Source organism: Callorhinus ursinus, unplaced genomic scaffold, assembly GCF_003265705.2.
Source record: "Callorhinus ursinus isolate GAN/ISIS: 27379988/994484 unplaced genomic scaffold, GSC_fseal_2.0 scaffold2, whole genome shotgun sequence".
NCBI lineage: Eukaryota > Metazoa > Chordata > Mammalia > Carnivora > Otariidae > Callorhinus > Callorhinus ursinus.
The window spans coordinates 91,135,557-91,353,518 of NW_027397064.1; the positions used below are offsets into that span (position 1 = coordinate 91,135,557).

The 217,962-nt window shown below is 40.6% G+C and overlaps 4 protein-coding genes, 1 long non-coding RNA gene, 1 other non-coding gene and 1 pseudogene across 14 annotated transcripts in view; 4 read left to right on the forward strand and 3 right to left on the reverse strand.

Annotated features, from left to right (window-relative positions):
* The first annotated feature begins 2,460 nt into the window (after nucleotides 1–2,460).
* On the forward strand, nucleotides 2,461–2,554 carry LOC112813313 (small nucleolar SNORD12/SNORD106). The gene has a single exon (XR_003205505.1). It is a non-coding gene; the product is annotated as a small nucleolar SNORD12/SNORD106 (small nucleolar RNA).
* A 22,188-nt stretch (nucleotides 2,555–24,742) lies between these two features.
* Nucleotides 24,743–58,027, forward strand: MCM6 (minichromosome maintenance complex component 6). The gene is made up of 17 exons (XM_025856736.2): nucleotides 24,743–24,956; nucleotides 28,748–28,894; nucleotides 30,712–30,822; nucleotides 32,519–32,768; nucleotides 33,188–33,353; nucleotides 33,630–33,775; nucleotides 34,745–34,895; nucleotides 37,331–37,472; nucleotides 42,500–42,641; nucleotides 43,341–43,448; nucleotides 44,464–44,619; nucleotides 46,739–46,867; nucleotides 48,776–48,937; nucleotides 50,589–50,724; nucleotides 51,490–51,645; nucleotides 53,859–53,998; nucleotides 57,557–58,027. The coding sequence occupies exons 1-17, from the start codon at nucleotides 24,850–24,852 to the stop codon at nucleotides 57,671–57,673; spliced, it is 2,466 nt and encodes an 821-aa protein (XP_025712521.1). The 5' UTR covers nucleotides 24,743–24,849; the 3' UTR covers nucleotides 57,674–58,027.
* A 4,284-nt stretch (nucleotides 58,028–62,311) lies between these two features.
* On the forward strand, nucleotides 62,312–110,861 carry LCT (lactase). Its single transcript, XM_025856748.2, has 17 exons — nucleotides 62,312–62,951; nucleotides 70,597–70,676; nucleotides 73,247–73,330; nucleotides 76,963–77,065; nucleotides 79,038–79,116; nucleotides 83,105–83,816; nucleotides 87,090–87,735; nucleotides 90,570–92,120; nucleotides 92,761–93,029; nucleotides 97,147–97,437; nucleotides 99,143–99,341; nucleotides 100,593–100,795; nucleotides 102,738–102,847; nucleotides 105,200–105,334; nucleotides 107,393–107,616; nucleotides 108,412–108,639; nucleotides 109,268–110,861. Exons 1-17 carry the CDS (start codon nucleotides 62,312–62,314, stop codon nucleotides 109,486–109,488), a joined length of 5,775 nt encoding a protein of 1,924 aa, XP_025712533.1. The 3' UTR covers nucleotides 109,489–110,861.
* Nucleotides 70,573–74,979, reverse strand: LOC112812116 (uncharacterized). The gene is made up of 3 exons (XR_003205206.2): nucleotides 74,801–74,979; nucleotides 74,062–74,328; nucleotides 70,573–70,711 (listed from the first exon to the last, which is right to left on the reverse strand). It is a non-coding gene; the product is annotated as an uncharacterized lncRNA (long non-coding RNA).
* A 3,241-nt stretch (nucleotides 110,862–114,102) lies between the features above and the next one.
* UBXN4 (UBX domain protein 4) lies at nucleotides 114,103–173,647 on the reverse strand. Of its 3 annotated transcripts, XM_073884555.1 has the most exons (14): nucleotides 173,400–173,645; nucleotides 166,367–166,441; nucleotides 165,241–165,343; nucleotides 162,027–162,055; nucleotides 161,392–161,510; nucleotides 160,586–160,760; nucleotides 142,675–142,768; nucleotides 136,251–136,305; nucleotides 135,346–135,510; nucleotides 132,579–132,706; nucleotides 127,984–128,086; nucleotides 125,188–125,319; nucleotides 124,046–124,245; nucleotides 114,103–114,737 (listed from the first exon to the last, which is right to left on the reverse strand). In XM_073884555.1, the coding sequence occupies exons 3-14, from the start codon at nucleotides 165,318–165,320 to the stop codon at nucleotides 114,599–114,601; spliced, it is 1,419 nt and encodes a 472-aa protein (XP_073740656.1). In that variant the 5' UTR covers nucleotides 165,321–165,343; nucleotides 166,367–166,441; nucleotides 173,400–173,645; the 3' UTR covers nucleotides 114,103–114,598. The 3 variants fall into 3 exon arrangements, with proteins under 3 accessions (XP_073740656.1, XP_025712553.1, XP_073740660.1); XM_025856768.2 differs by lacking the exon at nucleotides 166,367–166,441 and having other exon boundaries at nucleotides 173,400–173,647; XM_073884559.1 differs by lacking the exon at nucleotides 166,367–166,441 and having other exon boundaries at nucleotides 173,413–173,645.
* LOC112812130 (transcription elongation factor A protein-like 1) lies at nucleotides 157,219–157,828 on the forward strand (annotated as a pseudogene).
* Nucleotides 173,648–186,346: 12,699 nt separating the features above from the next.
* The window catches only part of R3HDM1 (R3H domain containing 1), a 131,849-nt gene continuing 100,233 nt past the window's right edge, over nucleotides 186,347–217,962 (reverse strand). For all 7 annotated transcript variants that reach the window (XM_025856837.2, XM_025856818.2, XM_025856795.2 and 4 more), the window contains 6 exons: nucleotides 203,149–203,252; nucleotides 200,802–200,974; nucleotides 194,053–194,197; nucleotides 188,955–189,037; nucleotides 188,429–188,513; nucleotides 186,347–187,696 (listed from right to left, as the gene is read on the reverse strand). In XM_025856837.2, the coding sequence (XP_025712622.1) occupies nucleotides 187,335–187,696; nucleotides 188,429–188,513; nucleotides 188,955–189,037; nucleotides 194,053–194,197; nucleotides 200,802–200,974; nucleotides 203,149–203,252 (952 nt within the window). In that variant the 3' untranslated portion in view covers nucleotides 186,347–187,334. The remainder of the gene's footprint in view (nucleotides 187,697–188,428; nucleotides 188,514–188,954; nucleotides 189,038–194,052; nucleotides 194,198–200,801; nucleotides 200,975–203,148; nucleotides 203,253–217,962) is intronic.

Consider the following 217,962-nt stretch of genomic DNA (forward strand, 5'->3'; position numbering starts at 1 on the left):
TATTTATTTATTTATTTATTTATTTATTTATTTATTTATTTATTTATCAGAGAGCACGCAAGCGAGCACAAGCAGGGGGAGCATCAGGCAGAGGGAGAAGCAGGGTCTCTGCTGAGCAAGGAGCCCGATATGGCACTCGATTCCAGGACCTCGGGATTATGAGCTGAGCTGAAGGCAGACGCTTAACCAACTGAGCCACCCAGGCATCCCTCTTTGCGTTACTTTCATCTTTGTGAGCCAGTTCCATCTTTCAATTATCTGCTTTTATAAAATGTCACATAGGTTCATTAGTGGGAGACAAGGAGGCAATGGCAACTACACATTTTGCTGTCTGTATAAACTAGTAACATGTGCAGTGACCAATCACTGACAGATTTTGAAAGAGCTGACATGATTGATCCCTAAACATGATGTACATCTGTTATTTGTAGAACGATTTGTGGACTAGAGAGTTAGCAGTGAAGTTTGTATTTTTGCAATTACTCATAGTTAATATACCATGATAACTGGAATTTGAACCATGTTGTTAGAAGACTGATGTAATTTAACAAAACAGTGGTAACTGAAAGTTGTATATATCAGAACCATGCAAAGCTAGGACTACATATATGTATAGTTATTGTTATTGAAAGCTCTGTCTGTGAGCTAGGCATTCTTTATTTCCCCCCTTCTCCCCACTCTCTGCCCTTTTCCACTCTGATGTGTGCCCTAGAAGGCCAACTTCTATACATTGCATCAACCAAGTACCCTTCTCAATGGCTTCTAATTGGATTTGGTCTTTGGAAAGCACCAACACGAGATCAAATGGAAGAAGAGAAAGGTCAGGATGTTTATTTTCCTTCTCTGCTGAGCCATATTTTGGCCATTTCTGCTGTCCTCTCCTGAAGGCCACAGCCTGCACTGAGCAGAAGGTCACAACTCCTTCCATATAGCCACAGCTTCTTCTCAGGTTCCAGTTACTACTCTCTCTCTTTGCCCCTTCAGGTCTAGAGGTGGTAATAGCTTCCTATAGTCCCTAGCTTCTAGAGTACATCACCATCCCTTTCTGTTTTCTTTAAAGCTTCCCAAACCTTTGTTTATGAGCACTTCACAAAACTGTCTTCAAGCATATCACTCCTGAGTGTGCCATGTGTTTCCCACTGGGACCCTAACCTAGATACCATGTCACACTGTTTACGGAAAATGATATGTACATATCCAAATATGTGTGTGCACTCAGAGAGGTCTGAAAGGATATAAACAGCAATGTCATTTTTAACCCTATGCCTTTTTTCCTATGTGCTTTTTTTTTTTAAGATTTTATTTATTTATTTGCCAGAGCCAGAGAGCACAAGTGGACTGGGGTGGGGGTGGGGGCAGAGGAAAAGGGAGAAGCAGGCTTCCCACTGAGCAGGGAGCCCGATGTGGGACTTGATCCCAGGACCCTGGGATCATGACCTGAGCCAAAGGGAGACACTTAACCAACTGAGCCACCCAGGCACCCCTCATGTGTGCTTTTAAAAAATAAATAGATGACATATACTGATGGATTATTTCAGCTTCAAAATAGTTCATCCATTTTTCTAATTTAGTCAAATCTTTACAGAAATCATTTTCAAATTAACTACAGGCATACCTTGGAGATACTGCAAATCAATTCCAGACCACCACAATAAAGTGAATATCTCAATAAAAAAGTCAAATGAGATTTTTTGGTTTCTCAGTGCATATAAAAGTTATGTTTACACTATACTATAGTCTGTTAAGTATGCAATATGTCTAAAAAAAACCAATGTGCATCCCTTAATTTAAAAGTACATTGTTGCTAGGGCCCTGGGTGGCACAGTTGGTTAAGTGTCCAACTTGGTTTCAGCTCAGGTCATGATCTCAGCATTGCAACAAGTCCTGCATCAGGCTTTGAATTCAGCAAGGAGTCTGCTAAAGTTTCTCTCTCCCTCTGCCCCTCCCTGCTTGCTCTCTCTCTCTCTCTTTAAAATAAATAAATATTTTTAAAAAATAAAAATAACTAAAAGTACTTTGTTGTTAAAGAATGCTAACCATCTTCAGCCAGTCGTAATCTTTTTGCTGGTAGACGGTCTTGTCTCAATGTTGACAGCTCCTGACTGATCACCGTGGTGGTTGCTACAGGTTGGGGTGGCTGTGGCAATTTCCTAAAATAAAACCATAACGAAGCTTGCTGCATCAATTGACTCCTTCATGAACAATTTCTCTGTAGCATATGACACTGTTTGGTAGCATTTTACCCACAATTGAACTTCTTTCAAAATTGGAGTCAATCCTCTCAAACCCTGCCACTGCTTGATCAACTAAATTAATGTGATATTCTAAATCCTTTGTTGTCATTTAAACAACCTTCACAGCATCTTCACCAGACATAGATTCCATCTCAAGAAACCACTTTCCTTGCTCATCTATAAGAAGGAACTCCTCACCCATTAAATTTTTATCATAAGGTAGAGCAATAATGCAGCTGATGACATAACATTTTTCCCCATCAGATTAACCCTGTTGATCCAGCTGAACCATTAGCCAGTGTTTTATCTGATGCATTGGAAAGGAAAAAAAAAAAAAAGAACAGCAATTCAGCCACCTTCAGGTTCCATTTCTAATTCTAGTTCTTGCTGTTTCCTCCAGTGAAGTTTGAACTTCTCAAAGTCATCCATGAAGTTTGGAATAAACTTCTTCCAAACTCTTGTTCGTGATGATATTTTGACCCCTTCCAGAATCATGAATGTTCTAATGGCATCTGGAATGGTGAATCATTTTTAGAAGGTTTTCAATTGTCTTTGCCCAGATCCATCAGGGGAATCACTATCTATGGTAGCTATAGCCTTATGAAAGGCTTTCTTAAGTAATAAGACTTGAAAGTCAAAATTACTCCTTGATCCATGGCTATGGAATGGATGTTGTGTTAGCAGGCATGGAAACATTCACCTCATTGCACATCTCCATCAGAGCTGTTGGGTGACAAGCAGCATTGTCAATAAGCAGTAATATTTTTATAGGAATCCTTTATTCTGAGCAGTTAGTCTGAGCAGTGGGCTTAAAATAGTCAGTAAACCATGTTGTAAATAGATGTGCTGCTTCTAGGCTTTGTTGTTTATAGACCACACACAGAGTAGGTTGAGCATAATTTGTAAGGGCTCTAGGATGTTCAGAATGGCAAATGAGCATTGGCTTTCACTTCAAGTCACCAGCTGCGTTAGCCCCTAACAAGAGAGTCAGCCTGTGCTTTGAAGATTTGGAGCCAGGCATTGACTTCTCTCTAGCTATGAAAGTCCTAGAGACATCTTCTTTCAATAGAAGGCTGTTTTGTCTACACTGAAAATCTGTTTATTGTCTTTATCTTGATGTTCTGCATAACTTGCTGCAGCTTCTACATCAGTACTTGCTGCCTCACCTTGCACTTTTATGTTAAAGAGATGGCTTCTTGCCTTACACGTCATGAACCAACCTCTGCTAGCTTCCAACTTTTCTTCTGCAGCTTCCTTACCTCTCTCAGAATTGAAGAGGGCTAGACCCTTGCCCTAGTTTAAGCTTTGGTTAAGGAAATGTTGTGGTTGCTTTGATCTATCGAGACCACAAAACTTTATCCATATCAGCAATAAGGCTGTTTTACTTTCTTATCATTTAGGTATTCACTGGAGTAGCACTTTTAATATCCTTCAAGAACTTTTCCTTCACATTTACAACTTGACTAGCTGTTTGGCACAAGAGGCCTAGCTTTCAGCCTGTCTCAGCTTTCAACATGCCTTCCTCACTAAGCTTCATCATTTCTAGTGTTTGCTTTAAACACTGTGCTGCGTTCATGATTGTGGATTAAAGAGATTTCCTCCATAACATTTTTATGGTTGCCCCACTTTTTATAAGACATTCAGAAAGTGTAATAATAATAATAATAATATTCTAGTTTCTTTTTACTTTCCAAGTGTAGAACACATGGAACTAATAACTCTTAACAGACTACTTCACAGAATACTGCTCTGACCCATATATGTGGAATGCTGTCAGGTGTGAGTAGTGCCTAGAACAGGAGAAGGCTCTACACTAGGTCCAGGCTGTGGTTTAAGCAGCAGAACCTATGGTTCTAATTGTATCACTGGTGGAAAAGGTACCATGTGGAGTTTATAGGCAGCCTCAATAGGAAAATCACAACATAGTCCCCATAGGTTCTGGAGCAATGCTATGTCATCTGCAGTAGAAAACTATACACCATTCAGTAAACAGCCCCTGGCTTGCTACAGGGCCCCGGTGGAGAAAGAGCACCTGATTATAGGACATCAAGTGACCATGTGGCCAGACCTTCCCATTATGTGCTGGGTTCTGTCAGATCCACCAAATTATAAGGGTCAAAAGCAATCCACCATAAGATAGGGGGTTGTACATCTGGGACTGGGCTTGCATAGAAAAAGGGCCAAGTAAGTTAGATGATCAGGACTCTCAGGGTCCCCTGTCATCACTACTGGTGCTTCATTGCTCCTCAGCTCAAACTTAAGGCCTCGTATGGGACAGAGGGGGAAAGGACCTGTTGGCAAAGGAAGAAAAGGGCCATATTTGGTTCCGGGTTGGGCTGATTTGGCAAGTAACTGCTGTTGTACACTACTACCACTCAAGGGTGGACTTGAAAGATTTGAAATCCTTCCAGTGGACAGTGCCTCTGGCTATCTGTTTTGTATAGAAAGAGAAGTGGCCCTAGGTAAGACTATACATTCATTTGTGGGCAAATGAAATGGCTGCAGTGATTAGTCAGAGGCAGAGAAAGAGAAAGTTTGGAAATTGGGAATAAGGAGACTTATAAAAAAGACATATGCAGGGCGCCTGGGTGGCTCAGTCATTAAGTGTCTGCCTTCGGCTCAGGTCATGACCCCAGGGTCCTGGGATGGAGCCCTGCATCCAGCTCCCTGCTCAGCAGGAAGCCTGCTTCTCCCTCTCCCACTCCCCCTGCTTGTGTTCCCTCTCTCGCTATCTCTGTCAAATAAATAAATAAAATCTTTTTTTTTAAAAAAAGACATATACACAAAATGTAAAGATCTTAGTATCACATGTTAATGCCCCCCCCCCCCCCGGGGAAGAAGCACCACGGAGGAGGCACTGGTGCACAGAGTGACTGGGCCAGCTGATGTCAGCCACTGCAAGGCTGGCACAATAGGCTCTAGAAAGAGTAGCCCAGTGGCAGAGATAGTGGATATGGACCCAGTGTGAGTTTCCACACACCAAAGCTGATCTAATTATTCTCACTGCTAAATGTCCTATCTGTTAGTGACAGAAATCAGTGCTGAGCCCCAGTATGGCACCATCTCTTGAGGAAACCAACCCTTCACTTTTTAGCAAGTTGATTACATTGGACCCTTCCACCCTAGAAAGGGTGGCCATTCCCCTTGACTTGACTCAACACATACTTAAGGTATAGGTTTTTCTTTCCTTTCCACAAACTCTCATCTAGTAACAACATCCAGCAGCTTACAAATTTTGATCTACCAACATGGAATCCCACACTACAACTCATACTAAGAGTCCCAGTTTATAGCAAAACAGTAGGCACAATACCATGTGGTCTACTGATTGGAGAGTCTAGCACCTGGTTAAAAATCTATGTGTGATTTTCTAGGCCTGGCCATAGGTGATTACAAAGGCCTTACCTGGCAGGCCTCATAGGGGAAATGTGCCCTACCAGTCTGGTGCACAGCCAATGCATCACAATCTCTGAAGGGAGATGCAATCAAGGATTCAGACCCTTTGGCTGGTCACACTCCTCACATATTTATATTCCTAACCTTCATTCTTGGGTTTTTCTATCTGAAGTCTTAGACCTCCTTAGAGAAGAGAAGAGGGGGCTGCACCCTGCAGGTGCATCTCCACTAGGGCAAATTTGTCTGATAATCAGCACAACAGGCCCCTCCCCGAGAAGACCAGCACAAACCCCTTGCATGCACCAAGTCTACTGATCATAGAGTGCTGCAAGGCTTCAGCTCTAGGGTAAATAGGATCTAGCTTCCGTTTTATTTTATTTTATTTTATTATTTTTGGATCTGGCTTCTTTTCTTTTTTTAAAAGATTTTATTTATTTATTTGACACAGAGAGAGAGCACAAGCAGGGGGAAGAGCAGAGGGTGAGGGAGAAGGGGGCTCTCCACTAAGCAGGGAGCCTGATGCGGGGCTCAATCCCAGGATCCCGGGATCATGACCTGAGCCAAAGGTGGACACTTAACCAACTGAGGCACCCAGGTGCCTCAATTCTTTTTAAGATTTTATTTATTTACTTATTTTAGCGAGAGAGGGAGAGAGCGAGCACACCAATGTGGTGAGGGGCAGAAGGAGAGGGAGAGAATCTCAAGCAGACCCCATGCTGAGCTCAGAGCCCGACACGGGGCTGGACACCATGACCCCAAGACCATGAACTGAGCCGAAATTAGGAGTTGGATGCACAACCAACTGAGCCACCCAGGCGCCCTGGTGAATAATTATTTTAATATATTACTGGATTTGATTTGCTAGCATCTTGTTGAGAATTCTTGCATTCATGTTCATCAAGGGTGTTGGCTTATAATTCTCATTTTTAGTGGGGTCTTTGGTTTTGTAATCAAGATAATGCTGGCCTCATAGAAGGATTTTGGAAGTTTTCCTTCCATTTCTATTTTTTGAAACAATTGGAGAAGGGGCGCCTGGGTGGCTCAGTTGTTAAGCATCTGACTTCGGCTCAGGTCATGATCCCAGGGTCCTGGGATCGGGCCCTGCATCGGGCTCCCTTCTCATCAGGGGAGTCTGCTTCTCCCTCTGCCCCTGCTCCTGTGCTCTCTCCTGCTCACTCTCTCTCTCAAATAAATAAAATCTTAAAAAAAAAAAAAAGAGAAAAGAAACAATTGGAGAAGAATAGGTATTAACTCCTCTTTAAATGTCTGGTAGAATTCCCTCGGAAGCCATCTGGCCCTGGACTTTTGCTTATTGGGAGATTTTTGATTACTGATTCAATTTCTTGGCTGGTTATGGGTCTGTTCAAACTTCTTATTTCTTCCTTTTCAGCTTTGGTAGTCTGTATGTTTCTAGGAATTTGTCCATTTCTTTCAAATTGCCCAGTTTGTTGGCATATGATTTTTCTTAATAGTCTCTTATAATTATTTGTTCAGTGGTGTTGGTTGTGATCTCTCCTCTTTCATTCATGATTTTATTTATTTGGGTCCTTTCTCTTTCCATTTCGATAAATCTGGCTAAAGGTTTATCAATTTTATTAATTCTTTCAAAGAACTGGCTCTTAGTTTTGTTTATTTGTTCTACTGGGTTTTTTGTTTTGTGGTGGTTGTTGTTTCTGTATCATTTATTTCTGCTCTAATCTTTATTATTTTCCTTCTTCAGCTGGCTTTAGGCTTTATTTATTGTTAGTTTTCTAGGTCCTTTAGGTGTAGGGTTAGGTTGTGTATTTGAGACTTTTCTTGCTTCTTGGGTATGCCTGTATTGCCATACACCTCCTTCTTAGGACTGCTCTTTCTGCATCCCAGGGGTTTTGGACTGTTGAGTTTTCATTTTCATTTGCTTCCATGGATTTTTAATTTCTTTTTTATTTTACTGGTTAACCTCTTCATTCTTTAGTATGATGTTCTTTAAATTCTGTGTATTTGTGGTCTTTCCAAATTTTCTCTTGTGGTTGACTTCAAGTTTCACAGCATTGGGGTCTGAAAATATGCATAGTATGATCTCAATTTTTTTGTACTTGTTGAGGGCTGATTTGTGACCTAGTATGTGATGTATTCTGGAGAACGTTCCGTGTGCACTCAAAGAGAATGTGTATTCTGCTGCTTTAGGATAAAATGTTCTGAATATTATCTGTTAAGTCCATCTGGTGCAATATGTCATTCAAAGCCATTGTTTCCTTGTTGATTTTCTGCTTAGATGATCTGTTCATTGCTGTAAGTGGGGTGTTAAAATCTACTATTATTGTATTATTATCAATGAGTTTCTTTATGTTTATTATTAATTGATTTATATATTTATATATTTGGTGCTCCCAAGTTGGGGGCATAAATATTTGTATTTTTACAAATTTACAAATACAAAAATTATAAGATCTTCTTGATAGAGAGACCCCTTAATTATGATATAATGTAACTCTTGTTACAGTCTTTTGTTTAAAATTTAGTTTGTCTGATATAAGTATGGCCACTCCAGCTTTCTTTTGATGTCCACTAGCATGACAGATGGTTCTCCACCCCCTCATTTTCTTTTTTTTTTTTAAGATTTTATTTATTTATTTGACAGAGAGAAAGAGAAAGAGCGAGCACAAGTAGGGGAAGCAGCAGACAGAGGGAGAGGCAGGCTCCCCGCTGAGCAAGGAGCCTGATGTGGGGCTTGATCCCAGGACCCTGGGATCATGACCTGAGCCGAAGGCAGCAACTTAATGACTGAGCCACCCAGGCACCCATCCATCCCCTCACTTTCAATCTGCAGTTGTCTCTAGGTCTAAAATGAGTCTCTTGTAGGCAGCATGTAGATGGGTCTTGTTTTTGGTTTTGTTTTGTTTTTATCCATTCTGACACCCTGTGTCTTTTGATTGGAGTATTTAGTCCATTTACATTCAGAATGATTATTGATAGATATAAATTTAGTGCCATTGTGTTACCTGTAAAGTTGGTGTTTCTGGTGATGTTCTCTGGTCCTTTCTAGTCTTTGTTGCTTTTGGTCTTTTTTTCCCCACTGAAAGAATCTCCTTTAATATTTCTTGCAAGGCTGGTTTGGTGGTCATGAACTACTTTAGTTTTTGTTTGTCTGGGAAACTCCTTATCTTTCCTTCTATTCTGAATGACAGCCTTGCTGGGTAAAGTATTCTTGGCTGCATATTTTTCCCATTCAGCATGTTGAATATATCCTGCCACTTTTTTCTGGCCTGCCACATTTCTGTGGACAGATGTGCTGTGAACCTGATCTATCTTCCCTTGTATTTTAAGGACTTTTCCCTTGCTGCTTTCAGGATCCTTTTCTTGTCTGTGTATTTTGTGAAACTGACTATGACATATCTTGGTGATGGCCGGCTTTTGTTGAATTTAATGGGAGTTCTCTGTGCTTCTTGGATTTCACTGTCTGTTTCCTTCCCCAGATTAGGGGAGTTTTTAACTATAATTTGCTCAACTAAACCTTCTGCCCTTTATCTCTCTCTTCATCTTCTGGGACTCTTATGATACGAATGTTATTTCATTTTAAGGAGTCACTGAGTTCCCTAAGTCTACTTTTGTGATCTAATACCTTTCTTTCCCTCTTCTTTTCAGCTTCATTATTTTCCATAATTATATCTTCTTTTTTTAAAGATTTTATTTATTTATTTATTTGAGAGAGAGTGAATGAAAGAGAGAGAGAGATCAAGAGGAGGGGGTAAGGGTAGAGGGAGAAGCAGACTCCCTGCTGAGGAGGGAGCCCAATGTGGGACTCTATCCCAGGACCCCGGGATCATGACCTGAGCCAAAGGCAGATGCTTACCCGACTGAGCCACCCAGGCACCCCACAATTGTATCTTCTATATCACTGATTCATTCCTCTGATTTGTCCATCCTCATTTTTATGGCATCCATTTGGGTTTGCATCTCAGTTCTATCATTTTCACTTTCAGCCTGACTAGATTTTAGTTCTTTTGTCTATGCAGTTAGGGATTCTCCTGTATTCTATGCTTTTCTCAAGCCCAGCTAGTCTGTTTATAATTGTTGTTTTAAATTCTAGTTCAGACATCTTACTTATATCTGTATTGATTAAATCCCTGTTACTTCTTCCTGTTCTTTTGGGGGTGAAAGCCTCTGTCTTGTCATTTTTTCCAGGTGGGAAAAAAAGAGAAGCTAGATCTTAGATGTGTTTGGTCTGCTTGTTAAAAGAACCTAGATCCAGGGCACCCAGGTGGCTCAGCAGCGGGGGCATGCTTCTCCGTCTCCCTCTGCCTGCCACTCCCCCTGCTTCTGCTCTCTCTCTCTCTGTCAAATAAATAAATAAAATCTTTTTTTAAAAAAAAGAATTATTCACAATCAAGTGGGATTTACTCCTGGGCTGCAGGGGCAGTTCAATATTCACAAGTCAATCAACATGATACACATTTTAATAAAAGAAATAATAAGAACCATATGATCTCAATAGATGCAGAAAAAGCATTTAACAAAATACTTGTTTTTGCTTTGGTTTTGTTTTTATCCATTCTGACACCCTGTGTCTTTTGATTGGAGTATTTAGTCCATTTACATTCAGAGCGATTATTGATAGATATAAATTTATCTTTTATCTTTTATAAAGATAAAAAGATAAATGTAAATTTATCTTTTATCAAGCATCCTTTCTGATAAAAACCCTCAACAAAGTAGGTATAGATGGAACATACCTCAACATCATAAAAGCCATATATGAAAGACCCACAGCTACTACCATCCTCAATGGGGAAAAACTGAGAGCCTTTCCCCTATGGTCAGGAACAAGACAGGGATGTCCACTCTCACCATTAATATTTAACATAGTACTGGAAGTCTTAGCCTCATCAATCAGACAACAACAACAAAAAAATAAAAGGCATCCAAATCAGCAAGGAAGAAGTCAAGCTTTCACTATTTGCTGACAACATGATACTCTATATAGAAAACCCGAAGGACTCCACCAAAAAATTGCTAGAACTAATACATGAATTCAGCAAAGTCTCAGGATATAAATCAACATATGGAAATCTGTTGCATTTCTATACACGAATAATGAAGCAGCAGAAAAAGAAATCAAGGAATCAATCTCATTTACAATTACACCAAAAACAGTAAGATATCTAGGAATAAACCTAACTAAAGAGGAAAAAGATCTGTACTCTGAAAACTACAGAACACTTATGAAAGAAATTGAAGAGGACACAAAGAAGTGGAAAAACATTTCATGCTCATGAATTGGAAGAACAAATATTGTTAAAATGTCTGTACTACCCAAAGATATCTACACATTTAATGCAATCCCTACCAAAATACCACCAGCATTTTTCACAGAGCTAGAAGAAACACTCCTAAAATTTGTATGGAACCACAAAACACCCCAAATAACCAAAGCAATACTGAAAAAGGAAAGCAAAGCTGGAGGCATCACAATTCTGAACTTCGAGCTATATTGCAAAGCTGTTATCAAGACTGTATGGTATTGGCACAAAAAAAGACACATAGATCAATGGAACAGAACAGAGAACCCAGAAATGGACCCATAACTATATGGTCAACTAATCTTCAACAAAGCAGGAAAGAATATCCAATGGAAAAAAGACAGTCTCTTCAACAAATGGTGTTGGAAAAACTGATCAGCAACATGCAGAAGAATGAAACTGGACCACTTTCTTACACCATACACAAAAATAAACTCAAAATGGATAAAAGACCTAAATGTGAGACAGGAAAACATCAAAATCCTACAGGAGAACACAGGCAGCCTCAGCCTTAGCAAATTCTTACTATACACATCTCTGGAGGCAAGGAAAACAAAAGCAAAAATAAACTATTGGGGCTTCATCAAGATTAAAAAGCTTCTGCACAGTGAAGGAAACAATCAACAAAATTAAAAGGTAGCCTCCAGAATAGGATAAGATATTTGCGAACAACATACCCAATAAAGGGTTAGTATCCAAAATCTATACAGAACTTATCAAACTCAACACCCAAAAAAACAAATAATCCAGTTAAGAAATGGGCAGAAACCATGAATAGACACTTTTACAAAGAAGACATCCAGATGGCTAACAGACACTTGAAAAGATGCTCAACATCATTCATCATCAGGGAAATACAAATCAAAACCATGAGTTACCACCTCACACTTGTCAGAATGGCTAAAATGAACAACACAGGAAACAACAGATGTTGGCAAGGATGCAGGGAAAGGGGAACCCTCTTGCACTGTTGGTGGGAATGCAAACTGGTGCAGCCACTCTGGAAAACAGTATGGGAGTTCCTCAAAAAGTTAAAAATAGAACTACCTTATGACCCAGAAATTGCACCACTAAGTATTTACCCAAAGGATACAAAAATACAGATTCGAAGGGGTACATGCACCCCAATATTGATAGCAGCATTATCAACAATAGCCAAACTATACAAAGAGCCCAAATGTCCACTGACTGATAAATGGATAAAGAAGATGTGGTATAGGGGCGCCTGGGTGGCTCAGTTGGTTAAGCAACTGCCTTTGACTCGGGTCATGATCCCAGGGTCCTGGGATTGAGCCCTGCATCTGGCTCCCTGTCGGCGGGAAGCCTGCTTCTCCCTCTCTGACTCCCCCTGCTGGTGTTCTCTCTCTCTCTCTCTCTCTCTCTCTCTCTCTCTCTCTCTCTCTGTCAATTAAATAAATAAATAAAATCTTTAAAAAAAAACGATGTGACATATATATATATATATATGTAATAGAATATTGCTCAGCCATCAAAAAGAATGAAATCTTGGGGCACCTGGGTGGCTCAGGTGGTTAAACGTCTGCCTTCAGCTCAGGGCATGATCCCAGGGTCCTGGGACTGAGTCCCAGATTGGGCTCCCTGCTCAGTGGGGAGCTGGCTTCTCCCTCTACCCCTCCCCCTTGCTCTCTCTCAAATAAATAAATAAAATCTTAAAAAAAATAAAATACTTAAAAAAAAAGAATGAAATCTTGCCATTTGCAATGACATGGATGGAGCTAGGATATATTATGCTAAGAGCAATAAGTCAGTCAAAGAAAGACAAACACCATATGTGGAATTTCAGAAACAAAACAGGTGAACATATGGGAGGGGGTAAAAGAGAGAGGGGGAAACAAACCAAACCATAAGAGACTCAATAACAGAAAACAAACTGAGTTGATGGAGGGAGGTGGGTGGGGGATGGGCTAGATGGGGGGATGAATATTAAAGAGGGTACTTTTATGATGAGCACTGGGTGTTGTATGTAAGTGATGAACCACTGAATTCTACTCCTGAAACTAATATTGCACTGTATGTTAACTAGAATGTAAATAAAACTTTGGGGAAAAAAAGAAAGGAAGAGAGGAGGGGGAAGCCTTGAAAATGCTTTTTCCCACACTAACTCAGTGCTTTCCCCCTCATTCTAGCCTCCACCTCAGTGTCCATAAAACTACCATAGCTTTTTTTTTAAAGATTTATTTATTTATTTGAGAGAGAGAGAGAGAGCACATGAGTGGGGGGGGGGGTAAAGGGAGAGGGAGAGAGAGAATCCTCAAGCAGACTCCCCACCTAGTGCAGAGCCCAACTTGGGGCTGGATCCCAGGACCCTGAGATCATGACCTGAGCTGAAATCAAGAGTCAGCTGCCCAACTGACCGAGCCACCCAGGCGCCCCTACCATTGCCTTTTGTTCAAGGTTACCTCAATAATGAGATGACTCCACCTCTGCACTGATCCACCTGACCCTCCACCACTCATCAGTCCATGGGGGAAAGTGCAACAGAGAAGACTTTGCTTTCTCTGCTTTCAGCATCTTGCTCAATATCATAGTGGTAAGGGATTTATGGCTTTCACTTTGGGCTTCTTGCTTGAATCAGCTATCCAGACACTTGGCAGCTCAGCTCTTTCTCAACTCATTTGAGTTTCCAACACTGATTCTATTACATTCTGCACCACCCAGAAGCTTGAAGCCTTCTAGAATGATAGAGGAGCCTTCTGAAGGCTTGACCAAGGTGCCAGTATGGAGATACTGTGCAGGGAGGGGGCACCACCTCCAGGACATGGTATGTATATACCTTGAATCAACAACCACTGTAAGATGCATGGTGCCCATCAGATGGAATGCAAGGGTCCAGGATACAAGAGTTTGAAGGAGTGGCTCCGCTCATCATCTCTTCCAGTAATCCTCTTGGGGAAATTTGTGCCCTTCTCCGCAGCTTGAGACCCAGGATCCAGAGGTCCTGTCTCCAGGAGAGTAACACCTCCACCAGGAGACACAGTAGAGCCCCATAAACCTGAAACCACAGCTGCTGCTCTGCCATTTTAGGCTCCTCATGCCAAAAACTAGGAGGCAAGGAAGAGTCACAATATGGCAGGTTTAACTGACCTTATTGGCAGTAGCTATTATGCATTGGGGGTAGGGGAAATGTCTGGCACCAGATAATCCAGCAGGGCTTCTCATATGACCATCACCAGATTTAGCCATGGCCTGAAAAAGGTATGCTACCCTTGTATAAGCCATGGTGGAACAAAGAGATCCAGGCTTAGTGCGATACACTGAACTGTATTTATTGAAAGCTGGTAAGGTGTCTTAGGAAATGATTAGAATATATGTAAAAACTAAATGTGGTCTCATTTTTCCATCTTAAATTGGCAAGGAAGAACAAAATTGCAGTGCTACTACTATAATGCTGTACGAGTGCACAAGTTTTCTGGAGGTCAGTGTGGTAACATATATCAAGAGTATTAAAATGTTTTCCCCTTTGACTCATTAATTCCTCATCAAAAAATTATCTAAAGATTTAAACTGGGGTGCCTGGGCGGCTCAGTCAGTTAAGTGGCTGCCTTCAGCTTGGGTCATGATCTCAGGGTCCTGGGATCGAGCCCCATGTCAGGCTCCCTGCTCAGCAGAGAATCTGCTTCTTCCTCTCCCTCTACCCCTCCTCCCCCCTCCCCCTGCTCATGCTCTCTCTCTCTCTCTCTCAAATAATAAATTTTTTTAAAAATAAAAATAAATATTTAAATTAAATTTGTAAAAATATACTACATGGATGGACTTCACAGTAATCAGACAGCCATTAAAATAATACTGAAATATATTTACCAACTGAAAAGATGTTCATTATATATTGTTGACTTCTAAAAGAAAAAAAAAAACCCAGCTCACATAATAGTGTGTTTCACAAGGAAGGAGGTACAGCACCAAAATGTTAACAAGTAATATTTCTGTGTGATACAACTTGAGATGGTTTTTATTATCTTTTTGTTTACCTGTGTCTCGGCTCTTCTTCTGTTAATGTGTATTATCTGCAGTTGTTAAAATTAGAATTTACTATAAAATAAGGAATCAATGATTATCTCATTTTACAGAAAACACACTAATTAGAATCCTCCATTTCTACTTTCCTCTTGTGTATCACTTTATACTTTACATATTACATATACTGGCATATTTCTGCAATTTGCTTCCATCTTTAGGTAAGTTTCTAAGGCCCTACCTTTTTTTTTTTTTAAGATTTTATTTATTTGAGAGAGAGAGAGAGCGCAAGCAGGGTGGGGGGCAGTGGGGAAGGACAGAGGCAGAGGGAGAAGCAGGCTTCCCACTGAGCAGGGAGCCCTACTCGGGACTCAAGCCCAGGACCCCGGGATCATGACCGGAGCTGAAGGCAGACACTTGAATAACTGAGCCACCCAGGCGTCCCTCTAAGCCCTATATACAAAAACAGCTGCCCACTGCAAGATACGTCAATACTTCTGAGCTGTAGCACAGAAGGGACTAGTAGCAGCACAAAGCACTAGAGCCCTTTGTCCTGTTAATTAAAATATAACATAAAACCCATCGAGACCACACCCTTGGATATTTCAGTTGCCAGCATGCTGGGAATCAGACTTGCCTCCCACATACCCTGCAACCGGATGCTTTCTAGAAAGCTGCTATGGGTCATACAATCCTCTCTATAACTGCTGAAAAGAGCTTGGGCTCTTTTTGGTTTTGTGTTTGTGTTTTTGTTTCGTTTAGTTACTTCAGAATAACTTGCTGGGCTTGCAGCTCAGATCAGAAAAATGTTTCACTTGGTTCCATCTGAACTGCTTGGAAGTGCATCTTTTTCTGAGTTGCCTGTCAACCACCAGTCCCCTAGGCCCAGGATGAATCTCCTGGAGCGGATAAAAAATGGATGATTAACCAATGACACTCACACAGCCTGCCACAACTGCACATGAAGTATATGAATCTCTTTGTGTTTGAAGAATGGGGTGTGAAATTTCCTTTTTCAATTTCAAGCCAAGGAGATGGGTTTTATCTCTTTGCGAAACACTGTGTAATTGTTGGGCCCCGTCCGGTAACAGAAACAATTTACTTGGTTGAGGCTTAGTAGAAAAAGGAATGAATTCTATCAAAGTCTTCAGTATGCTCCAGTGTGCCTGGCTCCCTAGAATGTAAGCTCCATGACAGGCAGGGACTTTTGTGTGCTCACTATGGTATCACTAGTTTCTATCTTAGTACTGGCATATGTACTCATTAAATATTTGTTGCATGATTGAATAAATAAATGAATGGAACAAAGTACAGGGATTGCTGAAATTTTAGGGGCACCAGGTAGCTTCTATTGCCCAAATAATCTGTTTCCATCAGAAGACTACAGCCTGTAATTCTAAGGTCAGAACTGAATCCATTTGCCTTAAGGTTCTTATTACACTTAAAATGAAAATGCCCTTGGGGCACAAGGGTGGCTCAGTTGGTTAAGCATCCAACTCATTATTTCGGCTCAGGTCATGATCTCATGGGGCATGGGTCCCACTCAGTGGGGAGTCTGCTTGAGATTCTCTCTCTCCCTCTCCCTCTGCCCCTCCCCCCACTTGTGCACACTTTCTCTCTCAAATAAATAAGTAATCTTTCTAAAAAAATGAAAATGCCCTGTGCATTGTTAAGAAAATAAATTGGTGGGCGCCTGGGTGGCTCAGTTGGTTAAGCGACTGCCTTCGGCTCGGGTCATGATCCCAGGGTCCTGGGATCGAGTCCCACATCGGGCTCCCTGCTCAGCAGGGAGTCTGCTTCTCCCTCTGTCCCTCTCCCCTCTCATGCTGTTTCTTTCTCGCTCACTCTCTAATAAATAAATAAATAAAATCTTTAAAAAAGAAAAAAGAAAATAAATTGGTACAACCTTATTGAAAAATAACTTGGCAGTTTATGAAAATGTAGAATGTCCATTCCCTCTCACCTAGGGCCTGCCCTTCCAAGAATTTATCCTCAAGAAATACACACACATACAAAGATGTTTAATGCACTGTTGTTTCTAATGGGGGACAAGGGAAGGAAAAGAGGGGAAAAAACCCTAACCTAATCTAAATAGCCATTGGTAGGGGATGGGTTAAGGGTAAAAAATTTAACCACTGACTCTCCTGGTCCATTGATCAAAGATTCTCTTAGGGCCTTCACTTCATTTCTCCTCCATAGTGCTTCTGAGAGGCATGAGCCAGTTCCTCAGTGCTGACAACAGGGAAACCTGAGAGGCACAGGGGTAAGGAGATGCAATCAAGTGGCTCAGAGCCCACATGGAACTGGAATGAGAGACAGGTGAGCCTGGGAAGATCTGACCGGATGCATAAGAGCATCTGATATAGTGATATAGTGGTGATATAGATAGATAGATAGATAGATAGATAGATAGATAGATAGATAGATAGATGATAGATGTATATATATATACATATATATACACACACATACATACACACATACATACATATATTTACACATACATACACATATATGTATGTATTTTTTAAGAATGCTCATCTTTTAAAGATACATTACATACTAGAATATTTACAAAAGAAATTATATGTCAGAAATTTGTTCCCAAATAATTTGGCATCAGGAGAAGATGGTGGGCTTATAGATCCAGCAAGATTGGACTAGATGATGGATACACGGGGGGGGGGGGGGGAAAATTTTTTTTTTTTTGCTTTTTTTTTTAAATTTTTTTTTTTTTTTTTTTTGAGAGAGAATGGGAGGCAAGGAGGATGAGAGAGAAGAGGGTCAGAGGGAGAAGCAGACCCCCCCTGCTGAACAGGGAGCCCGATGTGGGACTCGATCCCGAGACTCCAGGATCATGACCCGAGCCGAAGGCAGTCGCTTAACCAACTGAGGCACCCAGGCGCCGCTCTCTGCTTTTTTATATATTTGAAATTTTTCCATTATGCACACCAAAAAAATTTAAGAAAATGTGCTCTTTTGTTTCTTAAATGGTTTTAAGTCTTCCCAAGTTCCCAGTTTTAATCACTCAATGAAAATGTCTGGTATCAAGCCGAAAGATAACAACCTGAAATGAAAACCAACCAAATTAAGGCAGAAAACTGCTTGTGCCAACTGGGTGATGTACTGTTTCCAGAGTTCAGAGAAAAGAGGGAGAATCATAGGTGGGGAGGTCAGAAAGCTTCACAAAGCAGGTGGGACAGTAAGGAGACAGGTCTAATAGTTATGAGCACATGTCCCATGTTGATAAGGGGACTATGGATCCCTACAAATGGCAGTGCCAGCCAGATCAGTCCCACATGGGTCCTCATAGCACAGTCTTCAGGGGAACATACTCCTGGAATATTGGCATTTGATCTTGGCCTCCTCAAAACTCCAATAGTTTCTCCCAGGCATACATCCTACACATTCTCAGTCTCTGCTCCCAGGTGGCAGTGATGTTTATGATGCCCTTCCTAACGTCCATCTTCCACCAACCTCCAACTGCTTGTCCTAAATACAGCTGAGGTGCAGAATACACCCACGTCAGCAGATGGTGGTATGCAGTTTTGCCATGTGGTGGGCTAATGAGCCTTTACTGGTACAGAGGGCTACAGTGGCTCGCTTTGGCTGAGCACACGTAAGCACACTCAAAGCAAGGTTTCACATACACACACACACACACACACACACATTATACACGTACATATGGTACATCAAAATGTATTTATATTATATAAATATACTTTTATGGAAAACATTTTAGACATGGAGAAATAATTAATCAGTCCTGAACAGGGTTAAATAATAGAATATGAGTATGATATATGTGCCAGGCATATTTACACATATTATGAAGCACTTTACACATATTCTCTCACTTAATTTTTATGGCAACAGCCTTGTTAGCAGGTACTATTATTATCCCACAGATAAAATCCTCTTGCACAGAGAGGTTGAGTAACTTACCCAAGATCAGTTAAGTAGTGGAGTCAGGATTCCAGTCCAGAGCTCATGTGCTTAACTGTTTAAGCTACAGCATTTACTCGGCATACAAAATGTCCTTCCTGATGTGACTGGATTCTGGTGCAAAGTTCTAAGTGAGTGCTCCTTCATTGCCCACACCTGTGTAGAGCAAAACATCTTCCCCATATTTGCCTTTTGGGGAGAAGAAGTGGGATTAGCTAAGGCCAAGATCCTTGGAGAGAGATGGGCTATTTGCAGGGAAGCGGCTAGCCCATCTGGTGGCTCTGTGCAATCCAGAACAAAGTTCTCCTTCCTCCCTGGTGAAAGGCTGGAGTCGGACTGGATTCCAGCAGACTCGGGCCTTGCCTACCATAGGTGGTGACCCTGGCCATCACAGTGGAAGAGGGAGTAGCGGGAAGCCTCCATAGAGTATGACACACATCTCATCACAGAAGTTGGAGGCCACGTAGTCCCCCCTCTTCTCCTGGGTTGCCAGGGGGAAGGAGTAACTGCTGACTTGGCTGGCTCTCTCTCCCTGCACTCCTGCTCCAACAGCTAATGGTTTCAAAAGCACCAAAGCTTGGGTCAAGGGTCTCTCAACCCAGGGCAGAGCAGAGCAGGTCCCTCACAATCCACTCTGTCATTGCAGACTGACTTGGTAAAGCATGGCTGCCTGTCAGCCGGCTTCCTGGCCTCCCTTCACCGCCCTGCAATCTGACTTCCACCCCTTCCATGTCCCTGAAACTCCTTCTACCATGTTCAGTTGCTGTCTTCTGGGACTGCTCTGCAGCACTCTCTACTGACTAGAATTGTTTCTGGAATTCCCTCTTTTGACTTTTGAGATTCTCCTCCTTTTTCTCTAGCTGTTCTTTCTTAGTCTCCCCCATGGCATTTCCTCCTCAGCCTCTCCTTCCCTGCTGGTCTTCTCCAGCTTTCATGCTTGGATCTGCCTTTTCTCTTTCTTCAGATGATCCCCGGGTGACTGCATCTACTTCCAAAGCTTCTCCGTCATCTCTTCTGAGGATTTCTCAACATGTTTCTGCTGCCCAAATCTCTCTCTTCTAAACTGAGAAGAAAAAAAAATGTTAACTTCAACACACCTTTGTTTATACATTTTTTAATGAAGTGTTTTCACTTTATAATCTTTTTAAAATATGATTCTGGAAAATGCCTACCATTTAACCCACTAAGCAAAGCCCATCCTCATTTTAAATCAGCCTAATCATACTTATTGTTTGTTGGTACCCAACTTCGTTTTTCAATTCAAACAGATGTGTTAATACTTGTTTCAATAAATAGTCTAGGGGAGCCTGGGTGGGTCGGTTGGTTAAGCATCTGACTTCGGCTCAGGTCATGATCCCAGGGTCCTGGGATCCAGCCCTGTGTTCGGCTCCCTGCCCAGCAAGGAGTCTGCTTGTCCCTCTCCCTCTGCTGTCCTCTCGTTTGTGCTCTCTCTCTCTCTCTCAAATAAATAAATAAAATCTTAAAAAAAAGAGAGAACTGGTCTAATAACCCCTAGGGGGACTAAATATGGAATACAATTTGAAAAGGTGATGATTAAAAGCTGTTGAATCAATATTAAAATAATATGGATACAATGTGATTAATGTATCCATTTTTATAACAGCTGTAAAAACAAGAGTAAATCTGAATGTTATAATAATATAATGTAAGGTATGTTTTAAATAAATTGTGAAATGAGAAGTATGATGAAAGTTTTAAATATGTTTTCAGTAACTGTGTGTGTGTATAATTCTGATATTTTAGCTTTTGGGAAAAATTAAATAAGTATCATATAAAAATAGGTAAAAACTGCCATCATTTCCACTGCCCTCACCCCTACTTTTGATATACATCATGATCAAACTTCTCATCTGTAGGTAACTAAAGAGAAAAGCAAATGACTAAAAAGGCATTTCATCAAGTACTGCTAAAAACTAATTTGGTCAGTAGCTAACATAAAATTTTCTTATCCTGTTAATAAGAGTTAGGATATATTAATATTTTATAAGTTGGGGATTGACTATATTTGGAAAAAATACCTCATAGTATGTTTGATAAATATCTTACTGAATATTGCACACCAGCTACAATAAATCACATCAAAATTTAACCTGGTAGTTTTATTCAAAGTGAGATAAAGTGTTGGTAATTCAGGAAAATATTACAGTTTGATTTAAAAGAATCAGCATCATTAATCTGTACTGCTACAGCTGTTTGAAGGAAGGTTCCTTCCCAGCCAAAGATATGTCTCTGGAAAAATAGCCCTTTTTTATTGAAATATAGTTGATGTACAATGTTATATTAGTTTCAAGTGTACAACATAGTGACTCAACAATTCTATACATACTCAGTGCTCACCATAAGCACAGTCACCTTCTGTCATCATGTTATTACAATCTCATTGACTATATTTCCTATGCTGTAGTTTCATCTCCATAATTTATTTATAACTGGAAGTTTGTACTTCCTGATCCCCTTCACTGATTTCACCCATGCCCCACCCTGTTCCCCTCTGGCAATCAACAGTTCTCTGTATTTATGATTCTGTTTCTGTTTGTTCATTTGTTTTGTTTTTCAGATCCCATATGTAAGTGAAACCATATGGTATGTGTCTTTGTTTGACTTATTTCACTTAGCATAAATACTCTCTTGAGTTCATTCATGTCACAAATGGCAAGATCTCATTCTTTTTTTATGACTGAGTAACATTCCAATAGTCTGTATCCTCTAGAGATTCATTCTGAAATGTCTACATATGAAATGATACACTTAGGATTTGCTTCAAAATTGTAAGGGAGTGGTAAGAACTATACTTTACCTCTGTGGTCTTCCTTCCAAAACCAGTAACTACAGTTTAATCATGAGAAAAGTATCATACAAATCCCAATTGAGGGATGTTTTGCAAAATATCTGAGCAGTATTCCTCAAAACTGTCTATGTCATCAAAACCAAGGGAAGCCTAAGTAACTGTCACAGACCTGAGGAGACTAAGGAGACATGACAGTACGATGTAATGTGGTATCCTGGATGGAATCTGAGAAGAGAAAAAGGACATTAGGGGGAAACTAGCAAAATTCAAATAAAGTATGGAGTTTAGCTAATAGTACTGTGCCAAAGTTGATTCTTTAGTTGTGACAAATGTATTATAGTAAGATGTTACCAAAAGGGAAAAACAGGCACAGAATATATGAGAATGGATGTACTATCTTGCACAACTTTTAGGAAATCTAAAACCATTCTAAAATAGGTTTTTTTTTTTAAAGACAATAGTAACAGTGGAGAAGGAAAAGCAGAGAAGTGTGTTGTTGGACCAGGAATGGCCACAGGTTGACAGTTATTGGGGCTATATAATGGAAGTTCATTATACTATTCTGTCTATATTTGTATATGTTTAAAATTCTCTTTATAAGAAGGTTTTATTTATATATAATGTTTGGGGTCCTCAGTTTTGATAATTTGCTAGGAGGGCTCACCAGACTCAGGATATAATCATACTCCCAGCTACCATTTATTTATTACAGCAAAAGGATAGAAAATAAAATCAGCAAAGAGAAAAGGCACATGGAATAGTCCAAAGGAGACCAAACACAAGCAGAGTCCTCTTCTTATGGAGTCATAGGTAATACATTTAATTCCTCCCCAGCATCTAACCGTGACAACACACGTCACACTGTTCACTAGGGAAGCTCATTAGAGTAGCCCAGAGTTTTTACTGGGGTCTGGTCACATAGGCACCCTCTAACTAGCACATATCAAGATTCCAGACTCTTAGAACAAATTCAGCATAAACTACATTGTTTGCACAAACATTTTAGGCACAGTGAGCCATCCTTATCATTTAGGGAAAGTGTCTTATCAGTGTAGGGAACTTTTACCTATCAAGTTCCCAAGTGCCAGCCAAAGGCCAACCTTGCAAGCAGGCCTTTCTAAGAATGGCAGTCTCAGGCCTATACATACCCACAGGCATATGACTCTCTGGGACAAAGCAGAGAGATGTTTCATAACTCACACCCTCCTGCTGCTATGGAAAGAATCCCCACAACTCTCACTTGGAGACGTCATGTACTATTCTGGGCCACAGGTGCATGTCTGAGAGAGGAAGGGAGGACCTGTGAGGTGTGGAGAGCTGAGAAGAGGAAATCCCAATTTTCTCAGTGAGCGTAGCTCCAAATTAGCCTGGAACTCTGCACTCTTTTTCCTTGCTTTTTTCCTTCTGTATGTGAGACTAAAGTTCTGAGAAATTGACCCTGAGGATAGAAGAGAAAGAGGAGGGCAGAAAGGAAAAATGGGAAAGAAAGATGAGACCTTTGGAGAGGAAGAGACCAAATCGGGTCAGCAAATTGCTCTTAGCTATCTCCTAGATCCATTCTTAGTAGCATGAGGGTTATGACTGTCCTGTAGCACATGGAGTTTGAGGTTCCTAAAATGCATACAAGTGGTGATATCCAGAATCTGGAGGTTGTGAACAGCTGAGGGATACAGGGCACAAGTGTTCCCATCCCCTTCAAATGAGGTAAGATATACAGTCTCAGATAGTACATCAGCAGTGAGCATTTTCGTTAAACCTTGTATTTTGTGAAGAGTGTATTTGTACATGCGTGGGGGTGTTAAAGGAATTACAGTAACTTTTGTCACCCTGTTTGGCATTAAGAAAAACATATTTTCATGTGTGGAAACCTCAAGAAATGGAAGTGGTCCAGGCTTCTCTTAATCTCTTGGAAGCCCAAGAAAGAGTACTGGTTGGTGATACACAAGGTGGAAGTCATCGGCACCCAGAAGCGACGGTGATGAGAGACAGAAGCAGAAAAATGTACATCTTTAGCGCAGAAGGCTGACCTATTGCCTGCCTAATTCTGATAAGGATCAAATAGGTGCTGGTTGCTACATTCTTAAAGGGTCTCATGACTGCCTGTACATCTCACCAATAGTATCAAGCTGAATAAGCACCAGAGAACTCTTGTGAAAGTAGTTTTATGAGTAGAAATTCCAAGAAAATATTTATGACCTAATACTTCCTGCACGTCCCCTCCCCCTTGAACACTAAGTATATAACCACCAGTTTCAACAGCAAAGGTGCAGCTCTTTCTGCTGACGGATCCTAGCCCCGTGCTACTTAAGTAAACTTGCTAAGCTGCACTTTAAAACCCCTCAAGAATTCCTTCTTGACCAGGCTTGCTCAACGATCCCGCAACAACAGGAATGAAGAGGGTCGCCCAACAGAGCTTCTTTAGGAGAAAAAAGGGCCCTGGGACCAGACCATTTAAGGGGCTCACTGAAAAAGAGGCATCTACAAAGGCTAACCAAGAATGACCAAATAGGAGAAAAGGCAAGTGGAACGAAGTTGGGTAAAGACTGCCAGAAAGAGAGTAAAGAAAATCAAGAGGACGCAAACCAACAGTTGCGTTTAGGAGAGGAGTTAATCAACAATGTCAAACATTTCGCTGATTTTCCCCAGTCAGCACCAACTACACTAACTCTGCCAACGCCCCTCCCTGGTGCTATTTATACATCTCTTTGGGCTCTTGTACAGCTTTACCCGGTGATTTACAGTTTATTTCCTCCAATTACACGGCTCAAGCAGGTCTGATTCTTACTCATTTCTCTTTTCCATAGAGCTTTATGTCTACTGCTCAATTAGTATCAGTGAAATGATTTGAAGAACATTTGAAAAACCACCCGAACCGATATCCAACCTTTCAACCTGTTCCAGAAACCAAACTGCCGGCGGCATGGCCACACTACGCAGGCGCAAAGGCAGAACCCGCGGGCTTCCTCCAGTTCTTTGCATTTGGCGCGAAATCCCGGCTCCGTGGGCGGGGCGGACGGAGAAGCCGCGCTCATTGGGCAGGTTTGGCGCGAAATCCGCGAGCTCTTGCGCCACGATTGGTTCCGGCCATCCCGGTGGGGGGAGGGGGTGAGCAGTGGCTGCGGCGGCGCGCGCAAAGCTGTAGCGTCGGTGGTGAAGCGACTCGTGGCTGCGGAGCGTGTCAGCTGCGACCCCTCGGCGCCAGGCAGCCATGGACCTCGCGGCCGCAGCGGAGCCGGGCGCCGGCAGCCAGCACTTGGAAGTCCGCGACGAGGTGGCAGAGAAGTGTCAGAAACTGTTCCTGGATTTCTTGGAGGAGTAAGTCGGCGGGCGCCCCTTCCTCGCGGAACTTCCCCGAACTGCCCCTCCCCGCTTCCGGCGCCCAAGGCCCGCCGACTCACAGCTCCCGGGGCCGTGGGGCCGCCGTGTATTGGGGAACGGAGGGGTCACGCGCCTTGTACAGCGTCCCACGCCCCACTTGGGGCTTAGCCAGGCTGCCGCGGGGGACTAAAATTCACCGCGAGCCCTTCCTCAGACTCTATGGGCAGCGCTTTGGTCCCATCGTTCAGTCTTCACCGCCTGTAAGGCTGGTGGTCCCGTCGGCCCTGGGAACCTGTACGGAAACTGAGGCTCGGGGAGGATAAGTAGCACGATCGAATGGGGATCCCTGCAGAGTCCTGATTGGACCGGACAGCCAGGCCCCTTGGTGTTGGGGGCGCCGAGGGCCCGGGCAACCCCTGGAGCCTATGGAGATAAAAGTACTAGAGTGAACCCTGCGCGTAGACGGATGCTGGGGGGGGGGGGAGGGAGAGCCCCGACCAGCTTGAAAGTGAGCACACTCCCTCCCTTGCCTTCCAAGCTCCTGTCCTCTCGTAACCTCCCTGCCTGGCTTTCCGCCACTGCCGCCAGTTACTTTTCTTAGAGAGTGCAGATGTATCACTTCTTTCCCTAAGACTATGGACTTTGGAGTGCCTTATGAAATTTTTTTGTTTATTGTAAAACATACGTAACAAAACTTGGCATTTAACTTTTTTAAGTGGAGAGTTGAATGGCATGATGTACATACATGCACCTTATTAAGCAACTATCACCATCATCCATCTCCAGAACTCTTTTTGGTGTTCTCAAACTGACACTCTGCAACCACTAAACAGTAACCCCAATCCCCCACCCCACCCCAGCACCTGGCAACCACCCTTCTCCTTACTGTGAATGTCACTATATAGTTATCTCATACACTTAAAGAGTGTTTGTCCTTTTGTGACTAGCTTATTCCACCATAATATCATAAAGGTTCATCCATGTATACAGCATGTGTCAATTTCCTTTTAAGGCTGACTGGTATTTAACTGTATGCGTGTACCACTTTTTGTCCATTCATCCACTGACTTTTGGGTTGTTTCCACACTTTTACTACTGTGAATAATTCTGTCTTATGAAATTCTGATATATTTAAAACGATTTAATTTACATTCCCTACCTCTGCCTAACAGCTCTTCATCTTTCAAAGCCAGTTAAAGACTCACAACTCCTTTGTGAAACCCTATAAACCTTTCAGGCAGCACCAATCCTTTCTTCCTTTATGCTCCTAAGGTGCCATTTTCCATTATCTCTGTAGAGTAACTTATATCTACCTGTCAGCCACTTCATCTAATCCCATCATTAACCCCACCTGGCCACCACACCATATTGCATAAGTCCTCAATGAATGTTTAATTTTAACAAAATATAATTGCCTTCATTACCTTGCAGTTTACCATACAGCTAGGTGCTGGGGATAATGATAAATAAGACAGATAATCACTTTATGGAGTTGGGGGGAGATGTTAACTTCCTATCAAAATTCCAACTTTGATTTGCCCTTGTTTATGGAATAAAGTCCCAAATTCTTCACAGCTCTTTCCAGTTTCATTTTTCATAACCAGCCTGTTCCTATACCTTTCTACAACCCTCCCTGTTCCTGTACCTTTGTTGACATTGCCACTTATTTGCCAACATCTGCAGTCAGTCTAACCACCACTGGGGTTTTTTTGGTGTTTTTATTTTCTTTCAAATTCTGAACGTCTTTCAAGGCTGAATTCCAATGTCACCTTTTGAATTCTTGAAGTCTTTCTAGATGTTCTTGTTGGGCAGAATTAGTTTATAGTCCCCCAACACATTTCTTTTACCTCTTTTTTTTCCCCCTTGATTTTATTTATTTGTTTATTTACTTTAAAGATTTTATTTATTTGACAGAGAGAGAGAGACTGTGAGAGAGGGAACACAAGCAGAGGGAGTGGGAGAGAGAGAAGCAGGCTTCCCACTGAGCAGGGAGCCCGATGGGGACTCAATCCCAGGACCCAGGGATCATGACCTGAGCCGAAGGCAGACACTTAATGACTGAGCCACCCAGGCACCCCTTTTCCTTGATTTTATTGTGGAAAGAACACAACATGAGACTACCCTCTTAACAAATTTTTAGCTGTACAATATATTATCATTGACTATAAGTGCAATGTTACACAGTAGATCTCTTAAAGCTTATTCAGTCTCACTTGGCTGAAACCGTATGCCTATTGATTAGTACCTCCACATTTCCCACCTTGCTCTAGCCTCTGGCAACCACCATTCTGCTGTCTGTCTATTTAATGTAAGCTCAGCACCCAACCTGGGGCTTGAACTCCTAACCCTGAGATCAGGAGTCGCATGCTCTACCAACTAAGCCAGCCAGCTGCCTTCATTCCACTTTGATTGTATTAATTTGACTATTTTAGATACCTCATATGGGTAGGATCATGCAATATTTGTATTGCTGTGATTGGCTTATTTCATTTTTTATTTTTATTTTTTTTAAGATTTTATTTATTTATTTGACAGAGAGAGATAGTGAGAGCAGGAACATAAGCAGGGGGAGTGGGAGAGGGAGAAGCAGGCTTCCCGCCGAGCAGGGAGCCCGATGCAGGGCTCGATTCCAGGACCCTGGGATCATGACCTGAGCCAAAGGCAGACGCTTAACGACTGAGCCACCCAGGTGCCCCTGGCTTATTTCAGTTAATGTAATGTCCTCAGAGTTAATCTTTGTTGACACATATAGCTGACTTTCCTTTTTAAAGCTGAGTAGTATTCCTTTGTATGTGTTGTATACATTTTCTTTACTCATTTGTCATGGACGTTTAGATTCTCTTGTTACCTCTCTTTAATAGGAGTGTCTCCTATGAGAGTGTCAATCCTAGGGCAGGAACAACACTGTCATTTTTAGCTTCAAGTATCTCTGGCATAATGCTTTGCAGGTAGATGTCCAGTAATATATCTTAACAGAGCATGCTGTATTTGAAGAAGGAATTGATTTTTGCCTCAAAATGAATCTGCATTTTATGTTAAAAGAACAAAAAGCAAAAATATTTGTGATAATCCTTTATGTTTTGTGTATAGGTGTTTCTGTTTTCCTGAGGACTTGGACAGTGAAGCACCTCATCTCTGTTTTTAAATTAACAACTAGTCTGTTTTCCCTATAGAAACTGAATCTTTGGATTTCAACTGCATTTCTTGGTTTAATATTTTCCAATCTTAATTATACATAACAATAATAAAAGAATAGTTGGCATTTTTAAAATATTTTTTATTTATTTATTAGAGAGAGAGAGAGTGAGAGCAGGAACACAAGCAGGGGGAGTGGGAGAGGGAGAAGCAGGCAGGCTTCTCTTTTAGCAGGGAGCCTGATGTGGGGCTTGATCCTAGGACCCTGGGATCATGACCTGAGCTGAAGGCAGACGCTTAATGACTGAGCAACCCAGGCGCCCCTAGTTGGCATTTTTATTAGAAAATACTAAATTAAGAAATGCAGATTAAAATTTGAAGGCCTAGTTTTTCTGTGTTCTGGGCTCTGTGCAAAGCATTTTACAGGCATCCTCATTTAAACTTCACAGTAATCTTATGAGAGAATGTCCTAATTTTTTTTTTTTTCAAAAAAGGGGGATAAGTAACTTGCCCCAAGTTACACAGTTAGTAAAGTGAGCCTGTCTGACCCTACAGCTGATGAATTTTAACCAATACACTGAATTATCAGGCATCTAGATTCTTCTTTTTACTACCTAATTCTTAAGTTTAATCTGACTTGCATGTATCTGCAGGTTCCAGAACAGTGATGGAGAAATTAAGTACTTACAGTTAGCAGAGGAGCTCATTCGTCCCGAGAGAAACACGTTGGTTGTGAGTTTTGTGGACCTGGAGCAATTTAACCAACAACTTTCTACCACAATTCAAGAAGAGTTCTATAGGTATGGTGTATTAATCTTCTTTACTCTAAATAGGCATGGAGCCTGTGAATCCAGATCTTCTTGAACTGCCAAGTGTTCATTTGTGAGGCAGAAGCCAGCTGTTACAGAGGCCCTTTGATAGAGCCAGTGGTCATTTTAGTTGAACTAATTTAGGCCTTTGTGGAGCCGAATTATTTTTCACATGCGAATGTTGAAAACCTATGCCTTCTATGTAGCTTTCCCATTTTCAGAGGATCGCTTACTATATTTCAGGCATTCAGTGCTATTGCTGTGTCATTCTTTGATCCTTTCCCTTGCCCCCAGGAGTAGGTGTTTGAGAAAGTGTGTGGATCCTATTCTTGATCAGGGTGTCTTTAAAGTATGACATTGTCCCTAAAGTTTAATTTTTTCTGATTCTATGAAAGTAATGTGTATGTTGTAGGAAAGGTAGAAAGTAGAGATAAGTAGACGGAATACATACATATCTGTGGATAGTGGGATTACATATATATTCTCACCATCCATAGATAACCATCATTAGCAGGTCTGCAAATGTGGAGTTTCCCAAGGATCTTCTGGCACATTTTGTTTTATTTCTGGGTATTATTTAACTATTGAGGTCATACTGTAGATATAGTCGCCTGCCCTTTCACTTAACAGTATAACATAATTTTCCATATAGTATAAAATCCCTTGAAAACATTTTAATAGCTGAATGGTATTTCTTTTGGGCAGAAACTAGACATTAATAATTTAGTCTTTCATTTTATTTTTAATTGCTGTATAAAATAAGAAACATCTCTTTAAAAACTAATGATGTAATATATGGTGATTAACATAACAATAAAAAATTAAAAAAAAAGAAACATCTCTTTAAACAAATCTTTGTCAGCATTTGGATTAATAAATTAATAAATAACATATAAACATACATAACATAATATAAATAAACAATTAATGTGACAATCTGTATAAATAAAACCAGGTTAAAATAAACATTGTGGACAGTTGTGAAAGAGAAATGAAGACCCAGAACTAAGGAGAGACAACCCTGTTCCTTTACATGGTGGGCTGGGAGATGGATGACTTGTTTCAGTGTTTCTGATCATTGGGAACTGTTGCACGGATAAGCAGCAGAGTTTATTGTGAGAATACACAGCAGGAAAAGTTGTATTGACAAGTGAGGGAGATAGAAAATCCAGGCTGGTGGTAGAAACACCTATACCCATACCTCATGCCCAGGCCATGTAGCAGTTCTGTCTCCTGAAGGTAGCTCGTTGTTCAGAGGACTTCCAGATCCCACTGCTTAAAACAAACCACGCTGTAACAACTACTGGGAACTTGTATCAAGACACTTCAGTCTAACCAGTCAAGTGGTATGTTTCTGCCAGTTTGCTCTCATGTCAGTACACAAACTTCTCCCCTCATCCATTTCTTATCAATCAAGAATTATACCTAGAAAAATATACCAGGTCTTGACATCAAATGAGAGACTGTCTTGCTGGATTGTAAACCACCAAGATTGTTCAGGTAGATTCATCTTGGACAGAGGAGTAGCCTACAGTGTCAGTGCTAAGTGCTAATTTAAAGATAGTGGATATTTGGGTATAGCATTTTACCTTTTGTGTTTCTTTTGTCTTAGATCTGTTTGTGGTGGATAGGAGAGGATTGGAAGAGGCTCATAAACCTAGACTAGACAATATAAGTGTCCTGCATAGTTAAATTTTAAGGCTTGATTGTAGCCAGATGAAATTGCTTAGTTTCAGCTGTTTTAAGTATGAAAGGCCTTAGTAGGCCTCTTGAAGAGGACGTGTGATTTTTGTTCGTTTGCTTTTCAGAGTTTACCCTTACCTATGTCGGGCCTTGAAAACCTTCGTCAAAGACCGAAAAGAGATTCCTCTTGCCAAGGATTTTTATGTTGCATTCCAAGACCTACCTACCAGACACAAGTAAGAAACCTTTGGAAGAACAGGAATTCACCAAACAGTATAGCCATCAATTAATGATTAAAAAACTCAGGAGGTTTAGTTGTTTTTTGTTTTTAAGATTTTATCTATTTACTTGAGAGAGCACGAGTAAGAGAGAGAGCACAAGGAGGGAGGAGGGGCAGAGGGGGAGGAAGAAGCAGACTCCCTGCAGAGCAGGGAGCAACACAGGGCTTGATCCCAGGACCCCAGGATCATGATCTGAGCTGCAGGCAGATGCTTAATCAACTGAGCCACCCAGGCGCCCGTAGGTTTAGTCTTATATGTGTAAAGAGTTAGGCTTAGTTATCTAGAAAGTTTGGTTTTGGAGAAATACATTTTTCTAGGGAGATGAAATAGGAAGTAAGATAAATCAAGCCATTTCTGGGGATTGTCATATTTCAGGACGCCTTTCAGGGGACATCTGGGGAAAAATCAGTCAAGTGAGAAAATATGAAAACTGAGAACAGTCACAGAAAATCATGAATCTTTGGAAATTTTTGTCATAGCTTAAATGGCATAACTTTAAAACATTTTTTCCTGTTAGCAGTTATTTAAAGAATAAATTTACTGCAAGAATTTGAAGTGATATTTTGAAAACTGAAACTACTGAAATTACTTGTAAAATTAACAAGTTATTTAATATAAAAATGAGTTTGTGAGGTAAAGGAAGTGTTTCTGAACTTCTGAGTATACCATTTTTTTCCTATGATAACTTTATTGTGAAACTAATACATGATTATTTAGAAATTGTAGGTAAGCAGAGAACATTTGCATATAAAATAAAATGGGATCATCTGTTTTATAGTTGTAATTTCATTTCTTTGGTGTCCTTTATTTAGTTTTCATACTGATTTTTTTTTTATTTTTTTTTATTGGAGAGAAAGAATGAGAGACAGAGAGTACAAGAGGGAAGAGGGTCAGAGGGAGAAGCAGACTCCCTGCCGAGCAGGGAGCCCGATGCGGGACTCGATCCCGGGACTCCAGGATCATGACCTGAGCCGAAGGCAGCCGCTTAACCAACTGAGCCACCCAGGCGCCCCATACTGATTTTTTTTGCTGTGAATGCATATACACTGTCTAATTTAGGAATGGGCACATTAACTAAATCATTCTTGGAGAAGTCCAAAGAATTCCTTCTCTTGTTTTTTTGTGTTTTTGTTTGTTTAACATAAATTTATCCTTGAATACCCTATCATTTTTTTTTTTTAAGATTTTATTTATTTGAGAGAGAGAATGAGATAGAGGGAGCATGAGAGGGGGGAGAGTCAGAGGGAGAAGCAGACTCCCCGCTGACAGCAGGGAGCCCGATGCGGGACTCGATCCCGAGACTCCAGGATCATGACCTGAGCTGAAGGCAGTCGCTCAACCAACTGAGCCACCCAGGCGCCCCTTGAATACCCTATCATTAAAATGGAAACATTTCGGGGCGCTTGGGTGGCTCAGTCAGTTAAGTGTCTTTCGGCTCAGATCATGATCCCAGGGTCCTGGGATTGAGCCCCACATTGGGCTCCCTGCTCAGCAGGAGGCCTGCTTCTCCCTCTCCCTCTGCCTGCTGCTCTGCTTACTTGTGCTCTCTATCTCTTTGTCAAATAAAGAAATAAAATCTTTAAAAAAAAAAAAGAAACATTTCTTAGTTTGGAAATGAATATTTACTAATGAGACATCTATCTTTAAACAGAATTCGAGAACTCACATCATCCAGAATTGGTTTGCTCACTCGCATCAGTGGGCAGGTGGTACGGACTCATCCCGTTCACCCAGAGCTTGTGAGTGGAACATTCCTGTGCTTGGACTGTCAGACAGTGATCAAGGATGTAGAACAGCAGTTCAAATACACACAGCCGAACATCTGCCGAAATCCAGTTTGTGCCAACAGAAGGAGATTCTTGCTGGATACAAATAAATCAAGATTTGTTGATTTTCAAAAGGTATTATCTTCTGTTGCGTTCAGATTCAGTTTATGCTAATAACTCACCTTTAGGCACTATTTGAGAGAGAGCACGAGCACGCACACAGAGGGAGAAGGCGAGGGAAAAGCAGACTCCCCACTGAGCAGGGAGCCCGACGTGGGACTCCATCCCAGGACCCTGGGATCATGACCTGAGCTGAATGCAGACACTTAACTAACTGAGCCACCCAGGTGCCCCCTAAAGGTGAAGTTTTTAAGTAGATGTTATTTCTTACCAAATTGCAAGGAGTATTAGGGTAGAGAATTTTTATGATGAATTTTGGCAAATGTCAAAAGTCTGCAAATGGTAAGAATTTGGAATATGTTGATATTTGTGGCATTAATTTAGATTATATGGCATTTGAAAGATAATCTCTTCTTCTTGGCCATTGTTAACAGGTTCGTATTCAAGAGACTCAAGCTGAGCTTCCTCGAGGGAGTATCCCCCGAAGTTTAGAAGTGATCTTGAGAGCTGAAGCTGTGGAATCAGCTCAAGCTGGTGACAAGTGCGACTTTACAGGGACTCTAATTGTTGTGCCTGATGTCTCTAAGCTTAGCATACCAGGTCAGTAATCTTTGGCTCAAATCTAACAAATTCTCATTACCTGAAACTAAGGAACATTCAGCTTCTTGAATCTTCCTTATTTTTGGCTATCCATCAAGGCGACGAAGGAAATATGATAAGAATAGAGACAAATTGATTTTGCATCACACAGTACAGTCCTGAAAAATTTCAAGGCCTAAATGAAATCTTTGGATTTATCGGTTTTGTTTATTTAAGCAATTTTGATTCTCAGCACCTTTGATATTTGAGCTGTGAAACTGTCATTCATTCTTTCAGGAGCACGTGCAGAAACTAATTCCCGTGTAAGTGGTGTTGATGGATATGAGACGGAAGGCATTCGAGGACTCCGGGCTCTTGGTGTTAGGGATCTTTCATACAGGCTGGTCTTTCTTGCATGCTGTGTTGCACCCACCAACCCAAGGGTGAGTCTTAATAGAATGGAAAAGGTTGAGAAAGACCTCCCCTGGGGCTGCCACAACAATATAGGCTTCTGAAAATGCTGAGTTATCTAGTCAGTGTTAATGGTGGGGTGGGGGGGTTCTGTAGTTTTTGTGTTTTTTGGCTGTTTGGTTTTTTTGTTTTTTTTTTTAAGATTTTTATTTGTGAGAGAGCTCGCATGAGCAAGCAGCAGAAGGAGAGGGACTCCCTTTGAGCAGGGAGCCTGATGCGGGGCTCAATCCCAGGATCCCGAGATCATGACCTGAGCCAAAGGCAGTTGCAACTGAGCAACCCAGGCACCCCTGATTCAAATCTTTTCATGTGTTTCTGACCTTGAGGAAAAACCTGTTTTCATGTTTAAGAGCTCAAAGCCTTAAGAACATTGATAAAAATTATCCATGGTATAATTTTACTGTTTTTTTAATTAACACAGTTGCTCTGTCATGCTCCTGGAGAGAGTACAAATAGAAAAATTTAGTAATCTGGGAATTAAAGTAACTTGATCTTTCTGTGAGCGATGGATTCCTGGTATTAATAGTTGTGTAAAACTTGATTCTGTGTCCTTAGTGGAAAAGCAGTGAGAAAAAGTTTGGAAAATAGTCCAGTATTGGAAGAAGAAGGGTGAATATAATACTATGTTACTTTATGTTCGTATCAGTGATTAACATTTTATTATGGCTCATCTCTTGAGCATTCAGATTCATTTCGATAGCAATATAAAACAGTGTTAGCTTTTTTGTTTTCAATTCACTGGAGAAATGACAAACTTCGGTATTTTGATTAACTTAGGCCTTACAAGTTTGGGGATATTTTTGAAAACCTTTGTAGTCAAGAGATTCTGAAGTTGACTTCCCAGGCTATTGTTTTGTTTGTAATGAAGCTCTTTCTTTCTGTTTCACTTTACTTTGACTGTTTCCATGCAAGTATATTTTCTTTTCTTCTCCACCCCTCAGTTTGGAGGGAAAGAGCTCCGAGATGAGGAACAGACCGCTGAGAGCATTAAGAACCAAATGACTGTGAAGGAGTGGGAGAAAGTGTTTGAAATGAGTCAGGATAAAAATCTGTACCACAATCTCTGTACCAGCCTGTTCCCTACTATACATGGTAAGAGTTCTTTCCATTTGTGGCATAAACTTGAAATCAAAATGATGATTAAGAAATAGCAATGAATACCTATGTTAACTATACTGGAACTTAAAATTTTTTTTAAAACAGCAATAAGTGATTTCTTACAGCACATAAATCAGATCAAAAGGTTTTTTAGTGGACTTACAAGGGGTATTAAAGTCATTAACAAAAGGACAGATATTACATGATTGCACGTAAAATGAAGTACCTAGAATAGGCAAGTTCATAGGGACACAAAATAGAGGTTACCTGGGGGGTGGAGGACTGGGGAGTTAGTGTTTCATGGATAAAGTCTTTCTTGAGGATGACGAAAAGTTCTGGAGACGGATAAGAGTGGTGGTTATAAAACATAGTGTATTTAATTCAGCTGAATTGTACACTTAGAAATGATAGGAAATTTTATGTATATTTTAACATCTTTTTTTTTTCAAGAAAAAAGTTCATTTAGGCTTCTTTTTCTGGCTTTAGGGTAGAACTGTACTTAGGTATATTCTAATATATTAGACTAATATACTGATTTTTTTTTTCAAGAAGGAGATTTCATGATGTTTCTTGGTTATATGTACTATGTCTATACTTTCAGTGGTTTCTTTATGTTTCCTTGGCTCTTGGTTGCTAGTTGCTCACCATCATTTAATCCCCTTTGTGTGTTGAAGGATATGACTAAATTTTCAAGCCTCATGCTTTACCCTTGTTTTTTCCATCCTTTCATACTGAGTTGGAGTTATGGCAGGAACTCATGGGGTTATGGGTATTTCTTTTAGGTATATATTTTTAACTATTTAAAAGTAAAGTAATTTTTTTTTCTATCTAAATATTTGGCCAGTGAAATGGAACTGAAATCCTTTAGGTTAATAATCTTTTATGGATTTTAGAGTGTCCTCCCTTAATTGAGTAGGAGTCCAAATTTTGATCTAGCTCTCTATTCCCCCCGCCCCCAGAAATTAATCTATTGCTGCATAACAAATTACCCCCAAAACTTAGTGGCTTCAAACAACAAATAGTGTCTCATACAGTCTATGGGTCAGGATTTGAGAGAAGCTTAGTTGGGTGGTTCTGGCTGAGTGGTTCCTACTCAGTCTTTCACAAGGATGCAGCTAAGATATCAGCTGGGGCTGCAGTCATCTGAAAGGTTGACTAGGCTGAAGGACTTACCTGTTAGTGCTAGCTGTTAGCTCAATTCCTTGCCACATAACTCTCTTCCATAGGGCTGTTTTAGTGTTCTCACAAACCGGCAGCTGGCTCCCTCTAGATCATGCATTCAAGAGAGCAAAGCAGGGAGGAAATAAAATGCTTCTCAGGACCTACCTAGTCTCAGAAATTACATACCCTCACTTCACCATGTGCTATTTTTTAGAAGCAAGATGTGAAGGCCAGCCACTCCTAAAGAGAAAAGACTTAAGGTCCATTTTCAAGTGAGAAGAATCAAAGAAATTGCGTACTATTTAAAAACCATGATGCTTCCCAACACATTTGTTTCAAAGATCATAAGTCAGAGAAGTTTTGTTTGTGGAATGGATTCTTTTTTCTGCCTTTAAGGGATGGTTTGTGTAAATGTGCCCAGTGCTTAGTTGATAGAATTCACAAAAAGTCATAGTAATTAGCACAGAAAAAAATGGTTTTTTAACCGCACATTTTTTTTTCTAAAGATTTTATTTATTTATTTGACAGAGAAAGACACAGCGAGAGAGGGAACACAAGCAGGGGGAGTGGGAGAAGGAGAAGCAGGCTTCCCACGGAGCGGGGAGCCCGATGCAGGGCTCGATCCCAGGATCCTGGGATCATGACCTGAGCCGAAGGCAGACGCTTAACAACTGAGCCACCCAGGCGCCCCAAACTGCACATTTTTAAAGATCCAGTTTTTTTACTGTACATTTCCTTCTTATATTGGATTCATAAAAAGCTTGTAGAAGCAGCCATAAATCACATTCAGCATCTTACCTAATCCATAGCAGTTCATTTAGAGTGTTTTTGTATTTAGCACTATTCACTATTGGTGATACAAAAGAAGTAAATCATGGACTGTTTCCTCAAACTCTCGATACAACAGCAAGATCTGCTGTTAGAACTAGTAAGTGCAGTGTGCTGTGCTGGACATAGTTTATTTATAGAGTTATTTTGAGAAGTACTACATCAGAAAAGGCTTTATGAGGAAGTAGGACTTGAAGGAAAGGCTCTTAGGATGGTGAACATCACCATTTGTGACATCTGTGGTATAGGTGAGAAAATTGGGACAGTGGTTAGGTGGCTTTAAGTTCACAAAGCAAGAACCAAGATTAGAGGCCAGATATTTTTATTCAGTCTTACACTTCACTTCAGCTCTCCTGGCTCTTGATTAGTAAACATGCCTTGTAGTTTCTTGTGAAATTGTTTAACCTCATACTGAAAAATACCTTGTGTTTTCTTTTTAGGTAATGATGAAGTAAAACGGGGTGTCTTGCTGATGCTCTTTGGTGGTGTTCCAAAGACAACAGGGGAAGGAACCTCTCTTCGAGGGGACATAAATGTTTGCATTGTTGGTGACCCAAGTACAGCTAAGAGCCAGTTTCTCAAGTAAGTGTTTGCCTGAGGTAGTACATTGGAAAAAACAGTGTGTATAGTTCCAGGGTTTCTGTGCTGTCAAGAATGCAGTCAGTGTGCCTTTACTAAAGCAGGAGTATAGATTGTGACTGTTGAAAATATAACTTGCTTAGATTAAATCACCTTAATTTGTTTAACAGAATGTGACAACATTTTACAATTTTTTAGAACAGGGAAAAATTGCCTATAATCTCAATCCCATTTAGAATTCTTTTAATCCTTGTATAATGTCTTTGTATAATCTTTTTATAAGTCTTTGGATATATGAATATGTATTTTCATGGTTATAAATCATAGCATAGCTGTTTTGTTGTTTTTTTTTTTTTTAAGATTTCATTTATTTATTTGACAGAGAGAGACACAGCGAGGGAGGGAACACAAGCAGGGGGAGTGGGAGAGGGAGAAGCAGGCTTCCCATGGAGCAGGGAGCCCGATGGCGGAGCTCGATCCCAGACCCTGGGATCATGACGTGAGCCGAAGGCTCTGCTTAACGACTGAGCCACCCAGGCGCCCCAGCATAGCAATTTTTAATTTTAATTTGCCCTAAATATTTTTCCATGTTTATTTTCACCATTTTTTACTGGTGTACTATAACTTAAAAATTATTTTCCTAGCCTGTCTTCATTTATTTTAATGATTATGGATATCGATACAGTGAACATAATGATTTGTATAAATATTTTGTTTTGTTTCCTTTGGGAAAATCCCTAAGCATGGGATTGCTGAGACTAAGGATACAAACATTTTTAAGGTTTTTTTTGTTTTTTGTTTTTTGTTTTTTTTAAGATTTTATTTATTTGACAGAGAGAGACACAGCAAGAGAGGGAACACAAGCAGGGGGAGTGGGAGAGGGAGAAGCAGGCTTCCCACGGAGCAGGGAGCCCGATGCGGGGCTCGATCCCAGGACCCTGAGATCATGATCTGAGCCGAAGGCAGACGCCTAACGACTGAGCCACCCAGGCGCCCCCATTTTTAAGGTTTTTAACTAGGACGCTGCTTTCCAATAGCAGTGCAATAAGGATGAGACACGTTATGCTAACCTTATCAGCATGTGTACTATTTTAGCAGTTTTGCTTATTTTTAGAAGCTATAGCAAATACTTGCTTACTTTCAAACTTTAAGAAACTTTGAGGTCAAAATAATAGCAACCAGTTTTGAAACACCTGCTGTGTTCTTGGTGCTGTATATGTATATGCATCTTGTCCTAGCAGCACCCAGACAGGCATGTAAAATAATCATCTTTTTGTGGGGAGGCAAACAAAACTTCTCTGAAACTTAGTAAATTACCCACTTCTCATAGCTAACAAGTGACTGCTGAATCATGAATATTAGAATTCGGATGTATCTGACTGTGAAGCTTGTGCTCTTCATATCGTATCAAGCTGCTTTCCCTTTATTTGTTTGGGAAATTTGTAAAATGGCACTGTTCTAGAACAGAGAACATTTTTAGTTTGGAATTTTATAAGTAAATATTATTTCCTTCACATATATCAAGGACTAGGCTTTAGATTTGAAAATAGTCCTGGGTTGAAAGGAATTCGTCTGGGGTGCCTGGGTGGCTCAGTCTGTTACGTGTCTGCCTTCGGTTCAGGTCATGATCCCAGGGTCCTGCCCAGCAGGGAGCCTGCCTCTCCCTTTGCTGCTCCCCCTGCTTATGTTTGCGTTCTTTCTTTCTCTGTATGTCAAATAAATAAAATCTTTAAAAAGGAGGGGGGGGATTCTTCTTTCTTCACTTCCTCTGTTCCCACCTTCCCTCCACCACCACAAAAAGATGTGCCACAGTGTTGCTGTTGGTTACAGAATTGTACACAATTCTTAGAAATAGCCTTTATTCTATTTATATCTTTTAGCATCTTTATGGCAATATAATTTCCATATCATAAAATTCACCTCTTCAAAGTATACAGTTCAGTGGTTTTAGTATATTCACAGTGTTGTATGACCATCACCAAACTAAGTTTACAACATTTTCATTACCCAAAAAGAAATCCCGTACCCACTAGCAGTCTTTATTCTCCCCACTGGCCATAGGCAAACACTAATCCATGTTTGAGTCTCTATCTGGACATTTCCTGTAAATGGAATCATATACTATGTGATTCATTGTGACTGGCTTCTACTTAGCATAATGTGTTCAAGGTTCAGCCATGTTGGAGCATGCCAGTACTTCATATCCTTTTATTACCTAATATTCTGTCATATGTATTTACCACATTTAATTGTCTATTTATCAGTTAATGGGCATTTGGATTGTTTTTACTTTGGCTTTTTTAAGCAGTGCTGCTATGAACATTAGCATATAAGTTTTCACCATTTTTTTAATTGTAAAATACACATCACATTTACCATTTTAAACATTTTTATATGTACATTTCAGTGACATTAAGTACATTCAAATTGTGCAGTCATCACCACCATCCATCTTCAGAACTCCTTCATCTCCCAAACTGAAAGTCTCTGCATTAAAACAGTAACTTCACATTTACCCCTGTCCCAGCCCCTAGCAACCACCATCCTACTTTCTGTCTCTAAATTTGATTATTCTAGGTCGCTCATATACATGGAATCATACAGTATTTGTCCTTTTGTGACTGGTTTATTTTACTTAGCATAATATTTGAGGGGTCATCCATGTTGTAGAATATCTTAGAATTCCTTTCTTTTAAAGAGTGAATAAGAATCGATTGTATGGACTTAACCACCTTTTGTTTTATCTGTTCATCCATTGATAGACATTTGGGTTTCCACCTTTGGGCTATTGTGAATAATGCTGCTGTGAACATTGATGTGCAAGTATATGTTCAAGTCTCTTCTTGCAATTCTTTGGGTTAATTTTAGCTTTTAAAATTTAGGTCCTTGGGGCGCCTGGGTGGCTCAGTTGGTTAAGCATCTGCAGTTGTCTCAGGTCATGGTCCTGGAGTCCTGGGATCCAGCCCCACATCGGGCTCTGTGCTCAGCGGGGAGTCTGCTTCTCCCTCTCCCTCTTCTCCTCCCCCCACTAGTGTTTTCTCTCTCTCTCTCTCTCTCTGTCTCTCTCTCAAATAAATAAGTAAATAAGGTCCTTGATCCATTTTGAGTTAATTTTTTACATAGTATGAGGTAGGGGTCCAACTTTATTCTTTTGCCTGTGGATATCCAGTTATTTGAATGCCAAGACTATTCTTTCAGCCTGTTGAATTGTTTTTGGTACCTTTGTTGAAAATCAGTTGACTGTAAGTGTCAGGGTTTATTTCTGGACTCTCAGTTATATTTCATAATCTCGATGTCTGTCCTTAGGCCAATACCACACTATCTTGATTATTATAGTTTTGTAGTAAGTTTTAAAATCAGAAATGTGAGTCATCCGACTCTTCTTTTTCCAGATTGTTTTGGCTATTCTGGGTACCTTGAGTTTTCACATGAATTTTATTATTTTATTTTTTATTTTTTAGTTTATTTTAGAGAGAGCGCACTTGAGTGGCAGGGGGAGGAGCAGAGGGAGAGGGAGAAAGAGAATCCCAAGCAGGCTTCACATCCAGAGTGGAGCCCAATGTGGGGCTCGATCTCACAACCCTGAGATCATGATCCAAGCTGAAATCAAGAATCGAACATCCAACCAGCTGAGACACCCAGGTGTCCCCTACATGAATTTTAGGATCTGTTTTGTCAGTTTCTACAAAGAAGCGAGTTGTGATGCTAATAGAGATTGCATTAATGTGTAGATCAATTTGAGGTATATTATCTTTTTAACAATTTTAAGTCTTCTGATCCATGAACATGGGATATCTTTGCATTTATTTAGGTTTTTAATTTTTTTCAACAGTGTTTTGTAGTTTTCACAGTATAAGCTTGTGCTTCTTAAATTTGTTCATAAGTGTTTTATTCTTTTTCATGCTATTGTAAATAGAACTGTTTTCTTATTTTCATTTTTGACTTGTTCATTGCAGGTGTATAGAAATATAATAGATTGTTGATCTTTTACCTTGCAACCTTGCAATCACTCATTTATTCTGTTTTAGTGGATTCCATAGGATTTTCTAACTATAAGGTCATGTTATCTGGGAATAGTGACAGTTCTTCCTTTTAAATATAGGTGCCTTTTTGTTTTTCTTCCCCAATTGCCCTGGCTAGACTTTTCAGTATAATGTTGCACAGAAATGACAAGAGCAAACATCTGTATCTTGTTCCTGAACTTAGGGAGAAAGCATTCAGCCTATTACCATTAAGTTATGATGTTAGCTGTGGGATTTCATAGATACCTTTATTAAGTTGTGGGCAGTTCTCTTATATTTCTAGTTTGTTGACTTTTTATCATAAAAGGGTGTTGGATTTTGTCACATGCTTTTTCTGCATCTATCGAGATGGTTCTTATCCTTTATTCTGTTGCTATGGCATATTATCAATGTTTAGATCTTAAACTAACCTATTATTTTGGAATAAATCTCAGATACAGTTTTGTCATGTTTTTTAAGTGCAAGGCCTTCTAATAGATCATTGTTGCCAAACTTAATTATTAAACACTTCTTTAAAATGATGTTCTTGTCGGGGGAGACAGACCATGAGAGACTATGGACTCTGAAAAACAAACTGAGGGTTCTAGAGGGGAGGGGGTGGAGGGATGGGTTAGCCTGGTGATGGGTATTAAGGAGGGCACGTACTGCATGGAGCACTGGGTGTTATACACGAGCAATCATGGAACACTACATCAAATACTAATGATGTAATGTATGGTGATTAACATAACATAATAAAAAATAAAATAAAATGATGTTCTTGTCATGTATGAACTTCATCTTCCATTTGACAGGAATGGATTTAAGTTGATTTAAAAGGCCAAAGGAGATAAAAGGCTTTCTGTTTAGTCTGTGACATGTGTCTTTATGAAGTGCTTATGTTTAATACCTCTCTCAGATGTTCTTTAAGAAATTTCAATTTTTGATTGACATAAGCCCTGTCAACTGACATTTCTAGAAAGGATGCTTTTGTAGCCATTTGGTAATGAATATGATAATGTTGAGCAGGCACGTGGAGGAGTTCAGCCCCAGAGCTGTCTACACCAGTGGCAAAGCATCCAGTGCTGCTGGCTTAACAGCAGCTGTTGTAAGAGATGAAGAATCTCATGAATTTGTCATTGAAGCTGGAGCTTTGATGTTGGCTGATAATGTAAGAACATTTTATACTTTACTAAAGAAATCAGAACAGCCCCTACTGTATCAAAAAGGCCTATAAATTTCTATTAAAGAGATAGCCTTTTAAAAAAACCCATTTTTAGTAAATAATTCATAGTTTTATTAACTTAGAATTTGAGATAGTCATCATTAATTGCTTTCTGAGCTTCTCTAGAATGTATCGCCTGCCCTGAGCGTGTGTTTGCTGTGACTAGTAGTTCCCAGCATTTGTTCCTTTCCAGACCATGACACCTCTATGAGTATGTCTCTTGCATTTTACATGTATTTGACATAGATCTGTTAGATCTGTGAAGGCATATAAGCTGTAGCTATATGTTTATAAATGTTGTTCCAACTTTACCCTTCACTACCCCAGCCTAAAATGAATGCCAAGGTGACCCAGAATATTTGACCTAGAGATTTACACAAAGTTCTGATGTTGAATAAGGATGCAGTAACTGTATGTTTTTAATCTTGCTCTTGGTTTAAAATGAGTCAACATACATGGTTCCTTCTAGCTCTGGAATCTGTCGAACTATCCTACTCTATCTAGTAGGGGAAATTAAGATTGCTTAGTTACCTACCTTAGAGTTATTTAGAGAATGAAAAGATCTCTGTAGTAGCAAACTTGAGTTTATACTTGGCATTTGACATCTCAAAGACAGTTTCTTATGCTACTTTGTTTGATTACAAGGGTGTATGTTGTATTGATGAATTTGATAAGATGGATGTGCGGGATCAAGTTGCTATTCACGAGGCTATGGAACAGCAGACCATCTCTATCACTAAAGCAGGAGTGAAGGTATGTATGTTCACTTCTGTTCTGCTGCATCATGCCTTAGCCTTAAAGATTAGTGTAGCTCTAGAGACGTTGGATAAAATGCATTATTTCAACATGAAATGCTGATCATTAAAGTGGGAAACATAGCCCTGAGCATTATTAATCCAAATTATAGGCGCTTTCTAGGGTACTTAGAAAATGTATTGCTCTGACAGAAAATAGAGAAAGTATTGGTAAAATTTTTAGCATTTCACTTCTCAGAATTGCCGCCAAGCTTCTATATTCTTTGATAATGTGTGCTTCAAGTTGTAACAAAAAATAATCAGAGTCAAAAGATTATTTAAATGAAAATAAGTACAGTATTGTAACCAACATTAGAGAGAAACCAAACTTTTTAAATAAAAGTAACGCATTCAAATAGGTAAGGAAAATTTAAGCAGTAGAATAAAATATAAATTAAAAGGTGAAATCTTCCCCTGCAACTCCTATCACCAATAGATGTTCAGAAGTTATGGCCCTTTTAGAAATTTTTCATATATAAGTAAGCACAATACATATAAGTTAGTTCTTTTCTCATTTAACTTCATAATTTTGTTTTGGGAATCTTTCTATACCAGCACACATTAGATCCATTTTAGTATTTATTTTACCACATGGTTTTCAAGTCTTGTGTCCCCCAGTTTGGCTCATTAGACACCCATAGAATGACATTTGGTCATTTTCAGCCTTTTGATTACAAGCCATATTGTAGTAAATATCCTTGAACATGCATCTTCCTGTACCTACCTGCAAGATAAATTCCTAACAAATTGCTGGCTTAAAAAATGTGGGTCATACCCCACCATTAATATGGGAGTGCCTGTTTGCTATACATTACCAGACTTTAATTTTGATGATTCAGTAGGTGAAAAATGATGCCTTAATATTTTGGTTTGCATTTAGTTAATTATGAGTAAGAGTGAGCATTTTGTCCTATGTTTATTGACCATTCCAGATGTCTTTTTAAACCTGTAACAATGATTTCTTTTATGGTCAGGCTACTCTGAATGCCAGGACGTCCATTTTGGCAGCAGCAAACCCAATCAGTGGACACTATGACAGATCAAAATCTTTGAAACAAAATATAAATTTGTCAGCTCCCATCATGTCCCGATTTGATCTCTTCTTTATACTTGTGGATGAATGTAATGAGGTAACTGTGTGAACTGTCACATTTGGCTTCCTTTGTTATTTCCAATTTGAGTAACTGAAGGAGACAAGAACGTAGGATATACTCTTGAATGGCTGGTGCATGTGTTCGCACTTTCATTTCTCTCAGAATGGCATAAGATGGAGCAAAAGGTTTATTAAGAAAATCAAAATAAAGTCACTTTAATTGCCGGTTCCACTTAATTGTGCTGAGGAATATTGAGTTTTTTGTTGTTTTTGTTACTGTTTTCTTAATTCTGAAGAGATAAAAGGAAACATTATGGTTAACTCCCAGCCATACTCTTATTAAAGATTTTTACAGGAATTTTTTTTTGTTGTTGGGTGTTGTTTTTTGTTTGTTTTTTAGTAAACTTGGAAAAAATTGGTTTTTTTCCACCAAATCATGAGTCATTTATCTTCCTATATCTTCCCATCCAGTTGTTGAATGTATATCACACTTTTTCCTAATCATATAACAGTTCTAAGGTTAACTATAAGCTTGTAGATTTACTTGGATTCTAACATGTTATTAAAGTTATTTATACCTAGACTTAAATATTCAGCCACATTGCACAGCTCAGATGTGCACAGAAGTACAAAATGACACTATATGGAAGCTAACATTCTAGGCTATACTGTTAATTGCTGAGCATGAAAGTCCTACATTACATTAGACAAAACGATTACCCCTTGCTTATAGCGAAACTTTATTATCTAAATAAAAGCTGCCTTCCATTATGTGAATGTTTGGGGATTTTTAGTTTTTTATGTTTTGTTTTTTCCCTTCACAAATCCATATAAATATTTAACCCAGCCCTCCCCCTTCCCTATCTCCATCCTCATAGCTTGGAGTTGTCTGATTTTCATGTATTTGTGTTTGTGTGTGATGCTTTAAAGATTTTATTTATTTATTTATTTGACAGAGCACAAATAGGCAGAGTGGTAGGCAGAGGGAGAGGGAGAAGCAGGCTCCCTGCTGAGCAGAGAGCCCTATGTGGGGCTTGATCCCAGGACCATGGGATCATGACCTGAGCCGAAGGCAGCCACTTAACCGACTGAGCCACCCAGGTGCCCCTGTGTGTGATTCTTTAATTTAGTTTTTAAACTTTTTAATTGGAAATAATTTCAAACTGACAGAAAAGTTGCAAGAAATAGAATAGTGCATGTAGCACCCCTGTACCCTTTATTCACATATTAACATTTCTCTATCTATGGTTTTTTTGTACTATAGGAGAGAAAATTGTTTATTTTTAGTGTGTGGGTTTTTTTTTAAGATTTTATTCATTTATTTGTCAGAAAGAGAGCATATGCAGGGAGGAGTGGCAGGCAGCCACTTAACTGACTGAGCCACCTAGGCATCTTTTTTTTCAATGTGAATAACAATTCTTTGATTATCTTCATATATTCACAAGTGGCAATATAATATTGTGGCTAAGAGCATGGACTCTGAAGCTAGACTGTTCAAATCCTGGCTCCATTATGTATTGTGATGTCAGAAAAGCTGCTTTACCTCTCTGGGCCTCAATTTACTAATCTGTAAAATAGGGATAATATTACCTACCTAATAAGATTTTTGTGAGGGTTGCATGAGTTAAATGCTTCTAGACACACTTAAGGCAACAGTGCCTGGCATATACGGAGCACCTTAGAAATCTTAATTCTGGTGTTCTTAAAGTCCGTTAATTTCTTCAGGAATATTCTTAGCGTGGGGCAAAGGTATGCATTAAACTTTTGATTTTAGGGGCGCCTGGGTGGCTCAGTCGTTAAGCGTCTGCCTTCGGCTCAGGTCATGATCCCATGGTCCTGGGATCAAGCCCCACATCGGGCTTCCTGCTCTGCGGGAAGCCTGCTTCTCCCTCTCACACTCCCCCTGCTTGTGTTCCCTCTCTCGCTGTTTCTCTCTGTCAAATAAATAAATAAAAATCTTTAAAAAAAAAAAAAAGAACTTCTGATTTTAAATGAAACTGTTACCAAATTTTGCTCAGAAACTTGGTACCCATTGATACAGCTTTTATTGGCATATTAGAACTTGTTCTTAGCTATAAATAATTTTGTAATGCCAGGGGTAATCTGGAGTGGATATTATTGTGACTGACCAAAGTGATTTTCTTCTTTTGAATTAGGTTACAGATTATGCTATTGCCAGACGTATAGTAGACTTGCATTCAAGAATTGAGGATTCCATTGATCGTGTCTATTCCCTTGACGATATCAGGAGGTATCTTCTCTTTGCAAGACAGTTTAAACCCAAGGTAACTTGCCCTTTTGTACTGGAATAGGGCATTGAAGATGGCATTAAAAAGGATTCTGTGGAAATTAACTGAACCTATACTTGTTTGGGGTTTTTTTTTGTTTTTTGGGGGTTTTTTGTTTGTTTTTCTGAGGTTTTCTTTTTTTTTTTTTTAAAGATTTTATTTATTTGAGAGAGAGAGCACATGAGACGGGGGAGGGTCAGAGAGAGAAGCAGACTCCCCGCTGAGCAGGGAGCCCGATGTGGGACTCGATCCAGGGAACTCCAGGATCATGACCTGAGCCGAAGGCAGTTGCTTAACCAACTGAGCCACCCAGGCGCCCTGAGGTTTTCTTTTTTGAGAACAATGTTTCTTCAGAAAATTGGGAAGAGGAAATTTTCCAAAAATGTGAATAATTTTGGGCACCTGGGTGGCTCAGATGGTTAATGCGTCTGCCTTCAGCTCAGGTCATGATCCCAGGGTCCTGGGATCCAGTCCCATATCGGGCTCCCTGCTCCTTGGGAGCTTGCTTCTCCCTCCACTTCTCTTTCTCTCTCTCTCTCTCTCTCTCTCTCTGTCTCTCATGAACACATAAATAAAATCTTTAAAAGAAATAAATAAAAAAATAAAAATGTGAATAATTTTCTTTTACTTGTTGGGTACTAATAAAAAGATTTTTATGGGTGAAGAATTTTGGATAACCAAATAAAATCAGACATATTTTTATTTCAACCATTATTCCTAAGAATCTTAAAATTATATGAGCTCAAATCAGTAGTCTACTGAATGTTCTGGAATCTTTAAGGAAAAATTTGGATTCCTTTAGGTCATTGTGATGAACATGGCTTAATATTTTACAATAATTAATGTAGTTCATTTAATTGAATCTGTACTGGATCCAGGACATTTATTTTTAAAGTAAACTTCGTAATCCATTTGTTTTGTTTAACATTTTCCTAAAATAGAATACCAAAAAAAAAAAAAAATTGATTCTGGGTGAGGTTTTTACACTATTGTCTGGCTCAACTTTTGGGAGTTGCCCTTAGATTTTAATTATCTATCACCTTCACTGATTATCCATAAAATTGGGATTTGATTCTCATTGTCCTGAAAGAAGCTTAATGAGGCATTTAAAACTAAGGGGTATTGGTCACGTATGTTTAAGGAGGCTTTTGTTCTCTATGACTGTGTACCTGTCCTGTGACCTTGGCAGCCTTCCTTAATGGGCTGAGTTCCTCGCTCTGAAAAACTGAGTATTCTTTTTAGTATTCTCACTTTGTTGTTATTATTCAACAAATAATAAGGTTTACTGAAATAGCTGGGTGTGTGTGTGTGTAGACCTCTCCTTTTAAGACAGCATAAGTTAATTAACTGAGTTTCAAGAATAGTTTGAGCATTAATTTTTTTAATGAGCTTTGGCATCTTGGGTTTAAAAGGCATTACATCCTATTCCACTGCTTTAGCTTGTTCTGTGTCTTTTAGAAATGGCATTTGCTTAACTACCCTGCTGTATTCCTGTTGACAAAATCAGTATATGAAATTCATAGGCGTCCTTAGTTTAGTGTTTTTTGTTGGGTTTTTTTTTAAGATTTTATTTAATTAGAGAGCAGGAGAGCACAGGCAGGGGGAGCAACAGAAGGAGAGGGAGAAGCAGGCGCCCCGCTGAGCAGGGAGCCTGATGTGGGGCTCAATCCCAGGACCTTAGGAACATGACCTAAGCCAAAGGCAGTCCCTTAACCAACTGAGCCACCCAGGCACCCCAGTTTAATTTCTTTTGAAATGCATTTCAGTGTTAATTCTTTGTTGACTACAGAGTTTTGACCCTTACAGTTCCCCAGAGTGTCTCTACCTGGAAGGCTCTTAAACTTAATGTTTAATGCAGCTCCCATCAAGTAGAAAAGCTCTGACTTCGGTGATGTTCTGAAACAGATTTCTAAAGAGTCAGAGGACTTCATTGTGGAACAGTATAAACGTCTCCGCCAGAGGGATGGCTCTGGGGTAACCAAGTCTTCATGGAGGATTACAGTACGACAACTCGAGAGTATGATCCGTCTCTCTGAAGCAATGGCTCGAATGCACTGCTGTGACGAGGTATCAAAGTCACTTTAACATAACAGGAGGAAAGAGCAATTGATTTGTTGGTTTATAAGCATGTTTTTATCTTTGGTATGACAATTGAGTGCTCATAGGGTACACGATGCTAGGATTTGTCCCTTGAAGGTTGCTGGTAAACATTTATTAAATATAGTTAGATTAATATGATGAAATAATCATGTCACAGATTATAGAGTACATATAGAGGTGAGTTACCATTAAGAGGTAGATGATCCTCCTGAAGTATTGTGAGAAAGTCAGTAGTAGCCTAAAGCTACATCATCACATCACAAGAAGGGTGAGTACAATATAATAAGTTATTTTGAAAGAGACCACATTCACGTAACTTTTATTACAGTATATTGTTGTAATTGTTCCATTTTATTATTAGTTATTGTTAAGCACTTACTGTACCTAATTGATAAATTAAACTTTATCATAGGTATGTATGAATAGGAAAAAACAGTTTATGTAAGGTTAAGTACTATCTGCAGTTTAGGCATCCACTGGGGGTCTTGGAACACAATCCCTGAGAATAAGGGGAGATACTGTGTACCACATTTTATTTACCCATTGATCCATCAGTGGACATTTGGGTCATTTCCACCTCTTGGCTGTTGTGAATAATGCTGTGATGAACATGGGAATTTATATGTTTTGGATATTAATCCCTTATTAGATATATAACGTGCAGATACTTTATCCCATTCTGTAGGTTGCCTTTTTTACTCTGTTGATTACCCTAATGCTCAGAAGTTTTTTGGAATTGTATACTGTTTCATTTGTCATTTTTCCTTTTGTTGCCTATGCTTTTGACACCATTCTCAAATCCAATGTCCTGAGGCTTTTTTCCTGTGTTTTCTTAAAAAAGTTTTATAGTTTTAGATCTTCAGTCTATTTTGAGTTAATTTTGTATATGATGTAAGGCAGGGGTCTAACTTCATTCTTTTATATAAGATACCCAGTTTCCACAGTACCATTTGTTGAAGAGACTATGCTTTCCCCAAGGAGTGGTCTTGACACCCTTGTCAAAAATAATTTGACCATATATGTGAGGATTTAAGGATAACCATTACTTTATATAAGCGTTGTCATATAATATGTCCCCCCTTGTGTCTGGTTTCTTTTATACAGCATTAACACTATAAGATATCATCTAGGCTTTGTGTAGCAATAGTTTGCCTGTTTTCATTGCTTTGTAATATTCTGTCAATATATCATAATGATTCACCTCTTCTGTTAATGGATATTTGGAAAGTTTCCAGTTTGGGTTCTAATGGGATATACATGTCTTTTGGTCTGTATGGTATATATGTGTGTGTACATTTCTGTTGGGTATACACCTAGAAGTGGAATTGTTGTCATAGGTTGTAGGTGTGTTCAGTTCAGTAAAGACTGCCAAAATGCTTTTCCATAGTGGTTGTATCAATTTATATTCCTACCAGCAGTGAATGAAAGTTGTTTTACATTCTTTCCAGTACTATATATTATTGGTCCTTATAAGCCATTCTGGTGAATTTATGGTGTTAACTCATATTCTATGTGTGTGTGAGAAAACTAAAATGCCACTGTGATTTGGTATGGAGAAAATCTGTGTGGTATATCAAGAACACTGACTTTCTGATTTACTTCATCTTGATTGGTTTAGGTCCAGCCTAAACATGTGAAGGAAGCTTTCAGGCTACTGAATAAGTCAATCATCCGTGTAGAAACACCTGATGTTAATCTAGATCAAGAAGAAGAGGCCCAGATGGAGGTAGATGAGGGCCCAGATGGCATCAATGGTGAGACAATTGTTTACTGTTCTGGAGTTAGGGACCAAAATGTTCTCTGAGATGTTACGGTAAAAGTGTACTTGTTGATAGTTTTGAAGTCTGTATAGCAAAAGGGAAAAAATGGATATTGAATTGTACTATTTACAAAGTAAAATACAATTAAATAGTTAATATAAAATATATATGCTTGAAAGACTGAAAGAAAATATACCAAAATGGCGAGAGTGGACCTAATTCCCCGGCCTTATTTATCATTATTTTGCTTTTGAATTAAACACATGTTCCAGACAAATACCAGATTTTTAAATTGTGCGTATAATATTGCAAATGAACTTTTAGATCATGAAATCTTTTTATCTGCCATCCTTCCCATTCCTTCCACTTTAGGTTTTTTTGGGTTTGTTGTTTTGAGAGAGAGAGTGCACTCACACAAGGAGGGACAAGAGGCAGAGAGAATCTTAGGGAGGCTCCACACATGGAGTCCTTCGTGGGGCTCCATCTCACAACCCTGAGGTCCTGACTTGAGCCAAAATCAAGAGTCAGACCTTTAACCAACTGAGCCACCCAAGCACCCGCTTCCAAATTAGTTTTTGTCTTCACTAGTAGCATTTACAAATTTGCTTCTAATTTATTTGTAAAATTACTAAATACCGAGTATAACTAAATGTTTATTTAGAAGTTAGTATTAAAATAGAAGTAGTATACTTACAAACATTTGATAGGGGAGTATTGGAGGCACAAAAACAAGATTCAGATGGTTGATATTTTACGTAGGTCATGTTGACAGCCCTGCTCCTGTGAATGGAATCAATGGCCACAGTGAAGACATAAACCAAGATTTGGTTCCTAAAGCCTCCTTAAGGCTGAGCTTCCCCGAGTACTGCCGAATCTCCAACCTTATTGTACTTCACCTCAGAAAGATGGAGGAAGGTAAGGCTGTACCTAGTGTGCGCACATGCTCAGTCATTATGTAAGTTGTATTTGCATAAACCACTTCTGTTGCTAAAGATTCTGTTTTGTCAGAAGAGATAATAAATGTTACACAAGTTCGCTTTGGCAAAGAAAGTCTTTGGGATATCAGTGTAGCTGACAGTCTGGACATTTACCCGTAAGTTCATTGTCAGACAAAGGTCATTTGTTTAATGTCCTTTGCCTATTTTAATGTTTTTGAGAAGCAGAAGTTGGGATCTGATAATATGTAAAGAAGCACTTAGCAAATGTTTATGCAGATGCAAAATCACTGTTCCTTAGAATAGCTTTACTTCAAATGGATGGACTCTAGGTTATTTATATTTCATAGCCAAGTAATTGAACTGAAAGGACCGCATTAGCCCAGGTTATTCTGTACTAAAAATGAAGTAAAATCCTCATTTCTCCATAGGTCTAAAGTGTGATATCTGGACACTAGTACACTTCCTACCTTGACTGATTTACTGTGCTATTCTAACATGCCTATAGTTAACCACAAGGCAGAAGGAAAAATGATGAAATCAAGGGGTCGAACTTAAATTTCACATTTGGTGGTTAGCCATCAGGTAGTTCTTATTTAAAAGTCCCCAAATGCTGGCTTCCAGACATATTCTCTCATCACAGTGTCCTGTCTGTGATGGAAGAAGAGAACGGTAGAGATTGTCTTAGCTTACTAAAGATTTCAGCCCTGTAGTTTTTCCCCTGTTTCCTTGGAACTGTAGGCCAGGGGGAGGAAGGAGAGAAGGCACTAAAGAGGCCACTAGGACAGACAGGTTTTAGCCCCACCCTCTTCTCACAGAAAAACATTTGGGAGCTCACATGTTCTTGTGTTCACATTGTATTTCATTTTTCTCTTTATCATGCAACTGAATTTTAAACATGGCAGACCATTAATGGAATAGAGGTATGGTTAGCACCCAGACACTATCTGCATTCCACAGACAAATTCTGCTAGGTCTTCCTTTAAAAAAAAAAAAAAATACTATTCACCCAGTCAAGTAAGTTAAGAATTCTCAGTTTCAGGTAGACAGCTGTTCTCTAGTCTAGCACAGGAAGCACAACTTTTTTTTTTTAAGATTTTATTTATTTATTTGACAGAGAGATAGCGAGCACAAGTAGGCAGAGCAGGAGGGAGAGGGAGAAGCAGGCTCTCTGCTGAGCAGGGAGCTTGATGCGGGGTTCGATTCCAGGACCCTGGGATCATGACCTGAGCCGAAGGCAGATGCTTAACTGATTGAGCCACCCAGGTGCCCCACAACTTTTTTCTTTTTTTTTTAAGATTTTATTTATTTTTGCGAGAGAGAGAGAGCACGAGCACAAGCTGGGGGGAGGGGCAGAGGGTGAACAGGAAGCCCAATGTGGGATCCATCCCAGGACCCTGGGATCATGAGCTGAGCCACCTAGGCTCCCCCCAAAAGGGAGCACAACTTTAAACCAAGAAGGTCACTTACCAAGAACATTTAAATAATGAAGTTTCAGTACACCCATAATAAAACTTTTCAAAGGCATTGTCAGTAAAGCTAGAATTTTCTTATTTTTGATTTTGTATTTTATTAGCAATAGCTAGAGTCAAGACTGAGTAGTTTTATTATACTTTCTGTAGTAGTTGTATTATCCAAGTTCCAACTTTTCTTGTGACTTTAGAGTTCTGCTTTGGACTCTTAAGAAGTAGAAAGTCATTCAGTGTAGATAGACCTTACTGAAATAAATTGGTAATTTTTTATTTCACTTCTTGGTTGATCTCAGATGCATGAAATTTTCCGTGTTCCAAAGAGGAAAAGTTAATGTTTAAGAAGTTTTGTTTGCTGTTGCTAATTTATGCTTTCAGTTGCTATTGGAAAACATTCCCATGGGTGATGAAGCATAGAAGGTAGAGGAAACACCTTCATACTTTGAAATCTTAATAGCTTTAAGAAACTTGTTTCTTATAATCTCTATTTATTAGATTTTTTTTTCCTCAGGATAAAGTGAGGCATACTTTAATACAAGTAATAGGACAGGTTATTTCAGGCTTACCCTGGAACGCTGCAAATCTTACTTCAGCAGATACACTTTCTGACAGGTTGATGGTTATCTAATCTGTACATTATCTTGTGTATGCAAACCCCAAGGATTGGCAATACAATTTGCTAGAAGGAAAATTTAATCCTTTTGAAATGTATTTTTTGTTGCAGAAGAGGATGAGTCAGCATTAAAGAGGAGTGAGCTTGTTAATTGGTACTTGAAGGAAATCGAATCAGAAATAGATTCCGAAGAGGAACTTATAAATAAAAAGAGAATCATAGAGAAAGTCATTCATCGACTCACCCACTATGTACGTACAGAACTACTCTTGTATGATTACGAGAGTAATCATACTCTTGTATGATTACATGCCTCATGTTCATTTATTTTGAATTCTTGGGATCTACTTAGAATTATGAATTGTAAAAAAGAATTTACAGCAGTTAATTGACTTCTTTCCTCTGCTGAAACAAGCAGAACCTAAGTTAAATCTGGAGGGTAGATTTAGGGTCTTACTGTCTGAGTGTTTTTAACCTTTGTTTTCTACTCCCATAACCATAAACCTGTGAGCATTCTGACCCCTGTCTCCTGTTTTCTATGTTTCCTCTTCCCCATATCCTCACTTCCCACATCAGCCAGCCTACATATGGTCTGGCCCAGTGATTACTCTTTTCTTAAACTTTAAGCTGTAATCTGTTTTACTTGATTGGTGAAGCCCCAGCCTTGGTTAAATATAATTCTTGAACTATCCTGCATCCAAGCAGTTAAAAGTATCTGGAGAAAGGCATACCACCACGGGCCATGTCCTACTTTAAATTCATGACCACTAATCTCAAGCGGACCGGTCCGTTCTTTACTACGACTTACCGACCTCACACTGACACTGCCCAGTGCTGTGACTTCTCCCACTCTTACAGACCATCGCAGGCATACTCCTCCCTGCTCACAGAAGTTGGTCATTCTCTGTATTCAGCCTGTCAGTAGCATTTGTCACGTTGATTTCTCCTTCTAAGTCACCATATTTTCCTGGCTCTTCTATCTCTCTGATTATTTCCTCTTAGTCTCTTTTCTCCAGTCTTGTAACTTTTTAAAAGGAGTGCTGTCCTCAGTCCTCAGACCTCTTTTCTATTTACATTGATTACCTGAGTGATCTCATTGGGTTCTATGAGTTTAAACTCATCTACTGATGACTCCCAGATTTAGCTCTCACCTCTCCTCTAAATTCCAGATGTCTAGCCAGCTGCCTACTCATGAACTATAGGCATCTCACACTCAGTGTGTTCAAAACAGTTCTTCCCCCATTCCCATGTACTTACTTGTTCTAAGCCTTCTACCTTCGATTCATCCATGATTCCAATTTCCCCTCATAGCTTCTCCTTTTAGCAGCAAACCCCGTGAGCCCTGCCTTCAGTATGTGTATTCTGTGTTCTGTTCTCCCCACCTTCACATCTTAAGCTCCCATGCATGTCCTTTCACAAGAGCCTCCTAACTGTCCTCCTTTGTACTGGCTCTGTGTCCAGCAGCCAGACAGAACTTTTAACAAATCAAAATGTTTTAGTGCCCTACCTTCCAGTCCTTCCCTCGTGTTTACAATAAAATCTAGTGTCCATACCATAGCCTGCAAAACTTACACAATCAAATCCCTTGTTCACCTCATTGCGTAGGACTCTTCCTGTTGCTACTCAGTGGTGCTGGCCTTGTCACTATTCTGAGATACACCAAACATGAAGACCTTTCACGTGTCTTCCTCCTTTGTCTCTTTACCCAAATCCCCTCTTCCATTCTGATATCTGCTCAAATGTTACCTTCTCAAAGCGGTGGTTCTTGCCTGGCCTGTCGAATAAGAGCCTCCTTGGTATCACTCCCTAACCTGCTTCATGTTACTTTATAGTGCTTATCATTGTTCAGTTTGTCTCATTAGAATGCAAGCACCAAGAGGGCAGGAACTTTGTTTTGTTAACCACTATATCCCCAAGATCTGTAGTGGTGCCTGGCATATAGAGAGGTCAAATATTCGTTGAATGATTGAATATTTCTGTTTAAACGGCCGATTTAGCCGTCCTGCAGTTCACTTTATAGTGTCCACTATATGAATATTATGGGTGTCACATATCAGTGTTGTATCATCTGAAAAGTCATTTACTTGTGGGAGTAGATGTGAGTGTATGATTACACGTGGTGTCTGTTGGAGGGGGGGTGTTGAGAACAATTACTCAGATCAGAATTTAATAAATAATATCTATGAAGATAAAGCTGAATTGGGGTGGTGTGCATTCAGAGGTCTTTCTAGTGGTGGGCAATGTGTTTGTACCAGGCCAAGTCCTTCCCTCCCTAGTGTCTCCTGGGATCAGTGTAAGATAAAATGACCCACACAGGAAATCCACATTGGGACACCTGGTGAAATTAGCTGATCTGAACTGGGGCTGCCTTTTTAAGTTTCCACCACCTGAGCTAGCTCACTACAAAAGAATAGAGAAATTATACTGTACTTATAAGGTGTTCTCCCTGTGAGGGTGTGTTAGTACATAAAGTGAGCTCTTGAAAGTGTTCAGTCCCTCTTAGTGACAATGGTGCTCATACTTTGGCACATTTCTGCCTTCTTTGGGTCAAATCACTGTTTCCTGAGTTCTCTATGAGCTTGGCTGGAAGTCCCTTTCCTTTGTGGGTTAGTCTTGTTTTTTTAAAGAACACACATGCCCTGGGGGGCGGAGGGGAGGGGCAAAGGGAGAAGGAGAGTGAGAATCTTAAACAGACTCCATGCCTGATGCGGGGGTTTGATGTCACAACTCCAACATCATGACCTAAGCTGAAATTAAGAGTCGGATGCCTAAGCAACTGAACCACCCAGGTGCCCTTCATTTGTTTGGTTATTTTAGAATGAATTACAGGTACATGTGGCATGTTCTACCTTTTTTTATTAGCTCATAGCTCAAGAGTGAAAATTTTTCCATGTTGATTATCTTTAGATTCTACTTCTAACTGAATTATGAATGGATGGTATATGAAAGAGTTTAGTGACCAGTAATTAGAAGTTAACATAGGGGAGCCTGGGTGGCTCAGTTGGTTAAGCAACTGCCTTCAGCTCAGGTCATGATCCTGGAGTCCCGGGATCGAGTCCTGCATCGGGTTCCCTGCTCAGCGGGGAGTCTGCTTCTCCCTCTGACTCCCCCCTCTTGTGCTTTCTCTCTATCTCATTCTCTCTCTAAAATAAATAAATAAATAAAATCTTTTTAAAAAAAACAAAAGAAATTAACATAAGTGAAAGTAGAACACTTATCAGTGATTAACAGAATGATAAGCATATTTATCATTCAATTTTACACAGTTGCATAATCTTAAAATTCATGCATCATATTTTTTTTTAAGATTTTGTTTATTTATTTGACAGAGCACAAGCAGGGGGAGCAGCAGAGGGAGAGGGAGAAGCAGGCTCCCCCTGCTTGTGCTCCCCGCTGAGCAAGGAGCCCGATGTGGGGCTCTATCCCAGGACCCTGGGATCATGACCTGAGCTGAAGGCAGACATTTAACTGACTGAACCACCCAGGCACCCCCTCTTATCTTTTTTGAAATTATATTTATAGGCTGTAGTATGCCAGGAAACCTTACTGAAATCACAATGTTGTTGAGCTCATATATGTATTTTGTAATTTTTCAAGAGGTGTATGGTATGAAAAGGTCTGTATCCTAGTGGGAAAGGAGTTTAACAGAACCTTGGTAAAGATTTTAAGGGATAGTCCTTTGTCTAAGTCCTTCTGAAGGGGAAATGGAAGAGAATGCTAATAGCACACACTCAGAGGGTCAAGTTCTATGGATGGGGGCATTTTTACAATACCACTGGAGACTTGAGGACAAATGTTTGTGTTCACAGGATCATGTTCTAATTGAGCTCACCCAAGCTGGATTGAAAGGCTCCACAGAAGGAAGTGAGAGCTATGAAGAAGACCCCTACTTGGTAGTTAACCCTAATTACTTGCTGGAAGATTGAGATACTGAAAGTAACTAACTGAGAGACTCTGGCCCCTGCGTCCTGGCCTGGAGTCCGGATGTAGCTCTACTCGCAAGAGAAATGTTTCTGGGAGCAAGGCTTCAGGAAAATTTATTTTGAGGAATAAGAACCTAGTTGGTGTCCTGTATGTCACATTCCTGTAATACGCTTTTGTATTAACATAAGCTATGTTTCTTGTCTAGATGAAGTTGGAACCCAGTGTTTGGTCTCTGTAACCAAGACCTTGTTTTCACATATATAGGAAAAGGTGCAGTTCTTTTATGGTATGTGAATAACTTTTTATAATTGCCAACGACTGCTTTTCTTCATCAAAATAAAATAATGTGTTCTTCATTTGTCTATTGGATTTATTTCCTCCCTGCTCTAATTACTGCGCAGTTGACCCTTGAATAACATGGAGGTTCGAGGCACCAGATTCCCCAGTCAAAAATCTGTGTATTAATTTTGACTTCCCAAAAACTTAACTAATGGCCTACTGTTGACTGGAAGCCTTACTGATAATATAAAGAGTTGATTAACACATATTTTGTATGTTATATGTATTATATATTGTATTTTTTTAAGATTTTATTTATTTATTTGGCAGAGATACAGCGAGAGAGGGAACACAAACAGGGGGAGTGGGAGAGGGAGAAGTGAGCTCCCCACTGAGCAGGGAGTCCAATGCGGGGATCGATCCCAGGACCCTGGGATCATGACCTGAGCTGAAGGCAGACGCTTAACAACTGAGCCACCCGGGCACCCATATTGTATTCTTAAAGTAATACTTTTTCTTAATTTTTTCAGTATTTCCAGGCTATAAGTCTTGTCTACAAGTTTTTTCAAATTGTTGCAAATCTCTAAAAAATTTTCCAATATATTTATTGGAAAAAATCCATGTATAAATGGACCCACACAGGGGTGCCTGGGTGGCTCAGTCATTAAGCGTCTGCCTTCGGCTCAGGTCATGATCCCAGGATCCTGGGATCGAGCCCCGCATCGGGCTCCCTGCTCTGCAGGAAGCCTGCTTCTCCCTCTCCCACTCCCCCTGCTTGTGTTCCCTGTCTCGCTGTGTCTTGCTCTGTCAAATAAATAAATAAATAAAACCTTAAAAAAAAAATGGACCCACACAGTTCAAACGTAAATTATTCGGGGTGGGGGGCAGCTGTACTCACAAACATGAGTCTTTCCCTTTTTGTTTAGTCAGTAGGTAGGTGGAAGTGTATAGCATTAAAAGCCTCTTAAGATTAGGTTCCTGTGAGGAGTCCTTAGAATTAGTATGACGGATAAGGGGCTTTGGAGATTACTTTCCAAGGTTTAGTCCAGTTCTGTGTTTTATTTTTTCAGACAGTTTATAAAAATTAAACGTTTATTGTACTTTTTTCATTAGTATGTTCATGATGTAGCAGTTCTCATTGTTGCACCTTTTAACAACAGATGGCATTTGGGCCCCTGCAGGACCAGTTAGGGAATGTTTATATGTTGTATATGAGTTCACTCTCCAATGGCTTGAAAACAGTAGGGTGAGGAGGACTTGGGAATGGATAGAGAAATTGCACAGTTAGCAGATACAGATTAAAAACTCCTCTGTCAAAGGTATGTTCCTAATTAATGAAGGTAGAAGCTGTTGGGAAGAGGAAACCAGGGTTTAAGATACCAAACTTCCTGTTGAGGCAGTTAGGAGATGCTAGCATAAGGCACAAATAACAGGCAGGATATTCAGTAACAGGCTAGTGAAAACTCGGGACAGCAAGAAAGAGCCCCTCTCTGCACTGACTTCCAACATGATGAAATGAGATGGGGAGGTCCTGAAAGAAACAGCCTGACAAATTTGAACTTTAATTTGATCAAATATTTACCTAAAGGGAAATTTGAAGCATAGGAAAGATGAGTTTTTTGGTGAATACTCCTCCCAATTTTGCCATTAGAGTGGGGGCTTCCAGAGCAAGGTGAGGTCATTACTATAAATAAAGCCCCAGTTTTTGCATGTCTTGAGTAAGTGTGCTTATATTTCCACACACCCTTCTCTTGTACAAGTTACTTGTCAAGGAGGTGAAGTGGCTAATGGATGATGGAGCATGTATAAGATCCTTATGGAGAAATTAGACACATGTTTAGTAAATGGATAGATGTAACATGTTTCTGAATGGGAAGACTTGAATGTTTTAATTGATCTACAATGTATTTCCAACAAAATCCCCACAGGTATCCATCAGTAAAGAAATGACTACATAAATTGTGGTACAACTGTACTGTAGGATATACAAACAAAAATAGAGTAAACCTACATGTTTGAAATGGAAATACCTCTAGGACACATGGAAAAAAAATGCAAATATAGCCATAGGAGTACCTAAATATATAAAGCAAGTATTAACACACCTAAAGGGAGAAATAGGTAGCAATACAATAATAGTGGGAGACTTCAGTACCCATTTTGATCAATGAATAGATAATCCAGACAAAATACTAATAAGGAAACATTGATTTAAATGACCTATTAGACCAGATGGACTTAATGGGCATATATAGGATAGTCCGTCCAAAAGTAACAACACACGTTCTTAAGCACACAGGGAACATTCTCCAGGGCAGATCATGTTATGCAACAAAATAAGTCAATAAATTGAAGAAGATTGAAATCATTAAGCATCTTTTCTGACCATAATCTAGTGTGAAACTAGAAATCAATTACAGAGGAAAATGGGGGCACCTGGGTGGCTCAGTCTGTTAAGCATCTGCCTTCGGCTCAGGTTGTGATCCCAGGGTCCTGGGATTGAGTCCCGTGTCGGGCTCCCTGCTCCACAGGGAATCTGCTGCTCCCTCTGCCCCTCCTCCCACTTGCTCTCAATGTCTCTCTCTCTCTCAAGTAAAACCTTAAAAAAAAACAAACTAGGAAATCAACAAGTATGTGGAGATTAAACATGCTACCAAACAACCAATTTCAAAGAAGAAATAAAAATACCTGAGACAAATGAAAATGGAAATACAACATACAAAAATTTATGGAATGCAGCAAAAGCAGTTCAAAGAGGGAACTTATTTTTTTTTATTGATTTAAGTAATCTCTAAACCTAACATGGGGCTCAAATTCATGACCCCATAATCAAAATAGTATGGTATTGGCCTAAAAACAGACACATAGGTGAACGGAACAAAATAGCCCAGAAATAAACCCACGCATATATGGTATAACATGAAGCTAGCTATCCCCTCTAAGCAGAAAAATGAGAAATCAGTAAGGAGATAATATTTTCATCTTTCAAAGTGTGAAAAATGTGAAGTTTTATAACAGGTGTTAGCAAAGTAGAGATTTAGGCATCCTTCTAACATTAGGTAGGATTTAAATTTGAAGAAGCCTGTTTTGGAAGACTATTTGGATTTCAATCAAAATTCCAATGTGTATAACATTGAGTCTAGAACTTAATTTCTAAGACTCTGTCTTAAAGAAATGGTCATACATCTAGACAAAGATGTATAGATATAGATATTCATTTGCAACACATTAAAATTAGGAATCAACCAGTGTTCTATATGCTAGAGATTCAATTAGGGTACACCCTTATGTGGAATGCTATGCATCTGTTAAAAATAAGTGGTTCTATATATTCTGATATAGACAGAGTTCCAGGAGCTGTTAAGTGGAAAAAAAGAAACCTGAGGAACAATACATAAGGCATAATCCCATATATGTTAAATTATATGTTTAAAATGTTATACATTTACATATGTTTGCATTTGTATATATTTTGTAATAGTTTTCATTGAGTTGCATTGTTCTAAACATGCTGAAGAATGATCTCATTTCATTCTCACAACTTATCTATTCACCATTGTTACCAATGAGGAAACAGAGGCACGGAGAAATTAACTTTCACCAGGTAAGATTTAAACCCACGCATTTTGACTCCTGAATAATCATTAAACTACAGAAAGAAAGAAAACTGGAAGGAAGCACAGTGTTGAGAGTGCTTACCTGAGGAAGGCAAGGGGGCCTGGGGAAGGGGAATTTGCAGGTTTTTCATGTATGTTTCTATATTTGAATCTTTTACACAATGTGTTCATCATTTACTTATATATATTTCTTTATGTTTTATAATTTTTAAAAAGATTTTCTGTATTTATTTTAGAGAGAGCAGGGGGAAGGGCGGAGGGAGAGGGAGAGAATCTCAAGCGGACTCCGTGATGAGTGCAGAGCCTGTTGGAGGGCTCGATCCCAGGACCCCGAGATCATGACCTGAGCCAAAACCAAGAGTCCAACACTTGACCAACTGAGCCACCCAGGCGCCCCTACTTACATATTTTTCAGGGGGGAGAAAGACTTGACAAGGGACTCACCTTTGTCCTATTATGTAAACAAATTTTAAAATAATTCAAAATTCAGGGAAAAACGTGGACTACTTTTCCCCTTCATACATTTTCCAGGCTCATCTGCTTAAATTGTGTGAGATGTTTGAGGTTTTTGTGTTATCTCTATGGTCTTTAAATTTTTGATATTACGCTGGTAAGCCGTGCACTGATTTCATTGCCATAGATAACCCAGTTAAATATTAAGTGTTAATAATCCCTTAGCATTTTACAACCTAGCTATTGTTATAAAAGTAAGGATTCCACATACTTCCTAACAGGTCCTTGAAAATGGAGCTGACTTGGAATTCAGTGTTTATTGTCCTCCTAAGCTTTTCATCCTGGGGGTTAGATTGGGAATCTGATACAAACTTCATTTCAGCTGCTGGTCCTCTCACCAATGACCTGATGTACAACCTGGGTGGTCCACTGGGAACCCAGGGTTCTAACTTTGTAGCAGAGGACAAAAGCGTTTATGTTTGTCAACAACCACTGCCTTCTTCCCTGCCGGAGTACTTCAGTCGTGTTCATGCCAGTGAGATCACCCATTATAAAGTATTTCTGCCATGGGCACAACTTCTCCCAGCAGGAAGTTCCGAGAACCCAGACAGCAAGACAGTGCAGTGCTACCGGCGATTCCTTGAGATCCTCAAGATGGCGAAGCTTCAGCCCCTGGTCGTTCTGCATCACGGGACCCTCCCTGCCAGCACCCTCCGGAGAAGTGCAGTCTTTGCTGATCTCTTTGCGGACTATGCCACATTCGCCTTCCACTCCTTTGGGGAGCTGGTTGAGATCTGGTTCACGTTTAGTGACTTGGAGGAGGTGGTAAAAGAGCTTCCCCAACAGGAATCAAGATCTTCACGTCTCCAGACCCTCACTGATGCCCACAGAAAAGCCTATGAGATTTACCATGAAAAATATGCTTCTCGAGGTAAGTGCACACCACCCTGAGGGCTGACCCACTGGCCGTCTTCGTCACCCACCTTCCCCTACCATCCTTACAGCAGGACTTCGCATTTCTTCCCACTCCCCTTCAATAATCTTGTCATGTGTATTCATTAGTGAGAAAATAACATCGTACTGAAAACTTCCCAATGGAGAGGGGCACAGGTGGCTCATATTGCAGAGTGCCCAGCATTTCCTTTGAAAATCTCTTTTCAGCACTCCTTCCCCAATCTTGAGTCTGTGCTGCCATGGAGTATCTTTCTGCCCTTCCTTCTCCAGTCCTGCCTCCGACTCTCCAAGGCTTCAAGATTGCCCATCCTCCCTCAGTCTACCCTTTCTCTCCTGCAAAGCAAGTTATGTATTCTAGCTGAAGTTTTCATTCCAGCAAAGAAGACAGATAAAATAGGGGTATACTGATAGGTAGTGAGAAGAGCGTAATTGCAATTGTCCATATTCCTGCTTCAAAGCTAATTTTGATTCAGGTTCTGATTCAGTAGGTTTGGGCAGTATGTATATTTGTATACATAGTATGTAACATATATGCCATACTTATATATCCTACTGTTTAGACGTAAGATATTTTATGAGTATATTCTCATTTTATTAAAAATTCATTGAAAGAGAGCATGATTTTTTAAAGATTTTATTTATTTATTTATTTATTTATTTATTTATTTATTTATTTATTTGTCAGAGAGCACAAGCAGATGGGGAGAGGCAGAGGGAGAGGGAGAAGCAGGCTCTCCGCTGAGAGAGCCCGATGTGGGACTCCATCCCAGGACCCCGGGATCATGACCTGAGCTGAAGGCAGATGCTTAACCGGCTGAGCCACCCAGGTGTCCCGAGAGCATGATTTTCAATGGTCTTACAGATTCTCATCATATAAAGGGATCAGAGTTTTAAATATTTCTCTCATGAGGCGCCAGGGTAGCTCAGTTGGTTAAGCTCAGGTCATGATCCCAGAGTCCTGGGATCGAGCCCCGAGTCGGCCTCCCTGCTCATCGGGGAGCCTGCTTCTCCCTCTCCTCTCTGCTTGTGCTCTCTCTGGCTATCTCTATCTCTTGCTCTCAAAGAAATAAATAAAATCCTTTAAAATATAAATAAAATAATATATATAAATGAGAGAAATATTTATTTATTTAAAGATTTTATTTATTTATTTATTTGAGAGAGAATGAGAGGGGGGAAGGTCAGAGGGAGAAGCAGACTCCCTGCTCATGGGGAAACCAATGGCTCCATCCCAGGGCTCCAGGATCATGACCTAAGCCAAAGGCAGAGGCTTAACCAAATGAGACACCCAGGTGCCCCATATATATTACTTTTTACATAAGTTTATTTAATTTTCACCATTATGAATTACACTGCAATGAATGTTCCTATATATAAACCTTTGCCTACCTTCTGATGAATTCTTTCTGATTCTTGGAATTGAAATTACTAGGTCAAAAAAATGCATTCTTTAAGACTTTAAAGCATGTTGCTAAATTATATTCCAGAAAAGTTTTAATAGTGTATACCAACAGCTTTTTTTAAAAAGATTTTATTTATTTGAGAGAGAGAGAGAGACACAGCATGAGAGGGGAGAGGGTTAGAGGGAGAAGCAGTCTCCCCGCTCAGCTGGGAGCCCATGTGGGGAGCCTGACGTGGGACTTGACATGGGACTTGACATGGGACTTGACATGGGACTCGACGTGGGACCCAATCCCAGGACTCTGGGATCATGACCTGAGCCCAAGGCAGTTGCCCAACCAACTGAGCCACCCAGGCGCCCCAATGTATACCAACAGTTTTAAAACTGCTCTGACCCGACTCAGCCTGTCTTCAATGATGTAATCATTATTGGTAATTTGACACCTGAAAACTCTCATCTCCTTATATGCTTCATTTGCATGTATTTGATTATAAAGAGATCAAACGTTTTTTCTATGTTAAAAACGAAAGCAGGGCAAGGGAAGAAAGTGTGAGTATGGACAGGACCATTTCAGACGGGTGTGTCGGGAAGATTGTCCTCAGAAAGGACAGCAAGGGAGGGAGCTAGCAAATGGATTGGAGAAGAGGATTCCAGGTGGAGAGAAAAGCCCCTGCAGGGGGACAGCAACTAGCCCAGCAGTCACTTCAGTGAGCTGGGAGTAGAGGGTGGGAGATGAGGAGAGGTTGAATTTGAAACTGGATTCTTTGGAAACAAGAACCCTCCTTGGAGAGGGTGAGCAAGTAAATGTTTGTTGGCTATAATTCTACTGAAGAAGCACTGGGTAAATGAACTTTGAAAGAAGGCAAGACTGAACTTGGTTCATCTCAAACAAAGGAAAATCTATCTTGTTTTGAAGACAGACTCCATAGACTTATTTTGATTATAAAACTATATAAACATGTTTATTAAAATGTTTGCAGATTCCATTTTTAATCTTCATCAGGTTACTAAAGACTTTTTTAAGCTCATATTTTCCTTTTCTTCTGCTGCTCATTCCTCCCATCCTTCATTTTGTGTTTCATCAATATCATTAGATTTTCTACCCCAATATAATGCAGGACACAAAATAAATTCTTTTTCCAGTCTCCTTCCTATTCCCAAAGGTGGTTTTCTTCTTTCTCTTATTCTCCTCTCCCTTTTTAGTCCAATCCCATAGCCTTTTGTTCTTTTTAAAATATATCACCTAATATACACAAAAAAGTTGTATAAAATATATTGGTTAAAAGCAAAATACTATAAAAAATTACTGAACTGCTTTTTTTAAAAAAGCAAAATACTATAATAAATACCCAGCGAGTGACTTCTCAATCCAACAATTAAAATAGAATACCACCTCAGATCAACTAGGATGGCTGTAATAGAAACAAAACATACAAAAACAAGTGTTGGCAATGACGTAGAGAATTTGGAACCCACAACACTGGTGGGAATGAATGATGGTGCAGCTGTTTTGGAAAACAGTCTGGCAGTTTGTCAAACAGATAAAGTTTAGAGTTACCCTATGACTCAATGATTCATCTCTTAGGTGTATCTCCAAGAGCAATGAAAATAAATGTCCGGGAGAAAACTTATCACAAATATTCATAACAGCATTTTTCATAATAACTCAAAGTGGAAACAACCCTAATGTCCCTCAACTGATGGATAAACAACATGTGGTGTATACATAAAATGGAATATTAATTACCCAAAAAGGACTTATACGTGCCACAAAACAGATGCACCTTGAAGACATTAAGCTAAGTGAAAGCAGCTCATCAGAAAAGACCACAAATTATATGATTTCATTTATATTAAATCTCCAGACTAGGCATAGAGACACTATAGTAGATTAGCAATGTCTAGGGCTAGAAGAAAGAACAGGAAGTGACTGCTAATGGATAAGAAATTTTGGTTTTGGTGATGAAACTGTTTTAGAATTAGTGGATATGATTGCATAGCTTCGTGACTATACTAAAAACCACTGAACTGTATACTTTAAAGATTTCATTTTTAAGTAGTCTCTGTACCCAACATGGGGCTCCACCTATCATCCTACTATCCCTGTTCCCCTCTCTCACCTCAGCCCTAAACAACCACGAATTAGCTTCCTGTCTCTATAGATTTCCCTGTTCTGAACATTTCATATGAATGGAATAATATAATATGTGGTCTTTTGTGACTACCTCTATTGGGATTTGTCAGATATTTCTCTCATGGATAGGCTGAGATTATGAGTTTTAGGAAAGAAGATTACAGAATAAAGTGCTATTTTCATTATATCATATCAAGGGCACATACTATCAACATGATTTATACTGTTGAAGTTGACCCTGATCACCTAATTGAGATTGTATTTGTCAGGTATCTCTAGGGTAAAGTTACTCTTTTTTCCTCCTTTCCAAACTGCACTCTTTGGAAAGAAGTCACCATACACAGCTTACACTTAATGATTGGGGAGTTATGCTCCCTCATTTTTTTTTTTTTTAAGTACGCTCCATGCCTAATGTGGGGCTTAAATTCACAATTCTGAGATCAAGAGTTGGATGCTCTGGGTGCCTGGGTGGCTCAGATCGTTAAGCATCTGCCTTCGGCTCAGGTCATGATCTCAGAGTCCTGGGATTGAGCCCCACTTTGGGCTCCCAGCTCAGCGGGGAGTTTGCTTCTTCCTCTCCCTCTGCTTCCCCATTTCCCTCTGCCTCTCCTGCTTGTGCTCTCTCCCTCAAATGAATAAATAAAATCTTTAAAAAAAAGAGTTTAAAAAAAAGAGTTGGATGCTCTACTGACTAAGCCAGCCAGACGCCCCGAGTTATGCTCCCTCTAACAAGTAGTTTTTTAAAGTTATTTTCTAGGGGTACCTGGGTGGCTCAGTCAGTAAAGCATCTGCCTTCAGCTCAGGTCATGATCCCGGCATCCTGGGACCGAGCCCTGCATCAGGCTCCTTGCTCAGCAGGGAGTCTGCTTACCCCTCTCCCTCTGCCTCCACTCATCTCTCTCTTTCTCTCTCTCTTCCAAATAAATAAAATCTTTTTTAAAACTAAAACCTAACCAAGGAGGCAAAAGACTTGTACACTGAAACTTTAAAACATTGCTAAAAGAAGGTAAAGAAAACAAAAATAAATGGAAAGACATCCTTTGTTCATGGATTGGAAGACTTAATATTGTTGTGATTTCAGTACTACCCAAAGCAATCTACAGATTCAAAAAAATCCCTATCAAAATCCTAGTGACAGTTTTTGCAAAAATAGAAAAATCCATCCTTAAATATGTATGGAATCTCAAAGGACCTCAAATAGCCAAAACAATCTTGAAGAAGAACAAAGTAGGGGCACCTGTGTGGCTCAGTTGGTTAAGCAACTGCCTTCGGCTCAGGTCATGATTCTAGAGTCCCAGGATCGAGTCCCACATTGGACTCCCTGCTCAGCAGGGAGTCTGCTTCTTCCTCTGACCCTCCCCCCCTCTCATGCTCTCTCTCTCCCTCATTCTCTCTCTCAATAAATAAAAAAAAAATCTTTAAAAGAAAAGAAAAGAAAAAGAACAAAGTTGGAAGACTCACATTTCCTGATTTAAAAACTTACTACAAAGCTACAATAATCAAAATAGTGTGGTACTAGCATAAGGACAGACATATATACCAATGGACTAAAACAGCCCACAAATAAACCCTTGCCTATATGGTCAAATAATTTTCTACAAAAGTGCAAAGACTGAACTTTCAGTGGGGAAAAGAGAGTCTTTTCAACAAGTGTTCCTGGGAAAACTGAACATCCACATCAAAGGAACAAAGTTGGACCCTAACCTTGTACTACATACAAAAATCAACTCAATCATTAAGAATGCTCAACCATTATGGAAAGCAAATCAAAACCACAATGAGATAGCCCTTCACATCCATAAGAATAGCTATTATTTGGGGCGCCTGGGTGGCTCAGTCATTAATTGTCTGCCTTCAGCTCAGGTCATGATCCCAGAGTCCTGGGATCGAGCCCCGCATTGGGCTCCCTGCTCCACAGGAAGCCTGCTTCTCCCTCTCCCACTCCCCCTGCTTGTGTTCCCTCTCTTGCTGTGTCTCCCTCTGTCGAATAAATAAATAAAATCTTTTAAAAAAAAGAATAGCTATTATTTTAGAAAGCAGAAAATCACAGGTGTTGGTGAAGATATAGAGAAATTGTAATCTTTATGCATTCCTGACAGGAGTGTGAAATGATGTAGCCTGTATGGAAAAAGAATATAGCAGTTCCTCAAGAAATTAAACATAAAATTACCATATCATCTAGCACTTGTGGGAACAGACACAAAAGAACTGAAAGCAGGGACTTAAACAGGTATTTATACACCTATCTTCATAGCAGGGTTATTTATATAGCTGAAAGTTCGAAATAACCCAAATGCCCATGGATGGATGAGTGGATAAACAAAATGTGCTATTTACATACAATGGAATATTATTCGATCTTAAAAAGAAATGAAATTCTGACACATACCATAACATGGATGAACCTTGAAGACATTATGCTAAGTGAAATAAGCCAGTAACAGAAGGACAATTATTGTAGGATTCCACATACACAAAGGACCTACAATAATCAAATTCACAGAGACAGGAAGTAGAATAGTGGTTACCAGGGACAAGGAAATGGGGAGTTACCTGTTCAATGAATACAGAGGTTTAGTTTGAGACGTTGGAAAAGTTTTGAAGATGGATGGTGGTGATGGTTGCACAACAAAGTGAATGTACTTAATGCCACTGAAATGTACACTTAAAAAATTTAATGGTGGGACACCTGGGTGGCTCAGTCGGTTGAGCTTCTGGCTTGATTTCAGCTCAGGTTGTGATCTTGGGGTCGTGGGATCGAGCATTTTGTCGCGCTGCACACTCAGCACGGAGTCGGCTTGGCCCTATCCCTCTGCTCCTCCCCATGCTTGAGCTCTCACTTTCTCTATCAAATAAGTAAAATCTTAAAAAAAAAAATTAATGGTAGGAGTGCCTGGATGGCTCAGTCGGTTAAGCATCTGTCTTCGGCTCAGGTCATGATCCCAGGGTGCTGGGATCGAGCCCCACGTCGGGCTCTCTACTCAGCAGGGAGTCTGCTTCTCCCTCTCACTTTCCCTCTGTTCTCTCTCTCTCACATAAATAAAATCTTTTAAAAAAAAAGAAAGAAAACAAAATATAAGTCTTTCATTTATTTCATGATATCCCTGTAAGGCATAGTTTTGAGTAATCTGCCTTTTGCAGCATTTTAAGAAGTATAGTTTATGCTTGCACTGGGAAAAGTTTGGCAACCATGGTGGGGAAGTTTGATTATTTTGTGTAAGAATTTCTGGAACTTCGGGAGTATTTGTTCACTCTAATTCTAAAAGCAGCTTGCAGAGTCAAATAGAAATGCTTTCTGAGTTCATCCTGCTTAGGGATTAACTGTACTCTTGTTTCATTTTATTAGTCTAGAGATGACACTAAATTGTACATCTTAAAATGTTAAGCACAAGCTGTATGTTCCATGTGTGCTGACGTGATGATGAACCAAAGTACGGAAATCTGTGAAAGGCGAAACGGAACCCTCCGGCACAATCACTGAGTAACTAGATAATGGCGCTATCTTATCAGAACGAGGACTGAATGTCTCTAAGTGATATTCCTTACTCAGAAGATTTCAAAGTTCTATCATGCTTATCAAAATAAAGCCCCCTTGAGGGCACTTGGCTGGCTCAGTTTGAAGAGCGAGTGACTCTTGATCTTGGGGGTTCTGAGTTCAAGTCCCACGTTGGGCATAGAGATTACTAAAACAAAGCCAAACAAAGCCAAGCACTCTTCTAAAGGAATTTTTTTATTTTTAAAGCCACCTAAAATCTTTCAGCTGGGGTAAAGTGATGTAAGTGATTTCTTCAGAAATCCTCCCTCACCATTTTTTAAAGGCTTTATTTGAGAGAGAGAGAGCACAAGCATGGGAGGGGGAGGGAGAAGCAATCTCCCAGCTGAGCAGGGAGCCCGATGTGGGACTCGATCCCAGGATCCTGGGACCATGACCTGAACAGAATGCAGTCACTTAACTGACTGAGCCACCCAGGTGCCCCCAGAAATCCCTTTTCAAAGTCGGTGAACATGGAACAGGAAACGAGTCCCCACGCAGCTTCTGTGGTCCCACCTCGCTCACCTGCAGCTGCTTCCTCCGGTTGGTTTTAGGTGGAAAGCTCTCTGTGGTCCTGCGAGCTGACGCCGATTCAGAGCTCCTGCTGGAACCGTCCACATCTTTGCTTACCAAGGTGATGACAGTTGCCCCAAGTAGTATTTGTAACATCTGAGGAAAGTTGTGATTTTAATTTTAGAGCACAAGAGAAGTTTTCATCTGTCAGCTTGACATTTTTGTAAGTGCCTCTTCTGAGTGCGGTCCATTCTCTAGATTCATGTTTACAAACAAAATCTCATTTGTTGCAGCCCCAGCTTTTGTCTATGCAAAAAAAAGTCCAGCACCTCTGTGTGCTCCGATTTTTTAGTCCGAGTCCAAAATAGCTTATTAGAGGAGAGGCCAGTTTGTAGCAAAACAGATGGAAGGAAGAGTAAAGGGTTTTGTTTTGTTTTTTAAATCATGTGCTCCCTAGAGACCATCTTGGTTCCTGCCTCCACTAACCATAACTTTGTAACTACAATTTTAATAAGAAAAGTTTTAAAAGAAAATCTGAGAATTAAACAGCTTTGGCCTCTATAAGCTTGGCTGCTGGGCAGTATGGAAAGTCATCAGAAAAAATAGCTGATTTCTGTAGCTCTGTGGCATTCGACAGGGTGCTATATAGGTAGCACAGTGCCGGAAAACAGACACCGGTGTCTCCATGTCCGTGGAGGTTCCGGGGCTCAGGGTTGGGTCCTCAGATCTACCGGCTCACGAACTTAAAATGCAGATGTGATAAGGTTCTGAATAACTAGCTCCGAGGCTGACTGGATGGCCAGAATGCCATCTAAATTAATTTACAAGGGGTAATAACCGCTATCGGTCATGAACCCAGAAGACCGAAGTGCTGATCAGAAAAGTGCTTGTTGAGCAATAGCCTTTGAACTGGTCTCTTTACCCCAGTCCACGCCATCCGGGGCTTCTGGATTTTCCAAGAGCATAGTTTTTACCAGTTCCCTACAGGGAACCTACACTCAGTGCTCTCTCTGAGATTTTAAAATGCATCGCACGGATGGTGGTGATGGTGGCTCAATGATGTGAATGAACCTAATGACACTGAACTTGCTAAATTTTATGTAATGTGTATTTTGCCACAGATTGCAAGAATTGGTGCCAATTCCTCAGGGCCTTCCGGAGTGTGGCTCACTTGGGCTGTCTTGCTCTCTCTCAGGTCTCCCCTCCTGTTTTTCCCAGTGTGTATGCTATGTTTTCTTCCCGTTCACTTGCATGGGCACTCATGTGAGTTTCCTATCCTAGCCTTGCTCAAATCTCTTCCAACAAAATTCTACCCATTTACAACATACATGTGCATATGCTCTCCATCAGGAGGCTTCATTTAATAATACTCCCTTGCTCAACCTGATGTGCTCTCTCTCCACTTGGAACACTTAGCCCTTTATTTAGACCAGCATTTCCCAAGCCTTGTGAATCAGAACCACCTGGAGAGCTAGTAAAGCACATAAAGGCCATGGCTTAATGTGGAGGGACCATCCTGGGTCTTCATAGGCTTCCCCAGTTCCCAGGTGAGTTTGAAGACCATTGGTGTGGACTTTGCTTATCACATTTCCAACTCTCTATGTTTTTTCATGTCATTGGCTCATTTGCTAACACTCTCTATTAATTGGTAAGCTTCATGGTTCTTACTCCTCTTTAAATGCGAATCCTCCTCTGCTGCACTGAGCACAGTGGTTTTAAGGGTAGGAACTCAATGACTGCATGTGTTGTACAGAATCAACAGACCAAAGTAAGAGCTGAGAGGGTGCAGGGAGAAGGGTTGGAGTGATACTCAGGAAAGTGGAGCAAGATGTGGACTATTTGGTAAACACTGATGACGACTTGATTAGGAAAGCCAGAGGGAACCACTGCTGAGTCAGTTATCGAAGGTCCATAGGGCCTTTGGTTGTCATCCGATGCCGTTATCCAGGATCTTTGTCCTGAAAGAACAGATCATCTCTGGAGGAGAGATGACAGGGGATGATCCAGTCCTGATAAGGATAGAATGACTTCTGAGATAGGCAGAGAGGGAATCCCACTGGTATCTTTATGGGTTTAGACTCTGTGAATCTGAAGTTCTTAGAATATATGCAGGGTGGTATGTCCAGGACCGTGAGAGCTGTGTCCTCCAATAATACTATATGCCAAGCTAGGGTCCACTAGGGCAGACTTTAAACTGTGGCCTGACAGTGGCCAGTGACTATAGCCTACAATTAAAATGATCCCCCAAATCCCAGTAAGGTCTGGAGAGATCCCTGAGGGTCCTGTGGGTGTCTGAGGGCTCCACTCTTTCCATCCCGGCAAAATGGGAGGGCTGCTGACCAGGGCAGCTCTGGCCTCTGATGACTCCCTTAGTGCTCACCTGTTTGGTGGGAACCCACAATTTCTGGCATACAGAACTTCATTCATTCACTCATTTAATCATATACATTGATCGAGCACTTACTGTGTGCCAAGCACTTTGCTGAGTCTGTGGTGATGTATTCCGAACAGCACATCCCACGCACACATTCTCATTCTGTCCCAGCTTGTCCTCTGCCTGCTTTTCCCTTGGAAAATCTCACTTCAGAGTATCAGTTTAGGAATAGGAGGAGAAAGAAAAAAGGATATTTCCGAACAGTAGTTTGCCTTGAAATTGCTTACGTTCTAACGACCCTATTTACTTATTTCTAGGGCACTGTTGATTTCCTCTCTCTTGATTTGTCTTACGAATGCCAAAGTGAAGCAAGTTTGCCACAGAAGCTGAGTAAATTGCAGGTAATTTGAGCCATTTCCTATATTGATGATGAATGGAGAAAGTTCCCAACAGCATAGTAGACATTTAATGGCCTGGCTGATGGGTAAACTGAGCTTGCCCCCACAGTTGGCAGAGATAGAGTTGCACTGGGGGAGATCGCCCTTGAATGCACTGCTGGAGAACATGGGGGGGGGGTGGTCAGGCAGTCTTCCCTGGAAGGGGTCAGGAGGGTTATCATGTTAAATATTTACATGATCTCTTGTGTAGAAATCTGAGAATTGAAATTTCAGTGTTCTTTCTAAGATTTAAGAAGGCATTTCATGGACGGTGGTCATGGTTATACAACAGCGTGAATGGACTTAATGCCACTGTACTATACATGTGAAAATGGTTACGGTGGTAAATTGTATGTGTATTTCCCCACCCACAACTGAAAAAAAAAAAAGACATTTCACACCCAGGTCTGCTAAATCAGAGGCCAGCTCTGGGAACCTTCCTGTAACCTTAGGTCCTTTCTTCCTGTTCCCAGTATTGTTTTCCTCGAGGGTAATGATTGTGACTAGTTAGAGAAAGTATGTTGGTTGCCACCTACCCACCTGTTAGCTTTCTCCCCTATGCTTGGTCACTGCTGAGCAACTTCCTTGAGGACGACAAACTCCAAATTCCCTGGAGTTCTGACTATTCCCCCCCACCTCCTGACAGGGTAGAATGGATTGTACCTTCCGAGTCCTTTCAGCATTGCCATACTTACCCCTGAAGGGCTACCTTCTCACAGGCCTCTCTGGGGATGCCTGGTCACCAGCATTCACCCATGACTTCCTCTTGCTCTTGCAGGGGTGGGCACAAAACCGCTCCCCTCTGCTTTCTGCCCTGTGCCTCCTGGTTTGGAATCCCAGCATCCTCACCACCAAGCCGGATGGATTGTAAGATGGATTATCTGTTGAAAGGCCAAGCTCCTCGGTGTCAAACCCTCAGTGCTGCAGCTAGGTGGAATCTCCATTCGACCTGAGGCTGGAAGCTGGAAACAGACAAATTAGCGTCAGTCCCACCCCCGGGGTCTGTGGGTTTCCTGCTGCACCTTGTAGGCACCGCTACTTTTATTATCTACAAGTAATAGGATCTCATAATCAAAGCCAGCAGATGCAGTCGCAAGACGTTTGAGTAATAGCCGCTGTGATTTTCGTGCCTGCTCTGTGCCCAGCACCATGTGGGGCACTTTATCCTCACGATATTTCTCCCCCTCACAGCAGACCCCAACACGTAAGAAACATAACCAAGGTCAGACACTAGGTAGGGAGCAGAGCTGGGATTGGAAGCAGGCTTTCTTGTGACACCACACTGCCTCTCCAAAACAAAAATAATTCCAAGGTGTTGGGGACATTATAATGAGAGTGACGTTTTTGAAAATCACATATAATTTTAGTTGTTTTTGTAAAAAAAAAAATATATATATATATATATATATATTTTTTTAGTAAATATCTTCTTACCTGAACCCAAATTGCCTTGACCCAGAGCCTGCCCTGGTGGGCTTGCTAGCCAGATTTCTGGTCCTTCAGTGGCACTTAAGTAGTGTCTTCAAGGCCTTCCGATGCCTGTGATAACTAAATCTGTCTTTTATCATCCTTAAGGAAGTCAACCAGAGCTTGTTGCTCAGTTAATGCGTTCAGACAACGCTGACATTTTAAAACTGTCTGGGTTATGCAGACGCAGCATGCTTCAGAGAGCCCATCAACAGAGCTTGGGCTTAATTTCTGCTTGAGGATGTGGTTTACCGGGTTTCCCTTTTTATATCAAAACATTTTCAAGAAGACCTGCTCCCACCAGTGCCTGGATAGAGCTGTGAACCCTCAGTCAATAGCTGGCCAGCCAAACAGTAAAACCTTCCCTGGACAAACTTGGCAGCCATTGATTATGCCCTGCTGGGATTCTTTGTTCCTTTTATTTCCTTAGGTAGGAATTAGATTCCAGATGTTGCACTTGACAGCTCGGAGGCAGCCCCAGAGATTCAGGATGACCACTCTGATCACCAGCTATGAGGAGAGAACAGAGCTGGAAAGGAGATGGTCCCTCTCTGCGGTCATCGGTTACGAGCCTATGGCATTCCCACACAGTTAGCACCCCCAGGACAGGAAGAACAGCTGAGTTCTCCCCAGGGAACCCGAATCACACCACCCACAGCTTCCTTCCCAGCATACCTACCGTCCCTCCTCAGCCCAGCCTCCCTGCCTCCTCCTGGGGCTGCAGGGAAGATAAGGCAGGGCAGCAAGAAGCAGGTGCCCGCTCCTTTCCCGTTCCCCTCCACCTTCCCCAGAGCACTTGCCTGTCTCTCTCTGAGCCTCAGGGACCGTCAGCTGCTGCACCTCCCACCAGTGCACCAGTGTTTTAGGGCTGGAGGACATCCTCAGGCCCAGCACCTCAATAAAGAGCCACCGCACCTCTGAATTCTGCAGGAGGTCCATGAGCAGCCTCCCACATCGTCTTAGCAGGAAAGGCTCTGCTCACCCAGGGAATTCTCCACCCAGCAGAAGGCTCCTCCAGCTCTCCCATCCTATCATATCACAGGCTGCCCCCACTGTGTATTGACCTTGCAGGAAAGAGAAAACCCTCTGAGTCCTTAATAGTTGGGCTTTCCCACACTGACCCAGCATAGGGAAAGGACAAGGGCTGTGTGAGCTGCAACTCTACTCATTGTGGTCCTGGGCAACTTAGCTTCTCAAAGCTGAAGACACCTTATCTGTAAAGAAGGGACACTGTTGCAGGTGACTCAGAAAGTAATGTGCCTGCCTTCTTTGGCAGTGGTTGTATTGGTATCTCTCAGTGGCCTTTAGGCTCTCAGAGGAGGAAAAACTTGGTATGGGGAAAATGACCAAACCCAGCCTCCCCTAAAAAGGTAATTTAAGGTGAAGTCAAACGACAGGTCAACCTACAAATGTTTCCTTCCACAGTGACATGGTTTAGAAATGGGAGAAAAGTCACACCTGTTCCATTTGAATGAGGGCCACTCCTTTTAACTTTTTATCATGGGAAATGTCAAATATAGCCAAAGGTAGAAAGAAAGTATCATGACGCCATCCCCGACTTCAAAAGCTATTGACTCATGGCTGACCTTGTTCCATCTATGCCCTACCTTTCCCTTCTCAAGCCAGACTGGGGTTTTTTTGTTGTTGCTCTTGTTGTTTTTAACTCACGACCCTGAGATCAAGACCTGAGCTGAGATCAAGAGTCGGTCACCTAACAGACTGAGCCACCCAGGCGCCCCTCAAGCCAGATTGTTTTGAAGCAAACCCCAGACATTCATAAATACTGTTATGGTGGCACCTGATTAAGCTTCCTGTAGTAACAAAGGCCCCTAACATGAGTGGATGGCTTTGTTCCTGGTCCCAACACTTAGTGCCTCGTTCTAGGAGGAGACTTGTAAGCATGTGGAACCTGCCTCTTTGCTGGGGGTGAATGGGAAGGGTGGCTGATGTTACTGAAACGTGTAGACTGTTTTCCCTTAGAGTCTAGAGTCTGCTCTCTTTATTAATTGACCTGGCTAGAGAACATTTCCCAAACCAGAGTGTTTGTAGCTTCTCGAAGATCTGTCCCTGTTATCAAAACACTTACTCTAGGCCGCTTCCGTTCACTTGCTGGCTTTGATCTTTTTCAGACTATTGAGCCAAAAGTGAAAATTTTCATCTTCAATCTGAGATTCCAGGACTGCCCTTCCACCAGGAAGAACTCAACCGGGCTGCTCTTTAGCCTTCTCGAGGGTGAGTGGACCATTGCTGAAGAGGTTTGTTTTTGTCCTTCCAAGTTTTTATTTCAATTCAAGTTAGTTAGCATACAGTGTAGTATTGGTTTCAGGAGTAGAATTTAGTGATTCATTACTTACATAGAACACCCCGTGCTCATCACAAATGCCCTCCTTAATGCCCATCACCCATCTAGCCCGTCCCCCCACCCGCCTCCCCCCAGCAACCTCAGTTTGTTCTCTATAGTTAAGTCTTATGGTTTGCCTCCCTCTCTGTTTTTATCTTATTTTTCCTTCCCTTCCCCTATGTTCATCGGTTTTGTTTCTTAAATTCCACATATGAGTGAAATCATATGGTATTTGTCTTTCTCTGACTTATTTTGCTTAGCATAATATAGTCTAGTTCCAGCCACGATGTTGAAAATGACAAGATTTCATTCTTTTTGATGGCCGAGTAATATTCCATTGCATATTTACACCACATCTTTATGCATTCATCAGTTGATGGACATTTGGGCTCTGTCCATATTTTGGCTGTTGTTGATAGTGCTGTTATAAACATGGGGGGGCAGGTGCCCCTTCAAGTCACTATTTTTGTATCCTTTGAGTAAATACCTAGTAGTGCAATTGCTAGATTGTAGGGTAGTTCTATCTTTAACTTTTTGAGGAAACTCCATACTGTTTCTCAGAGTGGCTGCACCAGTCTGCATTCCCACCAACAGTGTAGGAGGGTTCCCCTTTTGCTGGAGAGGTTTTCAGTGACATTTGGTGCATTGGCTTGGGGAGTAGCAGTTTTGGAAGTCTGAGGTTCCAATAAGAGGAGGGACCAGAAGAGGGCTGGTCTGAGAGCCCATCCCAGACAGGTTTAGTGTCCCTTGCCTTTGTATTATTGGTCCCTTAGCTCCCATTGACTCAAGAAAGAAGACAGGTTCTGTACAAAAATGACAAAGATGCTTTGGTCTTGTGGAAATAAAGACCATCAGGCTTCCAGGTTCAGGCATAAGCATGGGAACTGCTCTGTGCCCGAGTGTCCCTTTTCATTACCACTCCCTCCAAGATCTCTCACCTTTGCCCCCCCTCCAGTTACCCTTGCTCTTTTCCCTATTACCTCAGCTCGCACGTGGCCCTGGTGGGCACCTCACTGAAGCCTTCAGGTCTAAGACCCACAGCTCATGGACTGTCCTCTCTGTGTCTCTTAGTTTAAATTCATGCGAGTGAATCTGATTGGTGGGCCATGGATCAAGAGATCACTCAGGGTCCAGTCACATTGGGGGAAAGGTGGATTGTGCTAAGGCATCAGGAGCTGAGGGCTACTAGGGAGGGGCAGGTTCCTGGGTGTCCTGATATTCATTCCAGTCACCCTATAAGGCAGAGTATGGTAGAGGTCACTAGTGCCCCTTTTTACTACCTGTAAGCAGTGCTGAGCTCGCTTCAAAGACCTCATGACACTCATCCATAGATATAACTTAATAACCCTCACCCTAACTCACTTTTGATGGCGTAATGATTTCTGTTCTTAAGTTCCACCCATTTCTAAATGGCTGAAATGGTCAATTTATTGTTTATGCGTAGTTCATGACAATTAGAAAAAATTCCATCTCTTTCTGATGTTTGAGTTTTTCTAAATCAATTGTTCTCCATGTGTGGTCTTCAGACCAGCAGCATCAGCATCACCTGGGAACTTGATAGATATTCAAATCCTTGAGCCCCACATCAATGCACTGCTTCAGAAACTCTGGGGTGGGCCCGGCAAACTGTGTTTAACAAGCTCTGCAGGTGATTCGGATGTACACGGAAGTTTGAGAACCACTGTTCTAGGTACATGGAAATTACTCCTGAGCTCCTTACATCTTTAGCCTGTGGTATTTTCCAGGGGGCTTAGAATGATTGCTTGGAGCTTGGGTGTGTTGTATAAATAAGAAAACAATTGATGGGAGTCATGAATATTGTTGGTTGGGCTTCAGGGAGTGTTAATTAAACTTCTTTTACAGCCGTACGTGAACACCAGGTTCTCTTCATTGGGTTTGATCTTAATACGCTCCTAAGCTGTTCACGAAGCTCCAAGACAAGGTAATGTTAGATTTCCTTTTGAAATCTATTGAATAGCTGATATTTGAAGAATACTCTTTCACATGTGTACTCTCAGGGGACTGTTGTTATCTGCCTCTTGGCCAGTGATTTTTATCATGGTGAGAAATGAAGGCTCAGAGGGGATGGCAGTGAGAGAGCCTGGCTCCCACTGCATCTGACTCTGGGCCCATGTGTTTCTGCATCTCACTTCTCACTCTGCACTTGGGAGCCTTGCATTTTGCCCAAGTGTGCACAGCAAGCCGAGATGGGAACCCCTGCCTCCTAGTTTAGGATCTTGTTGTGGGTAGTGTGAGTTTGTGGAAGGCTGAGTTAAAGATCGATCTGACCACCCCACTGAAGTCATGACCGACCTGAGTAAGTGAGGTGAGTTCTCTGCACCTGTTTCCTCCTGTGAACTGTGAAACATCTTTCCCACAAGGAGACAGTGTAGGTTGGAGATTCAGCTGTTGCAGTGGGGCAGAAGCCTAAATCAGTGGTGTTCTGAGAGGTTTTATTTAATTTTTTAAAAGATTTATTTATTTTAGAGAGAGGGAGAGAACAAGAGAGGAGGAGCAGAGGGAAATGGAGAGAGAGAAACCCAAGCGGACTCCACACTGAGCACAGAGCCCGATTCGGGGCTTGATCCCACGACCCATGAAATTACAACCTGAGCCGAAACCAAGAGTCAGATGCTTAACAGACTGTGCCACCCAGGGCCCTCTGAAAGGTTTTAATCTATGGTGGGGTTGCAAATAGTTTCTTACTGAACAACTGAAGTAACAACATTTGTAAATGGCATATTTAAAAAAAATTAGAGCAGGTTTCAGGTTACCCCCATAATGACACCCTCACACACTCATAATCTAATGTGCTTCTCAAGTGATTAAGACAAGGTGGTGTGGAAACCAGCATGGGTTGTTCCCCAGAACCCTCAGCCTTCCATGGGTGTGTTACACGCATGAGCTTCATGCACCATGTTTTGACAAAGGACGAAGACCGGAAAGAATCACTGGGCTTCCCAGACTTTCAGCTGGAGCTCTCCTTGCCCTTCACCTTAGACTTTGCTAGGACAGCTCTGTCCAAAGTCACCCCCTTCTGTTGCTACCAACTCTTTGTCCCTTTCCTCTGCAAGCACTTGTGTGTCTCATTCTGTCATTCAATCCTCTCAACTCACTTCAAGCCAGCAGGTCAAATCAACAACCCAAAGCAGCTGCTACATGTAAGGCTTTGTCCTGGGAGTGCGAACGGTGGAAAGAGGAGACAGGTCAGAACTGCTCCCTGACCACACTTAGAGTCAGTAGAGGAATGCTGGGCCCATGTCTTTTCAGAAAATAGAACTCAACAGGCCATAAAAAAAAAAAAAAGGGTTGCCCTGAAAGCTCAGTGATTGCAAACCACAAGATGTCATGTGACACCAGCTCTAAGTTTCTCCCTCTAAACCTTGGCCTGAAGCAAAGGTTCAACACTGGCTAACATTAAACTAACAGCCAGGGGTCCTCACTCAGGTGGACATTGGTGGAGAGCCCACTGGGGGCAGGAGAAAGTGGGGGTGGCAGGTTTCCAACAGGATTAACATGGTTTTCCCTTTGAGAATCTTAGACCTCAGTGGGGAGACAGAGAGGCCCACAAATGACTCTGACACCAGACTATGGCAGGAGACACGGCACTGCTCCCCAGATAGGGGAGAAAGCGTTATCTGGGATACTCTGAGGCAGCTGGGGGCCAGGGAGGGACAGCTGAAGGAGGGCTACCTGGAAGGCCTGGGCATAGGGATTGAGGCTTTGTGTGCTAAATCTCTTCCCAAGTTAGGCAAACCCAGGACTCCCACCATTAAAACCTTTAAATTCAGGGGCACCTTGCTGGCTCAGTCAGAAGAACATGTGACTCTTGATCTCAGGGTTGTGAGTTCTAGCCCCATGTTGGGTGTAGAGATGACTTACATAAATAATTTTTAAACTTAAAAAAAAAAAAAGCCTTTAGAGCAAATTGTATTTTAGACAGGGGCTGTTTGTTTATTTCTTCAAGACCTCATTTTCTCCAAGCCAGGAGGACAGTCAGGGTCAGGAGGGTTGGGGCAGAGCAGCTGAGGCTCTTCACTAAGTAGGTGTCATCTGTGTCCCTGATTGTGCTCCAGAGACCTGCATATATTATGAATAATCCATAACTATAGATCATTTCACCCCTACTGCTGTTTTAGCAAATGTGTTAGTTGATGCTTCATAAAACAGAAGGTGCTTAGGTTTGGAAGACCCAGGTTTTGCTCCATGGGATAGAGGTCCCTCTGCAGAGTCCCTGTCATTTCTACCAGTTCTGTGCTCTGGGCCAACCTAGTACAAATGTCATCCTCTCCCCACATGATGGCCCTTGGACAGGAGATGCTCTTGTACTGCACCTCCTTGCACCCCCCACCCCATATATTTTCTTCCCCAGGCCAAACACACCCACCTGCACAGACCCTTCCTCAAGGTTGCCCTCTGCTGGTGGAGCTGCCACACACTATTGAACCGTGCCTTCCAGCCCGCAGTCCAGGACTTGGAGATTGGAAAACCAATTTAGGGTTTGTTTTGAAATATTAGAAAAAACCGTTTTATTAAAAAAAAAAAAAGAAAGAAGGAAAGACAGAAGGAGAGAAATGGACAAAAAATAAAAGAAAATAGACTGCATTCATGTAAGGATAGCATTTTTACATTGTTTTATTTCAAATACATATTTACCTGAATGTATATCAAATATTAAAAATATATAAATGTCTACACACAAATATAGTGATACCACAGACTGCTCGATGATTTGCAAACTGATCAATGAGAAGTTCTCATTTAAAAGAAAATAAGATAGGAGTTCATTTACATTAAAAAGATTGGAGATGGGGGGCACCTGGGTGGCTCAGTTGGTTAAGCATCTAACTTCAGCTCAGGTCATGACCCTGGGGTCCTGGGATCGAGCCCCATGTCAGGGTCTCTGCTCAGCGGGGAGTCTGCTTCTCCCTCTTCCTCTGGCTCTCCCCACACTGGTTCTCTCTCTCGAATAAATAAATCTTAAAAAAAAGACTGGAGATGGATAATCTAGAATAGGTATAATCATTGGGAATCCAGGCTCCTATCTTGCTTCTACCTTATGGTCCAGGATGGATGCTTGAGATCCTGCCGTTATGTGCGTAATCCAGGCAGCATGAAGAAAGGACTGCCACTCATCGTGCTCCTGCAGCGCCCCGGGCCAGGTCTCAGTGGAAGGGCTAGGGTTAATATTTAGCTGGTGCATATCAGTAGAGCTATACCGGTAGCTCAATTATTGAACGGCTTCTGTACCAGCTTGTTTATAGGTGCTGGTCCCCTGATGCCCAGAATTTATTTAATTTTCAGTTTCCTTTTCTGCAGGGTAAGAATACATAATTATAGTACTTACCTCAGAAATTTGTGAAAATTAAATGAGAGACCTACATTCTTATCACAGTGGCCAGCACAGAATCAAGGCAGAATGAATTAAAGCCATCATTATTATTAACTATGTTGTTTTTATTTAGGTAATTACAGCGAGCGAGCGAGGTGGGGGAGGGGCAGAGGGAGGGAGAGAGAGAATCTTAATCAGGAAACCAATACAGGGCTCGATATCAGGACCCTGAGATCATAACCTGAGCGGAAATCAAGAGTCTGATGCTTAGCCCACTGAGCTATGTTTTTTTTTTTTAATAAATAATAAGAAAAAAGCATGGCATCAGAACCAAAAACGGTACTCAAGGACAAGCTAATACAGGGAACAGAGACTTGGCACAGTGTTTTGAGTCCTGCAGGAGCAATAACACTGTACCTAAGGAGGGGCAATAATAGTAATTTTCCCACCCCTCAGTCACTTCCTGCCCACAACCTGGTGGGTATGGCTTTTGACTCCGTGTTTCTGGAGCCCTTACTGATGACACACGTTGCCGTCACAGGGCGGAGGTAAACCCGCAGAGTCATTCCCGTGTCCCCTTGTCTTCCCAATCCCGCAGCAGGCCCTGCTCACCGACGGCCGGCCCGTCCCTTCAAGCGGCGGCGCTGCGGGCCGTGTGGCCGCCGCGGGCCTCGGCCTACCAGAGAGTCTGGAGGACGTTTGCCAGCCGGTCCGGGGCTGAAAGAGACGCTTTCCTGCGGGATGTTTTCCCCGAAGGCTTCCTCTGGGGCGTCTCCACGGGGGCCTTTAACGTGGAAGGCGGCTGGGCCGAGGGCGGAAGAGGACCGAGCATCTGGGACCCCCTGGGGCGCCCGAACGCCTCCCAGGGCGCCGCGACGCCGGAGGTGGCCAGCGACAGTTACCACAAGGTGGACACCGACGTGGCCCTGCTTCGGGGCCTCCGAGCTCAGCTGTACAAGTTTTCCATCTCCTGGTCCCGAATCTTCCCCAATGGGCGCGGGCGCCAGCCCAGCCGCCGGGGCGTCGCCTACTACAGCAGGCTCGTGGACAGCTTGTTGGACGCGGGCATCCAGCCCATGGCCACGCTCTTCCACTGGGACTTGCCCCAGGCGCTGCAGGAGCACGGCGGGTGGCAGAACGACAGCGTGGTGGACGCCTTCCTGGACTACGCGGCTTTCTGCTTCGCCACCTTCGGGGACCGCGTGAAGCTGTGGGTGACCTTCCACGAGCCGTGGGTGATGAGCTACGCAGGCTATGGCACTGGCCGACACGCGCCGGGCATCTCAGACCCGGGGGTGGCCTCTTTTAAGGTACCTCTCGGCCCGTCGGGCTGCCTCACTGGGTGTTAAGCCTTTCTCTGGGAGAAAAGTCCTTTTCTCTTCCCTTCAGCAGGCCTCTCCTTCTCGTCCTTTAAAGAAAGCCAGAGCTGGGGAGGGAAGGCACGGGAAATTGTTCATCACCTTGTTTTGTCCAGACACTGTGCTGGCACTTGGAAAACAGTCATTACATCCTTAGAACGACGCTGGTGCTTGTGGAACTGGGATGCGCAGAGCAGAAACTGCTTCATGATGGCATCTGTAGACGGGCAGCCGTTTGAAGCCAGAATGCGGGCCCAAGTCTACTTGACTCCACAGCAAGTTCTCCACGTCAGCCAGGACTCTTAGTGGAGGTGACAGAAAACCAAACCCAGAGTGACCTGAGCAAAGAGGGTATCTGGCCACTCAGGAAACGGAAAAGTCTGGGTTTTAGCTGGTCTCAGTGGAGCCTGATCAGACCCAAAACGCTGCCACTAGTACTCGATTTCTCTTCCTCTCTTGCCCCGCTACTGGCTTTCTACTTGGGCTGCCTGCTAACCACAGGGCGGCAGTCCTGCTTTCCTCTTTCAAGAGGAGCAGGAAAGCAAGCTTGCCTCTCTTCTGGCATTCCCAGCAAACACATTCCTGGGTCTCAGGGCTGCTGCATGGGTGGTGTGCCCATCCCTGAACCAGTCACTGGATCTAGGCTAGGGGACTGGAATGCCGGGACTGGTCTGGGTCCCAATCCCAGCTCTACCCTTCACACACTGGCTGAGAGGTGGGGAGGGAGAAAGGGTTTTGTTTTCCAGAGCCTAGTCAGCGTACCATTCCCACAAGAAGGGGATGTACATACTGGAGACAAAAATTTAAATGGCTTCATACAGGTCCTTTCCATCATTTCCATATTTCTTCAGAATCTCCGCTTCCCCTGGCAGCCTTCTCCAGGATGGACCTTTAGTCTGGCTTTCTCCTGCCGCACTTGGGTTCTGTTCAGAAATAGGAGTCTTTGCTGTGCCCCATGCTGGGTGTTAAGGAGGATGCATGGCCCATGTCCTTGAGATTTAAAACTTTTTGCAGGAGATGATACAAATACATATAAGAAAATTAGAGAACAGTCCAAAATGTCCACAGTCAGAATGCACTAGAAAAATCAGAATCAGTGCCTTGATGAAATGCCAAAAATCCCTATAACCCTGAAGTCAAGGCTTCCACTCTGCTCTTGTTCAGCAAAGTGACCATATACACTGAGAGAGAACACTTCAGAAAATGGAAGGTTGAAACCTTTCTATTTGTCTCCTCATTGTAAAACTCATCCTAATCTCTTCTCCTTAGGCTTCTCCTTTGGCTTCTTATCCCTACAAGTGTGGCTCCTAGAAAGTCCACCTCACTTTGTTCCTTCACGTCTTGCTTTTATGTATTAGTTAAAATAGTATAATACCATTAAGGGAAAATTTCAAAGAAAAAGTGTCTCTCCTAATTTTGCCCCTGTTTCCTTCCAGTCCGGGCTCCCTTGCATTCACAGTGTACTCAGAGTGCCCTCAATTTAGTGCATATTTTTAAAGTGGACTTTATTTTTTTTACAGTAGTTTGAAGTTCACAGCAAAATTGAACAGAAGTTACCCTAGATTTCCCATATACCCTCTGCCCCTCCCCCAGATTCCCCCATTATCAACTCCTCCTCCCCACCAGCATGGTACATTTGTTACAATTGATGACCCTACACTGACACATCACAATCACCCTAGTGCTCATTTTTCACCTGACATGTCATTAACCCTTTTCCGTGTTCTTACACGGCCACAGTAGCTGGTTCTGCTAGTTGTCTGATCCTCCACTGAACCCCCTGCCTGACGCAGACTGGTTTAGAAGGCAAGCATTCCTGCTTTTGGGAAAGGAGCACAGTTTGCCATGGAGTTGAGGACCCAGTTAAGGACTGATATTTGGAACATGAGAAGCAGTGAGGAGTTTCACTTCCTAGAGCATATTTTGATAATAAATTCTTCAAAAATAAGTGTCGTCTTCTTCAGATGATGATAACGATAAAGGAAAGGAAGCTAGACTGCAGCAAGCTCCCTCCTGCACTCCAGTTTCCTGCTTGGTGCTTTGTTTACACGATCTTACTTTGTCCTAAATGTATCCGTAATTACCGCTTCTTGCAGACAAGGAAACTGAATGAGAAGATTGTTTGAGTTTACTCAGCAAGTTAGTGACAAAGTCAAGATTCAAATCTAGGTTTGTTATACTCTAGGCACCCCGCTTTTGCCCGTTTTCCCATGGTGCTCTGCCAAAGGAAGCTGTTGACTTTTGTAAGACCTTGAGTTAAGTCTACAAAGAGATTCCTGGTCATGGGTTTTCTTCCTAGATTTCATTAAGTAGAAAGGATGACAGGTAGGTTAGAAAGAATTGTCCCATCCCTTGTATGTCAACTGAAATGACCCCCCCAAATTTGTTGTTGATGAATTAGTCAATAAGAATTATTGAGAACAAAGGCAGAATTGCATTGTTTGGGACAGTACAGGCCTAGAGTCAGACTTCCTACATTCTACACCTCTCTGGATCTTGTTTCCCTCCTCTGTACAGTGGTAATAATAATTATACTTGCCATATAAGGTTGTTGTAAGAAATTCATGAGAGAATTCATTAACAGTGTTTTCTGTGAAATATGGTTATTGATGCTGCTGCTGTTGACCTGTCAGTGGTGGTAACTCGTTGACATTGTCGTTGACTTACTGACTCTGCTGTCTGCATCGTTGATATTGCTGGCACTGGTGTTGATGATGTTGTCCGTGTCAACACTGTTCATGTCGTTGATTTACTGACATTGTTAGCATCCATCTTAACTTCTTATTGATATTGCTGACTTGTTGACATTGGCATTAACTTTTTTTTTTAAAGATTTTTTATTTATTTATTCTACAGGCAGCAAGAGAGGGAACACAAGCAGGGGGAGGCAGAGGGAGAAGCAGACTCCCTGCCAAACAGGGAGCCCGATGGGGGGCTTGATCCCAGGACCCTGGGATCATGACCTGAGCTGAAGGCAGACACTTAACGACTGAGCCACCCAGGCACCCCTGACACTGGCATTAACTTGTTGATGACTTGCTAATGTTGTTTACATTACTCTTGTTATTGATGTGGACGTTTTCAGTGTTAGTGTTGTCATTAACACTGGTAACATTGACATTGGTGTTAACTTGTTGTTGTTGTAGACTTGCTCTTGGCTTGTGGTTGTTGGCTTTGCTATTGGTTGTTATTAAGCACTGTATTTCCTTCTTTCTTCCTCACAAGGTGGCTCACTTGGTTCTCAAGGCTCATGCCAGAGTGTGGCACCACTACAATAGCCACTATCGTCCACGGCAGCAGGGACGCGTGGGCATTGTGTTAAACTCAGACTGGGCAGAACCTCTGTCTCCAGAGAGGCCTGAGGACCTCAGAGCCTCTGAACGCTTCTTACATTTCATGCTGGGCTGGTTTGCACACCCCATCTTTGTGGATGGAGACTACCCTGCTGTCCTGAAGGCCCGGATCCAACAGATGAACCAACAGTGCCCCAGTCCTGTGGCCCAGCTCCCTGAGTTCACTGAGACAGAGAAGCAGCTCCTAAAAGGCTCCGCTGATTTTCTGGGTCTGTCTCATTATACCTCCCGCCTTATCAGCAAGGCCCAAGAAGATTCTTGCATCCCCAGCTATGAAACCATTGGAGGCTTCTCCCAACATGTGGACCCTGCATGGCCCCAGACCTCATCCCCTTGGATTTATGTGGTGCCCTGGGGTATAAGGAGACTGTTGCAGTTTGCATATTTGGAATATACAAGAGGAATAGTTCCGATCTACCTGGCTGGGAATGGCATGCCCATAGGGGAGACCGAAGATCTCTTTGAAGATTCCTTGAGAGTAGACTACTTCAAAAAATATATCAGCGAGGTGCTCAAGGGTAAGAATGGTGGATATGCTGGTGATTGGAATGTCTTGGTACTTCTTGGTACTTGGTACTTCTCCAAGTCTTCAGAGTTTTGTTTAATGAGACAAAGACAGTCTTCCAAGAAAATGAAGCCAAAAAGTAGTAGTAGTAGTAATATCATGAATCCTGCACATTACCCTCCTGTCTCCCCAAGAAGCCTCAAGTCTTTGCTCCTCTGTTCTTATTCCCTATAATGCCTTCTACATTCTGCCCATCTGAGTCTTATCCACTGATCAAGACTCATCATCTTTTAATGCATTCATTTAACAAAAATGTATTCAGTGCATATTATGTGCCACACATTGCACAAGACTATAGGGGTTAAATAGTGAACAAATATCATCTTTTCCCACAGGACACTCAGAGTCTACAGAGGAACACAGAAAATTACAATATAGGATGACAATGGCATTATAAGATGGGACTTCAACCCATTAAATCTTCCCTCATTGTTCTGGGCACATTAATCTCCATGTTCTTTAACCAGCTATAATACCTACATTCCACACCATTCACTTTGATCCAATTAATTCATATCTACAGAATCATTCTTGCCTAACACAGTTTCATATGCCTTTTAAAATTTTAATTCCAGTATAGTTTACAGTGTTATATTGGTTTTAGGTATACAATATAGTGATCTGACAATTCTATACATAGTGCTCCTCATGATAAATGTACTCATAATCTCCTTCACCTCTTTCACCCATCCCCGCACCCCCTCCCCTTTGGTAACCATCAGTTTGTTCTCTATAATTAAGAGTCTTGGTTTGTCTCTTGTATTCTTTGTTTTGTTTCTTAAATTCCACATATGAATGAAATCATATGGTATTTGTATTTACCTGATGGACTTATGTCACTTGGCGTTATACCCTTTATATCCATCCATGTTGTTGCAATTGGTAAGACTTCATTCTTTTCTACAGTTGTGTAATATTGCATTGTATATATAAATACCACATCTTCTTTATCCATTCATCTTTTGATAGACACTTGGGCTGCTTCCATAATTTGGCTGTTGTAAATAATGCTGCAATGAACAGGGGGCCTGTATCTTTTTGATTTAGTGTTTTTATATTCTTTGGGTAAATACCCAGTAGTAGAATTACTGGATCATAGGGTAATTCTATTTAATTTTTTTAATAATTTTTAAAAAGATTTTATTTATTTATTTGATAGAGAATGGGAGAGCGAGAGAGCACAAGCAGGGGGGAGCAGCAGAGGGAGAGGGAGAAGCAGGCTCCCCACTGAGCAGGGAGCCCGATGCGGGGCTCAATCCCAGGACCCTGGGATCATGACCTGAGCCAAAGGCAGATGCTTAACTGACTGAGCCACCCAGGCACAGTAAGCAGATATTCTCATAGGACAATTGTGAAAACTGATGCTCAGAGAAATTACATGATGTGCCCAAACAGCCAGTGAGTGAAAGAGTATGCCTTTCTATTTCTGTTTCAGCAATACCCACAAACCTATGAGGCTTCTATTCCTCTTTGTTTCCAGAGCCTATTACAGCCTGGGACAATGTAGGTGCTTACTAAATTATTTACTGAATGATTAAATGAACTATACAAAATATATGAATTACCTGCCTCTTATACGGTTAGTGCTTGTTGAGAGGCTGTGTAATCTGTTAAAAATAGGGCTTAAGGGCGCCTGGGTGGCTCAGTTGGTTAGGTGACTGCCTTCGGCTCAGGTCATGATCCTGGAGTCCCGGGATCGAGTCCCGCATCGGGCTCCCTGCTCAGCGAGGAGCCTGCTTCTCCCTCTGACCCTCCCCCCCTCATGTACTCTCTCTCTCTCTCTCATTCTCACTCTCTCAAAATAAATAAATAAATCTTTAAAAAAAAAATAGGGCTTAATACTTTGCTGGTTCCCAGTTTGAGCCCAAAGCCATTGCTTTACTCTGATGCTGGTTTTTGGTTGACTCACTAGACTTTATTCTTTTTCTTTTCCTTCCTTTCTTCTTCTTTCTTTCTCTGTCTCTTTTTTCTTTCTTTCCCTCCCTCCTTCTCTCTCTCTTTCTTTCTTTCATATTTTCTCATATTTCCGGAGGCCAGAAGTCCGAAATGGAGATGTCAGTAGGGCCACTCTCCCTCCGAAGTCTTCAGAGTGGACTGTTTCCTTGCCTCTTCCAGCTTCTGGTGGCTCCAGGCATTCCCTGGCTAGTGACTGTATCACCCCAATCTCTGCCTCCATCTTCATGTGGACCTTCTCTATTTTTCTTTTAAGGATGCTTGTCATTGGATTTCTGACTCACTCAATTAATGTAGGATGATTTCATCTTAAGATCCTTAATTTAATTACATCTACAAAGACTCTTTTTCCAAATAAGATTACATTCACTGGTATGGGAAATTAAGATTTGGACATATCTTTTTGGGAATCACTATTCAACCCACTGTACCAGGGAATACCTTACTGTAGGCTTTATTTCTCTTTTTAAAGATGGGCTGTGTGATCATTTTATGTCCATATTGCTAAACATAAGGAAAAACAAAAGTACATTGTAAATATTTATGCATTCTATAAAAAATCAAGGAGCCCTGATAATAGCAGATGGGACACATTCTCATATTCATTTTAAGGCAGGGATTCTCCTCTGGATTGAGACTTATGACCATAGATGTGGCCTGATGATTTGTAGGGTCTTAGGGATTTTTCTTTTATTCATTGTAAGGAAAAAGGGTTAGCATTTTTGGGGTAACCCAAGTCCCCTCCAAAGTGTGCATATCAAAAGGAAAACCTTTAAATAGCAACATCAGTAACAGAGACATTAAAATAATCCTGAGTTTTGTTTTTTTCTATAGCTGTTAAGGAGGACTTGGTGGATGTTCGATCTTACATCGCTCGTGCCCTCATGGATGGCTTCGAAGGCCCCTCTGGTTATGGCCAGAGGTTTGGGCTGCACCACGTCAGCTTCAATGAGAGCAGCAAGCCAAGAACTCCCAGGAAGTCTGCCTACTTTTTCACCAGCATCATTGAAAAGAACGGTTTCCTTCCCAAGGTAGTAAAGAGACTGCCACCACCCGGTACAGCAAACTTTCCGCCTAAAATGAGAGCCTTCACTTTTCCATCTGACGTGCCCTCCAAGGCTAAAGTAGTTTGGGAAAAGTTCTCCAACCAACCCAAGTTTGAAAGAGATCTGTTCTACCACGGCACTTTCCGAGATGACTTTCTGTGGGGCGTGTCTTCATCAGCCTATCAGATTGAAGGAGCTTGGGATGCTGATGGCAAAGGCCCCAGCATCTGGGATAACTTCACCCACACACCAGGGAGCAGTGTGAAAGACAATACCACTGGAGACATCGCCTGTGACAGCTATAACCAATTGGATGCTGATCTGAATATGCTTCGAGCTTTGAAGGTAAAGGCCTATCGCTTCTCTCTCTCCTGGTCTCGGATTTTCCCAACAGGGAGAAACAGTTCTATCAACAGACATGGTGTTGATTATTACAACAGGCTGATCAATGGCTTGGTGGCAAGCAACATCTCACCCATGGTGACACTGTTCCACTGGGACTTGCCCCAGGCCCTCCAGGATATTGGAGGCTGGGAAAATCCTTCCTTGATTGAGTTGTTTAACAGCTATGCGGACTTTTGTTTCCAGACCTTTGGGGACAGAGTCAAGTTCTGGATGACCTTTAATGAGCCCACATACCAGGCATGGTTAGGTTACGGCTCAGGGGAGTTTCCTCCACAGGTGAAGGACCCAGGCTGGGCACCTTACAGGATTGGCCATGCAATCATCAAAGCTCATGCCAGAGTCTATCACACTTATGATGAGAAATATAGGCAGGAACAGAAGGGGGTCATCTCTTTGAGCCTCGGTACACACTGGGCAGAGCCCAAGTCACCGGAGATCCTGAGGGACGTGGAGGCAGCTGACCGATCACTGCAGTTCTCACTGGGCTGGTTCGCCCACCCCATTTTCCGAAATGGAGACTATCCTGATGCCATGAAGTGGAAAGTGGGGAATAGGAGTGAACTTCAACACTTAGCCACCTCCCGCCTGCCAAGCTTCACTGAGGAAGAGAAGAGGTACATCAGGGCTACAGCCGACGTGTTCTGCCTCAACACCTACTACTCCAGAATTGTGCGGCACAAAACGCCCAGGTTAAACCCACCCTCCTATGAAGATGACCAGGAGAAAACTGAGGAGGAGGACTCTTCATGGCCTTCCACAGCAATGAACAGAGCTACGCCCTGGGGGACGCGAAGACTGCTCAACTGGATCAAGGAAGAGTACGGTGACATCCCCATTTACATCACTGAAAACGGAGTGGGGCTGAGTAATCCAAAAGTGGAAGATACCGATAGGATATTTTACCACAAAACCTACATCAATGAAGCTTTGAAAGGTATGTGAGCATTCATGTCCCCTTTACAGAATCTTCCAGCATCCATATGTCATGTGCCTGAAATAGTTTGGCAGAGTGGATTCCAAACCATCAACAAGTCTCTCTTAGGCCCTAACTCCATAATTCTTTTCCTATCTGGGGTTACATATCCCTTCAGAAATCTGAAAAAAAAGCTACAGTCATCTTCCCACAAATAAAGAGTATTTTCATGGGTCCATCCATTCCTTACTGAGCAACTGCTATGTGACAAGTTCTATTCTAAGTGCAGTGAACAAAAAGATAACATGGAGCTTATATTCTGGTGAGTTCCATGCACTCCAGAACAAAAAACTCTTCTCTAATTCATATTTGTATGTTTAACTTCTAAAGTGGGCTGAGACTCTTGATTTGAGGCATGTTCCTTTACCCCCAAAAAAGAATTTGATTTTGCAAAGATCGGTCATTAATTATTGCTGTGACGGCATCAGTGCTGGCAAAAAAGACAAGGTGATATGTCTATCTGGGCATACATTACTTGTGTATAGAAGGTAATGGTTTAGGACTACTGTCTTGAATGAGGGGCCAGTCTTGGCTAGGCTTCCTGGGGAACCTCACCCTCCTGGTGTAAAGCTCTTCTCTGCTCCCTTTGGGATGTTCCCAGCCTACAGACTGGATGGTGTAGACCTTCGAGGCTATTCTGCATGGTCTCTGATGGACAATTTTGAGTGGCTGAATGGCTACACAGTCAAGTTTGGACTGTACCATGTTGATTTCAGTAACACAAACAGGCCTCGCACAGCCAGAGCCTCGGCCAGGTACTACATGGAGGTCATCACCAACAATGGCATGCCACAGCCCAGGGAAGATGAGTTTCTCTATGGACATTTTCCCGAGGGCTTCATCTGGAGTGCAGCTTCTGCCGCGTATCAGGTGAGAAATCCGGGGCCGTTCAGCAACATGTGTTGCGTACCTTCTGTGCATCCACCCCCCCCCCCCCGCCCTGGAGGGCAGGTAAGAGCAGGGGCTTCTCACAGACCTGTGGGAGGGAAGTACAGGTGCCATGCAGGGAGTCAGGGAGGTCTTTTCCCTGGACAGCCCAGCTTCTTCACATCCCCGAATTCAGGCAGACCAGCTTCTAGGGCTGTGCTGAGACGGGTGTTGGCAGGCAAAATGGAACAGTGAACCTGGGCACAGACACTTAGGCAGAGACGTGCGAACAGGAAGCTTCTCTGCTGGAATGGGGCTATTTGTCACCCAGTCTCTTCCGAGCAGGCAGTTGGCTCAGAATGGCTGTCACCGGGGCCTGGGCTTGTTTTGATGTCCTGACCACATTTGAGTGTTAGCTTATTCGTGCCAAATGAAGCTCACTGATACAGAAAACATAAGGGTTTTGCTTTTCACCAGAAAAATGAAAGATAAAAAGCAAAGCGTGACTTGCCCAGGCAGTTAGTGGGTAGTCGCTGCTTTACACCTTCTGCCTCTGCTGATTGTCTTTTAAGCAGGAGTGTGGGGGCTTTGTGTGCTCCCTGTGGGACCTGGTCAGTGTCAGTGCTGTGAGCTGACCTGACCCAGGATGCGCTCAGCCCTTGGGTGTGTTCTAGACAACCAGAGCTGCTGAAAATGTTTTGGAGGGAGGTGAGGGTTCGCTACTCCCAGATGACCACACTACCAGGTTACAGTTAAGTCTCAGGCCAAATTCTGCCATGTCCAGACATGATTAAGTAAATGTACAAACACAAAAACTGTTCATGGATCCTATTCTGTGGGCTGGAGGAAACCCCAGTTCTTGGTCCTCTTCGGTGCTCTGGCCAGCACCTTGCATGAAAGAATCATTTGAGGAAATGCCAAGATTTCAGAGACAGTATTCTGTCACTCTTACTTCAGGCCAACAGAACCCGCTGTCCAGGGTTTCCCCAGTTCAGCCTGATGGACATTGGCATGGATGATTCCTTGTTTTGGGGCTTTCCTCTGCCCTGCTGGATGTTTAGCAGCCTCTCTGGTCTGTAGCCACTAGACATCAGGACATTCCTCCCCAACTTGTAACAACTAAAAATGTTTCCGAACATTGCTAAATGTCTATTCTGGGACAAAATAGCCCCTGGGGGGAGAGCCACTACCCCACAGGTTTACAGCGGGACACAGAAAGGGTTAGGAATTGATTCTAGGGCACAGGCTGCAGGCCCTGTAGGATTCTTAAGCCCTGTCCATGCAAGGGAAAGGAGTGTCTTAAAAAGCTTTTAGCCAATCCACATCTTGAATGATTAAATTGGCTTCAGCAAGCACCCATTTCTATTCATCAGGCGGTTAGCAGGCACAATTCTCGTCATCTGTGACCTTAAATTGTCTAATTAGCAAAGTGTCATGTACAAATCAAGAATAGATGAGAAGTGCTTATAGTGTGGGCTCCCTGATTAGATATCATCTGATTGTGCATTCTTTTTTTTCCCTTAGATTTATTTATTTATTTGAGAGAGAGAGCATTCATGCATGGGGGGAAGGGCAGAAGGAGAGGGAGAGACAGTCTTAAAGAAACTTCGCGCTGAGCATGGAGTCCAACACGGGGCTCCATCTCATGACCCTGAGATCAGGACCTGAGCCGAAACCAAGAGTCAGATTGCACCAACCAACTGCACCACCCTGGCGCCCCTGATTGTGCATTCTTATTAAAACCTCTTATTTGGGGCACTTGAGTGGCTCAGTCGTTAAGCGTCTGCCTTCGGCTCAGGTCATGATCCCAGGGTCCTGGGATCGAGCCCCGCATCGGGCTCCCTGCTCAGCGGGGAGCCTGCTTCTCCCCCTCCCACTCCCCCTGCTTGTGTTCCCTCTCTCACTGCGTCTCTCTCTGTTAAATAAATAAATAAAATCTTTAAAAAAAACAAACAAACCTCTTATTTGGAAATCTTTTTGAACATAGAGAAAAGGTGCAGAAATAGAGGACTCCTATACACCCTTTTCCCATATTCCTAAACTGTTAAAATTTTACCATTTGCCTTATGTGTGTGTATATACATACACATATGTATATGAAACTGATTTTAACACTTGAATGAGAAGGTGTTTGCCAGGTTTCTCTACCATAAAATTAGTATTTTATAGTTATAAATGATAAGTATTTTGTGGGGAGCTACTTGGAGACCCTATAAATAACCTGTTCCTCATCAAATTTTACCTATTAGTTCTAGCAACTGTTAATAATTTTTGCCTGAATCGGTTATTACAGTGATAGCTGACAAACTGATTTTTCTCATTTCATCATTCCTCTTGTATTTGTTAGGTGGCATTCAACAGAAGAGTTAAGCTTTTACTTTTCTCCTATTTACTCATACTATATAAATATGCATCAGCAGTACGGCCTCATGGAGTCCTATTTTATTCAATGAGTTATACTTTTGCTAGTGTTATGTATTTAGATGTTCACATTTTCCCATGGGGTGTGCCTTTTAGCCTGATCCTGTGTCCCTTTCACATAGCCCATCATTCTCTGAGCACTTTCTTAGTTCTTTCTGGTACAAGATGCTCCAGGCTCATCTTGGGCCTTTTCTGCCCCAGCCTTGTAACCATCTATCTCTCTAATGAGCCCCAGCCTCTTTTACCAGATGGGGCATTTAGAACCTAAGGTCTAGGTGCTGGGTGTGCTCACCACCACTGGGGTGTCTGCATTCCTCAGCTCCCGCAGTAGACAGAGCCAGGAAATACACATGTACACGCATGCACACAAACACGTGCACTTGTATGTATTTCTACATCCACCCCATCTCTATGTAGACTGAAAAACAGTGAGTTCATACTGATATCTCCTCTTCCAACCCCACTCCACAGGCTTAATGCTAGCCTTCCCATTGCCCGTATTTGTATCTCCTTTCTCCAGTGGTGAAAAATCTAGCTCCAAAGAGCCTCAACCTTGTCACTTATTTTCTCCATCTCCCTGCATTCACCAATCTCCCAGCCACCAAGGCCATCTCCTGCATCAGTGTGGGCCTGCTGGCCCTGGGCCCGCTGCTCACATGGGGGCTATGCAGGCCACGCCTGGGCAGGTGTTCCTGGCTGGGATACCAGCACTACCTTAGCGGCGGCCAGTCACATGACATCACAGCATATGTGCTGTAGTGCTTTAAAGTAAAGTAGGGGCGCCTGGGTGGCTCAGTCAGTGAAGCATCCGACTCTTGATTTCGGCTCAGGTCATGATGGCAGGATTGTGGGATCGAGCCCCGCATCAGGCTCCTTGCTTGGTGGGGAGTCTGCTTGGGATTCTCTCTTTCCCTCTCTTTCTGCCCCTGCCCCCCACCCTGGCTCATGCATGCTTGCTCTGTCTCCAAAATAAATCAATTAAAAAAAAAAAAGTAGGGGCACCTGGGTGGCGGTTAAACGACTGCCTTCAGCTCAGGTCATGATCCCAGCCAGGGTCCTGGGATCAAGCCCCGCATCGGACTCTCCGCTCGGCGGGAAGCCTGCTTCTCCCTCTCCCACTCCCCCTGCTTGTGTTCCTGCTCTTGCTATCTCTCTGTCAAATAAATAAAATCTTTAAAAAAAAAAAGTAAATTACAGAACTTGTACCTGTCCCATTACCTAAGTCTGTAAGTAGGCATTTGCCCAGTGGCTTATGGTCATGTTCCCTGTAAGGTAGGTGGGAGGAGAGAAAGGAGGCACAGAAGCCATGACATGGGTTAGAAATTAGAAATTCTGCCTCCACAGTGGCACTACTGGTATTTGTTTGACCGTGATGGGGACTGGAGGCATGTGGCATTGTTCATTCTGACTTCTAGTGAGCACCTGCCATACCCCAGACTCTGCTGTGTTGAGCGCTGGGACACCCAGATGAAAGCCCCTAGGGAGGTCCATCAGCGCTCCCACAACTGCGTGACACAGAGTGACAGTGCTGGGGTGGACAGACAGAAGGCTGCAGGAGCTCAGAAATCAGAGGGTGGCCAGAGAAGTTTCCCAGAGGAGGTGACTCTGCCTTGCATCCTGATTTGTGACACCCCTGTTGACAGGAACTTGGGGGGGCTTGACTGCAGCACTTAACTAGACCATGTCTTGTCACCTTGAGATTGAAGGCGCATGGAGAGCAGACGGCAAAGGACTCAGTATTTGGGACACATTTTCTCACACACCACTGAAGGTGGGCAATGATGACACTGGCGACGTGGCCTGTGACAGTTACCACAAGATTGCTGAGGACGTGGTCGCCCTGCAGAACCTGGGTGTGTCCCACTATCGCTTCTCTGTTGCCTGGTCACGCATCCTCCCGGATGGAACCACCAAGTACATCAATGAAGCGGGTCTCAACTACTACGTGCGGCTCATTGACGCGCTGCTGGCTGCCAACATCAAGCCCCAGGTGAGGTCGGGCCCCGGCCAGGCTCTGGTCCAGTCCATGTGTGGGAGCCGGCTGGGCCAGGGGGCTCTTTATTCCATACACAAAATGCTCTTTTCAGATTCAGGTTTTGAACTGTCAATAAATTCACATGGCGCAGAATTTTAAAGGTGTAAGAGTCCGCAGTGAAGATTTGCTGCGATCTCTGATCCCCAGCCATCCAGTTCCCCAGCTTAAAGAAGGCAGTCAAGTTGGCTAGGTTCTCACAGCCTTCTTTTGCATCAATTAGCCAGGAGACATACACATGTGTGCATGTCTGCTCCTTTCCCCCTTTTTCATAACGCTCACATACATGCAGTTTGGTACTTGCTTTTATTTAACAGTATTTCTGACCCGTATTTCCATATCCTCGTCGATTTTTTTTGTTATATGGAATTCTATTTGTTCCTTACCCAAAACTACTTTTCTTTTTAATCAACACTCTTTCCTGTGACGTTTCCAGTCTTTTGCCATTTTAACCAGTAGTGCAGTGAGTCGCCTGGCTGTAGATTTATCTGTAGGCTGTGGTCTTAGGAGCAGAATTACTGGGGCAAAAGGGCATGTGGTTTTCAGCTCAGAGTTATTATGAATAATGATACAGAAGCTCACTTGTGAACTTGGCTCTCACCAAAATTTTAAAGTTTTACTTGGGAGCCTAAGGACGCTTTTGCCTCTTCCCCTGGGCACGTGTGGTGAAGTGGTAGAGGGCACCTTCTACAAAGCTCTGCATTTCCTCTGCTGTATGGCTGAGATTACATACTGCAGCCAGACTGTAATCCCCATGGTTACAACTCCCCCCCCCCCAAATAAAGTGCTATCTGGACTTCTTTGCTCATACTGATACCATGGCAGGAGCTAACCAGCCATGCAGCACTTATTACCATGAATGCGGAGAGAGAACATGGCCAGGTGGCTGCCCTGTGGAACCCAGGGTCTGAGTGGACAATGAACTTCAACACAATTCTGAACACCATCAGAGAGCAGACAGCTCAGGGCCAAGGACGGTACAGCCCTTGAGGGCACTGAGCCACGGCAGAAAGCAAAGGCGCTAGGGCAGGGAAAGCTAAGGGCAGTGTGGGGCTTGAATAGAGAGGAGAATCTGGATGGATACATGGGCAGGGGACAGCATGCCAGGCAAAGGGAGAGACTGTGTCTGGGCTGAAGATGGTTAGTGGGCCCTGTGCAGACCGAGGACAGTGGAGACCCAGCTTAGCCAAGATGGGGTGTGTGAGGGCATCAAGGGGAAGGCCACATGGACATGGCCGGGGGGACCGTCTCCAGCAAAGGGTTCCCAGCTGCACAGGAAGAACATGCAGACACACTGGATAATGTTCTCGGGGGTGTCCCTTTATAAGGGAAATACCTCTACTCTCCCGGAGCCTCAGCGCCTCAGACGCTCAGCGCGGTCTATGCGGGGAGGTTCTGAGGCACTAGTGGTGAGGATCCCTGGCCCCATCATGACTCCATGATGTGCAGGTCTTAGTGCCTGAGCCAGGGTCACACACAGGGTAGGCGGCAGAGCCAGGACTCAACCCATTCTTCTCTGACCCAGATGTTGATTCTCTCACACTTCAACACTGCTGCCCTCCCCATCCCGCCAAAGAACCTTTGAACTGTTTTGTCTTCTCATTCCTTCTCCGCTGTGGTTGGAGCACTCTGGATGGAGCTGCTGATCTTGCTTTCTCCACAGGTGACCATGTACCACTGGGATCTGCCACAGGCACTCCAGGATGTTGGAGGCTGGGAGAATGAGACCATTGTGCAGCGGTTTAAAGAGTATGCAGAGGTGCTCTTCCAGAGGCTTGGGGACAAGGTGAAGTTTTGGATCACCCTGAACGAGCCTTTTGTCATCGCTAACCAGGGCTATGGCTACGGGACATCAGCTCCAGGTGAGGGTCCTAGGCTCAACTCACCAGCTCTTTGGAGCATGGCATTCTTAGCCCCACCAAAACTTGAAATCCAGGTGGCCCTGGAAGAAGAGGCCAAGAAAGCTCAGTGGTGCTGCCTCTGAATCCCTGCTCTTGTTTAAGGCTGCCTGACACACAGCAGGTTTCCCCTTCTGACACCACTTTTTGCTAAACATGGATTTTATGGGTCAGTACCTCCAAATGGCTTCATTTCTTTGTGCTTTTTTCTGCCCTGCCTCAGATGGAAAGCTTCCTGAGATCAGAGACAGGGACTAATTGATGTAGGAAAGGACAAGCCATCAGACTGTACAGGTCCACAGTGTGTTTTCTGCAACTTCAAAACCCAAGTTTCCAAGAACTGATTCAGCTCACCTGAGCTCATCCTGACTTGAACCAATATGAGGCTGCTTACGGACATTATCCCACTTAGTGTGGGCACTTCCGCTGCAGCCACATTCGGGTCCTTGATTATGGAGCACTCTCCTGGGTCCGGTTGGGGTGCTGTGTAAAGTCATCTGCAATTTATTACTTTTCTGAGACACAAAACCCTTGTACTTCCAGACCACATAGACCTGAAGGGTTTTGAATAAGGTATTGTGGACCTGTTCTTGTGCCTTTAGAACGATCCAATTCACCTTTTCTCTAGTTCTGAGCTTAAGTCGTTACCACATTTATCTTGCATTGGTCCTTGGTTGGTGCTTTGGTTTACCATTCCTTCAACTTCCTTCAACACATGAGAGGTGGCCTTTCTCATGACGTCTGCTCTCAAGGAATCTCTTGTCAGCTGCTTCCATCAGCCGAATTCTCCAACTCTTACTTCCACTGTAGGTCCCTGCAAAATTCCAGGATGTCCACTCCTAAGGCGCATACTCTACTGGGTAGCTGGCCCAATCCGTAGGAGCCACTCTTTGGGAGAATGTTACAGAAACCAACATTTACCAAGTATCTTCTCACCAGACACAATGCTGCTAGGTGCTTCACATACACACTCCCATTTCCTTCTCACAAGACGTTTCTTATTGCTCACTTTGCCCAGGAGGAACCTGAAAGACTGAATTACCCGAAGTTACACAGCCGGCTAGAAACCAAAGTTACACAGCCAGGATTTGAACTTGCTTCCTCCTAACACCAAAATCTACACTCTTTTTCCCAAACATAGAAGCTATCTGTAGGGAGAGAGCGATATTCTTGGCCATGTTCATTCTTCATTGACATCCCCATGTGTGTTTCCAGGAATCTCCTTTAGGCCTGGCACTGCCCCCTACAATGTTGGCCACAACCTCCTAAAGGCTCATGCTGAGGCCTGGCATCTGTACAATGATGTGTACCGCGCCAGGCAAGGTGGCGTGATTTCCATCACCATCAGCAGTGACTGGGCTGAGCCCAGAGACCCCTCTAACCAGGAGGATGTGGAGGCAGCCAGGAGATACATTCAGGTCTGTGTTTCCTCTGGGCATTGTTAATACTCTTGCCTGTCTTTCCCTCCTGTCATCAGCTAATGGAAATGGAATTAGATGGCAAAACAAAGATTTAGGTTCAAGGCCCTGTTTTGCTATTACCTGATTTTGTGAGCTTGGAGAAATCACCTAAACATTTTTGTACCTTAGTTTTCTTATCTCTGAAGCAGAGACGACCTATCTATATCATAGGTTTGCTGTGATCAGAGTTCTTTGGGGTTGAGTTTTAAGTCTTGAAAATGATTTGTCCATGTAGTCCTTGCTGCATGCAACACTGGCTTGAAGGTAACAGAAATTCCATCTCTTCAATCTCTGGTTTGATGATAGTAGCTGATAGAGCTGGGCTGCAATGTCACACTTCACCATCTAATTTTATGTGTTCAGCCTAAGAATTCCTTGAGTTGGGGGACTTTGGATTCTGTGAAATTCATTAGTGCCCATAATTTTCCAATTCTGTGAGTTTAACATAAGGACATGCACCTTTGGTCATGGAATTTTGCTCCTAGAAAGTAGTCACAGGGTGCCTAGCTGGCGGCTCAGTTGGTTAAGTGTCTGTCTCTTGATTTTGGCTCAGGTCATGATCTCAGGGCCGTGAGATCTAGCCCTGTATGGGGTTCTGTGCTCAGCACAGAGTCTGCTTAAGATTCTCCCCCTTTCCTTCTGTCCCTGCCACTGCTCATGCTCTAAAATAATTAAAAAAAAAAAAGGAAAGAAAGAAGAGTCACTAGTAAGCAGGTGCCAACAAAATAGCCCATCCTTCCTTCAGTGTGAGCCCCTGAAATGAGGAGAGAAAAGAATGGCCTTTGTCAAGGCACAGCTTTTCCCTGGTTCTTGCTCTTGTCTCTGATGGGGTTAGAAAGCACCCTCTCCCATGTTTCAGCATCAGAAAGGCAAGGGTCTCTCTCTCCACACTGACCCCCACACTTTTGGCTCTGTGGAGGAGACAGCAGCATTCTGAGGGGGACAACATGGGTCTTTGTTTGCCAGACTTCTCACAAGAGAACTTGGTAACAGCAATCAAATTAATGAATGCAAATAAGAGCTTAATTTTCCCATTTGTTAGCCAGCTAGGGAAAAAGTCTTGGAACAAAAATAATGCATCTTTCATTTTAGACTCACAGAACTGGTAAAGGAGAGCAGTAATTTTCCTGAAATCAAAATCCCAAACCTCAGGAAATGTTAGGCTCTAATCTCATTAGATTGCGCCACCTGTTCAACTGTGATACTGCGGCCCAGGATCATGATACATACCCTAAAATCAGCTTCCACAGAAAGGAACACTTTGTTACCTTGAGTGCACCAAACCCTCTTTTGCCAGGGTGTGTGTGTTCCAAAGCCGCCCCACATTTAAGGTATCAGCTAGCAGGTAAGACCAAAGAAGCCTCTCAGGACGCCAGCATCATAGCATCTAGACCCCACTCAAAAAAATAGGTTGAAACGTTCCCCAGGGAACTTTTGGCCTTGGGCAGCCAGGAAACCCTTGCAACTCAGCCCTCCCCAGAGCTGTTCTGGTTGATCCTTAGGCAGGATGGTGGGGAAGGGCCTGCTCTGCAGTAAAAGGAAAATCCACAGCCTGGAGGCTTCTAGTAGTCTCTCCTGCTCTTCTGCAGGACCCTGCCAAGGGCAGCCAGGCAGCATCTATTGAGTCCTGAGGCAGTGCTCAGTGCAGTTCATCTCCTTTTGAGCTGCAAGGGTTGAGAATCTCCAAAAGGAGGTGGTAGCATCTGGGAAGACCTGTGGGCATTTAAGCTGGCACATGCAAACAGCTGCAGAGGAGATGCAAGTTTAAGACGGGGTGGGGAGGGGAGTTGTTGGGTGGAAGGGGTGGGTTCTGAGTCAGTGACTTGTGAACAGGAAAACTGCTGTCTCCTAGTGTGATCCCCTGTTAATGCCCACGTTGTCACCCCCACCCCACCTGCAGTTTATGGGAGGCTGGTTTGCACATCCTATTTTCAAGAATGGCGATTACAATGAGGTGATGAAGACACGGATCCGTGATAGGAGCTTGGCCGCAGGCCTCAGCAAGTCTCGGTAGGTCCTGGTGCCCAAGTACTCAGCCAGGGAAAGGTCAGGAGGAAGTCTGGTCTGTGATACCAAACTGAGGCTCCTGGTAGACAGCTCAGTGGTAAGAGTGTGGCCGTTGGGGTCAGAGAGGCCTGTCTTAGGCAAGTTACTGTATCTCTGAGCTTCCCTGCTTGCTGGGGAGACTGAACATGATTGTGTATATGAAGCTCTCAGCCGAGGACAGGGCCTTGCTATGTGTTTGACCAAAGGTAGATGCGGTTATTCTCTGTAGAACAGCCAGGAAATATGTCTCAAGGGCACCCACTTCTTAGTAACCTACCACCTCCATGAGGGACAAATTCCCCAGCTCATCCTATTTACTATTATCATCACCACCTTATGTTATGAGTGAATGTGGGTAGGAGTGGGTGACTGCCAGGCACGTGATTTTTGTCATTTGGCCTGTAGGAGGTGATGGTTGCACCAAAGCAGTCCTTACTTAGGGCCCACTCCTCTTATTGTCAAGGAAGTAACAGCAACATCGACACCTAGCATTTATCCATCTTCCAGTGGCACTCTTAGTCCTATTTAAGGAGGAATAAACTGAGGCACAAAGATTATGGTAAGATTACCCAGCTACTGAAGTGACAGTTGGGATGTGAAACCAAGCTGACTCCAGGGCTCACATTCTGAGTTTAAGTCATCTGGCTAGGGTTAGAGGTGAGGTGTGCGGAAGGGGACAGAGTGACCTGACCCTCCCCTCCCTGAGCAGGGGAGGATAAAAGGAATTCCAAAGGTATGAATTCCTAACATAGCCGGTGAGTCTTTCCCTTATGTAGCCCAGCTGTGCAGGTTCAATAATCCAGTCCCCATCCTTACAACACACTCCTGCCCTGGTTGGGGCAAGTCCTGCGGAGCGGGCTGTGCCTCAAGGTCTGATCTGCCAACTCTGGTCTCCACCAAGCAAGTTCGCACTCTAGTCCACCGACACAACTCTGCTGAGCACCTCCATGTGCCCAGGTCAGGGCCAGGTCCAGTAAAGTCCATGTAAGGGGAGGCTTCCAAGTCTGGCTCCTCAAGCTGCCGACACGCCAGCTGGGAAGAGAGTAACTTCACCACTAAAGTTCTCTTCCTGAATTTCTCCATACAAAGAAAACTCAGAAGATGAGATGAGGGTGGGCTGAGTAGAACCAGGAGATTTCATGGACAATGTGGGACTTTAGTTAAGCTGGGCCTTGACAATGAAGTGTGGGAGAGCAGAGGGCATTCCAACTGAAGGGAAGGGCGTGAGAGCTGGCCTGGTGGGAATGAGTGGGGTACCTGCAATTGAGGGTTGGGAGGACTGGCCCAGTGGGTTGGGGGCGGGGGTCCAGGCACAGGGGCTCAGCCTTGATGCCACAAGCCCTAAGGAGCTACTGCTAGCTCCTGGGCAGGAGAGTGAGGGGCGTGAGGGGTTTGGGCTTTAGTTTTCTCCCAGCATTTCAGAAACCCCAGTGGGGGAAGGTTTTGATCCACCAGGTGAATGGCAGCAAAAATCTCAAGATGAAAGTGTCAGCTGCCCAAGCAGGGTCATCTCTAAGCAAGCCTAAACTAGCAGCCCCAGGGGTTTCCTGTCAGGACACACATACCATCAGATTCGGCTGCGGAACCTGTAAGTGCTGCCCCCAAGTGCCTGTCAGTCACGTTCAGTAGAAAAGCCTCACTTAGACTACACGTGGAAAATGCTCCACCAGAGGTTTAAGAAAAAAAAAAAAAGTGTAGTAAAATCATATGAGCATAAAAGTCCAAATCTCAAAAGTTCAATAAAATTTAAAAAAATATTTCCCCTACTATAAGGATGGACTTTGGAGAGAAGAGGCATGCCTAAACAAACCACAACAGAAACAAAGTACCTTAGAAAGGACAGATTATGGAAATACAAATGATATTAAAACCTGGTGACCATGAAGGATTAGTCTCAAGGGATGTATCTCTGACATGTTCTTGACTTCAAAATCTATCATAGATGGTAAACATCTGAAGTTGCATGTCAATTTCTGAAGTAAATAAAAATGTGGATATGGACATGTGTGTACATAATGTCTGTATGGCCCTGAAGAGGTCGTTTATAAAAGTCACTTGTAGTTTCATTTGGCCAACGCAGGAAGAGAGAGGATCTTGTCACAAAAAAGGGCAGGGAAGTTTATGGTCTGGTGGGAGAAGCCTCGCCTCGGGTGCTTCAGCAGCAGCTGGAGGAACCTCTCCTTGCTTCTGGACAGCTGCCCACCTCATCACCACCAGGCCTATAGTTACAGCGCTCTCCCAATCCTGCCCTGGGACATTCTCTTCCCAAAGCATGATGCTCAAGCCCCCCCACTTCTCATGGCTTCTTCCATCCAGGCTCCCAGAGTTCACGGAGAGTGAGAAGAGGAGGATCAATGGCACCTATGACTTTTTTGGGTTCAATCACTACACCACCATCCTGGCCTACAACCTTGACTATGCCTCTTGGATCTCTTCCTTTGATGCAGATAGGTAAGTCAGCCAACAGGGCACTTGGAACAATCTCTGGAGAAGACAGCAAGGTGCCTCTTTGCCCAGCTCTTACTGCACAGCCTCAGGAAAGCTGCCTCCTGGTGCCATACATCCTGGGATTTGAAGATGAGTCCACTCCTAAGATACCTAATCAAACCTCTGTCAGTCTGCTAGTAATACCAGCTAGCATTTCCAAAGTGCTTCCCATTGAGACAGACATACTTGAAGTTTTTGTCAAACACGTTCAAGACTTCAAGTATTTTTCTTCCCTTGGTTTTCTTCTTTTGTCAAATTTGTTTCACTTATCAGATGTATTTCAAAGTAACAGTAAGGTTGGTGTCCTCCCCTCCTTTTTGGGGTAAAGGTGAAACTATTATTTCCACTCACAATGGAAACATCAGAAAGCAAGAATAGAAATTCTTATGGGTGTCATTCCAGAAGTATTATGTGTATGTGTAGGGGGTTATATTACCTCTCCTCTTCATAAATATAACATGTAAGTACATATATAAACTATATAAGATATATAGTATAGTTTATGTAGTATGTATTTACACATAAAAATATATTACCGGGGCGCCTGGGTGGCTCAGTTGGTTAAACAACTGCCTTCGGCTCAGGTCATGATCCTGGAATCCCGGGATCGAGTCCCACATCGGGCTTCCTGCTCAGCAGGGAGTCTGCTTCTCCCTCTGACCCTCTTCCCTCCCATGCTTTCTATCTCTCATTCTCTCTCTCTCTCAAATAAATAAATAAAATCTTTAAAAAAAAAAATAAAAAAAAATATATTACCAAAAACCAAGATTATATGTGTGTGTGTATTTATATATACACACACACACACACACAATCTTGTTCCTTTTATAACGAGCATGTTTCCACATCAACTGTGATTCTGTCTAGGTTCTTTTAAAACAAACACCTACCCTCCCCCACCACTGCATTCTGCAAACCCCAGAGTCGGACTCGCAGGGGGCTGAGAACACCCCCCTGCTGGTCCCTGTCCGAGCACTCACTGGACTCTTGCTGCCTCATGGTTCCTTGCACTGTCTCCCCATGACCTGTGTTCAGACTTACAAAATGTTCTGGGTCCAGTTCAGCTGAGAAAGATAAATTCAGTTACTGATAAGACTGTATTTTTTTTTTTCTGAAGGATTTGGACATTAAGATCTAAATAATTCGTCCTTATTTGAAACGTATGACTCTGCAGAGAAAGACAAATACCATGTGATCTCACTCATGTGAAATTTAAGAAGGAAAACAGAACATATGGGAAGGAGAGAGGGAAACAAACCATAGGAGACTCTTAATAGAGAACAAACCGAGGATTGGTGGAGGGAGGTGGGTGGGGATGGGCTGCATGAGTGACAGGTATTAAGGAGGGCACTTGTGGTGATGAGCACTGGGTGTTTTATGTAAGTGACAAATCACTGAATTCTACTCTGGAAACCAATATTGCACTGTAGGTTAAGCAAAATTAAAAAAGTGATTCTGGAGACATTCAGGTTTTTGTGCTTCCCCCGGAGGTGCTTCTTTGGCACAAGCTGTTGCCCTCTCCTGGTCCATCACTGGAGAGAGGCAGGGTCTTGGGCACTTAAAGCAGGTCCCAGCCTATCTGCTGCCCATCCTCACCAAATGGGGGCCCCAACCATGGGTGCCTGTGGCCACACCTGTGGTGTTGACTAGATGTCATTGACGCAGGGAAGCCCATTCTCTCTCCTGACACAGCACTCAAATCCTATTGGAGGCTGTGATCAGGGAATCCCAGAGCCTTTCACAGCCTTTGGACGGTTCAGTCCATGAGTAAAGCCATTCATCTGTAGAGGTGCAAACAGAGCTCAGGTGGCCTGTCACAGCTACACCAGCAATGAGCAGTAAGACTAGAACTAATGAAAAGAGAATGTGAGGCAACCTAACTCTTCTGCGGTTAGTTATGACTGTCAAGTCTAGACTAAACCTAAGGCTTTGCCTAGTATAAATCCTGCTTCGTGTTTTGTGCAAAGGGCCTCTTGGGATTTACAAACTGAGACCTAATCTCCTGTGTTTGAACCTGTGTAGGGGAGTTGCCTCCATTACAGATCGCTCCTGGCCTGACTCTGGTTCCTTCTGGCTGAAGGTAACACCTTTTGGCTTCAGGAAGATACTGAACTGGTTAAAGGAGGAGTACAACAACCCCCCAATTTATGTAACAGAGAATGGAGTGTCCCAACGGGGAGAAATGGACCTCAATGACACCCTAAGGATCTACTACCTCCGCAGTTACATCAATGAAGCCCTCAAAGGTAGGAAAGGCCCATCCCTTCCTCCATGTGCACCTTTCACCACTGGAAACACCTGCTAACGTCTCCAGTTTGAGGAATACTGAATCCACGAGACCCCATCATGAGAAAAAGGCGGCTTCTCACTCCTCTTGGGTTTAAGCTTTTCTTTGAGGCTGCAGTCGAGTCTTTTCCTTCCTAGATGTAAGCTCTGCAACCAAATCCCGTTGCCTGATTAAGAGTGAGACCTGAATTCCTGGCCAGGGTCATCTGCTCTGCCAGATGATCCCTGATGTCTGATGTCCCTGAACAGCAGCGACCTCCTGAAGGCAGGGGCTAGGAGGAGGCGCAGGCTGCGGGGGCTGTCTGTAGGGTCTTTTGTTCCTCAAGCAAAAGTTTGAGACCCTCAGCTCAGCAGAACCCCCTGGGATGGGATTAAGACAAGGGACTGTAAGTAACTCTGAGTGAAAGACAGTGCTGCGGCAGCGGAAAGAAATGGTCAGAAAGTCCTAGCCCACTGAAAATCTTTTCCAAGGGCCACTTATTTTCTTTAGGAAGAAGCATTAACACTCTAAGGCACTCCCCAAGACTGGTATCCCAACATGTGGAGACAGAGGATTGCAGGTGACTCAGCAGGATTAACGTAGCCTACCCAAATTCCTGATTCCCATTCAGGACTGAGCCTTTCTAGGAAAATGCTGATGGCTCTTAAGCTGGGAATGTAGGAGAGCTGTGGGCAGGCGTGGCTCCTGTAGGCCCGGCGGAATGGGGTCTTATAAGACAAAGGAAGCTCATGCTGTGGCCTCTGCATTTGGGCAGCTGTACAGGATAAGGTGGACCTTCGAGGATACACGGTTTGGAGTGTGATGGACAACTTTGAGTGGACCATAGGCTTTGCAGAGAGGTTTGGTCTGCATTTTGTGAACTACACAGACCCTTCTCTGCCAAGAATCCCAAAAGCATCAGCCAAGTTCTTCGCCTCTATAGCCCGGTGCAATGGCTTCCCTGACCCAGCTGCAGGGCCGCACCCTTGCCTCCAGCCAGAAGGTGAGCCGTGACTCTGGGAGGGACTAAGCCAGAAGGTGAGAGGGGCCTTTTCAGTCTATTTTCTTCTTGTTTATTCCCATCCTCTCTGCCTTTCTCATATTTATTTTCATTCATTCATTCAATATTTTCTTTGAATGCTCCAGACATTCTTAGGATGAAACAAAGGAACCGAAGATTAATGTTACATCTAGAAACTAGGCCCTGGTCTGGGAAGAACAAGTCTAGGTTCTTGTCCCAGCCCTACCACTAACTGTGCAGCCTGAGGCAAGAAACTGGGCACATGCCTCCAGGTGGATGTGAGGATCTAATACAATGACTGCAAACACAGTGCTTGGCATGATGTAAGGGGCCTAATACTTGAATGACTGAAAAAGCATTAATTACTACAGAAAAGAGATAATTATCCACTTTACTCCAATTGTTGACAGATTTTTTAAAAAATACAACTACTTCAGAGGTTCAGTAACTTGGGGAAAGGGATGCATCCTGTCACCTCAGCCAGGAGCTCGCTCTGGATACCTGTGTGACTCTATCCCAAGGACCTAGCTCGGGCTTAATATCGGTTAACACTGAGCTGGTAAGTACATCTGTATGAGTGCATAAACTGTCCTCTGTCTGCCTCTCCTAGCTGCTGGACCTACTGTCAGCCCCCTGCAAGAGGAGGAAGTTCGGTTTCTGGGGCTAACACTAGGAGCGACAGAAGCCCAGACAGCTTTGTACGTACTCTTTTCTCTGGCAATTCTCGGTGTCTCCTGTGTTACATTTCTGTCATACAAGTACTGTAAGCACTCCAAACAAGGGGAAACACCAGCAGGCCAACAGGAATTGAGCACTATTTCTGCATTCTGACCCACAAGTTACCACTTGCTCCAGTTCTGCAAAATAAGCCGAGTTTGCCTGTATACCTTCACTGCCCACAAAACTCCTTAGGACCTTCTACTCTGCCCATGCCAGATTTCTTCACAATGGCCTTCACTGTTAGAGACTACATGAATCTTGAAGGCTCTCAATCTCTAATTAAAATGGAAATACATGCATCTTGTCCCAGTATCAGGAATTTATTAGAGCACTAGAGGACCCTGCACCTGGCTCTTGTGGAAATAGTAAAAACCATAGCAATCCTTTTTATAAGACATCAACTCCACTGTGCAGATAGACTGCATTGTCATCTCCTGCCCTCTCTTCAAATTGCCTCTCAGCCTCAGACCTTGTGTTGCTCAGAAAAGAAAAATGGTACTGTGAGCTATGTCCTATATCCTATGGCTGCTTCTCCTTGAGAAGGCAGGTTCCACAGAATTTATGCAGTCACACAAGCCCTCTGGGGCTTCTAAGCTTTTCCACCAGACCCATGCTTTCTGCTTATATTACATATTCCCTGAGCAGAGATACCCTAACATTCAAAGAGAGATGACCTCTGAATGATCCCTTATTCCTCTCATAGCCACCTTTTATGTCCTTCCTGCCTTTCCCCTGCCCAGGATGACTTCTAAGGACCCAAGAATAGCCTTCAAGGCCCATGTAATCTGCCCTTGGTTCACTGTTTCTTTTCTTTCCCTCTCAATTTGTGGTAATTCTGAACCTTGTGTAAAGCCCTTGACTATACCCTCTTCCTTTGTGTCTTTGCAAATACTATTCCAAATACTATTCTTCTCCCTAGGATGCCCCTTCTTCTGAAAATGCCCTTCAAATCTCAGCTCAAATAATGCACTTTTCCCTCTGCATAGCTTGCCCTGAATTCCTCAAAACATTCCTTCCTCTACTTTGCTTATAAATATCCCCTATTACAACTTGTCCATATTATACTGGAAGTGTGTATTTCTCTACTATCAGCCTCTTGAGGATAAAGGACCATGTCTCACTGTCCCTAGCAAGCACATTTTGCAGACAGGGCACAGAAAGCACACCTGCTCCTTTTGTGTGTTCATTCACAAAAACACATCCAAAGTAGTGGTGGAAGCACAGAAAGATGATGTGGTCTTTATCAATTCCCTACAATGTGCTAATAATAGACAATCTCGGTACAGAATACTTAAACACTTATTTGGTCTATACATTCTTTATAGATATCAGGGAGAATGTTATTTATAAATAAAGAGTAGTTTTCAGCTAGATTTAAAACAGTGATCATGGGGTGCCTGGCTGGCTCGGTCGGTGGAGCATGCTACTCTTGACCAGGGGGTCATGAGTTTGAGCCCCACATGTGGTGTGTTTACTTAAAATTAAATAAGTGACTGATTATGCTTGAAATTTTGTTTCTTGCAGGCATTCCTTACCTGAATTTGTTGTATCTATAGAAAATTCCTATCAAATGTTTCACTGCTGGGGGCCCCAACCGACAATTTATGGTATAGAAACAATTTTCCTCCATCAATAGATTGGAAAAGTTTGTCAGATGGGGGTAAGGGTGGTTCTAAAACTGAAAGAACTCAGTATTCTATGCTGTCAATTACCTCTAACTCTCAAAATTCAATGTAACTTTTTTGAGGAGGGGGGCATAGACTGATAGTTTCATATTAAATAAACTTGTAAGAACAGAACAATCTGGGCAAAAAAAGAACATTAAAACATTATAGAGCTAGTTATAAAAAAAAATAGCTTGGTAGCAGAGAGAAAAGAAAGATCAACAAAAGACAAGACTGTACACATAAACAACTACATCTGGACATAAAGGCCAGGACAAAGGGGACATGCCAAATTAGGGGGACAGACGGAGTAGTCCACAAATGGTGGTAGGTCAAGAGGTTAGCTCCTGAGGATGTAAGCCACAGGGAAGTGAGCCAGATCCCATCCCAGGATACTAGATTTAAATGTAAAAAAACTGAAACCATGAAGAGTACTAGGACAGATGAATTTTTTAAAATTAATTTGCAAAGAGAGGTATTTATAAGACTTAGGGCCCAGAGGCCATAAAGAAAAACTGATAAATTTGATCACACAAATACTGTTGGCAAAAAATTACTGTCAATATACTCATCAAAAGACAAACAGGGAGAAAATATACTATATGTTAGACAAAGGGCTAAATTTATGTACATGGAATTCTTATAAATAAAGATGAAAAAAAATTGGCAAGTACAGGGAGTTCTCAAAATAAATTGAAATGACCGATATTAAAAGACACTCAACTACATTCATGATCAACACAATGCATATAAAATGCATATAATTTTTCATCACTGACAAAGATGAAAAATATAACTGTTGGTAAGAATGGGGGGAAATCAACATTCTCAGACACTGTTGGTGGGAGGGTAAATTCATAGAGCCTTTAGAGGTGGCACTTTGGCAGCCTCATTTATAATCCAAACTATAAACACTCCATGACTCAGTTATACAAACATATCCTACTGGTGTATTTTCACAGCTAAGAAGATACTGCACCAAAGATGTTCAGTATAGCAGTATCTCTAACAGAAGAACAAAAACAAGCGGGGGAGGGGGCGGGAAACAAAATAAAACAAAACAAAAACCTATAATAACAGATGTCACCAGAGAATGGATAAGTTGGGGTACATTTACCAAGTAAAATGTTACATAGACATTAATAAGAATGAGGTAGCTATGTGTTGACAGGGAACAATCTTCGAGACTGTGTAAGTAAAAACCTAGATGCAGAGTAGTATATATATAACCGTATTTAAAAAATATCACAGGGTGCCTGGGTGGCTCAGTTGGTTAAGCAACTGCCTTCGGCTCAGGTTATGATCCTGGGGTCCAGGGATCGAGTCCCACATCGGGCTCCCTGCTCAGCGGGGAGTCAGCTTCTCCCTCTGACCCTCTTCCCTCTCGTGCTCTCTGTCTCTCATTCTCTTTCTCAAATAAAATCTTTAAAAAAATAAATAAAAAATATCACATATTGGCTTATATATGCGTAACATTTTTCTGAAGATTACAAAAGAAACTGTTATTAGAGGTTACCTCTGGGGACTAGAACTGGGGTAAGATGCAAGGAAAGAGACGTTTTCATTTTACAGCCTTCTATATCGTTTTGAATTTTTTTTACCAAGCATATTTTTTAAATTATAAAGCTGAGGAGGGAATCCTCCTACTCAAAGATTGTGGACCATTCTTTTATGTCCGTTTCTCTGATATTTAATTTTTTTCAAGCAAACAGACTTGAGGTACTCCAAGTTTCTGCAAGCATATTTCTAGTAGTTATTAGCAGGGTCACACCCATTTGAAAGGTTTTGGGTTTTTTTAAAATCACATATTGCTGTATTTTTTAAGATTACAATCCTTGACTTAAATGGGATGCTTGGTGGAAGTTTTTCTTTTCCAAACTCACTTTTTAAATTATGCAAGTAATATGATCATTGCAGAAAATTGGGAAAACCTATTAGGGTGCAAAAAGAATTAAAAGAACATATAACCATCTTACCATTGTTAATGCTTGGTTGTTTTCTTTACACTATGTTAATACAGGTACTATTTATATATAAAATGTGTTTATAAAGCTGAGATCATACTATACCTACAAATCTGTATTCTGCTCCCCCCAACACATAACAGGTAGTCAATGAATGTATGTTAAACTGAATTGACAAATTAGTACTGTACCATTTCTCATCAGAAGTTAATTATTTCTGCAGAAGGCATTTGGTTGGTGTAAGACTTAATGAGTATGTTTGTACCTAAACTTTGTCTACACTTATGATCATTCCTTAGAAAAAATGATCAAGGAGTTTGAAACATTTAAGGTTGCTGATGTTTTCCGGAAAGAGTATACCAGTTTTCACTCTTACCAACGTCATAGCCCGGCTATTTCCTTGCCTTGTTGCCCTTTAGCATTTTTAAAAATCGTTATTTCACAGGTGAAAACAAAGTTTGCTCTGAGAAAATTTCTTCCTCCTGTTACAAAATTAAGTCTGTAAGTTCACTCAAAAGCGCTATCTTCCAATCTAAAAATGGAAGGTTAAAAAAGGAACTGTCAAGCTTACTCTCTTCTTCAAACATGATGAGTTAGTGGTCTCCACTACCAAAAACAAAGGGATGAAGTATCGTGTAAGTCAGGTTAACAATCTCTTTAAATTCTTAAGAATAACCAAATGAGCAAAAGGCGTATCTTTATTCCATACTTCCTGTCCTACCTACAGGTACCTTAGGTCTTTGAAAGGTGATTGTCCAGAGCAAAACTTCATGATAAAGGCGAGAGAGAACTAGCTGTAACTCAGCAGCGGTTTTGCATCTGAGAACAAAGACCATATATAACATTACACGAAGTGATGCCTCACTGACTTAGGACAGACAGTAACATAGCATCCATGTGTGTCAGAAAACGTCTTCCTCCTATATCAAGTAGGGTAGTCACAGCTACTTTCCTGAGATAGCTTCAGGGCAGTATTGGGGGGAAAAAAATTAAACACATGACCTCAACAGAGCCCTGTGCAACAAAAAGATGCTAAGGTAACAAAACTTAAAACAAAACTAAGGTCATTTCGATTTTTGGAAAAGATTTTTTATTCAGTGTTTAAAAACTACAAGATTTTGCTTGCAGCTGATGAGCAAAAAGAGAAAAGTTAAACATAAATTATCATCTGATTGGCTAGTTAAAAATGCTCTGACTCCGAGTCAAATTACTCAGTGACATACCAGTTACTTTGTGTGGACTTAAGAGTTCTGGAGCAAAATAGCTCTAAACAAAACATGTCATCTGAGAGCATGGGGCTAACAGGTATATGAGATACTGAGTAAGAAAGCTGATAAAGGGGGGCTGTGGCAGACCTTTTGATTCTTTTAGGCTTCTAGCAGTTGGTTACCATATGCAAGGACCTAGCGGCCAGTTACTTCATCTCTTGAGTTGTCCGAGGAGTTAAACAACTTTAACCCACTAAACAAGAATAAAGGGACACTTTATAGACCAGCTGGGAAACAAAAAAGCAGTCCCACTTCTCCAGTAGAATTTTAGTTGCATTAAATCATAAGGGAAACAATGATTATTGCACATACTGTACTTGTCACACTACATCTGTTGAGTAGAATTTCCATTCCAGGTGTTGTTTTCATCTTCACCATCATCTTGAGTCCTCAATCTGTAGATCTTCCCCTCCTTTTTAAAGTCTTCCCCCCGTTTCTCCAGCACTCTTTTCCTGACTGGGTCCCTGACGTAAGGAGAGAGGGAGAAAATAGAAGGTGACAAAAACTAAAAGTAGCAGTAATACAAAGCTGTTTCCTTTACACTTCCATCAGAACAGGCAGCTGTATTTTACAGAGAGTCCAGAGGAGATAATCATATGCTAACACGGCACAAGACTATACACGTTTTTGGAAGGTTAACTTCATCTGTTTTCCAAGCCAAATCAGCCCAGTCCCTGCTCCATTATTATGGATCTCTTGATGACTTTCTAAGCTTTACAAGAATAGGGCCATCGCTAACTAATCTTTATTATTTACGCAAACTGATTTATCTACTAAAATGTGTATAACTGGGGCGCCTGGGTGGCTCAGTTGGTTAAGTGACTGCCTTCAGCTTAGGTCATGATCCTAGAGTCCCGGGATCGAGTCCTACATTGGGCTCCCTGCTCGGCAGGGAGTCTGCTTCTCCCTCTGACCCTCTTCCCTCTTGTACTCTCTCTCATTCTCTCTCTCTCAAATAAATAAAATCTTTAAAAAATAAAATAAAATAAAATGTGTATAACTTACACGGCACCCTAGAGCTTATCCAAGCTCCATTTCTAGCTTAATTTACAGGAATCATCAATTATTAATTTTTAATCCTTTCATAATCTGTAAGAAGGATTGATTTATACTGGCAGATAAAGTCCAAATGGCGAAGGAGCAGGAGACCTAAATTTCTTCTGGTCCCAGGAATTCAGCTAGATAGTTATCAAACCATTCTGAACACCTACGAACTCAACAAGGAGATCATAGAAAAGAACAGCTGCAACGCTATGAACAGAAAAGCGACCACTTTCTGGAAGGCAGGAGGTGCAGAGAAGCGAATCTAAGGCGATACTCGGGAAGACACCGCGGGGGGAGGGAGACCCCGTTAGTTGCTACCAGCAAGTAATAGAGCAGCAGAGCACAAAATCGAAACTTTTAGAAGTCGGCTCCGCAGAGGGACGTTGCTCCAGTGGCTAAGTGGGGGGTGGGACCCTCGCTGGGACAGTGTGGTCTCAGGGCCCTTGGGGTCACAGAAAGACCAGGGGTGCTCGAGTGCGGGAGAGCTCCCAGGTATCAGAGTGGGGAAGCCAGCTGCAGAGATGGAGCCGAGGAGCGGGCTCTCAGCTCGGGGTTGCCATAAACCGTGATCCGTGGCACAGTTGGGCCACTGCTCTTCCAGCAGGGACCCAACAAGTGTCAGATCCAGGGAGACTCCCCTTCCTCCCCCGAGAGGAGCGGCGCAGGAGCACACCACAAGGATCTACTGGGTTTGCAGACTCCAAACAGGGTCGTGAGCCAGAGACAGAAACGCTCAGTCACAGGCCGGGTGAGCACAGAGTGCGGCCAGAGACCAGGGAAACGGGAGTGACTGACTGCTTTTCTCTGGGGGCGCACTGAGCAGTGGGGCCCTATGTTCTTGGCTCCTCCAGGGCAGAAATTGGGAGGCCGCCATTTTCACTCCTGTCCTGCAAAGCTGTACAGAAAGCCTGCAGGGAACAAAAGCTACGAGAGCAAACCCGAGATTACTTAGCCCAGACCCAGCAAGGGCGGGGCAATTCCGTCTCCTGCAAAGACATTTGGGAACCACCGCAAGAGGCCCCTCCCCGAGAAGATCAGCAAGAACAGCCAGCCAAGACCAAGTTTACTGATCAATGCGAACAGCAGAACTCCAGCACTAGGGAAATACACCACATAGAACTCATAGCTTTTTATCCCCCATGATTCTTAGTCTTTCAACTTTTAAAAAAAATTTTTCTTCTTTCCTTTTTCAACCAACTTATCAATTCCTTTCTTAAAATCTTTAATTTTCATTTTTACAGCCATATTCTATCCCTCCATTTTACCTTATTTTTGTGTGTGTGTGTGTGTGTGTATATATATATACATACATATATATATATATATATATATATATATATATATGTTTTTCTTTCTTTCAACTTCTGAGATGCAGTTTCTTCTAACAGACCAAAATACACCCAAAATCTAGTGTATAGCTTTGTTCTATTCACCACCCTGATCACATTCTCTCCTTTTTCCCCCCCAGTTTCAGGTCTCTTCTGATATGTTTAGTGTGTATTTCTCTGAGGTCATGGTTGACCTTTGAGTATTTTGTTCTCTCGTTCATCTATTCTCTGGACAGAATGACAAGATGGAAAAACTTACCTCAAAAAAGAGAACAAGAGGCAGTACTGACCACCAGGGACTTAATCAATATGGACGTTAGTAAGATGTCAGAACTAGAGTTCAGAATAATTATTATAAAGATACTAGCTAGGCTTGAAAAAACCATAGAAGACACTAGAGAATCCCTTTCTGGAGAAATAAAAGAACTAAAATCTAACCAAGTTGAAATAAAAAATGCTATTAATGAGGTGCAATAAAAAATGGAGGCTCTAACTGCTAGGATAAGTGAGGCAGCAGAAGAATTAGTGATACAGAAGACCAAATGATGGAGAATAAAGCAGCTGAGAAAGAGAGAGATAAACAACTACTGGATTATGAGGGGAGAGTTCAAGAGATAAGTGATACCATAAAGCGAACAATATTAAAATAATTAGAGAATAAAATAATTCTCCCAGAAGAAGAATAAAGGGGGGGCAGAAAGTATATTGGAGCAAATTATAGCAGAGAACTTCCCTAATGTGGAGAAGGAAACAGGCATCAAAATCCAGAAGGCACAAAGAACTCCTGTCAAAATCAATAAAAATAGGTCAATACCCCAACATCCAATAGTAAAACTTACAAATCTCAGAGACAAAAAGAAAATCCTGTTAGCAGCCTGGGACAAGAGGTCTGTAACCTACAATTATGGAAACATTAGATTGGCAGCAGACCTATCCACAGAGACCTGGCAAGCCAGAAAGGACTGGCATGATATGTTCAGGGTACTAAACAAGAAAAATATGCAGCCAAGAATACTTTACCAGCTAGGCTGTCACTGAAAATAGAAGGAGTGATAAAAAGCTTCCAGGACAAACAGAAACTAAAAGAATTTGTGATCACCAAACCAGCCCTAAGCAAAGAGAAAGCCTAAAAGTAACATAGACCAGAAAGGAACACAAACAATATACAGTAACAGTCATCTTACAGGCAATACAATGGCACTAAATTCATATCTTTCAATAGTTACCCTGAAGGTAAATGGGCTAAATGCCCTAATCAAAAGACACAGGGTATCAGACTGGATAAAAAGCAAGACCCATTGATATGCTGTCTGCAAGAGACTCATTTTAGACCCAAAGACACCTCCAGACTCAAAGTGAGGGGGGTCAAAAACCATTTATCATGCTAATGGGACATCAGAAGAAAGCTGGGGTGGCAATCTTTTATTAAACAAATAAGATTTTTACCCAAAGACTGTAGTAAGAGATGAAGAAGGACACTATATCATAATTAAAGGGTCTATTCAACAAGAAGATCTAACAATTGTAAATATTTATGCCCCTAACATGGGAGCAGCCAATTATATCAGCCAGTTAATGACAAAATCAAAGAAACACATTTACAAAAATACTAGGGGACTTTAACAACCCCCTCACTGCAATGGACAGATCATCTAAGCAGAAGATCAACAAGGAAATAAGGGCTTTGAATGACACACGGGACCAGATGGACTTCACAGATATATTCAGAACATTCCATCCCAAAGCAACAGAATACACATTCTTCTCTAGTGCACATGGAACATTTTCCAGAATAGATCACATCCTGGGTTACAAATCAGGTCTCAACCACTACCAAAAGACTGGGATCATTCCCTGCATATTTGTGGACCACAATGCTTTGAAACTGGAATTCAATCACAAGAGGAAAGTTGGAAAGAACTCAAATACATGGAGGCTAAAGAGCATCCTACTAAAGAATGTGTGGGTCAACCAGGAAATTAAAGAATTTTAAAAATTCATGGAAACAAATGCAAATGAAAACACAACTGCTCAAAATCTTTGGGAGGCAGCAAAGGTGGTCCTAAAAGGGAAGTATATAGTACTACAAGACTTTCTCAAGAAACATGAAAGGTCTCAAATACACAACCTAACCCTATAACTAAAGGAGCTGGAGAAAGAACAGCAAATAAAGTCTAAATTCAGCACAAGAGAAATAATAAAGATTAGAGCAAAAATCAATGAAATAGAAACCAAAAGAACAGTAGAACAGATCAATGAAACTAGGAGCTGATTCTTTGAAAGAATTAATAAGATTAATAAACCCCTGGCCAGACTTATCCAAAAGAACAGAGAAAGGACCCAAATAAAATCACGAATGAAAGAGGAGATCACAACCAACACCGAAGAAATACAATTATAAGAACATATTATTAGCAACTATATGCCAACAAATTAGACAACGTGGAAGAAACGGACGCATTCCTAGAGATTATGTATCAAAACTGAACCAGGAAGAAATAGAAAACCTGAACAGACCCATAACCAGCAGGGAAATTGTAGCATTAATCAAAAATCTCCCAACAAACAAGAGCCCAGGTCCAGATGGCTTCCCAGGGGAATTCTACCAAACATTTAAAGAATTAATACCTATTGTTCTGAAACTTCCAAAAAATAGGAATGGAAGGAAAACTTCCAAACTCTTTTTATGAGGCCAGCATTACCTTGATCAGGTAGACAAAGCAGACAAAGACCCTACCAAAAAGGAGAATTACAGACCAATATCCCTGATGAACATGGATGTAAAAATTCTCACCAAAATACTAGCCAATAGGATCCAACAGTATATTAAAGGGTTATTCACCATGACCACGTGGGATTTATTCCTGGGCTGTAAGGGTGGTTCAACATCCGCAAATCAATCAATGTGATACACTACATTATTAAAAGAAAGGCCAAGAACCATATGATCCTCTCAATAGATGCAGAAAAAGCATTTGACAAAGTACAGCATCCTTTCTTGATTAAAACTCTTCAGAGTGTAGGGATAGAGGATACATACCTCAATATCATAAAAGCCATCTATGAAAAACCCACAGCGAATATCATTCTCAATGGGGAAAAACTGAGAGCTTTTCCTCTAACATCAGGAACACGGCAGGAAGTCCACTATCATCACTGCTGTTCAACACAGTACTAGAAGTCCTAGCCTCAGCAATCAGACAACAAAAAGAAATAAAAGGCATCCGAATTGGCAAAGAAGTCAAACTCTCACTCTCTGCAGATGATTTGATACTTTATGTGGAAAACCCAGAAGACTCCACCCCAAAACTGCTAGAACTCAAACAGGAATTCAGTAAAGTGGCAGGATATAAAATTAATGTACAGAAATCAGATGCATTTCTATATACCAACAATGAGACAGAAGAAAGAGAAATTAAGGAGTCGATTCCATTTAAAACTGCACCCCAAGGGCGCCTGGGTGGCTCAGTTGGCTGGGCGACTGCCTTCGGCTCAGGTCATGATCCTGGAGTCCTGGGATCGAGTCCTGCATCGGGCTCCCTGCTCAGCGGGGAGTCTGCTTCTCCCTCTGACCCTCTTCCCTCTTGTGCTCTCTATCTCTCATTCTCTCTCTCTCAAATAAATAAAATCTTTAAAAAAAAAAAAAAAAAAAAACTGCACCCCAAACCATAAGATACCTAAGAATAAATCTAACCAAAGAGGCAAAGAATCTGTACTCAGAAAACTATAAAACACTCATGAAATAAATCGAGGAATACACAAAAAAATGGAAAAATGTTCCATTCTCATGGATTAGAAGAACAAATATTGTTAAAATGTCTATGCTATCTAGAGCAATCTACACATTCAATGCAATCCCTATCAAAATACCATCAACTTTTTTCACAGAACTCGAACAAATAATCCTAAAATTTGCATGGAACCAGAAAAGACCCCGAATAGCCAGAGGAATGTTGAAAAAGAAAACCAAAGCTGGTGGCATCACAATTCCAGACTTCAAAGCTCTATTACAACGCTATAATCTTCAAGACAGTTGGGTACTGGCACAAAAACAGACACATAGATCAATGGAACATAACAGAGAACTCAGAAATGGACCCTCAACTCTATGGTCAACTAATCTTCAACAAAGCAGGAAAGAATATCCAATGGAAAAAAGAAAGTCTCCTCAACAAATGGTATTGGCAAAGTTGGAGAGCCAGATGCAGAAGAATGAACCTGGACCATTTCCTTACACCATACACAAAAATAGACTCAAAATGTATGAAAGACCTAAATGTGAGACAGGAATCCATCAAAATCCTTGAGAAGAACACAGGAAGCAACCTCTTTGACTTCGGCTACAGCAGCTTTTTTTTTTTTTTTTTTTTGCAGCTTCTTGCTAGACATGCCACCAAAGGCAAGAGAAAGAAAGGCAAAAATGAACTATGAACTTCATCAAGATAAAAGCTTTTGCACAGCAAAGAAACAGTCAACAAAACCAAAAGACAACAGACAGAATGGGAGAAGATATTTGCAAATGACATATCAGATAAAGGGCTAGTATCCAAAATCTATAAAGAACTTACCAAACTCAACACAGAAAGAATAATCCAATCAAGAAATGGGCAGAAGACATGAAGAGACATTTCTGCAAAGACATCCAAATGGCCAACAGACAAATAAGTACTCAGCATCACTCAGCATCAGGCAAATACAAATCAAAACCACAATGAGATACCATTTCACACCAGTCAGAATGGCTAAAATTAACAAGTCAGGAAATGACAGATATTGGTGAGGATGCAGAGAAAGGGGAACCCTTCTACAGGCTGGTGGGAATGCAAGCTGGTGCAGCCACTCTGGAAAACAGTATGGAGGTTCCTCAAAAAGTTGAAAACAGAGCTACTATATGAACCAGCAATTGCACTACTGGGTATTTATCCCAAAGATACAAATGTTAGTGATCCGAAGGGGCACATACACCCCAATGTTTATAGCAGCAATGTCCACAATAGCCAAACTATGGAAAGAGACCAGATATACAATGGATATTACACAGCCATCAAAAATGAAATCTTGCCATTTGCAACAATGTGGATGGAACTAGAGGGTATTACGCTAAGTGAAATAAGTCAATCAGAGCAAGACAATTATCATATGATGCTGATATGTGGAATTTAAGAAACAAGACAGAGGACAGAGGAAGACAGGAAAAAATGAAACAAGACAAAACTGGAAAGGGAGACAAAGCATGAGAGACTCAATCTCAGGAAACAAACTGAGGGTTGCTGGCGGAGGGGTGAGGGAATGGGGTGGCTGGGTGATGGACACTGGGTAGGGTATGTATTGTGGTTGAGTGCTGTGAATTGTGTAAGACTGATGAATCACAGACCTGTACCCCTGAAACAAATAATACAACATATGTTAATAATTAAAAAAAAAGTTAACTCACGCAATAATCTGGTTAAAACAAGGGACAGATGTAAATCTAGTGGCAGAAGATCAATTGAATTATTCCAATGATTCTGGTGAGAAATTATGAGATCTTTGACTAAGGCAGTGGAAAGGAATGAAACAAAATGTATTTAGGAGATTAAATCTGTGAAACTGACAGATTAGATATAGAAGCATAAGGAAAAAGGGAGAAAAGAAGTTGACTATGAATTTTATTTCTTGAGTGACTAAACGAATAGATTGAGAATAGAAAGGAAAAGGTTTGTAGGAAAATATGTTTTATTGTCCAATGAATAAATGTATTTCATAAATGATACTAAAAAAAAAAAAGAACAAACAGGCTTTCAGCATCTGAAAATGGAAAGGAAAACGGGTGAAATTTAAGCTAATACATTCTCCAACGGTCGGGGGGTGGGGGGGAACCAACAGTGGAACACAAAGCTTTGCTCTCAAGATATACATTCATCCATCCTTTGCCCCAACCTAGTATCTCTTCCCTTATTTGAAAAAAGTTTTAAAAGCCCACACAGCAGGGCACCTGGCTGGCTTAGTTAGAAGAGCTTGTGTCCCTTGGTCTCAGGGTCATGAGCTTGAGCCCCACACTGGGGGCAGTTAACTTAATAAAAAAAATAATAGTAAAAAAAAAGAAAAACAAACCCACACAGCAAGCTATGCTACGTAACAGTAATTCAGAATTAAATGCATCTACCCATTGCTCGGTAAGAGTTCTAAAAATTCAGCACTAACAAGACCTAGTTTGGGGGCGCCTGGGTGGCTCAGTCGTTAAGTGTCTTGCCTTCGGCTCAGGTCATGATCCCAGGATCCTGGGATTGAGCCCCACATCGGGCTCCTTGCTCAGCAGGAAGACTGCTTCTCCCTCTCCCACTCCCCCTGCTTATGTTCCCGCTCTCGCTCTCTGTCAAATAAATAAATAAAATCTTTAAAATAAAAAAAAAAAAGACCTAGTTTGAATGCCATTCCCAGTCTAGAGAAGAATTTCCCTGTATCCCCACTTAAGTAATGTACTAAGGATATGACTGGTCTTCCTAATAGCTACAAAAGAAACCAAGATAAAGGCTAAATCAGCCCAATCACAATATTCATTAAATCTTCATCTAGAGAGTCAATAGGATATAAGACCAAGGACTTTATTTACTGATGGCAGACCAAAGCAAGGATTTTCATTACTTATTGCAGAGGATTGGTGTATGTGCTATAACGCATATTAATGGCTGAACAGTGTTTAACAGCAAGAGGTATATATTATAATAAATCGTGCTATTATTTAATTAGAAAAAGCTACAATCCCACCGTCCAGGAAAATACTTCCATTAACCTGTTTCAAAAAAGAGGTATGAACTAAAATCATTGGTGTTGTTAAGAATTACCATTCTAACCTTGGCCATCTGCAATAAAAAGAAGGCCTCTTGTTTAAGGGAGTAGTGTAAAATAACACTCTGAAGAAGGCACCATTTTCAAGTGAATATCCAGTTTTCTCAGTTTGGTCTTTCTCTGAATGAAGACAGGAGAAGACAGGAAGCAGATCAAAGAGCTACCAGGGATTAAAATTATCTAAAGCACAGTGACACTTCCAAAAAAATGTATACAAGATTACTGTGAGAAATTAATTAAATGAAATATCTTGTTGGACAAAACATGGTTAGCAAGAAAGATACTACTATTTAGGCCTGGAAAAAAAAAAATCTGCCTTTACAGTTACACGATAAGAAGTCAATAAATAAAACCAGCAGAGGTGATGTTGATTTTTGTGGAGGAGGTTCTAGAAAGATGGTTGAGAAAACTCAGGTAGTGAGTGTCCCAGGAGAGATTATAGAGTTAAACTTCAGAACATTTAAATTTTTTCCCTTATGTAGAAAGATGGCAAAGTACCCATAACAAAAATGTTCATTTTGAATTTGAGCATCACTAACACATTCTCCACATGGGTAAACACAAACAAATACCTTTTTTCTGAGTTGCTAGATGATGTAAGGTTTGAGGACTCCGATGCTGCTGCTCTCACAGAGGTCTGTGCAGGAGGGTTACTAAATAGGAAGTTGCTAATCAATCTCCAGATGGCAAGGAATGGGTAAAGGACTGTCCCCAACAATGTCCAAAAGTCTCCACTGGAAGAAGGTACCATGGATGTGGTTGGTCTTCCTGCCTAAAAATTAAGAAATAAACCTCAATAAAGGCTCCATGAGCCCAATCACATTACACTCAAGGTTCTAGATGAATCTTTTATCTGGAAAACAAAGTCCTATTGACTTTAGTTTACTGCAAGAAGGTACCATTACCATCTTCTGTTTTTCAAATGTATATTTTATATAAACTTCTGGGAACTCCCGGAGCTCTGTTTTTTACAGGAGTAATCACAACACTGAAACTAGAAAGTAGTTCTTGGTGAAATGAACCAATTATTTTTAAGAGAACTAACCTTCTGTTTGTAATGAAATCAACAACTTTGGTAAGAAAAGTCTTCCTTGCTTATTAAAAACCAGGGAAAGGTTTCAAAACCTCAGTGAATACAAATTAATCCTGATTAAGACTAATTGTTTCAGGTGTGGGGTTCTAGTTCAGAACCAGGAAAACTATCCTAATCAAAATACAGAAGACCAGGCTCTACATCTCTGGCACTTAGGGGATGCCTTGGCCAAGTCATGTAAAGTTTCTGAGCCTCTTCATAGAGATTAAAATACTGTTGTGAGGATCAAATGTGATGAATATGTTTAAGAATCAATGTTACTTTTATGTTAAAGTCTTTTTTTAAAAAAGTTGGTAAATAGTAGGGTCATACATAAATAAAAGACATTAAAGCCATACATTATACAAATACTGTGCATTTCTTATTTTCTTACTGGTCATTTCTGTATATGAAAATAGGTGAGGAAAAAGGTGAAAATTAAAATATTTAATGCCTCATTAGCAATACAAATATAAAACACACAGGAAAATGGAACAATAAATTAATCTAACATTTTTGGACAATCTGAATTTAATTACGCACAGTACCTGTTTCACCTTCCCTTCCACTGATTTTAAGAAATGATCAAGAGTAGAACAAACAGGATTGTAAAGATAGAAAAAAAAATACGTATATACATACCGGCAGTAGTACCACTGAAGCACTTGGGGCAAGTTCCAAATCCAACAATTTCTTTTTATAATCTTCTTTGGTAAATTCCCTCCGGGGAAACATGGTTGCTAGTGAAAAATTACCGTAAGTGTTGCCAACAGTCTGTAACATAACATAAGTTTAAAACCTTACAAAGGTGCCTTTTTAAAGTAAGATATTACATACCCAAATGCATCCAAAACAACTGCTTTAATTCAAACTGCCTTAATTTTAAAGTTCATTCAGGGGCTAAGTCAGGTAAGTGTCCAACTCTTGGTTTTGGGTCAAGTCATGATCTCAGGTTTGTGAGTTCAGGCCCTGCTCAGCACAGAGTCTGCTCCAGATTCTCTCTCCCTCTCCCTCTCCAGCCCGTGCCCCACCCTGCACGTGCTCTCTCTCTCTCAAAAAATAAATAAAATCTTAAAAAAAAGGAGGAGTGCGCCTGGGTGACTCAGTGGGTTAAGCGTCTGCCTTCCGCTCAGGTCATGATCCCAGGTTCCTGGGATTGAGCCCCGTATCGGACCCCTGCTCAGGGAGTCTGCTTCTCCCTCTCCATCTGCCTGCCACTCTGCCTGCTTGTGCTCGCTCTCTGTCAAATAAATAAATAAAATCTAAAAAAAAAAAAAAAAAGTTGGGACGCCTGGGCAGCTCAGTCAGTTAAGCGGCTGCCTTTAGCTCAGGTTATGATCTCAGGATCCAGGGATCGAGTCCTGATCAGGATCCAGTCCCGCATCGGGCTCCTTGCTCAGCGGGGAGCCTGCTTCTCCCTCTGTCTGCCTCTCCCCTGGCTTGTGCTCGCTCTCTCTGACAAATAAATTTTAAAAATCTTAAAAAAAAAAAGAAATAAATCTTAAAAAGTTCATTCAAATGTAAACTCACAAAATCCTTATAAAAACTTTGTGCTTCAAAAAGTAGCTCAAAGCTACCAAATCCGAATAGTACATATAAGCTTTTACAAGCCAAAAATGATCACAAAATAGCAAGATTATAGTTCCTAAAACCATCTAAATAAATTGAGTAAAAATGAACAGTTGTCTATCTCTTTTGAATATTCCTGCAGTTTGCCATTAGTTTTCACTATACTTTGGCAAACTTATATACTATCTCTCCGATATACATCTGGGTTATAGGCATTCCCTATTAAAAATCTGGAATAGTCCAAAACTTTCCTCATATCTATGTAACATCAGAAGTTTCACATCTTCCTTGTCTCAAAAAAATAAATGGCCCATAGTCAATCCCTGCCACACACACTCCCAGATCCAGGAACCTACACTGGGCAGCATCACAATTATCTTCATAATTTTAAGTCACCTATACTTGTAAAATCTTAGATAAATGTTTCTCTCTCCCTAGAAGATTCCAAAGAAACAGACCAACACCTTTGTTCTTTGTATTTTTTTTAACTGGAGGTCATATACATACCTCTCACTGTTCTTACTTTAACATGAAGACATACAAAAATACAAAATTAGGTTACTGTACTGAAATAAAGTTCTAATAGGACTGATACAAAGATTTTTTTCCCATGTGGCTTCCTCCTTCACTTACCTGTGGTAGAAGTGGTATGACTCAGGCCAGGAGTAAGTATTCCCTTTTGGGAGGCCCCAATTGGGGCTCCAGGGCAAAAGAAGAATAAAAGAGGTACTGGGGGTTGGTTCCACTGTAAGCTTAAGGAAAAAGAGTTCTTAAAAATGTTTTTACATTGCAAAGCCCAGCTCACCATTGGAGGAAGGCAGACAGCTTTTTAGGTACTCTCTTGGGATCCACAAGTGAGAAAGCAGACTAAATGGGGAGATGAGGTCTAGGGGAAAGATCTGAACCCTAATTTTAACCTTGAAAAGCTAATGAGACCAAGAGTGGGGTATATCATGAGCCCAGATCCTAAAGGACATTGAATGACTAGAATCCTTTTTGAAAAAGGACTCATTCAGAGAATAAAAACTACAGCTGACCCTTAAACAACATGGGTGTGAACTGTGTGGGCCCCCCTAGACACGGATTTTTTACAGTACAGCATTATAAATGTATGTTCTCTCCCTTGATTTTCTTAACATTTTCTTTCCTCTAGCTAACTTTAAGAATACAATATATATGATATATATAATATACAAAATATGTGTTAATCGACTGTTACTGGTAAGGCTTCTGGCCAACAGTAGGCTAGTAGCAGTTTAGTTTTTGCAGAATCAAAAATTATACACAGATTTTCAACTGTGCAGGGTGTTGGCAACTCTTAATACCCACACTGTTCAAGGGTCAACTGTAATTGGAAATTACTCATATCTTATTTTCTAAGATACAAAATTTCACACCAACTCAGATTTTGAGTAAGGCCATATTCTGGAAGAAGATACCTGTTACCAAATAAAGATTACTGATCTTTAGGCCTGGACACCTGGCAGATGGCGGGAAAATGGCCAGCCCCAAGGTGACCTGCAGAAAATGTGAAGAGAGAGGAAGAAAAACTGCATCCTTTTACAGGTGACAACTCCCTCAGACTAGACCTTTGGAGAATCATTTGCAAAAGCAGTGAGAAAAGTTTCAAAAAGCCTATTTTACAGTATCAGGAAATCCCTATTTCTGCACAAGAAACAGATGTGCTTTCCTTATGTGGCACTAATACATGATGGAAGCTCTACAACACCCCAGAGGTGTCTGGTGCTCCCTCCTGGGGATAAGTCATGACTTACACTCTACGAATCAGGCTTGGAAATTTTTTCCACCTACATTTTAATAACCTATTCATCTACCTTTACTACAACTCAAGACAAGACATAAATTTACCTGTGCAGCGAACTGTCTTGCTTCTTCTAGAGGAGCATCAGAAGGGAACTGATTTGTAAAGGACGAACCATCAGGAAGACGAAATTGAATTCTTGCAACAGTGCTATGAAAAAAGATTAAAATCAGCATCTTTACCTCTACATATTCTCAAACAATATCATAAAAAGAGAAAATGAAGTGAAAATGTGCAAAATAAAAATGGGCTTTTTCCCACGTGAGACCTCTTCATTTATTATTTTTTAGTAACAGCTTTATCGAGATATAATTTACATAACATAAAATTCACCCTTTTATTTATTTTTTAAAGATTTTTAAGTAATCTCTACATCCGAGTTGGGGCTCGAACTCACAACCCCAACTGAGATCAAGAGTTGCACGCTCCACCGACTGAATTTTAATTCACCCTTTGAAAGCATACAATTAGGGGTGCCTGGGTGGCTCAGTTGGTTAGGCGTCTTCCTTTGGCTCAGGTCATGATCCTGGGATCCTGGCTTAAGCCCCACACTGGCCTACCTACTTAACAGGGGACTTGCTTCTCCCTCTCCTCCTCAGTCATGCTCTCTCTCATTGTCTCTCTGTCAAATAAATAAAATCTTCTAAAAAAATAAAGCATACAATTTAGTGGTTTTTATTACAGTCACAGTTGTGCAACCATCACCACTATTTAATTCCAACCAAACATTCTCATCACCCCAAAAAGAAACCCTGAACCCATCAGCAATTGCTCCCTACTCCTCCCTCATCTAGCCCTTTGGCAAGCACTTACCTACTTTCTGCCTCTAAGAATTTGCCCATTTCAGAAAAATTCCATTATATGGAATAGTAGAATGTGTGACTTTTTGGTAACTGGCTTTCCTGTAACATTATGTTCTCAAAGTTCATCCACGTTGTAGCATGTGTCAAGACTTCATTCCTTTTAATTACTGAATAATATTTATAATCCCATCAGCAGTGTAGGAGAGTTTCAAAGTGTCCGCATCCTTGCCAAGATGTGTTGTTGCTTTTTTAAGCTTAGGCATCCTGAAGGGCATTCAACAGTACCTCATTGTGATTTTGATTTAATTTTCCTAATGACTAATAATGTTGAGTATCTTTTTATATGGCTTATTGACCATCTGTAGATCTTCTCTGGAGAAATGTCTATTTAAATCCTTTTCCCATATTTAAAAACTGGGTTGTTTGCTTTTTACTGTTAAGTTATTAAAAACTCCTTTTTGTATTCTAGATACAAGTCTCTCATCAGCTACATGGTTTGCAAATATTTTCTCCAATTCTGGGGGCTATCTTTTCACTTTCTTGATGATGTCCCTTGAAACACAAAATTTTTAATTTTGATGAAGTCCAACTTACCTATTGCTTTCTTTTGTTTCTTGTGTTTTTGGTGTCATGTCTAAGAATCACTGCCTTTTCCAAGAACACAAGATTTTCTCATTTTTTTCCTACGAGTTTATACTTGAAGAAAGAGTTTATACTTGAATGAATACTTCAAATTCATTCTTTTGGATGTGTCCAAGCACCATTTGTTAAAGAGCCTATACTTGGGGCACCTGGGTGGCTCAGATGGTTAAGCGTCTGCCTTCGGCTCAGGTCATGATCCCAGGGTCCTGGGATCGAGCCCCACATCGGGCTCCTGGCTCAACAGGGAGCCTGCTTCTCCCTCTGCCTCTCTCCCTGCTCATGCTCTCTCTCTCTCTCTCTCTGTCTCTCTGTCTCTCTCTCTCTCTCTCTCTGTATCTCTGTCTCAAATGAATAAAAAAAAAAACCTTAAAAAAAAAAAAGAGCCTATTCTTTTCCCCACTGAATGACCCTGGTACCATTTTCAAAAATCAATCGATCATAAATGCACAAGTTTCTTTCCTTTTTTTTCCTAAAGATTTTATTTATTTACTATTTTTTTAATTTAAATTCAATTTAGTTAACATATAGTATATTATTAGTTTCAGGGGTAGAATTTAGTGATTCATCAGTTGCATAAAACACCCGGTGCTCATTACATCAAGTGACCTCCTTAATGCCCATCACCCAATTCATCCCCCCATCCACCGCCCCTCCAGCAACCCTGTTTGCTCCCTATAGTTAAGAGTCTCTTATGATTTTGCTTTCCTCTTTTTATTTTTCCTTTCCTTCCCCTATGCTTATCTGCTTTGTTTCTTAAATTCCACATGAGTGAAATCATACGGTATTTGTCTTTCTCTGAACTGATTTCGCTTAGCATAATACCCTCTAGTTCCATCCATGTTGTTGCAAATGGCAAGATTTCATTCTTTTTGATGGCTGAGTAATATTCCATTGCATATAGACACCACATTTTCTTTATCCATTCTCCTGTTGATGGACATCTGGGCTCCTTCCATAGTTTGGCTACTGTGGACATTGCTGCTATAAACATTGGGGAAATGCATGCGTTTATTTCTGGAGACTCAGTTCTACTACAATGATCCATACATTCATCCTTATGCCAATACCACACTGTTCGGGTTACTGTAGCTTTATTTTAAAATTTAAAAAATCTGAGTCTCCAGGGGGGTTGGGGGGATGGGTTAGCCTGGTGATGGGTATTAAAGAGGGCACATTCTGTGTGGAGCACCGGGTGTTATGCACAAACAATGAATCATGGAACACTACATCAAAAACTAATGATGTAATGTATGGTGATTAACATAAACTAAAAAATTATTTTAAAAAATAAAAAATCTGAGTCTCCCAACTTTGTTCTTTTTCTAGATAATTTTGACTATTCTGGGTCCCCTTGCATTTCCATATGAATTTTTATGCAAAAATTTTGGCAAAAAAAAAAATATCACCTGGGATTTTAATAGGGATTTTGCTGAATCTACAGATCAGTTTGGGGAGTACATCCATTTTTCCCCCTTTTTCTTTTCATTTCTCAAGCCCCTTTTGTACTGCCATCTTAACAATAGTAAGTCCTCTGATCTATGAACACAGAATGTCTTTCCATATATTTATGTCTGCTTTAATTCTTTCAAAAATGTTTTCTAGTTCTCAGTATGCAAGTCTTACACTTTCATGAAATATATTAAGTATTTTATTACTTTTGGATAATAGTTTTTAAAAAGTAGTTTTTATTCATGTTGTAAGCTCTGTACTTTGTTGGTTGGTACCTCTTAGAGAAGGGTTCATATAAACACTCACTGTCTCTCTTTGACTTCATCTTTCTGCTCCCTACATCCTTGCTTATTCTCTCATATTCTGTTCTCCCTTCCTCCACTAGTACCTATGCAACAAAAAGGGAAGTATTTATTTCTTCAAACTGTATCAACTTAATAAGGACTCAGAAATCATGATTATAAAATAAACGTAGTAAAAGTTGAAAAAACAAAATAAAAAGTAGTTTTTCTGGGGTATCTGGCTGGCTCAGTTGGTGGAGCATGCAACTCCTGATCTTGGGATTGTGAGTCTGAGCACCAAAATGGGCGTGGAGATTACTTAAAAATAAAATCTTAAAAAAAAAAGGTACTTTTTCTGATTACAAAAGTAATGCTCATTAATTTTCCAATACAGAAAATACAGAGAAGTACAGGACTGCCTGGGTGGCTCAGTCAGTTAAGCGTCTACCTTCGGCTCAGGTCATGATCTCAGGGTCCTGGGATCGAGCCCCGCATCAGGCTCCCTGCTCAGTGGGGAGCCTGCTTCTCCCTCTCCCTCTGCCCCTACCTGCCCCCCTCATGTGTGTATGCTCGTGCTCTTTCTCTTTCAAATAAATAAAGTCTTAAAAAAAAAAAAAGAGACAAGTACAGAAAAGAAAATATTAACCATAATCCAATTAGGATGTATTGGAAATCTGTATTTTTCTCTTTACAACATATTTTTGTTTTGGGAACTGTCTTATCCCTGCCACCCATCATTCATTCTGGTATGATTATCAGTAACATTTCCCTGACCTCCTCACCACAGAAGTGAGCATGTGAACTCCCCCAAGCAGGGAGCCAATTTAAGCAGACACAGGGATTGAGCTGAAGGTGGCCACATCAGCCAAATAAGGCCAATCAGAATTCTCCCTACTTAATGACATAGGATTTGAGAAAGAGTTTTTCCTCTGGGATCAGGAGCTCAAGATCCTGAATGTGCCAAGAGGCCCTGGGTTCACCATCATCATGAAAGTTTCTTTGAGAATGAAGCTAAAACAAAAAAAACCCCAAGAGATTAAAAAGAGAGAAAATGTTATCTTTTAAATCCCTGTATCTAGCTATATCTAACCAAATCCATCAATGGAAATCCCAACTGCACAACCAATGGATTCCCTCTTTTGCTTAATTTTATTTGACCTGAGATTCTCACAACTAAAGAATCCTAATACATGTAAGATAACCACTATATCATTTCAATGTATGTGTTTTCTGTCTTTCAAAAATAGATTTCTTGAGCCTTCTTTTAGAAGTGATTTATTTTGTACTGTTACACTGTACACACACATTCAATGACAAACACCATTGGCAACTGCCACACTGGTCATTACATCCTCCTGGAACTTCCTACTATAGCGACAGCACACAATAGTGTTAAAAAGCAGCTCACAACTGTTGTTCTCCTCAGTGGCTATGTACGCACAGATAACTTAGCAGGAAATAAAGTACCTTCTTTCTCTTGCAGAAGACTCCCTTTTGACTTCCATTTCTGCCTGTTTGGCCAGCAAAGCAGCAGCTTTAGCAGCTTCTACTTCTTCTTTTGTCTTTGCAAAACGAGCAGCTCTCTCTGCACGGTCCTTTAAAACAGGTATTAGACACTAATTATCTTTCATTGCTAGAATGATCTATTCATGTATTTCTAAACACAAGGAACAAACACAAATGTATGAGTTTTTTTTAAATCTTATTTTGTTATGTTAGTCACCATATAATACAGCACTAGTTTTTGATGTGGTGATCCATGATTCATTGTTTTTGTATAACACCAGTGCTCCATGCAGTACGTAACCTCCTTAATACCCATCACCGGGCTCACCCATTCCCCCACCCCCCTCCCCTCTAGAACTCTCAGTTTGTTTCTCAGAGTCCATAGTCTCTCATGGTTCATCTCTCCCTCCGATTTCGCCCACTTCATTCTTCCCTTCCTTCTCCTAATGTCCTCCATGCTATGCCTTATATTCCATAAAGAAGTGAAACCATATGGTAATTGACTTTCTCTGCTTGACTTATTTCACTTAGCATAATCCCATCCAGTTCCATCCATGTTGATGCAAATGGTGGGTATTCATCCTTTCTGATGGCTGAGTAATATTCCATTGTATATATGGACCACATCTTCTTTATCCATTCGTCTGTTGAAGGGCATCTCAGCTCTTTCCACAATTTGGCTATTGCAGACATTGCTGCTATGAACATTGGGATGCACATGGCCCTTCTTTTCACTACATCTGTGTCTTTGGGGTAAATACCCAGTAGTGCAATTGTTGGGTCATAGGGTAGCTCTAGCATATGAGATTTCTTAAAGCCATCTGTAAACTTTATCACTCTAGATCTGGTATTTTTTAGTTTTATGAACTATGAGAGACCAGCGAAGTCGTTTATTAAACAAGGACTTGATTTTGGTCACTACTGTCTCGCCAGAGCCTAGAAAAAGATCTGACACACAGTAGGTAATCAACAAATATTTGTTGCATAAACAAATGAACGGTATTATTAAGGTAGACATGGCTTTCATATATATTATAACTGCTTAATTCTAAAAGCAGTTGTTGTGGGGCACCTGAGTGGCTCAGTCGGTTGGACATCTGCCTTCAGCTCAGCTCATGATCCCACGGCCCTGGGATCGAGCCCCGCATCGGGCTCTCTGCTCAGCGGAGAGCCTGCTTCTCCCTCTGCCTGCCACCCTGCCTATCTGTGCTCTCTATCTCTCTGTCAAATAAATAAAATCTTTAAAAAAAAAAAAAATAAATAAATAATAAATAAATAATAAATAAATAAATAAATAAATAAATAAAGCAGTTGTTGCAAAACCATCTTAACCTCCTACTTGATGTGCCTAAATCTTCTGAATGTCCCAAAAATGAACAGTTGTGACTACAGGAGAATGCTACATAACCAGTTCTAAGCATTTTTTTTTTTTTTTTTTTTTTTTTTAAAGAAAGGCAGACTGCCACATGCAGCACCTCATTTGGATGTGTCTGAGTCTTGGAAGCCTAACTACGTTCTTCTACAAATGGACCTTGAGAGCTTGTTTGGAGGTTCCAGCAGGGGAGTGCAGCTTCAGAAAGGACACACATGGAGCAGCGAGGGAGGAAGGGCACACCTAGCCAGCCAGATTATCTGAATCAACCCTGGCAATCAATAGCATGACAGATGTGGCAGCCAGATCGCCCTCACATCCCTAAAGAATTTTTGAAAACTACATTTGACTACTGATAAAATTCGTAACATAGAGAAAAATTACTTTGAAAAAAATCATCTCAATTTTAATCTTTTACAAAGTTGTTTTAATTTCAGTATAATTAACATACATTGTTATATTGGTTTCAGGTGTACAGTATAGTGACTCAACAATCCCATACATCACCTGGTGCTCATCCGACAAGTGCACTCCTTAATCCCCATCACCTATTTTACCCATCCCCCCAACCCACCTTCCCTCTGGTAACCAGCAGTTTGTTCTCTAGAGTTAAGAGTCTGTTTCTCGGTTTCTCTCTCTTTTTCCTTTGCTCATCTGTTTTGTTTCTTAAATTCCACAGATGAGTGAAATCCATATGGTATTTGTCTTTCTCTGACTGACTTATTTCACTTAGCATAATACTCTCTACATCCATCCAAGTTGTTGCAAATGGCAAGATTTCATTCATTTTATGGCTGAATAATATTCCACTGTATGTGTGTGTATATATATACAACTTCTTTATCCAATCCCAATTTTTAATCTTTTTTTTTTTTTTTAAAGGGGGTGAGGGCAGAGGGAGAGGGACAGAGAGAGTCTTAAGCAGGCTCCAAGCCCAGCATGGAGCCCAACGTGTAGCTTGATCTCACAACCCTGAGATCATGACCAGAGCCGAAATTAAGAGCCACTTAACGGACTGAGCCACCCGGGTGTGCCCCCCAATTTTAATCTTAACCATATTTTATGGTTTTTTGGAGGGGGGAGGGGCAAAGGGAGAGGAATCTTAAGCAGACTCCAGGCCCAGCTCGAAGCCTGACACAGGGCTTAATCTCACAACAGTGAGATCACGACCTGAGCCAAAATCAAGAGTTGGCCGCTATCCAACATACAATTTCTACTAAAAGGAAGCTGAAAATTGGTACGGAGTCACTAAAATCTACTATTTTTGTGTTCATGGCCTGGTAGTAAACCAAAACCACCGTGCATGGAAAAACAATTGCACGAGAATCAAGCATTAAAAATAAACTTACTACTCACCAACGCAATCTGCTGTTTTATACGCTCTCGAGCTGCCCTATCTTCTGCCTTTTCTCTGTTTCTTTCCTCTAACATTCTTTTTGTTAATTCTTCTTCTTGTTTTCTTTTATAATCCAACATTTCTTTTCCAGTTTTTCTCCTCTCAATTTCCTTCTTAATTTCTCTCTAAATTAAAGACAGAGTAAGACTTATGAGCCCAAAAGACAACTTAATAATCCATCTTAGGTATTATTTTATATGAGCTGGTTGTAAGACACAGCTAAAGGAATAACTTTGTAAAATATAAGGTCTAGAAGAATTTATTAACAGTATGAGTTAAAGGTCAAGTGTCTATCAACTTACAAATCTTAGCATTTCTATTAAGCTTATGATATAATTTGTGATGTGATTTGAAAAAAGAATTACAGGTCTTTGGTTTGTAAAGTAAATGTTACCCTCTAAGGACACAAGGTAGTCATTTATTTGGCATAAAGAATTGATAACTTTCTGATACTACAACCTCAAAGAGATGATGTAGTTTAGGGGCACACGATGAGAAAAATGAATGGTGTACCACAATGTGGCAACACCAGAGGGAAAATTCAGCAAAATGTCTACAAATTTCTTTTGTATAAAAAGGAACTAAGAATTTCATCTGCATCAAAATAATATAATTTTAACTCAATTCCCTTTATTCTTAGTGTAAAAGACTCACTGCAGGGGGAAAAAAGATGATCAAACTTATTCCTAGCAATTTACAAAAAAGTATACACTATGATCCTACTAAGGAAGTCAAGTAATTCCCTTCACTGTGCTTCAACACTCAACTGTAACCAAAAGCCATCCAAGGTCTGCCACATTGAGCAGGGAATCAAACATTCCCTCACTTACTGAAAGACTAAAATGATGATGTACATGAAGTTTACCTGTTCCTCCTCTTTCCTCTTCTCTTCTCTTCTTTCTTCGAGTTTTTTAGTGAGTCTGTATATAAAAAGTTTTTTAAAAAAATACATTAATGGAGACACATCTTATTAATATAATAAACAAATGGGAGATTCCTTTCGCTAAAAACAACTGGGAAATGAAGTAACAAACAAAAAAAGCTCCTGCAGGCAAAGAAGCAACTCATCTGCCTGGCCTCCAGCCCCAAGAGAAATCCATAATCAGTCAGTGGGAGCCTTTTAGAAGCCTAGTTCCACCTCCTACTTAACCATTAGTTTTCCTTTCCCCACCGATATAATATCTGATACTGATTTAAAAACATACATACACATCTTCAAATAAGTACATAAATTACTGAGTTACAAAGGCTATCGCCACACAGAAGTAAACAGCAATATAGCACAAATTGTTAAAAGTCAAAGCAAAAAACTGAAGGCTAGCATTTATAAAAACTAATACCAAAACTGATTCCCAACTCTAAGAAGTTCATCAATTAAAAACAATTATGAAAGCAAACAGTAGTAATGGTAGCAAAACCTAGTGAATACATTAAAACCCACTATGAGTTTTGAGATATCTAGTTACCTCAATTTTTAAAGATTAATGGTACTTTCTCAGAGGGATTTCAGTTACACAGGTATAAGTGTTTGCTAAAGCTCAGTTAAACAACTTGAACCAGAAATAAAGGGAGTGCTCAAAGGATGATGGGGGCATACATCAAAGAACAGAAGAACAAAATGAAGAGGATGTCACTAGTCAAATCAATGGTAACATGTGCACCAAAAAGAATGGTAAGAGAAATGAACTGTAACGCAGAGGAAAAAAAGGATCCATAAAATGTCTGACTGCTGAGGGGAGTTATAAACTGGTACAACCACTCTGGAAAACTGTTTGGCAAGTGTTTATGACCCTTTTCTGCTCCTGCAAATACACCCAAAAGATATGCTCACCAAGACATGTAAAAGAATGCTCATACAGCAACCCTGTTCATAACAGCCCCCAAAATGAAAACAATTCAAAAATCCATCAACAGAATGAATTAGTCAAGGGCGCCTGGGTGGCTCAGTTGTTAAGCGTCTGCCTTCGGCTCAGGTCGTGATCCCAGGGTCCTGGGATCGAGCCCCACATCGGGCTCCCTGCTCCACGGGAAGCCTGCTTCTCCCTCTCCCACTCCCCCTGCTTGTGTTGCCTCTCTCACTGTCTCTCTCTTTCAAATAAACAAATAAAATCTTTAAAAAAAAAAAAAAGAATGAATCAGTCAAATAAAAGAATGCTATACAGCAACAAGAGTGTACCAATTATTGCCACAAGCAGCAGCACAAAAGAGCAGAAGCAAAGGAGAGCAGAGAGAGAACATGTGGTGATTGCATTATGAAGTTTATGAGCAGGCAAAACTCAGCTATGGTGTTAGATGCAGGACAGTGGTTATTTTGGGAAGGAAAGTATTCATTGTGAAGGGGTTCTCAGGCCCCTAGGGTATGGAGTACACTGGTAATTTTCTATTTCTTGATCTGGGTGCTGGTGTCCAGTAAGTTTACTGAAAAAAAGGTAGGGGAAAGAAAGTAGGAAGAGGTGGATCAAAGCAGTTCTCTACAGAAGAATGCTAGCTAAAAAATGTGTAAGGTATAAAATTAGAACGTATAAAACTAGAAAAAAGAAACCAGAACCACCGGGTGAAAGCTTTTGAGGAACAGCATATTCACTGTTTCAAAGAATCACCCTACAGATACTTATTAATTAGGGAAAAGGGCATATTTATAATCAAGAAATCCAACAGACACCATCTTAATTAATAATTAGACTTAACATCACCAATAATGCAAACATCTGATATCAGGTGCCTCCTCATGTGAATAATGAGAAAGACAAACATTACCTACGTAATGTTCTCAAACTTTAACCTGAACCTAGAATGATAAAACAGGAACCCAATCAAAGGACATTCCAGAAACCAGGACGCCTGGGTGGCTCAGTGGGTTAAGCATCTGCCTTCAGCTCAGGTCATGATCCCAGAGTCCTGGGATCCATCGGGCATCGGGCTCCCTGCTCAGTGGGGAGCCTGCTTCTCCCTCTGCCTGCCGCTCCCATGCTCTCTCTAACAAATAAATAAAATCTTAAAAAAAAAAAAGACATTCTAGAAACAATTAGCCTAGACACTTAAAGAATGTCCAAGACATGAAACATAAAAACAAAAACAAACAAAACAAAGGAAATGTTTTGAATTAAAAGAGACTAAATTCAATGAATGATTCTTGAATGGATCCTGTATCAGGAAAAAAAAGTTATAAAGGACATTACTGAAATAACTGGGCAAATTTGAATGACTGCTTATCAGATAATCTTACTGTATCATGTATTTATAATTTGAGTGTGACAATGGGATTACACTAATATCTGAAAATGTCTTTAATTACATGCCACTTGCAGAATTCTCTTCTGAGAAAAACAGATGCTATTTTGTTCTAATCTAGTTGAAAAGCCCATTGCATCTTACTCAATGACGTAACTATTGACTGTTTCATCACTCCTGCATCCAGGAATCTACTGCTAAATTGTGTTTATTGGCCTGAGGAATGGGGTAGGGCATGAATCAGTAGGCAGAGACTCCCAGGCCCATTCCTAGGCTGTAGCCCCTGCTCCAAGCCCATAAAATCTCAGCCAATGTTTTTATTCTTAGGAGATACACACTGAAGTATTTAGGGTAAAATGAAAATGATGTCTGCAACTTTCAAATAAATTGGCAAAAAAAAAAAAGGTCATTATACTATTCTTTCAACTTTTTCAGGCTTGAAACCCTTCCCAAAAAAAGGCTGGAATTGATGGTACAATTAATTGATAATATATCTATTATCTTTCCCAGAGAATTCCACCAATTTTTAAACATAATGACATAAAAACATAAGCAAAATTTAATTAAAGATGTATCTTTTCATGTGAGTCACTAAAAGATTCAAATTTCAGGGCCACCTGACTGGATCAGTTGGTAGAGCATACAACTCTTGATCTCAGGATCATGAGTTCGAGCCCCACATTGGGCACAGAGATTATTAAAGAAAAAAAAAATTCAAATTTCACATCTTTTAGCTTTGAAAATAAAATTGTATGTTTTAATTAATATTAAGAAAACCTGAGATCTCAGAATTACAAATCAACCTGTTTCTTAAAAAATCAAGTTTACTTCCTTTTAAGACAGATTTTTTTTTTTTTTTAAGACTTTATATTTATTTGACAGAGAGAGGGCACAAGCAAGGGGAGCAGCAGAGGGAGAGGGAGAAGCAAGCTCTCCACTGAGCAGTGAGCCCAATGCAGGGCTTGATCCCAGATCCTGAGATCACGACCCAAGCCAAAGGCAGACGCTCAACCAACTGAGCCACCCAGGCGCCCCAGATTTTTTTTAATATGTATGGGATAGGATGAGTTTCTGAGCTGACATCAATTTGATTTAGTCACCTTTTCACCTAACAAAACTCCATCTCCTTGAAGCCAGATGAGAAAAAAGCCTAAGATCTAGTGGTACGTACTTAGTTTTCCAGAAACTTGGTCTCTGGAAACAGATGTTATAGCTTGAGAGGATGATGAGAATCCTACATTTAATAATCCAATCTGCCAAATTTTAAGGCTGAGTTTTTTTATTTTTATTATTATTTATCATTATTTTTAAAGATTTTATTTATTTGACAGAGAGAGACACAGCGAGAGAGGAACACAAGCAAGGGGAGTAGGAGAGGGAGAAGCAGGCTTCCCGCCGAGCAGGGAGCTCGATGCAGCGCTTGATCCCAGGACCCTGGGATCACGACCTGAGCCGAAGGCAGACACTTAATGACTGAGCCTCCCAGGTGCACAAGGCTGAATTTTTAATCTGTAGGACAGAAATTTTAAAATATATCCAAAATTAGAGAAAAATGTATATATTTTGCTTCACAGAGCTTAGTATTACAAAAGTCTATAAATATCAGATTACACCATAGGTATTTGATGTGTCACATTTATCTGGGCTGCAAAAAAGCACTGCAGCTCGGTTCTATGGGCCAGGGAAACTAGCAGCACATTAGGGTTTCAGAGCCAAATAACCTGCAGAAGATGGGTAAGTCAAAGGCATAAAAGCACTACAGAGTCTATGACAAGGGATGATGGAGATGAAGGCCACCTGAAGGGTATAAATGATGAGCTAAGATGCCATTTAGGACAGGAATCTTACATAAGCTATTGTTTTTAGTTGTCATTATCAATGAATCCAATTCCATAAAAGAAACAAAACTCCTAATAGGGTACAACAGATGAATAAAATTCAGGACTACAGTGTAGGAAATAATCTGTACTAGCACCTAGGCTTTACTGGTTAGCTGAGTCTGATAAACTAATCTCAACAACAATCTGAAATGCTTTTATGGTTTAATTATATGACCGGGATTTTTCAAAAGTTCTTTAAACAGAGAACAGTTACTTCCCAATGAAAACTGTTTCATTTGTAAGTATGCCAACATTTCATCCAATTTTAACACTAGTGTCCTTTTTTAAAAGGCTCTAGCCCACATACATTTCATGTCACGGGTTCTAACAGTATATGGTTTAAAAAAATATACACGTATGTATCTCCAAGAGTGCTTTGAAGTTTTTTTAAGTTTAAGGATCTCAAACAACTTGTAGACCCACTCTATCCTGATATGCAATTATAAAAGTAATACTGCTCAATGAAGACAGTTTGGCAACCTCAGAAGAAAGCAAAGAAAAAATCCCTTAATTTCCCTTTCATAGATATAAATGTTTTCTTCTATGTCTTAAACCGTCTTTATCTGACTCGATATACTACATATAACACATACACACCAGTGTAGTAACTATATCTAACTCTTTTAATTAAAGACGGTATATCTGTTTATAGCACCTTACAGGCAGACAGGGGCAGACACGCTCTTACTTAAGAATGGAAGGGGCGCCTGGCTGGAAGCTATTATGAAACAAGAGAAACTCCCCCTTTCACACTGCAATTAAATAGCACATAAGCCCGTCCTACAACGAAGGGATACCTGCTGTGTGTCTTCTCATTCCCGCCAAGTCTTCAAATCCTTTTCTGATCTTTTACTGTCACTTCCCCCCAAGGTGGTGCAAATAAAGATGCCCAGTGATGGACTTGGTGTTGGCAAAACAGAATGAAACAAAGAGGATGAACCACTGGGTGAACTTTGGTTCCCTGCTAATGTTCTTTGAGACTTCTACCTCTTCTCACCACTGTGAGCAAATCTACCCTTTTTAGCTCAAGATCTTGGCCCTGCCCTGACTCCTACAAAGAACATCAGAATCTAGGTTTTGCTGAAATAAAGCTGATTCTCAGTCATGAGCAAACCCAAATACCCAATGTCAGTAGTCATTTTCAAACTTGTTTCCCCATAGCATCTGTGTGAACAAGAAACCCAAGTCTAAGGAATTTTAACTTCCATGTAACACTAACTTGTTTTAGGTCCGGATTAAAAAATATCCCTGCTTTATCCATTTACAATTCATGTAACTTAAGAATCATACTACAGGGGTGCCTGGGTGGCTCAGTCATTAAGCATCTGCCTTCAGCTCGGGTCATGATCCCAGAGTCCTGGGATTGAGCCCTGCATCAGGCTCCCTGCTTCTCCCTCTCCCACTCCTCCTGCTTGTATTCCATCTCTCGCTCTGTGTCAAATAAAATCTTAAAAAAAAAAAAAAAATCATACTATAATATAAAGGACTTTAATTTGGTAATTTCTGTATCATTAAAAATACTAAACTACAGGGTGCCTGGGTGGCTCAGTTGGTTAAGCGACTGCCTTCGGCTCAGGTCATGATCCTGGAGTCCCAGGATCGAGTCCCGCATCGGGCTCCCTGCTCGGCAGGGAGTCTGTTTCTCCCTCTGACCTTCCTCCCTCTCATGCTCTCTCTCTACCATTCTCTCTCTCAATAAATAAATAAAAATCTTTAAATAAAAAAAAATACTAAACTACAAACCACAAAAAGTCAGAAATCCGTATCTGATTATTAGACCAACTAATAACACATGACATTTAACAGACACCCACTTATGCAAAACCAAGGTTCAGTACAGTCATAAAAGTAGCGCAAGTTCTTCCCACCTGGAACTTACTATCTTACGGCACAGAGAGTTAAAAGCAGAAGTGATGGAGAGAAACACACATGTACCAAAAACCAGTGAAAGAGATTCTTAGGCTGATCAGACCTAAAGGTGACTGATGACTTCAGAGATAACCAACTTTATTTGTAGAATATAGTTTTTATGGATACAAATAAGTTGGCCAGGTAATAAAAAATTTCAACCCAAGATTCTGAAACTTCATTTGTGTAATTTTAACTTTTATTCAAATTAATTAAGTAACTGAAAACCACTCTCTTTTAAAAATACTATTTGCAAAAATAAGAGCAAACCTTTCCACTCTGACAGTGAGGTCCTCCGGAGGTCTCTGATTTGAACATCCACCAGGCTCCTGAGATGGATTGGCATGGCCTGAACTTTCTCCTCCTTAATTAATAAAAAGAAGTAAGAATATTGTATTTAATGCTGAATTTTAAAATGTATAAATGTTTTGGGTTACATTTGCTAATCTTCTTAAACATTACAAATTTTTCCTAATAATGGAGAAGATAAGAAATGAGTGATTACTGGGGCACCTGGCTGGGCTCAGTCACTAGAGCATGCGATTCAGGTCTGTGAGTTTGAGCCCCACACTGGACGTAGAGTTTACTTAAAAAAAAAAAAGAGAGAGAGAGAGAGAGAGAGAAAGAAAGAAATGAGCAATTACTAATTTTGGCATTTGGATCTGGATACAACAGTATATAAGTGGAAAATAAGGCAGTTATCCTGGCTGAGGGCCACCAAAGTCAGTGAAAGGGAAAACATGAAGAAGTATTAATCTGGCAGAAGGAGAACATAACAAAAAGAGTAAGCATGACTGACCATGGGTAGGCTTCACTCTAGAGCATCACTGTCCAGTATCTATGCTGTCCAGTACAGTAGCCACAGTCACATGTAAAGCTCTAGAGGCAAAGTCTGATCCTGGGTATCACTCTAGACTTATACTGGTCCAAGTGATCTGCTTTTGCAAACCAGAGTAATTCCTTAGAGAAGCTATTTTTATCTACACTAGTACTAGATGGCCTCCAACTTAACTATGGTTTGCCTTATAGTTTTTCAACTTCGTGATGGTGTAGAAGTAATACACATTCTAGAAACCATACTTCCAATTTGGATCTTCTCCTGGGCTACAGATAATGCACTACGATACTGTCTTGTGATAATGGACAGTGGCAGCTCTCAGTCAACCATAAAATCACAAGGACAAACAACACACTTATATCATTCTGTACCCATACAACCATTCTGTTCACACTTTCACTACAACAGTCAATAAATTACATCAGAGAGTCAATCCTTCATTATAAAACAGGCTTTGTGTTAGATGACTTCGCCCAACTGTAGGCTAGTGTAAGTGTTCGGAGCATGTTTAAGGTAGGCTAGACTAAGCTGTGATGTTCAGCAGTTTAGGTGTATTAAATTCATTTCTGACTTAAAATATTTTCAACTTAGAATGGGTGTATCAGGCTGTAACCGCATCATAAATCAAGGAAGATCTGTATATTTTTAAAAATTTCCTGGGGCATCTGGGTGGCTCAGTCAGTTAAGCATCTGACCCTTGATTTCGGCTCAGGTTATGATCTCCAGGTCATGAGATCGAGCCCTGTGTCGGGCTCTGCACTCAGCGCAAAGACTGCTTGTCCCTCTCCCTCTGCTCCTCCCCAGCTTGCACTCTCTCTCTCTCAAAAAAAAAAAAAAAGTAAATGAAATCTTAAAAAAAAAGTTTCCTGAAGGCCAGAATTTTCTCCTTGGCTTGTAGAGAATAGCTACATTCTGGTACTTTCCTTTAGAACCTCTGCCATTTTTTCCCCTTACCACTTGTGACTAACTTGATTCTTTACATTTTTGATCTTTGAAAGAGCAAGGACTGGGGTGCCTGGGTGGCTCAGCTGGTTAAGCATCTGCTTTCAGCTCAGGTCATGATCCCAGAGTCCTGGGATCAAGCCCCACAATGGACTCCCTGCTCAGCGGAGAGGCTGCTTGTCCCTCCCTCTCCCTGCCACTCCCCCTGCTTGTGCTCTCTCTCTGTGTCAAATAAATAAATCTTTAAAAAAAAAAAAAGAGCAAGGACTATAAAGAAACAAAATCTGGATTCAAATCCTATTCTATTACTTTAGTAAATTACTTAATCTGGGTCTTATCTATAAAATGGGGACAGTAACCTCATAGAGTTGTTATGTTAATTCAAATAAAATGCTTACACTTTTACCTTATTTTATTTTTTTTTAAAGATTTATTTATTTATTTATTTATTTATTTATTTATTTATTTAATTTATTTATATGACAGAGAGAAACACAGTGAGAGAGGGAACACAAGCAGGGGGAGTGGAAGAGGGAGAAGCAGGCTTCCTGCGGAGCAGGGAGCCCGATGCAGGGCTCGATCCCAGGACCCTGGGATCATGACCTGAACCAAAGGCAGACGCTTAACGAGTGAGCCACCCAGGCGCCCCTGCTTACACTTATACTAAGATAGCACAAAGCAAGTGCTTCAGCTATTACAGTGGTGGTGGACTAGGAGAATTACTAAGTAGAGCCGATGATGCACATCTATTCCTACCTCTGCATTCGGTGGCATCACTTAGGTTATCTGAAATCAGTCATAGTAGGAGTGTTTAAACCTTGGAAATTAAGGCTCCCCCCACCCCCGCCAGAGCCTCTTCTTAAATATTTACTGGCACATCACTAAATGCAACCCTTGAATAAGGAGTGGTAACCACTAGCATCCGGTGTGTGTTCAATAGGAAATAAATCAATTTCTTTAGTAAATAAAATGAATGCCAAGGACATTCATATCTTAATATAGCAAAAAAATTAACAGAACTGTGGGAAGATAACTTGTAGACAGTTGAAAAAAAAGGTGCTGAACAATACAGTTAGATGGATCTATGACTAAAAACAAAGAAAAATGGATAGATGTTATATACAGTAAGATTTCCAATGGCATGGCAGAGTGACTTAAAAGTAAAGACTATACATTTAGAACTTTATGCATGAAACAGTTTATATGCATGAAAAGCTTATATCAGCTCATATTTAACAGGTAATTAATGAATGAAAAGTTCCAGATTTTCAAAAAACGTTAAACAACTGATAAACATCCAAACATAATGAAAATTTATTAGAAGTTCTAACTGAAGGTTTAAAAACATAACTGGATAATTAGGCATAATGTATCTCCCACTTACAAAGCAGTCTTGCCAAAAAAGAATACATAATGAGCCTAAATCTGATCAAGTCTGTAACTTTACCAACTTAGAAGAATATTTACATAATACCATAAGAATGCAGCAAGGTCCACATTGAGGGGAAGATGGAGGTGAAGTAGGAGGACCCTAGGCTGGTCTCATCCCACAAATACAAATGATCAACTTATCATTGATAAATAACTATCAAATTATCCTAAATACACCAGTAATCGACCTGAAGACTGGCAGAACATACTCCACATCTAAAAGTAGAAAAGAAGTCCCATCAAAGAAGGTAGGAAATGCAGAGACGCACTTTGGAAGAGAAATGAATCATGGATGTTGAGGTGGAGAGGACTGTGGTTGTGGAGAAGAGTGAGAAACAGATAAGACAGGGGAGTGCACAGGGAAGACGAACCCCCAGAGCAACTGGCTTGGAAAGCAAGAGGGCCCAAATTTCATGAGTTCTTCTAACCAGTAGGGCTTAAAGCCTGGAGTTTTAAAGGTCAGTGTGCCTGGCTCTGGGAGAGCTCAGAGGACACTGGGGCTGCTCTTGGACAAAAGGCAGGGCAAACAGCCCACAGACATGCAGCATGGAAAACAGTGATCTAAAGAGTACCTGGAGCACATAATGGGGAAGTTAGTTGCTCGTCTCAGACTGTGTCCCAGAGAAGCAGCACTGACAGAGAGACCCCTCCAGAAACAAAGGAACTGGACAGCACCATTTCCCTCCCTCACCCCTCAGCATAAACACACCCATAAGCGGGAAACAGCACAGCACCCACACTTGCTACCTAACTTGCTCAGAACAAGCCCTGCCCTCACACTCTGGAAGAACCACCCTTCCCAGTCATATTGCCTCAGTCCCAGGATGGTGAGCCCCCTTCCCTGAAAGACCAGCCCAAATCCCTGCTCACAACACATCTCCCAACCCCGGAGTACAGTGGGGCCTCCATTCTGGTGGCGATACTGACAGGTGTCACTTCGCAAGCAGACCAGGGCACACCACTTTCAGGCCAAGAACCAAACATTGTCCACAAAAGACAAAGAGACAAAGAGAGCATCTGCAGACAACTGGCCCGAAGCATAAAGCAGCCAGGACACAACAGCAGAGTGCATGAAGCACACATTGGACACGATCCCAGAAGTGCAGGCCCTGGGGAACAGAGGATGCTACACTGCAGGGCACTACAGGACCTCTTCTTCATTACCCTCAAGAACAGGAGACGTAGCAGACTTTCCTAACACACAGAAACAGGCACAGAGACTTAGACAAAATGTGAGGACAGAGGAATTTGTCCCAAATTAAAGAACAAAACAAGGCCACGGCTGGAGATCTAAGCAAAACAGATATAAGTAACATGCCTGATGGAGAATTTAAAGCAATGATCATAAGGATACTCACTGGACTTGAGAAAAGAGTAGAGGACATCAATGACCATTAACACAGAGATAAAAAATAACATAGCAGAGGGGTGCCTGGGTGGCTCAGTCAGTTAGGCAGCTACTTTCAGCTCAGGTCATGATCTCAGAGTCCTGCGATCGAGACCTGCATCAGGCTCCCTGCAGAGCAGGGAGTCTGCTTCTCCCTCTGCCCCTTCCCCCCATTCATGTGCACAGGCATGCTCTCTCTCAAATTAATAAAATCTTAAAAAAAAAAAAAGAGAGAAAGAACATAACAGAGATAAATGGCTCAATAAACTAAATGAGAAACACACCTGAAGGAAGGAATAGCATACTGGAAGAAGCAGAGGAATGAATTAATGACCTAGGAGACAAGAGTAATGGAAAGTAATCAAACTGAACAAAAGCAAGAAAAAAGAATTATGCAAAACAAGAATAGACTTAGGGAACTCAGTGAAAACATCAAACATAAAATTCGTATTACAGGGGTCCCAGAAGGAGAGAGAGAAAAGGGGACAGAGAATTTATGTGAAGAAATAATAGCTGAAAACTTTCCAAATCTGGGGAAGGAAACAGATAACCACAGCCAGGATGCACAGAGAACCCCCAACAAAATCAATAAAAGCAGATCCACACCAAGACATATTGCAATTAAAATGGCAAAATATCGTAAGAGAGAAAAAATACTAAGGGGTGCCTGTGGGGCTCAATCAGTGGAGTGTGTGACTCGATCTCAGGGTTGTAGGTTTGAGCCCCACATTGGGTGTAGAGACTACTCAAAAATAAAATCTTAAAAAAAAAAGGGAAAAAGAAAAAATATTAAGCAGTGAAATAAAAGAAGACAGTTACATAAAAAGAAAACACCATATGGCAATCAGGGGATTTTTCACCAGAAACTTTCCAAGCCAGAAAGGAGTTGCATGATATATACCAAGTGCTGAAAGGGAAAAACCTGCAGTCAGGAATACTCTATCCAGCAAGGCTATCATTCAGAATAGAAGGAGAGATAGAGTTTCTCAAACAAAAACTAAAGGAGCTCAGGACTACTACACACCAGTCCTGCAAGTAACATTAAAGGCGAATGGAAAGGAAAGGAAAGACCAAAAATGACAGTATGAAGGTAGGAAACATAGAAACAGTAAAAATGAATATTTATATTAAAAAATCAGTCAAGGAGCTCTCAAAATAAAATGATGTAAAATATGACACCATATACCTAAGACATGCAGAGGAAAATTGGTTCAAACTTAAACAACCATCAATTTATTTATTTTTTTTTAAAGATTTTATTTATTTATTTGAAGGAGAGAGGGAATGAGAGAGAGCACATGAGAGGGGGGAGGGTCAGAGGGAGAAGCAGACTCCCTGCCGAGCAGGGAGCCTGATGCGGGACTCGATCCCGGGACTCCAGGATCATTACCTGAGCCGAAGGCAGCTGCTTAACCAACTGAGCCACCCAGGCGCCCAAACAACCATCAATTTAAAAAAGACTGCTACATACAGAAGATGTTATATACAAATCTAATGGAAACCACCAATCAAAACCACTAATAAATATGCAAAGAATAAAAATAAAGAAATCCAAATATATCACTGAATAAAATCAGCAAACCATGAAAGAGAGAATCTTCAGAAACAAACAAAAAACGAGTAATAAAATGGCAGTAAATACATATCTATCAATAATTACTTTGAATGTAAATGGACTAAAACCCCAACTGAAAGACACAGGGTGACAGAATGGATAAGAAAACAAGACCCATCTATATGCTGCCTACAAGAGATTCAATTTAGACCTAAATATATCTGCACTGAAAGTGAGGGGATGGGGTGCCTGAGTGGCTCAGTCAGTTAAGCATCTGCCTTCAGCTCAGGTCATGATCCTAGAGTCCTGGGATCAAACCCTGAGTGGGGTTCTCTGCTCAACAGGGAGTCTGCTTCTTGCTCTCCCTCTGCCCCTCCCTCTGCTCATGTTCTCTCTCTCTGTTTCAAATAAATAAATAAAATCTTAAAAAAAAAAAGTGAGGGAATGAAGAAACATTTATCATGCAAACGGATATCAAAAGAAAGCTAGAGGAGCAATACTTATATCGGGCAAAATAGACTTTAAAACAAAGACTATAATGACACAAAGAAGGATACTATATAATAATAAAGGAGACAATCCAACAAGAAAATATAATAATTGTAAATATTCATGTACCCAACACAGAAGCACCCAAATACATAAAACAAAACATAAAGGAACTAATCAATAATAATACAATAATAGTAGGGGACTTGAACACCCCATTTATATCAACGGACAGATCACCTAAACACAACATCAACAAGGAAACAATGGCTTTGAATGATACACTGAACCAGATGGATTTTTTTTTTTCCTTTCAAGATTTTTATTTAAATTCAAGTTAGTTAACATATGGTGTAGTATTAGTTTCAGGGGTAGAATTTAGTGATTCATCACCTGCATGTAACATCCAGTGCTCATTACAACAAGTGCCCATCGCCCATTTAACCCATCCCCCCACCCACGTCCCCTCCAGCACCCCTCAGTTTGTTCTCTATAGTTAAGAGTCTCCTATGGTTTGCCTCCCTCTCTCTTTTTATCTTATTTTATTTTTCCTTCCCTTCCCCTAAGTTCATCTGTTTTGTTTCTTAAATTCTACATGAGTGAAATCATATGGTATTTGTCTTTCTCTGACTGACTTACTTCACTTAGCATAATATGCTCTAGTTCCATCCCTGTCATTGCAAATGGCAAGATTACGTTCTTTTTGATGCCTGAATAATATTCCTCTGTGTGTGTGTGTGTGTGTGTGTGCATGTGCACGTGCACGCACCACATCTTCTTTATCCATTCATCCATCAATGGACATTTGGGCTCTTCCCATACTTTGGCTATTGTGGATATAGCTGCTATGTGGAGGTTCCTCAGAAAGTCAAAAAGAGAACTACCCTATGACCCAGCAATTGCACTACCAGGTATTTATCCAAAGAGTACAAAAACTGTGACTCAAAGGGGCACACACACCCAATGAACCAAATGGATTTAACAGATGTATCAAGAACATTCCATCCTAAAGCAACAAGATACACATTCTTTTGAAACATTCTCCAGAAGAGATCACATATTAGGCCACAAAACAAGCCTCAACAAATTCAAAAACACTTAAGTCATACCGTGCATCTTGTCTGATTGCAACACTAAGAAACCAGAAGTCAACCACAAGGAAAATCTGGAGAAACCACAAATACATGGAAGTTAAATAATATGCTACTGAACAATGAATGGGTCAAACCAGGAAATAAAAGAAGAAATAAAAAGCACAGAGAAATAAAAATGAAAACACAATAGTTCAAAAACATTTAGGATGCAGCAAAAACAGTATTAAGAGGGAAATTTATAGCAATACAAGCCTAACCAGAGAAGAAAAATCTCAAACAACCTAACCTTATACATCAAAGAGCTAGAAAAAGAACCACCACCAAACCTAAAACCAGCAGAAGGAAGGAAATAATATAGAGCAGAAATAAGTGAAATAGAGGGGCACCTGGGTGGCTCAGTCGTTAAGCGTCTGCCTTCAGCTCAGGTCATGATCCCAGGGTCCTGGGATCAAGCCCTGCATCGGGCTCCCTGCTCCGTGGGAGGCCTGCTTCTCCCTCTCCCACTCCCCCTGCTCGTGTTCCCTCTCTCGCTGTCTGTCAAATAAATAAATAAAATCTTAAAAAAAAGAAAAAAGAAAGAAGTGAAATAGAAACTAAAAAACAGGGTGCCTGGGTGGCTCAGTTGGTTAAGTGACTGCCTTCGGCTCAGGTCATGATCCTGGAGTCCCAGGATCGAGTCCCACATCCAGCTCCCTGCTCAGCAGGGAGTCTGCTTCTCCCTCTGACCCTCCCCCCTCTTGTGCTCTCTCTTTCATTCTCTCTCTCAAATAAATAAATAAAATCTTAAAAAAAAAAAAAGAAACTAAAAGGCATTGAACAGATCAATGAAATCAGGAGCTGGTTCTTTGAAATAAATCAATAAAACTGATTAAGCTTTAGCGAAACTTAACAAGAAAAAAAAAGACAGGACTCAAATACATAGAATCAACAAAGTAAGAGAAGAGAAATAACAACCACCACCACAGAAATACAAACAACTGTAAGAGAATATTGTAATAAAATATATGCCAACAAACTGAACAACCCAGAAGAAATGGATAAATACCTAGAAATATATAAACTACTGAAAGAGAAACCGGAAGAAAACAGAAATTTGTACAGCCCAATTACTAGCAAAGAAACTGAATCAGTAATCAAAATACTCCCAAGAACCAAAAGTCCAGGACCAGATGGCTTAACAGGCAAATTCTATCAAACATTTAAAGAACAGTTAATACCTATTCTTCTCAAAGATTTCAAAAACTAGAAAAAGAAAACTTCCAAATATATTCCATAAGGCTAGCATTACCCTGATATCAAAACCAAATAGACAACACACAAAAAGAAAACTACAGGCCAGTATCTCTGATGAATACATATGCAAATATCCTCAACAAAATACTAGCAAACTGAATCCAACAATACAAAAAAAAAAAGAAATCATTCACCTGGCTGGCTCAGCTGGCAGAGCATGTGACTCTTGATCTCAGGGTCGAGTTCAAACTCCACATAGGGGGTAGAGTTTAGTTAAAAAAATTAAAAATAAAAAGCAATCATTTGCCACAATCAAATGGGATTTACTCACAGGTTCCAAGGGTGGCTCAATATTTATGTATCAATCAACGTGATACACCACATCAATACAGAGAAAGGATAAGAATCACATGATCATTTCAATAGACAGAAAAAATGGATATGAAAAAGTACAACATCCATTCATGACAAAAACCCTCAACAAAGTAGGTCTAGAGAGAACAGATCTCAATATAATAAAGGCCACATATACACAAAATCCACAGCTAACATCATCCTCAATGGGGAAAAAGCTTTTCCCCTAAGGTCAGGAACAAAATAAGGATGGCCACTCCCACCACTTTTATTCAGCACATTATTGGAAGTCCTAGCCACAGCAATGAGACAACAAAAAGAAATAAAAGGCATCCAAAATGGCAAGGAAGAAGTAAAACTTTCACTATTTACAGATGACATATCATATAGAGAAAACCCGAAAAGACGCCACGAAAAAATAGCTAGAGTTCAGTAAAGTTGCAGGTAAATCATTGCACAGAAATCTGTTACGGTTCTATGCACCAATGAAGCAGCAGAAAGAGAAATTAGGAACATAATCCCATTTACAACTAGACCAAAAATAATAAGATACCTAGGAATAAACCTACCCAAAGAGGTGAAAGACCAGTACTCTGAAAACTATAAAACACTGATGAAAGAAAGTGAAGAGGACACAAAGAAATGGAAAGATGCTACGCCCGTGGACTGGAAGAACAAATATTGTTAAAATGTCTATACTACCTGAAGTAATCTACACATTTAATACAGTCTCTATCAAAATACCAACAGCATTTTTCAAAGAACTAGAACAGACAATCTTAAAATTTGTACGGAACCACAAAAAAGCCCAAAATAGCCAAAGCAATCTTGAAAAGCAAAGCTGGAGGCATCACAATTATGAACTTCAAGTTATATCACAAAGCGTAGTAATCAGGATATCTTTTTTTTTTAAAGATTTTTTTATTCTTTATTCATTTGAGACATAGAGAGTGAGAGAGCATGAGCAGGGTGACAGGCAGAGGGAGAAGCAGGCTCCCCGCTGAGCAGGGAGCCCGATGCGGAGCTCGATCCCAGGACCCCGGATCATGACCTGAGCCGAAGGCAGACGCTTTACCATCTCAGCCACCCAGGCTCCCAAAGCAGTAGTAATCAAAACAGTATAGTACTGGGGCACCTGGGTGGCTCAGTAGGTTAAGTGTCTGCCTTTGGCTCAGGTCATGATCCCAGGGTCCTGGGATCGAGCCCCGCATCGGGCTCCCTGCTCAGCGGGAGGCCTGCTTCTCCCTCTCTCGCTGTCTCTGTCAAATAAATAAATAAAATCTTAAAAAAAAAAACAAACAAACAGTACAGTACTGGCACAAAACAGAAAACCAAAAATAAAGCCACAAATTATATGGTCAATTAATCTTCAACAAAGCAGGAAAGAATATGCAATGGGAAAAAGAATCTTCAACAAAAGGTGCTGGGAAAACTGGACAGCTACATGCAAAAGAATGAAACTGCCCCACTTTCTTACACCATACACACAAAAATAAACTCAAAATGGATTAAAGACCCAAATGTGAGACCTGAAACCATAAAAATCCTAGAAAAGAACACAGGCAGTAGTTTCTCTGATATCAACTGTAACAACATCTTTCTAGATATGTGTCCTGAGGCAAGGGAAACAAAAGCAAAAACTATTGGGACTATTGCAAAGTAAACAATCAACAAAACTAAAAGGCAACCTCTGGAATGGAAGAAGATACTTGCAAATGACATATCTGATAAAGGGTTAGTAACCAAAATATATAAAGAACTTAACAAAAATTCAACACCCATGGGGCAACTGGCTGGCTCATTCAATGGAGCACGCTACTCTTTATCTTGGGGTTGTGAGTTTGTGCCCCACAGTGGTTACGGAGATTACTTAAAAAAAAAACCTTAGGGGTGCCTGGGTGGCTCAGTTGGTTGGGCGTCCAACTCTTGATTTCAGCTTGGGTCATGGTCTCAGGGTCATGGGGTTCAGCCCTGCATCAGGCTCTGTGCTCAGCGGGGAGTCTGCTTGTCCCTCTCCCTCCCCCTCCGCCCCTCACCCCACTCACATGAGCACTCTCTAAAATATATAGAAATCTTAAAAAAAAAATCTTAAAACAAAACCTCAACACCCCAAAAATGAATAATCCAACTTAAAAATGGGCAAAGATATGAAGAGACATTTCTCCAAAGAAGACATCCAAATGGTCAACACATACATGAAGAGATGCTCATCATCACTTATCAGGGCAATGTAAATCAAAACTACAGTGTGATATCACCTCACACCTAACAGAATGGTTAAAATCAAAAAGAAGTGTTGAAGAGAATGTAGAGAAAGGAAACCCTCTTGTACTACTGAGGGGAATGCAAACTGGTGCAGCCACTGTGGAAAACAGTGTGGAGGTTTTTCAAATAGTTAAAAAATAGAACTATCCTATGACCCAGCAATTGCACCACTGGGTATTTACTCAAAGAACATAAAAACACTAATTCAAAGTCATACATGCAACCCTATATTTATAGCAGCATTATTTACAATAGCCAAATTATGGAAGTAGCCCAAACTCCACTGACTGATGAACAGATAAAGAAGATGCGGTATACACACACACACACACACACACACACACACACACACACACACACACACACACACAGGAATATTATTCAGCCATAAAAAAGATGGAATCTTGCTATTTGCAACTGCATGGATAGAGCTACAGAGTATAATGCTAAGTGAAATAAGTCAGTCAGAGAAAGACAAATACCAATGATTTCACTCATATGGGGAATTTAAGAAACAAAACAAATGAGCAAAGTGAGAAAAGAGAGACACAACCAAGACAGACTCTTAACTATAGAGAACTGATGGTTACCAGAGGGGAGGTGGACGGGTGGGGGATGGACGAAATAGATGACAGGGATTAAGGAGTGCACTTGTGATGAGCACTGGGTGATTAAAATAAAAACTTAAAAAAAAAAAAAAAGAATGCAGCAAAATCCAAACTGTGGGAAGTTACAGAAAAAAACAGTGAGAATGGGAATCTGTTTATGAAATGAAAAATAAGACTCAAAAAAAAAAAGAAAAAAAAAGAAAAAGGAAGACTCATAAAGCAATAACAATATACTGGACTGACTCCAAACAAACAAAAATTTAGTGTAATATAAATACTGCCTAGATAATTAATGATAAAAAGGAATTACTGTTCAATTTCCTAGGTTTCATAAGGGATACCGATTTGTGGTTATTTATTTATTTATTTGACAGAGAGAGACACAGCAAGAGAGGGAACACAAGCAGGGGCAGAGGGAGAGGGAGAAGCAGGCCTCCTGCGGAGCAGGAAGCCCGATGTGGGGCTCAATCCCAGGACCCTGGGATCATGACCCGAGCCGAAGGCAGACGCTTAACAACTGAGCCACCCAGGCGTCCTGTGGTTATTTTTGTAAAGTTCTCATCTTTTAGGGGTGCCTGCGTGGCTCAGTCAGTTAACTGACTGACTTGTGATCTCAGCTCAGGTCTCGATCTCAGGGTCATGAGTTCAAGCCCCAAGCTGGGCTTCACACTGGGCATGGAGCCTACTATAGATGATAGATAGATAGATAGATAGATAGACAGACAGATAAAGCTCTCATCTTTTACTAAGAGAAGGAGAAGAGGAGTAGGGGGCTCCAATGAAACAATACCAGCCATGAGTAGGTAGGAGTTGAAGACAGGTAGTGAGTTCATGGGATTTCTTACACTGTTTTCTCTACTTTTCTAGAAGTCTGAAATTTTCCATAATGAAGTAAGAAACAAAAAGTTACAAAGAACTGAGATTAGAGCTTCTACTCACACTTCAGGTAAGGCAGAGTTTGAGTTAAAGTTAAGTGCCTACTAAAACAAAAGCATCAACACGGTTTGTAGGAATATAACAGAATCCAGAGTGTCTACACAATGTACAAGATACAATCCAAAATTTCTTGACACAAGATCCAAAAGGAAAATGTGACTCATTCTCAGGGGAAAAGACAAAAAAAAAAAAAAACGGCAATCCTGAGATGAGCTAGAGGCATTATAACTCAATGAGGTAAAGAAAAAATGAAATGAATTAAAAGATAAATTGAATAAAATGTTGGTAAAGGGTACTCAGGGACCAAGTATAACTACTGTAACTTTCTGTGAGTCAAACTATTTCAAAATAAAAAGTTAAAAGAGGAGGAGGAGATGGAAAGAAGAATAAGAAAATCCAGAATCATTTTACCTGCAAAATGATACAGCCACTTTGGAAGACAGCTTGATGGCTTTTTACAAAACTAAACATATTCTCAGCACACAATCCAGCAATCATGACCTTGGTATTTACCCAAAGAAAGTTAAAAAACTTATGTTCAGGGCGCCTGGGTGGCTCAGTCGGTTAAGCGACTGCCTTCGGCTCAGGTCATGATCCTGGAGTCCCAGGATCGAGTCCCACATCGGGCTCCCTGCTCGGCGGGGAGTCTGCTTCTCCCTCTGACCCTCTTCCCTCTTGTGCTATCTCTCATTCTCTCTCTCTCAAATAAATAAATAAAATCTTTAAAAAAAAAAAAAACTTATGTTCACACAGAAACCTGCACACAGATGCTTACAGCAGCTTTATTCGTAACTGCTAAAACTTGGAAGAAACCAAGATGTCCCTTCAGTAGGTGAATGGATTAATAAACTGTGGTATATCTAGACAATGGAATATTATTCAGCTCTAAGAAGAAATGAGCTATCAAGTGATGAAAAGACATGAGGGAAGCTTAAATGCATATTACTAAGTGAAAGAAGCCAATCTGAAAAGACTACTATATGACATTTTGGAAAAGGCAAAACTAAAGATCAGTAAGGATGAACAGGCAGAGCACAGAGGATCTTTAGGGCAGCAAAAATACTTTGTCCTATATTATACATTTGTCCAAACTCATAGAGTGTAGAACACCAAGAGAAAACTCTAATGTAAACTACGGACTTTGCCTGATTATAATATGTCAAACGTGGATTCATTAGTTGTAACAAATGTACCACTTTGGTGAAGGATGTAGATCGTGGGGCAGGAGGTATACAAGAAATCTGTACCTTCCTCTTAATTTTGTTGTAAACCTAGAACTGCTCTAAAAATAAATAAATAAATAAATAAATAAAAAATAAAAAAAAGTCTATAGGGTGGCTCAGTCAGTTAAGTGACCGATTCTTGATTTCAGCTCATGATCTCAGGGTCGTGAGATCGAGCCCCACATTGGGCTCTGCACTGAGCATGGAGCCTGCTTAATATTCTCTCACCTTCTTCTCCTCCCCCACTTGTATGAGTTCTCTCTCTAAAAAAAATAAAAATAAAAAATATTTTAAAAGTCTATTAAGAAGGTAACTGGGGATCTGAGCTCGGCGGTGACACACGGCCCTCACGTGACCAGGAGCCTATGTCTGCCCGAGTCCCTCTCTCCTGGTCCTTTTTGCCTGTCCAGACACCGTCTGCCTCCTGCCCTTTGGTCGAGGGGAAGAGCAGAAGGAAGTCTGCAGGTCTATAGGTCTCAAGGAGAGGTGCACCTCAAGGAGAGGACTCCTAGAGCAAACCGCCAGGAGAGTTCCAGACAGTCCTGAACATGGAAAAATCGTGCAAAGAAAATGAAGAACAGCCACAGAGTGCACCGAAGACGGATGAGGAGCAGCCTCCTGTGGAGCACTCTCCCAAAAAGCAGTCTCCGGAGGAACCATCTTCCGAGGAGCAGTCCTTGGAGGAGGAGTTCTTTCCCGAGGAGCTCCTTCCTGAGCTCTTTCCCGAGATGCTGGTGTCCGAGGAGCACCCTCCTCAGGAGCACCTTTCTAGAAGGGACCTTTTTGAAGAGCGCCCTCCCATGGAGCAGCCTCCTTGTGGAGTGGGAAAATCATAAGCTAGAAGAAGGAAGCTTTAAAGAGAGGCTGGCTCACTCTTGCCCACAATTTAGAGGGGACATACACGGCAGAAATTTAAGCAATGAGGAGATGATAAAGGTAGCAGAGGAGATGGAAGAAACGAAAAGAGTACGCAACAAATTGATGGTTATGCCCTGGAAGGTGAGATGGAATCGTCCTCATCCTATTTAATGTGTTCGGCCTTCAATTCTGTTTTGCCTGATGTAAGTATTGCCAGCTGAAGGTTTTATTTTCTCATATACCTTTCCCCATCTCAATTACAACTTTTCACATGGCTTTATTCTAGGTGTTTCACTTGTAACTGGCATAAAATTGGGTTTTCCCCACCCACAAGCTGGAAGTTTCCCTTTTTCAATCATGAGTCTCACCCATTTGCATGAAAAGATGTACATTATCTATTGTGAAGTGAAAAATAATTTTCCAAAAAGTGTATGTTGTATCCCATTTTTGTAAAAAATGTATATTTTATATTAATATGCAAAGAAAAAACTGAAAGTATATACTTAAATGGCTTAACAGTGGCTAACTAAGGTAATAGGTGTTCTGGTTTGTTTTTCATTTTTGCTTCATTGGAACTTCTCATTTGTCAAGACAAACATTTTACTTTTGTTGCAAAAATATATAATGGAAAAACTTTAAAAACTGTCAATAAGCTTATAAAGACAATGTGGCACTTAATAAATACTTCTCAGAACTTAAAAGTAAAAAAAAAAAAGTCTATAAAGAAAAGGTTAACTTAAAAAAAGTATAAATATATTACCAAGTTTTATCTAAAATAAAAATCCACTAGGGGCACCTGGCTAACTCAGTTAGTAGAGAATATGACTCTTGATCTCAGGGTTTTAAGTCTGAGTCCCACACTGGACAAAGACATTACTTAAAAATAAAAATCTTAGGGGTGCCTGGGTGGCTCAGTCATTAAGCATCTGCCTTCAGCTTAGGTCATGATCCCAGGCTCCCAGGATCAAGCCCTGCATCGGGCTCCCTGCTCAGAGGAAAGCCTGCTTCTCCCTCTCCCGCTCCCCCAGCTTGTGTTCCCTCTTTCGCTGTGTCTCTCTCTGTCAAACAAATAAATAAAATCTTAAAAAAAAAAAAAATCTTAGAATAAAAATAAAATAACAATTCACTAGATGGGCTTAAGAGCAGAACAGAAAGAGATGATAAAGAAACGTCAGTGAACTTATAGATCAACAAGATTATCCAATCTAAAGAGGAGAAAAAAAAGAAAAAAGTGAACCTGTGGGATAATATCAAAGAAGCCTAGCATACATGTAATTATTTCTAGCAAGCTAAGAGAAAAACAGTTCAATAAATAATGGCTCCAAATTCCCCAAATTTAGTAAAAGTCATACATTTTCAGATTTAAGAAGCTCAGCAAACCCCAAGCAGAATAAACACAAAGAAAAGCCCATCTACACATTAATATGGTCAAACTGCTGAAAACCAAAGAAAGAGAAAATCCTGAAAGCAGAGAGAAAAGTAATATATTCCATATACGGGGAAACACTGCTACCAACAGAAAGTTCTCATCAGAAAACTATGGAGACCAGAAGATCCTTAAAGAGTTGAAAAAAAATAACTGTAAACCCCAAATTTTGTATCCGGTAAAAATATCCCTCTAGAATGAAGATCTAAATGAAGAATCATTTTTCAGAGACAAAGAGAAGTATTTTACCAAAAGACCTGCATAATCAGAAATGCTAAGCAAGGGGCACCTGGGTGGCTAAGTCAGTTATATGTCCGACTCTTGGTTTCAGCTCAGGTCATATTCTCATGGGTCATGAGATAGAGCCCTGCACTGGGCTCCATGCTCAGCAGGGAGTCTGCTTGAAAATTCTCCCCCCACCGCCCCTCCCTCCCCTTGCACATGCCCTCTCTCAAATAAATCAATCAATCTTAAAAAAAAAAAAAAGAAATGCTAAGGGAAAATTTTCAGGCTGAAAGAAAATGATACCAGAGAAAAACCTATTCAAAAAGGAATGAAGAATTTGGCAATGATAAATATCCAGGTAAGCGTAAAAGATAAGTATCCTGCTGTACAGTTAAATGGGCTACATTCACTATAGCATCCCCTCGTTCTGTATGCATCCAGAATTTGAGTATCTGCAGATGTAAACCTCAAAATGAGACTACTGAGAGGGGACCTGGCAGCTATTCTTCAAATATTCAAAACCTGTTATGTGTAACTTCTTAAGTAGCACTAAAGTTAATGAGAAATTACAGGGCATCAAATTTCATCTCAATTAAAGAAGAATTTTTCTAAAAACTAGGACTTTGACAGTAGGCTTTCTTGCAAGGTAATGAGCTTCCTGTCAGAAAATAGAGGTTTGATAATTATCTATCTGGGATGCTAGAGTAGGATTATCTTTTAGGATACTAATCTACTAACTTCTTGATTTATCTAACTCTATGTTGCCCAATACAAAGATATATTACACCAAGCAACTCTGAACACAATCCCTAATATATAGTATAAATTTTCTCTTTTGCCTTTTCTATCAACCCCTCTGCAGTAACATCTTTTATTTCCACAATTTTATCTTTTAATTCTATTTTCTAAAAATGCAAATACTATTTTTTAAATGTGTATAGTATCTTATAGGTTATAAAAACAATTCCAAATACATTAGCTCATTTGGACCTTTCAAGATCCTCTGGCTGGAAAGATATTTATAAAATTGTTAAGTGTCATAATGACAGTCCCTGAACTACAGCACAGTAAAAGAAATTACAAATCAACTATTCTGGACTGTTGCCTATTTGGATTTGAAAGGCATATTCACTGACTTTATTCTCTTCTGCCACTATATGACCAACACCTGTATTTAAGACAACCTTTAAATTTTAAGTTAGATGAATGTCACAGAGTTTGAGAAACAGGCTATTTTTAAGGGTATTAATCCCCGGCCTTTAAAACAAAGTGATGGAGTATTTTTACCTATACCCAAAAGGGTACACTAAAAATTACCTGTTGCAGAATCTGACTTTCTATCAGAAGTGGGTGATGTCTCACAAAGCTCCACATTTCTGGACTGAGAGTTTTCAGAAGTGTTGTTAGGTTCACATGAGGTGGGTGGAGTAGAGACTGAACTTTCTGACGGGCTGCCATTTGCCACCGATGTTTCACCTTTTAATGAGTGCATCTAGGGAGAAAACATTTGGAATTTAATGAACAGGTAAGAATCTAAACCAACCTGGCAGATGAGGCCAAAATATAAGTCAACTGTCTCTATAGGAGGGAAAAGTACTAAACCTTCTAAGTACATGAATCTAACTGGGTAATCCTAAACATCATATAATCACACTATGGAATTCAACTACAATGTGACAAGAACATAAAAAGATTTTCAAAGCACAATGATATTCCTTCAAATTAGAATTCAAGGAAAAAAGTTTGAAGCTATCTTAGCCATTTGCCCAAAGAGGACACTAATGAGAAATTGACTAAATTCCTTAAAATGTGTCAAGCAATACAGTTTGGGAACTTAATGTGCTACCTCTCTCCTGCAACAAAGGAATAGTGATGTGTATTAGTAGTTGAGTGAGGGAGGAAAGAAGGGAGAGTAAGAAGTCACTCATTGGGTTCAGGTACTTACAACTTCACAATGCTATTTTTCAAAACCAATCCAGGAAAATAATATTTACTACCTTTTAAAACTTTAATGGCATGGCAGGTTCCTGATTATACAGAGCAGCTCCAAAAATATCCCAATGTCAAGTTTCTGACATACCATTTTCCCATGGTTATAACAAAAAAATTCTGTTCCTTCTCACCTGCCGGACTTTGTGAATTCTGGTAACAAGTTCATCTGCAGAAACACTTCCTGCTATTACTTCCAAGGGAATTCCACTGTCTCCAATAAAGAAACTGGATGGAACACACACTACGGGATCTGTACAATTTAATTAAGTCTAACAATTCATGAAAAACAAGGGGATAATTTTATGAAATATTGATAAAAAAGCAAAACAAATCTTTGTGAATTTTACAATGTCATCAGCCAACACGTTTACCAAATAATTTCAACTACCTTATCATTATGCTTGTCATGCATGTGATAAACTGATTTATGTTTTATCTGTATTGTATAACTGAGTGGAGAACATCCACTACATTCCCCTCTATTGTCACTTTTACATCTATCTTGCCCCTTAACAGCTTCTTCTAACATTCCAACCAAACTGCTCCACACTGCTTTCCAGATATTGACAATAAAAAAACTCTCTATGATCCCCTTTGTTACAATGTATTATCTCAAAGGACACTTAGTAACATAAATTTTCAATAAACAAGAATGCAAGAGTTCCTAAACAAAAATGAGTAATTTCAAGATGTCATGAATTAACCAAAAGAAAGGCAAATCCTCAAGCAAAATATGTATCAAACCAATTGTTTATTGAAAGGATACAGATTTGTGAAAATTGTAGGCAGGCTTCACTGTAAAACAAAATCAAACAGAAAATCACTAGATGCATGCGTTTTCCAAATACTCAGTTGTTTTTATAAAAATTTACTGAACCAATTAAAATGATTTTTCTGAAAGTACTAGTTCCTTTCACAGTCATCAAGTGGGAGGAGAAAAGTGCAATTCTTATTTTACAGACCTTTTTTGCTTTGTTTTATAATTTTCGGATTAAAGAGCTACTTGCTCTTGCAACCCACAAACTGGTGGCTGGATCTGGGGACTAAAAATCAAGCAGGTATCTGCCATGTTGTTTCCTCAGCAGCCAAGTATACCTGAATACAGTATCTTAACTTGTAACAAGAAGCTATTAATGCTTATAACTTACTTGTGCAAATGATACAGTACTTTGTAATAAGAAATGATTCAAAACAACCTAAATATCCACCAGTAAAATCTAAGCAATCATTAAAAAGATACAAAAAAGTGTATCAAAATGCTACCACTTTCGTACAAAAGAGGAGGAAAATAAACAAGAACGTAAGAAAGGGGAGGACAATAGATTTGGTTACTCCAGAGAAGGGAACTGGGTGGTTAGGGACAGGGATAGGTGGGACTTTACATTATGATACAAGTAAGAGATACATTAGTATCTCTTTTACTGTATCTCTATTACTGTGGGTCAATAATACCAAGAATCGAATTAATATTTCCAACAATTAGAAATTTCATTTTCTGAATATAAACCATGATTATCATAAAAACATCTGAAAATAGAATGGGAAAGTATAAAGAAAAAAACTGCCAAGAGTCCTACCTTCCCAAAACTAACCAAAGTAAACTTTTTTTTAAAGATTATTTATTTTGGGGGGGGAGGGGCAACAGGAGAGGAGAGAGAGAATCTTCAAGTACACTCCCTGCTGAGCACAGAGGCCAACGCAGGGCTCTATCCCAGGACCCTGAGATCACGACCTGAGCTGAAATCAAGAGTGGGACCCTTAACCCACTGAGCCACCGAGGCAGGCGCCCCACCAATGTAAACTTCTGATATATCTCCTACCAGTCTATTTTCAACAGAGGCTATCTCTATAAATAAATACACACTAGAATGTTACTAAAACATTAGATAATTTCATAATTATTATATAATATATAAAATTTACTTTCATCATTTAAAAGACACATTAGATTCTATTAGAGGGCAGTCCATAAGGAAACAAACAGCAACCATCCTATACACAGGTATCCCTGCAACTGCTTTCAGAAATTTGTTTTTAAAAAAGAAAAAAATAAAGAAATTTGTTTTTAAAAACGCTAGATACAGGGCTCCTGGGTGACTCAGTTGGTTAAGTGTCTGACTCTTGATTTTGGCTCAGCTCGGTGATCTCAGGGATGTGAGACCAATCCCTTGCAGTGGGCTCCTCACTGGGCGTGAAGCCTACTTAAGATGCTCTCTCTCCCTCTCCCTTTGCCCCTCCCCCTCTCTCTTTCTTAATAAAAAAAAAAATTGCTAGATACATCAGTCTGTATATAACCTCAAGAATTCTGATATTCTCATCTCTTCCACATTTCCAAAATACCCCTACACTCCTCCTGCCATTACTGGTACTTCTGGAAATAATGGACACTATAAATGACAGAATATACATTAAAATGGTAAGATTCATTTTTTTAAGGATTATAGCTCAATAAATACATAGTTCAATAACTCCTATGAAGCAAACCAGTATGATTTGTTCTATGACATTTTTAATATTGAAAAATTTTTAGTAAAAAATTTACAAACTGGGGCACCTGGATGGCTCAGTCAGAAGAGCATGGGACTCTTGATCTCAGGGTCATGAGTTTGAGCCCCACGTTGTGTGTAGAGATTACTTAAACAAATAAAATTTAAAAAAAAAAACCTACAAACTTACAGGTAAGTTGCTAAATATTTTAATCTTGACAGTAATTTTCAACCACCACTCATTCTGGTATTATCAGTATCAAAAGGACAAAAATACCATTTTATAGTTGCTAATGAATTAATGCTTCTAGGACTGATCATTGATGCCTGCTGCTAACATCATAAAGTAAGACAATAGGTCATTATGTGCCTTCCAATGGAAGAATGGAAGACATTATCACTATTTATGTAGTAGTCTTGATGGAAAAAAAAATCTAACCTGAATCCAACTGTCAATTTACAGGAAATAGAGGACAGAGGAACATACTAGATAACACTAACAGGGATGCAGTCAACAAAATCCATACTGTAGGAAACTAAAGAATGAATGACCTAGTTTCTCCAAAATATTAATTGCAAAGAAAAAAGGTGGGAGGAGCCTACAGACTAAAGGAGACTTGAGAGAGATCAACACATCATAGTGTGTGGACCATGATGGATCCTGAACCAAATTATAATAAATTAAGAATACAATATGACATAGATAAGACAACTGAAAATATGAACAGTAGCTGGATATTTGCTATTAAGAAACTTTTATTAATTTGTTTTTGAAGTATTACAGTTATGTTAAAAATTTAGTTTTTCACATATTAAATTTAGGTTAATTAATGTTAAAAAATATTTTTTAGAGACATACTAAAATATTCATTGATGAAGTGACATGATGACTGAGATTTGCCTCAAAATTATATGGGATGAGTGGAAATGGGTCGGGGTATAGTTCAAACAAGACTGACTATAAGTTGATAATTACTAAAGTAGTTGACAAGTACATGGGAGTTCATTACACTTTCATTTACTTGTGTATATGTTTGAAATTTTCTACAATCAAAAAACATTTTTAAGGGGGGAGGAGAAGGAATGGATTAACAAATAAAAGAGACTTGTGGATATCAAGTACTGTGAGGGACCTAAAAAAGTCCTTACTCCTACTGAATTAAACAGCTTCATTCCCAAAACAGGATCCAGAGAGTGGTCAACCTCCCAGAGATAATCGATATATAATTTACATTTACTTCCAAGTTCTTAGAAGCTAAGGATCACAGTTCTTTTGCATTCCTGGTACATGTCACATTGCTGCTTGGTGGACCAATAGAACTTAAAAGTTTTTCAGCAAGATATCATGATGTATTTGGAAAATGGCAATCAGAATTTAAGTCCCCAACAGGCCCTAGAGAAAAATCAACATTCTTATAATCTAAGAGTATCACCATAAATCACAACAAAAGATAATGGTTATAATGTTTAAAAAATTAACATATATAAGCAAACCTTTTGGTATCGATTTTAATAGCAACAAAACTGTCTGAAGATGCTTCTGTCACTTTCTCGTCTTCCCAACTTGCAGCCATCTGTGTAGACTGCTCATCATCACCTGTAAAACATTTCAAGGATAGTTATTAAGGCTAATATCTGCTGATTCTTTTCCCTTAGAATATGGAATTTCAAATAAAATATAATTCCACAAATACTACAAATAAATTGGTATTTTCTACCAAGTTTGAAAACTAAAATTTTCCCATAAAATGAAAAGCATGATTATATGCACTATTAACATTATAAAAAGTAATGAAAAACAGCTTAGACAGCTAAAAAAAAAAAAGTAATGACGATGTAATGAAAAATGAAGGTATCTCGATTTTACAAAGTATTTTCTAAAAAAAGACATCGAAATTACGAAGCAAATGGTATCACAATAATTGGAAGTCATAGTAGAAATGTACAGCAGCTATTTTGGCTTTTATACATGTGATTTTAGAAAATAAATGCACAATACTCTTCCTTTATGTAGCACTTTTCTGTCGAGCTCAATGTTCCCACACCACAGCATCACTCCCCAGAATTCCTCCCAGGTAGACAGAAGCAGGTGCAATTCTGATTGCAGTTTTGGACTTCCCTTTTATCATAGGTATGCTAATTTTAAAAGATATGCTGATCCAGGGGCACCTGGGTGGCTCAGTTGGTTAAATGTCCACTCGTGATTTCAGCTCGGGTCATGATCTCAGGGTCTTGAGATCAAGACCTGAGATGGGCTCCACACTCAGCAGGAGTCTGCTTCTCTCTTCCTTTCCCTCTGTCCCTCCCCCTGCTCACATGGATGCACACGTGCTCTCTAAAATAAATAAATCTTAAAAAAAAAAAAGTTATGTTGGAGCGCCTGGATGGCTCAGTTGGTTAAGCGGCTGCCTTCGGCTCAGGTTGTGATCCCAGGGTCCTGGGTTTGAGCCCTGCATCAGGCTCCCTGCTCAGCGGAAAGCCTGCTTCTCCCTCTCCCTCTGCCTGCCTCTCTGCCTGCTGTGTGCTCTGTCAAATAAATAAATAAAATCTTTATTAAAAACAAAAAAGTTATGCTGATCCAAAAGTTATCTATGGTGATAGAATTCAGCATAGCAGTTACCTGGGTGGTGGTGCTACTGATTGGGAAAGAGCATGAAGGAGCCTTCTGGGGGTGCTGGAAATATTTATATCTTATCTGGAGGAGAGTTACACAAGTGTGTTAATATATAAAAATTCACTGAGCTGCTCACTTAATATATTTCAGTTAATATACTGTATGTCATACTTCAATGACAAAGTGTTTTAAAAGTTATATCTATCAGATATTACTTCCTTTTTAGACGTAATGTCTAGACTTTGACATAACCACTTACTGGTGGGCAGAAGGAAACTTACCCAAGTAAGTCAATGAAAAATACTTCTGACGTTTAGCAGAGCTAAGTGCTTTCTCAAAAGTGAACAACCTCTGCCAATTTAAATATTAAAAAATTTCTCAGGTCATATTTTTGTTTACCAAAAATGAGATAATTCTATATCTACTCTTCCATAAGCTGTTTTCTTCTCATGTGTAGCCCCTTTCCCCTATTTAATCCACCCTCAGCCTTCCTCATCTCAGCTACCTATTTAAGGTAACTACATCCTTTCAGTTTTTAGGCTAAAAACTAATTATCCTTGACTTCAGCGGACTCTGTCTCCAAAACATATCCAGAATGTAACTATTTCTTACCACTTTCACTGCTACCATCCTGATTTCTTCTACCACATCTACCCTAGATGATTACAATAGCCTCCTAACTGGTCTCCCTTCCCAATCTAGCCCCCCCCATGCCAATCAATATAGCTTTTATTGCATCTTTTAAAATACCACAGGTTAGTCTGAAAAATCATCTAGCATCTTGCTGTTGCCGTAGCTGGACAATTTAGATCTTATTCATCAGCCTGCTGAATTCTGCTTTTTTCAGAAACACAGATACCGTCCAAAAACTTTCTGATATCCTTGTTTTTAACTGTTGTGGCTTGCTAAATCAAAGCAGCTGAGTTTGATACAAGTCCAATGTCATTTCCTTCAAAATTAACTCATCTTTCTGGACTTGAGACACTGAACAAACAATACTTGGCCTCATCCAAACCCCACAGATGTGTTTTTCAACCAAGAAATTCCAGATTTCAACAAGACAACCATTCTACTGAATAACAATATTTATGGGGAAGTGACCATACAAAGACCTCATCTTGTAAGGAAAGCCCAGTGTAGCCCGCTTGATGTTTTTTTGTTTTTTTTTTTAAAGTAATCTATACACCTGGGGCGCCTGGGTGGCTCAGTCATTAAGCATCTGCCTTCGGCTCAGGTCCTGATCCCGGGGTCCTGGGATCGAGCCCCACATCAGGCTCCCTGCTCCGCAGGAAGCCTGCTTCTCCCTCTCCCACTCCTCCTGCTTGTGTTCCTTCTCTTGCTGTGTCTCTCTCTGTCATATAAATAAATAAAATCTTAAAAAAAAAAGTAATCTCTACATCCATCGTGGGGCTCAAACTCACGACCCCACGTCAAGAATCACATGCTCTACCGACTGAGCCAGTCAGGAGAACCCCCTCCCCCAGATCATATACTTTACATGACTACAGGTAATGGGAATAGTAGCCAGTTCTTTTCTATTTCTCCACCATTTGTCAACTCGGAGCCTCTTCTTTCTCCTTCCAAGGAGATGGAGTTCTACACCGATGTGATTGAAATCCCTTCACAGGGTTCCTCTGGGGCCTTTCACAATAACTATGCATCCCTTCACAGTGATGTCGACATTTTCTGGAATGCCAACAGTCTGACTGCTGGCTGCAGTAGATGTGGCAAAGCTTCTCAGTCTGTTCTTAACACGCCAACTTTCATTAAAGAGTCTTACCACATCAATCCTCTGCTCAAAATCCTACATTGGCTCCCAATTTCCCTCACATTAAAAGTCAAACTCCTGGGCACCTGGGTGGCTCAGATGGTTGGGCGTCTGCCTTCGGCTCAGGTCATGGTCCCAGGGTCCTGGGATCGAGTCCCACATCGGGCTCCCTGCTCAGCGGGGAGCCTGCTTCTCCCTCTGCTTCTCTCTCTCTCTCTCTCATGAATAAATAAATAAAATCTTTAAAAATAAAAATAAAAGTCAAACTCCCTACAAGTGGTCTCATGCCTCCAGTTACCTCTGACCTCATTTCTCTTTACCTTTTTCCTATTCAGCTAATACAAAAACACTTACTTTAAGGTCTTTGTACTAGTTGTTTCCTCTGCCTGGAATGTTCTTCCCTCAGATATTTAGACGGTTAACACTCAACTCCTTTAAGTTCTTGGTCAAATATTACCTTCTCAATAAAGGCTTCCCTACTACACACTACTTTAAAATGACACCCTTTAGGGGCAGCTGGCTGTCTCAGTCAGTAGAGCATGCGACTCTTGATCTCAGGGTCATGAGCTCAAGTCCCACAAGTCCCATATATACAAATATATACAAATAAAAAATAAAATGACACCCTTCAGACATTCCCAAAGTTCCCTAATCTCCTGGTCTTTTTTCCCCCCTGTAATACTTAGGATCTTCTAATAAACCATGTGTTTTACTTACTATATTTACTGTCTCCCTCAACTAGAAAGCAGGCTCCATGAAAGCAAGGACTGTTTTCTTTTTTATTTACTAATATAACTCAAATGCCTACAATACAACCTGGCATAATGTAAGTACCTGGCATATAGCAAGCCCTCAGTAAGTATTTTGTGGAATGAACAGCTAAATTTCTGGTATAGTAAGTATCTTGGCATACCTACAATAATTGACTAATACTGCATATATATACATATTTTTTAAAGATTTTATTTATTTATTTGACAGAGAGACACAGCGAGAGAGGGAACACAAGCGGGGAAGAGGGAGAAGCAGGCTTCCCACGGAGCAAGGAGCCCGATGCAGGGCTCAATCCCAGGATCCTGGGATCATGACCTGCGAGCCGAAGGCAGACACTTAACAACTGGCGCCACCCAGGCGCCCCAATGCTTCATATTTGAGTATATTCTATGTGAGATGATCCAGGAATAGGAGTTTGACAAATCTGGCCATGGAAAAGTAAATAGGAAGTAGAACGCATCCACAGTCTGCCCATTAGCAGACTCCCAGATGTTGAGGAAGCAAATGAGGAAAACTATAAGCTAAATGTGAAACAAATGAGACACCGCCTGCCCTCTGTGGAGTTTAAAAATCTAATGGTACAAAAAATGTACTTGTTTAGTAAACAGTTATAAATAATTATAGTAATAAATACAGTGAAAAAAAAGAACAGATCTAAGAAAATAACGAGACCTTTTTAGATCAGTCAGGGAAGCTTCTCTGGGGTGGCATTTAAGGGAAGACATAAAGGATGAAAAGGCTGAGCTGGGCCAAGAGTCTGAACAGTTCACTAAGCAGGATTTTATGTGTAGGAAAAGGCCTGTGTGACTGGGAATGTCATAAACAACAGGGAACACGAGACAAGAGGAGACTAAAGAGGTGAGATTCAAAGATGACTCCCACACTACGGTTTATCCACCTGAATGTAAAAGTCATGCCATTTACTAAATGTACAACACTGATGGGGAGAAACACAAGTTCAGGCAGTAAACATACTTTTATACTTGAGAATCCTATGAGGCATCTAAGTGGGGATGATGAGTGGGTGGCTAGAAGTATGGATCTCCTATTTCTGAGGTTGGTACTTCTTACTATGTCGTACCAGGTGGGGAGGGTCCCAAATATCACATCCCCATTAGCAGTGTCTGTCCATAGCTCAGCCTAGTGGCAGCAACAGCTGCTTGACTAACAGAGACATAAGGTTGAATGGAATTACTTAACTCACTGCAACCTACCTTAACTCTATGGAGTAAGATTATTAACTGCCAACTTCAGTATCTTTAGTTTATTAATCGGTATATGAACTATGCTATGGAGTTAGGTCAGCCTAAAATTTTAGTAGAAAATGTTGTATCTTTGGTAGTATCAGCAGTACCCAAAGTAAAGACACTTAAAAAGAACAATACAAGGACACCTGGCTAGCTAAGTAGGTAGAGCATGTGACTCTTGATCTCAGGGTTGTGAGTTCGAGCCTCACATGGGGTTTAGAGATTTTTAAAAAATAAAATCTTAAAAACAAACAAACAAAAGAACAATACAAACTCAGAAGCAAAGAGTTGCAGATCTTAGTACAGCCAGGAATTCCAACCCAGAAAACGTCAACTAGTCAAAATCTAAAAGCTTTTGTGGTCTTTTTGAACCTAAAAAGGCAGTAAATAGTGTCTGTCATGAAAAGTTTAGCCCACTAGCAACCCTAGTCTGTGAACTGACACCTTTGCTTCAGGATCCTTGTCAGAATATTCTACCTTCCCAAGAACAGAATCAAAATCTTCAGTTTTCTTTCTTTCAATTTACAAAGACATACTACCTTGAAAATACTTGCTAAGTTCTTCTCTGACTTAGTAGTAATCTCTCCAGTTTTAATCCTACAATTTTAATTCATCCATGAAATCAATTTGCCTGAAGTGCTTCCCAAATGAGGGGTTATATGAAACAAAGTATACCCTTAAGACCACTTCTTCCAGCCTTTAAGATATCTTTTTAATTTTCTACTGAGTTGGTTTATTATTGTAAAGGTATCCCATCTAAGAAAATCATGAGTTCTGGCTATGAACAAAGGTCTAGGCAGTATGTAAGTGTTGGAGTTTCAAGACCCCAATGTCTACATATTCCTGGAGTGAAACTAATCCTACCTAGTGTTGGAGATTAACTTCCTAAAAACTCTAGAAAAGCCAACAGTATTTTGAACAGGTAAAGGGACAAACTCCTTTGACAGATTGCTAACAGTGTTCCTACAAACATTCAACAAACATTCATTGATATTCTACAAACATAAATATGTGCTCATCAGTAAAAAGTGAAGAATGTACACAAACACACACACACGTGCTCATCAGTAAAAAGTTAACTGAAGAATGTATACACACACATACACACACACACACACACACAGAGTCCCAAAGACCTCTAACTTTATTTTGCTATAGTAGTAACTACCACTACTGTTTCCTAATGTTAGTTAATTATATCTAGAATTTATTTCAAATTAACCATTTAGCCCAAAAAGATCTTCTAGGACCATTTAGACACCATCAGTTGTGTTTTTTGTTTAAAAAATGACTACCATCGGGGAGCCTGGATGGTTCAATCGGTTAAGTGTCTGACTCTCTTGATTTTGGCTTAGGTCAGGATCTCAGGGTCCTGGGATCAAGCTCAGTATTGGGCTCCCCACTCAGCTGGGTACCTGAGGATTCTCTCCCTCTCCCTCTGCCCCCTAAAATAAATAAATATTAAAAAAAAAATGACTACCGTAATCCTAGGTTTCCTGACTTCTACACCAATTTCATTAATACATGAAGTCTACAGTTCTTGGTTTTTCTCAAGAAACAAACAAAACAAAACCAAAACAAACAAAAAAACACACCTGAAGCTGCTAAAAAAAAATTTTGTCAAGGGCACCTGGGTGGCTCAGTTGGTTAAGCGACTGCCTTCGGCTCAGGTCATGATCCTGAAGTCCCGGGATAGAGTCCCACATCAGGCTCCCTGCTCGGCGGGGAGTCTGTTTCTCCCTCTGACCCTCCCCCCTCTCATGCTCTCTCTCTCTCTCATTCTCTCTCTCAAAATAAATAAAATCTTTAAAAAAAAATTTGTCAAGACGAGATGGAAATACTTTTTGTGATCCTGGTGCAGGTCACTTAACCACTGTGGACATAAATTTCCTCATGTATAAATGGTTATAATAATACCTGTTCTATTATCAAAGAATCAACTGAGATTTTATGTGAAAAACAACTTAAAATGTCATAAAACTATTAATATACTCTTAATAAGCATAGTTAAGTATCATTTAATTCTCCTTTCCTTTGTAATCCCTTTTTTATACCATTTTTTTCCTTACAGGATTATGGCAGTTATGTATGTAAAATATAACTCTAAAGCAGCATAAGAGGCTCAAACTCCTTTTCTAATTAACAACACTGAACTAAAAATTTGGCATAACTTAAAACAATTATAACTTTCAAATTTCATGTTAAGTGAAACTCATATTTCAGCATTTCTTCACTGCAGTGCATAAAGTTATAGAGCTGTTATCTACTCTCCCAAGAGTCATAAGTTAATGAGTAAACCGTTATTAAGCACAAATTGCTGAAATAACACACCTCAAATTAACAGAAGTCACAAACACTAATTTGGCTCATGTAATGAGAACAGCAAAACGATAGAGGCTTAGGTCTACTATAAATCTAGATGATTTCTGTGATAAAATAGGGTGGTAATAAAAGACGGAGCAAAATAAACCAGAATAACACGGAGAGTTAGCTCACGTTCTCGAAACTGTAGATATTAGACTAGGTAGACAGCAAAACGAACCAAGGACTGAACGTCTACTTCTTCTAAACAAACGGTACAAAAAGCAACTTGCAACAAAGCAAATATTCCACATTAGAGTCTCTCTCCCTATTATAATTGAAAAACAAAAATCCAACCTATATAAAGCTCAAAAGTTTGCGTTTCAGGACCGTAACGACCGCTAGTAGCCGTGAACATCAGGTGGCTTCTCTTTGTTGCTTACCGATGACACAGCTTTCTTCCTGACAGTCCACAACTAATTACGAACCCAACTGCCTGTCGAATGGCCTGTCTCTATTCCCACCTAAACACTTACACTACACGAACGTTAAGCATCCCGAGGTGGGTCCTAGGGGACAGTGAGATCTACCGGGATGCCCAAGAGGGGGCTGTTGGGGTCTATGTGCGCCAACTCCTTAGGGGGCTCAGCGGGGGTGGGCGGCGAGGAGGGCCTGCTGGACGCGGCCCCGTGCCCCGCCAGAGCCGTAGGCGGGGCTCAGCGAGCTTTGGGGGCGAGGCGGGGACTGTGCCTCCCGCCGGGGTGTTGGGAGAAGCCCGAGCTAGGGGCCTAGCCAGGCTCGACGTGCCCCAAACGGAAGGGGGAAGCGCTGAGAAACCGGGGACGGCAGCCTGGGCCTGTCGGAGCACGGAGGAAAGGCTGGCGGACCCTAGGATTGGAGGTAGGCCGGAGGGGTGTGCGGGCACAACTCGGGCCCCCGCCCCCTTCACCTGCCACGAATACCACGAAGACCGCGCCGCTCCTCTTGGCCGACGCGATGGCGGCCGGAATGGCGCCCTGGAACCACAACATCGCTCTCCTCGGGCCCAGGCGCTCGCTCGGAGTGATGTCGCCGCGGTCCCGAAGCTGGCCCCGCCCTCTCCTTCGTCTGGCCCCGCGGCCCCCGCAGCCCCAGCTGGTCGGCCCCCCGCCTCGGCGCAAGCACGCAATCCCGTCAGCAGTCCCCTAGGACGCGCGCAAGCGCGCGAACCAGGCGCGCCCTGCGCCCCGTGACGCCACACGTCGCCGTCGACACCGCGCCCCAGTGCCTTGTCTCGTTGGCAAGTTGGTGTGTGCGCGCGGCCGCTAGGCCTCAGACCCTGCAGTTCCGGAAGTGGAAAGAGCCGGTGGGAAAGCTGACTAGCCGCTACGGCGCGTCGGCGACGCCTTCATGAGGCATGACGGGAATTGTAGTCTTCTTAGGCTTCTTTTCCTCCTATGTGGAAAACGTTAACTGTGGTTTCCGCGGCACAGCCTAAGGGGGCAGCAATGAGAAAGCCTTTTTCCAATCTGTAAAGGGGAGGAGAGGACGCGGGGCTCACTGCCGAGGGGGTGCTCTGCGCCGCCTCACTGAGACATTAAGTATAGACGAAGTCGTCCCCGCCCCGGGTGAAACCCTAATTGTGGACGATGTAATTCTTTGTTATGATTAGAGGCCATTGTGTGATAGGGTAGGTGTTTCTCTGTATGGAACTAAGTGGGCTTCGACTTCTGCTGAACTTAGCAGCCCAACCCTGAAGAGAAAGGGTAAAAACCGCAACGTCAACCTCTGTAATACCATACAGCCTATGTACCTGAGGGGAGGTGTTGGTAGAAAGTAAGCCTCCAGCAGTTTCCTAGGCGTTGGCTAGAGATCCTTCCAAAACCCCAAAACACTGGCTATGCTAGTGCCACAGCTGCTTTCTAAAGTGACTTAAAAGCAGAGAATAGTCATTCATTCTCCATGGTAATCCAAAAGAGGACAGATAACGCTTATGTTTACAATTTTATATGAGAATGTTCTATAATCAAGCTACGGCCTTTTGTGCTTGGTTGTCATCCCGGGGCTCCTGGCCGGCTCAGTGGGTGGAGCATGTGACTCTTGATATTAGGGTCCTGAGTTCCAGCCCCACCTTGTGTGTAGATTTCATTTCAAAAATGAAATCTTTCAAAAAAATTTTTTAAATAAAATGAAAACTGGTCTATACTTAATACTTTCTAGAATTACACAGTCTCTAATAACTATTAGCTAAGGCTTATGTGGCTTTTTTAAAGTTGCATATGTTATTATACATTCTACATCAATTGAATTGCCCCCTCAGCAGTACAACCATTAGACAATCTTTGCAGGATTAAGGTGCTACATCTGAAAACACCTCTTTCCTATAAATATTTTACCTAAAAATAGTTAACAAGTTGCACTCTGATTTGTATTCATTTTTTCCCAATCAGGCCTCTTATATAGTGTTATTATACACTGAAACATAATGCTGCTTCTATAGGACATCATTTCTCAAGAAGAATTAAGAGTTGTTCTTCAATATCAACTTTAAATGGATTTCTTAAAATTCAGTTAACCTAGGGGCACCTGGGTGGCTCAGTCGTTAAGCGCTGCCTTCGATTCTGGTCATGATCCCAGGGTCCTGGGATGGAGCCCCACTTTGGGCTCCCTGCTCCGCAGGAGGCCTGCTTCTCCCTCTCCCACTCCCCCCCCCCGCTTGTATTCCCTCTCTCGCTGTGTCTCTGTCAAATATATAAAGTCTTTAAAAAAAATTCAATTAACCTATAATTTCTTTCAGTAGAGTGATGTCTTTATTTCTAATGTAAGAATCATTCATAGCCTTTGATTCATTTATCAAATGTTTATTGCTCATCTACTATGAGCTAGACGTACGTACCAGGCATGGATACAGTGAGGCAATCAGACAAGGGCCCTGCCTTTGTGACTGCACAATCTGAAGAGGAAGGCAGACACTGAACAAGTGATTGTAAGTGAGGATGAATGTCACAAAAGGGGAAATTCTAAGTGCGTCAGAAATGTGTAATGATGACCAAACATGGATAGCAGGGGTAAGAAAAGCCCTTCCTGACAGGGAAAATCTAACCAGGTGAAGGAAAAAACTAATCAAAGTAGAGGAAGCAGTAATGTGAATGCTCTGAAGCCAGTGAGAACAGTACACTTGAACTGAAATGTCCAGTGTGGCTAAAACATAGAAAGGGAAGTGTGGTGCAGATAAGCCTGGAAAGAAAGGCAAGAATTAGATCATACAAGGCCTTGGAAGTCCTGTTAAAGATTGCAGACATTTTTCTAAAAGTTGCAGAAAGCCACTGAAGAAGTTTAAACAGAGATGGGCGCCTGGGTGGCTCAGTTGGTTAAGCGACTGCTTTCGGCTCAGGTCATGATCCTGGAGTCCCGGGATCGAGTCCCGCGTCGGGCTCCCTGCTCAGCAGGGAGTCTGCTTCTCCCTCTGACCCTCTTCCCTCTCGTGCTTTCTATCTCTCATTCTCTCTCTCTCTCAAATAAATAAATAAAATCTTAAAAAAAAAGTTTAAACAGAGGAGTTACATATAAGACTTATGTTTTTAACATTTAACCATGCTACAGTTTAAATGGACTGGACTGGAAGTGGGGTGGGTGAATGTGAAGAGACTGGTTTAAGAGGCTACTGTCCATGTGTAAGGGAAACAGAGAAGTGGATACTTTGGATGTTTTGGAAGCAGATCCAACAGTTTTGTTGATTTATTAGATACAGAATTTGAGGAAGGAGGAGTCAAGAAAAAATCTTGGGTTCCTGTCTTGAGAAATTGTATAGAAGGTGCTACTGAGAGGGAAAACATTGAAGGAAGAGCGGGTTGAGGGGGAGGAGTGTATGAAGATGTGAGTTCAAAATTAGACATGTTTTTGGAGTGCTGGAGACACAAAGTGGAGATGTTAAGTAGGCAGATACTAGGTTTGGAGCTCGGAAAACAGTTCTTAAACCTAGAGGTAGGAATTTTCTACATACAGGGGACAATTGAGGCTCTGGAGGATGCTATCACTTATGGAGTATGCAAAGTCAGGTGAAGACAAGGGTATATGACTGAAGTCTCAACCTCTAACATCTACAGGGTTGTATAGAAAAGTATAAACCAATAAAGGAAACCCAGGAAAAATGGTGGGGTTGGAGGGAGGTACTGTGTGGAGGAAAATGGGAGAACGTGATACCAAAGAAACCAAGGGTAGAGAGAGTTTTGAGAAGGGAGTGAGAAGCAGCTATGTTGAATCCTGCTGTTGGGTCAATTTAGATAAGATTTTTATTTTTATTTTTTTTAAAGATTTTATTTATTTATTTGACAGGAAGAGACACAGTGAGAGAAGGAACACAAGCAGGGGGAGCGGGAGAGGGAGAAGCAGGCTTCCCGCTGAGCAGGGAGCCCGATGTGGGACTCGATCCCAGGACCCCGGGATCGTGACCTGAGCCGAAGGCAGACGCTTAACGACTGAGCCACCCAGGTGCCCCTAGATAAGATTTTTAATCTTTTTTTTAAATTTTATTTATTTATTTGAGAGAATGAGAGAGAGAGAGAGCATGAGAGGGGGTTGGGTCAGAGGGAGAAGCAGACTCCCTGCTGAGCAGGGAGCCCGATGCGGGACTTGATCCCGGGACTCCAGGATCATGACCTGAGCCGAAGGCAGTCGCCTAACCAACTGAGCCACCCAGGCGCCCCTAGATAAGATTTTTAAATGTCCATAGTTTTTAGCAACATAGAGGTGATTATCAACTTAGCAAAAAGTGCTTTGGATTCTCTGTGTAAGTTAGATGACAATGGGTTGAAGAGAGAAGGGGGAAGTAAGGAAGAGGTGTCAGTAAGTGTGAAGGGAAGGAAGAAAGGGGTACAGGGATTTGGAATGGAAAAGAACAGCCTTTTTAAATGATTGAAGAAACGTGTACACAAGTCAATACTGATAGAAAAGAGCTATGGAAACACAGGAAAGAGGGAGGGCTCTATGAAGATCGGAAGGAATATGAGGTATATGGCAAATTCTGCTAAGAGCCCACCTGACCAAATCATTCTTTTTCCACGCCCCCATTATCCCTTGCTGCCAGAGTTTCCCCATTGAGAGGGGAAACTGCCAGACACTTATTTTTTCAACTTCCCCTTCCTTGCAGGGCCTCTTGGGAAGGGAGGGGGGCACTTTTGGAGGTGTTTTCCTAATAAAAAGAGACACATGGAAGAAAGCACAGCCTTTCTTTGCTGTATGTGGTTGTGTGCATATGATGCCTGGTACTGCTGCAGCTATCTTGTGGCCGCGAGGAACGACATTGCCAACACCCTGAGAATGATAAAATGGAATATGGAAAGCACTGGTATCTATAATGACACAAGTCTTGTGAGATAATAATTAGGACAGTTACTGTAAGTCAAATGTTGCTTATTGTACATACCACCATTCTAAACAAGCTGCAGTGGGACCCAGAGCACAGGCAGAGGAGATACCCCTTCCATTTTAACAGGAAGAGGAGGAAAAAAATAACTTTAGACATAAATCCATTTGTAAGTTTCAAGATACCCAATATTCACAAGAAGGTGGATGATTCAGTGCCGGCCCTTTATCATTGCTTGAAAAAGAAGTCAAAGCTGGATTGGTAATAGCACCTTGAAATATAAAGTCCTACACCTGCTTTTTTAACGTCTCCCCCCACCCCGCCTTTTTTTATTTTATAGAAGCTTGCACCTGTTTACCACCAGAGGAGGCTGTATGACTTACATATTGCAAAGTCATTTATATAAAAAACATGTGAAGGGAAAATAATATTCTGTTTTTTTTTCTTGAGTGAAAGAGGGAAAAGTGTAAAGAAATTAAAATGACTATACAAAGGATAATCACTTGCCTATAGACCAATGAGAGAATAGTTTAGTTACAATATAAGGCTTATGGATGCATATGAATTTAAAAAGGAGAGAAGGAACATTTGAATATATTCCAAACTTCACTCCCAACAATCAAATTTTCATGAGTAAGGATGGGATGGCATTCTTTTCCTGCTTCTCATAGAGATCCAGGTGAATAAGACCAATCAAAAGTGGCAGTCACTCTATTTAACAAGACTTAAGGCAGTAACGTAAGTAATTAAGCCCATGGACTCTGGAGTCAGGCTTTCCTGGCTCATTTATACAGCCAACACTTACTGTGTGACCTTCGGAAATTTCTTCACCCCTCTCACACTTCAGTTCCCTCACTAGTAAACTGGGATAAAAATAGAAACTCTCCTTTTAGGGCTATTGTCATAAAATAGGGACCTTTATAAGTGTTGCGCAAGTGCTAGACACATAGTAATTAACTGCTTTATACATGCTAGCTATTATTTCTGCCTGCCTGCCAAAACCATGCTTAAGAAAAATAAATGTGTGCCTTTCAGGATTCAAAGCATTTGACTCAGCTGTATCATTTCTTCATTTAATTACTGGACAAATATTTGTTGAGAAAGGCCCTGGTAGGATCTGAGAATGTATTAGTAAACAAAAGCAGTAGTCATTTTTCCTGCTCTGAAAATTACATGCTGATGGATAGAAAAACATTAAGCAACCAATTGGCCAATTACTCATATAATTACCATTGTGATTAATGCTTCAAAGAGAAAGGACAGGATTTTATTAGGGTTAATACTGGCAGAAATGACTTAGTCTGGAGGACTGAAATAGGGAGCTCTAAAGGAAGAGCAGGCTACCTGAAGGAAGTGATATTTGAGGTAAGATCTGCAGTGTGAGCACAGATTAACCAGAAGTTGGTGGTAAGGTGGTAAGAATAAATGTTCCAGGCAGAGGGTAAAGTTACATGGGGAAAAATCCTCAAATTTCAGTGGCTTCACACAAGAAAGGCTTATTTCTCATTTACTTCACAGACTATGCCAATCAGAGGTGTAAAGGGGAGTTGGTACATGGGGCTCTGCTCCGTATAGTCAAGAACTCTTGAATCTTCCCATCCAGTGGCTGCTCCTTTTCTTGACACCCTGGAGATCTCCGTTAGATCCTCCACATGCAGCCAACAAGCAAATTTCAATGTCTACAGATCACCTGGAAATCTCTGTTAAAAATGCAGATTCTGATTCAAGTAGGTGTGGGGTTGGACTGGAGATTTTGCACTTCTCTCAAGCCTTCTGATTATACCGGTATCAGCTAGCTTCTAGCCCCCACTCTGATTAACAAAGACAAAAGAAATGTCTCAGAAGGTTTAGGGACCAGGCATGTACTTCTGCTTACATTGTAGGCTAAAACTCAGACACATGGCCATCTAAGTGCAGAGGGCAGGAAATCCTAATCTGGCAATGTGCCAGAGAAGAGAGAGACACATCCACCTCCTCATAATTTGTTGAAAAACTGACTAATCTCTGCCATAGATGGGGAAGAACCCCAGCTTCTGGCAGAAGATTACTATCGTACAGAACTCTGGAGACAAGACAATTTGGCATGTTTGTGAAGCTTAGGGAGGTCCAGTGTGACCAGAACCTAGGAAGGGAGAGGGCAAGTGCCAGGTAAGCCTAGAGAGGTAGGTAGGCAAGGGTCATAGCATGCAAGACCTGGGAGGTAATCTTAAGGATTTTGGACAGTGGAAAGTCACTGGACGGTATTAAACAGGAAAGTGACATGATATGATCTGTGTTTTAAAAAGTTGACCCTGGGGCACCTGGGTGGCTCATTTAGTTAAGCATCCAACTCCTGGCTTCAGCTCAGATCATGATCTCAGAGTTGTGGGATTCAGCCCCATGTTGGGCTCTGCGCTGAGCAGGGAGTCTGCTTGAGATTCTCTCTCCCTCTCCCTTTCTCCTGCTCATGCTCTCTCTCAAATAAACAAATAAATCTTTTAAAAAAATAATAATAAAAAAAAGAAAAGTTCACCCTGACTGCAGAGTGGAGAGTAGATGGTGAAGGGAATGAGGAGAGAGCACTCAGAACCTATTGCAGTTGTGCAGGTATGAAATGGCAGAGGTTTTCAGACACTACACTGCTCTCCTATGCTACCAAAGATAGAAGACACATTGACTGTTCTAACCCACATATTTGCATGTTTTTGAGCTTATATTCTCAAATCATACAATCCATACTTTTTTTTTTTAAGATTTTATTTATTTGACAGAGGCAGCGAGAGAGGGAACACAAGCAGGGGGAATGGGAGAGGGAGAAGCAGGTTTCCTGCTGAACAGTGAGCCAGATGCGGGGCTCGATTCCAGGACCCTGGGATCGAGCCCTATATCAGGCACCCTGCTCAGCAGGGGAGTCTGCTTCTCTCTCTCCTTCTGCCCATCCCCCTGTTCGTGCTCTCTTGCTAATAAATAAATAAAATCTTAAAAAAAAAGAATAAACTGTGTTACATACAATTAAGAAAGGGATACAGAGTTTAGGGCACAGTCTCTGGAGCTCTCTGTCTCTCATTCTCTCTCAAATAAATAAAATCTTAAAACTAATGAAAAAGACTTATTAGCTTGTTTAATTTCTCCAAGCTTCAATAAAATGTAGCTAGTCATACTGACCTCCATGGATTATTTTAAGAATGAAGTGAGATCATGTACGTAGTATAGACACACAGAAACAATACAACTACAAGGAATTCTGTGCAGTGCCTGCTTCCTCTCCTTCTCTTCCTAATCCCATTCTCCTGGATGTGAACGTGGCTGGTGGAGACTCAGATCACAAGCCCTAACACAGCCTTGGTCTTCTGAGCAAAAGGGAAGCTAGGAATTGAGTCATCCTGGCCACTCTTTTGGGGAAGAAGGACTTGTAATGGGGAATTTCCCCAAATATAGAAATAGAAAGGGTATTATTCAAAAGGTGTCCAAATTTGAAAGATGTCCTCCACCAAGAGTGATGTTTTGGTGACAGTGGAATATAGGATAATGTAGACCACAATTAAAGAGGAATAACTCATAGATATTTGTACTGATGTGATACTGTGGGGGCCAAAGTATAAAATGAATACTTTATTGGCTTTCATGCATGTTAGTTGAAGATGCTTGTTTCTTGTTTACATGTGAGGTTAATGACGCTAATGATGTGTCAGAACTGCATGATTTTCAACTACTCATAGGAATTTTCTCCTCACCTGGAATAATAATAGCCTCTTCCTCTCAGGACGTCCAGGCAAGTCGCACTTCTAGCTATGTGCTTGGAGTTATTTCTCCGAAAATGGGGATGCCTTAGTGCTACTCCAGGTGTGGTCTGAGTACCAGCAGCATCATTGACTTGAAGTTTGGTAGAAATGTGGGACTCTTAAGCCCTATCCAGGACCTACTGAATGAGGATCTGCATTTTAAAAGATTACCCAGGGGATTTATATGCATATTTTATTCCATTTTCTCTTGTGACCAAGCAGCACTGCCGTGGCTCCAGTCATTAAGGAACTGAACTAAGTGCCAAGAGACCCAGAGCACCGTATGTGAATCATCCTTCTACTCCAGCTCCCTGCCATCTCCTGCCATCACTTAGTAGGAGAGCTCAAGACCAGCAAAATGACCATGGCTGGAAGCTAGGATTCCTCTGGTCCTCTCTTTGTCATGAAACAGTCAACAAACATTTGTTGAACAACTAACAGGTGCTTGGGAATAAAGCCACAAGCAAGACAGGCAAGATCTCTGATCTCATGGAATTTATATTCTAGTGGTAGACAGAAAACAAAGAAAAGACCTAATAGTGGTAAATAATATGCAGAAAATTGAGATAGAATGATATAGAAGGTTGTGATTGGTTGGCTAATAAAGATCTCTCTGCTGGGGACACTTATATGAGAGATAAAGGAGTTGGCTTGGCAGAGTTCACAGGAAGAGCACTCCAGGTAGAGGGAACAGCAAGTACAGATATCCTGGGTGGTATGAGGTAAGATCAGTGACTAGGCAGGGCTAGCTCATGTAGTAGAGTTCTGTAAGCCAAGATAAACATTTGCTATTTAATAATAGGAAGCCATTGAGGGATTTTGGCAGGGAAATTATATTTTAGGTCATTCTGGGGATGTGAGGACATGGGAGCAAGAGTGCAAGCTGGGAGAGTGGTTAGGAAGGCCGTTTCAGTAGTTCAAACACCAGATGTTGATAGCTTGGATTGGGTGGCGGTAATGGAAATGAAGTGGTCAGCTTCAGGAATTGGTTGGGAGGCGGAGCCAATGGGACTTTTTTTTTTTTTGTCTATTTGTGTTTGTGGTAAATTGTTTCCAAAATTGGTTGCTGCCACATCTTTCATCCTACATGCCTTTTGGCCCCCTCTCTCATCAAGAGGTGGATTTTATTTCCCCTGCTGTGGGCTGGCTCCAAGACTTTGTTTTACTAGTAGAATGCAAAAGAAATGACATTCTAGGACTCCAAGACCAGGTCTTAAGAGGCCTTTAATTATTCAGCCATTAAAAAAAAAAAGGAAGGAAATCCTGCCATTTGCAACAAGATGGATGAAACTTGAGGGCACTTATGCTAAATAAAATAAGTCAGAGAGGGGCGCCTGGGTGGCTCAGTCGTTAAGTGTCTGCCTTCGGCTCAGGTCATGATCCCAGGGTCTTGGGATCGAGTCCTGCATCGGGCTCCCTGCTCCACGGAAAGCCTGCTTCTCCCTCTCCCACTCCCCCTGCTTGTGTTCCCTCTCTTGCTGTGTCTCTGTCAAATAAATAAAATCTTAAAAAAATAAGATAAAATAAGTCAGAGAAAGACAAATACTCTATGATCTCACTTATCTGTAGAGTCTAAAAAACCCTGTACTTATAGAAACCTGGCATCCTGGGGTGGGGGGCAGTGGGTGAAGGTGGTCAAATACAAACTTTCAGTCATAAGATGAGTAAGTTCTGAATCTAATGTACAGCATGGTGACTATAAGTAAGTCCAGGCTCTGCTGTTGGAGAAGCCACGTGGACAGAGCTTCCTTGGGGGATGAAATACCTCAAGAAGAGAGTGTCCACGTAGAAAACTGAGGCATCATAGTGGGGAGTCAGCCCCTGGACCTCAGGTGTGAATGAGACCATTTTGGAACTTCCAGCCCAGCCCATCCTGAGCTGAGGGCAGCTAATTTCAGGTAGAGAGGAGTGAAGCCACCCTTTTAGAGGCTCCCCCAATTCCTGACCCATAGGATTGTTGCTTTAAAGCACTCAATTCTGGGTGGTTTGTTAAACAGCAAGAGATTTAACTTAAACAGTCTGGGATTTTTTGAGGGGTATTGGGGAAATTATGTAGCTAATTATTTATTTATTTCAGTGCTTCCCCCTCCCTTTGTAAAGAACCAACTTCTGTTTTCTGATTCAGAAGTTCCTACAGTCTTTTCATTACACATTTCCAATATTCTTATGCTGGTGAAATCAAACCAAAATGATTCCAAGTATAGACACTAAAGGGGAAAAGAACTGATATGCAATATGCAGCCTGAGCATATGTAGGCATGGGCTAGATTAAAGGGCAACCATACCTGCCTGTTTCTAGACTGGTGAAGGGCTACATATAGGCTGCATGTGTTCACGTGAACTCTGGTTTTTAGCATCAACTCATAACGCTTTTAGAATTCCAAGCAACATGGGGCTAGATTTGAATCATACCAGTATGCATAGAGCCCCTTGATGCTACTGCCATACTGGACCCTAGCAGGAGATGGGAGTCTGTGCTCTCTGTTTTTGAGGACTAGACATACCGTATTTCATTATGTGGGCAGGTAGTATACTGGGAGAGGGGATCTGGCCACCTTCACAAAGGCCCTGTGGCTGGCCTCTGCTGAAGACTTAAACTTGCATTTTTTCTGTTGCTGATGCCATGTGGAGAACCCAACTTTTGCTGCTGCCTGAGGCTGGCTTTGACTCTTCTCAAGCCACTCAGGCAACGTGGGTTCTACTGAGACCTGTGTTTCCATACTATTCCCAGGCTGCAGGTCCCTCCTGGTGGGATCAGAAGAATGGCTAGCCTGGGTGAGGGTTTAGACACCTATTTTGTCAGTTCAGATGACAAGCTAATTATTGATTACTGCTGGCACCATGGCAAATACTTTGTGCTCTAGATTCACAAACACATCCCCAATATATTCGTGTTCTTCATGGACCAAGGGCTCAAAAACATTAAGCTGTATCCTCAGCTTTCTAATACATAAAGTAGAAGTGGACCAAAATTTATAAAGTGCCCTCTATCATTCCTAAAGAAGGGGCTGCCGGAGCTGCTACTATTGGCATAGGTAAGAATGGCCTGTTTTATTGGCAAAAGTACTATCTGTCCCTAAATACAGGCAGTGCTCTGGGAGAATCCACAGCCAACGCTGTGGGACATTTGAAGTTGTCTTTAGAAGGTTTAAAGTCTGGGCCAAATAGCATCTTAAAAGCTTCCTGTGTGTGCTTCTTCCTCCCACCATTTTTCTGTAGGTGAAATCAGATTTTAGAAGATCAAAAAGAACAGGGGAATACAGTCTAGGGAATGCATGCATATTTTTGTAATGTGGGGGTTGGCAATATTCCCATGTGATTGTCAGGGAACTGCAGCAGTGGTGGTGGGGTGGCTAAGACCTGACTTCACAATAGCTTTGCTCTGGTTTCTGACCTGTTTTCTTTGGGCAGGGTATACCAAGTGTTTAAAGAAAAAACAGGTTTTAATGTATAGCATGGTGACTATAGTTAATAATACTGTATTGTATATTTGAAAGTTGCTAAAGAGAATATGTTTTAAAAGTTCTCATCATACATAAGGGGCACCTGGGTGGCTCGGTCAGTCAAGTGGCTCTTGATTTGGGCTCCGGTCATGATCTCAGGATTGTGAGACTGAGTCTTGTGATGGGTTCTGCTCTGGGTGTGGCCTGCTTAAGATTCTCTTTCTCCCTCTTCGCCGCCCCCCCCACCCCCCAACCACATGCGTGGGCTCTCTCTCTCAAAAAAAGTTCTCATCACGCAAAAAATTGGTAACTATATGAGGTGATGGATGTTAGTTAGACATTGTGGTGATCATTTTGCAACACATACAAATATCAAATCATTATGTTGTATACCTGAAACTAATATAATGTTGTGTGTCAATTATATCTCAATGAAAAAAAAAACCACTTAGGTTTACTAGGAATCCTATTGCAGGAGTCAAATGTTCAGAGAATTGAAATAAACCAAAAGGTTGTGGTTTTTGGTCTCCATCCCCCATATATGACTAATAGTTCTTGCTGCTGGACTGGCCCTAACTGTGTATCCTCTCCTTTGACTTTCTCCAGTCAAAACTAATAAAAATTCAGCTGGCCTTGGAAGTGAGGCACTTTCACAGTGCTCATTCTTACTTCTTCCTCTGTGCATGGCTCCTTAATCTGAGGCATACCTCAACTTCTCCCAGGAGTAAAATATTCAACATCAGGAGGTACCAGTTTGCGGGGAGGCCTGGGATTCCCTGAGACCAAGTGGGACTTTGCAAAAGCTTTAGAGTAAGTGAGCATCTGTGCCAGGGTCTGGTAACACCTGTTGATCTTGAGTTGCAAAGTAAACCTGTAGTCTGGGCTGGAAGCAAACCAGACTCCAGGCGAGTTGCAGATGGCAGACACTCCCACCTTTTGGGTTTCACAAGCAGTTTGTGCTTGGCTAACAAATGGAAAAAGCTTTCTATAAAGCATTTGAGCTAAACTGGACAATGGGGTACTCAATATATTAGCTAAAACCTCAGATTCTTTATCCAAACAAACATAATGTTCTATTTTCAGTTGTCTGACTGTAAGTATATTCATACTCAAAACCACCTTTAATTGATTGGTATTAACTTTATGATGGAACAAAAATGACATGAATCATACCCACAGCAATCACTCCCGCCAAAAAAGCGATGCTTTGTAGGACTTTCGTAAAACGAGTGGTTTTACTGTCTACCATCTTCTGTAAATTTAAAATTGAAATCTTCAAGATGGGTTAAATTTTCAATACTGATACTCATTTAAAAAGGTGTTTTTAATTTACAAAAGACAAAATGGGTCTATATTTGTAAACATTTATTCTCTTGAACTGAAAAAGGCTTGCATCAGCACACATTGTACAGCCTTGCAAATTACACAGAAATTGAAAAAAAGTTCCTTGTTCATAAGTGCAATGAATCTTTGATGTCCAGTGATCCGCTGCAAACAATGAAAACAAATTTTAAACCACTTAAGTTTCCAGCACTCATCAAATGCATTTCCTTAGGTGACAAAAAAATCCACAAAGAGGGGAATGCAAATAAGTGGCATTTAGTTATCAGAGGGACACTTAAAAAAAAAAAGTGGAAGTATTTTCTTGCCTAAAATGATTCCTATTCCCCTTTGAATCTAAGTGGTTTGATTAAGAAGTGTTAAGAACATAATTTACTTCACACTTAATGTTCATACTACCTAAATGAATAAGGAAAGGACCCTGTGAGGGAGCTCTGCATTTTCTGAAAATTGTTTCTGTGTTTAGAGATACAGGGGAAGGGTAATCTTCTATTTGTGGGCTCTCCTTAGGTACCCTCCAGCCCCCCAAAAAGATAGTACATGGTTCTGACTTGGTTATTCCACTCCTGCATTCTTTGCCCCCCCAAATTCTATGTTGGTTCACATTGTGCTGGCTGCAAAAAAGAAATACAGGTTGCAACTGGTTGTAATCATTTTGAAGAATAATTTGCTGTACAATAGAGCTTTGGATCTGATACAAGAATTCAGAAATATAAAACAAAATAACTATAAAAGTTAGGAGGCATTTGAACAGCATTTCCTCAGAAAAAGCTGCTAACTCTGTATCATTCCGATGTGGATTCCTATAGTCATTTGGGGTGAAATGTGTAATTTTCCCCCTTTGCTGGATCACTGGCCTGTCTTCAAAAGCTATAACGCCATGACCACACGTCCTAGGAGTCTCTATCATGTTAACAGAAGCTCCAAATACCAAGCCAATTAAAGATGGGTGAGGACAGGGGAATCATAAAGGCCAAGGGTCCAAGGTGGCTCTGTTACTGAGAACTTGCCCTTTCCAGAATGTGAAAGTCATAGTGCTTCTTGCTCGTTCTCAGCTTAAACTTGTTAACCGAGTTAATTTGTTTCTTCAATGCATTCTGTGCAGCTGAAATGGAGGGGAATGTGGCTAAGACTGTATATGTGGAGGCCAAGTCACTGGGTTTAGAGCGTTCAGGGCTGACAGTGTTGTCCCCGCTGCCACAGCAGAGGGGGTGACGACGCAGCTGGGGCTGGGATTGAGGGTCCCGGAGCCACCGGATCTTGGCACCAATTTTAAAGAGTTCCCCAAAAAGCTTCTCAGCTTCCATGCGAGTTATTCCATCTGGCAGTTCGGTAATTTCCAAGACCTTCCCAACAACTAGAATGGAAAAGGTGTAGAATTAATAATCCCTGTTACCAAGATGGTGGGCAAAAAGTACTGAAGACCCAAATACGACATAAAAAATGAATGGGATTTTTGTGAAACCATTCTAACCCACAAAACTATAATTATGGCCATCTTTTAAATCATTTCTACCTACCCCTAAGGCAGGGGGTGTAGAGCTAATGGTACTAAATTACCCGTTTCACTCTTGACTGACAGTTGTACATAGAAAACACAGCATTGTATAGTGGATTCTCTAAGTTAGGTGTGTGATCTTGGGCTGTTTCCTGAATTTCCTGTTCCCATTGTAAAACAAACGTAAGAGCACTTGCTGTAACTACCCAAGGCTGTTGAGTGCATACCTGAATGCCCAACTGCCAAATAAAAGCAGTTATTTGTTCATCAGACTATTTCTGCATGGGTGTAAGGACTACTTCCTTTCTCCAAAAATAGAGAGGCAAAGAGTGTCATTCTACCTGTTCCTTTCACACATAACTTTTTCCTTTGGTCCTTCATCCTTCCTAAATCCACCTGACCTTACTGTACTCTCAAATCTGAAATGAGACAATTAAAAGAATCTATTTTAAAAGCCCTACATTACAGATGGCATAATTTCTTGTAAGGTTGTGCAAGACTTCATGAAGCGGAAAGCTCATTTATGTTTAAAGACTGTTGAACCGGTTAACAGTTTGTAGAACCACATCCAATTGCCTCTCAGGGACATACCTGCTTCTCCCGCACCAAGGTCAGTGGATGCAGCTTTTTTAGCTTGTTTCCTTCCTCGGTTTCCATGCCTGTTGCCAGATTGACCCTGAAACCCCACAAACAGATTGAAAATGTGACTGTAATGTTTAGACACTTAACACCTAAACATACTCAGTCTGGGTTTTGTACTTCAGCAGAAAAAATCCAATCCCAGGCTCCTGTGGCAATGGCATTTCTGTCCCTCACTATGACCAGTTCTACTTGTCTTTCTTAAGCAAGGGTGCCCTGATGCCCCAGCCACCCTCTGCCCCCTTTTGGAGAGCGCTAGTGCATGACTGCTCAGGCAAACAGCACACCACCTTCTCCTTTGTCTGTTCTCAGTGGGGCCCAATGCAGCCAGATGACACTGATAAATCAGCTGGCTGAGGCACACAGGTCTCCCTTGTGCAGTGTCAACGAGTGGGCCCAGGGCCCCCTACACTCTCTGCAACCCAAGTATGATGTTCTGCCAACAAAGCCTAAGTCGTCAGACAGCTAGCTTTCACACCTGTTGGGTTGGAATGTGTCCGTGCAGAACAGCAGGAGGGTTGTACTGCAAAGGCTGGCCAAGTAATGGATATCTGGCATCTCCTGAAAGTCAGTAAGAAAACATTTTTACATTGTTCTCTGCTCATTTATCAAAGTACTTTCCAAAGTTTTCTTTTCTCTTTCTTTCCAAAGTTTTCTAAATTGTCCAAAATAGTTAAGATGCCTAGGGGAAACACATTTGGTAGAATAAGAAAAAGTAGGTACTGACATATTTTTAAAAAGGATTAAAAGTGGCGCCTGGGTGGCTCAGTTGTTGGGCGTCTGCCTTCGGCTTGGGTCATGATCCTGGTGTCCTGGGATCAAGCCCTGCATCGGGCTCCCTGCTCTGCGGGAAGCCTGCTTCTCCCTCTCCCTCTGCCCCTGCTTGTGTTCCCTCTCTCGCTGTGTTTCTCTCTCTGTCAAATAAATAAATAAAATCTTTAAAAAAAAAAAAAGGATTAAAAGTTTCCATTTTCCCTTTAAAGAGCTGGGGTAAATTTATGAGAGGAATAAAGACTAATAACAGTGGCTATGAAGGAAGGTAAGTGGTGGGAACTGGGTGGAAAGGGGGTAGGATGGAGAGAAACTTCCCTAATTTACCTGAACATTCGATATGAAATCCTCCAAAATAACTGTAATACCCATTCCACCCTCTTGAGATGCTAAAACCCACATTTTCTATGATGATTAAAAATCGATATAACTTACATTTCAGGAGAAGGAAAAAACCCTGGAAAAACATTAAGCTATCTCCCCAAAGTTACTGCTTTTTTAAAAAAAGTATTTAAAAATTTTTTTTCAGTAATCTCTACACCCAATGTGGGGCTCAAACCCACAACCCCGACATCAGGAGTTGCATGTTCTGACTGAGCCAGCCAGGTCCCCCTCTGCAAAGTCACTATTAATTACTAAAAATATATGCATGTATACATTTGTAGACACTCATTACAAACATTTTTTTAAGGTTCATTTATTTTGGGGAGCCTGGGTGGCTCAGTTGGTTAAACATCTGACTTTTTTTTCTTTTAAGATTATTTGACAAGAGAGAGAGACAGCGAGAGAGGGAACACAAGCAGGGGGAGTGGGAAAGGGGGAGGCAGGCTTCCCGCTGAGCAGGGAGCCCGATGCGGGGCTCGATCCCAGTACCCTGGGATCATGACCTGAGCTGAACACAGACGGTTAACGACTGAGCCACCCAGGTGCCCCTAAACATCTGACTCTTGATTTCAGCTCACGTCATGATCTCAGGGTTGTGAGATCAAGCCCGGCATTAGGCTCCACACGCATGCTTAAGATTCTCTCTCTCTCAAGGGTGCCTGGGTGGCTCAGTTGGTTAAGCGACTGCCTTCAGCTCAGGTCATGATCCTGGAGTCCTGGGATCGAGTCCCACATTGGGCTCTCTGCTCAGCAGGGAGTCCGCTTCTCCCTCTGACCCTCTTCCCTCTTGTGCTCTCTATCTCTCATTCTCTCTCTCTCAAATAAATAAATAAAATCTTTAAAAAAAAAAAAAGATTCTCTCTCTCAAGAGAGGAAAAAATAAAACAAGACAAAACTAGAGAGGGAGACAAACCATAAGAGAATCTTAATCATAGGAAACAAACTGAGGGTTGCTGGAGGGGAGGGGGGCGGTGGGATAGGGTAACTGGGTGATGGACATTAAGGAGGGCACATGATGTGATGAGCACTGCATATTATATAAGACTGATGAATCACAGGCCTGTACCTCTGAAACCAATAATACATTATATGTTAATTAATTAAATTTAAATAAAAAAAGTTAAAAAAAAAGATAATGACATTGGGGGAAAAAATTCTCTCTCCCTCTCCCTCTGTCACTCCCCACCACTTCTGTCTCCCTCTCAAAAAAAAAAAAGAAAAAAAATTCATTTATTTATTTTTTTTAATAATCTCTACACCCATTGTGGGGCTTGGACTCATGACCCTGAGGTCAAGAGTTAAGCTCTTTCAACTAAGCCAGCCAAGTGCTGATTACAAAGATTTTTATAGTCTTAACCAGTAGTATATTTACACTTTAGGTCTTAGGTCTGCTCTTAAACACTCTTTAAAGGGATTAATAAATGCTGATGGCAAAAACCTTGTCCTGGAGAATAATATTTTCATTTGTTAATATTCTCATTTTAGGGACGCCTGGGTGGCTCGATTGCTTAAGTTTTGGACTCTTGATTTGGGATCAGGTCATGATCTCAGGGTCCAGGGACTGAGCCCTACATCGGGCTCCATGCTCAGCAGGGAGTCTGCTTGAGGATTCTCTCTCCCTGCCCTCCCTCCCCCGCTCACACATGTGTACTCTCTAAAATAAATCAATCTTAAAAAAAATTTCTCATTTTATTTTTAACCACAAGTTCCCCAATTCAGTACATTCTGTATTTGGAGGGGGATTATGCATAGGTGCTAGAAAAGCACTTCAGGGAATTATATGTCCCTTCTCCTGAAAGCTTCCTAACAGAGAAAAAGCAAGGTACAGACTTCTCTCTACTGCCATGGAGCTCTTTTCAGATGAACAGTGTGAAGGTGCTAGGGCAGCTCCCTGGTAGGTCACACCTGTGACACACTTGCTCCTTCCCAAGCACTATTTGAAGGGCAGATATGCCACGGTGGCTTAACGTTGAGATCAGAGAAGCATGAAGATGCATAAAGAACAGTTTCAAGAAAGTCAGTTAAGTTTACATCATGGAGCAGTATTCTTTTGAAATATGGAGATGAGCTGTAGACAGCAGTAATCAAAGACCCCTCCTTATAAGCCATGCTATGTGCTCCTCTTGGGGCATTCATACTAGACCATGCATCCCAATATTACTATATTGCCATATACTGTTTAAATTTAAGGTATGTGGCTTTGTAGAAAATTTGGAAACAGAATTACAAAGGAGAAAATACAAACCTGTTTGGTAATTCTATCACTTCTAACATTTTGGTATGTATCTTTTCAGTCTTTGTTCTACATATGTGTGCTTGCACATATGTACATGTGTGCATTTTATAAGTCTTTTTTTTTTAAGCTTTTATTTATTTATTTGAGAGAGAGAGCATGAGTGGGGTGGGGGAGGGACAGAGGGACCTGAGCCGAAGGCAGATGCTTAACCAACTGAGCCACCCAGGCACCCCTATAAGTCTTTAAAAAATTGAGATATAATTTACGCAAAATAAAATGCATATCTTTAGTGTTGGGTTTGATGAATTCTAACAACTGTAAAAGTCCATGTAATCACAACCCAAAAAAGACAACATTTCCATCCCCTGAGAAGTTCCCTCAAGCACCTTAACAGTCAATTCCATATCCCATTCACATCACTACCTGATTTCTAACATCATAGCTTAGTTTGCCTATAACTGGATTTCAATTAATTAGAATCATATAGTAGGTCTTCTTTTTGTGTCTGACTTGTTTTTTGCTTAACCTGACTCTGGGAGATTCATTGATGTCACTGCAGTCAGTTTGCTTTGTTCATTCAAATTGTTGAGCAGTATTCCATTTTAAGGATATATTACAATTTGTTTATCTAATAGTCTTCGTTTGGTGGACAGTAGGTCGTGTCCAGTTTGGGCAATTATAATAAAATAAGGTTGTTACATATGCTGTGGTACAAGCCTGCAGAGACATGTTTTCATATTTCTTGGGTAAATACCTAGGAGTGGAACTGCTGCATTGCAAGGTAAGTAATTAACTTTGTAAGAAACTCAAATCTTTTTCTAAAGTGGTTTTAGAATTTTACACCTCTACACCAACGTGCAAGAATTTTAGTTGCTCTGTAACTTCACCTACATTCAGTTGTGTTAATCTTTTTGATTATAGCCATTCTAGTGGGGGTGAAGTGATATTTCATTTGGATTATAATATTCCTTTCCCTAACGAATAATGAATGATGTTGAGCACCTGTTCAAAGGCTTGCTGGACATTTGTATATCTTCTTTTTTGAAATGCCCACGTAACTTTTATTTTTAATTAAATAATCTCTATGCCCGATGTGGGCTCAAACTCATGATCCCAAGATCAAGTCAAGAGTCACATGCTCTACAGACTGAGCCAGCCAAGTGCTGCCTTTTTAAATTGAAGTATAGTTGACACACAACATCACATTAGTTTCAGGTGCACAACACAGTGACTCCACAACTCATATGTTATGCTACGCTCACCACGAGTGCAGCTACCACCGGTCACCATTATAATACAACCGAGTACATTCCCCTATGCTGCACTCCCCATCCCTGGGACTTATTCATTCCATAACTCGAAGTTTATATCTCCTCTTTATGTGACTTTTTTTTTTTTTTTAAATCACTCACTGTACTATGAATATTTCTTCTAAAGAGTCTTTAAAAATGATTTGTGGATAACTGCGTAGTATTCCTTATATAGAGACACCAAATCTAATCCTTACTGATGGACATATCATTGTGTGCATTATCCTTAGGATAAATTCCAGAAAATATAATTAATGTTTTCCATACTATTGTAGAATCATCCATTTGCTGTTCCTCCAACTAGACTGAGGGTCAGTGAGGGTGAGGACTTCACCTTATTCATCTTTGTATGTCATGGGCACAGTGAGGACTCAATAACTGCTGAATATACTTTTGAATAACCTCTTGATATATACTACTCTGATATAAAAATTAGAAATAAAAACTATTTATAGCATTGCCTATTACTACTATAGAGAAATGGAGTCTAAGGATAGTAAGTTATGGTCATTTTAACTCTATCATATAAGTAATTATTAAATTGAAGTAGTTACTAAGATAGTAATTATTAACTAGTGTGAAACATTAAGGTTAGGAGAGTATATGGTAATAAACACATATGCCTGGGTGGAGGTGAAAATGCAGTCCTGTGGAGAACTGAAAACAGTACCAAGGGAAATCACAAAGTGATTGGGAAGGGATGTCTTTTATCTTCAATTTTTAATTTTTTTAAAAAATTTAATTTCAGTGTAGTTAACATACAGTGTTGTAAGAGATTCAGGTGTACAATACCGTGATTCGAAAGTTCCACTCACCACCCAGGGGAGGGGATGCCCTGCACTCCTCTGAGGCTGTGACTAGTTTTGTGCACTTACCTTGCCCTGGAACAAAAGGTCTAGAAAACTGAGGTATGATGGAAAGGGGTGGTCCAGGGGGACGGACAGTTTTGAGGGTGGTCAGCTGAGCTGGTGCTGGCGACTGAGCTGGTGAAATAATGGGACTACTGAGTTGAGGGCTGTGCTGTAATCACATCAAAAAAGCAGGTTAGCATTTTAGTCATGCTCTTTGCAAATTAACTGTTGGAGCAATTTCTTATTTTTTTTTCTGATTACAAATATGTATTTGTTAAAAAAATTAAAACACAGAAATTTATAATTTTCAACTTCCGAAGATAAACACTGGAACAGATTGTTTCTATGCATTTGCATCCATATGTCTATGTTTTACAAAAACGGAAGTAGACTATACATCCTATTTTTGAATCTTGCTTTTGTACCTGGACAGTAATAGTGTAGATACTTTTCCATGACAAAAAAATATACATTTATCTCATTCTTTTTGTCATGTTAACTGTTTAACATTTCGTTTTTAAACAATTCATACCTAAAGAACAATTACCAAAAATAGTACAAAGAATTCTCAGATTTCCCAAATGTTATTTTCTTATATTTTTTATCTCTCTCTTCATATTTTTAAATCTTTATCTCTCCCTTGTATATACTGTTATTTTTTTCCAAACTATTTGAGAATGAATTGCTTACAATACCCTCATCCCAAAATAACTTAGTGTCTTTTTCCTAAAAACAAGGACATTCTCCTATATAATTAACCAGAGTAGGATCATCAAAATCTATATAAAAGTGATTCTACTCTGTATGTAGTGGAGTGTTTAAGAACACTTGAAATAAAGATGTTTCTAAGAAAAGTCCTTGGAAAAAAGAGAATTATCAAAATCAGGCAACTAACAATACAGCAATATTATGTAATCTATAGAGTTTATTCAAATTTCACCAATTGTCCCACTAACATACTTTATAACAAAAAAAAGAAAGAAAAAAAAAAAAAGAAAAAAAAGTCTCCCTTTTTAGTCCAGAATCAAATGGTACATTAAGTTGTCACGTCTCTTTCATTTTTTTTTTTTTTTTAAGTAGCTTGGGGCTTGAACTCACAACCCTGAGATCAAGACCTGAGCTGAAATCAAGAGTTGGGATGCTTAACCGACTGAACCACCCAGGTCCTCCTTTTTCTTTTAAACTGGGAACAAAGACTTAGTCTTTTTTCTCTCTCATGACTTTGACGTTTTTGAAGATCAGTTATTTTGTAGAATGTCCATCAATTTGGGTTTGCCTGCTGCTTCCTTCATGCCCAAATTCACAGTGTACATTTGCATAAGGAGCACTAGAGAAGGGACAGTGTGTCCTTCTCAATGCATGAGATGGAACTTGAGGTCCACGTGTCAACATAGTCCTCGTGATATTTACTTCCATCACTTGGTTAAGGTGGTGTCTGCCAGGTTTCTTTGTTGTGAAGTTACTATTTTTTCTTTTCTCGTTATAAGTGTCTTAGGGGGAGATCACATTTTCTGTAAACAGAGAATTTTACTTCTTCCTTTCCAATCTGGATGCCTTTTATTTCTTTTTCTTGACTAATTGCTCTAGGTAGGGCTGCCAGTACAATGTTGGCTGATAGGTACCTTTTAAAATCTACTGAGATTTAACTTGTGGCCTAACATATAGACAGTCTATCCAAGAATACGTCCCATGTACACAGGAAGAGTATGAATGTTGCTGTTGTCAGGGAGAGTGTTCTCTACACCTCTATTGGATCTAGTTGGTTTGTTGTGTTTAAGCTCTCCATTTCCTTACTTACTTCTTGCCTGGTTGTGGTATCCCTTATTGAGAGTAGGGCATTAAAGTTTCCAACTATTATGTGACGGTCTGTTATCAGGTAAGTTAATTATTAGGTTCATATAATCAGGTTTATAAATATTTTATCTTCTTGCTGTATTGAACTTCTGTATCTTGAAAATTTTTTGGATCTAGAGACTTACTTTGTTTAATATTAGCAATAATAACCGCTATTCTCTTTTGGTTACTATTTTCATGAAATATCTTTTTGCATCCTTTCATTTTCAATTGATTTGTGTTTCTGGACTTAAGGTGAGTCTCGTAGACAGCATATAGTTAGATCGGGTGTTTTTATCCACTCTGCCAATCTCTGTCTTTATAGTTAAAATAACTACTGATAAAGAGGGACTTACCTTTGTCATTTTGCTTTGTTTTCTATATGCCTTCCAGCTTCCTCCCCACCCTTCATTTCTTGCATTACTGTCTTCTTTTGTGTTTACTCCATTTTTTGTAGTAAAACATTTAAATTCCTTACTCATTTCCTTCTGTATATATTCCCTAGGTTTTTTTTGGGGGGGTGTGGTTTACCTTGGGTATTACACCTAACATCCTAAAGTCACAACACTCTAATTTGAATTTATACCAGTCTAACTTCAATAATATACAAAAACTCTGCTCTGTTCACGTTTATTCATTCTCTTTTCTGTCTGTTCCTCAGACTTGATCATTTCCACTGTCTTGTCTTCAAGTTCTCTGACTCTCTCTTCAGCCTGCTCATATCCGCCACTGACTTCCTTCACTGAACTTTTCATTTCAGTTATATTTTCAGCTCCAGAATTCCTTTTTGGCTTCTTTTTAGGTTTTCTATCTCTTTATTGATATTTCAATTTTGTTCATATATTGTTTTCTTGTCTTTTTCCATATCTTTCTGTAGTTCTTCGAGCAACCTGAAGACAGGTGTTTTAAGGTCTTTGTCTAGGAGATGTGTCATCACGTCTTTTTCAGGGACAATCTTATACTGACTTTTTTTCTTCCCTTGCATGGGCCATACTGTCCTGTTTCTTTGCATGCCTTGTGACTCTTTGTTGAAAATTGGACATTTGGATCTAATAATGTGGTAACTGGAAATCAGATTCTCCCCCCTTCCCAGGGTTTGTTGTGCTTTGTTGTTGTTATGGTTTTTGGTTATTGACTGTTGCAGCCTGTCTCTGTGCCAAAGATCGGCCTGAGGTATAACCCTGAGGTCTTCTCAGGGTTTGGCCTGTGTCTTTCCCTGGAATGTGCCCTATATATTCAGTTGCTTCTGAATGTCCTAGGCTTACTGTGTGGCTCCCAAAATGGACTCAAAGAGAACAATGAAGGGAGGGTTTTGTCCGTTTAAGTCCCCTAGAAGTGTCAGGGGGAGAGATGTGCAACAATGTGGGGAGGTGCACCGACAGTGATTACTGCCCCTTTGTCTACACCTCTGTGATCAGAAGTAGAGACCCATGATGAGAACACAAATCCTTTGTATTTGGAGGACAGGGTCCTTTTTGCCCACCCTGACTCCTGTAAGCTGCTCTAGTAACAACGTGCACAGTTGCCTGTCTGGGGGCGGAGGTAAGGAAAGGTAGCTGCTACTGGGCTAAAAGCCGAATTTGACTGAATTTAATTATAATTTATCACCCAAGCTTTTCCTGGCAGATGCAAGCCTTAAATAGATTCTAGAGCTCCAAAACTGTTATATCAGACAGATTCTACCAGTGCAATTATTTCTAGGTGGAGAGAGAGAGACTCCTGATGCTTCTACTCTGCCATTTTCCTAGAATCCTCTCTCCTCCAGTGATGATTCTTGCCTGGTGGTTTGCAGGTGATGATTTTCTAATTTTATCATTCTATTTTTTATAGTTCACATTTTACTGTAAAGAAGAGCTTCACTTTTCCCCCATTCATTCATTTATATCAGTACAGACTCATGGGTTCTATTTTATTTTATGGGTGATCATTCATTTCTTATTTTATTCCTAAAGTATTCAAGCCTGGTCCTGTGTTCCTTGACACATCTCCATCATCCTTTAAGTACTTCATTACCTTCTGGCACAGCAACATGTTCCAGAATCATCTTGTACTTTTCCCTGAATGAACCCTGGCAATAGTCATTTCACTAAGGAGCCCTCGTTGCTTTTAGTTTGGAGAATGGTATTTAGAAACTACCATTTGGGTAGTAGGTGTATCCCATTCTTTTTAATATATACACTTAAGATATTTTCCTAAATGATATAGCAATTTATTTAATCGGTTATGCACTGTTGAATATCAAGATATTTTTAGTCTTTCAAGGTTACAACAGGTAAGAAAGAAATATTCGTGCACACGTATTCTTATATGCTTGTTCCAGAGTTTTTACTGGATAAAGTTCTAGAAGTAAATTTGTGGATCAAAGGCTATGTACCTTCTACATTTTTTTTTTTTAATTTGAGTACAGTTAACAGTTACATTAGTTTCAGGTATACAACACAGTGACTCAACTTCTCTATATATTATGCTATACTCACCACAAGTATAGCTACCATCTGACACCACACAATGCTATTACAATTATCACTGACTATATTCCTTATGATGAATGTCTCATCCCCATGACTTGTGCATTCCATATGAATGTATCGCCTGTATCTCCCACTCCCCTTCATCTATTATGTCCACCTCCCCATCCTCCCATCCCTCTGGCAACCATGTTTGTTCTATGTATTTATAGGTCTGACTCCGCTTTTTGTTTATTCGTTTTGTTTTTTAGATACCACATATGAGTGAAATCATATGGTATTTGTCTTTCTCAGACTGACTTAATTCACTTAGCATAATACCCTCTAGGTCCATCCATGTTGATGCAAATGGCAAGATCTTATCCTTTTTAATGGTTGAGTAATATTCCATTGTTTATATATACCACATTTTCCTTATCCATTTGTCTATCATTGTACGGTTAGGTTGCTTCCATATCTTGTGGCTACTGTAAACAATGCTGAAATAAACACAGGGCTGCTTAAATTTTCTTGAATTAGTGTTCCCATTTTCTTTGGATAAATACCCAGTAGAATTATTACATCATATGGTATTTCTATTTTTAACTTTTTGAGGAAAGTCCATACTGTTTTCCACAGTGGCTATATACCAGTTCGCATTCCCACCAACAGTGCATGAGGGCTCCTTTTCCTCTACATCCTTGTCAACACTTGCTATTTCTTGTCTCCTTGATTTTAGCCATTCTGACAGGTGTAAGGTGATATCTCATTGTGGTTTAGATTTGCATTTCCCTGATGAGTGATATTGAACATCTTTTCATGTATCTGTTGGCCATCTGTATGTCTTCCTTGGAAAAATGTTTATTGAAGTCCTTTGCCCAATTTTTAATTGGATTGTTAGTGGTTTTGGTGTTGAATTACTATGTGCCTTCTACATTTTCAAAAATGTCATTAAACTGCCTCCAAGAAGAATTCTATCAATTTGTAGTATCATCAAGAATGTACAAGAGAGTTTGTAACTGGACATCTCTGCCAACACTGCAAGTTTTAGTCTTCCTAAATTTCCCCAATATAGATAAAAATATTTTTATATTTTCATCTCATTAATGGCCATTTATTTTGTGAGCTAGCCTATAAATTGATCTTTGCCCTTCTTATTCTGATTTTGTCATGTGCACTGAAATATTTATTCAGTTTATCTTTAAAAAATATTTATTAATATTTTCTTTCAGGATGTTATTTTAGTTTTTTTTAAGTAATCTCTACACTCAATGTACATGAACATAATGAACTTCCATGGACCCATCACCCAGCTTTGACTGTGTTCTCCCCTGCTTTGTTCCCCCTAAAGAGTTTTAAGCAAATCTCAGATATCACAGCATTTCACATGCAAATATTTTAATATATAAATATTTTTTAATATTTTCATCTAATGGAACTATTTTTTTTTAAGTAGGCTCCACATCCAGTGTGGAGCCCAATGTGGGGCTTGAACTCATGACTCTGAGAACAAGACCTGAGCTGACATCAAGAGTCAGATGCCCAACCAAATGAGCCACCCAGGCGCCCCAGGAACTATTATTTTCTAAAAACAAAACAAAACAAAACATGATTCTCATACTAACAAAATTAGCGTATTTAAATATCCTATGATGAAAAATGTCTTTTGAGTGTTCAAAATCCAAGGAAGATCTGCATGTTGTATCTGATTATAACAGCTGAGTATCTTTTAATCTATGAAAGACTCACCCTTCATTTCAAAATGCTATTTTTTTTTTTTAAAGAAATGAGGCCAATTTGTCCAGGAAAATATTCCATGGTATAAGTTGTTTTTTTCCCCTTCCTATATTTTCTGTAAATTAATAGATAGATTTAGAGGCTTGGTTAGATTCAGGCTCCTTGTTTTTAATAAGACTACGTTATAAGTGATGCTGGGTACTTCCTTCTACACTATATTAGGAGGCAAGTAATATTTGGTTGACCCACTTTTTAGTGATCTTATAATTGAGCAGTTGCTTCATGTGTTGTCTGCCTAATCTATCCATTTTAAATTCCCCCATAAACCTTTTCCTAATGTTCCTGACATGTGCTAATGATTTTCTTTGATCCATTATTTTAGTGAAATTCCAAAAAGTCCACCATTGATTTTATATTTATTAACTGTATTTCTTCTACAATAAAGAGTGTTCTCACATCAACCTTCTGGTTACACTAATAGTTCATATGGAAAATGTAGGAAGATGACTTAATTTTTTTTTAAATCAAATTTTAGATCTAGTACATCTGATTTTTTTAAATTAAAAAATTTTGAATATGCAAAAGTTGAAAAATAATATTTATATATTGAAAGAAATAGTGTGGATATAGAGAATGTTCAAACTTCTTTACTAATCTGAGAGGATTTCAAATTCAAAGTCAAGCCTTATAAGGTCCATCACATGTGTCTAAAATGTAGAAAGTTATAAATTATAATAAACAAAAGAAGCATCTTACCTGAACAATATTGTCTACATTGCTAAATTCCACACACTTCTGCCCTCTCTGGTGATCACAGTAATATTTGTTTTGTTTCCATTGTGGGGGTGAGTGGGCACGAGATTGTGGATTGTTTGGTACATTGAGCTGCATCATCACCATTCCTCCAGCAGGGGGCGGAGGTGGCACAGCTGGAAATCAGAGTTGGGACACTGCAATCAGTATACTTTACCAACTAGCTGGTATCTTTAAAACACTAAGAAAATGGCAATAATTTTACACTTCTGAACAAAACTTTACTATCATATATGCGAGCCAGATTTAAGCCCTAGAGCTCCATGCTACAAGCGTGTGTGTTTAAAAAGGCATTAAAATGGGACTCTGTAGGCCTAAACATCTTATTCTAAAAGTAACAGTTCCACAGTTACTCAGGGAAGTCCAATTACCTACTACCGAACCTAGTAGACAGTAGCATAATTGAGACATTATCTATAAAAGTGATTAATTTAAAAAATAAATTAATTTTAAAACTGGCATTAGATACACAGAGAAGAAAAAGTTTGGGATGTGGGAATCAGAAAGCACAATTTTAGTACTCTGAAATGTTCTAGGACTCTGGGAAAATCACTTAACCTTTTTTATTACGAGTTCTCATCTGAAAACAGCAGCAAAGACTTCCTTGACTAACTTTATTTATTTATTTTAAAGACTTTATTTATTTATTTGACAGAGAGAGACACAGTGAGAGAGGGAACACAAGCAGGGGGAGTGGGAGAGGGAGAAGCAGGCTTCCCGCTGAGCAGGGAGCCTGATGCGGGGCTCGATCCCAGGACCCTGGGATCATGACCTGAGCCGAAGGCAGATGCTTAACGACTGAGCCACCCAGGCGCCCCTCTTTGGCTAACTTTAAAAAGTTGTACTGATCACATGCATGCATAAACACTTGTTAAGTGTATAACAGAGATAAGTAGTCTATTATATCTGTCTCCTTATCTGATTTATTTCTCTTGTGTATTAGACTGCAGCACTACTAGTATTAGGCATGTATGTTTCCTGCCACCCACCCCTTCAGCGTAAGGTGAGGTAGGATTCTTATGCCTCAAGGGCCTTAGTTTGCACTGTAGTAACCAAAATGGTAGTTTCCAGTTCCCTAGAAGTAGAGCCAGGCTGACCAGAGAGGCAAACCATAGAGGGCTGACTGCTTAGGGACACCTCAAAGTTCTCCTCAACGACAGCAGCCATGCTGGATGCACACTATTAGCCATTTATTTCATAATCATTTACTATTTCTCAGAGATTTACATATGTCAAGAAATCATTATAATAAAATATGGCATCATGATAAAGGATTAAGACACTACAGAAGCCAAAAAAAGAAGCAACAAACTCTATTTTAAATACTAGGGAAGCCTTTGTAGAAGAGGTGATTTTTGAGTCAAACCATAAGCACAAGCAGGATTTTGGCAAATAATGGTGGACGGGCATTTCAGGGAGAGGGAGGAACAGGTACAAAAGTGTCTTTGGCATGAAAAAGCATGGTACTTTCTCAAAACACAGTTCTGTTGGACCTGAACATGTAAATATAAATAGGAGGCTTACTTGCTAGGGAGTTTAGACAGAATCCATGCACATTCCTGATTCAGAGGAAAGTATTTCTTGAACAGTGTGTGTGTGTGTGTGTGTGTGTGTGTGTGTGTGTGTGTGTGTGTTGGGGAGGTGGAAAGCTGGGTGTGGGGGAAACATGAAACCATGCAAATAAGATGTGCAAAGACTGACCAAGAATGGTGGCAGTGGGGAAGGAAAGAAGGCATGATATTTGAGGGAATGGTGGCATCACGAATGTGAAAGGAGAGAAAGAAGAGAGGTGATTACGACTTTGAAAACTTTTTGGTCCCTAGAGAGAGGGTGAGGTAAGGGATGCAGGAAGAGGAAGGAGTATTAAATCTGAAGTGCCTCTGGCACAACCAGGTAGGAATGCCCAGTAGGCAGTTGGCTATCTGCCTCTTCTTAGCCAAAAGAAGATTTGAGAGGCGCTGGCAAAAAACAGTTGTTGAAGGTTTGGAGGTGGATGCGTCCGCTAGGAAGAGCATGAAGAGTAAGGAGATGATCCCAGAGAACATCAATGTTTATGAGGCAGGGAAGGAAGGAGAGTCTGAGGACGAGAAACAGGATAGCAGTGTGGGAGTAATAACAGCAGAAAAGGAAGCAGCGGACGGGAACTGTTAGCTCTGAATTTGCAAGGCACCCTAAATATCTTGGCTATATCTCAGCACATAACAAGTTGAAAACTGCATTTGAGAAATGCCTAAGGAACTTAATTTCTCAAATGGACAAACCATTACCTATTTTCCAATTATATTCATACCTGCACACTGGTGGCTTTGAAGCTGCTGGGAATTGCCTGGTGAAGTAGTTCGAGGAAACTGTACTTGTTCTGATCCCGGATGTGGCAAGTAACCTACTGATGAGCTACGGCGGAAAAATCAAACACAAAAACACAGCACAGTGAGATGGAGAGGACTGTAAAGATTCTTTGAAAGAACAAACCTACAAATTTATTTAAATGAAATTATTTTTCAAATTGGTTAGGAGTAAAAATAAAATCTACCTCTATTCTCTAAGAGTTATGAACAATTACTTTTTGGACAAAAATCTATGTTATGACAGTAATACTGATTTTTTTTAAATCAGGAAACACCACTCCTAATTTCATTGCTCTTACTTCTTTACAACTTATTCTAAATATGACTTTTTTATTATTCAAATAATTATTTAAAAAAGAAGAAAAATAACTTTACAAAATGAAAAATTAACTTACTTGGATCTCACTAAGCTATATTTTAGAAAAGAGAATATGCAGTTTGACAACGAGACTCAGAGAAAAATGTTTTACTGCCTTTTAAAAAAAATTTTATTTATTTATTTGACAGAGAGAGAGAGAGAGAGAGCACACAAGCAGGGAGAGCAGCAGAGGGAGATGGAGAAGGAGACTCCCTGCTCAGCAGGGAGTCCAACTTGGGCCTTGATCCCAGGATCCTGAGATCATGACCTGAGCTGAAGGCAGATGCTCAGCCAACTGAGCCACCCAGGTGCCCCTGTTTTATTGCTTAAAATATGTACTAAGAATAAAGGAAATAGTAAAACATAATTCTGACATATTCTAACATAAATACTGACAAAATTAAAGGCTGCTAGTATAAAACTATTCAGTTTTTCCTGTATTTTTCTTTTTAAAAAGATTTTATTTATTTATTTGAGAGAGAGAGAGCAGTAGAGGGGAGAGGCAGAGGGAGAGGAAGACTCCCCGCCGAGCAGGGAGCCCCACATGGGACTCCATCCCAGGACCCCAGAATCATGACCTGAGCTGAAGGCAGATGCTTAACAGACTGAGTCACCCAGGTATCCCTTTTCTTTATTTTTCAAGTTAATCTTTGAGACTCAAACTAACATGGGATCTGTCACAATATGTCTTTTAAAGTTTTCTCTGTTTAGCAAATTCTTTGAGGAAAATATTTTTTTTTAAGATTTTATTTATTTATTTGAGAAAGAGAGAGACACAGCGAGAGAGGGAACACAAGCAGGGGGAGTGGGAGAGGGAGAAGCAGGCTTCCCGCAGAGAAGGGAGCCCGATGCGGGACTCAATCCCAGGACCCTGGGATCATGACCTGAGCCGAAGGCAGCCGCTTAACTGACTGAGCCAGCCAGGCGCCCTGAGGAAAATAGTTTCAAATTAGAGAGTGATACTATTCATTCTTTCTGAGAATTCGCAAGTAATCAGAATTTTTTTTTTTTTAAGTAATCTCTACACCCAATGTGGGGTTTGAACTCACAACTCCAACATCAAGAACTGCATGCTCCACTTACTGAGCCAGCCAGGCACCCCTCAAGTAATCAGAGTCTTAATTTATATATAAAACCCCATTAGTTACCAGTCTTTTTTCATCATTTAAAAAAACTTCCTTACATAGTATAATTTCTTAATCTAGCTTTAACAACTTTTTTTTTTTTTAAAGATTATTTATTTATTTGACAGAGAGAGACACAGCGAGAGCAGGAACACAAGCAGGGGGAGTGGAAGAGAGAGAAGCAGGCTTCCCGCGGAGCAGGGAGCCCGATGTGGGACTCGATCCCAGGATCCTAGGATCATGACCTGAGCCGAAGGCAGACGCTTAACGACTGAGCCACCCAGGCGCCCTAGCTTTAACAACTTTTTGCATTAAAAATACGTTAGATCCAACTACTGAATTATTATAAAGACTATAGGGAGATGTGTTCAACACCATGACACAATCAGTAAAATTCACACTATGGGACACTCAAGACAAATGTATAAAAACATAAGCAATATTTGTAGTGTAGTTGGAAATAAAAATGCTAACTAGATATTTGATATAACTAAGACGTTAACTATGACAATTTTTAACATGCGAAAGTAGTTCTGTGGGTTAAAAAAAAAAAAAACTTTCAGGGATTCCTAAACTGAAATACTCATGATTGAAATGCCATGATATCTGAATTTATTTACAATCTTATGGAAAGAGGGTGAAATAGAGCTTTAGAGGAAAACAGATGGGTCATTAGTTAATAACTGTAGAAGTTACGGGTACATGGGGGTTCAGTGCACTTTACATTTATGTGCACTGAAGAATTTCTGTAACAGAAAGTTAAAAATGTTTCTCTAAATCAGGCAGACAATTCTCCAATTACTAAAAATTCATAAAGTTTTATTGATTTTTAGTAGCAGTAACTCATTGTGGTTCAATAAAATAAGGAAAAAGAAAGAGATGTAAAGGGAAGATTTCACAAAAGGTGATTTGGGACCATATGACAAAATGTAAAAACAGTACTTCCTGAAATTGATATTAGTTATGATTGGGATGCATTATGAGTCTTAGCTAAGCTGTGGAAATAACACAGCTCAAGACATGGTTTGTAAACATGCTGCTACCAGGAGAACAGAAAGTTTCACTATAGGGTGGAAGGATTTTTAGGTTCTGTTTTCTAATTGGGATACATGCCCCCTTGGGCCATACAGGACCCCTCACCCTGATCTTGTTCACTAAGCACCTTCTAATGGCTTATCCAAGTTCTGAGGCACATGAGTGACAGGAAGCCACCCAAAATAGGAGTAAGAATATTCAGGTCACTGAGATGAATGATATATCCCAAACTACTAAACTACAAATTGCCATTCACTTTACCATTTTACTGGGTTTTAGTTTTATATAGTTAGTATAAATTGGTTTTCTAGTCCTAGATTATCCCTTAGGTAAATGAATTATAAAACTGAGTTCCAAGACTAACTGATCTCCTCCAAAAGACATGAAGATACTTCAAGGGATATAGACTGGGCAATGAATATCTCTCTTAAATTTCTTAAATGGTCTATTTTCAATTACCATCTATTTTGTCTTTTACAAAGGCAGAACTAGAGTAGGTTAGAAAAAAAAAGAAAAGCAAAAGAGTCAGCTTAACACTCTCACTTTAAAAATACAAATATTTAAATAATATATCAAAAAGGAAAAACCGTTTTGTAGTAATTTCAAAAATTTCTCCTTTAGAGACAGGGTATAAACAGAAAGGGTACTTTTAATTTTTTATTTTTATTTTATTTTAAAGATTTTTATTTATTTGACAGAGAGAGAGAGAGAGAGAGAGAGCGCACAAGCAGAGGGAGAGGGAGTAGCAGATTCTTTGCCGAGCAGGGAGCCCGACGTGGGACTCGATCCAGGACGCTGGGATCATGACCTGAGCCGAAGGCAAATGCTCAACCAACTGAGCCACCTAGACGTCCCAGAAAGGGGACTTTAAAGCAAAACACCAGGCCTAGTTCTTGAAGAAGTTCAGACCCTACCATTGAACAGGAAAATAAAACATCAATCCCATGAATCCATTTGGTTCCAAGCTTCCTGAAAACCATGTATGTAAATTAAAACTAGTAATATCAACTTTCAAAGGTATTAGAGTTCATTGCAACAAAAATTCGCCTTGCCACTTACACCAATTGTTTTGCTATATTTTTTAGGAGCTGTCCCTTCCCATTCTATGGTACAGCCAGGTCATATTGCTGCAAAATTGCCTCTATGGGATCAGCAGAGATTGATAAATGATGAAAGGTTTCTTCTTCTGGGTTTTCTATAATGTTCATCTTATTCCTACAATGTTCCACGATAATTCATAGGTAAAAATTCCTCTTTCCTCTAGTCATTTGTTTTTGCATTCTTACTGTATTTTGGAATCAAAGCCATAATGGGAGAAATGATAAACACATTATGTATTTTTAAAATCAGAAACCTACTGTAGTCTACCAAAGTATGAAGAATTTTTAAGTGTCCTATAACCATTTATGAATGCTTAAAACGGTCCTTTTAAGGCGTATGCCTGATGCCTCTTTGATTAGATCATGGTAATCTATTTGATACACTATGAGTGGAAATTAATTCTTATTAAGATAGACTCATTGGATATTCTTGCAAATTCAAGTGATATTACATTGCTCTCTATTTTAATGGCTTTGACATTTAATACTTGATACAGTGGAAAGCACCATGGATTTGGGTGTCAGAGGGCAGCATGGGTTTGAGTTCAAACTCCATTTATTTGTAGTATGTCTTTGAACTTCAGCTCTCTCTTCAGTAAATGTGTGATTAATCTTTACCTTACCAAATATGAGGAAAGACTTGGCCAAATAATTCAAAATACAAATAGTCAAATGCAAAAACGTACATCTTCATTAATGATCAAAGAACCGAATTAAAATGAGATATGTCTTTATGAAACATGAAAACAACAAAAACAAGTCAGTACTTACAAGGATTGTAAATCAAAGGAAGATTTTGTCAAAATGCACTTAAGGACCTTAAAAACACATATTTTTTAACTTACTAATTTCCCTCTAAGGACTCTATGCCAAGAAAGAAATTCAGATTGCTCACTAACTGGTTCAATAAAGTGAAAAAGATGAATATGACCTGTATGTTGTTCTTTTATTTTGTTTTAAAGATTTATTGATTTGAGAGAGAGAGAGGGAGAGTGTGAGCAGGCAGAGGTACAAAGGGGGAGGGGGAAGGACAAGTAGACTCTGTTGTGAGCTTGGAGCCCAACGAGGGGCTCGATCCCATGACCCCAAGATCATGACCTGAGTCAAAATCAATTGTTGGACGGACACTCAACAGACTGAGCCACCCAGGCGCCCGACCTATATGTTCTCTTCCAAACTATATGAAAAGAAAAAAGACAGAGGAAAAATATGAATGTGACAATAACAGTCAACTTAGGGTTGTGGGAATATAGCTGATTCTTGACAATTTATATCATTTGGTATTTTCCAAAAAGGCATGCGTACATTATATAAGTATAAAAGATAAACGCTAAAAATATCCAATGAAAACTGCCTGGAAAGTTTCACGTTTAAATGTTGCTTTAGGGATTTAATTTCAGTGATTGATCTGAATCTCCTTCAGAACTCCTCAGGAATGTCAGAGTGAGGCCATCTGGATGGAGACAGTTAATACTGATCCTCTGCAACATAAACCTTCAATTCGTTTGAGGGTCAGCCGCTCAGCTGAGTTTGCTGTGTCTAGAAGAAAATATTAGTTTTTGGCCTTATAATCTTTTTGCAAGTCAAGGTGATTTCTAGCTTATATATTTTTGTGATGATGGTACTTACTTAGGACAATATAAATAAAACTCTCAACTAATTAGAATCTGACCAAACTACATGCTCAATTAAAAATAAATATCAAATAAAATTTTTACTGTACAATATTTTAGGTTTTCCCTTAAATGTGAATGGCCAATTTTCCTTAGCTTTCTGGTTAAATGTTCGTATTTATACAAATACTCATTTACAGCTTACCTATTCCCAAATGTAAGCTATTTCTAAAAACTCAATACACTAAAAAACAGAGAAAAGAAAATATTTAAAAGACAAATAAAACAAAGATGGGATAAGGCCACCTGAGATAAAATTGTTGCTTTCCTTGAGCACTGAATCTAGCTTTGTGTTTCTTGGTAGCTAAGACAAAACGGTGAACCCAGAGGGTAAAACTCTGCCGGGATGATAAAAGAAGGAAGCATTTAAGCCTCTGGCAGGTGCTGGATTACAGACATATCACAATTATATTCTATGATGAATTTAAAGCATGTAGTTAATTATAGAAGAATACAGTCTTTTGATATGAGACACAGTTCATATTGTACTATGAAACTGAGGGACTGGGGTGGAAAACTGGCCTTATGATAGGATTATTTCCCATTAAATAAACAGGTAGGCTGCAAAAGTACCTGCAGTAAGGGCTAACATTTTCCTTACAAATGAACTTTGAATTTTTCAATTACTGGTACGAGAGCCAAAAGTCCACTATAATATTTCACATAAAAATGCCTTTGGCTTGAGCACCGTAAGGGCAGCTATTATTAAACACAATCAACCATAAATACATCTCTGGTGCTCTTGGGAGAATGACTGATTTTGAGAAGAACCATATTCTGACCAACTCACTAGGATGAACTTGCTATCATTAAGCAGCTGCGTTACTGAACCTGCTGGCTACATCACTTTAGTAGCTCAGTGAAGTGGTAGAAAACATAGGCCAAACAGTAATTTTAGCTTTATTATAGTTGACCTTAAGTTGCTCTTTCTGGCAATAATTTAACTACTTATTAAATCTGCTCTTAGAGTGACACCATAATATTGTCATTGACACTGAGGATGATGGTTATACACCTATGGGGATAAGCTAAGGAACATGGATCCTGTTCCTCAAATAGCTTCATCAAATCTTTTAAATATAATTTCAAAAGATGGGATGCCAGAATAGTATAATTTCATATTTTTTAAATCAGTATTTCACCTATTAGAAACTGATTTCTGGCATGACAGCAATTCTGTTAAACTGCCCCCTAGTGGAACTGGTGAATCTATAAAAAAAGCAACCACTTAAAGCCTCTGGAAATGGTTCTAAGGATGACTAGTAAATAAGAAACATCTTAAGAACATCTACAAAAACTTGGCAAGAAAGGTTAGTCTAGTATTTGAACCAAGACTCCTCCCCCTGGTCCCCCCAGTTTAGTGAGAGATAGACTACTCCAGACAGCTGCAGCCAAGAACACGGAGCTCCTTCTCCTTGCAGCACCCAGATGGAGGGCTTTCTTCCAAGGAGGAGTGGTATGTCAGCTTTCTCATCTTGCCCTCAAATACCTGTGCTGAAGCTAAGTCCAGTGTGAGTGAGGCTGAGAGGTGGAAACTCCTATTCCCCCAACCTCCATTTGTGGAACTGAGGGTCTACTGTGGGTATGACATGTTGAGCAAGTACTGGGCCCTGGCATGATCACTCTTGCCCCAGCTCCTTAAGTGGTGATTCCATGTCAGGAGAGGTAAGCTGAGGACCCTAGGTTCTGGTTCCCTCACTCTCCACCAAATATTCAGCTCATAGGGGAGGTTAGGGTGTGATTCTGAAAGAAGCTTATGATTGTCCACATCTCCAGCTCCACAGCTCTCACTCAGATTTTTCTGAGGAGTAAACACTGTAAAACAGCACCTAATTTCCTCCCAAAAGAACTATCTTAATTGCAACAGAAAGGGAAGAAGTTCAAGCCTACATGTGCGGTCAAGAACGGCAGAGGTTATGGTAAAGACAACTGGGAGATTCAGGCTAAACTGTAGGCCTGCTAGTTTGCAGGAGAGCATCAGGTGAAAAAACAGCTGGAAGGAGTCCTCTTGAGATCAGAATAAAAATCAAACACTGACCCCAGAAACTTTATCTTCAAAGGAGCCAGATTTTGATAGGATTACTTTGTAGAGCAATTTATGCACCAGGGCATTGTTAAAAACAATAGAGCAACGAGCTGGCAGTTAGTAGAGTTTAACAGTTGGGTGTTCTAAGGGAGAGAGGAAGAGAGTCCTAAAAACACTGTCATCCTAGAATGACAGTGAGAATACCCAAAGCTTTCCCTCCTTGTGAAAGATCAGAGGCTGAACATTGGGGGTGGAAGAAAGTAAAAGAGACTTCATTAAAATGATCCAGTAAGTCACTAAACAAATAAAGTAAACAACAGGGGTGCCTAGATGGCTCAGTTGGTTAAAAGTCTGACTCTAGATCTCATCTCAGGGTTGTGAGCACAAGCCCTGCACTGGACTCTATGCTGGGCATGGAGCCTACTTTAGACTTAAAAAAAGATGAAAAAAATTAAACATCAAGTACCCAAAGTTGCTACAATATATCATCTAAAGTATCTAACTGAAAAAAAATACAGGGCATGCAAAGAAACTGGAAAGTATGACTTATACATTAGATAAAAGCAGGATACAGACAGTTTCTACAAAAAAGAACAGATTTTCACACATTCATCAGAAAAAGACCATAAAGTAATCATTAGAAGCAAGTTCACAGAACCAAAGGAAACCATGTTTAAGGAAGAGAAAATGGTGACAATATCACATTAACAAACAGAGAATATTAATAAAGACACAGAAATTATAAAAAAGAACCAAATGGAAATATGGCATTGAAAACCAGTTAAAATAAAAAATTCACCAGAAGGGCTCAAAAGTAGATGTGAACTGGCAAGAGAAAGAGTAAGTGAACAGATAGATCATGCAAGCTGAAGAACCAGGAGAAGAAAGAACAAAGAGAAAAAAGAGCCTCAAAGAAATGTGAGATATCATCAAGTACACCAACACATGTATAATGGGATTATCAGAGGAGAGAAAGAGAAAAAAAAAATCCAGAAATAATGGCTGGAAATATCCCAAATTTATTGAAAAACAATGACTTACTCATCAGGAACCTCAATGAACTCTAAACAGGATGAAGGCAAAAAGATCCAAAGAGACATCATAATAAAAAGGCTGAAAATCAAAGACAAATAACAAGGAAAAAAAATGACTAGCTACTTATAATGAAAACCCATTAAGATTAATAGGTGACTTTTCAGCAGATGGGAGGGTGTCCAGAAGGCAGTAGGATAACACATTCAGAGTGGTCAAAGAGAAAAAACTATCAACCAAGATTCCTATATCCAGCAAAGCTATTCTCTCAAAAATGAAGGCAAAATAAAAACTTTCCCTAGTAAATAAAAACTGAGAGAATTTGTTGCTGCCAGACACACCTTACAGTAAATACAAATTAGAATATACATAAATTGATAAAGAGTATCAGGATCATGGACTGAATGTTTGCCCCTCCCCACATTCACATGTTGAAGCCCTAACTCCAATGTGATGGTATTGGGAGATGAGGCCTTTGAGAAGTAATTAGAGTTAAATGAGGTCATGTGGGTGGGGTCCTGGTCCAATGCAGTTAGTACTCTTTTAAGAAGAGACATTAGAGTTTCTTTTCACTCTCTCTGCTTGCACACACTTAGGAAAGGCTATGTGAGCACACAGCAAGAAGGCAGCACCAAGGGGAGAATTCTTGCCAGACATCAACCCTGTTGGTACTTTAATCAATCTTGGACTTCCAGTCTCCAGAACAGTGAGAAAATACATTTCTGTTTTTAAGCCAAGTAGTCTATGGTATTTTGTTATGGCAGCCTAAGAGGATGGATACAACCAGTACAGGAAATTATTTGATTGTACAAGACAGGAGAAATGCATATTTTACTTCCTTTCTTCTAATTGATTACAAAAAAAACTGTATAAAAGAATATATATATAATGTAATGTTGGGCCCATAGCATACAGAAATGTAATATATCTGTCAATGATAGCACAAAGGAAATAGGAGCAAATCTACAGTGGGATAAGGAAATGCCTACAGATGGGAACGTGATAATTATAACAGGTATTTTTTTCTATGTGACGCTATAATTAAGCAGGTATAAATAAGAAGTTTATTTGGATATGTTAAGATGCATATGGTAAATCCTAGAAAAACCACTAAAAAATGCTAAAAGAGTAAAAAAAAATCATTAAAGAAAAAGTGACATCGGGAAATATTCACTTAATGCAAATAAAGCAGGAAAAGTAGAAATGGAGGAATAAAACACAGAAGAAAGAGAAAACCAAAGCAAAATGGTAGACATAAGTCAATTACATCAATAACATTAAATGTGAATGGATTAAAGAATTCAATCAAAAGACAGAGATTGTCATAAGAATTAAAAAAATGATCATACATTGTCTATAGGAGACACACAGGAATAAAAGGATAGAAAAAGATATATCATGCAAACAGTGACCATGAGAAAGTTGGAGTGATTATATGTTAATATAAGACAGACTTAATTTAAAACAAAAAACGTTTTGAGAGATAAAGATTTCATAATGAAAAAGTGTAAGTTGGACAATGTAACAGTTATAAACATATCAGCCCCTAATAAAGGAGCACCAAAATACATGAAACAAACACTGATGAAATGAAGGGAGAAATAGACAATCCATAGTAACACGTGAAGAATGCAATGGCCCACTTTCAATAATGGATAAAATAATAACACAGAAGATTAATAAAGAAATAGAAGACTTGGATAGAACTATAAACCAACCAGACCTAGAAGACATCTACAGAACCCTCAATCCAATGACAATAGAATACACGATAATTTTCAAATGCACACAGAACATTCTGCAGGACAGACCATATCGAGGCAATGAAACAAACCTCAAAAATTTTAAAGGACAGAAACAATACAAAGTATGTTCTCCAACCACAATGGAATGAGATTAGAAATCAGTAGGAAAAAATTGGGAACACAGATGAGTGAAAATTAAACAATGCAACCCTAAATAACCAATGGATCAAAGAAGAAATCAAAAGGGTAACCAGAAAATACTTTGAGATGAATGACAATGAAGATACAACATACCAAAGGAGAGAACTAAAGCAGTGCTTAGAGGGAAATGCATAGCCTTAAATGCCTATTTGAAGAAAGAATGATTTCAAAGCAGTAACCTACACTTCCAACTTAAGACATGAGGGGAAGGGGAAAGAGCAAACCAAACCTAAAGCAACTGGAAGAAAGTAAATAATAAAGATTGCAATGGAAATAAAATACAGAAAAGAAAAACAGGAAAAAAATCAAATCCCAAATATGGTTCATTGAAAATATCAACAAAACTGACAAACTTTTTGTTAGACTGACAAAGAAAAAAAGAGAAAACCCAAATTATTAGAATCAGAAACAAAGAGGGGATACTACTGACTCTACAGAAATAAAAAGCATAATAAAAGAACACTATGAAAAACTGTATACCAACAGATTCGATCAAATTCCTAGAAATACGTAACTACCAAAGTGAACTCAAGAAGACATAATCTGAATAGACCTAAAACAAATCAAGAGACTGAAGTAGTAATCAAAAAGCAACTTATAAACACAAAAGTTCCATCATAGAAGCCTTCAACAGTGAATTCCATCAAACATTTAACAACAGTTCCTCATACAATCTTCCAAAAAATAGAACACTTTCCAACTCCTTCTATGGGGCTAGTATTACCCCAATACTAAAATCAGACAAAAGTATCACAAGAAAACAACAGACTGATACTTCTTGTGAATATAGATGCAAACATCCTTAATACACTATACTAACAAGTGAACCCAGCAACACATGAAAATAATTATATACTAAGACTGAACAGGATTTACCCCAGGAATGCCAGGGCCGTTTTGTAACTGAAAAATCTATTAATGTAATATATCAACAGAATAAAAAACAAAAATCACATGATCATGTCAATAGGTGCAGAAAATGTATTTGACAAAATCTAATACTCTTCCCTAATAAAAATATTCAACAAACTAGGAATAGAGGAGAATTTTCTCAACTTGACATAGAGTATCAATAAAAAATCCACAGCTAGCAGGAGAGGAAGAATGAAGGGGAGTAAGTCAGAGGGGGAGACGAACCAGGAGAGATGATGGACTCTGAAAAACAAACTGAGGTTTCTGGAGGGGAGGAGGGTGGGGGGATGGGTTAGCCTGGTGATGGGTATTGAGGAGGGCACATTCTGCATGGAGCACTGGGTGTTATGAACAAACAATGAATCATGGAACAGTACACCAAAACAAATTATGTAATATATGGTGATTAACATAATAAAAAAATTTAAAATAAAAAAAAATCCACAGCTAACATCATACTTAAGGTGAAAGAATGGGTGCTCTCCTGCTGAAATCATAAACAAGGATGTTTGCTCTCATTATTGTGCTGAACACTGTACTGAGGTTCTAGACAGAGAAATGAGGCAAGAAAAGAAAAGGCATCAGATTGAAAATGAAGAAGCAAAACTATTATCTTCACAGATGATATGATCTTATATATGGAAAATCCTAAAAAATCCACTGAAGTGTTCAACAAGGTTGTATGATACAAGATCAATACAAAATACAAATACATACAAAATACAATATATACAAAAATAAACTGTATTTCTATACATTTCCAATGAATGAGCAAAATAAAATTAAAGCAATTCCATTATAGTATCATTAAAAAATGAAATACTTAGGTATACACTTAAGAAAAGAAATACAAAATTGACTCTGAAAACTCAGGAACACTGTTGAAAGAAATAAAAGATCTAAATAACTGGAAAACATCCCATATTCATGGAATGGAAGACTTAACATAGTTAAGATGTCAATACTTCAAATTAATCTATAGATTCAATGCAATTCCCACCAGAATCCCAGCTGACTTCTTTGTGGAAACTGACAAGCTGATTGTAAAATTCATATAAAATTGCAAAAGACCCAGAATAGCCAAAACAGTCTTGATAAAGATCAAAGTTGGGAGGACTCACATATCCCAATTTCAAATTTCATCAATACAGTGTGGCACTGGCACAGGAGAGATATATTAATAGAAGAGTATTCAGAAATAAACCCAGACATCTACGATTATCTGATTTTTTAAAAAAGATTTTACTTATTTGAGAGAGAGAGAGCATCTGTGCAAGAGAGCACAAGAATGGGGGAGGTGTGGAGGGAGAGAGACGAGCAGATTCCCTGCTGAGCAGGGAGCCCGATGTTGAGCTTGATCCCAGGACCCTAAGATCATGACCTGAGCCAAAGGCAGACACTTAACTGACTGAGCCACATAGGCGCCCCAATCATTTGACTTTTGTTAAGTGTGGCAAGACCATTCAATGGGAGAAGAATAGTTTTCAACAAATGGTGCTGGGGCAACTAGACAGCCATGTGCAAAAGACTGTAGTTAGGTCTAGTCTCTTACCATATAAAAAAATTAACTAAAAATGGATCAAAGATTTAAATGTCAGAGCTAAGACTAAAAGTTTTAGAAGAAAATATAGACATGAATCTTTGTGATCTTGGGAGTTAGTAATTATTTGATATGACACCAAAAGAATGAGCAACAATAGAAAAATAGATAAACTGAACATCAAAGTTAAATACTTTTGTATTTGAAAGAACTACATGAATAAAGTGAAAAGACAACCTACAAAATGGGAGAAAAGATTTGTAAGTCATACATCTGCTAAGGGACTTTTATCAGAATACAGGAAGAACTCTTACAATTTAATAATAAAGAGACATATAACCCAATTATATTGGGCAAAGATTCCGAACAGACAAATTCCAAGAAAGATATACAAATGGCTAATGAGCACATGAAGAGATATTCAATATCTCAGTCATCAGGGAACTCAGTATCAAAATCACAATGAGACATTACTAGAAGGGCTATAAGTCAAATAATTAACAAGTATTGGCAAGGATGTGGAGAAATTAAATCACTCATGCATTGCTTAAGGGAATTTAAAATGGTGTGGCTGCTTTGGAAAAGTCTGGCAGTTCCTCAAATGATTACACAGAGTCACCATGATCCAGTAATTCCACTCCTAGGTGTATACTCGAGAGATATGAAAACATATGCCCACACAAAAACTTACAAACTAATGTTTATGGCAGTACTGTGTGGAACCAACCCTAATGTCTTTCAACTGACAAATGGATAAGCACAATGCGGTAGATCCATACAATGGAATATTATTCATCTATAAAAGTAGTGAACTACTGATATATGCTAACATAGAATAACCTTAAAAAATTATGCTGAATATAAGTAGCTCATCACAAAAGACTACCTATGATTCCATTCATATGAAATGTCCATAACAGGGAAATCTATAGAGATAGAAAGTAGATTAGTGGCTGGGAAATGCTGGTGGTGGTGGTATCAAACGGTGATAGCTAAAGAGTACAGTTTATTTCCTTTTTATTTTCATCAGTATATTCACATTAAAACATTTAATTGTGGTGAAATACACATAACTTACAATTTACCATTTTTAAGTGTGTAGGTCAGCGTCATTAAGTATATTCATATTATTGTACAATCATTACCACGAACCATCTCCAGAACTCTTTTCATCTTGCCAAACTGAAACTGTATCCAGTAAATACCAGCTCCCTACTCCTTTCCCCAGCCCATGGCAACCACCATTCTGTGAATATGACTACTCTAGGTACCTCACAGAAGTGGAATCATACAACACTTGTCTTTTTGTAACTGGCTTATTTCATATAGCATAATGTCTTTAAGATTCATCCATGATGCAACATATCTGAATTTCCTTCCTTTTAAGGCTGAATAATATTCCATAGTATGAAATACCCCACATTTTGTTTATTCACTAGTCTGCTGATGAACACTTGCTTTTTTCCCACCTCAGGGTTTCTTTTTGAAGAGATGAAAAGGTTCTAAAATTGACTATGGTGATGGGTACATATCTGTGAATATAATAAAAACTACACTTTGAGTAACTGAATTATATAGTATGTGATTTTTATCTCAATAATACTGTTGCAAACAGGGGTGCCTGGGTGGCTCAGAGGGTTAAGTGTCTGCCTTCGGCTCAGGTCATAATCCCAGGGTCTTGGGATTGAGCCCTCCATCAGGCTCCCTGCTCCGCAGGAGGCCTGCTTCTCCCTCTCCCACTCCCCCTGCTTGTGTTCCCTCTCTTGCTGTCAAATAAATAAATAAATAAATAAATAAATTTTTAAAAGATTTTATTTATTTGAGAGAGAGAATGAGAGAGAGCATAAAAGGGAAGAGGGTCAGAGGGAGAAGCAGACTCCCTGCTGAGCAGGGAGCCCAATGTGGGACTCGATCCTGGGACTCCAGGATCATGACCTGAGCTGAAGGCAGTCGCTTAACCAACTGAGCCACCCAGGCGCCCTAAATAAATAAAATCTTAAAAAAAAAAAT

Coding starts and splice junctions, on each gene's coding strand:
- LCT (XM_025856748.2), top strand. CDS start 62,312: ATGGAGCTGACTTGGAATTCAGTGTTTATTGTCCTCCTAAGCTTTTCA. Junction 100,796..102,737: donor CAGCCAGGAGATACATTCAG/GTCTGTGTTTCC, acceptor CCCCACCTGCAG/TTTATGGGAGGCTGGTTTGC. Junction 108,640..109,267: donor CCCTTGCCTCCAGCCAGAAG/GTGAGCCGTGAC, acceptor TGCCTCTCCTAG/CTGCTGGACCTACTGTCAGC.
- MCM6 (XM_025856736.2), top strand. CDS start 24,850: ATGGACCTCGCGGCCGCAGCGGAGCCGGGCGCCGGCAGCCAGCACTTG. Junction 28,895..30,711: donor ATTCAAGAAGAGTTCTATAG/GTATGGTGTATT, acceptor TTTGCTTTTCAG/AGTTTACCCTTACCTATGTC. Junction 33,776..34,744: donor TTGCACCCACCAACCCAAGG/GTGAGTCTTAAT, acceptor TCCACCCCTCAG/TTTGGAGGGAAAGAGCTCCG.
- UBXN4 (XM_025856768.2), bottom strand. CDS start 173,481: ATGTTGTGGTTCCAGGGCGCCATTCCGGCCGCCATCGCGTCGGCCAAG. Junction 135,511..136,250: donor AGAGGAAAGAGGAGGAACAG/GTAAACTTCATG, acceptor TCTTTAATTTAG/AGAGAAATTAAGAAGGAAAT. Junction 124,246..125,187: donor CTTCAGTGGTACTACTGCCG/GTATGTATATAC, acceptor CTTAATTTTTAG/GCAGGAAGACCAACCACATC.